Source organism: Mesoplodon densirostris, chromosome 6 (genome assembly GCF_025265405.1).
Source record: "Mesoplodon densirostris isolate mMesDen1 chromosome 6, mMesDen1 primary haplotype, whole genome shotgun sequence".
Classification (NCBI taxonomy): domain Eukaryota; kingdom Metazoa; phylum Chordata; class Mammalia; order Artiodactyla; family Ziphiidae; genus Mesoplodon; species Mesoplodon densirostris.
In genome coordinates, this window is record NC_082666.1 from 6,237,906 (window position 1) to 6,460,759 (window position 222,854).

General features: G+C 43.3%; 2 protein-coding genes and 1 pseudogene across 9 annotated transcripts; 1 reads left to right on the forward strand and 2 right to left on the reverse strand.

Annotated features, from left to right (window-relative positions):
* Window positions 1–2,469: 2,469 nt before the first annotated feature.
* On the reverse strand, window positions 2,470–73,359 carry GPR107 (G protein-coupled receptor 107). Of its 2 annotated transcripts, XM_060102491.1 has the most exons (19): window positions 73,027–73,359; window positions 56,796–56,918; window positions 56,229–56,279; window positions 55,898–55,977; window positions 54,717–54,856; window positions 52,787–52,824; window positions 51,149–51,205; window positions 47,506–47,616; window positions 47,022–47,155; window positions 41,708–41,783; window positions 39,219–39,292; window positions 38,718–38,835; window positions 35,567–35,697; window positions 33,349–33,392; window positions 30,580–30,636; window positions 18,710–18,759; window positions 17,389–17,472; window positions 16,534–16,655; window positions 2,470–7,467 (listed from the first exon to the last, which is right to left on the reverse strand). In XM_060102491.1, the coding sequence occupies exons 1-19, from the start codon at window positions 73,165–73,167 to the stop codon at window positions 7,371–7,373; spliced, it is 1,728 nt and encodes a 575-aa protein (XP_059958474.1). In that variant the 5' UTR covers window positions 73,168–73,359; the 3' UTR covers window positions 2,470–7,370. The 2 variants fall into 2 exon arrangements, with proteins under 2 accessions (XP_059958474.1, XP_059958473.1); XM_060102490.1 differs by lacking the exon at window positions 30,580–30,636 and having other exon boundaries at window positions 73,027–73,358.
* Window positions 73,360–79,948: 6,589 nt separating this feature from the next.
* Window positions 79,949–215,844, forward strand: FNBP1 (formin binding protein 1). Of its 7 annotated transcripts, none has more exons than XM_060101645.1 (16): window positions 79,949–80,240; window positions 121,846–121,961; window positions 137,666–137,722; window positions 138,404–138,551; window positions 153,893–153,955; window positions 154,384–154,488; window positions 180,787–180,915; window positions 182,218–182,364; window positions 184,259–184,456; window positions 185,405–185,587; window positions 195,310–195,419; window positions 204,294–204,426; window positions 206,343–206,464; window positions 206,766–206,905; window positions 208,740–208,898; window positions 212,832–215,844. In XM_060101645.1, exons 1-16 carry the CDS (start codon window positions 80,217–80,219, stop codon window positions 212,837–212,839), a joined length of 1,842 nt encoding a protein of 613 aa, XP_059957628.1. In that variant the 5' UTR covers window positions 79,949–80,216; the 3' UTR covers window positions 212,840–215,844. The 7 variants fall into 7 exon arrangements, with proteins under 7 accessions (XP_059957628.1, XP_059957626.1, XP_059957627.1 ...); XM_060101643.1 differs by lacking the exon at window positions 212,832–215,844 and adding an exon at window positions 210,022–212,146; XM_060101644.1 differs by lacking the exon at window positions 212,832–215,844 and adding an exon at window positions 210,022–212,146 and having other exon boundaries at window positions 206,769–206,905.
* LOC132492310 (HIG1 domain family member 1A, mitochondrial-like) lies at window positions 198,180–198,510 on the reverse strand (annotated as a pseudogene).
* Window positions 215,845–222,854: the final 7,010 nt, after the last annotated feature.

Consider the following 222,854-nt stretch of genomic DNA (forward strand, 5'->3'; position numbering starts at 1 on the left):
GCTCTCCCATCATGCGGTGGAAACCAGGCTCACATCATTTTATGCTGTGGTCCTGCAAATACTAGTGTGTTGAGGAGTGCTTTCAGCCCTCGGTGAGGCTTGCAGCCTAGAGCCCGGGCCCTGAATGAGACACGTGCTAAGTGCATAAACAAGACTTAAGCTCGGTTGGTTGTGCAGATGTTTCCATGAGCAGATTCCTTGTTTTTTATTAAAGTCAGCAACCCTGGCAAACTGGGAAGGAGCGGTGCAGGGTGCAGCTCCTGCAAGGGGCACACTGACCCCCTAAAATCCAGCCCCCAAACCGCTGAGGCAGCTTCTCCCCACGTGGTGGGGGCCAGGCCAGCTCTAGGGCTGGATGGATGCTCGGAAGCGCCCGTTGTGTACGCAGCTTGGGCGCAGATCTGCGGGAAGAAAGTCGGCACTTTCTCACCCCACTTACCAGCCTCACTGTCGAGTAGCCTGAGGGACCGCGCAGCTCTCAACCTGCCGACCTGACAGATCCCTGGGGAAGGGCAGGGCGCCCGAAGGCGGCTGCTACAGGAAAGGAGCCCATGTGGGCGTTGGGAGGACTCCACAGGGTCCCAGGGGCGGTCGGCCGCTCTCAGCAGGTAGATCTGGGTCAGTTGTCCGCTGCCCACTTGGTCTGCTCTTCCGGCTCATTACAGAAACCAGAAGGCGAGTGAGCTGTGGTCGGACCCACTGGCACAGGCCTTCCTGACCCTGAGTGGCACTGGAGGTGCAGGGTCCTCAGCCCGCGAAGTTCACAGGTCGTCAGCCCGGACGGCTGCATTTCTAACGGGGGAGGAGGAAGCCAAGGCTGATGGAGGGGAGCAGTTCAGCTGGCCCGCTGGCACCGCTCACCGGATTACCACCGCAACCCTGCCAGGCAGGCCCGGAGTCAGGACGCCGTCTCGCTGCTGTGTGTCCAGCAGGAGTCTGCAGGGGTGGGTGCTCAACACACCCCCTGAATGACTGGGGCAAGTCTCAAGTAGGGAGCTGGGTTACATCAGCGGTTCTCAAGGTGTGACCTGGGACCAGCCGAGGTGGCATCACCTGGGAGCCTGTTAGCAATGCAACGTCTCGGGCCCCGCAGGAGACCTATTGAATCAGAAGCCCTGGGGCCTAGGGGGACACTGATGCTTGCTCCAGTTTGTGAAGTACTGGATTAGATGGTCCCCAGGTCCTTCCCACACCTTTCCTCAGCTGTCCCCTTCCTGGGGGGCCTCAGCATCTCTCACCCTTGAGAGTCTCACCCGATTCCTGGGCTCTACTCTTGGAATGCCCTGTCCCCGCTCCTCAGGCTTCTTTCCATGGACACCCTGGGTAACCCAAGGCCTCTGCAGAGTCAGGAAGGAGCTGTGGGTGAGGCATGGCCAGTAACCGGAAGGCCCAGGGGAAATGACATGGACTCTGAGGCCCTTCGTTCCGAGCTTCTGGGATACAGTGAACTGAGGATCATTCTAACGTCACTGTAAACACAGCAACAGAACCCGACAGAGCTCCAGGCCAGGCCCCTGACTTAATCCTCATCACCACACCAAGGCTGGAGTCAGGAGACCTGGGTTCTCACCTCAGCTCCGATACTTATTGGCTGGGGGAGGGGGAGGGTGGGGCACAACCCTCTCTAGGCCCCCATTTTTTGCAGCTTTAAAGCCAGGGCTTTGGATGGACAAATCACAGACAGTCTCCTGAGTGGAAGAAGCCATACACGGAAGTGTGATTCCACTCACGTGAAGTTCCAGAATAAACTAACCTACAGCGTAGACATCAGAGCAGCGGCTGTGGTAGTTCTGGACAGGGGGCGGTTTTGACTGTGAAGGGGCACAGGGGACTTTATGGGGTGGTGGAAATGTTCCATCTCACTTAGGGCGGAGGCTACAGAACTGTATATACACTTGTCAAAACTCATCCAACTGTACGCTTAAAGGGTAAATTTTACTGTATGTGAGTTACACCTCAATTTAAAACATTCCTAGTAAAATAAGGGGTTTGGGATTGGATGACTTCCAAAAATGCCTTGAGTCTGAAATCTTGGATTTCTCTGATTCTGATGTGGGAACACCAGCAGGGTTATCTGATGACCAACATCATAAGAGGGTGAACCCGAGCCTGCCGCAGGGTGGGCTTTACCCCAAGTCTCCGCCGTCATCTCCCCTCAAATGGCAGCAGTGCCCAGGCCTTGACTCAGAGAGCACCCCGTCCCCACTGGAGGCAGGACACCAGTCAACTACAACTGATCTTCAGCTTGTTCCAAAACAAAGCCTCTGGAGTTGAAGTCACGTTTGAGTTTCAATGGCAGCTGAGACACAGGGAGCTTCTCTAGTAGGTGTCACTCTTGCCAGTGGGAGCGAGTGGGAGGCGATTAACTAATTTAATGAACAAAACTCACAAAGGAAAGAATTATAAGGGGGGAGGGGGCGGAGAGACAGCAGGCAGGAGTCGGCAACCCCCTCGGATTACAAACATGCGTTCCTGTCCCAGAATCTTTATTGTACACGTGTGCACCACAGCAGGAGAACCCGGCCCCGACATCATCCCGATCGGAGCCTCCACCCGGCAGATGTTCACATAAACACTCTTCAGTGACCATCAGTGTTTAAAAAAAAAGTACTGAAAACTCCTGCTGCATCCCAATCTAACCTGGAAAGCAAAGAATATTTACATTTTCTCCCCCAAATGAAACTTATTTCTGGATTGGATGTTCTTCTGAGGTCACATGACTAGGCAAATCCAATTTATCATCCGCAAAGGCTGCTTAAGGCATCAAGAAACCCCCGTGTGCACAGGATTTTTGGATCCTTTTGTAATAAGTGTCTTAAACGCTAAGAAGGCTGACCGCCTGGCCCCTTGATGGTTTGGCTGCCCACCCCAAAGCCTCAAACCCCGCCCCAAGAGAAGCTTGCTGTCTGGGGGTGAGCTAGCTCTTCCATCTCACCTTGACCTTTACTGACTTTATCCGCACTCCTGCCCAAATGGCCTGCAGACTTCCTGCCAGTAGGTCCCAAAGGTCCTTGACGCAACACAACCGAATCCTTGCTCCTGGGTCTCCCCGCCCCGCCCCGCCGAGTGCTTTCTGCACACAGTCTCTCAGAGGATGTGCGTGTCCATGTCCTAGCAACGAGCCACTGAAAAACATTATATTTCAAGCATAAGCCGTGCGGAGAGGGCAGATGCATCGCAAGCGACAGAAGGGGCCTGGGGGGAATGTCCGGCTTGCCAATCAGTATCTACATTGCAGGTCATAGTGACGAGTATTAGCATCAACTCAGGTGGAGCTCTTGTACGACCTCCTGCCAGAAACACCCTAGAGAAAACTGGAGTAAAGGGCGGATCTTCTAGAATGTCTGGTATGGTTTTTGATACACCAAGAGGTATCAAGTCAAAGTCTAACTTAACTTCTTCAGTGGGGAATTCTGAATTCTGAAGAGAAAAAAAAAGCAGCAGGCCACAGGCATCCTGGACTCAGCGTGTTCGGAATCTGCTGAAGGCCAGGCGTGGGTCAGGGAAGCAAGGGTGAGGTGTGGAGTGCAGAGCAGGAGGAGGAGGGGGCGAGGACCCGTGTCCTCTGAACAAGCTGCTCGGCAGCAGGAAGCACCAACGGTCCCACTGCTCTACGGGGTGTACAGAGCAGGGCCAATAACCCATCAGACTGCCTCAGGTCCTAGAAGCCTCCCTCGAAGGATATGCTCCAGGATGGCAGAGATGCCCAGAGCCACTCACAATTAAAACTGGCATCTTTGACACTGTTCCTTGGTCACTACGGACTAAAACAAGACAGACATTTCCGTGCGGGGGCGGAAGATCACATATGGTCCAAAGCAGTAATATGTGCTCTTGGGATACAATTCTCAGCTTGGAAAAGACATCCTTCACACAGCTGCTGGGAGAAAATGCTGCAATGCACCAAAGGCTTCAGCCCGTACTCCCAGACTGAGCCCATGTGGAACTGATGGGCGAGGGCCAAGGCGAGGAAAGAAGAGATGGGCGGGGAGGGGGAAGGAGGAAGTGGGGGGAGAGGGACGGGGAGGAGAGCATCCTGTGGCGAGATCACAACGAGGGAGTGGACGTCTGGCCGTGGCAGCCCCGTGGAGTGGACTTATGAAGAGACTGGGTGCCGCCTTGGCTGGCTGGACTTGTCCGGGGGAAAAAAAAAACCTGGAAATTTTACTCTAAAGTGGTTTCTTGAAAGGAAACTAAACAGACTCAGGCTATGATCTGAGAAACCATCTCTGACACTAGAGCAAGCTTCTCTTTCCAAGAGGAGCCAGCAGGCGTGTTCAGGGGAGGTACTGCTGCTAAACCGTTCAAGTATCACGGGACCCAGAAACAGGCCGATGGAGTCTCCGGCCACTGTTAAGAGCCAGGATTAAGAGATCAGTGATTGTTCTTGTTGTCCAAGAAGTAATTTTCTAGCAAAACACACACACTTTATTAAAGGAAAACAGACCCTTTACTTCCTAAAGTTTCACAGCCAGCGGCACTTCCAGTCCACGGCCGGATTCGCAGAGGAAGTACGTATATTTCGCGTAGGCAGAAACGGGGAGCAGAACACAGAGCGAAGCTATAAATACCACCGATCACTCTGTGATGTGCACCAATCCTGTCTGCCCAATCCCCGAAATACTGAGAGGGCTTAACTATTCAAACACGGCATCACCATGAGCCCAAGTGGACTGTGAAAATCAGGGAGTGGGCTGTCAGCTGGGGAAACAACTTGGCTTTAGACCCCCATCAGTCATCTTTACTCAAGAGGAGAGCTGAATGCTGCTCATTGCCATCAAGTCATAGAGAAAGAGAACAAATTTTTGCGCAACAGGATGAAGAGCTTAAACAATTTTGTCAAAACTTGAACTACCACCTATTTTCCCAATCTTGGGCTGGGGTTTTGATTCCTCTTGATCAGCAGCCTGCCTTTAAACCTTCTGCCAGTTAAAATACAGGACGTGGGCAGACGACCCGTTTGTTAGGAAGCCTATGGCCTGCCTTTATTTCTAATCCACTATCTTATCTCATCTGTACCTTCTGGTTCTGGAAGGGTCAGGACTGTAAAACTGTAGCCTCTCAGCCATTCTGCAAGCCTAGAGGTGCCGCGTGGGATTTGAAGACCACCCGGTACCACAGAGAAGCCCAGCCCTCTGGCTCATGCCCTCCTGTGACCGCTGGGGCCCGGGGACCTCAGAGCAGGAGGGCTGAGCAGGGGCCGGTGCCAGCCCACGTGCACACACTCATCTTCATTCACTCGCTTCCCCGCTTCCAGCACATGAAGTGAGGACACCTCTGTGGAGACCCTTTCGTGGGTGTGTGTGTGTGGTGGTGGGGGGGTGTTTCCTCAAACCTTTGGTTCTTGCCAAGAGGTCTACGGCCTAGCCAAGAACATCTGCTTGCAGGACAAACAGCAAACACGTCCCTCGGAGGGAAGCAGCAAAGGGAGATCTGGCCACAGTATGAGACACATTTCTTAATCACTGGGATGGTGTTCACGTCAGGAAAACAAAGTCTCAAAAATACTCCCGTCCTCCCTGCCACTTCCTTCTCCTGTCACACAGCTCCAGGATTACTTACAAGACAAAAAAAGGCCCTTAGATGAATACTTGGGGCATATTTCCTCGCTCCTGAAGATGGGAAGACACACGAACCCTTCCCTAAGGTATCTGCGGAGAGGTGGGCAGCAGCAGCCTTGGAAGATGCTGGCCCTTCCTCCTACTCAGCCAGGACCGAGCCCCTGTGGAGGGGGCACTGGGCAGAGCAGAGGACTCATCGAAGCGCATAGAAAGGACACTTGCTTCCTCACTGGTCATTTAGGAAGTGAAATGGTACAGGAGAGGGAAAATAACTGTTTTCTGAGTAAAGACACTTCAGGTTCCCAAACTGGGCATACTGAACGGCACCCCTAAATCTTGTGGCTTCTGATCGATCCTTCCAAGCCAGAGGTAAGAGAATAACCACCAGCCACCGTCACCATCCAGCACCCAGGAGGCAGGCCAGGAGGTCGGGGGGGGGGGGGGCTTGGGCTCCTGACACACGTGGGCACTGGGAGCTACCCCACCCGGCCGGGGCCCCACGCTCCAGGGAGCTTGCCTGATGCAGTGTTTCAGTCCCCATCTCAGGCTCCGGCAGCCAAAGCCTTCGTAGGAAACGAGCGGTAAGCCCTGCTATGCCCTCCGTCACGGGGAAACTTCTGAGCTTGTCCCACTACTCAAGATGACTTGGCTACGAGCTGCAATACTGTTCACCTCAGGCAAGCTATCCGTGTTCCTCTCCAAGCTCTGAAAGTTTGGAAGGGAACCTCACTGAGCTTCTGTGAAAGATCTCATCATCCCCACACCCCGAGAGTAAACCTGTTTAATCACCCGCATCTTCTTTGCATACTTACTCTTGGAATACAGGGACAAGGTCTGCTTCATTCCTCCCTTTAGAAGTCCTACCTGGCTACAGGAAAAGCTTTGTCATGATGACGATTTGCCTTAAGGATGTGCTTCGACATGATCCTTTCTGCCCCCAGCTGCTCCTTAGGAAAAGTCCTTCCCGTTTCCCCATATTCTGATCACACAAAATAGACGCAGCTGCGAGAAGAGAGGGCCGCCAGAGACGGTGCTGCTCTGGGCCGTCGGGGGGACCAGATGTTCAGGGAAATCCTACAGGAGGCGGCTTTTCGAGCTTAAACACACACTTCCGTCCAACCATTAGGTAACACAGAACACACTTCAGTCAAGAGAACCATTTGCCACCACCAGGGCCTTGACTCTGACACGGTAGCCCTCGGACGACCGTTGTTTCTGGTCACTTTCAGAATCCGGGATGAAGGTCTGGGTGACATTCAGGGCCGGAAGTCCTGGGGCAGTCGCTTAATACTAAATTGGGTTTTGACTTTGCTTTCTAAAATAACCTGATCTCACTCGTTTTTTGTCCCCAAGACGCAGCGATGCTCACCTTTCCCTTCTTTGTGAGCCTCCGTGCCCCACTCGACATCTGCTCATTTCCTAAAGTCCCTTCCCCTGAACGGCTGCAGACACACCGCCCCCCGCCGTGCCCCATCCACCAACATTCCGCTGCTACACACTGGGTCACAACTGCACCTACCTGAAGAGTTCCCAATTTAAAATAATAGAGATTAAAAACAAAGTCTTCCTTCTACCCTCCTCCTCTTACACCCCCTACCCAGCACTCCCACCTGAAGGAGAATTCTAGCTGCCTATCACCAGCCACAGATCCAGCTTCCAGAAAAGAGTGAAAAGTTAGGCTTCCGTGGCAATTTGCTCCCAGCCACGTGCTCTGCGGTGTCACCGTCGGGAGGGGCCGACCTCTCTCGCTGACCAACAGGACCATGAATAAATTGTTTCCTCTGACAGTGCCGCCTCGGAGCTGTTCCATCACGCGCTGCCTTCCCACTCACCCTGCGGCTCCACTGAGCCGTTGGTCACCTTCTTGACTTTCTTCATATTCTCCATCACCCCTGACGTGGTCACTCTGAGGGAAAAAACGAGGAAAGCCTCAGTCTTAAAGTAAAAGGCCGTCTTCACCACAGCACGGTGGCAGCCAGGGGTAAAGGGTGTTGGCTCTGGAATTAGACACACCTGGGTTCAAATCATGACCCGCTCTTTGCAAGCTGTGTAAGCTTGCCCAAGTCACATGACCTCTCTGTGCTGCAGGAGAAACACAGTCCCCACTTTCCAGAACTGTCGTGAGGGAAAAACGAGATTCTCCGTCGTGCCCAGTCACTACATACCAGCTGTTACCACAACCAGCATTCATCTCTTTTTGTCACAAATTTTTATGTTACATATATACACTAGTCACAATTATGACACCAGTATCTGTATCATAATTAACATTCTAAAAAAAAGCTAATCAGCTGTAGACATTTACACTAATCAGCCACAGTGGGTCATTTCTGAGTCCTGGGACAGAACCACAGGTTTGGAGGAACCTTCTGGGCCCAAAGATTCTTTGACCGTTAGAGACAGAGAGTGACTCACGACATCTCCTGAGAAGGTGGGGGTCTATGAGAAGACAGCCTCTTGCCTCACAAAATGTGAGCTAGACAGATTCTAAGAATCTGGGTATCCATGACGCAACTGAAGAAACACCAAGCAGATACTGAACTCCACCTGGTAGGCGGAGCACAGGGGATTTTCAGGGCAGCAAAATGACTCTGTATGATTCTATTATATAATGGTGGGCACACATCCGTCCAAACCCACACAGTGTACAACACCAGGAGTGAGCCCTACTGTAAACTACGGGCTCTGCATGATAGTAAGTCGATACAGGCCCATCAGTTGTAAGGAACGTACTACTGTGGACAGGGGATGCTGATAATGGAGGAAGCTATGTGTGTGTGCGGCGGGGGCATATGTGAAGTATCTGTCCCCTCTGTTCAATTTTGTTCAATGTTATGAACCTAAAATAAAGTGTTAGAAACAAACATCCCTGGCCCAGCATCTCCCTAAGGACTCTAGGAAGCAAGGAGGCACCTATGTTCCTCCATCGCGGACCAACAGGAATTTCCTAATCAGTAGAATAAATTCAAACAATCATTCCAACAGACTCTCTCCAAGGACCCTACCTAGCCCCCCCAACCAACTCCCAAATCCTGTTACTTACAAATGGCGACTCAGTGGCCCTACATGTGACATCTAGAGTTTGTCCAGCTGGACCTAACAGTAGATAAATTACTTTATTTGAGTAAGGAAGGAAAATTTTTTCTCCCTTCTTTCCTGCCACCATGCTGCTGCTGTGACCAAGCCCCAAAGCCATCCAGTCCTCCCCAGAGGTGGGGCTTTTCTCAAACAAGAGTCCTTTGGACTCATGCGTTATCTGTACTTCTGGTAAAGTCAGGACAAAGTATGCTGCAGGTAGGTGGCTCTTGTGGGAACTGAGGGATCCCTGCAGAGGCTGTGGGTGAGTATAAATGCAGCCCCCAAACAAAGGGGACACCAACTGAGAGAACCCAGCATCACTTCCTGCCAGCCGGTGCCCGTCTCGGGCCTGACTTCACCGGGAAGCGCTCACACTTCTCCCAGGAGAAATCCATGCACCCAGGGCAGCTTCTAAAGGGACCTTCTCCAGACTAGGACACGGGCACCACAAGCCTTTCCAGCCCCAGCAGAGCAACCCCTATGCGCCTCCAAACCTGTTGATGTAAGGGAAGAAGTACAACCTCGAGTCTTCCAGAAACACTCCTGGCAACAGCCAGCAGATCTGTGGCTACTGCTCCAGGTTAAAAAGGACAAGGAGGAGGCCAACCCGCGCGGACGCGGAGGGCAGAGCACAGGCGCCGTGACCCGAGGACGCCTCGGAGAGCGGGCCTGGGAAACCCTTTGCTCCCTTTCCTTCCCTAAGGAAATACTCCTTGCCAGATGGCAGCCCAACTGAGAAAACAACGTTCCCTCTGTCAGGACAGGCCTGGGCCAGGACAGAGAGCTGGAACTGGTGCTCCCAGGGAGCCCGCTGCCCAGCAGAAGGGACGGTCTTCCAGACGGACACGCAGAGCCACTTCACACAGGACAGGACGGGAGTGCCAGGGCGCAGGTGTGATGACGGCTTGGGGTGAGAAGAGTCACCTCCGCTGGGGGCCGCTTTGAAGCCTGTGTTGAAAGGCGAGGAGGAGCAGCAGCGAGATGGAGGAGTGGGGGGAGGGCAGGGGAGTTTCTGAAAAGAAATCTAACAAGAAAAGGCTTGGAGGAAACACAAGAAAGCCCCCCCGACAGTCAGGGAGTGCTAAGAAGCTGCTGGTGAAGGAACGTGGCAGGAGAGTCGAGGGTGGGCACGCGGGGCTGTGGACGGCCTTCCGTGCCGTGTCACCGGGGTGAGCGTGACTCTTATACCTGGGTTCTCGGGCCTGGCCTCCAGCAGGATCCAGGGCAGTCAAAAAAGCACAGAGACACCTGAACCCCCAACATTCAGAATCGAGTCTCTGGGGAGGAGCCAGGGTATCCTCTAAAAAACAGTCTACAGGTGATTCGGGTAGCTGAGGAGAATGGACGGGAAGGGAAGAAGATGGGAGGTGAGGACATCGGCCACATGAGGGCAGGGCACCAGGATCAAGCGGGGAGAGGGCGGGAGACACGACGTTAAGCCTACAAGAAGCAGTCACTCACCCCACACAGGCCGAGGGAGAGGGAGGCATTTAGGCCAAGACCCATATTCTGCTGACAGCGACTGGGTGGATGCCGAAGCCCACAGGGTATGCAGGGGAGAGGCAAGCTTGGGGTGACGGTGGACAGGTGGACAGAGGGACCCGAAGCTCAGGACAGGTAACGGGGCTGGAGCTGGAGACTGGGGAGCGGTCAGTGAGCAGAGTGGAGGCGCCCCGGGCGAGAAGCGGCTGAGCGGGAGGCCCCCGGCTGCGGGGTGAGGGGTGCGCGGGCACAGAAGGGTGGCACGGGCGGAGCCAGCGATGATGGGATGTGGCGTGAGGCTGGACGGGCGCTGCGCCCTGGCTCCCCAGTGAAACCTCTGGGAAGTGAGAGGGACGCCAGGTGGAGGAGACAGAGGAGGAGCCCGTGGTCAGACTGACGCCCGGGAGCCTCCCGGGCAGGAGGCGGCGCTTTGGCAACTTCACAGCTCCGCGCACACCCCCCTGCGTGCCCTGGTTTCAGTACAAACACTGAAGGGGGACCAACAGCCGAAGCGCCGTCCTCGGAGCAGCACCCCGCACTACACACAACCCGCACAGAGGCCCTCCGTGTGGCGCAGAAAGACGCCGGACAAAGCTCTGGTCAAGCACCGAGCAGCGGTGATTTTCAGTCTAAACTCAAACCCCAGGGATGGGAATGCAGGCGCAGCCCCCGGAGCCGCCCAGGCGGGGAGAGCCCGGTCCCCAGAGGGCAAGGCCTGCCCATTCCTGCCCTGCCCGACCAGCTCCTTCTCGCCCCCACTGCTCAGATGCCTTTCTGCGACTCCAGACACACACCTCTATCACAGCGCTGTCCACACTCTGTCACGCTGTTCCCGTAGGAGTCTGGGGGATTCGGCACCGGCTGGTGTCCGGAACCACCTGCAGGGCCCACAGAGCGCTCACACCAGCACGAGTAGAGTCGGTGCCCGGGCCAAGCCAGCCTCTCTGGCTGCCAAGTCCCACGCTGTTGCCAGCAGAAGCTGTCCTGCCCCCAGGGCCTGCTCAACTTTTTTGAGCCGAGGTGGCCACTCCGGACTTCAAGAGGACACTGGTCCAAGGGTCAGCAGCTCCTGAGCCGGTTGAGGCAAGGGGCAACAGTGCTAAGCCGGCAGAGGTGCTCCCAGGGGATGGGTCCAGGGTAGCGTGGAGGATGGAGAAGACAGTGGAGTGGAGAGGCGCCCAGAGGAGGGGGGAGAGGCGCCCAGAGGAGGGGGGGCTCCAGCGGAGACGGGGGGGCGGATGGACCCAGCTGCCTGCCGCTTCCTTCCACCCCTACGTGGTGACCTCTCTTTTCCCTGTAGAGGCCTGAGTCTCGTGTTTGCAAGCAACAGGGCCCTAATGAATACGGGAAAGACACGAAAGGGGGCTCCGGGTCCCCACTGCTCCCTCTGCCACACGAGACTGCCGTCAACTGTGGCCTGGGCCCAAGTGGCACACGGATGCCTCTGTTTCTGTAACCAAACTAAATCGAAATGCTAACCATTTCTGGACTTGAAATGTAGAGAGGCTTGGTTAAGAGACAATTCTATTAGTCTCCAACCTCTGTTTCTACATTTACTGGTTACCCACTTGCACGAATGCAGGAAGTAGTAAAAGGTTACCGGCAACCCCGAAGCCAGCACTCTGGAAGGGGGACTCCAGAGAGACAGCTTCTGGAACCCAAACCAGATCTCTTCCCACTCCCACTTCTCAAGATGGCAGAAATAATTCAGACCATCAAGGATACGCACAGCACGAGCGGTGGCTATAAGTCTGATAACTGAAATTACATCCAATACTTAACTTGCTGATTTTGTTATGATAAATTCTGTTACCAAAATCAGTAAGCCACTCTGAGCTTGAGCCCAAAGAGAGATGTCAAAAGGAACAGAAGGAGAAAAAGATGGAAAGTCGGCATTGCTTCCGAAGGCGCCCTCATTCCCCAGGCCCAGAGGGCGCAGCTGCCCGGACTGCACGCAGGCCTAGTCTGGGGGCGGGGAGGATGCACTACCCTGCGCCAGACTCACTTCCCGATGCACCGCCCTCCCGCAGCTCAGCTTCAGACAGAGGAGGTAAGAAGAGGTGAATGAGAAGCTACCCAGAACCTCAGTTGGCAAGGTCAGTGCGTGGCCCAGGTCAGAGTTCTGGCGCAGAGGGCATGTTAGGAAGGGTGTGAATTCGTCTTAGGTGTGCGAGGCATAGACGTTATTACTGACACTTTGCACACAGAGGTGCTTGATGTCCTGGGTGGGGATCGGACCTCGCGCCTCCTTCAGGAAACACCCTCCAGTGTGCAAGACAGAGTACTCACGACCTTCTAGAAAACACAGGCAAGGCTCTGCTGGTCTCTGGTTTGGGTTATTTCTGGAGGATTTAAGAAGGGCCCTCCAGGAACGGTACGTCCGAGCGGAAAAGGGAGATGACAGCCTGGCCTCGGCGGTCCCAGAAGCTGCTGAGCCTTGACCCTCACCTGTGGCTGAAGCCTCCCCCTCAGGCCTCTTCTGCTGTCACGTCTTATAAATTCACAGAACTTTCCCAACAGTCGAGTTCTCAGCTAAAGAGAAACCCCAGCACAACTGCCTTGCTGACTAAAAGGCACCTGGCCTCAACTGGCTCCTCAATGTGTCTTTCACAGGCTCATCTGGGCCGGTGCTCCCGGGAACACCACCACCACCACCCCTGTAAGCAAACCTTCATTTGGGCCGACTCCCTCTCTAGCTGGTACACGTGCAGCCCTCCCGTCACGGAAGAGACGCTCACTTCGCCGTTACGGGAGGGCCCACACTCAGCCAACCCAGGAGAACAGCGCATGGAGCGCCCTTCCCCAGTAACAGGAGCAGAAGCTGAGGCAACCCAAGGATCAACCTTGGCTCAAACTGCCCACCCTCCCCAAATCTTGCCAGAAGAAAGAAACACACTCCCCCTAGTCTCCAGTGGACTGCTGGTCTGTCTGTCTGCTTCCCTCTTCCTCCCCTGATTTTAACACACACACAGGCCCTCTTGCGTTTTCGTTACCACTACCACCAAATACTGTCAGAGAAATAAAAACCAAAACAAATTTTTAAAAATTTTGCCAATGAGACAAATATATCTTAACAAAGCATCTGCACTTCTAGATGCCATGGCTGAAGGAAAGGATGTGGGGAACAGGAACGCCTGCGTTGCTGGGGAGAACATCAACTGATCACACTTCAGTCAAAGGGAAGATGCTAGGACCCAGCCATTCAGCTTCTCGCTATGACCCCAGAGCAACCCTGCCTTAACGGTAACGGAATGCTGAGCTGAAGGGCTCCCCGCAGGGAAAGGAAAAACACACCACGTCTCCGGTTACTTCCCAAAGCTGCTGCTTACCAGATGGACTCTATTTTTTTTTTTTTTTTTACCAGCAGCTTAAGTATTTTGTTTCCAACTAAGCTAGTTCATTATAAATATATAATAAAAATGTACAAAGAATTATGTTGCACTTTTTGGTTAGATTTAAGTCAAAGGCATTCATCAATAAGGAATCTTCAGATGTGAATATTCCAGAAATTTCTCTAAGCCATCTAATGAGGACGATTGTCTCTGAATATTACCTTACTTTGGAAGGTATTGGCAGACATTTAAATTGAACTCAGACTTCTTCAAAATAAACCTTAATTTAAAAAAACTATTCTGGCCTGAGGGTGTGGCTTCCAATCTGCCTGAATCTCGGTGCTGCCTGAGATCCTTCCCTTCGGGACACTGATAAAAAATAAAATAGGCCACTTGGATGACCACAAAGGTTTGAGAGACAACCAAGAGTCAGGGCAGGGCTGAAGGGGGAGGCTCATCTCCTCCATGAGGCCCTTCCTTCAAGATTGGGAGAGGGGGCTGTTTAATCTAATGCATAGACACCAACACAGAGTCGAGCAAAATGAAGAAATCGAAGACTATGTTCCAGACAAAAGAAAAGACAGAACCTCAGAAAAAGCCCCTAATGAAACAGAGAATTGACTAGAAAGCTTTCCTGAAAACTAAAATGACTAGTTTAAACAACTTGTATATGAACGTGAAGCATGAAAACAAATTTACACAAATGAGAGACCTAATGGAAGGAATGGCTATCTTGATTTAAGGCAGCCTGGGAGCATGTCTTAAAAGGCAGTTATGCAAGATGATTAAGTTCCATATATATGTTGTAAAACACTGTGGCTATAATTAGCAACACTGTATTATATACTTAAACATTTATTAAGAGGCTGCATAGCTGACAGGGTCTTGGTGCTCCAGCCGGGTGTCAGGCCTGTGCCTCTGAGGTGGGAGAGCTGAGTTCAAGACACTGGTCCACCAGAGATCTCCCGGCCCCACGTCATATCAAACGGCAAAAGCTCTCCCAGAGATCTCCATCTCAATGCTAAGACCCAGTTCCACTCAACGACCAGCAAGCTACAGTGCTGAACACCCTATGCCAAACAACTAGCAAGACAGGAACACAACCCCACCCATTAGCAGAGAAGCTGCCGAAAATCATAAGGTCACAGACACCCCAAAACACACCACCTGCACACCAGAAAGACAAGATCCAGCCTCATCCACCAGAACACAGACACCAGTCCCCCCTACCATGAAGCCTACACAAACCACTGAACCAACCTTAGCCATTGAGAGGAGACACCAAAAACAACAGGAACTACGAACCTGCAGCCTGCGAAAAAGAGACCCCAAACACAGTAAGTTAAGGAAAATGAGAAGACAGAGAAGCACACAGCAGATGAAGGAGCAAGATAAAAACCCACCAGATCAAACAAATGAAGAGGAAACAGGCAGTCTACCTGAAAAAGAATTCAGAGTAATGATAGTAAAGATGATCCAAAATCTTGGAAACAGAATGGAGAAGATACAAGAAACGTTTAACAACAACCTAGAAGAACGAAAGGCAAACAAACAATGATGAACAACACAATAAATGAAATTAAAAATTCTCTAGAAGGAATCAATAGCAGAATAACTGAGACAGACGGATAAGTGACCTGGAAGATAAAATAGTGGAAATAACTACTGCAGAGTAGAATAAAGAAAAAGGAATGAAGAGAATTGAGGACAGTCTCAGAGACCTCTGGGACAACACTAAACGCACCAACATTCAAATTACAGGGGTTGCAGAAGAGAAAAAAAAAAGGGACTGAGAAAATATTTGAAGAGATTATAGTTGAAAACTTCCCTAATATGGGAAAGGAAATAGTCAATCAAATCCAGGAAGCGCAGCGAGTCCCATACAGGATAAATCCAAGGAGAAACACGCCAAGACACATATTAATCAAACTATCAAAAATTAAATACAAAGAAAAAATATTAAAAGCAGCAAGGGAAAAACAACAAATAATATACAAGGGAATCCCCATAAGGTTAACAGCTGATCTTTCAGCAGAAACTCTGCAAACCAGAAGGGAGCGGCAGGACATATTTAAAGTGATGAAAGGGAAAAACCTACAACCAAGATTACTCTACCGAGCAAGGATCTCATTCAGATTCAATGGAGAAATTAAAACCTATACAGACAAGCAAAAGCTAAGAGAATTCAGCACTACCAAACCAGCTTTACAACAAATGCTAAAGGAACTTCTCTAGGCAGGAAACACAAGAGAAGGAAAAGACCTACAATAACAAACCCAAAACAATTAAGAAAATGGTAATAGGAACATACATATCGATAATTACCTTAAATGTAAATGGATTAAATGCTCCAACCAGAAGACAAAGACTGGCTGAATGGAGACAAAAACAAGACCCATATATGTGCTGTCTACAAGAGACCCACTTCAGACCTAGGGACACATACAGACTGAAAGTGAGGGGATGGAAAAAGATATTCCATGCAAATGGAAATCAAAAGAAAGCTGGAGTAGCAATACTCATATCAGACAAAATAGACTTTAAAATAAAGACTATGGGGCTTCCCTGATGGCGCAGTGGTTGAACGTCCGCCTGCCGATGCAGGGGGCAGGGGTTCGTGCCCCGGTCTGGGAAGATCCCACATGCCGCGGAGCGGCTGGGCCCGTGAGTCATGGCCGCTGAGCCTGCGCGTCCGGAGCCTGTGTTCCGCAACGGGAGAGGCCCCAACAGTGAGAGGCCCGCATACCGCAAAAAAAAAAAAAATAAATAAAATAAAGACTATGGGCTTTTCTGTGGCGCAGTGGTTGAGAGTCCACCTCCCGGTCCAGGAAGGTCCCACATGTCACAGAGCGGCTGGGCCCATGAGCCACGGCCGCTGAGCCTGCACGTCTGGAGCCTGTGCTTTGCAACGGGAGAGGCCACAACAGTGAGAGGCCCACGTACCACAGGAAAAAAAAAAAAAAAATAGAGGGACAACCTCTGGAGCAACAAACTGCGGAGAGCAGCTGCTCCAGTTCATACCACGCTGCTCTTAGTTACGTAAGGGGCGAGGGAGGGGAGGGAAGAAAGGAGATTCTTACACAGATTCCATTTCCAAGTCATCTTCTTCCTGAGAAAGTTGTAGGTAGGGGTTATCTGAAGCTGGACGGAACTTATACCCCGTTAGAACAAAGAACACCAGCGTGGCCATTTCATCCAGGAGCTGCAAATTTTAAAACCACCCCCAAATAAAGGGATTAGAATATTGTTCTTCAGAAAGCAGTGGAACTAAACAAACTGACCCCCTCCCCCCGACGACTCGCCGATCAGTCACTCAAATGCCAGAGCTGACCGCTGGGGAGCATTTTCCTTAGAGGATTTGCTGAAGCCTTAGCTAGAAGCATTCTGCCCAGAGATGACATTTGAGACTCCTTGCTTTACGTGTCTTCATTGGCATCTTTTAAGAGCTCATTACATACATACATTTTCCTACAGGGTCTAAAGCACCAAGTGAGAGTCTCCAGAAAAAAGTCTCGAAATCATATGGTGGCTACCCTAGTAGTTAAACTAGTTCTAGTATATTGCAAAGATACTTTATTATTGAAATAGTAAAAATGGGCAAGAAAAAGGGAGGTCTAGATTCCAAGTTATTCTAAGCCCAATATAACTGATTTCATCTAGATTTTAATTATACAGGGCAAGTCTTTCTCGGCCTGAGGCTTTTCTCTGCAAAAACTTTAAAAATTGAAAACTAAAATCAATAATGCAATTACTTCCAGATTTCTCATGTAATCCAGCAGCTTTCCTGGACAAACATATCGTCTTAATTGCAGACCGGAAGAGACAAAAGGTCTTAGTGGCCACTGCCAAATAAATTAGTAACAATCTTAAGTTACACCCTAAGACTTCATCCTCAGACACAAATTCTCTGGCACTGTCCCCTCTGAGCAGCATACCTGGTAGAGCCACTTCCACTGGAACGGAACAGCAAGTTTGAGGAGAAATGCAATAATCCTGGTGAAGTATATATAACATACGATCTATATGAGGGGCAAAGAAAACAAGAAATAAAATCAACATAGAAATTATGGCACCACTTTCTTCCAATGACCTGCTTTCACAAACTAACTACAAAAGAGAAAACAGAATTACCTGAAGATTATCTGACACTTATAGTGCTAATTAGTAAACATGGCAGAGACAGATGCTCTGCTAGTTACGCTAAAAAGGATTTCTTCTTTTTCTCTAGGTGACCAAGATATTGATTGATCACAGTCACACCCACTGGGAGGACACTTTGCTGTAGCTGCTCTTAATTCCTGAGTAACCCCTTCGTCGCCTAATTCTCATACATGACCCACTGATTTCAAGCCCCAAAGGGTAGTAGTTTTTTATTCCCAGGATTTGAGAAATATTTTCCAGCAGTAATAGCAAAATAAAGCCACACAGGGAAAATACTGATTTTTAGTCTCTTCAGCAGATGCTGTAAATGTTCAAGGTCCACGCTCAGAGGAAGTACCAATAATCCTAAGCATTCTAGTGAGAGAGGATGTGAAAAGGATTCAACACGCTGACCCCTCGAGAGTGGACGGCTCACTGTGACCGCACCCAGGGCAGACAGGCTTGCAGGGGACTGTGCAAAGTGACAGCCAATGCCCAAACCACAGATAAAGATGACTCAGAAGCTTTTGTTTAGGAGTACGGAAGCAAATTCCAGAAGAAATCTATACCTTATATAGTCCAGGAAATTATGACTCTAATAACTTATAGTAAGTCCTGCCTCTGGTGCTACGTTTACAGGGACTTTTCATGTTCATTCCAGTCCTGTTTGTAGCTATGATCCCATTTTTGTAAATGAATTTTTTAAAAAGCAAGTCAAAGGAACAGCTATGAGTGGCATATGCTTAGAAAAGAATCTAGAGAAATAACCACTGAACTGTTAACCATAATACCTGGGGTAGGAGGAAGAAAAGGGGAAGGGGTGTAGAAGGTCGGGGTCATAAAGGGCTTTTGCTGTGTTCCTATAATCCTGCATTTTAAAAATATCAAGCATGTATTACTTTTCTGAGTATTTAAAGCCAAATTTAAAACTAAAATTTAAAAAGAAGTAACTCAGATATTTAATTTCCCATGTCCACAGCCACCATTTGGTTTTGTAAAACGAACCCCACACAGCTCCAGGGAGCACACTTCCTGTGCTTTACCAATGCTTTGGAAGTTCATTAGCTCGACTTCATGAATTGACCTTATTTACAAATTCAGGAATTTTTTACTCACCAAGACGTAGTAATGTCTGAAAAGTTTCAGCTTTGCCAAGTTAATGGCAGCTGGGGAGAAGAAAAGAACAAAATGAGAGGCTACTTCTTTTCTCATTCTTAAAGCCCATCACATTCAGGTACCCTCTCAGTCAAGAGGCCAAGTCTAATGCACATGAGTACCGCCCAAGGGCGGGAGGGGGCACATCTGTATTTCTGGAAATGCAGTTCGGCAGGGTCTCCCCCAGTCACCAGGAAGGATTTGGGAGTTGTGGCGGCAACATGCTGGGACTCCCAGCTCCAGTAAACCAGTGCACCTCCCCGCTCCACGTTCAGAAGCTTTGAACAGCCATGCTGAGAATACAGTGACACCACAGAAATCGGCAGACACTACAAATCAGGACTCTTCCCCCCGCCTCGCCTCCCCCAGAGCCATCATTAAACATTTCAGCTCTGCCACTGTGACTACAGGGCTGCATCCCCCAACAGGACCAGTCCCAGGTGGGTCCCTAAGCCCCATCCAGGGGAGCTTCCAGCTAACTGAGGGTGTAAATTCAATTAACCCATGGGTGAGCCTTGCAAATTTCACTTAGGTTTGCACTAAGTGTCTTGTAACAGAGCCCTTTAAATACAACCTCCCCAGCTTTGCCCTACCTTCAAGATTGCTCAAGGTCAGGGAGCCAGGACAGCTAACTTCCTGCCACCGCCAACGGCCATGAAATATTGATGACCAGAGGATAGCCTGGCTCCCTCCCCGATCAGCAATCCTTTCATTCATCAGAAACCTCCGTGCAGGAGGCAAATTAATTTTGCTTAATAACATTTAATTACTGGTTCCCTTTAGGAATGGAACTGTGGGTGGTGAAGGAGCGATTTCCTTCCATCTCCCTCCTCTGACTCATGATTAGTCGGGGGGCACTCAAGCTTAGGATTCCTGGAATCCTGAATTAATCTTCAAGGTGATTATCAACTAACAGTATCTGCAAGAATACGCTGAGAAGCTGAGTGTGTCATTGAGAGACGGTTCAGAAAATCTGAGAAATTCCAACTCCCCAAATTGAGAGGCTATAATACCCACATACAGAGCTGTGATGGATTCATGCACTCAAGTAACACGTGAAGTAGGCAGATCAGCAAAAGCTTTCTTATCTAGCAACCCTTCTGGCGGTCTTGCTATTTTTTAAATTAAATCTCTCTGGTTCTCGGTCCTTCTTCATCTACTCTGACTCTGGGCCAGGCCCCGGGATGCAGCAGTGACCACGGCACCTGCCCCAGGGGTGGCTGCCATGCCTTAGGGAAGGAGAGGCACTGGATCACTGGCCATCCACTCACAATGCTAAGCGCACAGAGTACTGGGCGGTGCGGGTGTGGGGTCAGGGTCTCCTCCCCGCCTGGGGGACAAGAGAGGCTACGCTACACGAAGTCAAGATGTTAAAACTGAGAAGTGTCGGATAACTACATCACCAGATTTCAAACTCTGCACGTTTACATGAACCAGCGTTCCTTCTGTGTTCCTCTCTGCGTGCGAGTCTCTGCTCACACTGGCGGCAGTCAACGACTTGGCCAGCTGCTCCTGCACTCTGCCCCATAAAACCAGGTGGCCTACAAAAACTGGGCCCCTTCCGAATAAGCAAAATCGGTCTTGAATTTGTACGTTCAATCCTCTTCTTTGTGAATAACTGACAAAAAACAGCACCAACCATCAGCCCATTTAAACAATAAAAATGCTTTACAAGTCTCTTCTGAATTTTGCTTGCTGAAATAACTCCTGCCTTTGCTTCAACAAGGAACATCAGCCCAAGAGAGAGAAGCGGCATGTTTCTATTCCTGGATTTCAAGGTGCCGTGCTGGGATATGCATGGTTGCCATGGCCACGCCCAATGAAGGGCTCCCAACTCAGACTAAGGGGATAGGGAGGAAGGACAGTATTCCCAAAGGAGGTGGTGTCCAAGCAGAGGCCTGACAGGGGCTCAGGAGGGAGCGAGAGTGGAGAGGCCGAGCGGAGAGAATGTTTGGGAAGAGCAGATACCAAGGTTTGGAGATGCTGGTATCATGTCTCAGTGCAGAGAAAGCAGCTCAGCGCAGCTGGACCGCGGAGAGGCTAGGGACACGGCCGGGCTGAGGACAAAGCCCAAAACTCAGTCAGACGCAGACCATGAGCTGCACTCCTTGTTGGTGCCAAGGCCCCAGGGAGTCTCTGAGGCGTCTCAAGCAGGGCAAAACCTGAATCACATCTACATTTTGGAATAATCTCTCAGAGAAAAGATGAAGAGTCAAGAATAAGAGTCCAGGGACTTCCCTGGCGGTCCAGTGGTTAGGACTCGGCGCTTTCACTGCCGAGGGCCGGGGCTCAATCCCTGGTTGGGGAACTAAGATCCCACAAGCTGTACAGCATGGCCACAAAAAAAAAGAAGAAGAATGAGAGCCCCACCAAGGTCAAAAACCTTGAATTTGTAGAGGTTCCTCTAAGAAGTGGCGAGGGATTTGCCTGTCAGGGCAGAGCAGTGGCGGGCCAGGAACAAGGTGGATCCTGTCTTAACGGCTGGGGGAGGGGTGGGATGAAGTTGAGGGTACCAGAGAGAATTTTTCAGGTGAAGTCTGAGCCCCCCGCCATCACAGGAAAGCAAATCAGGGGCAGAGGGAGGGCTGACTGAGAGGAAGCAGAGGGGTCAGGTCACCGCAGGTCTCCATGGGATCAGAGCAAGGGGGGGAGGCGCTGCCTCTCCCATCCCCCTGCGATCTGCACCACCACGGCTGCCTGTCAGACACTCCGAGAAGTCAGGCAGGCCAGGAAGCACTCGGAAAATGAGCCTGTACACGCACGTCCAGGCAACACGAGGAAGCGTCAGCACGGGCACCGATGCTGTGCCATCCCAGGACACGTGCTAGGACGGATAAACGGACCTTGGGAACAGCCGGTGTTGACTCTTGAGAAATGCGGCCACAATACGCAGAGCTCAGGGTTGATCCCGAAACCCACCAGTCACGACAGACATCATTTCCGGTCACAAGAAAGACATCTGTTTGCAAGTCTGCTGCTCGTGGGATCAGGCTCCCGGGTCCCACACGGGTGTTCTAGTCACAGCCAAGGCTGGGAAGGCAGGAAGCAAGCTCACTTACTGTCGTGAGTAACAGCGTAGGCCCTGCACATTTGAACATCTTGGGTTCTAGTTCCAACTGTGTTGCTTACTAGCTGTGTGACCTCAGATAATTCACCTAACTTCTCTGAGCCTCAATTCCTTCATCTGTAAAACAAGAATAACACCACCTACCGCTAGGGTTGGTTGGAGGGACTGATTGACACCGTACATGGAAGACAAACAGCACACAGTAAGCACTGGATGAACGTCCGATGTTACAGCATTAGGACTGTATTAGGATCACAGCTGATCCTTGAACAACACGGATTTGAACTGCTCAGGTCCACTCTTACGTGGATTTTTTTCCCTAACGGTAAATACTACAGTCCTAGGGGACCCGTGGTTTGTGGAACGCAGATATGGAAGAACAGCGGTGACTGTAAGTTATATTCATCGATTTTCGACTGCACAGAGGGTTCGACTGCCCCAAGCCCTGTGTTGTTCAAGGGTCAACTGTTTAGTTTTCCAATACCAAGTGCGTTGTGGTGGCTGCCACATCTGGCAGGAGTCCAGGCTCTAGTAAGTGAAACGGGAACAAGTGGTGGCCCTGGGCTCTCCCGGAAGCAGGGCTGCCACGTGCACGTGCTGAGTCAGCAGGCTGAGCAGAGGAGGACCGGCTCCGAGGTGCAACCTCACCCGTGTGCTGCAATGGGCAGGGATGCGGCACGTCGCAGCCTGGAATCCCAAGCCTCCCCTTGCTTTTCTTCCAAAAAAGCTTTGCCTGCACTTAAGAATGCTGACAGCCTGCAGCTCACTGGACCACGGCCGGGCTGGTCTCCCACGGGAGTGAAGGCTCACCAAGTCTGGGCTATTTCTGACTCCACCACGAGGAACAGCAAATATGGTAAAAGAATGAGCAAGACGAGAGGAAAAATACCTCGGAAGGAGCCAGGAGACCTGAATTCTGGTCGCTGCACCATCGTAACTCAGTGTGCCCTAGCCTGGCCTGCCACTTCCTTCTCTGGGCATCAGTCTCCTTTAGAGGAGAATGTCTTTATGGTGGGCTAGAATTTCTTTATGGCAATGGCTCTTAACCGGGTGAGCACCAGAATCACCTGGAGAGCTTTATTTAAGGATAGAGGCCCAGGTTGCCCCTGATTCTTCTGCAACTGGGCCTGGCTATAAGGATTTTGAAAAGCCTCCCAGGGAATGGGGAAGGGCAGGGATTGGGGGCAGGGAGGGAGCAGGTCCACCTGCTTCAGGAGCTCCTACAAGGCTGGCCTCTTGTGCATTCCTCTTCCTCCCACTCACTCTCAGGAAAACAGCCATGACCCTGGATTTTGGCAAGTGCTTTTTACTGATGAGAACAGAACAAGTGGCCAATGAGAACAGAACAAGTGCTTGCGAGGCAGGAAGAACCCAGGTTCTCATATACTTAGCAAGTCAGTTCTCTGACACAGCAGCAAAAGAGCAAACACACCCGATCTACAGGAAACACACCTTCCCTAGACTTTCACCTTTCCTCTTTACACCAATGGGCAACTAAACAGGCTGGCAAGAAGGCAGGTCGTCCCCTTCCTCCCCAGTGGTCTTCCCTGGGTGGTCTCGGAACTGTGACAATGAAAAGAACAATAGTGCAGGTGGTCACAACTACTGAGTGGTAACCATGCACCAGGCACCGGCCTGGGCACCCCTCATGCTTCACCTCATGTAAAATCCCCACAACATCCTCCACGAGGGAAGAGGCACTGTTACCGCTGCCTCGCAGATGAAGGACTCAGGACTGAAGAAGTTTAGTCAATTACCAAGGTCACAGAGCTTGTAAGTGGGGAGGCCAGTGCTCAAACCCAGGTCCCTCCCTCCAAGGACCAAGCTTTTAACACCTACACTTTGTGCTAAGAGAAAGGCAATTCATAGCTTTGTAATCCACTGGCAGCTCAGGGATGTGATGGTGGCTCAGAGTGTGGGCAATGCCCAGGAGCTGCCAGCAATCCAGTATAGAGGAGTCAATACTGGATGGTCCATGGGACACACAGAGGCAAAGGCCCACGACAGCCACTTAAAGGGTGAAAAATCTCCAAAACAATCCTTCTCCGGGAGCAAGGAAAGCCTCGGGGCTTAAAAACATCCTCACCTACCCATCACCTTTTTCTCCTGCTTCCTCCCTGCCACGCTTCAGAGGGGATTGTGAGTCAAGCACAAAAATGAAAGAAAGGAGTGTGATGGCAAAGCCTGGACAGCAGGAGACTCACTCTGACTCACTCTCAGCAGTACCATTTCCACAACCTGCTTCAGCCTCGGGCTCAGGCCCACTCTGTACGGGGGACAGGGCTGCTTCCCCTGTTCATGGTCAAGCACAGACCTGAAAGCCAGGCCGCACACTGACCTAGGACCCCACTGTTCTGAAAGGGTCCTTTCTGGGGAGTGATCAGCTCATGGGGTGCCCTCTGGCCTCCATCAAGAAGAGATTCCACTAACGCATCTCGCAGAGAAGGTATCAGGAGCAAGTACGGGGAAGGGTGCGCTAATACAAGAAGAACTACTTAGAGAATGAAATTCTTTGACCTTCAAACTGTTGAGGGTTGTGTGAAAAGTGGTTCAAAATACATTTCCAATATATACTTAAATCAATGACCCAGGAGTGGTCAAAAGTCACTGAACTGAACAGTTAATGACTGTGCATCTTACTGTAAGCAAAATTTTATCTTAAATGACTAATAAAAAGAAAGAAACAAGAATGGCCCAAGAGAGCAGCTGATGGCCATCCCACATGAGGAAAGTAATTCTATGAAGACTTTCACTGTCAAGTCAAGCAAGTTTCTGCCTTTCGCTTCCCTTATACTCTATAACCACACCAAAGGCCCCGCTAGATGGGGGGTCCTCAGGGTCAAGCTGATCTCAGACTTGGCTCCTATCAGCCCCTCCCATCACTTCCCGTCTCTGGAAGCCCGCAATGAGCTGAGCTGAGTAGAATGACTGGGACTCCCCCCAGCCCCAGGGCCACCCACTGCACAGATTCAGTCCGTGGCGGAAGTCAGACATCCCACTGCTTGAAGACACAGCTGGTTAACAGCGGACAGCACCTTCTCAATAAGAGAACCGGACCTCCCTGAGTACTGCAGTGATGAAGAATAGCTGGTTTCAACTGTGTCTGTCTCGAGACTCTCAGAGTCAAATGCGTGCTGACACCCCTAGACAGAGAACCACGCCCGGAGCCAAGGTGGGCCGCCAAGCCAGATTACTGACCAGGCCCGCTGGGTGGCCGAGGGAGGGACCCCTCAGGCAGTTAGGTTCCCAATGTTTTAAAGGCCTAAAAAAAAACTGGTAATGTGACCATGATGAGGCTGGTTCTCAGCCTGAGGACATGAGAGGCCCCTTTGCTTCTGGTTGTAGATTATACGAACTCAGGGCGGTATCACTGGCTAAATGATTATTTCAAAATGTTGATCAGAAGCTGTGATTAGGTTCACGACATTGAAGGAATTTTGTGTGATCTGAGGAGGAAAAGTAATGAGAAGAGGGGTTTTGGTGTTTAAAGAAATTAAAAATCACTGGGCTTCCCTGGTGGCGCAGTGCTTAAGAATCCGCCTGCCAATGCAGGGGACATGGGCTCGAGCCCTGGTCCAGGAAGATCCCACATGCCGCAGAGCAACTAAGCCCGTGCGCCGCAACTACTAAGCCTGCGCTCTGGAGCCCGTGAGCCACAAGTACTGAGCCCACGTGCCACAACTACCGAAGCCCACGCGCCAAGAGCCCGTGCTCCTCAAGAGAAGACACTGCAGTGAGAAGCCTGTGCACCACAACAAAGAGTAGCCCCCGCTCGCTGCAACTAGAGAAAGCCCGCGTGCAATGAAGACCCAACACAGCCAAAAATAAATAAATAAATAAATAATTTTTAAAAATTAAAAATCACTGTATTAAGCCACTCTCATAAAATACAATTTTTTCTCTCATTCTCTCTTCATGACAGTCTACTTAGCTATGGTTTTCACCCTTCCTAGGGTCACAGACTTGTTTGAAAATTTGCTGAAGGCCATGCACCCCCTACCCGCGCCTGAAGTGCCTGGTGGCACACGTCAGGGTAAGGTACTCACGGATGCCATGGGAAGAACATCAGAGTCACAGGGTCGCCACACACTTCAGTGAAGTGGCCCTGAGCACAGGACAGAATCCTTTTGAGAGCTCGACATATGCCCGCTCACCTCATGCCTTAAGAGAGGCAGGAGTTTTATGAGTACTTGTATCACACTGCCGGAGAGAAAGCGTTCTGCCTGCTGACACTCCACCCTTCTGGAGCCGAGAACTGTTACAGGGCTCCCGTGGTATGCATCAGACTGCTGGCACAGAGGTGGGTTTGCAAGTACGTGCTCTGGCTACATACGGACAAAAGCATGAACATCTTCTGAAGGACCAGCTAAAGGGAATCTCATTTCTCTGCCTCTTCTCTCCTATCATCAGGAAACAGCACTCCAGAGCCAGGAGCCCAACAGACTACCCTCCACAGCGGGGCAGACACTAGCAGACGGCAGTTCTGGAGGAAATCAGCCTTGCCCAGGCCGCACCCCGTCCTAGAGCACCACCCTCAACCCTCACCTCCGGCCCCAGCCCCATGCCGAGGAGGTGGAATCACGCCAGATGTGCAGCCAGGAGGCTCCCCCTTCTCCTGCCCTCCTTCTCCCCCTCCAGGCTTCTGACCCAGAGTCTCCAAGTTTAACCTAATCACAGTCCTCAGTGCCTAGAGCATCAGTACATCTGGGGCTACCTTAGTTTCCACTTGGAAAGTGAAAAAAAAGTTTGGACAAACCTGGAATTATAACCAGGAACTGAGGAAGAGGTGCTTATTCACATGGGCCAGGTGGAAGGGTACAACCCAAAGCCCTGCTGGTAAACAGAGGAGATCCATGCGAAAAGCCATCTTGCTAGTTAAAGGAAAGTACCAATTCCCATTAGAGTAACAGGTCAGGTAAAACATCAGAGCAGATGAAGATGCAAAAGCTATTGTTCCAATCAAACAACAAAGAACACAGTTCTGGATACAAAAGTTGGAGTTCGGCAAATGCTTAAAAGGAGTGATTTCTTACATCTATGTGAGCTTAAGAGTTTTCAAAGTGCTCAGTATAGAATAAAGTCAGTCAATAGCACCATATTGTAGGTACGGTTTTTAAAATGGTATCTCTTCAATGTCTACAACAGCCAGGAGCCGGCAAACTGTTTCTATACAGGCCTGGAGAGCAGGCGTCTAGGCCTTGTGGGCCAGGCATCTCTGCCACCTCAGTGCAAAAGCAGCCACAAACCACAGGCATACACACTGCACAGCTGTGTTCCAGTAAGACTTTATCTATAAAAACAGACAGAGGATATTTCTCTTCCTTTCTCATCAGTGGGTATTTCATTAGGCCTGTTTATATGAATACATCCAAATAAAACATTTTTTCCCCCCGTGAGTTGCCCAGAATGAACAGACATCTTATTAAATAGTCATAGAATATGGCCAAGTAAGTCTGAAACGGGCTCAGGAGGCACAGGAGAAGAGAACCAGGCAGGCTTTCACTCCCCTTCACGGTCATCGTGACCACCAGACTCAGGAAGCCTTGTCCCTAACACACGTTTCTCAAACTTTCAGTCTCAGGACCCCTTCACACTTTTAAAAAATTACTGAGGACCACAAGGAGCTTTTGTTAATATGAGTAGAGTCTACCAATACTTACCATATTAGAAACTGAAACAAAAACATTTAATAATTCATTTAAAAGTAACAAAAATAAATAATCCATTACATGTTAATATAAACAATGTTTTCCTTATTAAAAAATAACTTTCAAAAAAAATTTCATGAAAAGAGTAAAACTGTTTTCCATTTGTGTAAATTCCTGTAACGTCTGGCTTAATAGAACACAACTGGATTCTTGTATCTGCTTCTGCCTTCAAATCTGGAGTGAGGGAATGTTTTGGTTAAAGTCTATAAAGAAAATAGGGCCTAATCAGATGTCGGCCTTCTCAGAGAACTGTGAACAGTCGTCTTTGATTCTGCATTAAAGCTTGACAGATGGCAGCTTCTTAAAGATAGGTGAGGTAGGGAATCTGAAACTGTAGCAATGAACTTTTTCTTTTTTAGATTATTGGGTTTTTTTAATTAAAAAAATTTTTTTTTTTTTTAATTTTTGGCTGCGTTGGGTCTTCATTGCTGCACACGGGCTTTCTCTAGCTGTGGTGAGCGGGGTCGCGGGCTTCTCACTGTGGTGGCCTCTCTTGCTGTGGAGCATGGGCTCTAGGTGCACAGGCTTCAGCAGCTGCAGCACACGGGCTCAGTAGTTGCGGCACATGGGCTCAGTAGTTGTGGCCCACGGGCTTAGTTGCTCCGCGGCACGTGGGATCTTCGTGGACCAGGGATAGGACCCATGTCCCCTGCATTGGCAGGCGGATTCTTAACCACTCCGCCACCAGGGAAGTCCCGGTAGCAATGAACTCTCGCACTCTGTCACAGTAAAATCCACTGGTCCATCTTAGACTCTGAATGGATCTTTTATTCATGCATGACTGTGTAACATGCACTGATCAGGTAGAAAATATTGTTTCACTGAGTTAAGCAGATCTCTGAAATACTGAAACTTTTATCATAAAATATTTTTAAAGTCACATTTGTTGAATATCACCCCTGCTCACACCAGATGTCTGTTAAGAACTGGGAAGCCGTCAAGCTTACAGTGGTAGATTATAAGTTTTCCTAAATTAAAATCTGTGCTTTCAAGTGAAAATTAGATCACTGACAACAAATATTTTTAATTGTTTTCCTGAAGTGACACATTCACTTCGTTCATTTTCAGGAAAATGTTTGTCAAAAGCCCAGGTCTGAGTAAACATAGTTCGACTGTCATCATTCTTTCAAATAAAAACAGTGTCCCGAGAGAAAGCAGCTAGTCGGGCTCACAACTCAAACAACTGCACACATGCTTTTTCTCAAGATGACCACCACACCCCGGTACGATGCACAAGTGCTTCCTGGGTACTTCCCATTCCACACAGAATGGTAAAAGACATATATTCAAGGGTTGAGACTTAATAACATTAGTACTTTCTCCTAATTCATCAAGGTCATTCTTTTTCACCCCCAGGAAGTAGATGGTAATGAAGAATGCAGTGGCCACTAACAGTTTGGTGCCACCGTGCTGAATCATGCTAAGGCGCTAGCTGTCTTACCCACCTCTGCTTTTGCACCATCAGTGCAAACATCAACAGCAAAGAAGGCTGATAAAGTCTTGTTATGAAAAAAGTTCTGATCCTGAGGACCCTCTTGAGAACGGCTGCCCTCTCAAGGCCACAGCTACTTTCAGAACATAGTGGCAGCTGGGGATGAAGCCTTTCCTCCATAACCTCTTCAACCAGCCAATCACCATTTGTTTAAGTGCTTTTGAAGCTCACGTGAAAGCTAAGATTCCGAAGAAGGCTTCCGTTGAAATTTCCTCAGAAACAAAAGGGGAAAAAAGAAGATGCTCAGAAGCAGAGATTGTTAATCAGATGTATGGTGTGTCTCCCCAGTCCAGTCCTCTGAGGTAAAGACACTGGAGTAACAGAAGGGAACAAGGGTGCAGGCTCAAAGGCAGAAACAGCCAGTGACTCCTGGAAGGCAAAACACAGCGCAGCAGAGCTGGGCGTGCCTGTGAAGACTCAACGAAGCCTCCTCTCAGAGGATGTGGCCCGGCAGTGACATTAAATGACAGAGCACCTGAGAGAAGCCACCACGTGTGACAGAAGAGACAAAGACACGACTTAAGGACAGTGGGCAGCTTTGCCCTTAATGTTTTCCTTTATACTTTCTCAGCTTCTGTCAAAAGGAATCTAGACACAAAGAAGTAAACAAATCCAAACCCACATTCTTTGAAAGCAACATGCCCCCAAATAGCTGGAACACCCTCCCCCTACTCATTACCTATGCAATTACCTGCTTCTATAAAAACTGACAACCCTGTACCCTGGTGCCGCTCTCGCCTTCTGAGATGGCCCCCACTCTGTGGAGTGTGTTTCCCTCTAAATATATCTACTTCTTACCTATCAAAAAAGAAAAAAGAAAAAAAGAAAAGAAAGCAATATGAATCCCAAGTGCGGGGAGAACAACTACAGCCTTTCCCCCACTTGCAATCAGTCAGCCTAGACCGCACGTAAACTGACATCCTTAAGCCCAAGTCGCGGTCAAGGTCATGTAATGAGTCAGTGGAATAATGAGACTAAGAATAAGAACCAAAGTGTCAGGCTCCATCCAGCCCAAAGCTTCCAAATCCCGCAGGAGACTTTATTGCCCACGGCCTTTGCTCTGTCAGCTGCCTCCAGGATGGGCTAGACCTCAGGCCGCGCGAACTGAGGAGCAGAGAGGGTCGACCGCAACACTCCAGGACCAGCAGGCGGTGGGCCGTGCGCTCACTCAAGCTCTCCCGTGCTGCCTCACCTCTGCCCTGGGGAGGCCGAGCAGGGCACGGCCGCTCAGCAGCCATGCCCGAGGATGGTGTGCCAGCGCAGCGTGCTGTCCCTGAGTTCTCTGCAGGGGAGACTTCAACCGTGGGGACATGGCTGCCCTGTTTCTGGAAGGGTCACAAGCATAACCATTCTTCAAAGTTCAGAGTGAAACATGCATTTGTGGATTAGCTCCAAAGCACCCCACAGCCTACATCAGTTCAGTGAAAGAAGACGAATCAAGAAGACACCCCTATTCTAATCAACTCTGTCCCTCTTTCAAAGGGCTTGTGATATCTGCTGACGAGGAATGGGTGCTTTCTTAATGGTATGTCCCGAGAATGGTGGAACAAAAGCCCTGGTGTGCCTGCATGACTTCCGGTTTTCATATTCGCTCTCTGCTGAAGAGGTCCCATGCTGTCACCTGGTGGAAAAAACAAGAAACTGCCTTGTATGCCCCAGGGGTTGACAAAAGCGTTCCTGTTCCATAAAGCTTCTCTTTACTACAGATGCTGGGGGACAACTGCGACGCCCCCATCTTGGGCTTCACTTGCTGTGTTGTCCACCGCAGGCAGGACACTTTACTAAGATCCTCAGCCAACAATTAATGTCTCATGGAATAAATGGTCACAGAGACAGTTAATTACCACAGTCACCTCCAAGCCCTCTAAAAGCAACGTGGAGAAGGCAGAGAGGTGTCAAAGGATCAGAACAATGGAGAAGGGGAGAAGGGAGTGGTGAGGAAGGAATAGAGGAATTCACAAAGGGGTAAGGATGAAGCCAAGATGAAAAGTACAGATAGGACTTCTCTGGTGGTCCAGTGGTTAAGAATCCACCTTCCAATGCAGGGTACACGGGTTCCATCCCTGGTCGAGGAACTAAGATCTCATATGCCACAGGGCAACTAAGCCCGCACACCGCAACTACTGAGCCTGCATGCCACAACTAGAGAGCCCATGTGCCACAACTACCGTGGGACAACTAAGCCTGCACGCCGCAAACACTGACCCTGCGTGCTCTGGAGCCCACGCACCACAGCTAGAGAGAAACCCACGCGCTACAACAAAGACCTGATGCAGCCAAATAAATTAATTAATAAAAAAAAAGAAAAGTACAGATAAAACTTATCAACTGGAAAACATTACCCTTGGGATTTTTGGACATTTTCAGTCAAACAGTCAGTAAAATGAACCCAGAACTACTGAAGTGTAAAAAGATGAAAAAGTTAACATGTCTCATTTCAATATATTAAAATAAGAGAAAGACCTATTCATTAAGTTACAGAAATAATAAAACCAACTTTTTATATAACATGCATAGAAGGAAAAAAAAAAAAAAAAGGCAAGAATATGCCCAAACAATAAGTTCCCAGAAGGTGGGTTTTTACTTTCTGTTTGTGGCAACGTACTTTATCAAGATTCTAATTCATGGTTTATTTTTTGCTGCTTTCCTTTACCCCACTCCAAGAAGGCAGAACGGCTCTCTGAGATCCGTGGCTCAGAAGGCCAGGCTAAAAGCAAAAGATTTCTGCAGACCACGTTCCAGCTTAAACTCACTGAAAAGAATCTATCCCAGGAGTTTCTTGGTGGCACAGTGGTTAAGAATCCTCCTGCCAGTGCAGGGGACATGGGTTCGAGCCCTGGTCCAGGAAGATCCCACATGCCGTGGAGCAACTAAGCTCGTGCGCCACAACTACTAAGGCTGTGCTCTAGGGCCCATGAGCCACGACTACTGAAGCCGCAGTGCCTAGAGCCCGTGCTCCGCAGTAAGAGAAGCCACAGCAATGAGGAGCCCACACACCGCAACGAAGAGTAGCCCCCGCTCGCCGCAACTAGAGAAAACCTGCGTGCGGCAATGAAGACCCAACACAGACAAAAATAAATAATAAATAAATTTAAAAAAAAATAAAAAAGAATCTATCCCAGAGAGCATTCCAGAGGGAGAAGGGAATCCAGGGCCTTTGAAGGAAGAGAGAGAGAGAAAAAAAAAGCTATTTCCTGGGACTAGAAAGAGAGCTGGTACATTCTGCAAGTGGCGCCTTACGGCCACCTGGGAAGCTGGGGGCACCTTGGGAGCCTGGAATCTGAGGACCGGGGCTCCCAGCCTGGCATGACCGTCACGCACCAGGCTTCTCACAGCAAGAGCGCTTCACGGACCCAGACAGCAGGAATCCCGACAGGAACTACCGTGGACTCCAAACTGGAGACGCCCCAGCGAGTGCTGTGCTCTCAGTAAGAACGCCGGGATCGTGCCTGACACTGGTATGAAGCCTTGAAGTCAGGTTAATTCAATTCAAGGAAAATCATGTGATATTAACTGTATAGCAAGTGTGAAGGAAGATGTGTACCTACTAGCTATTTTCCAAAATTTCCAAAATGAATCTACATTACTTTTACAATCAGAAAACAGGTCAGCAACAAAATTTTATTTAACAAGAACAAATGAATAATCTGCCTTAAAGAACATTACTACCAGCACTGGGTGTGGGATTTCATGGATCCAGAGGCAGAGGGGACCATAGAGAGAGCATGCCTCCTCAACCAGCTGTGGCCTGAAATCCCCGCATGGCCCACGGCAGCCTGTAGTCATGGACATTATTCAAGTTAGCCCAGAAACGCAAAACATTTTCTCTGTGGTTTCTTTTCAGACTTAGGAGGCATGGTTCGAAAATCAAGAAGATGCAAAAGGGTCATAATGGCACAACCATTTAAAAATCAGAGTTTCAGAGGTTCTTTCTGGCATGAGTCTCTTTTTAAATTAATACTGACACAACTATTTTGAAAGCGTGTTAAATCAGCAGGAAGGGATGCTTTACACGTAGCCATTCCCAATCCGTAATACCTCCTGTTCTCACAGTGAAGTGTTATCTGGTCCTTCCAAGACAACATTTTCTCCTCCTGACTCAGTTCTGAGAAGGTGAAGCTCACACTCACGAGTGGAGATAAGCAGCCACCTCCAGGCCTTACACAACCTCTCGGTAATGCTCCCCACCTGCCTCCCCACCAAACAACCCGGGGCTGCTCTTACGAAGAAGCCCCTAGGGCTCTCCCTTGGGCACCGGCCTTCCTGCTCCACCCTCAGCAGTGCCCAGGCATGCTGCTTCAGGGAACGCTGTCCGGCCCTGAAAGGAACTTGCCTTTTCCATCTGTTGCTGATGCTTCTTGTAAATGTCTGATTGACCTAAAAATAAACATTTGGAGAACAAAAAGGTTAGCTAACAAATTTGCATTCCTCTCTATTTTCAGCACTAGTAACTTGAGGCCTTGGATTTCTCGATTATAAACTTAAAAGGCTGGACTAGATGATTTTAGAGCACTCTCCCTAGACAACATGATTGTTGATAATCAACCCTTCAGCATGTATGGTGCCCAAGCCTGAGGGTTAAAGATGCCCTCTGCTGGCTCAAAAAAGCCTGGCAGAGACCTGGGTGTGAGGGGAAAGATCAAAACACAGCAACACTCCTCATCTTTTTCTACCTAATCTCTCAGTCCCACAGCTACGCCCCCGCCGCAACACAGCTAGGACAATGGAGCCTCAGCGAGTTCACCTGCTACCTGGAGAGAATGGACCCTATAAGAAGGTCACAGGCCGACTTCTGAAGTCTAGGTCTAGGAGCTGCGAGCACAAGGCTTCATGCAAACTCGATACTTCATCGACCTGAGATTTCTAACTTTGCTGAAAAAATGCCAACCTCCAGGGAATCTTTTCTGGCTGTGAGGTGCTGGTAACTAATTACCATTCAGACAGGGGAACGTGAACGTTCTTAAAGAAGCTGTAGACCAGCGTCCTAGGCAGAGTTCACAGGGACCGAGGGAAGGACTGTGTGGGAGGAAGGGCACAGCACAAGCGGACATGGCACAGGGGGAGAAGGGCTGGGGTCACACAGACCCAGCCTGCAGTCCTGGCACAGCTGCCCACTCTCTACTCAACTGTAAGTAAGTCATTTCTCCTAAAACCTCCGCAGTTTGCCCACCTGTGAGAACTGAATGGTGCAACATGTGAAATTAAGTGGCACAAAGCTGACACTGGACCAAAGCTGGCCGAATCTGAATGTTTAAAAACTTTTTGATACTGTTTCTTAAACCACCTCTCTAGTACTTGAGTTTCTTCATTTTACAGCAATTTTCAGAGCGTTTACCTTGAAGAATCCTGCCATCTGGCACCTGCTCCTTAGTGCTGTAATTAACAAACGGCAGGAACCTGCCCCTTGTAGGTCTGGAGCGTATGGGGCTTCCCCGTCCCCCAGGGCCTTCCTATGTCATGCGCACATGTGGCAGTGGGGGCGGAGGCTCTGTTCCCTGATGATAAGATGCTCCTTCTACCTGAAGACAACGCTGGCCATCCTGTCACAGAAGCCTGGGCAGGGTACGGGGAGGTTGTGGAGATTAACGAGACTCACACACGCTCTCTCTCCTGTGCTGGCAGCTGTCTGCTCAATCTACTGAACTGATGCATGTACACATGTGAAGTATGACAAAGTTAGGGTTAAGAGTGAATCTAAATAACTGGCCAGAATGAGCATTACACTCCACTGGCACCATGTTCTAAATAATCAGAATAACTGAATGACCTGATCGACCCCAGGAGTCTAAAAATATTAATTCACTGCATGGGGCACTGCAGAGTGGAACACCTCACTTCTAATAAAAGGTAGGTAAATCTGTGTTTTTAAACTTTATTCTAAAAGAACTGATTGCTTTCAAGTAGCCACGGAACTAGATCATCATGAAGGCGAGTGTCTGATTTTTGTTAGCCCTTCTTCCTCTAATTGCTTCCTATTGAAGCAAGAATTTCCTTCACTTTGATGAGATCTCAGGATATTCTTTCTCATCAACCACTGACTTGGCACTAACGTGTCTTTACACACAAAGCACAATACATGCATCTAAAGTCCGCCACTTCCATGAATGAAGCAAACCATTCTGAAGATATCTGCAATGTTTATGAGCTGAGAACTATCACTAGTTTTATGTTAATAAACTTCCTCAGTTTCTACCTAATTTGGCAAGATGAGGCTGTTTATGGGCTTTCTTCAACTCCCTTCCCTTTAAATTCATTCTGCTATTTTATGTTGCTACTAAGTTCTCATCTCAAGAATCTGCTCTAGTGTCTGAACTACTAAAAGCCTGTGCCATATGAGCGCTATCACAATCTACTGGGAACTTGAAAGAGACAAAAATTCCAAAGTCCTGTCCCTGGAGACTAATTCAGGTGAGTCTGGGGCCCAGGAAGTTGTCATTTTTAAACAGATGCCCCGTGTGATTCTGACCAGTTTGGGAATGGCGGGTTCAGCCGTCGGGCTGGACAGACAAGCCCACAGTGCACACGCGGCCTCCCTCCCCGCAGGCACTCACCACACCACCGGGAAGAGGATGGCTCCACAGCACAGCAGGTCCACCAGAAACAGAGAATCCTTCCACAAGCCATACTCGGTCGTCCCCTCCTCAGTGGACTCTATGATGATATAGGCCACGTTTGCCAGGACCTGCAGGACACAGCAGTCGCTGAGGCCCCAAAGCATGGACAAATCTTTACAAGAGCAGCCCCGACGTGGGGGGGACACTGGGACCTAGAGGCCCCACCCTGGGGCCACAGCATGGTTTCCAGGTCCACGTGCTTTCGCAGAACTTTGCTTCCCTCCAATCAAGAAGTAGTCTCCGTGCCTCCTCGAGCTTGCGAATGCTCTGACCAATAGAGGGTGGCCGTGACTGACACGTCACTTCCAAGGCAGGTCACGCCAAGGACACTGCCCCTGCCTGGCTCTCACACACCTTTGGAGACCCGGTCTTATAAGAAGTCTGGCTACCCTGAAGCCGCCCTGCCGGAGAACTCAGGCAGAGAGAGAGAAGATGCCCGAAGAGTCCCCACAGTTCCCCCTTCATCTGACCAAGTCCTCCCAGCCCAGGAGACGGAGGCAAGTGAAGACGGCCCCTCCGCCGTCTACCAGAACTGCATGAGACCTACCGACCCACCCACGTGAGCCACTGCCGAATTCCTGACCGACAGAAAACGTGAGACAGAGTCAACAGTCACTGCGCTGTGAAGTCACTGAGTCACAACAGGGTGACGTGTTCTGCAGCCACAGACAACCGGGACACGCTGCTCTGCAGGCACCTTCAGCCTCAGCAGTGGCTCAGGTGCTGAACAGCTGGCACTTCACATCCCCTTCAGCCACCTCCTCAGGCCTGAGATCTCACGCATGGGGCCCCTGGCCCTCGGGGACAGATAACAGGACTCTTTTATCAGAGACCAGAGCGGCAAGGAGGGCCGGTTTCAGCCCAGTGGGTGAGTGGACACGTTGCTCCTCAGAGGAATAACCCGGGTCGGCCTGCCCCACAGAAGACGCGGCTTGGTTCTCCGCACTGAGGTGCGTCCGCGTCCACGGCCTGCTTCAATCTCCAAAGTGAAGGACATGCCTTGTACATTCGGTCCTGTCATTAAGCTCTTAGCATGTTATAAAAGTCCCTCAGCTGGCTAAACAGAGAGAGCAATATTTTTAACACTGTGGCACTACTGAGCAGAAGGGAGACATAATTTATGATATTCTTTCGAAGATTATCACTAGGTCCGAAAGCAGAGATCAGGATCCCACCTCTGTACTCCATGCGAAGTCCGTGGTCCCAAATACTCTGCTTCACGCTCTAAAGGGAATTCTCCACACTTGTACCAAAATGTGAAACCTGTCGTGCAATGACTTGGGGAGGGTAGTTTCTCGTTCCATCTAGGACTTATCAGTTAAATCATCACTGAAGCCCTAATTCACTTAATACAAATGCAAAAATTAGCTTGAAATTTCAGTCTCCCACCAACACCCAGCCTCTGGGTGCCTCCTGCAGCCCAGTCCATCCTAAACATGTGCATTTGTGGCTCTGTCCATGAAGACAAAGTGGGAAACTGACAGCTTAAATGTTTAATGCCATTTTGTCCTTAGTTCACACTCTTGACACGAGACACAAAATGTTCCCAGAGGCGCTGGTGTGGAACCAAGCGCCAATCACATTCTCGAAACTCCATTTCTACATCCCTCACTCCCTACTCAGAAACGCACAGTGGCTCCCCATGACCAAAAGGAAACGGTTTCAACTTTTCAAGGCTGGCGCTCGAGGACTTCCCAGACGAGTCCTGACACTTAAATACTCCTAACTTCCTTACATTCAGTTTTGTAAGTGGCCTTGTTTCCTCCGAGTGACCTGCCACGTAACCTTGTGGGGAACAAAAGGGGGGAAGCTGTGTCCCTTATATCACAGTTTAGGCTATGTGAGGAAGAGTCAAACTGGGGGGGAAGGCAGCGGCTCCTAGAGGGAAGGCGAGACGGGGCAGGACGGCAGGGGCAGGAGCACCCTGGTCCACCGCCTCCGAGCTCTGAGGCCTTGGCAGGCTGGAGAGCTCAGCCCGGCAGAGAAGTGGCCCCAGGGGCTCAACAGCCAAGACCTGCCCAGCGCCTCAGCATCTCCTGTACACGAGACAGCCGTGTCACGTTTGCCTGTCACGTGTCTTACCTTAAAACCTGGGCAAGGCCCATCTCCACCATAAAGCTCTTCCAGCTCATTCGAACTGGGGTGAATACCCTCTCATTGGAAACCTACAGCAGCTGGCCTGCATCATTCCCCTGACACTAGTGTGGCCCCTTATTATTGAACGTGAAGATGGTTTTGCCGCAAGCATTGCCAAACCGCCCATCACCAGAGTGGAGCAGGCCGACCTGGGTGCCCAGAAAGTTGTCCCTCTCCCACCCTCACCTGCCACACTGACTCTGTGCTCCAAAATGATTGGCTGATGAGAACAACTTTATCAAATAGAAGCTCCCTGGTCAAGCAGAGCTGAGGAGCTGTGCATCCCTGCTAGGACCTCTCTGTTTATTATGCGTCCCTTACATCCAGGTTCTATATCCAGTAAGACTGTTATACGTAAGACAAGGTTCCTCTCCTGAGGGGCTCACACTTTTATAAAGTTGGCTTCAGTCGAGGGCCCCAAACATATGAAGCATTTAATAAATGTTTGCCCCAATGTCTCATATTCTACCTTGTGGAAACTCAGTGATGTCATTCAGTTTTAAAATAATTTGTTGGGAATTCCCTGGCAGTCCAGTGGTTAGGACTTGGCGCTTTCACTGCCGTGGCCCAGGTTCAATCCCTGGGTGGGGAACTAAGATCCTGCAAGCCGTGCGGCATGCCGGGGGGAAAAAATTTGTTGATCAAATCACTGTGTACCCAAGCTTCTTTGTTAACAGGACCATCTTGTTACAAGGCAAACAGATTCCCTAACTTCTCAGCAGCTCCCTATTCACATGCTGGCTTAAAGATGGTAGATGGTGGAGCATCCCCCAGTGCAATGACCTGAGGTCTAGGTCTGTCAGAATTCAGAAAGAGAGGCCCAGTCTTTAACCCCAAAGGCAGAAGCGGGGGTTTCCAGGAGAAATGACTCCCTCTTCCCAGGCAGGCCTGGAGCTGAGCCCAGCTAAGTGTCAAGAGAGAACGAGGACAAGCAGGACGAGGGTTCCTTTACCTGAAGCGGGATGACGATCATGAAGATCTTTTTGTCTTTATCAGAAAGGATGTGCTTAATGAAAGCCCAGCCGGTGCCAATGAGCGCAATGGTGATGAACAGCAGGGCCCCTTTCAAGCTGCAAAGGAAAAAAATGAACAGATACCAATGGGTGTCTTTAGCGTCTCACTCTGAGAGTTCTATGATTTCACGCACTTCCTGCAAAAGACAGGTGGCCAAACTCAGGGAATCCACCGTAAGTGAGCGTCACTTTCAGGCACACGGTAGCTAGCTATGCACCCTGCTATCTGATCGGCAGGGGCACGTCGACGGCCCCACGTTCTCAGGTCGGGACAGCCACTACACGCCACACGCCTCAGGCCTGGCAGGAATCCGGCAGGCTGCCCTGGGAGGGCGGGGCCAGTCAACGTGGGGCAGGTCTCGTCCTACCACGGCTCCCCCAACTTGTCTGGCAAGCTACTTCGCGGGATGGGTGCTTCCTGTGTCACTCTGCATACTTACAGGTGAGTGATGTAGTACACCACAGCCCACCCTTCGATCGGGAAGCCCTGGGAGGAGATGTAGTGGTAGTCGATCTGCAATCAAACAAGTGCATTTCAGAGAGATCATCTACTACATGCCTTACACACAGCAGAACAGGAAATGCCACCAGAGGCCCTCATGACGGGGGACACCCGCTCCCAATCTGTAATGCTGAGCTTGCTGATGCACAGTGAAGCCTGTAAGTGCACTACGAATGTCAGGAAACTTGCGTCCTGACAAGGAACTTGACGCAAGGGTTCCATGTCACTAACACCTAGTCCGGGTCCCTCTCTTTCTGGCCGTGCCACGCGGCATGTGGGATCTTAGTCCCCGACCAGGGATCGAACCTGCACCCCCAGCATTTGAAGCTCAGAGTCTTAAGCACTGGGCCACCAGGGAAGTCCCAGGGCCCCTCTCTTGAGGCAGGTGATTCACTCTGGCAAATGGATGCCTATTCTTTTCTTTAAAATCTCCAAGGGAGTTCCCTGGTGGTTAGGATTCCAGGTTTTCACTGCCGTAGCCCAGGTAAAATAAAATAAAATAGAATGACGTATAAAACCACCAAAACAACGGGAGAGGCCATGGCAGTGAGAGGCCCGTGTACCGCAAATAATAATAATAATAATAAATAAATAAAAATAAAACCACCAAAAAACAAATAAACAAGAAAAAAGACCTCCAAATGCCACAGGTCTTTTCAATGCCCCAGTCAAGAGCTTTACCTTTCATAGCCTTGCTGCTTACATAATAAATCAGTCAGTAAAGTCAGTAAATAAATCTACGTGGAATCACCTAGCTTCAACTATGTTTTCTTTGGAAAAAAATCTGTAAATTTAGAGCTACCTGAAATCACCAGTGCATTTTAACTAAAGTGACCAGTTTCAGTAGTGGCCCAAATGCTTCCAGGCAGGACTCCCAAAGCTGACATCAGTTTCTTTTTTTGTTGTTGTTGTTGTGGTTTTTTTTACATCTTTATTGGAGTATAATTGCTTTACAATGGCGTTAGTTACTGCTTTATAACAAAGTGAATCAGTTATACGTATACATATGTCCCCATATCTCTTCCCTCTTGCGTCTCCCTCCCTCCCACCCTCCGTATCCCACCCCTCTAGGTGGTCACAAAGCACCAAGCTGATCTTGAAAATAAGAATTATAGTACATATCTTTTCACCAAAGTAGAAAATATTGTACAGAAGGATTTTTTTTTTTTCCTCTTCACGTTTAACTCTAGGTATATATTGAAGCATTCTGATCAACTGTAGCATAGAGCTCAGACTGGCTGGCTGTCTATCTATCTATCTAGTTAGGTATCTGTCTTAGGGTCAAAAGCCTCTGACTTATTTAATACGTCTTCCTGTTTGTGACATCAGTTTCTTTATACATCTTTCATTCCCCCACACGTGGCTGTCTAGATATGAAAGTGACTCAAGAATCTTATCAATCGTCATCTACATGGTTCCAGAAAGAATCTTTTACTTTACACCCAAATGGGAAATTATCCAAATAATTGTCATTTCTTGAGATTGTAACTGGCTATATTGTTACTTTTTCTATGACAATATTTTTAAGTGCAGTAGAATCTTGTGCACATGTCTGGAGACTGTCACCCTCACGTATGACCCATGGATACCTTGTAGGCCTACAAATCAGGGAAGCTGTGATCTTACTCCCATGGGCAGGCTCATTTCAATCTGCATCAGGACTAAATATTCAAAGCTTAATGTGACAAAGCGAAAGAGAGGCACGGACATATATACACTACCAAACGTAAGGTAGATAGCTAGTGGGAAGGAGCCGCATAGCACAGGGAATCAGCTCGGTGCTTTGTGACCGCCTGGAGGGGTGGGATAGGGAGGGTGGGAGGGAGACGCAAGAGGGAGGGGATATGGGAACATATGTATATGTATAACTGATTAATTTTGTTATAAAGCAGAAACTAACACACCATTGTTAAGCAATTATACTCCAATAAAGATGTAATAAATAAATACATACATACATAAATAAAAAGGCAAAAAAAAATATTCAAAGCTTAAGCTCAATTCTTATGCCTCAATCTTTAGAGCATCAGTTTTCTCTCAAATAAGTATCCTAACACTGAACTTCAAATCAAACGGGAACATGAGGGAATATTTGGAAAAATAAAGGAAGTCATGGAAACAATTCAGCAGATGGCACACTAATCTTAAGAAATGACTGGGAAAACAAAAACAAAACAAATAAACACCAACCAGTGTTCTGAGAAGACTCTGAGTCTGAAGGTAACGTGTGAAGATCTCAAGTCTAGCATTAGGGAGATTGTGATGATTCATCTCTGTGACCAGAGTCCCTCCCAGAGCAAAGGAGGCTTCATGACAAAGGTATTCTTTCATCTTTTATTTGATGTGTCCTGTCTTCTACTTTATTTTTCCAGACAGTATAGGTATTGTACATCATTTCGTAAATGACCCCAAAATACTAATACGTACTGCGTGGAACACCAAGGAGAGAGACTTGGTGAAAGGAAGGGCGGCCATCAACCAGTGAATCTTAAATACATCATTCCTATGTAAAAACAGAGAGAAAAGAATTAAAGGGATATTTCATACTCCCAAAGAACACATGAAGCTCCAGGCATCATATACTTATAAGGAGGCAGGAAATATAATCTAAGCAAACCACAAACATGAAGCTTTTTAAACAAGTGGTTGCTGGCAGCAGAAAAGGCCTGGAATGGAGTCCCAAGTCACCTCTACTATATAATTCAATGTTGTGAATGGAGCCGAGTTATGCACAATGGGTTTCCAGGCCTGATAAGATGGAAATCTAAACAGGCTGCCCGCTGCTTCTCCAGAAACCACCTTGGAAAGCCCGCAGAATCAAGAATGAGGCAGATGGATCTATGAAAATGGCATGAAACCCCCAAGAAGGCAGAGGTGATTAGACACAGCTATAGGGGAAATCTGTAGCCAGGAGGAGAGGAGGCTTTGGAGCCAGGCAGCAGGGCTGGTCAGAGAGAAAGCGCTGGGGTTGTGCCCCTCTCTCCCCCCTCACAGCTAGAACCTGCCAAACATAGCAGGACAGTGGCGCAAAGCACCCACTGCCCACCTCCCCCTACGGGCACGAGTCCACCTTCAGGCTGCCAGGCACTCAACTCCACTACCCCTTCTTGCCTCATCCTAGGAATTAACCTAAGAAGACAAACAAAACCACGATGGAGAAAAGTCCTAAAGAAAGCAAAGACTTGAGTAAGCGCTACAGTGGGGACTTCCACTTTCGGATATCAAGACATTCTGCAAAGCTACAGCCGTAAAAAACGGGAAACGGGTGTCGCATCAGACAGGTAAACCAACAGAATAGACTAGAAGGCTTATAAATAGATTCGTGTGTGTACAGAAGCTTGATAGTTAAGGGGATACCAAGTCAATGGGAAAAGAACAGCCTGCTTAATGACTGACATTGGGAAAAAATTAGCTCAAACCTATATAAGAAATAAGGAAAGCTGGATCTCTGCTTCACACTTACTTACAACCCAGGTGGAGTCTGCTGCTAAGCATAAAATACACATTTTGTAATCTTGGAGTAGGAATGGGCCTCTTAAGTTCCAAGGAGCACTGCCCCAAAGACTAAAATTAGATAGCTGTGACTCCATTAGTATGAAAGATTTTTACTCAACAATTCAACTGGGAGAAGAAATTTGCAATGTCTAAGACATGCAAGGGATTGAGATCCGAATGTGTGAGGAATTTATGCAAAGCAACAAGAAAAACACAGAAAATCCCACAGAAAAATATGCAAATACAGGCAGTCACAGAGGGAAAACCCAGAAGGTTAACATGTCTCTGCAAAGATAATTCATATCACTGATATTCAGAGAAATGCAGAAGAAAATGAAGTACCAGTTTATACCCGTCACACTGGCAAAACATAAGGTGCCAGTGTTGGCACACGTGTAGTAGGAGCACAAGCCGGCACAGGCACGCATCCTGGCGGGCAACCGGCGGCACTTAGCGAAATTAACGGAGAGCTCCCCGACACCCAGGGCACCTCCTTCCGAGGATGTACTTCAGAGGCTGCAGACCCCTCCGGGGACAGGAAGAAGGGTGGATCATGACAGCACGGGGAAGCAGGGAAATGAAGACAACCTAGGGGTCCACCATTAAGGGGGTGGGTGGGTGGAATGGGGACGCGCACTGTGGATGACATGGACGCTCACTGTGGCTGAACAGTAATGAACTGGACATGCACGCAGCCACGTGACTAGATCTTAAAGAGGATATTCTGAGTGAAAAATGTACAAAAACAATACCTACAGATGGAACAGTTTATATAAATTAAAAATACATGCAGGGCTTCCCTGGTGGCACAGTGGTTAAGAATCCGCCTGCCAATGCAGGGGACATGGGTTCGAGCCCTGGTCCAGGAAGATCCGACATGCTGCGGAGCAACTAAGCCCGTGCGCCACAACTACTGAGCCTGCGCTCTAGAGCCCGCGCGCCACAATTACTGAAGCCTATGCACCACAACTACTAAAGCCCGCACGCCTAGAACCTGTGCTCTGCAACGAGAGAAGCCACCACAATAAGAAGCCCGCGCACCGCAACAAAGAGTAGCCCCTGCTCGCTGCAACTAGAGAAAACCCACGTGCTGCAGTGAAGACCCAACACAGCCAAAAATAATAAATAAATAAAATAATAAATTTATTTAGGGCCTCCCTGGGGCGCAGTGGTTGAGAGTCCGCCTGCCGATGCAGGGGACACGGGTTCGTGCCCCGGTCCGGGAAGATCCCACATGCCGCGGAGTGGCTGGGCCCGTGAGCCATGGCTGCTGAGCCTGCGCGTCCGGAGCCTGTGCTCCACAACGGGAGAGGCCACAACAGTGAGAGGCCCGCGTACCACCAAAAAAAAAAAAAAAAAAAAAAAAAATTTATTTAAAAAAATATATGCAATACCAATAAACATTATTTGTTTACAAGAATACACGAATAGGGCCTCCCTGGTGGCGCAGTGGTTGAGAGTCCGCCTGCCGATGCAGGGGATGCGGGTTCGTGCCCCGGTCTGGGAGGATCCCATAAGCCGCGGAGCGGCTGGGCCCGTGAGCCATGGCCGCTGGGCCTGCGCGTCCGGAGCCTGTGCTCCGCAACGGGAGAGGCCACAACAGTGAGAGGCCCGCATACCGCAAAAAAAAAAAAAAAAAAGAATACACGAATATCCCCAAAACACATATTAAACGCATCCGAGTGGCTGGCCGTGCGGGGAAGGAACGGGAGAGGGGACAGGAAGTAAAACAGGAGAGGGCGTGCACAGAACGATAAGGAGGGCGTGCTGTGCGCTGACGCACACCCAGCACACCCAGTTTCCGGATGACTGGTTTCCTCCCTGGTACTTTCCTGCTCCAGTGCCTACCTACTTGAAGGTCAAAAGGGAAGTCAAGGCCAGAGAGTCTGTCCCTCCTGAATAGTAATGAGATTTACGCAGAGTGCAGAACCGTCAAGGGCTGTGCTCACCACACGCCCTGGCCACCAAGGCTCGCGGTCCAAGTTACAGCACTGATGGCTGGGCCGTTATGTGAATGAGGGAAAGACCTCGGGCTCTGGAGCCACACCGACCTGGCTCCCATGCGGGGTCCACCCTGACGACCTTCATCTCTCTAGGCCTCAGAAACCTCTGCTGAAAATGGGCCAACAGTGGCCTCAAGGAGCCGTGACATCCAGTGCCTGGCTGGGCAGAGAGCAGGTACCAAACCGATCAGCTGCCCGCGTGCCCCTCCCACTTCCCCGTGCTCTGGGGCCTATGACAGAGCCACAAAGGCACAGCAAGTCAGGCTGGGTCCCAGGGCCAGCTCTGTCGGGGGATGCTAGCCATGTCTCTCACTTCCCCCCTCAAGGCCTCAGTAAGACGAGGCAGAAAAATCTCTCAGTTCCCTCCAGCACTAAGGGGCTACAAGTCTCTGAAATGCGCTGGCAGCCCTGGAGTCACATCTGTGACGTGACTCACGTGGCTGGCTGTGAGCCTCCAGGAAAAACACGGGGATGGGGCAGGGGGCTGAAATGGCACGCTTCTGTACACACGCTATACTTCCACAAGGAGTGTAAAATACGGTGTACAAAGTAGGTCAGCCGCGTTTAAACACAGATTTCAAACTGCTGCCATGAGTTTACATAAGTGAACCAGTGACAGTGACTGTTGCATCGCTAAATAAAGGGAAATTAAAATACCACTGAACATCTGGCTCAGCTATTTTGTATGCCCCTCATCTTTGCACGGCACCCTCATCTGCAAAACACTCTCGTACACATCATTTCAGGGGGAATCACATAAGAAAACTAAGGCTCTAAGACTGAGGGGAAGGCAGGGCAGTTATGACTGTCCCAGTTCTGTCGCCGAGGAGAAAGAGGCTTAGAGTGAAGGAAGGCACACAGGCAGTTAAGAGTCACAGCATTTACACCTGAAATCAGGTCTCCGACCCCTAGTTCTTACTTTTCTAATAACGGCAAAAGCAAAACTTTCTTTAAAAAAACAAACCAAACGCCACCCCCCAAACACCTCTTATGGCCTGAATTTGTAGGATTCTTTTTTTCTTATTAATGGCTGCCTGATCTCCAGTCCAAACATGATTATGCAGGGTTCTTCACAAGTAAACAAGACACAGTTCCATCCAGTGGATGTACAAGATTTACAACAAACAGGAACCAGCAACCACATCCAGCAGAGCCCAGTACCCGAGCTGAACACGTCCACTAGAAGGCAATCTGGCCACCAGAGGTTAAAGAGATCTCAATGTGTCCCACTGCTCCAGAGAAAGAGGTGTCTGGTACTTGGGAGTGCTCGATTATTGTCTGAATTTAAATCCATATTATAATACCGTATTCACATACCATCATTTACACAGTTTGTGGGCCTTATACTATAACAAACACTTCACACTATTTTTTAACTGAAAATGAGTATCCTGTTTTCCATTTTGGGGGATGGACACAAACACGAGCTCCACACATATGCTGCTGCTGCCCTCAAGTACCAAGAGACCAGGAAGTTAAAGCCTCAGGGATTTTAGAAGAAAGGCCAAGAGTCAGGCAGGTGGGCTTTGCAGAGGTTTTCTCAAGTGATGATCCTCTGGAGGTCGGTATGTACCCCGCCCAGGCTCTGGGCAGGGGCCTTCGGTGCTCAGCAGCAACTCCATGCTCCCACCAGGCACTGGGCTGTCGTCACTTGTCTCTTAAGAACAAAGAGCCCCTGAATGGGACCAATGTGTTCACTCTGAGTCCTGGACTCTAGTGTCCTCGCTATGGAAACGCTTTGCTTATACATTTTATTTTGCTTGTATAGTATTGAAATATTTGGATTTGCTTTTTAAACAAAGCAATGGGAAGTGAACAAACACCAAGGCATGCAAAGGCCTCCCAGGCGGCAAGGCTCCTGCACGGCCTCCCTTGGTTTTGGGGAAGATGCCCTTTTTTTTTTTTTTTTTTTTCCCTTTTTGCGTTATGTGGGCCTCTCACTGTTGTGGCCTCTCCCGTTGCGGAGCACAGGCTCCGGATGCGCAGGCCCAGCGGCCATGGCTCACGGGCCCAGCCGCTCCGCGGCATATGGGATCCTCCCAGACCGGGGCACGAACCCGTATCCCCTGCATCGGCAGGCGGACTCTCAACCACTTGCGCCACCAGGGAGGCCCGGAAGATGCCCTTTGAAGAGAACAGGATCGCTAGTGCCAAGTGCTCCAGGTTCAGAAAACAGCAAAAGGTGAAATTATATAAATCCCCGAACACTCGTGGATGAAGGGCTCAAGGAGGTGATAATTTACCGTCGTTTTCGAAGGATGTGAATCCAGATGGTCCCAGAGAGCAAAAAGAAAAAGGCCATAGAAATGTATAATTTGGGGAGAGGAATTTCTCCCGCTGAGAGGTAGCTGTCAGGATTCTTCTCTGTGATCTCAATCTGAAACCAACATGACATTAATTTTTACTTTTCAGAAACAGATCATCCCATATTCAGCCATCTGGAATCTTAGCTGTTTCACGGAAGTTCAAGAAAGTGAGTACCAGCAGATAACACCCACATTCTTAATGCATAGGCTGAAAGTATAAACACATCCTAAATCGCTTTATATTTTCTTATTTATGAACCCTCTGCTGAAGTATCCTGCCCACTGGCATAAATGTTATTTTGGCCACATGTTTCTCTTACTCTGGCTTAAGTGTTCTTAAGACTACTCTCATGAAGAAATAACTGTCTCCCATTTTACACGGCTGACAACACCCACATGTGAGTTTCTGTATGGTACTCACATCGAGGCTGAATGAAAACTTGTCATTAGACCGTATTTCACTTCCAGGGCATTTATGAAAATAAAGACTGTAGAGGCCTTCTTGGTCTTCAGTGCTGATGTTAAAGAAAAACTGAAAGTGAAGAAGAAAAAAATTTAAGCGTACCCAAATCCTCGGCTAAATTTTTAAATCTTAGAAATAAGTCATGAATACCATGAGCAGATGAAAACAGACTGCTTACTTAGATTAATCAAACTGTCCCAAAGCAGAGTTTAAATAGATGTTTTCTTATTCTATGATACCCTCCTAATATTTTGTTATAACAATTTTCAAGCTAACAGAAAGGTTAACAGAATTATACAGTGAATACCTATGTACCCACTACCTAGATTCTACAATTAACAGTTTACTACACTTGCTTTATCACATATTTATCCGTCAGTGATGGGTACCCACTACCTAGATTCTACAATTAACAGTTTACTACACTTGCTTTATCACATATTTATCCGTCAGTGATGGGTTTTTGCAGAAGTCTGCAGAGCTAACCTAAGATACAGTTTTCTAGTTTTCAAGCCAACATATTGTTGTTTTGCTCTTTGGTAAAAAATACTTCTGAGAAAGAAAGGAGGTTCATCTGATACTTGAAAAGTTAAAGGACCAGTATTCCCTCATCAAAATTTACCCATATGATTTTAAACAATAGTAACAGAGGCTACAATTTCTACATTTAGACATTTTTCTTTGTTTTCAACATTATTTCATGTATTCAAATGAAGTTTAATGTAAATTTTAAAATGTATATATATAAAAAGATCACAGAATGTGACACCTTAATCAAGTCCAGAGAACGTTTTACTCAAAGCCTAAAATATACTGTTTAGGGTTACATATATAGGTGGTAAACTATGAAGAAAAGTGAGGAAATGGTTACGATAACATCTTTCACGATGGGGGTTACTCTAGAGTTGAGAAGAGCATGAGGGCCACAAGGGGGTTCTGGGGTGTTGGCACTGTTCTAGTTCTTGTCCCAAGTGATGGTTACAAAGGTGATTATTTATAATTACTTGTACTCAACATAAGTACTATACACTCTTCTATAGGTACTATACCTCAAAATTTAAAAGAATGGGGGGAAAAAAGAGACATCTGACAAGAAGACGAAAAGAAAAGACCAAGAATTATTCAAGCTGAAATTATTACCGAAAAACCATGTCCCAAACTCATCACTGTAAAGTGAGAGCATGTATTCTTGCCCACCCAAGGTAGCCACAAAAAGAAAACTTTTCTAAACATGTAATTTTAATTACAAAAGTAAGACTCTCATGAAATTTCTAAAAAATATTTTTTTAAAAAATCAATAGAACCATCATGGTGGATCAGAGTAGAGACCTGACACTTGAAGGAAAAAAAAGAAAACAAAATAAAGCAAAAATGAAAACGTTAGGGTTGAGGTAAGCCCTGACAGTCCCTTTCCAGCTCTAGGTAGACAGACTATCAGACCTCCTCTGTGGATGGAGCAGAAAAGCTCGGAGTGACTGTGCTGCCCAAAACCGGGAGGACACTGCGTAGCAGAACACTAACGAGCCGTCTGCTGGCTTCTTTACAAGGACGGGGGAGGCCAGAGAGAAAGCGAGCTGCCCATTCTGTGTGCCGCCTGTTCTATGCATCCCAAGAACCCTATGCACTGGCTGCTTGAGGCAATGTTCTGAATCACCACGAATGCTGCTTTCCCCTCAGTACTCACCTTGACACAAAGCACTAGTAACTGACAAATGTGTATCCTATAAATGCTTTCCTTTTGTGACTTAAAAAAGAAACATTCAAAATGCTTATTTTATTAACAAACATTTTAAAGTGAAGGAAAGAAGACAGAAAAGTACCTCTTATATTTTCTTAAGAAGGTAGTAAAGCAAAGTGATTAAACACATGGGCCTTGGAGTCAGACAAACCTGGGTTTGAACCCTCCCCTTCGGCAAGTTACTTAACCTCTCTGAGCCTCAGTTTCCTCATCTGTAAAAGGAGAATAATAACAGTACCTAATTCACAGACTGTTAGGAGGATGAACTGAGATAATGATGACACATAAGTACTCAGCACGATGTGTGACTCACTCATTCATCTCCGTAATGACAGATGGGCAGCCTGTTATGGGCCAGGCCCAAGACGAGGAATTTCATATACAGCAGCAATAAAGCAGATAGAAATCCCTGCCCTTATGGCTACCTTCTAAAGGGAGAGACAGATAATAAATACAATAATAAGTACAGGTATACCGTACGTTGGAAAGAAGCACTAAGGGAAAAAACAGAGCCAGGGGCGGGGCAGGGGGTGCTGTGTTTAAAACAGGGCGATTGGAGTAAACTTTGTTGAGAAGGTGACATTTGAGCAAAGACTTGAAGGAGGAAGAAATTGATCACACAGATTCTGAGGGATGAATGTTCCTCCAGCAGGTACAGCTAGAGCAGAGCCCAAGGCCTGACCTTTTCTAGGAGCAGCAAGGTGGCCTGTGTAGCTGGAAGCGAGTAATAAGCAGGGGCTGGGGAGGAAACAGGAGCTGAGGTCAGAAAGTTGACAGCAGCCGGACCACGCAGGCTTGCAGGCCACGTGGAAGGACTCGGGCTTTTACTCTGAGACAGATGGGAAGCTGCCGAGGATTCAGAGCAGATGAGCGCCCCCAAAGCTCTCAGTTATTAGCTGTTAATACCGACGGCCACTGAACTTGAAAGAACATATAAAAATCGTTAGATAGGCGAAAGAATCCACGGTGAAAGAAATCAGAAGAGCAGACGCAGGGGTGGGGGACTTTCGGAGATGGTGAAAATACAGAGAAGCTTGAGAGTGGGTTATGTGGGTGCACGCAGGTGTCAGAACTGATTGAACCATACACGTAAGACCTGGGCATTTCCCTCTAAGCAAATTATACCTCAATTAATGAAAACTGGTTAGAAAAGAGACAGTGATTCTTACAAATTAATGATAAAAGATTATTTGTATAGTGCTTTACAAAGCACTTTTACTTTTGAAGAATGATACACCTAACAACCCTGTGAGACACGTGCCCTCATTTTCCATGTTCAGATCATTCAAGGGCGAGGTTCAGAAGCTGACTGAGCTGTCCAAGGTCACCAGCTAGCACATGGGCTCTGAGGTCCAGTCCAGTGTCCTCCCCCGGACCCCACACACGAGCTGCGATGCTGCCATAAACACCCGTGCGCAGTTAACAAGGGTGACAGCTAAGCAGGTCACTCAGGCCTCTAAGGCTCAGTGAACTCATCTCTGAAATGACAACATCACCCTAAAAGATCACAATGGTCCTTTCAGGTACAGAAGTCTGTGTTTCTGACACACTCTGAATGGGAGGCAGCATGGGACTGGAGAGGCAGAGGTGTGGGGACAGCCAGGGAGAACTGGGTTGGAATCCGGGCCTCCTCACTCACACTGGACATAACACTCTGAGTTATTCTCTCTCAGAGATTTACGATTTGATAAGTGGTGGCTAACAATACCCACCTTGTAGGTTATGGAGAGAGCTACTGTATTCAAGTGACTGACACGTAGCATACCTAAATTACTACTCCTAAATTCAAATTTTCTATAAAAATTCCCCCTTCTACATGGTAGAGATAAATTCTACGAAGCTTGACTGAAAGAGAATACATACCTGAAATGAAACTGCCCCATCATTATTACGAACAGAAAAGGATTTCTCTCCTGTTGCCTAAAAAAGACAGTAACAACCTATTTTAGAATGAGACTGGTGGAAAAAGCATGCTAATAAAAATAAAAATTCTAAAACTCCAAAACATGCTTTTCTTAAACCCAAGCTTTCTTCAAAAGCTCACTGAAAAAGAAATTCACCATTTTTTCAAGATGTATGAAATCACCTTTCACAGAGAATGGTAATTCTTTTACCCATTTCCTTTTCTCATCTACCTCTTGTCTCTTCAATACCCCCTATTCACTAGTGACCACCTCTCTAGTCTTAAAGGTTCAGCTAGACAACGGATGCCAACCCAGGTCACACCCTGGCACGGCACCTGGGCTCCATCCCCGACTTCAAATGATCTACATACTGCCACCGGTACAACGGACTAAAGGTAAGTAACAAAAAGAAGGAACTACTGATCCATGGAACAACACGGGCGAACCTAAAATAATTATGCTAAATGAAAGAAGACAAAAAAGAGTAGGTACTGCATAATTCATTTATAGCAGCTTCTGTAAAACGTATCTATAGTTATGGATCAGTTGTTACTTAGGGACAGGAAGGTGACAAAGGGACAGGAGAAACCTCTGGGGTGATGGACAGGTTCACTCTCTTGTTGTGGTGGTGGTTTCACAGGTGTACACACAAGCCAAAACTTATCAAATTGTCACTTTAAATATGTGCAGTTTATTAAGTATCAATTATACTTCAATAAAGCCATTAAAATAAAACAAAATAAAATACCGCCATTTGGATGTCCCATCACTGAAAAACCAAGATATCCCAAACCAAAACTTTCCCGTTTTTCCTTCTGCTATTTCTACGTCCTACACCTCTGGGCAGGGGGGAAATCTACCTCTTCTCCTACCCTCCCACCACCCCCAAATGACCTCCTAGACTGATTCCAAAGCTCTGCGCTAGTTCAGATCCTCATCACCCTAAACCTGTATTATCACAACAGTATTCCTCCTGGTCCCTCTAATTTCACTGTCTCCCTCTCCCTACACATTCCTTCAGAACTATGACCTTCCCTTAACACCTTCTGTATCACATTCCATCCTTGTCAAGAACACATGATGACTTCCTGTTTTCTGTGCATCGATGCCTTCAATTTTCCAGCCCTCTGTTATCTAAGACACCTCTCTCTGCTCCCAAACAGGTACCTTTTACTTCCAATAGGCCAGTGCCCAGCACCTGTCACGCTCATCTCCACTTCCGGTCTTTGCTCATGATGGTCTTCATCTCCTTCGTTCTCTTCTTCCCCAAACAATCTACCAAACTTCAAGCCCTGGTGACGCCTCCCTCCAGAGGGCTCTCCGAGAGCCCACTTCCCTCTCCTCTCACTATCTGAGCCTCTATCATGTAAGTGCTGTATAGCTCAGCACTCAGTCTTACTTTGAAATTGTTTCCGAGTGCCTAAGTTATCTCCCCAAACAGAAGGCAACCCCCTGTAGATCAGGCATGCAGATGTATGTGTGAGCACCTGTGTGTGTACATATATACATATGTATATACATTCCTATATGCACACACATACACAGACATACATATACACCCAGGAAAGCTGAGAGCATAAGTCAGGTTATTTCTTACCTTTGAATCCACTGTACTTCTTTCAGACTTTGCACTGTCTAGAAGCGGAAACATTTAAGAGCTATTATTGCATGATTCAGCTCATATGTATATTACAGTATGATTTTATGAGACTCTAGCTCGTCTAATATCAAATAATTCAAACAATCAAAACGGTGAGGCCACGTGCCATCTAGTGAAATGCCATCTGCTTAGAACCCCAAACACTCCTGAGCTGTAGAAGCCGCAAATGGCAACCTGTTCTATTATAAATGCAATCTAATAAATGATAATACTCAGTACAGACGAGGGAAATCATCTCTAAATAACCTAGTGCATGTTACTGTCAGAGATACCACGTGGAATGACTTCCTTATCTTCTAAGTAATTACATTTGAAAACAGATCATTGTTTAAAATACATATATATATAATATATGAAATTTATTTATATACACGGAAAAATAGGAAATAATATTAGCATAAAGCATACTATTTTTATTTCCACATCAAGGAGTGTAGAAATTGCTAATGACTTCTTTCAATGAAAAGAGAGGGCATCTGTGTCTTATTTTTACTTAAGACCCTCTTTGTGAGGAAGACAGCATCTCAAACTCCCTGCAGGAAGGGAGAGAGTTTCAGAATAAAAAGAAGGAAAAGAAGATTTTCTGCCTAGGGAATGGTTATGTGAGCCTGAGGAACCTGGACAAGGAGGAGATGGTGAACATACGTGAAACTACCTCATCACACAAATGTAACATTTCTGCACATCTTTTAACCTGGGTTAGAATTTTGACAAACTGAGAAAAAGACACATAAATAATACAATAAATAGTTATCTTTAAAGCACTCATATAAATTATTAGATAAACCTAACGGTTAATGAAAGAGGTGATAAATATAAATTGGTTAATCAACATATGGAGGAAAAGAGCAGCCTCAGTAATACGAGTGACTTCAGGGCTTCCTTGGTGGCACAGTGGTTGAGAGTCCGCCTGACAATGCAGGGCACACGGGATCGAGCCCTGGTCCGGGAGGATCCCACGTGCCGCAGAGCAACTAGGCCCGTGAGTCACAACTGCTGAGCCTGCGCGTCTGGAGCCTGTGCTCCGCAACAAGAGAGGCCGAGACAGTGAGAGGCCTGCGCACCACGATGAAGAATGGCCCCCGCTTGCCACAACTAGAGAAAGCCCTCGCACAGAAACGAAGACCCAACACAGCCAAAAATAAATAAATACATTAATTTTTTAAAAAAAGTGACTTCAAAATCAAGAATACCTTTTTGCCTTTCACTTTAGAATTTAAAAAACAAAACAAAACCAAAAACCCAGTATTGTCTAGGACATGGTGACGTGGGCACTATTCTTATATATTTCCCAACAGGAGTATAAATTCACACAACTCATATGGAGAGGAATGAAAATATGTATCAATATTCTCAAAAGTATTCATATCCTTTGAACCAGAGATTCCAATTCTGGGAACCCATCCTAAAGAAAGTTCTACATATGAAAAAAAATCTACAAATAACAATGTCTGATGTAGCAATGTTTTACTATAATAGCATCAAGGTAGAATATGTCTCTTTAAGGGGAAAGGCTGAGCAAATTACAGTATCCATTTAATGAGATATCTAATAAGTATGAAATAACTTAAAGTTGAGTGAACAGGGATGCTTATAAAATTATAAACGTATGAGTTTTAAAAATCAAATATTCTAGACTTAGGAAACAAGTTTAGAAGGAAATATAAATTACTAAAATTCTAACACAGGGAGTAAGGAGAAATGACATTTCTTCTCCCACCTTTTCCACATTTTTCTTTGTTACATATTTTTATATCACCTCAAAAATAAAATAATGCTAAGATCATATTTGTTTTTACTTAGGAACAAAAAAGAATCTACAAATCAGGGTAGTGAAGAAAATGCTAGCTTCTACCTCACAGTTTACCTTGTTTTTTCTGAGTCTGGCTGCCTGCTGAAACAGCGTTAACACCAGGCTCCTGGCTCTGACCAAGGACTTTCTCATCCTTGCTGAAGATGATCTTTGGTAACTGGGTACCAGCTTCTGGTGGAGATTTTATTCGCACTCTATATTCAAACAAGACAGAAGAAAAAGAGTTCAAGGTAATGCTTATGGCCAGTAAGTGTTATAAGTTAGGTGTTGTTTCCAGCTCTAAATCCATCATCTCATGCAGTCCCATGATGTCCTATGATGTAGATTCTATTATCCGCATTTTACAGATGTTGAAATGAAAGCTCAGAAAGGTTAAAGAACCTGCCCAAGAGTAGTAAGCTAGTGAGCAGCTGGGCGAGGACCTGGGCAGTCTCACTCTAAAGCTTAAGTTCATAGCAACCATACAATTCTGAGGTACACATTCCCCCCTAAGTATGTGCAATGTGTTCAACAAATTGGTGTACCAGGGAAAAGGAACAAGAGGTAAAAAAAAAAAAAAAAAAAAAAAAACCCAGTAAGATGTTAAAGTGAAGCCTTGGGGAGCACGCGAGGGGCAGTGAGCACTGTTAGTAGCCCACCTAATATGCATTTCCTCCCTCCTCCCTGCTTACCAGACCGCAATTTTGTTTGCCCCATCCCGCCTGAGGAGGAACAAGCAAGTTTCCATGCCTGAGCGGACACACAGCCTCAGCTGGCACCATCACTCGTACCAAGGGGAGCATGTCTAGCACTGAACGGGGCGGAGCCTTCCTCTCTTCCCCTTAGCTGGATGCGGACAATGACGTCACTTCACTGAACACACCATGCTATTTCACACCATTCTGCCTTTGTATATCACGTTCCCTTTGCCTAAAATGCTCTTCCCTTTCCTATTCATCTGTAAAGTCGATTCATGAGAAGGGCGGGCGCACCAACACTTCTCTGAAGCCTTCCCTTCTCTTCTGCAATCCTCAGTCTCTCTGCTCTACTACTTCTCTAGTTTGCTGTGATCGTTTGCTCCCTCACCCATCTAGAAGCTCCTCCAGGACTGGACCTCTGTCTTCCTCATCTTGTTTTTAATCTCCGGCACTCAGCAAAATATCTGGCATGTGGCAGACAATAAATGGTAACTTAACGACCAAATTCCCCCTAACTTTACTCTAGGATTGAACTGAAGGATTAGTAGAATTACTTACTCACTTCTGGAGATGTCTAGGATTAGAAGGGTGACAGAGGCAGACTGTTTCTTTAAAATACAGTAATTCACATCTTCATCCTGAGAAAGGAAGACCCAATTACACACCACCTTATTCAGTCACACTAGAGTAAGAAGAAAACGTTTTCAGGAACAAAGCAAATAAGTGGCCCAGACTCCGTTCAAATAACACAACTGTGGGTGTTCAGAGATGCTTGCAAGTTAAAGCCACTACCACCTCAAGAAAACAGCACTGACAGAAGCAGGGTGTTTCCACGCAGTGTCTTGGGTTCAAGTGAAGGGAGGGATCAGGTCAAGCATTTGATACTCACCAGGTAAGAAGAAAATCCATCATTCTTTGTGCGGTCTAGGCTGAATCCAATCTAAGAGGAGGTAAAAACAATGGAAGTAAATAACCACATGATGCCCGGCGCCCTTACCTTCATTACTCCAAGAGCAGAAAGGTGACTCTTTTGGCCTGGCCACCTCTTGGTTTTCTTAGCATTCATGTTGTAAGAAGGATCAGTTGTTACTAAAATTATTCAAGAATTACAACTTGGGCTTCCCTGGTGGCGCAGTGGTTGGGAGTCTGCCTGCCGATGCAAGGGACGCGGGATCGTGCCCGGTCTGGGAAGATCCCACATGCCGTGGAGCGGCTGGGCCCGTGAGCCATGGCCGCTGGGCCTGCGCATCCGGAGCCTGTGCTCCGCAACAGGAGAGGCCAAAACAGTAAAAGGTCCGCATACCGCAAAAAAAAAAAAAAAAAAAAAAAAAAAGAATAAAACCATCTGACGCTTGCTCACAAGTTTAATTTTCTCTACATTCTGATACTTCATATTTAAGTATGGGATGAAGCTTTCACCTAAGCAACAGAAAAGATCTCCTGGAAAGGCACTTACCGTTGTGTCCTTGTCTGTGGCTCCTTCAGGCTCATTCACGGAAAGGCTACTGACATTCACCATCATGTACCCGTTCCTGAAGAATCCAAAGGTGTTCAGATGAACCTTATGCCTCACATCGTCCTAAAAGGATTTGCGGTGGTGGAATTAGTAACATGGAGAAGTTAACTTGATGAGTTAACCTATTCATTTGCTTGGAAAACTATGGTTATCTAGGTCCCTGCTACCTAACCAATGTTTCTATATATTCAATAATATAGACAGCTGTGGGGCCTTTTCTTGCTCCCAAAGCTGAAGAAGACTCATCAGAAACTCATAACATAGCAACAATTTTGCAGAAGGAAACACACAATAGATTCGATTCATTCCAGTGTATCTGTAAGGGTCCCGGGGGCAGACTCGATGGCCTGTGGAATGTGGATTCCAGGAAAGGAGGAACAGTCATCCTCCCATGCTTCCTTCAAGTACAAGGCCTGGCATCCAGTAGGCACTCAAAACATGGAGGCGGGGGAGGGGGGCATGGAGGGAGGGAGAAGAGGCCAAAGCTGCTCCAAGAATACACTCATTCATATGAACCTTCTTAGGCGTTTTGGTGTAACCGGCTCCTCCCACTGCAGGACAACAGGAGTAGCTGAACATTACTTGAAACTATCTCAAAATGGTGATTCCAATGTCAACTCAGTCAACAAATTTTAGGGCCAACGGAACAATGGTATTAGTGAGTACTTCTAAAGTTGAGGTTCCACAAAGACGCTTCACATTGTGTAAAGTCATGAGTTTTATATTGAGAATTATTTGCCCAAATGTTCACAGTTATTAAGCAGCTCCTAAATGCAAAGGCATTAGGCTAAGTACTTTTCTAAAACTCGGGTTTGGTTCTTCCTCAAATCTGCATAGTCATTAATGATAGTGTTTGTTTCTTGCTCATATTTTAAAACTCTATCAGTTATTTCTTTCATTTTAAATAGAGCCATCTTACAACATACTGAGGAGCTCTGAAACCCCTAATTCTGTTCTTGGTCATCTCTGCTGACTTTCCTAGCAATTTGTTTCTTTGTGTGAGGGGTAATTTTTTATTTCTAGACTTGGAGCTCCTGGACTTCAGAGGTAGTGTAATTGCAAACACCAAACACCTATGATGAGAGGCTAAGGACCAGATCTTCAGCAGAAAAATCAAACGGACTCCTCCCACTGCCGTTAGGAGGGTTCTATTTCCTAGCCCACTCCTTCATTCGAGGAACAGAGCTGTTGAGAGTCTGCTGTTGTGAGCCGAGGAGAGGGACACAGTCCCAGCGGCCCTCCTGGCCTGCGTCTAGGGCTTTGGCTCCTGCTCTCCCTCACCAGCTGCTCAAAATCCAAGGCTCTGGGTCCAGATTTCTACACCTTGGGGCAGCCCTGGCTTGTGTTATTTTGCCACTGGGGTTTCAGCTCCTTCCCTCCCTCTCCCCTTGATCTGGCCCTGGGACTTTCCCTCCCCTTTCTAGGAGCCCAGCTATGCATTTGCTAGACTTCCTTCCATTTCCAGGTGGGATGGAGGAGCTTGCAGCAAACCAGCACTCCCAGGGAGAAAAAAAAAAAAAAAAAAAAAGCCAGATAAGATAACTTAACTGTTATCTTCCAGAAGTAATCTGCTAGAAGACACTGGAGAGCTGCTAGACCACAAGAACCAGAAAAGCTAAAGCTCCCAGTCTTTCCTGGGACTCTACGAGAGATGAACCTCCACGGAACATGATTTGAGCGGGCATCTTCTCAGTTCTCCCGAAAGTGTGACAAGGCTACTACCATCCTAGACTCACAGGACAGAAATTAATTCAGCTACATATGATGGATCACTTTGGACATCAGGGCTTAATACCCCGGCAAAATCCACAGATGAGAAGGGCTACAGAGGGACAGTGAAGGAAAATGAAAAAATTCCTGCCCCACGCAAGGTGGATGGATCTCACAGACATAACACTAAGCAAAACAAGCCATATTCCCCATAGGTATAACAAATTCAAATTCAAACGTAGGGGGAAATACGCTAAGGCAATAGAGGTCAGGATGGTGGTTGGTTATTCTCAGTAGGGAGAGACTTCCCAGTCACTTGGGGGATGCGGCCTTTAGGAGCTTCTGGAAATGCTTGGTAACATTGTTGCTGGTTGCACAAGTATTCTTACACAGTGGAAATTCACTGAGCTGTATGCTTACAATGAGTATTTTCTTTAGCATGTATATTATACTTCAATAAGTTTAAATTTTGAAAGTATGTTTGTTCTAATTTATCCCGCATTTAGATGCTGTGTAGCAAAAATGGAAGCCTGTTAATTGATTTTTATCTTCACGTAGTCCACCACAATGTCTATTTTCTAGGTTTTGGGGGGAAAATGTTTCAATTGTAACCTTATAACAGTGATTTTTTTCCATACAAACTCTATATTCCTTTACTGTTTTTTTTTCTACTTTTGTATAGCATTTCACTTGATAATACAATGCCATTAAAAACATGTTTTTGAAGAATATTTTAAACAATCACAACAGCATCACAACTCCCTGTTTTCAGCACTTACCAAGAACTGGGTTATGTGCCAAGGGCTTTCCTATGATGTCTAATCCTCACTCAGCCCAGTGTGGTTAAAAGCAGTATCCCCATGACAGGGATGAAGACACAAGTTCAGAGATGAAACGCTACCCAAGACTATGGACACTCTAAGTGGTAAAGCTGGGATTTCAACACAGATCTGACATGAAAGCCATTTTCACACCACTATCCCCTAATATCGGAAAGTAATAACAATATAATATTAAATGCAGGTTGGAGTACCTAGAAGAAATGGGCAAATTCCTAGAAACATATAACTTACCAAGACTCAATCTGAAGAAACAGAAAATCTGAATAAGGAGACTGAATCAGTATTCAAACAGTTAAGGAAAAATTAACACCAGTGTTTCTCAAACTCTTCCAAAAAATTGAAGAGGAGGGAACACTTCCAAACTTATTCTACAAGGCCAGAATCATCCTGACACCAAGCCTATAAGGATACTACAAGAAAAGAAAATTACAAGTTAATATCCCTGATGAACAAAGATGCAAAAATCCTCAACAAAATACTAGCAAACCAAATTCAACAGCACATTAAAAGGCTCATACACCATGATCAAGTAAAATTTATCCCTGGGATGCAAGGATGGTTCAACATATGTAAATCAATAAATGTGATACACCACATTAACAAGGTGAAGGAAAAAATCCTATGATTATCTCAGTAAATGCAGAAAAGGCATTTGACAAATACAACATCCCTTCATGATAAAGATGCTCAACAGATCAGGTATGGAAGGAAGGTACCTCAGCATGATACAGGCTGTAATATGACAAGTCCACAGCTAACATCATACTCAACAGTGAAAAGATGTAAACTTTCCCCCTAAGATCAGGAACAAGGCAAGGATGCCTACTCTCACCATTCAACACAGTACTAGAAGTTCTAGCCAGAGCAATCAGACAAGAAAAAGAAATAACAGGTATCCAAATCGGAAAGGGAAAAGTAAAACTGTCTCTGTTCAGAGATGACATGATCTTATATATAGAAAACACTAAAGACTCCTCCAAGAAACTATTAAAACTAATAAATTCATGTGACTTCCCTGGTGGTGCAGTGGTTAAGACTCTGCACTTCCAATGCAGGAGGCCTGGGTTCAAATCATTGTCAGGGAACTAGACCCCACAAGCATGCTGCAACTAAGAGTTCCCATGCCACAACTAAGGAGCCCACCAGCCACAACTAAGACCCGGTACAACCAAATAAATAAATAAATAAAATATTTTTTAAAACCTAATAAACAAATTCAGTAAAGTTGCAAGACAAAATCAACATACAAAAATTAGTGGCATTTCTTATACAATAACAAAATATCTGAAAGAGAAATAAAGAAAACAATTCTATTTTCAATAGCATAAAAAAAACAACAGGGACCTCCCTGGTGGTCCAGCGGGTAAGACTCTGCACTCCCAATGCAGGGGGCCCAGGTTTGATCCCTGATCAGGGAACTAGATCCCACATGAATGTCACAACTAAAATTTCACATGCTGCAACTAAGAAGTCCGCAGGTCACAACTAAAGATCCTGCATGCCGCAACGAAGATCCCACATGCTGCAACTAAGACCCACTGCAGCCTAAATAAATAAATATTAAAAAAAAAACTTTGGAATGAATTTTACCAAGGAGAAGAAAGAACTATAAACTGAAAATGACAAAAACACTGATGAAAGAAATTAAAGAAGATACAAATAAATGGAGACATAAGCTGTATTCATGGACTGGAAGAATTAACATTGTTAAAATGTCCATTCTATCCATATCATTCAGTGTAATCCCTATCAAAATTCCAGTGGCATTTTTCACAGAACTAGAACAATCCTAAATTCACATGGTACCACAAAGACCTTAAAGCAATCTTGAGGAACAAGAACAAAGCTGAAGGCATCACACTGACTGATTTCAAAATGTATTACAAAGTTATAGTAATCAAAATAGGATGGTACTAGCATAAAGACATATAGACCAATGGAAGAGAATATAGAGCCCAGAAATAAATCCACTCATTTATGTTCAACTGATCTTTGACAAAGCTGCCAAGAACACGCAGTGGGGAAAGTATAGTCTCTTCAATAAATGGTGTTGGGAAAACTGTATATCCACATGCAGAAGAATGAAACTGGACCCTTTTCTCACACCATATAAAAAATCAGCTCAAAATGGATTAATGGGGCCTCCCTGGTGGCGCAGTGGTTAAGAGTCCGCCTGCCGATGCAGGGGATACGGGTTCGTGCCCCGGTCTGGGAGGATCCCATATGCCGCGGAGCGGCTGGGCCCGTGAGCCATGGCCGCTGGGCCTGCGCGTCCGGAGCCTGTGCTCCGCAACGGGAGAGGCCGCAACAGTAAGAGGCCCGCATACCGCAAAAAGAAAAAAAAAAAAATGGATTAATGACTTAAATGTGAGACCTGAAACTGTAAAACTACTACAAGAAAACATAGGAAAACAGCTTCTTCTTCTTCTTTTTTTTTTTTTTGCGGTACACGGGCCTCGCACTGTTGCGGCCTCTTCCGTTGCGAAGCACAGGCTCTGGACGCGCAGGCTCAGCGGCCATGGCTCACGGGCCCAGCCACTCTGCGGCACGTGGTATCCTCCGGGACCAGGGCACGAACCCGCGTCCCCTGCGTCGGCAGGCGGACTCTCAACCACTGCGCCACCAGGGAAGCCCGAAAACAGCTTCTTAACAATGGTCTGGGCAATAACTTTTTGGATAGAAACCAAAGGCACAGGCAACAAAAGAAAAATAGACAAATGTGACTACATCAAACAAAAAAGCTTCTGCACAGCAAAGAAAACAATCAACAGAGTGAAGAGACAACCTATGGAATGAGGAAAAATATTTGCAAGCCATGTATCTGATAAGGGGTTAATGTCCAAAATACACAGGGAACTAGAACAACTCAATAGCAAGAAAACAAATATCCTGATTTAAAAATGGATAAAGGCGGCTTCCCTGGTGGCACAGTGCTTAAGAATCTGCCTGCCAATGCAGGGGACACGGGTTCAAGCCCTGGCCTGGGAAGATCCCATATGCTGCGAAGCAACTAAGTCCATGAGCCACAACTACTGAAGCCCGCGTGCCACAACTACTGAAGCCTGCGCGCCTAGAGCCTGTGCTCTGCAACAAGAGAAGCCACGGGCTTCCCTGGTGGCGCAGTGGTTGAGAGTCCGCCTGTCGATGCAGGGGACACGGGTTCGTGCCCCGGTCCGGGAAGATCCCACATGCTGCGGAGAGGCTGGGCCCGCGAGCCATGGCTGCTGGGCCTGCGCGTCCGGAACCTGTGCTCCGCAACGGGAGAGGCCACAGCAGTAAGAGGTTCGCGTACAGCAAAAAAAAAAAAAAAAAAAAAAGAGAAGCCACGAGGATGAGAAGCCCGCTCACCACAACTAGAGAAAGCCCGCGCCCAGTAACAAGACACAACACAGCCAAAAATAAATAAATAAATATTTTTAAAAAAAGGATAAAGGATCTGAATAGACATTTCTCAAAAGAAGACACAAAAGGTGCTCAATATCACCAATCATCAGGGAAATGTAAATTAAAGCCACAATGAAACATCACCTCACACATGTTAGAATGGCTATTATCAGAAAGTCAAAAGACTACAAGTGTTGATGAGGGAGTGGAGACAAGGGAACTCTTGTACACTGTTGGTGGGAATGTAAATTAGAAGAGTCATTATGGAAAACAGTATGAAGGTTCCTCAAAAAATTAAAATTAGAACTCTAGGGAATTCCCTGGCAGTCCAGTGGTTAGGACTCACTGTTTTCAATGCCGTGGCCCAGGTTCAATCCCTGGTTGGGGAACTAAGATTCCATAAGACGCGGGTGCGGCCAAAAAAAAAAACTCTATATGATCCAGCAATCCCACTTCTGGGTATAAATCCCAAGGAAGTAAAATCACTCTCTTGAAGAGATAGCTGTAACATTAGTCACAATAGCCAAGATATGGAAACAACCTGAGTAGCTGTCAGCAGATAAATGGATAAAGAAAATGTGTTTATGTATGAACTATTTTTCAGCCTTAAAAAAGAAGGAAACCTTGTCATCTGCAACAACACAGATGAACCTGGAAGATATTACGCTAAGTTAAATAAGCCAGACACACAAAGACAAATACTGCACAGTCTCACTTATATGTGGAACCTAAAAAAGTTGAATTCTAAGAAGCGAAGAGCAGAATGGTGGTTACCAAGGCTGGGGGTAGAAGGAAATGGAAAGATGTTGGTCAAAGGGTACAAAGTTTCAGATACGCAGGATGAGTAAGTTCTGCAGATTTAATATACAACGTGGTGACTACAGTTAACAATACTGTATACTTGGGGCTTCCCTGGTGGTACAGTGGTTAAGAATCCGCCTGTCAATGCAGAGGACACGGGTTCGAGCCCTGGTCTGGGAAGATCCCATGTGCCACGGAGGAACTAAGCCCGTGAGCCACAACTACTGAGCCCACGTGCCACAATTACTGAAGCCCACACACTCTAGGGCCTGTGCTCCACAATAAGGGAAGCCACTGCAATGAGAGGCCCATGCACCACGACGAAAGTAGCCCCCGCTCACCGCAACTAGAGAAAGCCCGCACGCAGCAACAAAGACCCAACCAGCAACAAAGACCCAACGCAGCCAAAAATAAATAAATAGATAGATAAATTTATTTAAAAAAAAATACTGTATACTTGAAATCTAAGAGAGTAAATCTTAACTATTCACACACATACATACAATTTTTGTTTGACAATTATAGCTCAATAAAGCTAAAAAAATATTAAATGCAAAGAACAGAAACAAACTATATACAGTTAAGAGTTAAATTTGTTTTAAAAAATTAAAAGGTATATATATTTACAATTATTTATAAAGGATTTGAAAGAAATTCATCAAACCATGAAAAGGTTAGTACCAGTGGGATGGTGGGTAGCAATTTTTTCTTTATACTTTTCTATATTTTCTAAATTTCTAACAAAGACCATGTGTTAATCTGTAATTACAAAAAAAAAAATCAATCGTTATTTCTAAGTATTACCATTTGCCAGTAATAACTGCAGGACCCTCGCCTAACCTAACCCCTGACACTCCATTTTAAGCTATCATGTCACCATATCAAATAAGATACGTATGGAAGTGACTTTGTAAACTGTATTTCACTATACAAATCATAGAGACACAAACTTTGAGATTGAAAGTAACCAGGAAGGTCAAACATTTTAACCACTCATTCAACTTTGATTTAATTCAATGTAAATAAACCAATATTTACAAAACACCCCTAAGGGCTGAGGCCCAAGAAGTGATAAATACTCAGTCTCAAAAAAAATCTCCAACAGCCAGGCCTAACTGTCCAGGAACAAGGAAACCTCTCCTTCTACCAAGAGGAAGCCAGAGATCTGGGGGCCCTGGGATGAACATCCCACCCACTGTAATTAAGTGCTACAGCCAGAGTGCTACAGGCAACATCTGGGGATGGGGTGTGAGAGGGGAAGAGAGAAGCCTCAGCACTCACATCTGTCCCTCCAGATACTCTCCCACATAAGAGGCAGCAATGTCAGTGTCTTGGCAGAGTGACAAAGTAAAAGGAGGCAAGGCAAGGAGTTGCCAAAGTGGGGTGAAGATGACAATATCTGACACAAGCAATGAAGATTTAATTACATTTTCAAAGCCCACTCAATCATTTCCATTAGCACTGAACCAGCAGTAAGGTTTGTCTGTTTCTCCAAGGATCACAGAGATCGCAAACATTTGACCTTATACCCAGTACTGTGTTAGGAAGAACTCTATCACCATTCACTCTTATTACAATACTATAAGACAGGTGTTGTTATGCCCATTTTACACATGAGGCTCAGAGTGGTAAAACTTGCTTAAAATCATAATGTTAGTAGGTGGCAAAGCCAGTATTCTAACTCAGGTTTGTTTAAAACCCAAACCTGTGCTCTTATCCATCTCATACTTTTTACAGGGACTCCCCTGGTGGTCCAGTGGTAAAGAATCTGTCTTCCAATGCAGGAGATGAGTGTTCAATCCCTAGTCGGGGAACTAAGATCCCACATGCCGCGTGGTGCAGCCGAAAAAGAAAAAAAGAAAATTAATACTTTTTACAACCAAATAAATGGTTATCTTTTGTTTGCTTTAAAATTTTTTTATTATAGAAAATTTCAAGCCATCAACTGTGATCAATTTTGTTCCCTTACATTCCTCCCCATATAGGGGAGGAATAAAAAAATAACCATAAAAACAAGTTATATTCCTAATCACAGTAAACTGCTTATCAAGTTAATTAAATGAATTTGTTCACTCATGAGAAGTCAAGGCTACCAGAATATAAACAAAATACAGGACTGTTCCCAGGTACATATTTATATGGTTGACTGTAAAAACTTATACTTTTTCGTGGCCTTCCTTAGCAGATTTATGTTATCTGAAGTTGGTGGAAACATAATTGGCCCACAGTTATAATCTCAAAAGTACTAGTTCAAACAAAGACATAAGCATTAGTTTGATGATGAAGATGAAGCGAGAAGCGATAAGCCATCTGAATTAATGTATACTTAATTTATCATAGAGGATCTCAGAAAAAAATGCAGCATCAGATTATTCTGGATTATTTCAGATTATTCTGAAAGGTTTTTTTGGTAAATAAATAAATAAATAAATAAATTTATTTATTTATTTATTTATTTATTAATGCATGCATGCATGCTGTGCCGGGTCTTAGTTGCAGCACGCCAGATCTTAGTTGCAGCATGCATGCAGGATCTAGTTCCCCGACCAGGGATCCAACCTGGGCCCCCTGCATTGGGAGTGCAGAGTCTTACCCACTGGACCACCAAGGAAGTCCCCTGAAAGGTTTGTTCTTATTTGCAATAAACTACTTTGTAAAATTAAAACTTTAAGATTATTGAAATTCTAAGCCAAATATTTACCCAAAAAGTTTATTTAAAATGTGAAGTTTTGGGGCTTCCCTAGTGGCGCAGTGGTTAAGAATCCACCTGCCAATGCAGGGGACATGGGTTTGAGCCCTGGTCCGGGAAGATCACACATGCTGCGGAGCAACTAAGCCCGTGTGCCACAACTACTGAGCCTGTGCTCTAGAGCCCGCAAGCCACAACTACTGAGCCCGCGTGCCGCAACTACTGAAGTCCATGCACCTAGAGCCCGTGCTCCGCAACAAGAGAAGCCACCGCAATGAGAAGCCCGTGCACTGCAACAAAGAGTAGCTCCCGCTCGCCACAACTAGAGAAAGCCCACGCGCAGTAATGAAGACACAACACAGCCAAAAATAAAAATAAATTAAATTAATAAATTTATTTTTTAAAAAGTGAAGTTTTGGGTCTTAATTATGGGTGCAATTTTTTTTCTCTTCTTGTTTTCTGTTTGCATGCAACTTTATTTTTCCCACCACAAATGCTTTACCAGCATTTAAGAACATACATACACTGAAAAGTATACTCTTACTGAAGTAAGTTTTCCTAAAATTTCTGGTCTACAGAGAAGATCTGAAATTAAAAGCCAGCAGGGGGCTAATAAACATGCTGAGATCCTGAACCTCACCAACAGTCAACTTAAAACAAGATATCACCTTTTCCCCATCAGGCTGGCATAAGCTAAGACATAATGTGCTGTGGAGTATGTGGGTAAACGAACACTCTGAACATGGTCATACTCTACTTGTGGAGTGTAAATTGATAAAACCTTCATAGAGGGCTATTTGGTACCTTTCCTAGGAATCTACTCCACAGAAATACACAAAGATATATGACAAGAATATTCATAGCAGCTTTGTTTATAATAGCTAAAATCAAGCAATAAAAATACACTATAAATTTCCACCAACAAAAGAATGATTTTTAGAAATGGTGAGTCCCTCTTACAATGAAGTATTATTGCAATAGTGAAACAGAAGGAAGTAGACCCATATATACACTTACATTTTTTTAATGTCCACAACTAATAAATGAAAAAGTTCATTCATTCAGCAAGTATTTATTGCGTACCTACGGGCACTGCTCTAGGTTTTGAGAACAAAACACTGAAAAATGAACAAACAGGCCTCTCTCACTGAGCTTACATTCTAGTAGAGACAGACAGATAAGAACAAATAAACAGTATAAGACATCGTCTGCTCAATGGTGATGAGCGCTACAGAGAAATACAGCAGGGAAGGGAGAGGAGGAGGGCGCGCAGCACTGCCACCTAAGCGAGGCTGGTCAGAGAAAGCTTCACTGGAAGGCATCTTTGAACAGGGACTGAGAGGAGGTGGGCACCAGCCTGCAGGCGTAAAGAGGAAGGGCACTTGGGCCTCGGCACCCAGGAGTGCCACCCTCTGGTGAACCTCTGCTTTGTGGACGGAGGACTGCAAGAGGCCAGGATGGCTGGACATTGGCTTAGAAATCATCGAAGAGCTCTGCACACACCCTGACCTGACTTAGATGTTATAAAGTGATTACACCAAAAAACGAAAAGAAAGAAACATACATGTGAGGAATGTGTATATGAAGACCTTAATGTGGAAGGGACACACCAAATGGTACCAGTGGTTAACTTGGAAGAATCCAACTAAGGGGATGGGGAACAGGAAGGACTAGGACTCATAATAGAAAAGCTCTTAGGTCACCAAAAAGCAAACTTACTTGTCATATAATAAATGCTATTTGACTCCTTCAAATGTTTTACGAAAGGTAATTATAACTTCTGTTGTTCTAATCTACACTTTATCCAAGCAAAAAAATTTTTGGTTGTCTGTAAACTATGCCTCTGAAAATGAAGTACTGTATTCAAAAAAATCATTTTTATTTGACTTCAAGAGTGAATAGGATAGTTTTTGTAATCAAATTTAATTTTTAAAAATTACAAATGGGGGGGGAAGCTTCCCTGGTGGCGCAGTGGTTGAGAGTCAGCCTGCCGATGCAGGGGACACGGGTTCGTGCACCGGTCCGGGAAGATCCCACATGCCGCGGAGCGCCTAGGCCTGTGAGCCATGGCCGCTGAGCCTGCGCGTCCGGAGCCTGTGCTCCGCAATGGGAGAGGCCACAGTAGTGAGAGGCCCGCGTACCGCAAAAAAAAAAAAACACAAATGGGGAATTTCCTGGCGGTCCAGTGGATAGGACTCCGTGCTTCCACCGCAGGGGGCCTGGGTTAGATCCCTGGTCAGGGAACTAAGATCCCACATGCTGTGGCCAAAAATACCAAAGACAACTATATTAGGGAAAAAAGAATCAAAGCTCTCCCCTGCCCCCAAGTCACTACTATTTCACCACCTTGTGAAAACTATTCAGAATATGGAGATTTCCCTCTAATCTCTGTTCTATTTTAATATCATTTATTTTGAATTATAAAACTTGCACATGCTCACAGAAAATGTAATTGGAAAAGTACAGAAAAGTAGCTGCAACCTTACCACTCAGGTATAAACTAATAATAATAGTTTGGTGTTTTCCTTTTACATCTAAGAATACTTAAAACACATTTTTCAGTCATTGTAGCTTTTCAGTGGTACTAACCAAACAAAACAGAAAAGTACAGAGCCATAATCTATCACCTTGCTGTTTGGTGGCATCTATAACAAGATCAGCCACGTACTAAGCACTCACAAGCCCACCACCCAGGTGCAAAGAATTTCTATTTTTATAAACACTGGCAACCATACTTTTTCCAGTACTAAGCACTCATTTTAGAAAAACTGGAACACAGACACACATTCATTTCCTCATTCAACATACTCTTCCTGAATCCTCATCTGTGTCAGGCCCTGCGCAATCAATGGTCAGCGAGACAAGCGAGCCCTTGCCCTCAGAAGACTCACAATACCCCTCGCTGTAGAACAGTAAAAGGAATAGCGACAAATACCCAACTACCCACTCCCCACAATTACCAAATGTCTGTATTGTAGTTGCTTCAGAGCCACAGGAAGGGAGGGCAGGAAGGAGGAAAAGAACAGAACTTCATTGACAAAGTGAAGCGCCTTTGTACCTCTACTGAATCCTATTCCCCTCCACCATCGCTTCCCAAGCTCATGAATTGGTTAAATGCGCTTCTATTTTTCACTGGACGTATCCATAACCATAAACATCATATAGCATTGCTATGTTTTTAAAATTTGGATAAACTGTGTCCCAATGTATGTGTATGTCTGGCAACTTGCATTTTCAGACAACACTGTATTCTTTGAGCGCCTAACTGTGCTGATACACTGAATATGCTCTAGTTCCTCACTTTATCTGCTTGTGTTCCATCATTATGTACATCACAGTATATCCATTTCCCCAAAGCATTACTTGTGCATTTAGGTTAATTCCCAATCTTCTGCTGTGACAATGCTGTTATGAACATTCCCTGTACATATCTTATGCATTATGTGTGTGGGGATTGAGGGTATATATATCTAGATGGCACATTTTCAATTTTACTAGAAATTGCCAAATGGATCCCCAAAGTATATGAAAGTTTCCTTACAGCCTTACTGAAACCTGATGTCATCAAACATTTCATTTTTCCCAGTTTTGGGGAAAATCAAGGCTGATGTTGACTGAATTTGCATTTCCTGGTACTTCATGAGTAAGAGCACCTCATCTAGGTTTATCAGCCATTTGGGATTTTCTTCTGTGAAATGCTTTTTTAAAAATATCGTATGTCCGGGCTTCCCTGGTGGCGCAGTGGTTAAGAATCTGCCTGCCAATGCAGAGGACAAGGGTTCGAGCCCTGGTCCGGGAAGATCCCACATGCTGCGGAGCAACTAAGCCCGTGTGCCACAACTACTGAGCCTGCGCTCTAGAGCCTGCGAGCCACAACTACTCAGCCCACGTGCCACAACTACTGAAGCCTGCATGCCTAGAGCCTGTGCTCTGCAACAAGAGGAGCCACCGCAATGAGAAGCCTGCGCACCGCAACGAAGAGTAGCCCCCACTCTGATTTTTAAAAAGTTTAAATCCATTTATGACCAATGGAAATGTGAACCTGATTTGGTATTCCATGATATTAAAGATTAACTTTTTTCTTTGTTATAATGGCACTGTAGTTATATTTTTGAAAGAGTCCCTGTTTCTTATAGGTACATACTGAAATATTTATGGATCAAACAACATGATGACTTTGATTCACTCTAAAATAACATAAGAAGTACTAATGTTGGCACAATATGTAGAAAGGAGAACCCTCACAGATTTCTGGTGGGACTGTAAATGGTATAGTCACTTTGAAAGTGCTTTGGCAGTTTCTTTAGAAGTTAAATACCATATGACCCAGCAATTCTACTCCATTCCTAGCTATCACCCCCCAAAATGAAAACATATGTCCCCACAAAGACTTGCATGTGAGTGTTTGCAGCAATATTATTCACAATAGCCAAAAAATGTCCATTACTGGTGAATGGCTGAGCATAACGTGGGATATGCATACAATGGAATAGTAGTCAGCCATTGAAAGGAATGAATTACTAATACACAGTACAACATGTATGAACCTCAACAACATAAATAAAAGAAGCCACACACAAAAGATCACATACTGTGTGATTCCATTTACATGAACTATCTAGAAAGGGCAAATCTACAGAGACAGAAAGTAGATTAGTGGTTGTCTGGGGCTGGAGGTGGGAATAGGAATTAACTGTAAACCAACACAAGGATCTTACAGAGGTGATGGAAATGTTCTATGGCTGAACAGTGGTGATAGATGCACAACTCAGTAAATTTACTAACAATCACTGAATCGTACACTTAAAATGGGTGAATTTTAATGAATATAAACTATGCCTCAATAAATTTGTTTCAAAAAGTTAAGGAATCTAAAGAAAGAACAAAAGAGAAGAAATTGGAGAAGACTGAGAAAACCAGAAGAATGATGGAAAATGTAGCATGGGATGAGAAAACTGAGTAAAAAATGAAAAGACTTGTTTCTAATTAAAAACTAAAGAATGCAAGTGAGAAGTGATTTGTGTGGGGAAGGGGAGGAATTAGCCACTGGTTAATGGTTACTGAGGCTGGGTGACAGCTACATGGGAGTTCACTATACTATTCTGTCTATTTGGTGTATGGTTGAAATTCTCCTATTTCTCTCAGTCTCAAGCAAAAGAAGATAATCTAATGTTGCTGCTCTGACAGGCTCTCTTCAGGTGATTTCCATTTCCTTGGGCAAAACGACATACTGTTTAAGAGAAAAGGAGCAACTACAGTATTGACTATGGAAAGGGCACCACAGTACTTGAGAAACAATTACAAAGATTAAAAATATTAATTAATTTAGCACAATATGGAGAAACCAATCACCAGAATTACACCAACTCGGATTGCTTCTACCACTGAGGACAGTATACTTTTTCCTCTATACCAACATGGTCAGTATTTATTTACCTACTGATGCTGGCCATCCGACACTTTAATTTTAGAAATGCCCAAAGCCAAGAGACATGATCCAGTGTGTCCTAGTATTAGCTTTGTCTCTAATTTATAAACTACATAAACTCAGTTGCATGACTTCATCTAAGACTCATGATCCCAAACTATAAAGTGAAAGAATTTTAGAAGTTCATCTCTTGGAGTTGTAAACCTGGGGACTAGGGCCTATGGATAAGCTTCCGCAGAATTATAAAGCCCTAGAAATTCCAAGAAAGTTTTGCCTACATTTCTACCTGCATTTTCTGGGGACAGATTCAATACCTTTCAGCAGATTCTCAAAAGGAGCCAAGACTCACTTGGCTTCCTGCGGTTGAGAACCATTTTAATCAGGACACATTTTATTTACAAACAACTGACAGCCAGGGTATGGAGTATGGGTCTGGCCAGGTTTTTTAATCCAGATTCTGTATTCTTTAAACTGTACATTCACAAAATGCAATGCTTTGTTAAAGTACTGTTTTAATAAAGCAAACTTTCTACAATCCCACACTTCTAAGAAAATTGTGTATTATGAAAACAATGCACAAGGCTTTGAGTCATAACGATTTATTTTTCAACTTTCCAGATATATTAACCTGCTGAATCGCCTGGAGGCATGTCTTGAGTTATAAAGCAAGGATCCAGAGGATCATTCTAGGCCTATCATAAATCTCTTCCCTAGACAGACAATGACAGGAGCGAGAGATAAAAAGGCAGGCCCTCTAATTAGAAACATATTTTAAATGTTGGGTTTAAATTTCCGGTTACGTATTTCAAGCGAGATTTGAAATGAAATTCCTCCTGGAGATTCCCGCTTTGATCAGTCCAGAGTGCGCCCGAAGCCGAACGAGGAAATTGAGGCAAAGGTTCTGCCAAGTACAAGGGCATGGACAAGTGGAGACCGCGGACAAGCGAAGTGGGAAATAAAAGTTGGAGGTGAGAAGGGAGGAGGAAAAGCAGGTTGCTGTCGGCAAGGAAGCTAGGGAAACCAGCAGGGACTGCCAGCGCGGCCTCCGGAGTCCTTCGGGGTTACGCCGCAGTTCAGCCCCTTCCCCTCTCTCAGCTCGAATCTTCCTGCCCTTTCCAGACAGACCGAGGCCTCCCGCCATTCCCACAGTTCCCAACAGACCCCTCTCGGAGGGAGGCCGCGCCCGGGAAAAAAGGCGGGAACCCAAAAGCTCACAAACATCCCCCCCTCCTCTGGGCCAAAGTTGCCCCCAGCCCCCGGAAGCGGCCGCGGCCTCCGGCCCCCGGCCCGCTCCTACCCGGCCCCGGTCAGCCTTACCTTGAGCGCCAGGTGGTGGACGCGGCCCAGGCCAGGCTCGGCCAGCAGCTGCAGCAGCCCCAGTAGTGGAAACAGCCGAAGGCCGGCGGCCAGCCGAGGACTGCGGGAGCCCGAGGAGCCGACGGGCGCCGGGGCGGCCATATTTGTTCCAGCATCACCAGCCGCTTCCTCTCCCGCCCACTTCCGGGGGTTAAAGGACGGCGGCCGCCGGAAGGGCCGGGGAGGGGGGTTAGGGGCTCCACGGACAGCGGCGCGGGGACTGTGGCCTTTTTCCTGGAGTGTGGGGCCCGGGAAGTCGCCGAGAGGCCTAAGCCGGCCACTTCGAGGCCGTTCAGTTGGCTTCCGCTGTGAGGACTTTAGGTTAAGCCAGAAGAGGTGGCGCCTCCAGTGGGGACCCTGTGGCGGTTGCCATGGCAGCAATCGCTGGGCAGGACCAGCCCGGTCGTCGCCTCCGCCCGGCGGAGCTTGGAAAGCGACCTTGGGCCTGTGCGACCCGGCCCACCGAGTTACCCCGCTTTCCAAGGGTGGGGGTACCTCCAGGGCGCCTGGCCGTTGATGGGACTGATTTCCCGAGCAGCGTTGACTCGGTGGAAAATGCCAAGTTCGTGGCTTGTCTTTAGTCCTTTGGTTTTTTTGAGGCTCTTCACACTGAAATTTTTGACGAAGTGGTTGTAGTGATATGAATTTATTGAGCCCTTATCAGGCACTTCGTTAGACCTTTGTGTGCATTTTTGCATTTAATCCTTGGAACAATCTGATGAGATAGGAGGTAGGTATAAGCATTATCCCCCTTTACCGGTAAGCAAACTGAAGCTCTAAGAAATTAAGTCATTTGTTCCAGGTTGAACTGGGAATCACGTGGAAACTACTAAAGACTATGTTATATTGCTTCATGCTAGTTTATCCAACCACTAGAGGATGAATCTTTTAATTCTGTGTGGAAACTTCCTTTGCCTCTTATCTTTGGAATTTGTAGGGAGATCTTTTTTTTTATTATTTGTTTTTTAATTTATGTAAGGAAATCTTTAAGGGAAGGATTCAGTAGCTGATTGCCTTCAACTCACTATTTTTTATCAAGGAGTTATAGAAGAACGTGCTTATTAAAATTGGCGGTAGACTAGCTAGGTTTATTTAGTTTTTAGTTTTTTGAGTTTTTTTGGTTTGTTTTTGTGTTTTGTTTTTCTTGCCATACAAATAATGCATGCTCTTTGTGTGCAATCATTTAAGCAAAAGAGGAGAAAATAAAAACCACCAGGAATCCCAATACTGAGTGACTATCAGTGTACTAATGTGTTTTATGACAGAATCAGAGTCTTCGTTTTTAACTGGACGTAGGAACTGAAATTAACATGGTATATTTAAAGGGAGCTAAAGTGCTGCACTCAGAAAGAATCAGTTGGGAAAGTACAGAATAGAGGAGGGAGGGTCCTAGATCTTTTAGCTGTGCAATCATAGTACTAAAAGTCATGAACCTATGAATTCTTCCCTTGAGTCAAAAACCAGTACAGGTTCTGTCACACCCTCTGCAGGAACAAAAACGGTACTAAGGTGTAGCCGAGAAGCTAGAAAGGCAATGTTTACTATTTGGTGGTTTACTTCTTTCTCCAACCTCATATACTTAGCCATCTGTTGTGAATATGCAACCTTACTTCTTTGAACAGAATTCTCATCTGATCTCACTACCCCATCTTACAGGAAACTGTGAAGAAGAAACTTTACTGTTTTGGAAATCCACAAAGGAGATGATAGTTAATCTATTTATTGAGCAATTAAGTTTGCCAAATATTCTGCTAAGTACTTTATAGGTACATTTTCTGATTTAAGACCAAAATCTTTATAAGATCTATATTTTTGTTCCTTTTTTAAAGATAAGACTTGGTTAGATAAATTAATTTATTCAGGGTGGTCTGATCATTTATAAATGACTCTCATCCAGGCCTCTCCCATAAAGCCCAGCACTTAATCCCTGTCCTGCAATTGTAAAAATTTCATTTCATATGAGGCTGGAAGGGTCCTTAGATAACCAACAGATCCTTCCACCTTATTTAACAGATGTGAAAACAAATCCAAGGAACTCAAGTGATTTGCTCAAGATCACACAATGAGTTGGGTAATTTTTGGCAAGCATCTTTAGAACCAAGGCTGGAACCTCATCTGCTTCAGAACAGGATCTGCGCTTCTTGCACTATACCGTACATGGTTTTCTAATTCTTATAATTTTATTATTATTTTTTTAATTCTTATAATTTTAAATTTTCAAAAAATAAAATCCCAGAATCTGAGTAACCAGTGTGTTATCAAGTGAAATGCAAGAAAAATTTTCAGAAAGTATTTTAACAATCAGCAGTATGAAAGAACATAGAAGAAATGTAAAATAGTTGATACTTTCTTTTAGGTATCTAGAGGAAATACCAAAGGCAGTTAGCTGATTCTCACTTCAGTATGAAACTAATTGTTAAAAGAAATGGGGATTTTCAAGTGCAGTTTCATTTTTAAAGGCAATTTACAGTGTTTTGGAGTATTATTATAGTTTACTTTTTAAAGTGAGGTACCATTTTTGAGAATCTCTGGTTTTAAATTTGAATATAATAGGCTTCTAAAAACAGATTGATCAGGAAGAATATTAATTTTATTTAATATTATAATAACTAGTTTATAAAGTAGAAGACATTTGTCTTTTAGTCTCTGGAAAACAGTTTTACAAGGGCTCAAAGCTGGGTTCTTATTCCTTGCTTCTTTTCATTTGGGAATTATTATGTGACCTTCACAGGGTCACATACCAATGGCATCTGTCCAGACGTTTATGAGGAATAGCTTCTTCAGGTATTTGAGAACTATATTGTGCCAGTCATTAGCTTGGAATTGAGAGAAGTAAGAAAGGGAACACAAATTACAAAGACTTAAGTGAAGTATTGATTAGTTAGTTCTCAAATTCTGTGAAAACTGCTATCTTGGCAATTTTATATTTATTTATATATTTTTATATTTAAGCACATGATTTCAGAGTTTCAAGAACAGATTATTTGCATAATCATGGTACTGTAACTGGGAACAGACCTGTTGAGTAACAGAACAAGTTAGGCCTGCCTCTCCCTGGCAACATTTTCAAAGGGGCATTAAACTTTGAGGTCCTGACTGCAGGTACTGACTGCAAAGGCCTGGAGGGGCTGGAAATATAATCTCCTAAACCTGACTTTCAGCCTTATCCTCTTAGTCAAGTGGATTTTATTTTTCTATTTCCTCTAACTTTGCAAGATCCACTGAAGTTTGCCCCTAGTAGCAGAATTGGTAGTTTGAACCTAGTGTGATTCATAATGTTTAGCATCAGTTTAGAAATTTCCAGAGATGTTTAATGTAATTATTGGGTTAATATTCTCCAGTTATGATTGCCATTTGTCTTTCTTATCAAAAGAGATGACATTTCAGACCAAAACCCTCTATAAACACAGTATAGGGAACCAAAAGTCCAATTGGGGTCTGGCAACACATTCAGAAGTCAAATGTCACTTTCGTTCTTTGGCTTGAAATGTCATTTCTTGGGGTGTGGGGGAAGCCCATGGCCTCTCCTTACAGAGAGTGATCTTGGAAAAGCTAGGCCCTGACCCATCTTGAATCCTGCAGGCTGGAGAAAAATTTCCAATTCACTACTCCTCAGTTTGGTGGCACAGTGTGTAACTTGCTCAGCCACATACAGCTGGTTTTTCCTGATTTTATGCACATCTTTATAGAACTTCAGGGGAATTCCACTGTCAGGTATTAAAAATTGGTTTCAGTTTTAAGATTCTACTCACCACAGAGTTCCTACTTTTATCCCACTTCAGCTTTTTCCACTGGAGTTTGAATGATAAGCAAATGGAGAATTTAAAGCTAGAAACTGATGGAAGCTATTTTAACAGAAAAAAAAAATCTTGAGAATTTCATTAGGAAGAGTACTTCACCAATAGACAACCACCAATCAATTGTAGTTCAGGCAAGCTGTCTTGCTGCATCAGAAGTGCTTTAAAGGATTGCTTTACTTGATAGAGGAAGTAAAAATCCTCCAGAAAACAAGAGGAACGGAAAGGGAACCAATACTTGTGCCCTCACGTGCTAAGCATTTTGCATGTATTCTTTCTTTTAATCTTTGCAGCAACCTTTGGAGCAAAGTAGCATTATTTCCATTTTATGGAGGAGGAGAATGAGGCTTAGAGAAGGAAAATAATTCAACCAAAGCTCTAGAGCTTTCTGTGCAGGGCTATCCACTCTGGCTAACACCAAAGCCGGTGCTCACCGCCAGCTCCCTCCTTCCAGCCTCACAACAACCTGTGAGGTCCCTGTTTTAAGTGAAACTGAGAGTTTAAGTAACTTGCCGAAGGCCACGTACCTAATAAGTAGTGGAACACTAGGGTGCCAATTGAACAATTACAAAACCTAGCTTCTTTAAAATAGATTAGATAGAGATATCTGTACATCTAAGCCCCTGAATTAGATGTTTATTACTTGTAAGCAGCATTAGAGTTGCCAAACGACCCTGTTAGAATTGTTTACCTGTAACTACATGGCAACTATACATGGTCTCTATTTGTCTAGATACCTTATTTCAGTGCTAATAATGTCCATGTGATCAGATTATTCAGTGGAAATTTATACAGTCACCTGCTAAGATCATAACTTTGTAAATCAGTGTTCTCTAGATGTTCCTGAAAGGCAAAACAGGTGTATATAACCCAGACTGACCACCTAGGTAATTCCAGCCTTTACATAGACAGGGTTTACAATACCTCTTGTGAAAATTGATTCCCAAGTAGGTCAGTCACAGTAATGTTAATATAATTTCTTAAACTCACTCCCTTTTATTATAAGGGAAACTGAAGTGGATTTAGTTCACCCTAAAAAATATTGTGCTGTATTTATTTAATCTTTTTCTCTGCTGGCTTATTTCTCTTTATCCCGAATCCTGTTGGCTTCCATTGTTTTAAAATCAATGGTGTTTTTTTCTTTTATTTCTTGGAGATTCTGATACTTTCAAACCTTTTTCAGTTACCACCAGTCTTAATGAAGTTAAAGATATTTGCAGTGTGGTCTGATTAACCCAGTTCCATATAGTTCTGCTGCTGTGGCTTTTTATGGGCTCCTACAAGTATTTCCTGCTTACTCATCTTCAAAGGTTTCCTTTTAATATGGTCTCTTTTTTTTTTTTCTGCCGTTCCTTCCTCTTTGTCCCCTCTTCTTTCTCTTCATTAGAGCAGCAGGTTGTTTTTCCTCCTGATTAGCATCTTTTCACAAGTGGTCACTCTGGTTTTGAGAAGTCTTCTAGAAGGCACTCAAGTGTACTTGAAAAAATATTAAACCTTGGCAGGAAGGGAAATTGAGGTGAATACTGAGGCAGGGTCTTGTTAGATGATCTGCATTTCACTTACCGTTTCCAAATAGCCAACTAAACTGTGCAGTATTGTTTGAATTTCTAACCCCTCCAGCTCACTCTGGCTATTAATCTACCTTGGGAGATAAGTGGATGGCAGTTCTGATTGTTACACATCTAGCAGGCTTGGGTAAAGAGTTCCCAGACCTGGTAACTGAGAACAAAATATTTAAATACACACACTAAAAACAAGGGGATGGAGGGAACTTGTAACTGAAGAAAGACAGACCAAAACAGTTTTGACAGTTTAAATTTATTGTAATTCTGTCCAACAAAGGAAGTAGAACTTGGTTTATCTGCAAGAGTAAAACACCAGCCTTGCTCCACCCTCTCGTGGAGAATGATAAGCTGGTTGAGGCTGGGTGTAGTGGGATTGGAGAGATGCATCACTGAAATATTTCTAAAATGGGGCCCATTTTAGGAGTCCGCAGTTATTCAGAAAAGTCAGTAGCATTAGCTGAGGAAGAAAGAAAAGTTGGGGAGAAAAAGCCTAGCGATTCAGAGGAAGGAGTTGGAACTCAAGCAGTTCTCCATTCCTGGAATGTTATTTGTGTAGACCCTCCAAATACAGAGAAAAAGGAGTCCGTATCTACTGAAAAATGAGCTCTCAGTTTACCAACAACAGGCCAGGTAACAGGTGCTCATTTCCTTGATCCTCGCCAGCACACGGCAAGATGGCTACGTTATTAAATAACTCCATTTGTCAGGCGGGGGCTCTGAGCTTCTAGAGGTGGAGGCATTGTCGGAGGCCATCCAGCTAGTAAGTGCGGGAGGCTGGTCCACGCGTCATCTGTGGACCCAGCGCCTTTCCTTTTACCCATTAAGCGGCAACGTGATTTCACGTCTGAGAGTTTCTTGGCCGAACAAGTTGGAAATCACTGGTTGTGCGCCCCTGGATTCCTTCCCCAGGAATCAAACTTTAAGCTGTTTGGCCGCTCTTCGCCTCGACGTCCCTCTGTGTGCAGTACACACACAGCACCGTACCAGGCCCCACTCCCACCGCGCAAGGCTGCAAGGCTGCAAGGCTCCTCGGGCCTCCACGGTTCCCGGGCGGTGGGGAAAGACCATCCGAGCGAACTCCGGTCGGTGTGAATGGCTGCCAGGGAAAAGTATGGTCCTGAAATTCAAAGCGGCGCTCGGCGCAGGGGAGCAACCTCAGGCCTCTGCAAAGCACCCGTAATAACAGGGGCCAGCTATGTTCAAAGGCGAGTGGTTGTTCTAAGAGCAGAGAGTGTGGTTGCTAATAAGTAATAAAAAAAAAATCGGTGGTGGGGTGGCGGGGAGAAGGTCAGAGCCTTCAAGTCCCGGCGGACCCCCCTCCTCCCTCCGGGTCCTTCCGGACCCCCGGGCCACGCGGGCGGGGCGGAGGGCGCCTAGCGGGAGGTGGGGCCGGGGCCGGGGCCGGGGCCGGGGGCGGGGCGCGCGCGTGCGCGAGCTGTCAGGCCGACCCCGCCCCCGGCGTGCAGTCCCGCCCCTCCTGCCCCTCCCGCCCCTCCTGCCCCTCCCGCCCCTCCCCCTCCCCTTGCTCTCCGGCTGTGGGGCGGGCGGGCTGGCGGGCGCTGCGGCGACCGCGGCTGCTGCTTCCTCGGGCCATTTTGCTGAGGAGCGAAGGGGAGGAGGAGCCGCCGAGGAGACTCAAGGCGAGGAGCGGCGAGCCGGAGGAGGCGGCGACCGCGCGGGCACGGGCTTTCCTCGATCGCGGGGATCTCGAGGGGCGAAGGGATCGCCTGGGAAGGGGACCGGAGAGCCGCGCCTGCCGCGCGGCGCGCCCCTTCCCGCCCCCTGAACCATGAGCTGGGGCACCGAGCTCTGGGTGAGTGAGGGGCTGGGCCCGCCGGGATGCGGGGGAAGGTGCCTGGCGCGCCTGGGCGCGGGGCGCGGGCCGGGCTGCCCGGATGGAGGCGACCGCGCTCTGGTCGGGGTCCCGGCGGCCTGGGAGTAGGCGCAGGTCCGGGAGCCTCTCGTCGGCCTTGGCTTGAGCAGGAGGTGCGAGCCAGATTCGCTCTTCGGAGGTGAGGGGCGCTGGGGTGGGTCCCCGGCGGCCCGAGCAGGGGGCGCGGATCTGGGTCCCCCCGCGGCCTGAGCCGGAGGCTCAGGACTCCCTCTCCTCGGCGCCCTGAGGCCAGCGGTGTGTGTTGGGAAGAGCCTTAATCCCCCGGTGCGAGTAACCGATGCGCCGCGGGCCGACTCAGTGGGGGCGTGGAGGCCCGGGGATTTTCAGGGCTGCGTTCGGTGTTCGGCGCCCAGACCCGAGGTCCTAGGCTGCTTTCTCTTCGTGGAGGTGCGGGTGGGTCGGGCGCTCCTCCGGGGGGCGGGGCGGCCCTGGCGGGGCCGGTCCCGGGTCTTGGGTTTTGGGGCGCAGGGGCGAGAACTGGTGTCTTCCTCCTAGTGGCGAGGACGTTTGCCCTGTGGTGGTTTAGGGGTGCACTTGTGATTTTTTGAGGGGCAGCTCAGATCCTCGATTTGATGTGGGGACTGCGGCGTTTGGCCTGGAGGGGAAAGTAGTCGGAGTTAGAGGGAGATCTGGTGTTATCACCTTCAGGAAGAGGCATGCGCGGGGTAGATTTTATATTTTTTAACTGCTCAGAGGAAAGAGTCTAAACTGGGGTAGGGAGCGCCCCGCCGGGATTCTTAACCTGGGGCGCGGATGGATAAACAAGTAGCGTGCTGTCTGGAAGCTCCTCTCCCCGGACCAAGGCGCAAGGAGGATGCCAAGACGGTGCACAGGCCGTCCTCGGGGAGGAGAGGCTGTGGCTTTTGGACTGGAGCTTGTTTCCCTGCCTTCCTCTGGATTCCTGAGGCAATCACTAGGCAAGGGATGGGCAGAGCAGTGTCCAGAGGGAGGAGTAGATGAAATCTCAATTATCGCCCTGAAGTGTTCTCAAGATGAGACGTTTCCCATGATGAACTCGAAAGTGCCTCCCTTCGGAATCCCATTTGTAAAGGGTGTGGAGGAGAAAGCGTGAGGTGGTGGCTGCTCTCTGAGCTGAGGCGAGGAAATCTCACGTCAAAATAAAACAAGGTTAGAGCAGCTATAGAAACAGCACATCCTCCCTTATTTTTTTTTTTTTGCTTTAATTGTTTTTACGTAACCATTTCTTAGGCTCAGAATCATCCACTGGTATTAAAACCAAAATCCTGAAGGCAATAGCTCCCTTACATTAAGATAACTCATTTTATAAACATCCTCTATCAAAAGGGACTCCAATTTTCGACTGATGTTTACAAATATTCATTTTAAAAATAAAGTAACAGATGGTTTTAAGTATTTACACAGGCCAATTAGGCAGAATCTACCATTTTAAGTGTTGAATTTCTTTCTTCTTCTATTCCTTCTCCACTCCCTTTGGCTCATTTTACCTTTTCTGGGATGAGGGGAGCAAATCAGAAGTAATTTTTAATCAAGAGAATAGAAAATTTGGCACGATTTTTTTCACTTGTTCAAACTAGAGAAAGGGATTATTGGGGTGGGGGGAATACAATATATTTCTAAGTGAAATAGGCTGTAGTTAAGGGTACTGAACACAATGGTGGGCACTTCACGGTGATGTTGGTGAACGTTATTAGAAGGTGATCCAGAAAAGGGGGGGTAGCTAAGAGAAGAAAACCAGTAAAATAGCTACAATCACCTGTATTATTCTGTACACTTCTTTTTGGAAGTAGAGGGTGGGAAGGAAGGCAAAGACAGGGAGTTGTTGAAAATCAGTGGGAACTGGAATATATATGAATGAAAGGAAATCTTGGATTTGCTTCAAAAGAATTTGGGATGGTAGTGGATGGGGATGTCGATGAAGGGAACGTGCTTGGGAGTTGATCATTGTTGAAGCTGGGTGATGGGTACAGGAGGACTTGTGATACTATGCTTTCTACTGTCTATGTTTGAAATTTCCTACAGTGAAAATAATTGGAAAAGATTTTTAAGGGAGAAGGTGTGTAAACTAATTGAGAATTTTTTTCACTTGGTTTTAAGTTTATGAGGAAGAATGAGTCATCCGTTGTCTCTATACAAGTATGTGTCAGCGAAGAGTTAAAAAAAAGAAAAAGGCATTCCAGTAGAGTATTGCCCTTTGCCCTTGAGTGGCTTAGAGGTTAATAGAGGGAAAAGAATGATCACATAATTTGTGCTAAGAGAAGTGCAAAATCTGAGTTTAAATTCCAAGAAGTAGAAGGGGAACGAAATGTCTGTTTCCAGTTGCCTTGTTTTATTAATATTTGAGATTTTTAAAAAATCAGAATAATGAAGCATTCTGAAAAATAAACCTCCAGTTCTCTGGTGGTGAGAGACTCAGTGTTGTGTGGTGCGTTGGGCAGCAGTGGGCAGCCTGGCAGGGCTGTGATTGAGGGTTTTCCTTGAATGGTGGCTGTGGGGATCATGCACATAGGTAATGAGATAACGATGGGGCGCTCAGGCCTAACTTGGCAGAATGGTGCTTCTATATGGAGAGAGATGGAGATCTGGTTCGGGTAGCCACGAGCTCTTTGTAATAGGTGCTTGCAGCTTTCATAGACCTTCACAAATGCCATCAAGTTTCACACACATTTTAGGATGCCAGTCAACGTTCATGCAGGCTTTTCAAAACGACAGGTTTCTAACTTTACATTAAAGGCCTGTTCTTAGCCACATCCTGCTTTGTAGACAGAGTAAAACCGTTCTCTTTTCTTTTTTTTTTTTTTTTTAACCTCTCCATAGGCGTAAACTTTGATATCCTAGGACATTTTTGAGATATCATGAAATGTCAGGAAGTTATCAGGCAATCATAAAAATGGACTCAAAACCCATAATTTGGGGCTTCCCTGGTGGCGCAGTGGTTGAGAGTCCGCCTGCCGATGCAGGGGACACGGGTTCATGCCCCGGTCTGGGAAGATCCCACATGCCGTGGAGCGGCTGGGCCCGTGAGCCATGGCCGTTGAGCCTGCGCGTCCGGAGCCTGTGCTCCACAATGGGAGAGGCCACAACAGTGAGAAGCCCACATACCGCAAAAAAAAAAAAAAAAACATAATTTGTAATAACTTTATTGGATTAGATTGTATTAAAATAAGGGCTTTCTATTTTATATCAGAAGTTATAACAAAGTATAAACGGCTGATTAGGGTAAAATTGTTTCTGTACCAAAATTAACCAAAATGCATTTACTCAAGACTTTGTTTAAAAAGTCATGTTAATAGGCTAAATAGTTTTCACTGACTTGTTGAAATTGTGACTGGTCATTGGAGAAATGGCAAAGCAAGAATTTCTTACATTTGAATTTTTTTTTTTTTTGGTTTTGTACGCTTGATCATTCATGTGAAGTAAGAAAAAGTCCATTGGAAATTTTAGCTTTCCTTATAACTGTTCTACTCTTTGTGGCTAAAAATTTACTCAGTGATAGAATCTACCTTTATCTCCTAGTGTCCTCTCTGCCATCTTTCTTTTGGTGCTAATAAGAAATGGAGTAGCCCAAAATAATAACAGCAAGAAAGCAAACAGAGAGACCCGAATACTACATATTGGTTAACATATTACTATGTTAAGCCACCTGTATTGATTGTACTTCATTTTTTTTCTTAAGCCTGTGTTTTTAGGACAGGCATATAATGTGCATTCCACAATTTGTTGAATACAGTGACATTGATTGTGGTGTGCACCTTGAAGAGGCAGCAGTGAAAGAGTTGTCTACTAACTGGACCAGGAACAATGCCTGCTCACAGGTGGGAGTTCAAGAAATATTTATTGAGGGGCTTCCCTGGTGGGGCAGTGGTTAAGAATCTGCCTGCCAGTGCAGGGGACTTGGGTTCCAGCCCTGGTCCTGGAAGATCCCAGATGCCGCGGAACAACTAAGCCCGTGCGCCACAACTACTGAGCCCGCAAGCCACAACTCCTGAGCCCACGTGCCACAACTACTGAAGCCCATGTGCCTAGAGCCCATGCTCCGCAATAAGAGAAGCCACCACAATGAGAAGCCTGCGCACCACAGCAAAGAGTAGCCCCCGCTCACTGCAACTAGAGAAAGCCCGCCAGCAGCAACGAAGACCCAGCGCAGCCAAAAATAAATATATTTTAAAAAAAGGAAGAAAGAAATATTTATTGAATAAATGAATGAATCCTTTTTTTCATTTTGTCTTAACATTTGCTGTTTTAAAGTAATGGGAGGGTAGTTTTAATGCCTTTCTGCACTTTGGCAGTTGTAAACATTAAAAAAAACTAATTCTAGGCACCGTTTTTTTTTAAATAGACTATTTTTTAGAGTAGTTATAGTTTCACAGCAAAATTGAGCAGAAGGTCCAGAGATTTATACTGCTTCCTCACAAATACACAGTCTAGATCTCCTTTTGGGGGGCAGGGAGGCACACTGAACGGCCTGTGGGATCTTAGTTCAGAAGTGAGGAGTCGTAACCACTGGACTGCCAGGGAAGTCCCTCTAGACCATTTTTAAAAATAATTTTTTAATTAATTAATTAATCTATTTATTTTTGGCTGTGTTGGGCCTTCGTTGCCCAGTTGGGGTGCGCGGGCATCTCATTGCAGTGGCTTCTCTTGTTGCGGAGCGCAGGCTCTAGGCGTGCAGGCTTCAGTAGTTGTGGCTCGCAGGCTTCAGTAGTTGTGTCTCGCGGGCTCTAGAGCACAGGGTCAGTAGTTGTGGCACACGGGCTTAGTTGCTCTGCAGCATGTGGGATCTTCCTGGACCAGGGCTCGAGCCCGTGTCCCCTGCACTGGCAGGCGGATTCTTAACCAGTGAGCCACCAGGGAAGCCCTAATGGACTGTTAATAGTTGCAGGATTTGGAGAATTAGTACCTCTTCTTACTGCCCAGTACTAAATGGTGTAGAGTACTAACAACAGTTCATAGCTCTTCTCCTGCTCTTTCTTCTTTAATCCTTCAGAGATTTCTGTTTGGGATAAACATGGCAAGACCAACAGGGGAGACACCCCTCTTGGAACTTCGCTGAGCAGAGCAGAACTGCCTCAAAAAATAGACCAAATCAAGTTTAATTCTGTCATCCCTACCTCTCTATTAAAACAGGGTTTGCACCGTCTTTTCTGGTTAGTCGATTTTTTAAAAAATTAGTTTATTTTTTTATCTTTATTTTTTGTAATTGAAGTGTAGTTGATTTATAATGTTTCAGGTGTATAGCAAAGTGATTCAGTCATATATATATATTCTTTTTCACATTTTTTCATTATAAGTTATGACAAGATATTGAATATAGTTCCCTATGCTATACAGTAGGTCCTTCTTGTTTATCTTTTTTACGGATATATAGTAGTTTGTATCTGCTAATCCCAAACTCCTAATTTATCCCTCCCCGCCCCCCCCTTCTCTTTTGGTAACCAGAAGTTTTTCTTCTATGTCTGTGAGTCTGTTTTTGTTTGTCTTTATTTATTTATTGTGCCGTGCAGCTCGGGACATGCGTGATCTTAGTTCCCCGACCAGGGATTGAACCTGGGCCCACAGTATTGAAAGCACCAAGTTCTAACCACTGGACCACCAGGGAATCCCCAGTCTATTTCTGTTTTGTAAATAAGTTCATCTGTATCATTTTTTTAGATTCCACATGTAAGCGATATGATATTTGTCTCTCTGGTTAGTAGATATTAAACAAAACAGGGACGGTCGGGTTATTCTGTGGTTGGAGATTTACCCATCAGCTTGTTGCCTTCACTTTATACTTTAGATATCATCCTGAACATTGCATTTTTGGTAGGTAAAACTGTGTTTCAAGCACCGTAAGGGGTTTTGTCTGTGCTTACCATGTGACCACATTTAGAACTCTTGCTTTACGTTGGTGCGACATGGAAAGTGCCTCTTTGAAGGACTATTCAAGTATCACCCACTTCCTTGCTAAAGCTAATATTGTGTTTCCTGCAAGTATTACTCATACTTGTTTCATCAACACCACCCACATTTAAAAATAAGGCTTTATTTTGACACTTAAAAATTGCAAGCTACCAAGAATACACGTATGCCCTGGGAAATTAATCTAATTAGATTTTGGAATGTGGGTGTGAAGTCTTCTGGAATTAGTGTTTGTAATGCAATATTTGTTTCCTGATTTAGTAATATATAGTCATACTAGCTTGAGCCTAGTGATGTGTCTAGGTAAAAACAATTAAAAAGTCATAATAAAGGGCCAAATATGTATATTGTATTAAAGAGTTAGTTGGGAATATACACGTTTTTAATATTGATTCTTTTAACTCATAAGCCTTATCTGTAAAAGTTATGCTAAATTTATGTAACTAAGGACTTCCGTGGTGGCTCAGTGGTTAAGAATCTGCCTGTCAATACAGGAAACACGGGTTTGAGCCCTGGTCTGGGAAGATCCCACATGCCACGCAGCAGCTAAGCCTGTGTGCCAAAACTACTGAGCCTGTGCTCTAGAGCCTGTGTGCCACAACTACTGAAACCCTTGTGCCTAGAGCCCATGCTCCACAACAAGAGAAGCCACTGCAATGGGAAGCCCACGCGCAGCAACAATGACCCAACACAACCAAAAAAAAAAGGAAAAAAAATTATGTAATTCTTTTTTTAATTTGAATTTTATTTATTTATTTACTTTTATGCAGCAGGTTCTTATTAGTTATCTATTTTATACATATTAGTGTATATATGTCAATCCCAATCTCCCAATTCATCCCACCACCAGCCCCCCGCCTTGCCCCCCTTGGTGTCTATACGTTTGTTCTCTACATCTGTGTCTCTATTTCTGCCCTGCAAACCGGTTCATCTGTACCATTTTTCTAGATTCCACATATATGCATTAATATACAATATTTGTTTTTCTCTTTCTGACTTACTTCATTCTGTATGACAGTCTCTAGGTCCATCTCTGTCTCTACCAATGACCCAATTTCATTCCTTTTTATGGCTGAGTAATATTCCATTGTATATATGTACTACATCTTCTTTATCCATTCGTCTGTCGATGGGCTATGTAAATCTTAACAACTTCAATTGTTTAATATTAGCACTGTATTCATACCACCACTGCCAACAGCAAAATAGATGAAACTTCCAATTTCTTCCTGCAAAAGTTATTAAAACCTGTTCACATATATACATATATATATAGATATATATATATATATATATATATATATATATATATATATATATATATATATATAGTGTGTGTGTGTGTGTGTGTGTGTGTGTGTGGTGTGCAGGCCTCTCACTGTTGTGGCCTCTCCCGTTGCGGAGCACAGGCTCCGGACGCACAGGCTCAGCGGCCATGGCTCACGGGCCCAGCTGCTCCGCGGCATGTGTGATCTTCCCGGACCGGAGCACGAACCCGCGTCCCCTGCATCGGCAGGCGGACTCTCAGACCTGTTCACATTTAAACTATAAAATCACATTAGCTATATTGTGGTTTCTTTTTAAAACTTTGAACACACCATTCTAATCATTGGCATGAAGTTTTTAATAAGAATTATTTCTTAGGACTTCCCTGGTGGCACAGTGATTAAGAATCTGCCTACCAGTGCAGGGGCCATGGGTTCGATCCCCGGTCTGGGAAGATCCCACATGCTGTGGAGCAACTGAGCCCATGCACCACAACTACTGAGCCTGCGTGCCACAACTATGAAGCCTGTGCACCCTAGAACCTGTGCTCTGCAACAAGAGAAGCCACTGCAATGAGAAACCCACGCACCACAATGAAGAGTAGCCCCTGCTCGCCTCAACTAGAGAAGGCCCGTGCACAGCAATGAAAACCCAACGCAGCCAAAAATAAATATATAAAATAAATAGCAGACCGTACCCTAAAGGAGGCTGTCCGCTAACCAGCTGGGCAGGGAGTCCCTTCTGGAAGAAGGATCGAGCGGCACATCTCTGCACTGGCCACATCCTCATTACCCCCTTTTACAAGAGAGTACATCGAAGCACAGAACGGTAAAATAACTTACCAAGTTCACAGAGTAGAAAGCAGAGATTCAATCCCAGGTCTGGGACTCTAGAGCTCTCCTTCTCGTCCTTTTTTTTCAAGTTAATACCATCAAAATGTATTTTTACTGTTTGTACTTTTTATTATAGGAATTTTCAAACATACTTAGAATATGATGAACCCCTATGTACTCATCACCCAACTTCAATATCATCAATATCTTTGGCATTCTTGTTTCATCTTTTTGCCGCCACATGGTTTTTTAGATCAGTCTTCCCCGCCACACACTGTAATAAATACTCCTGCTCCCTCCCTTTCTGAGGAATCATGCATAGAACCCAAATTCTCCCTCCATCTTTTAAAGTATGAAAACAGAAGAGAGCCAACTTGTTAAGTGCTTGACACACCTTGATTAGGGTATTTAAATGCATCCTTTCATAACCTAACAAGGACCCTGTGAGTTTATTTCCATTTTATAGACCAGACCCACCCAAACAATGAATGCTAGTGCTAGAATTAAAATTTTTTTTTCCCAACACTAAACAAATGTTGTTGTAAAAAAATTCATCCTCTGTATTAGTAGCTCACAGTCCCTCTTTTCCCCATTACTCATATTTCCCCTATCACTGATGGAGGTTTTGCTTTCTAAAACATTTCATGTTACTCACATTGAGAATCATTAAGAGCCAATGACTCACAGTACCGTGCTGTAAACGCAACAGAAACTATTATGAACGAAGCGTCTGTTCTAGCAGGTGTTTCATATATGTCTAGTGATTCCCCCCATTCCTTTAAGTCCGGAGTTTTTTTTCCTTTTTAATTTAAAGAAATTAATTTGTAAAGGTATTAAATAGTAAGAGTAATATCAGTTTTCTGATTTGGGGGTCTAACAAAATTATGTCTCGGTGAAAAGTATTTTTAATGAAATTGAGACGAAACAAAGAGAATTAGGTATTGACCACTTTGGGGGTGCTCTGGCTGTCCCATGCAGGGCTTCAGAGTTTTGGTTCTTGAGAAACAGGAAACTAAATATTTCCTTTCATATCAATAGCAAAAGAAAACTCAGCACCTTTACGGGAAGCTATTCCCCTTGTACTTCTATTTGCACAACCAAAACTGAGAGTGGGTTCCTGAAATTCATTAAAATACCCGACGGGTCCTTGGGAGAAATGGCATGGGCCCACCCAGGTGGATGAGACAGCCTGGAAGGGCTAAGCCGGGGCCGTATGGCTTGCCTCATCCGACATTTATTAGTGTCCCGCAAGTCTTCATCTCTGCTCCTCCTTTTTCCCCGATCTGTGAAGTGGTGTGGTGATGCTTGCCTTCGGCTCCACAGAAAGCATAAAGATCAGTGCTTGTTTGTGAAGTGCTTTGAGACTGTTGGATGAGAGGTGATGGGGAAGTACTTAGGAGAGTCTAGGGGAGGGTTAAAGGGAAAAAAAAATCCTGTTCCTTGAGAACAAATTGCAGAGCTCTCCTGCTGGAACTGGGACTTGTGAAAAATGAGCAATTCTGGTTTGCACAGTGCAGTCTGTCCTTTGATTTAAAATTCTGTTTTCATGTGAACCATAAAATAAAATAACCTAATAGTAGGAAAGTGCCTGGAAATCAGTGCTTTGGAAAGGAAATCTGGATTATAGGAGACTATGCATGTTTATCTCTTTTCTTTTTCCTCTTTTTTCAAAAATATAAAATGCACTGCAAAACTCTAACCATACTAATTTTTTAGCAATATACTTGGGTCTACTTAAGGGATAATTTAAATGTTATCCCTCAGAGGGAGATAGTTCTCTTTGGCTATTAATACCACTTAAAAAAAATCTACCACATATTTCCCCCCCAAAAGCTGGATATTTGCTGCTTGAGACAGCTAATGAATTATTCTACATATCAGCTTAGTTTGAGGTAGTTTTCTTCTTAGCAAAGAGAATCAAGAAGTTTTAAAATATTTGTGTTGGGACAGATATATTTGGAAATGCCTGGCAATGGTTGTTTGGGCAAAGAAATTTGTATTTCATGAGTGTGTATATGTATGTAAACTGTATTTTTCAGCATGACTGAAGTTTTTTTTTACTTTTTATTTTTAGCTGTGTTGGGTCTTCATTGCTGTGCGTGGGCTTCCTCTAGTTGCGGTGAGTGGGGGCTACTCTTCATTGAGGTGCGCGGGCTTCTCATTGCGGTGGCTTCTCTTGTTGTGGAGCACAACCTCTAGGCATGTGGACTTCAGTAGTTGTGGCATGCGGGCTCAGTAGTTGTGGCTCGCGGGCTCTAGAGCACAGGCTCAGTAGTTGTGGCTCATGGGCCTATTTGCTCCGCGGCATGTGGGATCCTCCTGGACCAGGGCTCGAACCACTGCGCCACCAGGGAAGCCCAGCATGACTGAATTCTTAAATTTAAAATTTACTTATCTTTGGTGGTGCAGTGATTAAGAATCTGCCTGCCAATGCAGGAGACACGGGTTCGAGCCCTGGTCCGGGAAGATACCACATGCCGTGGAGCAACTAAGCCCACGTGCCACAACTACTGAGCCTGCGCTCCAGAGCCTGCGAGCCACAACTACTGAGCCCTCATGCCTAGAGCCCGTGCTCCACAACAAAGAGAAGCCACCACAATGAGAAGCCCACACACCGCAACAAAGAGTAGCCCTAGCTCGCCACAACTAGAGAAAAGCCCAGGCACAGCAGCAAAGACCCAGTGCAGCCAAAAATAAATTAATAAATAAATAAATTTTAAAAAATAAAATAAAATTTACTTATCGTTAAAACTAGCAAAGCAATCTGTTTGCATTGTTCAACTTTCAAACAATACTAAAGTGTACATGAAAAGTCTCCCTATCATCTTAGGATAGATGTAATTCTTTTTGTTTTGTTTTGTTTTTTGGCTGCTCTGCTCAGCTTGCGGGATCTTTTAGTTCCCCGACCAGGAACTGAACCCCAGCCATGGCAGTGAAAGCCTAGAGTCCTAACCACTGGACTGCGGGGAATTCCCAGGATACATGTAATTCTTAATTGCCATTACCATGCCATTCTTAATTACCATGCCATTCTTAATTGCCATTTTTGGCAGAGGGATAGGTGATGTTGGTGGCAAGTACTGTGACTTTAGTACATAAGAGACCAAAATTATAAGAATTATATCAGACAAGAGAGATGAGAATGATTGAGACGTCCATATTTTGTCCAAAGTATCTATTTGTTCTTTGAGCATCTACTACGTGCCCAGGCATGGTTCTTGCCTACAAGTAGCTTATAGTCTAGTTGGGGGGGGCAGAAACATAGATAGGAAATTGCAGTACAGTGTGACAAGGACTAAGGTAGGGTAACTACATGGAAACTTGTACACAGGAGCATAACTCAGTTGGGGAAGAAATGACATCTATATGGTGTCCTGAAGGACTGATAAGTGACACAGGTGAAGGGAGGTGGTCAGGTTGGGAGGGTGATCTAGACAGTCTTTCTGGAGGAGGGAGTAGCTGCCATGTCCAAAGGCTCATAAGTGTAACAGGACACACAGCTCCAGAATGAGCCGAGCACGTGAAGAGGAGCCTGGAAAGGTAGACTGTAGCTGAAACCAGGTGACTATGGCTTTACCTTGAGGGCAAACAAGGCACCCACGCTTGAACTGCTGAAAGCAGTTGCTATGGGGCCAGATCATCAGTCTCCTTACTGCCGTGTGGAGAGGACTGGAAAGGAGGGAGATAGCTTCGGGCTAGACTAGGCTAATTGGCTGATTGGATTTATCCTGTGAGTCGGAGCAGAGAGTACCCCTCCACGTGTTTATAAGGGCAGAATTGATGAAAAGGAATTGCTAAGGAGTCTTGGATGCCGAGAGAAGACCTGGCAGTGTACATCGTGAGTGGTGAGCCAGGGCATCGGGAGGATGAGGTCAATTCACTGCTTTGGCTAGTGGGTTAAGTAAGTATATCAGCCTCGGTTTTTGGGGTTTTTTTTTCTCCAGTTGGATACAAAACCAAAACCTACAGTCACTTCTTTCTTTCTTGCCCTCTCTTTGTTTCTGCTCAGTGCAACCTTGATAGGGCTACCAGTGTCTGTTCCTCAGCTCTTTTAAGCTAACAGAGTTGGTATTTTCAGTATGCCTTGGAGGCGACTCACATCAACTGAACTCCCAAGACTGATGCACAAACCAGAATGCAAGTTTCAAATTTATAATGAGAAGTCTATCCATAAGGAGACTAGCTATTCATATTTGCTGAAGTGCACATTTTCTCCCTGAAGGCTAATCTATGTGGCAGGCTAAATTCTATACACAGTTTCTTGGAGAGCATAAAATCAAAATCGAGTTGGAGGAATTTAATGGATTGTGACACCAAGCTATGGAAGCCTGAGGCATCTATCTCTTCTAGAGGGATAGATTTACATTAAAGATAGAATAGAGTCTGTTTTTACAGATGCTATGTAGTGATTCCCTTTCCTTTTAACCTATCCTTTCTTTAAACAGACTACAGGGTGTTTGGTTATATAGATAGATAGATAGATAGATAGATAGATAGATAGATAGATAGATACAGACAGATAGATAGTTTGGCTGCATTGGGTCTTCGTTGCTGCGCACAGGCTTTCTCTAGTTGAGACGAGTGGGGGCTACTTGCGGTGTGGAGCTTCTCATTGTGGTGGCTTCTCTTGTTGTGGAGCATGGGCTCTAGGTGTGCAGGCTTCAGTAGTTGCAGCACATGGGCTCGGTAGTTGTGGCTCGCAGGCTCTAGAGTGCAGGCTCAGTAGTTGTGGTGCACGGACTTCGTTGCTCTGCGGCATGTGGGATCTTCCCAGAACAGGGATCAAACCCGTGTCCCCTGCAGGCGGATTCTTAACCACTGCGCCACCAGGGAGGTCCCTTTGGAATTCTAAATTCTAATCTCTGTTCCATCTTGCGTCCCTGAGATTCCATCCAACATCTCCCAAACTGGAAAGAATGAGCATCTATAAATTTAAAAGCTCTCCTCGGTAATTCTGATGTGGCTTAGGTAGCATGATTTAACACTAAGATTCCTATGCATACATTCTCAGTTTTCGCTCATTTTTATTCTTTACAAAAAATTTAAAATCTAGCAATATTTTGGAGCTACTTTCTTACCCTGCCAACTACTTACAAGCATAATCGTTCTAAGGTACCCTTTATTCCTTTATCCCTTTATTCTTTGGTTCTCTCCTCGTCATTTGCTCAGGGACCCAGATAAGTCATAATTCATTCAACAGTATTATTGACCACCTGCTATATGCCAGGCATATTTCCCCTTGTTCTAGGTGAAGGGAAAATGGCAGAAAACCACAGAAAAATAAAATTTGCCTTAATATATGTGATCTAAAGGCCAGTATAAGGGTATAGCTAATGTATCCAATAATGATAAATGCTATGGAGAAAAATAAGGCTTTGAGAGACTGAAAACAGTAGGATTAGGGTTGATGGGGAAAAGAACAGAATTTTAGTGCTGGACATTTTGCAAGATGCCTATTAGATATCTAAGTATCTTGTATCTAGTAGCTATTTAAATGTATGCATCTGGAGCTCCGGGAACAGATCCAAGCTGTTTGGGTCTGTTTGGATCTGATTACCCAATGTAAGTAGGAAAAGCTAGAATTATAATGGTAAAATTCTAAGCTCTCGCCATAGTTATATTCCTGCAAGCACTCTTATTTAACTTTAGAACCCTGTCACTTGGAAAAACTGTCATAATATGTTGCCCTTTTGGACAGTGGCTGTGCTCCCTGTTTGCTGAACTGTTTGCCTTACTGAGAATCATTATGTGAAACTTGATTTAGGTTAGGAGGGGCATAGACTATTAAGAGTTGGTTGGTTTTGTAAATTGTTATGTGAGCATAATAAACAGATCTTGAAGCTTCGATAGGTGTAGAAATAAAACTAATGTACCAACTTGTAAATGAAAAAATAAAAATAAATGGCCACTGATGGGTAGTGAGTTTTTGGTAATAATTAGAAATTAATGTCACACATGCATCATTTTAATAGGTTTTTGCAGACAGTCTAAGATTTTCAATTTTACTTCTTTGAAAGCTGCCTATTTGCTTTGGAGATGATTAGCAAATGTTTAGAATTATTCAGTTTACACTGTGTTGACTTAGATCTCTGTCGTACCTGATATATTGCTTACTTTTCCTCTTTACAGTTCTCGGAGATAGTTTAAAATCGGCAATACTAGATCACCAAATTGATCTGATTTTGGGGGGAGCTCTACTTCATATGTGTGACAGATTCTGTTTTGCAAGGATGGCCACAGCAGTATCTCCAATTCCACGTGCTCTTCTAGTGTGACATTGAGACTCCTCCCACTGAGGGGCAGGGGAGGGCTTACATCCCTTCCCCTTGAACCTAGGCAGATCTTTGTGACTTCCTTGATGGGTAGAATACGGTGAAATGGTGCCATATGATGCCATGTGATCCTTTCTGAAGCAGGATCATAAATATGCCATGCACTTTTGCCTTGCTCTTTTGGGATGTTTCCGCTTAGAACTCAAGCACCATATTGTTAGGAAGCCCAAGCAGCCCACATAGAGAATCCGTATGGAGAAGTCAACTGTAGGGGTTCCAGCTGACAACCCAATTGAGGTTTCGGCGAATAGATGTAATCAGCGGCCAGCCTGAGTGAAGGGTGTCCAGATGATTGTACCCCCTCGCAATCAAGTCCCCGCAGCCTTCAAGCCTTTCCAGCTGGGGCCCCAGCCACGGAGGAGCAGAGACAAATTGTCCCTGTCAAATTGCCGACCTATATAATTAAATGGTTCTCTCCAGCTAAGTTTTGGGGTTCATTTCTTATACAATAACAACTAGAACAATATCTTTGGATGTCAGGCTAGATAATAATACTACTATCCTTGTTTATTCATTTAAGAATAGGGCTACCATGTGTCCTTTTCTTAAAAATAAAATAAAATCACTTTCTCTTTGAAGAAATCCCTTCAAATAAGAAATTGAAAAGTTGGGGAACATTCAAGAAGTATTTATATTTACTTTCTGTGAAGATGATGGACTAGGAAAGCGAGAAGCTCTGACATGAAGACTTATAGGAGCAAGTAAACTCCTCAAACTAAGTTTGTCCTAAGGTTCTTGTCACAAGATTGTACACTTTGACTATGATGATGCTGTGTCATTCTTTACAAAATCTCAAGAATTTCTACATTATTGTCATAGCCATTGACCCACAGAAGAGGACATTTCATTGCCCATCCTTTTTGTAAGAAATGGCTTTTCTAGTTTTTTCCCCCTAAAATTCATCTTCTCTCCTTTGAAATGTAAGCCATGCTGATCCACTAAAGAAGTGTTTTTTAAGAAATATAAAATAAAGCGCAGTAATTTCTGTAGCTTTAGTTGTGAAATAGAAACAATATTCTGGAGGCAGTGAATCTGTCTGAGTAAAGCTAAGCATATGGATCTCGCTGTCTCTCTGCTACTCACTTTGTCTTCACTCTCTGAGTGGAACACTTGGGCTTCTAGTCTCTAATGGCTGCTTATTTTTAAATTCTTTTGTTTTATTCTTAGAAGATTTCTACAGTTTAGTCAGTGCCATATTGTTCAAGAGCATGGGTTTGGATGCCGACTGCTTGGTTCATAGTCTGATGAACCTAGCTGAGTAATTTGGGACAAGTCATCTAACCTCAGTTCCTTCATCTGTAAAATGGGGATAATAATAGTGCCTGCTTTATGGGATTATTGAGAACATTAAATGAGTTAATGAGCACTTAGAGCACTAAATGTCTGACACAATAAGCTCTATGAGCATCGGCTATTGTTATTCACCTTCGTATGTTGCTGGTTGCCATGATATTTGGGTTCACGTCTTGGGTTCCATGTTTAGAAGAAACTGAATGAATACTTCTTTGTTGGGGGTTTTGTAGACATGACCAGTGAATTGGGTGTAAATTAAACTGCATGACCTCAAGTCTCTTCAACTCAAGTGTTCTAGGGTAATCCGAGTTCCAGGATCAACTGACACTGGAAGTGGTTGTCCCAGGAGTACTGATTCATAATACACGGAGCATACATCAAGGTCAATTATGGTAGAGTAACTACGTCCAAGGCTAGAAACTCTCTTTAGAAATTTTATGTATAGTTCCCACACTGTAGCCCAAAGCAATGCCAATAATGTTAATAGGAGGTTTGTAAAAGTTTCAACAATTCAAAAAGTGACACAGAAATAGAATCATTAGGCACATTCCTTGAGTTGTCAGGCACTCTGTACATGGATTGAATGTCTTGGGTATGACACTATAAGCAGAAATATCAGGGACTGTTTTGCTGAACAAAAGCTTTTTGGCTGAGAAACCTGAAAGGCTTGATGTTTAATTTATTTTGTCACTTTGGTAGATCAGTAGGTAAATAAGGTAGATAAATAAGACCATTCCAGAAAAACTTTAGGCAAGTGCTTCATTTCTAGATAAAAATATTCAGGCACCTGATGGAAATGAAATGCAGGTTGATGACTTCTTTCTCCTTTACTTTCTGGATTATTTTTGGATTATGAAGTACTGGTAATTGAGAAAGTGAAAGGAAAAGCTAATTAGATGAGAAGGAAACCCTCAGTTAGATGAAAGACATTGGAAACAGTTGGCTGGGATAAAGAATGTTTCTGATAATTTCAAGCAGATCTATACATTCTTTGATTATTACCAAAGAAGAAGAAGAAGAAGAAGGAGAGAAGAAGAAGATTAAAAACTTTAATCAATTGCAGAGTCAGTTGTAGAACTGGGCAAAGGATTATCTCTATCAGCAGTGCTCAGTTAGGTGTTACCCATGTCCGGTAGTCTGTAAAAAGATCTGTTTGTTTAAAAATAAATTGTGTTTGTTTGAGGTATAGACCACACCCAGGTCACATGCTTGGAGTGTGGGGCTGGCTGTTAAATGATTGCAAATGTCGGCCAAGCTGAAGATTATACTTAACTTGGTTTTTCAATGTGGCAGAGACTAGGGTATCTCAAAGGGAGATTAAAGGATTTTCTACACTATTTGCTTGGTCATCTTGGAATTGTGGGCCCGTCCTAGGGACAAGGCAATCTCATATGGGATGAAAGTAAAGAAAGAAAGGGAGAAAAGAGAGACTAGCTAGAGGGAATGTAAGATTTGCTGATGTCAATAGAAGGTTGAGCTCAGAGAAACTGAGTAAATGCTAAATGCCCAGATTTTAAAAGATGACCCATCCTTTGGATCCTGTAGGCAGCTCCAAGGGGTACTGTGGGGAGAACATGTAGGAACCTGGGTTACCTCCTATGCAGTGGGTGAGGGGCAGACCTGAGCCCAAACCTAAGGAGGCCTTTACCATCTCAGAGTAAAAGCTGAATTTAGACAGTCCTTTACCTTGTCTGCCTACCCGGTGCCCCTAGACACTCTCTTCCAGCCACATCTGCCTTTTCAGTCCATCCTGCGCACCAGCCTGCTTCTCCCCCAGGGCTCTGTACTGCTTCGTCCCAGCTTTGCCCTCCACCAGGAACACCCTTGCCCGGGGTAGCTACGTGCCCCTTCACCTCCTCCCGCCAACCCTACTTGTGTGTTGTTTTGTCCCCGTAATATACTTCATGCATTTCCACACTTAAGTGAACTCTGAGAGCTCAGCCATGATAGAAGACTCTGTTAAAGCAGCCAAATTGGGGAAAAGTCATGATTTCAAAAGCATGATTTATTTCTTATTTACGTCTTGAATTTATTTATGTATTTGAATAGACGATATACCTCTTTTCCTCCCTGGGGGCAACCACTGTTACCAGTTTTATGTGAGTTCTTCCAGAGAGCTATCAAGCATTTATAAACAGATGCCCCTCCCCCCATACAAATGTTAGTATACTATTCACACTTTTTTTTAACCTTACTTTTATCCCTTATAATATCTTGGTGTTTTGTTTTGTTTTCCTTAGCTGCCTCATTCTTCTTCTTTTTTTCCCCTTTTTTCCTTTTTTTAAAAAAAATTCAAGTATAGTTGATTTACAATGTTGTGTTAGTTTCAGGTGTACAGCAAAGTGATGTAGTTATACATATATGTATATAATATATATTTTTTCAGATTCTTTTCCTTTATAGGTTATTACAAAATATTGAGTATAATTTCCTGTGCTATACATGCCTCATTCTTCTTAATGTAACTTAATTCTTATTTAATAAACAAAATTCTATCCTATGGATATATTGAAATTTGCTATGGTCACTAAATTGTCTTCAATATATTTTCCTATTAAACACAGTACAGATTAATAGTCTTATATGTGTCATTTTACATCCGTGTAAGTATATTTGGAGGATAAATACCAAGAACTTAGATAAGTATCACCAAACCACCCTCCAAAGAGGGTCTAACAATTGTGCTCTCACCAGCCATGTATTAGAGTTTTCCCTAACTGTGTGTAATCAAACGTTTTGATATCCACTCAACAATCAAACGCTGTTAATTTTATGTTATGTGAATTTCACCTCAATTTAAAAGATAAAAAAAGCAGACTGGTACTGGGCATATTTGTTCTCTCTAAGATGGCAAACAGCTCATCTGGGAAGCTCCTTGGTCTTTGGAAATTTAAAATCCATTGTAAACACTGTATAAAACAATTGAGTTTAGGGGCCTCCCTGGTGGCGCAAGTGGTTGAGAGTCCGCCTGCCGATGCAGGGGATACGGGTTCGTGCCCCGGTCTGGGAGGATCCCATATGCCGCGGAGCGGCTGGGCCCGTGAGCCATGGCCGCTGAGCCTGCGCGTCCGGAGCCTGCGCGTCCGGAGCCTGTGCTCCGCAACGGGGGAGGCCACAACAGTGAGAGGCCCGCATACCGCAAAAAAAAAAAAAAAAAAACAAAAAAAAACAATTGAGTTTAAGCTTCTCAGAAGGGTTCTAGAAATTTTTTCCAAATAATTAAAGGATTGCTGTGTCGTGTTTGAAGTCTCCTTAGTGACTGTCTAAGAACTCTTGTTGCAAAAAAGGTTCTAAGGGTATATTAGGTGCTATTTAAGAATACACCCACAACATGAGACTGAACTCAAAAAATTAATTGGTAACTGTTGTCTCTGCAAAATTAATTTTTCACCAAATCAGTTGTTAAGCTATCTACCCAAACCAGTATTTAGTGGCTTTCAGTTAAGTTGGCTAATGATAGTGGTTTATTTTTTTGCCCTACGCGGGCCTCTCACTGTTGTGGCCTGTCCCGTTGCGGAGCACAGGCTCCGGACGCACAGGCTCAGTGGCCATGGCTCACGGGCCCAGCCGCTCCGCGGCATGTGGGATCCTCCCGGACCGGGGCACGAACCCGTGTCCCCTGCATCGGCAGGCGGACTCTCAACCACTGCGCCACCAGGGAAGCCCAATGATAGTGTTTTGAAGTAGAAGAGAATAGAACTGAGAGTGAGCGGTCAAGGCTGACTTTTTTACACCTTACTGTAATTGCAGCGTGGGACCGCAATTACCTATTTGGTTCTCTCTTTTTCTACAGCCACTATAGCTAGATTGACTATAAGCATCATTCAGTTTACCTGTGTTATAACTCACTTCCACAAACATGCATTGTGCAAGACACCGAGCGAGGTGCCGAGGGGGTGGGTATGAAAAGATCTGACAGCCGTCCTTAAGTTGAATAGGTATGAGATTTCTAGAAATTGCTATCATAATTTTTCAACACCTAAAAACCCATCTGTTCTGAATGACCAGTTTTATGTTAGGTCAGAAGCACTTTGGAAAAGTAGCCAGCAATCTGAGATTATTTTGGAGAAGTCTTTTTTTTTTTTTTTAAACAGAGGTGGGAATCTATGGGTATCTATTTAACAGTGATTTTAATTCATCTCAGTAATAGAGGATGTTAGAACTAACTCTGGCTGTATGCTGACACCCACGATCTACAGGGGCCAGTGGGTTTTATATTCTCTGTTGTCCCTGCAGTGGGAATGAAGGGCTGAAGGCTGCCTGCCACTTGAGAAAATGGCAGCTTTTCAAAGTTCTGGAGTGCTAACCTCCCTTGAATCTGTTAAGGCATTCAGAGCAGAGTACAAGAAACTTAAGGTTTGAATTGGACTCTATTTCTGCTGAGTTGGCATAGCATAGTAATGCTCTCTTCCTATTGGTAATTTTTGGTGTTGTTACTAAATTCTTAGTACCCTTTGGTTTTATGTTGACGTGAGGTAGTTTGTGTTACAGAAACAGTCGTTTTAAAGTTATTATTGCACTAAGAGTCTCAAATAGACAACACCTAGTAAACCAAAAAGGGGGAAAAAATGCCTAACACAAGAAAAGTTAGAGGACATTTCTAAAGTACCCCTGATTAAATGAGAAAATCTATGTTCATGTATATTGCTGATGTGAAAATAAGCACATATGACATTGTCTCCTAGGCAGGATCACTGCTGTTCGTGGTATGTGTGTCATGCTAGGGTTTTGACAGCCAATGGGAATTTCCCCTTTAGTATCCACATGGAGAAATATGATTAAAACATAGTTCTGTTGCCTAAAAGGCAAATCATCAGAACAGCTTTATAAGGGACTTGTGGTTACTTTCAAGTTCTGTAGCCTTTTTTGTTTTGTTTTTAATCTAGTGGGGTCCTGTAAAAATAGTGCAGTGTTTATAGAGATAAAATCAGCATTGTGCATTTGACCCCTTGAAAAATTTGAGGTTCCTTCCTGGCCAGCCATCATTCAGAAAACCAAAACAAACAACAAAACAAGCAGGGGTGGTATTGTTGATTTCTTTCCAGTTAATTACTGTCAGATTTGAATTTGTGTGGCAGTTTGGGCTCCAGATGGCGCAGTCATAATGATCTCTTTTGGAGCTTTACTCATTGATTTTAGTAAACATCAGAGCAAATTACAAAATTGGTATTCCAAAATATTTTCTTAAATCACTCCATGGATGTATCTTTCATCCAAAATCACTGTTAAACTCATAAAGACTTTTTATGAAACCAATGCAATCTGATTGTCAGTTCAATCCAAAAAATCAGCTTGGCTGGTGTATGTTGGCTTTTGTCTGGGGAAAAATATGATGATTTGATTGTCTTTTTTAATGTATTATTTTACTATTTCTAGCTAGCAAAAGATGATTCTTACTTGCTTGAAATAAAGTCCGTACTTCAGATTTTCAGGGGGCAGAATTTTCAGAGTTAGTAGAAATTCTTCTGGTACAATTCAGCTACATTATATTCTTCTTTACCTGAGCTTTATTGAAATATAATTGACATATAACATTGTATATGTTTAAGATGTACAACTTGTTGATTTGATACACTTATATATTACAGAGTGATTACCACCTTAGTGTTACCTAACACCTCCATCATGTCACATAATTACCATCTCTTTTTTTGTGGTGAGAACATTTAAGATCTACTCTCTTAGCGACTTTTAAGTATATAATATAGCATTATTATTAACTATGATCACCATGCTGTACATTAGGACTTGTTCATCTTCTAACTGGAAGGTTGTACCCTTTCCCCAACATCTTCCCATTTCCATATTCTGCCCTGGTCCTTGTTAACCACCATTCTACTCTCTGTTTCTCTGAGTTTGGCTTTTTTAGAGTCCACATATAAGTGATACCATACAGAGTTTGTCTTTCTCTGTCTGACTTCTTTCACTTAGCATAATACCCTCCAAGTCTATCCATGTGTCACAAATGGTGGTATTTCCGTCTTTCTCTTGATGAATAATATTCCATTGTTTATGTAGACCACATTTCTTTATTCATATATTCTTATTTTACTAAGTGGTAACTGTATATAAAAGTGGACTCTCTTGACTGCATTTAAAGTAATCCAGGTATTCTCTATATGCTATATGGCAGGTCTAAAAACAAAATTTTGAGATAGTGAAAATTGCAGTGAACCTTAGTAATTCTTTTGTCTTTTCTTTCTACAATAATTTTTAATTAGCCATGAATGTGATGCCATTTAAATCTTCTCAAAACCAGAAATATGTTTTTAAGTTTAAGAAATTTCTCACTAACACTGGCTCTTTTGATATTATTAAAATAGTACTTTTGGGGCTTCCCTGGTGGCGCAGTGGTTGAGAGTCCTCCTGCCGATGCAGGGGAGACGGGTTCGTGCCCCGGTCCGGGAAGATCCCACATGCCGGGGAGCGGCTAGGCCCATGAGCCATGGCCACTGAGCTTGCGCGTCCAGAGCCTGTGCTCCGCAACGGGAGAGGCCACAGCAGTGAGAGGCCCACGTACCGCAAAAAAAAAAAAAAAAAAAAGGGTACTTTTGCCAAGATATTCATTCTGTTATGTCCTGTGGGAATACAGGGGTGAGCACCCAGAGGGTGTCTGCCCTCTTAGAGCTTACTAATTAAATAACTTCCCAGGTAGATGTGGATTTATATTCTGATCAATGTCGCAAGAGAAAGGTACATAATATTATGAGACTGTGATTGGGGAGCCAGCTAAGTCCAGGTAATTTCAAGAGGCTTCCCTGGAGAAGTAAATATTGTCTTGCTAGTTTATGCTATCTTTACAAATACTGCCTTAAGAAAAAAATTGCACAGCATTCTTACAATTTGCCCCACCTTAAATTATTCATAATTCTTAAAGGCGCCATGTCCTTTTTTGTTCATTAGAATTTCTTATAAATGCCTAACAGTGCTGAGAGAACCATCCAAGAGAAAGTTTTCTTAATTTGAGGAAATCCTGACTTTTCTGTGCAGTGGGCTTTTAAAGTAATACTGCCATTCTTTTGTTATCCATGTCGTTTTTTAAAATAAAGAAATAAAGAGAACAACTCCAGAACAAAAAAGAATTTTTTTGGAAGGGAAAATATCAGTCAGACAGGCACACTGATGTTTATAGCTTTATTCATAATTGCCAAAACTCAGAAACAACTGTGATGTCTTTCAGTAGGTGAATGGTAAAGCAAACTGGTACATCCAGACAATGGAATATTATTCAGCAATAAAGAGAAATGAACTAGCAAGTCACAGAAAGACATGGAGGAACTTTTTTAAAAAAATCTTTTAATTGAAATATAGTTGATTTACAAAATTGTGTAAGTTTCAGGTGTACAGCACAGGGATTCAGTTGTACATATCCCATATATATATATATATATATATATATATATATATCTCCTTTTTCAGATTCTTTTCTCTTATAGGTTATTATATAATACTGAGTATAGTTCCCTGTGCTATACAGTAGGTCCTTGTAAGATATGGAGAAACTTTAAATGCGCATTGCTAAGTGAAAGAGCCGGTCTGAAAAAGCTACCCACTGTCTGACTCCAACTGTATTACATTCTGGAAAAGGCAAAACTATGCAGATAGTAAAAAAATCACAGGTTGCCAGGGTTTAAGATGGAGGGAGGGATGAATAGGTGGAGCATAGGGTATTCTTTGGACAGTGAAACGATTCTGTATGATACTGTAATGGTGGATACATGCCATTATTCATTTGGCGAAACCCATAAAATGTACAACACCAAGAGTGAACCCTAGTGTAAACTATGGACTTTAGTTTATAGTAATGTATCAGTATTGGCTAATGATTCATAGGATTTACCACACTGACACAAGATGTTAATAATAGCAGAAACTGGGATGGGGAGAGCAGTATATGGGAACTCTACATTCTGCTCAGTTTTCCTGTAAACCTGAAACTGCTGGGGAAAAAAAAGTCTATTAATTAAAAAGTTAAAAAAAATCAGTGCTGTAAACCAAGATCATTAAATAACCTATTAGCTCTTGTGAAGGAAAAAAATTGTCTGTCAATTTTTATTTTAAACTTAAAAGCACCTGCATTGGTTCTTTCCTTTCCTTTTTTTAAAGTTAATTTTTATTGGAATATGGTTGCTTTACAATGTTGTACCTTTCTTTTAAAAAGACATTTTCCGCCCCCAGAGGCTAATGTTTTATTTTTTTTTTTTAATAAATTTATTTATTTATTTATTTATTTTCAGCTGTGTTGGGTCTTTGTTGCTGCGTGCGGGCTTTCTCTCTAGTTGCAGCGGGAGGGGGCTACTCTTCGTTGTGGTGCGCCGGCTTTTCACTGTGGAGGCTTCTCTTGTTGGGGAGCACAGGCTCTAGGAGCACGGGCTTCAGTAGTTGTGGCATGCGGGCTCAGTAGTTGTGGCACACGGGCTTAGTTGTTGTGGCTCGTGAGCTTAGTTGCTCCACGGCATGTGGGATCTTCTCAGACCACGGATCGAACCTGTGTCCCCTGCATTGGCAGGCGGATTCTTAACCACTGCGCCACCAGGGAAGTCCCCTAATGTTTTATTGATGTATGATTTCATAGAATAAGATGTTTCTGAAGATTCCATTTTTTAAAAAATTTATTTTATTGAAGTATAGTTGATTTACAATGTTGTGTTAATTTCTGCTGTACAGAAAAGTGATTCAGTTTTATATATGTATGTACATATATATACGTATATATGTACATATATACATGCATGTATATGTACATATATATATATTATTTTTCATACTCTTTTCCATTATGGTTTATCACAGGATATTGAATATAGTTCCCTGTGCTATGCAGTAGGATCTTGTTGTTTATCCATCTTACATATAATAGTTTGCATCTGCTAGTCCCAAATTCCCAATCCACCCCTCCCCCACCTCCCCCCCCTTGGCAACCACAAGTCTGTTCTCTATGTCTGTGAGTCTGTTTCTTTTTCTTCCTCTTTTTTCTTTTTTAAATTTATTTATTTTTGGCTGTGTCAGGTCTTTTGTTGCTGCACGCGGACTTTCTCTAGTTGCGGGGAGCGAGGGCTACTCTTTGTTGCAGTGCGCGGGCTTCTCATTGCGGTGGCTTCTCTTGTTGTGGAGCACGGGCTCTAGGGCACGCAGGCTTCAGTAGTTGTGGCACACGGGTTCAGTAGTTGTGGCTTGTGGGCTTTAGAGCGCAGGCTCAGTAGTTGTGACACACGGGCTTAGTTGCTCCGCGGCATGTGGGATCCTCCCGGACCAGGGCTCGAACCCGTGTCCCCCACATTGGCAGGTGGATTCTTAACCACTGCGCCACCAGGGAAGTCCCTGTGACTCTGTTTCTATTTGTAGATAAGTTCAGTTGTGTCATATTTTACATTCCACACGTAAGTGATATTATATGGTATTTGTCTTTCTCTTTCTGACTTACTTCAATTAGTGTGATAATCTCTAGGTCCATCCACGTTGCTGCAAATGGCATTATTTCATTCTTTTTTATGGCTGAATGGTACTACATTGTATATATGTATCATATCTTCTTTATCCATTCATCGGTCGATGGATGACCATGCAGATTATCTTGAGTTGTTAACATCTTCTGCACCTTTGTGTTTGCATAATTCTTTGAAGAATTCCTGAAATATGAGCACTTCCCACTGAATTAGAGGTTTCCTACGGTCCTACCCCAAATCCCTGGAACACTGGGATTTCTGCTCTTATACTCAGGATTATGGTCATAACCACTAGCAATGTTGGATTCCTTACTAGCTCACACCGTGAGTAAGCCATGTGCAGAAAGTGGGAATGGAATCTAGTGTTAAAGATGGTTTTACCTAGGGCTTCCCTGGTGGCACAGTGGTTGAGAGTCCGCCTGCCGATGCAGGGGACACGGGTTCGTGCCCCGGTCCGGGAAGATCCCACATGCCTCAGAGCGGCTGAGCCTGCGCGTCCGGATCCTGTGCTCCGCAACGGGAGAGGAGACAACAGTGAGAGGCCCGTGTACCGCAGAAAAAAAAAAAAAAAAAAAAAAAAAAAAAAAGATGGTTTTACCTAGTCTTTTAATTTTTTATTTTAATTTTTTATTTTTTGGCCACACCACTTGGCATGCGGTATCTTAGTTCCCTGACCAGGGATCGAACCCGTGCCCCCTGCAGTGGAAGCATGGATTCTTAACCACTGGATGGCCAGGGAAGTCCCTTACCTGTCTTTTAGGGTACAGAATTTAACCATTTGACCTGTGTTATGTTATCGCTATGATGTTTAATTTGTCAGTAAGCTATTATTTAGCTACTTAATTACTTGGTGCCAATTCTCAGCACTTTACTCCATATTCACTCATTTTATGTCCCAACCACTTTGCCAGGTTGGTACTTCTTTTCCCCACTGCCTCATTTTCGCTTTTCAGATCTCATGAGCATTATCTCACTTGTGAAACCTAAACACAGATCCCTACGTACAAGAGAGTCTGAGAAATGTAGTTTTTAGCCTTCTAGTCTCTATGGTAAAGTAGAAACTTCGAAGGGGTGAAAAATGAATACTGAAAGTCAATAAGCAATATCAGAACAAATTCACTATTCCCAAAGTATTTCAGTGACTCCCCAACCTACTCTAAAACTCCTTCCAATGGCCGGCATGGCCCTATATTGTCTAGTCTAATGTGATCTTTCTGACTTCTCTTAATAGTCTTTTTCATAAACATCTTTTATTGTAAAATATACATAATATAAAACCTGCCATTTTAGACACTTTTAAGTATACAGTTCAATGGCTTTAAGTGTGGTATTATTATTTTCACTTACAGATGAGGAAACTGTAACACAGAAGTTATGCAACTTCACACTGCTAGTGCAGTGAGGCGCCGAGACTGGAGTCTCATGCCGCAGAGTCCACAAACCTCCCCCTGCCCTGCAATAAATCACTTAGCCTGACCAACAGTGCTGTATGTTTTTAGTTTACTCATTTTAGTTTGTTTTTAAAGCATTAGTATAGTGTATGGGTTATATTAGCATTTGCCCAAAAGAAATCTGTAACACAGAAATAGCTCAAAAGAATGAAATAAGATGCAGCTAGAAATAATTTACAACCACTCAAAAATAGAGCCAAACATGCGGGTTTTCTTTGAACTATCTATTCATGTTTATTTTTAAAACTTGAATAGCTTTTAGTTATTAAGAAAACTGACTATCCGTGTATAATTAATGAAAAGAAAACACTTGTGCCAGGATTATAGGTATCTAAACATTTAGCTGTCTCACATTCTTTGGCAACAGCTTAGGGAAAGCAGCCATGTACTAGAATTTTTTTTAAGCTTTTTTTTGCACCCGAGCTCAGGGACTTAAGTGCTCCTAATGGTATGATTGGAGGTTTAAGAAACAAGACAAAAAAAAAGAAAGCAACCCTATATATGTAAAATCTCATGTTACTGCAGGCTCTTCAAAAGTAACATTTTTAATAGCTTCATGAGAGCAGGGTACTTTTCTGTTCACAGTTGCATCCCTAGCTCTTGGCAGAGAGGCTGCAACACATTATCCTGAAGTCCAGGAAAATAAACGGCATATGTGAACTAAACTGACTCTGATAATGGGCTTGAAGGAATTAAATAGCAGAAGAATTACAGTGACGGCTGAAGGAGTTTCCATTGACTCATTCATTCACTCCACAAATATTTAACAAGGGCCCCCAGGTGGTATGTGCCATGTTAGTCTTGACTGATGGTGCAAGATGTAGTGAGTCAGGCTCAGATGAGGTCGTGCTCAGTGAAAGAGCTAACTGGTGTTGGGATTACAGGTAAGAATGCCTGGTGCACCTTTGGTAAACTGATTAGTAAGAAGGTGGCAGCACTTGGCAGTAGATTTAGAAATTTAGAGGAAAAGACATTTGAAAGTGAACCCTGGATTTCTATTTAATGTTACATGATATGTCAGTAGAGATGTTTTTCCTTTTATTAAAAGCATCAAACTTGAGTAAAATGGCAACATTTATGTTATTTTATCATGAATTACTACCTGGAAGGAAGTGGTAATACAATAAAGTGAAGGTAAAAGTTACTTCCAGAATAGATACTTCCTTATGTGATTTCCTTGGGTGTCTTTAAAATAATAACTTGTTAATAACTAAATTAGCATTGTACTATATTGATAATCAGGAAAAATGCTCATTGAAGAAAATTTGGAACACACAGAGAAGTGGAAAATAGTCACAGTTCTAAGCCCCTAGATAAACGTACATTTATATTTCTCTGTGTCAAAAATACATATCAAATTTTAAATCCAACATTTATACCAAATATGACACTCTAAGATATGATGAGCTTATGCAGAACAATAAGATAATTTCAAAATTTCTAACAGAGAAGTGAATAAGGATTAAGAAGAGAACCATTATAAGAGGAAATTCCAAATGCTAATGAACATGTCTAAAAAAGGTTAATTCCACGAATAATCAAAGAAATTCATAATAAAGCACTTTCCTTACCAAATAAGCAAAATGGGTTTTTTTGTTTTGTTTTTTTTGTTCATTTGTTCTTTGTTTTACAAATGGTAATATTCAGTTCTGGTCAGGGTTTAGTAAGATAGGGACCCTTGTTCTCTGTTGGTGGGATGTAATTGGTTCACCTCTTTTGGAAGAGGCTTGGGCAGCAGACAAGGCTGGTTTTCAGTCAGGATGCTACCACACAGTTGGCCTCTGTTCTGATTGGATGGGGAGCCAGTTGATAAGTGGTTGTTAAATATTTTGACTGTCACTTCTGCTAATAGGTATCAGTGGGTGTTAAGATGTTCCCATCTGGAGACCCAGTAGTTCTTCTCATGGGAATGTAAACTAATTTTGAATTAATCTTTCTGAGATTTCTTTATAGCATTGTACAGTAAAGATCTAGTAGTATGTAAGCTCCATGAGAATAGAAAATTTATGTTTCTCTTTGCTGCTGCGCCCTCAGTTCCTAGAATAGTGTTTAACACATAGTAGGTGCTCAATAAAATATTGCTGGATGAATGAATGGATGAATGTGATTTTGGCATAGGGGAGAAACAGCATTTGTTGTTGACTGTAATATTTTGTGTTCCCTTAAACTTCATTGACATTTTATTTGAGAGAAATTATCTATTATATTCCTGTGATAGTATGTGAAAAATGTTTCTGCCTTTTAGACAATAATAGTCTTGGATTTTTAAAAAGTTTTTTCTTTCTAAGTGTGAAGTCTTTTTTTGCAATCAATAATCAGTCCATACTTGGGTATTAAATGATGCCCATCTTCTGAAGAACGTTTTATATTTTTTATGGGAACAAAATAAGCACATCAATCAAGGAAAAAGTAATAGTTCAATACTTTATGTGAGATGTTTCTATTGACTTCATTTTTTTTCTCTCATAAATGTATCTTTATTTTTGATCTCCAGTTGGCAGAGGTTCAAGTGATCTTAAGTCCCTCTTATACTGAAGATTTCCCTATCAATCCAACTGTAAACTAGCAATTAAATATTAATTATGGTATATTAAAAATGAATGTATGAAACTGTATGGATAGAATGATGTGTACAGAAATAGCAGTGAGATGAACATCCATGTGCATTTCACCCAGGGAAAGAAATAGAACTTTACTCCACTCCAGAAGCCCCCTATGAGGCTGATCACATCTCCACCTTTATAGTCTCCTGCCCTAATTGAGTATTATTCAAAATTTTGTATAAAAATATTATTTTGTTTTTCTTTGTAGTTTTTTGTCACTTATGAATATATTGGTAAACAATACATTGTTTAGTTTTGTCTCTTTTTGGACTTTATATAAATGGAATCAGATGGACAGTTGGGTTGTTTGTATTTTGCTGCTGTGAATTATGCTGCTATAAACATTCCTTTGCATGTCTCTTGGTGCACATGAGCAAGAGTTTATTGTTTTGGTCCTAGACCTTAAGATACATCTCCAGCAGAAGAATTTCTGGGTCATACAGGGGCAAATGCTTACCTTTACTAGGTAAACCAATCTGTGTTCCAAGGTCCCCAGCAGTATATGAGCATTCACCTAGCAACACGTCCTTGTTAATGCTTGGTGTTTTCTGAGTTAAAATTTTTCCAGGCGGGTGGGTATAATTTTAATATGCATTTTCTTGATTACTAATAAAGCTAAATATCATTTCATTGTTAAAATTATTATGATTTTTGCCCCCTTTCCTATTGGGTTATTTCCTCTTTTTGAGAAATGATTTAGTTCTCATCACAAGAAAAACATTTTTTTGTAACTGTGTATGGTGACTGATTTTAACTAGACTTACTGTGGCAATCATTTCACAATATAAATATCAAATAATTATTTTGTACACCTGAAACTAATATAATGTTATATGTCAGTTATACCTCAGTTAAAAAAAGAAAATTGATTTGAAGGAGTTCCTTCTATATTCTAGATACTTGCTACCCCTTTGTTGATCATGTGCTATAAATCTCTTCTCCCAGTTTTTCCTGTATCGTTTCGCTTTCCTCATGGTATCTTTTCATGAACAGAAGTTTTTAGTTTTTATACAGTCAGGTTTATCAATCTATTTTTCTTTACAGTGAATGCTTTTTTGTATCTTGTTTAAAAATCCTTTCCTACAAGGTCAGAAAAGCATATTCTCCTGTATTGTCTCCTGAAAATGTTATCGTCTTGCCCTTTCCATTTAGGTCCTTAATCTACCAGGAATTAGTTTGTGTATGTATTGTAAGAGATAGAGGTTTGGTTTTTTTTTTTAGCGGTACGCGGGCCTCTCACTGTTGTGGCCTCTCGCGTTGCGGAGCACAGGCTCCGGACGTGCAGGCTCAGCGGCCATGGCTCACGGGCCCAGCCGCTCCACAGCAAGTGGGATCTTCCCGGACCGGGGCACGAACCCGCGTCCCCTGCATCGGCAGGCGGACTCTTAACCACTGCGCCACCAGGGAAGCCCTCCAGAGACTTTCTGATGGGCCCAATCTAGCCTGTCACGTGGGTTCTTTGGGTCAGGCACTGGGTTGTGGCAGTGGGATTGAGACTTGGTATCCCCTGTCTTGGAAAGGGACAGCCTGTATTTGCTTAACCTTCTTTACTTAAAATTGGAAGTGAGTAAATTGCTAAGTGTTTAGATAATCTTTTTCATCGACGTTAACTAAGTTTCAGGTGCCAGGGCTTAAAAAATTTTCCCTGTGATATTTCTATAATATTTTGCCCAACGCCCCACACACACCTGGAAATATTTTTATAGAGTTTAGAAATGAGTCAGACTTTTAAAATCCGGCTTTTCCTTTTCATTAAAAATTTAGCTTATATACTTTGCTCTTCATTAGTCTTTGGACTGCCTTCAAAGTTCTTCCTGGTATTTAGAGTGTGTTTTCCTCCTCTTTCCCTGCTTCTTTTCTTCTGCCCTTGGGTTGGTCTTGAACATGCTTCCTGGAGGAGAGGATCACCCGTGGAGGACAGTGTGGGATGTTTGAGAGGTACAGTGAGTCCTCCAGGGCTCAGAGGAACGCTGGACAGCTGGAGGAGGGGAAGGGGACTGAACTCTCTTGCACTTGCTGATGGAGTGGGCTCGGGAAAGGAACCAGTTCATATTTAGACAACCTTCAATGTTCCAAGCTGATGTACAGAAACCAGGAAATGAATGAGGAGATTCCGTGCCAGGTCGAAGCCAGACAGTAACGATTCTGGCTGTTTGTGTTACAGATGTTCATCTTACAGTCATGAGTTGACAAAGCAAAGCCCCTCTTGTGTGCTGTCACAATGAGACAGAGCGTTTTTTCTTATGAAGAGCAAGATTTTGTTCTCTGACTAGTTTCTATCTTCAATTAGCATTGATTCAGCCCACTACTTACAAGCTAGACCCAGCCTTCTGAACCTAGTTTTTATAGCTTCATCATCCTTTTTTCTTTCTTCCTTCCTTTCTTTCTTTCTTTCTTTGAAGTATAGTTGATTTACAATGTTGTGTTTCAGGTGTACAGCAAAGTGAATCAGTTGTACATGTACATATATCCACTCTTTTTTAGATTCTTTTCCCATATACATCATTATGGAGTACTGAGTAGAGTTCCCTGTGCTATACAGTAGGTCCTTGTTGTTTATCTACTTTATATACAGTAGTGTGTATCTGTTAATCCAAAACTCCCTAATTTATCCCTCCCCCCTGATCCCATCATCCTTAATTCTTTGCCTCCTCTGCTTAAAGATATTTGATAATGCCTATCTGGAAAAATACTGTTAAAAATATCATTTACAGGGCTTCCCTGGTGGCGCAGTGGTTAGGAGTCCACCTGCCGATGCAGGGGATACGGGTTTGTGCCCCGGTCCGGGAAGATCCCACGTGCCGCGGAGCAGCTGGGCCCGTGAGCCATGGCCGCTGAGCCTGCACGTCCGGAGCCTGTGCTCCGCAACGGGAGAGGCCACAACAGTGAGAGGCCCGCGTACCGCAAAAAAAAAAAAAAAAATCATTTACAAAGTTAGTGGATTTGTTTGTTTGTTTGTTGGTTTGTTTTAATGAAAGAAAGTAAGTGCTCTTTGAAATGTTTTTTCCTTGAAAATCTTATCCTTTGCAGTCTCTTTCACTCAGTCTGTTTGGGGCAGTTACAGATGTTTCTTTGTTGCTTTTACTGTATCCAAAGGAGCAGAGATAGGGGTGGAAAGTGACTAAGGTGTTCTAAGAACATTGAAATAGCCCAGAAGCTCATTGTGGCTTCTTTTTTTTTTTTTTTTTTTTTTTTTACTTTATTGATTTCTGGCTGCGTTGGGTCTTTGTTGCTGTGCGCAGGCTTTCTCTAGTTGCAGCAAGCGGGGGCTACTCTTCGTTGCAGTGTGTGGGCTTCTCATGGCGGTGGCTTCTTGTTTCAGAGCACGGGCTCTAGGCACGTGGGCTTCAGTAGTTGTGGCACTCGGGCTCCGTAGTTGTGGCTCACGGGCTCTAGAGAGCAGGCTCAGTAGTTGTGACACACGGGCTTAGTTGCTTCGCGGCATGTGGGATCTTCCCGGACCAGGGCTCAAACCCATGTCCTCTGTATTGACAGGCAGATGTTCTTAACCACTGCGCCACCAGGGAAGTCCCCATTGTGGCTTCTTAAAGGAATACGTTCCATAGCAATTTCCCCTCCAAATCTCATCGGCTTGGACTCCGGTAGAGTCAAAATTCTGGTACTTTTTCTCCACGTTATAGTTGTAACCTTCTCTTTTCACTTCAGGATGCACATTTGGCTGAGGGCACCCCACATTCATTAACCCCAAGTCTTCTGCTTTCTGGGGCCTCTCATTTGATGTACATCCAACATTAGCCTCTTTATTGCCCTTTTTACACAATATAATTATCATTAGAAAAATTCCAAAATGCAGCTTTTCATGTTCTGTGCGCCTTCCCACATTCTTCATGTCGCTAACTTCATCCATACGCTGTTGCCTCAAACTTCAGCTACAGTGTTTTTTTTTTTTGACTCATACATGTATTTTCATCTTGTGTTTGTTTATGTTCTTACCTCTCATGTTTCCAATGCAATGGCTGGAAAGAACCATGAACATGGACTAATTCTTTAGTATTTTCATTTTCACAACAGAAAGAGTGTTCGATGGTGACTCGTTACAATTAATATACCTAAATGTGTATACCTATTTTTATGACATGTTGTAGACTTGCTTTTTAGAGAGATTCTGAGTTCAGGAAAACCTTTCACTTGGCGTGCATTCCCTTCCTAATTAAAATCCATTGTACTAACTTGACTGTCCAGCCATGACCCTATGATATCAGAGCCCCTATTTTGTCAATTATGTTACAGGCTCTTGCTTGAGTAGGCATTTTCAACCCAAGGAGCACACCACACTAATTCACAGGACCCGTTTCAGAATCAGCAGATGTATTGTGTACATGGTTTGACAGAATCTGCCTCTACTTGTATTGCCAAAATACAAGGGTTTCTGGCTGCTTGAAAGAAACACTCTAATGCTGCCTTTCACATTTTATCTACTGTGGTCAAACATTGAAGTCACTTTGGGTAATGGTTTTTCATCACTTTTAAGGTTTGACAACTTTTATGTTGAACCTATATTTGGGGGTATTTCTGCTTTTAATGTAACGTATGAGAACAAGTCTTCTTTTGTCCATGAAAATGAATTGAAGTCTTTGTTAAACATTCAAGAAATAGAATTGCAGGTGCTATTTTGGATGACACATTTTTGTTTATCAAGTTTTTTTAAAATTAATTAATTAATTAATTTGGCTGCGTTGGGTCTTAGTTGCAGCACGTGGGATCTTCACTGTGGTGCACGGGCTTCTTGCTAGTTGTGGTGCATGGGCTCCAGAGTGTGCGGACTCAGTAGTTGCGGTGCGAGGGCTTAGTTGCCCCGCAGCATGTGGGATCTTCGTTCCCCGACCAGGGATCAGACCATGTCCCCTGCATCGGAAGGTGGATTCTTAACCACTGGACCACCAGGGAGGTCCCTTGTTTGTAAAGTTTTATAAAACTCTTTTTGTTCCTCTAGATGCAGCCACTTGACTATTCAGACTCAAATGGATTTTTTAAAACATTTTTTTAAATTGATTTATTTGGTTGCACCGGGTCTCAGTTGCAGCACGTGGGCTCCTTAGTTGTGGCATGCGAACTCTTAGTTGCGGCATGCATATGGGATCTCGTTCCCTGACCAGAGATTGAACCTGAGACCCCTGCATTGGGAGTGTGGAGTCTTATCCACTGACTGCACCACCAGGGAAGTCCCTAAAAACACTTTAAATGAAGATTTTGTTACATTTACTGAGGATAAATCTATGCCTTCTGACACTCTTATTTTTTAATTTTTATTTTATATTGAAGTATAGTTGATTAACAATGTTGTGTTAGTTTCAGGTGTACAGCAAAGTGATTCAGTTATACGTATACCTGTATCTATTCTTTTTCAAATTCCTTCTGACACTCTTCCCTCAAAGAGAAGAGGAAACCAACACCGGTAACTGCATTCCAAGCGATTCTGTTGAAATGGAGCCATTTAAGGTCTGCCGCTTTATAAAGTGCCCAAGTCCTTAGGAAAGTGGATATTTACAGAATTAGAGTATCCTAACATGGTGGTTTGATAGCACAGATGGAAGTGCCCCAGTGATATGGTGGGGATAACTGAGTAACTTGCTGCAGAGGGACGGATTTAAGTGGAGGAGAGCTACCCTCAGTATACCCTTCCTCTGAGTCTGAGCCATTTACACAGAGGTAACTTTAACAACTTAGTTTCTTACTAGATTGGCTTTTTCCAGGGACTTTGAATGTATCTGTTTAGCATACTTTATTTATTTATTTATTTGGTTGTGCTGGGTCTTAGTTGCAGCAGGCGGGCTCCTTAGTTGTGGCAGTCGGGCTCCTCAGTTGTGGCATGCATGTGGGATCTAGTTCCCTGACCAGGGATCGAACCCAGGCCCCCTGCATTGGGAGTGCAGAGTATTAACCACTGCGCCACCAGGGAAGTCCCTAGAATACTTTTTGATTACGGGAAGTATCGTGTTAAAAATTGACCTACACTTTGGAGAAAACTTCCTTGTGGCTGATTTGGTCTCCTCATCTTAAAGTAAATAGCTTTTGTGCATGTAGTTCCTGTGTTAGTTCTTTTGCATCATTTGAAAAAAAAATCAGATTTCAGAAGTCTTCCTAAATGACTAAGAATAATCATTGTATGCTGACCTACAGAGACCAGTCTCAACCCTGATTGGTGGGTTTATATTGTAGGTATATAGGAAGGCAAAATTTGTTTGTATTCAGCTTCATGATTTTTTTAAATAAATTTATTTATTTTTTTATTTTGGCTTCATTGGGTCTTCATTGCTGCGCGTGGGCTTTCTCCAGTTGCGGTGAGCGGGGGCTACTCTTCATTTCAGTGCAAGGGCTTCTCTTTGCGGTGGCTTCTCTTGTTGCTGAGCACGGGCTCTAGGCACGTGGGCTTCAGTAGTTGTGGCACGCGGGCTCAGTAGTTGTGGTGCATGGGTTTAGTTGCTCCGTGGCATGTGGGATCTTCCTGGACCAGGGATCTAACCGGTGTCCCCTGCACTGGCAAGTGGATTCTTAACCACTGCACCACCAGGGAAGTCCCAGCTTCATGATTTTTTAGAAACTCATGAAGATATAATGAGCCAAACAAATGCCAGAGTTCATGCTTATTTCGGTTCAATCTTCAGTGTATAAAGGAGCTTAATCACAGTCTAGGACAGAAAACCACACCTGAAAAATAATTGTAAAATACAGCAATTGTATGCTGATTAATACAATTGCAGCTTTCCTCATTTGTGTCTTCAGCTTACTCAGCCCCTTACAGCTGAAAGCTCCTGGCAGGAGCCTTTGGTTGGTTGGAATTCAGGGAGCAATGAGAATTGAAGAGGAGGTTCTGTGGGAGGGGGGAGATTCTGGAAAGGTACCTGTCAGGTTGTAACCAGCTACTTGGACACATCCATTTGCAGTCCTTTTGGCAATTTTGGAGTTACTTGTTGAGTGTATATATAGTATGCTCTTATAAATTAAACATTTTCCATTAGGTCCTACATTATCTGACTTTCTTCATCTTTGGCAATATGAAGCTTTCTAGTAGAAATTTTAGAGTATGTGTCATATGACAGTGGTTCCTGAAGTGTGGTCCCTGGACCTCTGGAGGTTCCAGAAACCCTTTCATGGAGTCCATGAGGTAAAAACTATTTTCATAATGATAGTAAGACATTGTCTTTTTCACTGTGTTGGCATTTGTACTGATGGTGCAAAAGCAGTGGTGGGTAGGATGGCTGGTGCCTTAGCAGGAATCAGGGTGGTGGCTCCAAACTGTGGTAGAAGTTACTGAATTCTTCACCATTAGTTGTTTAAAAAAAAATCAGTTTTATTTTTAAATGTCCTTGATGAAACAGTAAAGATTATTAATTTTATTAAATCTCAACCTTTGAATATACATCATACATCTTTTTAATAGTGTGTGTGACAAGACAGACAGGAAGTATGCTTAAACCAAAATACTTAAGTGATTGTTTTGAGCTGGTCTAGCTGCTTTTATCATTGGACACCGTTTTTACTTCAAAGAACAATCGACAGACAAACTCTTGGGCATTTGGCAGACATTTTCTCAAAAATGAATGAAGTGAGCCTGTCACCTCAAGGAAACAACTGACAACATTTGTTGCCAATGATAAAATTCCAGCTTTTAAGTGGAAATTAGAATTTTGGAAAATGTGTACATGGCACTGTGAGCTTGACAGTTTCCAAATATTTAAAGACTCATCAGATAAGATAGGTAGTGAAATAAACGTGGAATTTTAAAATATTTTTTACTGAAATGTGTCAACACTTGGAAGATCTGCATATATCAGTGAAATAATATTTTCCAAATGACCAATGCATAATGCACTCATACATAGGTAAAAGATCCATTCAAAGTGCAAGATAGACTAGTGCATTTTATTGTAACCAGTATGAAAAATTCATTGCCGTGGTTTCAGATTTCACATTGCAGCTAGCCTTTAAGAAACTACTATTTGTTGAGTTTGGGTATGGTGTCAAATAAGAACATCTGCAATTACCTAGAGAAGGCAGTGAAATACTTCTCCACTTTCTAACTACATATCTGTGTGAAGTTGTATTTTTTGATGTACTTCCACCAAAGTAAAGACTCATAACAGACTAAATGTAAAAGAATATGAGAATCCAGCTGTCTTCTATTAAACCAGACATTAAAGAGATTTACAGAAATGTACAGTGCCATTCTTCTCATTTTTTGGGTTTGTTTTGGAAAGTAAAGTTCCTAAAAATAAACAAAAAATTTAAAAAAATATATGCTAGTTACATTAATATATAATGGATTTATTATTGTCTTTTTAAATGAATTGATAGGTATTTTAAAAATCTTTTAGTTTTTGATTTCTGATAGAGTAAATATTGATAGCTATAAACCATGTAAACAAAAGCTCTTTGGGGTCCTCAACAATTTTTTAAAAATTAATTAATTAATTTATTTATTTATGGCTGCATTGGGTCTTTGTTGCTGTGCGCGGTCTCTAGTTGAGGCGAGTGAGGGCTACTCTTTGTTGTGTTGCGCAGGCTTCTCGTTGCGGTGGCTTTTCTTGTTGCGGAGCACAGGCTCTAGGCACGTGGGCTTCAGTAGTTGTGGCTTGTGGGCTCAGTAGTTGTGGTGCATGGGCTCTAGAGCACAGGCTCAGTAGTTGTGGCACACGGGCTTAGTTGCTCCGCGGCATGTGGGATCTTCCCGGACCAGGGCTCGAAAGCGTGTCCCCTGCATTGGCAGGCGAATTCTTAACCACTGCGCCACCAGGGAAGCCCTCCTCAACAATTTTTAAGAGGGCAAAGGAGTCTTCAAAACTGTCATCATGTGACATTAAACAGGAAGGGATGCATTTCTCTCTCTCTTTCTCTCCCTCTCCATCCCTCCCTCCCTCCCTGTCTTTAATTGAGGTATAATTCACAGATAATGGAAAGGACTCATTTTTGATAGTGGTACCATCCCCAAAGTAGCAAAGGTTATTTTTAAAAACACCACTTAAAATATTTGCTGACAAAAGCGTCTTTTTAAGATTTGGAGGTTTTTTTCCATTAAGTTTTCCACATTTTAGTCAAGAATGTAAGTGGGTTGATTAGTTTTTCATCTGTTTTGAATTTTCTCGTAGCTGCTGTCAAGAAAGTCCATGTTGTGGCCATCCATGTGACAGCAGCAGTAGAGTCTGGTGACATTGGAGATGTTTTAATGTAGCATAAAAAAGAACTATGCTATATTCACAAGCAAGTACTAGTTTATTTGTTACTGAGTCAGGTTTTTTATTATTAAGATCTTCTATCTCACTTAGACCCTGTTATTTTAGTAAGTGCTTTATTATAGCTTGCAGAATGTTCTTGAATACAGATAACTTTATTGAAAACATATTGTTGGTTTGAGGCCTGTAATTTTTAAGGTGGACTCAATTCAAATGTAGATTTTAAAAAAAGTGTTTTGATCTCAAAAGCTGTTGCTTTATATTATACAGATTAGGGCTAAAAAGAATTGCAAAGTAATATAATAAGGAAAAATATGAACTTAGGTTGTTAGCAGGACAAGGGTGAAATCTAAGAGCAGACTATCTTAGTAAGTCTTCAAGGAAACATCTATAAACATCTATAGATGTTTATAACATCTATAACTGCTAAAAATCGTAAGGCTCTGGAGACAGGAAATTATACAGAGAGAGGGCTCTCAAACGGAGGGAGGTGTGTGAAAAGGAATTTTAAATAAATAAGGTCAATATGAAACTATATTAACAAAGGGTTACCGATTAGCAGAGAGCTTTAAAGAAGCCTTGCTCTATATAACTAGGAATGATTGTAATCATTACTTGAACTTTTGTATATTTGCTCTCTCAAGTAGTTTAAAGAGATCTACAGTCTTGTTTACACTATAAATTTGCCTGACAACCCTTGACCTTATAGGTAACATAAATAAATAACATTCTTTTTTTTTTTTTTAATAAATTTATTTATTTATTTTGGCTGCGTTGGGTCTTTGTTGCTGCGCGCGGGCTTTTTCTGGTTGTGGCGAGCGGGGGCTACTCTTCGTTGCGGTGTGCGGGCTTCTTGTTGCGGTGGCTTCTCTTGTTGCAGAGCACGGGCTCTAGGCGCACGGGCTTCAGTAGTTGCAGCACGTGGGCTCAGTAGTTGTGGCTCATGGGCTCTAGAGCGCAGGCTCAGTAGTTGTGGCGCATGGGCTTAGTTGCTCCGCGGCATATGGGATCTTCCCGGACCAGGGCTCAAACCCGTGTCCCCTGTATTGGCAGGCGGATTCTTAACCACTGCGCCACCAGGGAAGCCCCAATAAATAACGTTCTTGAGCAGTGTTTCTTGAAATGAAATCTCAGAGTTTGTGGAATATGTTATTGAGGACCAAGAATCAATGAAAATCTTAAATGGTCTCTGATTTTTTATGATAATATTAGAAATTATTAGGTATAAAGGTAAACATTGTACAGTGATTACTTTCAATTAGAAAATATTCTTGTAAAAGAAAGCCTGAATTTCTTAAGTTGAGGTTTCTCAAACTGTTCTGTAGGCCTGGGCAGGAGTAAGGTTGAGGAAATTATTTTTCTTCAGAGGAGGGTTTCTCTTGTGCAGCTTGCAGGATCTTAGTTCCCCAACCAAGGATGGAACCCATGCCCCCTGCAGTGGAAGCGCAGAGTCCTAAGCAGTGGACCGCCAGGGAACTCCCAGGGTTTCTCAAGTTTGAGGAAAAAAGTGTCTTGACTCTGCCACCCTCCTGCTCTAAGTCAAGTATATGGAACGTTTTCTCATGTTACAGTCGGCACTGCTTTGAATGGAAAATAGAATCAAAGCACAATGATAGATTTAAAATTGAAGATGCTGGATCTAAACAATAAGCTGAAGGACGATGCTGAATGTATATTGTAAGATTGCACACGCCTGGGATAGGTTTACATGGTGGCTTTGTGTTTTTGTATTTGACTTGGCGTTTTTCCATTTTACATGATCCTCACGACCGATTTCTCAAATTAGGCAGGGATTCTATCTTCATCTTGTAGGTGGATGACTAAAACCTTGAGATGTTCCATGGCCTTTCTCTGCAAAGTCCCAGAGCTGGGGCTAGAACCTCATCCTCTATTACTGTTACCTCTCATGAGGAGACCTTCACCTTTGCAAATTCTCTCTTCCCCAGTGTTGTGCTAACACCCCACCTTAGTAGGTCCTTCTGGGCTCTCCTCCCTAGGCTTGGCCCACTTTATGAATTCAGTGCAGAGCTGCAGCCGACTCTGGGGTTCTGATCCTTGGCTATTGTTTCAGATCTACCAGCTCCCTGGCCTCCGTCCTTGAGCCCTGAATCCATCTGTGTTTCCAACTCTCTTCTGGACATGTCAGTCCCTGACTCCACATGTCACTTCACCCCAAACTGCTGCCCCTCCGCCTGTGTACTCACAGGAAGCAGAACCAAGGAGTCGCCCTAGAATCCTCCCCTCTCCTGCATATCCCTTCCAGCCTCCCCATCCAATCAGTCACTAAGACTAGCTGATTCTTTGTTCATGGTCTATAAAATCCTCCCCTCTGCTCCCAGTTTCTCTGCTTTGGACTATTGAACAGTCCCCTGACATCCAGCTGCTGGTGATGCTAAACATGTCTCTGGTGTGCCACTCCCTTTGTGAGCCCTTCAGCGGCTCACTTGTGCCCACCAGAGAGTCTAGACACCTTAACTCGGCATTCAAGGCCCTGGGTGATCAGGCCCGGACCCTCTAGTTCCGTCACCCACCGCCACTCATTCCCTTGTGCCCTACCCCCACCTTGAGCTCCAGCAGGGCCGGTCCCCCTGATTCCTGGGCCTCTCCCTGCCTTTGCATTAGGGGTGGCTGGAATACCTACCCGCTCTCTTCCAGACTAGGAATCTTGAGGCAGCCTGTACATCGTGGCTATAATTCTCTTCTTTCTTGTTCCCCAGCCCCAAGCACCATTCCTGGCAAATAGTGTAGGCTTGATGCATGGTTGAATGTTGGAATGAAGTCCGCATGAGTCATTTGTTTGAAGAAAGCAGTATTTTGTAACTCTTCTTCCTGCCATTTCCTTGCCCCAAATTTCGGTGAGCTTATCCTGAATGCTAACTCAGAGATAGACAGTTAAGGTGCTAATAGTGTGACTGAGTTGACACGGTAGTGTGTTTCATCTCTCAGTTTTTGCTTTGTGCTAGGACATTAAATACATCCAAGCACCATGTTTCAAACAGGAATAGGGGACGTGAGCAGAGGGGTCAGAGTTCAATATCTCAGGCAGTTTTCAAACCAAATTTGGTAATGTTGATTTAAAATTTGCTCGGCGAGAAAGCACCCAAGTACGATCATGGAAAATGTTAGAACTGCTTTCTACGTACTGATTTATTGTTGAGAGAATTGTTCACTGAAGTTACGTTAATCACAGAGAAAGATTACAAGCTCTCCCTTTGTTTTTTATTAACAGGATCAATTTGACAACTTAGAAAAACACACACAGTGGGGAATTGATATTCTTGAGAAATACATCAAATTTGTAAAGGAAAGGACAGAGATTGAACTCAGCTATGCAAAGCAACTCAGGTAAGTTGATATTGAGAAAGGTTGTTTGTTAACTGCAGAATGGATGTAAAGATAATTTATATCCTCATTTTATACTATAAATGTATAATCCTTTAAATATTTCTTTTCCCTTTTCATGTAAGCTTATATTTCAGTAGAAGCAATTGTTTTTTTTAATATTGAAAATTATTTTTTAGAGGACAGTAAACATAAAAACCAAGTTATTGCTTTTAGGCTCTGTTTCTTTTTTTTAATTTTTAAATTTAATTTTATTTATTTTTTTATACAGTAGGTTCTTATTGGTCATCAATTTTATACACATCAGTGTATACATGTCAATCCCAGTCGCCCAATTCAGCACACCACCATCCCCACCACCCCTGTGGCTTTCCCCCCTTGGTGTCCATACATTTGTTCTCTACATCTGTGTCTCAACTTCTACCCTGCAGACCGGTTCATCTGTACCATTTTTCTAGGTTCCACATACATGCGTTAATATACGATATTTCTTTTTCCCTTTCTGACTTACTTCACTGTGTATGACAGTCTCTAGATCCATCCACGTCTCAACAAATGACTCAATTTCATTCCTTTTTATGGCTGAGTAATATTCCATTGTATATATGTACCACAACTTCTTTAACCATTCGTCTGTCGATGGGCATTTAGGTTGCTTCCATGACCTGGCTATTGTAAATAGTGCTGCAATGAACATTGGGGTGCATGTGTCTTTTTGAATTATGGTTTTCTCTGGGTATATGCCCAGTAGTGGGATTGCTGGATCATATGGTAATTCTATGTTTAGTTTTTTAAGGAACCTCCATACTATTGTCCATAATGGCTGTATCAATTTACATTCCCACCAACAGTGCAAGAGGGTTCCCTTTTCTCCACACGCTCTCCAGCATTTGTTGTTTGTAGATTTTCTGATGCTACCCATTCTAACTGGTGTGAGGTGATACCTCATTGTAGTTTTGATTTGCATTTCTCTAATAATTAGTGATGTTGAGCAGCTTTTCATGTGCTTCTTGGCCATCTGTATGTCTTCTTTGGAGAAATGTCTATTTAGGTCTTCTGCCCATGTTTGGATTGGGTTGTTTGTTTGTTTAATATTGAGCTGCATGAGCTGTTTATATATTTTGGAGGTTAATCCTTTGTCCGTTGATTCGTTTGCAAATATTTTCTCCCATTCTGAGGGTTGTCTTTTCATCTTGTTTATGGTTTCCTTTGCTTTGCAAAAGCTTTTAAGTTTCGTTAGGTCTCATTTGTTTTTATTTCCATTATTCTAGGAGGTGGATCAAAAAAGATCTTGCTGTGATTTATGTCAAAGAGTGTTCCTCCTATGTTTTCCTCTAAGAGTTTTATAGTTCCGGTCTTACACTTAGGTCTCGAATCCATTTTGAGTTTATTTTTGTGTATGGTGTTAGGGAGTGTTCTAATTTCATTCTTTTACATGTAGCTGTCCAGTCTTCCCAGCACCACTTATTGAAGAGACTGTCTTGTCTTCATTGTATATCCTTGCCTCCTTTGTCATAGATTAGTTGACCATAGGTGTGTGGGTTTATCTCTGGGCTTTCTATCTTGTTCCATTGATCTATGTTTCTGTTTTTGTGCCAGTACCATATTGTCTTGATTACTGTAGCTTTGTAGTATAGTCTGAAGTCAGGGAGTCTGATTTCTCCAGCTCCATTTTTTTCCCTCAAGACTGCTTTGGCTATTCGGGATCTTTTGTGTCTCCATACAAATTTTAAGATTTTTTGTTCTAGTTCCGTAAAAAATGCCATTGGTAATTTGATAGGGATTGCATTGAATCTGTAGATTGCTTTGGGTAGTAAAGTCATTTTCACAATATTGATTCTTCCAAGCCAAGAACATGGTATATCTCTCCATCTGTTGGTATCATCTTTAATTTCTTTCATCAGTGTCTTATAGTATTCTGCATACAGGTCTTTTGTCTCCCTAGGTAGGTTTATTCCTAGGTATTTTATTCTTTTTGTTGCAGTGGTAAATGGGAGTGTTTCCTTAATTTCTCTTACAGATTTTTCATCATTAGTGTATAGGAATGCAAGAGATTTCTGTGCATTAATTTGTATCCTGCAACTTTACCAAATTCATTGATTAGCTCTAGTAGTTTTCTGGTGGCATTATTAGGATTCTCTATGTGTAGTATCATGTCATCTGCAAACAGTGACAGTTTTACTTCTTCTTTTCCAATTTGTATTCCTTTTATTTCTTTTTCTTCTCTGATTGCCGTGGCTAGGACTTCCAAAGCTATGTTGAATAATAGTGGTAAGAGTGGACATCCTTGTCTTGTTCCTGATCTTAGAGGAAATGGATTCAGTTTTTCACCATTGAGAATGATGTTTGCTGTGGGTTTGTTGTATATGGCCTTTATTATGTTGAGGTAGGTTCCCTCTATGCCCACTTTCTTGAGAGTTTTTATCATAAATTGGTGTTGAATTTTGTCAGAAGCTTTTTCTTCATCTATTGAGATGATCATATGGTTTTTCTCCTTCAATTTGTTAATATGGTTTATCACATTGATTGATTTGCATATATTGAAGAATCCTTGCATCCCTGGGTAAATCCCACTTGATCATGGTGTATGATCCTTTTAATGTGTTGTTGGATTCAGTTTGCTAGTATTTTGTTGAGGATTTTTGCATCTATATTCATTAGTGATATTGGTCTGTAATTTTCTTTTTTTGTAGTATCTTTGTCTTGTTTTGGTATCAGGGTGATGGTGGCCTCATAGAATGAGTTTGGGAGTGTTCCTTCCTCTGCAATTTTTTGGAAGAGCTTGAGAAGGATAGGTGTTAGCTCTTCTCTAAATGTTTGATAGAATTCACCTGTGAAGCCATCTGGTCCTGGACTTTTGTTTGTTGGAAATTTTTTTTTTTTTGGGGGGGGTGGTACGCAGGCCTCTCACTGTTGTGGCCTCTCCCGCTGCAGAGCACGGGCTCCAGATGCGCAGGCTCAGCGGCCATGGCTCACGGGCCCAGCCGCTCCACAGCATGTGGGATCCTCCCAGACCAGGGCACGAACCTGCGTCTTCTGCATCGGCAGGCGGACTCTCAACCACTGCGCCACCAGGGAAGCCCTAAATAAATTATTCTTAAATTTACTTAATAAGAATTTAATAAGTAAATTTATTTTTATTAATAAATTTTATTCCAGATGAATTTCTGGTGCCCTGTATGTGTATCAGCCTCATTATCACTTTAAGGCTTTTAAAACTGAAAGTGTGAATGGAGAATGAGCTGCTTTGTGTTGATTATTTAAACATTGCGCTGTCATAAAATATTGTCTCTCATGTGGAAATGGGTTACCTAACAGCTTTAGGCGAAGTAAGGTCTCATCTAATGGATTTCTCTATATTTGTTGTATTCTTTTTCTCTTAGCCTGGTCTCTTCTTTCCTGGTGCCTTATCCACTGTCTTGTTTTGCTTTGGAGGTTTGTCATGGGATGTCATTAAGTCAGTTCTCAGCAAATTTCTCCATCAGTTCTATGTCATGAAGGGAAGGTGCTTTCTTTGTTTCCCTCTGGGAAGCACCTGGCTCCCTGCACTTTCTCATCCCCCTCTATGAGGGGAGTGATATTTAGGTAACAAAATTGGAGGCTATTGGAAAAGACTCCAAATCCCAATAATAGGTGTGGGATAACATTTAATAGCTCTCCATCGACCGTTTTGCCCTGTTCTGGATCATGTTTCATGACTTGAAATAGAGTAGCGGTATTACTGCTATGATGGTAATCTCTTAGGAAGTCCTTTTCCTGAGATTTAAATGTTAACATTTGTTTCATCACATCCCTGCAAAGTATCTAAATTTGTGCTTATTGGGAGAAGTTGATAAAAAAAAGATTATGAGTAACTGAAGACAATTTAAGACAATTACTAATCCTTTGGAGGTGTTTTCTACAATTACTAATCCTTTGGAGTTGTTTTCTACAGTTACTAATCCTTTCGAGGTGTTTTCTACAATTACTAATCCTTTGGAGGTGTTTTCTAATCCTTTGGACTGAGATCTGGGTAGGGCCCTTGATGCTGATGAGTAATCATACTCTGCCCTTTGTTGATTTGCTTTCCCACTTGCCTGCGTCTTTCATAGCTTCTCTTTCCACAAACCCCAACACCTCCCTTCCCATCCTCACCATTTGCTTCCTACTTCACTGAGAAAATTGAAGCAGATAGAGGAAAACACCTTCAGACTCTCAGGCCCTGTAACCCATCCGTCAGCATCTGTTCCCACACCTGGATGCCCCCTCCCTCTGATGCTCCTGGCTGAATCCAAGCCCTCCTCTTGCACACTAGATCTTCCCCCATCTCTCCGACTCCAGAGCTCTGTTCCCACTAGTTTTCCTCTGTCTCCTATGTTATCAAGGCTTTACTTTCTACTGGATTATTCCCATGGTCACAAAAATGTACCACTGTCTCCCATCATTAAAAAACAAACAAGAAAACAAAACTTCTCTTGAGCTCACTTCCCCCACGAGCTGCCACCATTCCTTTGCCTTCCTTTGCAGCAAACCTCCCCAACAATGTTTCTCCAGTTCCCCTCCTCCCCCTATTAAGCTCACCTTCACCTCTGCACCAAAACAGCTCCTCCTCGGGGCACCAGTGACCTTCATCCTGTCCCACCCAGTCGCCTGTCCTCAGTCCTCACTGCCCTTGACCCCTCAGCATCTTTGAAGGGGTGGATGCTCCCTCCTCGAAACACTTTGCTCGCTTGGCCTCAGAAACCCCAGTCTCTTGGCTTCTTTCCTGTCTCACCAGAAGCTCTTCAGAAGCTCTGCTCAACCCCCTTCGCGGTTCCTCCTCTCCTTCTGCCACTACACCCCGATGTGCCCTGGCACCCAGTCCTCCGTCATCTTCCCTTCTCTATTTATACTCTCCTGGTGATGGCTTTAAGTACGATCTCTACGGCAACAGATATGTCTCCAAGCTTGACCTCTGTCCTGAACTCCAGAAACAGGTTACTCAGAATCTCCATTTCCGGTGCTTCCCTGGTGGCGCAGTGGTTGTGAGTCCACCTGCCAATGCAGGGGACATGGGTTTGAGCCCTGGTCCAGGAAGATCCCACATGCCATGGAGCAATTGAGCCTGTGCGCCACAACTACTGAGCCTGCGTGCTACAATTACTGAAGCCTGCGCGCCTAGAGCCTATGCTCCACAACAAGAGAAGCCACAGCGATGAGAAGCCCGTGCACGGCAACGAAGAGTAGCCCCCACTCGCCGCAGCTAGAGAAAGCCCACGTGCAGCAACGAAGACCCAACGCAGCCAAAAAACAAACAAAAAAATCCCAACAAAATCTGCGTCTCCGCAGCCCGGCTCCCCCCAACTCCCCGGCTTGGCTCGAGGGCAGCTGCATCCTTCCTTGCTTGGGTCAAAAACTCCAGAGTCATCTTTGGCTTTTGTCTTTCTCCCACACTCCCCCGCCCCCATCGGGAAGTCCTGGTACCTCTGCTTTCCAGATTGATCCAGGATCCCTGCCCTTCTCAGCACCTCCACTGCTGGCATTGTAGTCCAAGTCCCCATCACCTCTTACCTGGCTTACTATGAGTCTTCTAACTGGTTTCTTATTCCTCCCTTATTTCCTACTGTCCGTCTTTTCCACAAGACAGCCAGATCACAGTACTCCTCGTTCAAAACACCAACGTCTCCCCATTTCCCTCGAAGTAAATCGAATATCCTTACAATGGATGTCCTACAAAGCCCTACATGAATGGGTCTCTCTAGCTCTCAGACATTATCTCTTTCTCTCTCTCCCTTCTTTTCTCTGCTCTAACAGAATTGGCCTCCTTGCTGTATCTTGTACGTGCCAGGCATGCTGTCACCCCAGGGATGCTGCATTGGCCTTTCATATAGATGTCGCCTAGAGGTTCATCCCCCAGGATCCATGTGGCTGACTCCCTCACCTCCTTCAAGTCTTTGCTCCCTGCTGGACTTTTCGGTTTTTCCAAAGCACTGATAACTTTCTAACATTATGTAATCTTCTTATATATTGTGTTGTTCATTGACTTCTGCTTCCTCCCTGCTAGAATATAAGCCTCTCAAGGGCAGGGCTCTTTGCCTTGTGTTCACTAATGAATCCCTGTAGTATGGAACAGTGCATAAAATAGGTGCTTAGTAAATAGCTGTAGAAAGAGTGAATCAACAGGGAACAGGTCTACAATATTTGGTCAGCACTGCTTCAAGGAGAATTATGTGTTTGCACAGGCCTATGGGAGCTGTGAAGGTTTAAAAACAAACAGAACAACTAATAATGTGTCAACAGAGTTGGGGGCGGGGGGGACTCTAGTGAATGAGACACAGTAAGTGCCTGAGCCTGAGGGACTCACCTTCTCACTATGGAAAAAAGACTACATGCAAATAAGCAAGGCAGTAAATCATTTAAAGATAGCATTTATCACCCTGAATAAGTAAAACCAGTGATGCATTAGAACATGATGGGGGGCAAGGCTTACTTAGCCTGACTGGCCAGGGAAATCCATTGCTTGAGCACTGACAGACAAGGAGAAAGCAGGCATGCAAAGATCTGAGAGCAGTTCTTCCAGGCCAAGGAATTAGTGAGTGCAAAGGTCCTGAGGTGGGGACATGTTCAAGGAATGGAAAGACCAGTGTGACTGGAGCATATTCAACAAAGACTTGCTTAAAACTTGAATGTGATGTTGAAAAACCATCATGGTCTCTTTGGGGAGTTGTCTGTCGTTAAATAATTTCTTTTCTGCATTAGAGGAAAAAAAACTTTAACTTATTTTAGACATGGAAGATGATAATTAGGGCTTTGATTTCTGTAGGTCAGTGGTTAACAAACTACTGGCCATGGCCATGGCCAAACCCATCACTGCCTGGTTTTGTAAACAGTTTTATTGGAATACAGGTGCATCCATTCATTTATGTATTGTCCATGGCTGCTTTTGCAGCCCCATGACTATAGGACTGCAAGTCTAAAATATTTACAAGTCTAAAATATTTACTGTCTGGCCCTTTATAAATTTGCTTTTATATATAAGCATATATATATATATATATGTGCTTATATATAAGTTTGCTGACCCCTGCTATAGTTATTATCCATTCAAGGCAGCATAGGGTCAAATTCTTAATATAATCTTTTTTTTTTTTTAAGATTTATTTATTATTTATTTTTGGCTGCATCGGGTCTTAGTTGCAGCACGCAGGATCTTCGTTGAGGCATGTGGGACCTTTCATTGTGCTGTGTGGGCTTCTCTCTAGTTGTGACGTGTGGGTTTTCTCTTCTCTAGTTGTGGCGCTCAGGCTCCAGGGCGCGTGCAATCTGTAGTTGTGATGCGCAGGTTCTAGAGCATGTGGGCTCTGTAGTTTGGGCTCACGGGCTCTAGTTGAGGTGCATGAGCTCAGTAGTTGTGGCACAGGAGCTTAGTTGCCCCGTGGCCTGTGGGATCTTAGTTCCCTGACCGGGGATTGAACCCATGTCCCCTGCATTGGAAGGCGGATTCTTTACCACTGGACCACCAGGAAAGTCCCAAATTCTTAATATAATCTTTTTTAAAATTTTTATTTTTTATTTATGGCTGCATTTGGTCTTTGTTGCTGCGCGCGGGCTTTCTCTAGTTGTGGCGAGTGGGAGCTACTCTTCATTGCGGTGCGCGGGCTTCTCATTGTGGTGGCTTCTCTTGTCGTGGAGCACGGGCTCTAGGCTCGCGGGCTTCAGTAGTTGTGGCTCACGGGCTTAGTTGCTCCGTGGCATGTGGGATCTTCCCGGACCAGGGCTTGAACCCATGTCCCCTACATTGGCAGGTGGCTTCTTAACCACTGCGCCACCAGGGAAGTCCCCTTAATATAATCTTAAAACATCTTACATGACCTATATAAGAGAACCAACTACTGATTGCCCCATAGCAACTGTTTCTTTAAAAATAAACAAACAGGACTTCCCTTGTGGCACAGTGGTTAAGAAGCAGGCAACTACAGAAAGCCTGCCCTCAGCAACGAAGACCCAATGCAGCCAAAACAAACAAACAAACAAAAACAAAACAAACTAAATTATTTGTTATGACCAGGTAATGAATTCATATGATTAAAACTTCTAAAGTTACAAAATGGTTTACAGTGGTGTGTCCCTTCTCTTACCCCTGTTCCCAGGGACAATAAATGTTATCTGTCTCTTACATATCCTTCCAGAGAGATATTATGGATACACAGGCAAGGAAGTGTGTTTTCTTCCTTGCTTCCCCAGCAGTTCAGTGTGCCCTTGCCTTTCTGCATCCTGGAAATTATTCCGAGAGTTCATTTTTATTTTTTACAGCTATACAGTGATGCATTGAATTGGTGGATATGTTGTTTCCAATTGTTTGCAACTCTGAACAAAGTTGCACTGGATAACCTTGAATGATACACTTGGGCAAGCATATTTAGAGAATAAGTTCCTAAAAGCAGCACTTTGGTTCTGGTAGAGTTTGCCAAGTTGCCCTTCTCGGAAGCTGTGACCCTTATCACCATTTCAGAGTGCGTGGCGGTGCTACTGGCCTTGACCCTCAATGCTTCTTGTTACCCATCTTTTTTATCTTTGCCGATTTGTTAAGTAAAAATTGCTAAGTCTGAAAGGTAATTTGTGTTTCTCTTAGCATGAATGAGGTTGAGTATGTTTTTATACATTTGAGCCGTTTGTACTTTCTTCTTGATGAACCATTCTTGTCCTGGTCAATTTTTTTTTTTAATTGGATCTCATTGTAAATAAAAGGTAACTGTGTAAAAGTCATTTTATAAAATATGTTGCATATTGTATATGCAAGGTATTAAATTTAAATTTACTTGAACAATTTAAAAGATTTTATTAAAGTGAAACTGAAGGATTTAGCGAATTTGAAATATTAAACAAATTCTTATAAGGTTTAGCAAAAAGATTATGAAAAATGTGTAGGGTGTCATTCCTGTTATTTGTTTTTGTTTTTGTTTTAACTCATGTTGTAATTTTAAACAGGCTCAATTGACTCACACTGCTAGGAAAGATAAAGAAAATGGTATTTACCTGTTTTACTTCCTCTCCTAATTGAGTTATATAATTTAGTCTGTAACATGAGTCTCACAGTTAATTTGTCTTAATTATAGATTTATGCTCATCACCATTCCTTCTACCACAGCCTCTCTACTTGTTCGTTGGCCTCAAGAAAAATAGGGTTATTTTCCCCCTATAGGAGCCTGTGGCATAATCCTCCAGTTCTTTCTTGTTTGAGAATGCCACTATACAGTCATCCCTCAGAATCCGTGGGGGATTGGTTCCAGGAACACCACCCCCTGCCCCCTCCCGCCTCGGATACCAAAATCTGAAGATGCTCAAGTCCCTTATATAACATGGCATAGTATTTGTGTATAATCTGCACACATCCTTCTGTATACTTTAAATAATCTCTTGATTACTTATAATACCTAATACAATGTAAATGCTGTGTAAACAGTTGCCATCATGAAGTAAACTCACGTGTTGCTTTTTGGAACTTTCTGGAATTTTCCCCCCAATTTTTTTGATCCACAGTTGGTTGACTGTGGATGTAGACCCCACAGATGTGGAGGGTAGACTGCACTTAACAACAATTTGACTCAATTATTCTCTGGTCATACTTTTCTCTCCAAACTTTGTTGCTGCATTGTCTTCTCGTTGAAAAGTCTGGGGCCAGCCAAATTTTTATTCTTTGTAGGTGACTTGCTTTTTTGACTCTGTGAAGAATTTTTTGTTCCACTGAGCAGTTTGATAACTTTACCAAGCAATGTCTTGTGGTTGATCACTCTTTGTCAATTTCCCTTTCATATGAAAAGTCAATAATTTATTTCAGGGGAACTTTCTTCAATTATATCTGAATTTTTTTCTATTCTACTTATTGGGTCATATGCTTCAGAGATCCATTTTCCTTATGTTATAGCATCTTGTTCTTCATATCTTTTTTCTTTTTATGATTATGAGAGTTGCTTTCCACGTTATGATTGTCTTAAAACTTTCCTCTCTTAAATTTGATATCCAGCCTAATTTATTTATTAGCTCTGGAGTGGTGTGTTTTAGTTCCTAGTTCATTTCCTTAGCTTTGCAGCCTCCCAGTTTCATCCCATTCTGTTTTATCCTGTAGGCTGGGGATTCTTGCTTTATTGGCTTTGTGTTTTCATTAAATTTATTCATAGTGTAAAATATTTTGGAGGAGTTAGGATTTGCTTCATTTCCTTGTATGTTTTCTTCCAGATTGGGTTTTTCTCTGTCATTTTCTTCCTTCCTTTTCTTCTTCTTTTTTATTTTTATTTTTTTAAATCTTTGGCTGCATTGGGTCTTCGTTGCTGCAAGCGGGCTTTCTCTAGTTGCAGTGAGTGGGGGCTACTCCTTGTTGCAGTGTGTGGGTTTCTCATTGCTGAACATGGGCTCTAGGCGCACGGGCTTCAGTAGTTGTGGCGCACAGGTTTTGTTGCTCCGCAGCACGTAGGATCTTCTCGGACCAGGGATCGAACCTGTGTCCCCTGCATTGACAGGCGGATTCTTAAGCGCTGCACCATCCGGTAAGTCCCTTCCTTTTCTTCTGTATTACATACTACATCCCTTCACCTTGCTTATATTTAATACAGGCAGTATAGTGAAGTGGTTACAAGTAACAGACTCTAGAGTCCCAATGCCTGGGATGTTCTTCCACTTAATAGTAATATGATTTGGGACAAATTACTCTCTGTGCTTTGTCTTTTTCATCTGTAATATGTGAATAATAATAATGATGATAATTCCCACCTTATAAGCCTCTTGAGGGGACTTAATGAGATAAAACATGTAAACGTCTTAGGCTGATGCCTAAGCATGTTTTTGTTACTAACACAAGCAACACCAGTGCCCCTGTTTGATATGATAGAATGTGAATGATCACTGCTGTGCTTCCGTGCCATTGGTCTTTCCCTCTGAGCTCCCTTATAGGGTAAGGGTAGAGGAAAGTGTTACCAAACCAGGTTCGTTTGCCAACATGCAGCAAGCTAAACACTGAGATGCCGAGGTTTGCAGGTGGGAAAGGGTTTATTCACAAGGCAGCCAAGCGAGGAGATAGGAGAACAAGTCTCAGATCCATCTCCCTGAAGGCGAGAGACTTGGGATATTTATGGGATAAAGAAGCAGGGTGGTCTTAGGCATGGGGAAAGGGGATTGCAGGTAGGGAAAAGGTGTGGTAATTAGTGTTCTGTGCAGGCGTATCTGAGTTACTTGCTTCTTCATGGGATGCATGTTCAAAAATGGAGGCGCTTAGCATGATCTGAGGGTGGGGTTTTTGGCCCTCTGGTGTCAAAATGTCATTTACCAGACACCTGTGCAGGCCCTGTTTTAGGTAGTCCCAACCAGTCTTAGCTGGCTTGAGCTTGAGCTAGACACAGCTAGCTCTAAGTTCCTGGAAAACAACCCAGGCAAACATCTTGTTGTTTCGGCTGTGTGATGCTTGGAGGACAGCTCAGCGTTTTGTAGCAACAATTAAAGCATTGGCTTGATCGGTGAAGGCAGGTTACACGTGCAGGGGTTTTTAATAAACTGGAAGGCAAGCTCAAGAATTTCTGTTAGTCACCAGTTTTTATTAACCCCATGGGGCATGGTCTCAAAAGCACTTGTTTTTGTACATCTTGTCTTTGAGACTCTGAGTTTTGTTGTCTGTTCTGAAACTTTGTTAGAGGTTCTGTTTTAGCATTCACTCCATTAGGTCAAAGGCGTTCATCCCTATTCCTTGGGAATCGCTAGGTTTTGTGGTGATCTTCCCCAGGCATTCACCCTGCAGCCCTGGGAAGTAGAGACCCAGGTGGCCAGCCCCAGCTCCTGCCAAGTCCTGGCATCTGGGTGGTCAGCCTGCATGTCTTCCTCTCAGATCTTTTCTGTCACTGTTCCCTGAGCGCTTACTCACCCCTCAGTTTACTTCTGTCTGAATCGGTTTTCAGGATTCTGTGGACTTGTTTCCCTCCCTGTGACTGTGAGGGTGGGGTCAAGCATCTGTTCTACACTGTTCCAGAATTTTCTGTCCCTCATGCTGGTCACCACTTCTCAAAGTGTGTAGACTGAGGTTATGTGCCTTTCTTCATTGGTTTATTTTCTGCTGTTGAAAATTTCCTGGCTTTTATTTCGCCTCTTGTTGGAAAAGCACAATTCTCTGATCAGATTTTATTGTGCCATCTTTATCTGGCAATCTGTGGTGAGCTTTTAAAATATAAAAGACAGATTAAAAAAAAAAAAAGACACAAAACATTCCTGTGTCCAGCCTTGGACCTTCCATTTCAGAGGGTCTGGAATGAGGCCCAAGTGTTTCCTTTTTAGAAGCCTCACTGCAGTTCTTAGGACCAACCAAATTTAAATCCAGTATCTTTATTAAAAGATATATATTTTCCTTTTACCTTTTAATTAGCCTATCTGAAGAGCAAGTATATAAAACAATTTAAACTTCTCAGAAAGACCCCATAAATTTAAAGGTTTTTTTGGTGTTTATTTGCTTGCTTATTTTTAAAATAACCTCATACAAATAGGGCAAGAAAGCCCACCTCCAGAGAATGGAAATGCAAGTTGCTCTTTTTTTTGTAGTGGTCCCTGAGAGAAATATCCTTAGATCTGAAGTTCCCTTCTAGACCTCTTAAGCTTTTAGTTTTCTGCTGGTGTTTATAGAGTGAATTACTCATTGATGCTTTTAAGAAGCATTTTGAATGCTATATATGCTAACATCGTCAAAGTGATACTCATTCTTCAGTACTGGACCGTCTTTACTGGAGATCACCCACAACAGGTCTTTAATCCTGGTTAGGATTTGACTGGTAAAACGGAACTATAAAAAGTACTGACTTCACCTGGATCTCTTCAAGCTATGTTTCCTTCAACTAGATATAAAGTTTAAGTTATTTTTACGTCTGCTAATGACTGAAAGCTAAAAAGAAAATGTAGATTTAAATCAACCTCTAAAATAACAGTTTTGAATGAGTTTTTATATAAGATGTGAATTTAGAAGTGACATTTTCCATTTGTAATTTATAGTTAGCAGAAGAAATGATCGATATTTAAAACCATGCACTAAAAATATCTCACATGTAACCTCTAGGCTTTTCAATACTGCAGGTCCCATATATGCTGCTTTAAATATATTTGGAAAATAACCTATTGATTAGTCATCTGCTTTCCATGGCTCCCCTTTTATTCCTGGTATATGTAAGTTGGAGCTATTGTTTTTATTAAATCTACCTTTTTAAGGACTAAATGTGGTAGGCAACTCAAAGAATTCTACCATGCTTTCAGTATATAAGATTTATCTCTTTTAACAAAGTGAATCAGCTATGTATAGCTGATTCACTTTGTTATAAAGCAGAAACTAACACACCATTGTAAAGCAATTATACTCCAATAAAGATGTTAAAAAAATTAAATTAAAACCCAAAATTTCTCTCTTTTGCATTAATTTTTCTCTAAGGCACATGCTTTAAGGAAATACTGCTTTTTCACATTCTTTCAAATCTAGATCTATTAGATAATCTTTACTGTGTATCCAGAGTATCAGTAGAGAAAACACAATGTAGTTTGTTTAAGCATAGCTCACGTGATAGCAACCTCCAAGTCAGTACATTTTTCTTTCATCAGTTTGTCTAATTTTAATTTTTAAATTGTTATATACCCATGGCTTCTTCTTCTTCTTTTTTTTTTTTTTGATACGTGGGCCTCTCACTGTTGTGGCCTCTCCCGTTGCGAGCACAGGCTCCAGACGTGCAGGCTCAGCGGCCATGGCTCACGGGCCTAGCCGCTCCGCGGCATGTAGGATCTTCCCGGACCAGGGCAGGAACCCACGTCCCCTGCATCAGGGGAAATGAAAGAAATAGAATGTGAAATAATGAAAGTAGTTACTATGAAAGCGGAATAGCAACATGGAATAAACAGGGAAGTGAATACTGAGATGCTGTCATATGAAGAGACCCACTGTGGACCACTAGTTCACTCGTAGGGCTATTGTTCTTTTTTTTTTTTTTTTTTTTTTTTCGGTACGCAGGCCTCTCACTGTTGCGTCCTCTCCCGTTGCGGAGCACAAGCTCCGGACGCGCAGGCTCAGTGGCCATGGCTCACGGGCCCAGCCGCTCCGTGGCATGTGGGATCTTCCCGGACTGGGGTCACGAACCCGTGTCCCCTGTATCAGCAGGCGGACTGCTAACCACTGCGCCACCAGGGAAGCCCACTTCTTTTTTTTAATTGAAGTATAGTTGATGTTAATTTCTGCTGTACAGCAAAGTGACTCAGCTCACTCTCTCTCTCTCTCTCTCTCTCTCTCTCTCTCTCTCTCTCTATATATATATATATATATATATATACACACACACACACACACACACATTCTTTTTCATATTATTTTCGATTATGGTTTATCCCAGGACATTGAATATAGTTCCCTGTGCTATACAGTAGGACCTTGTTGTCCATCCATTCTATATGTAATAGTTTGCATCTACTAACCCCAAACTCTCAGTCCATCCCTCCTCCAGCCCTCTCCCCCTTGGCAACCACAAGTCTGTTCTCTATGTCTATGAGTCTGCTTCTGTTTCATAGATAGGTTTATTTGTGCCATATTTTAGATTCCACATATAAATGATATCATATGGTATTTGTCTTTCTCTTTCTGACTTACTTCACTTAGTAAGGTCCATCCTTACTCCAGGTCCATCCATATTGCTGCAAATGGCATTATTTCATTCTTTTTAATGGCTGAGTAGTATTCCATTGTATATATGTACCACATCTTCTTTATCTATGGCTGTTCTTCCTTTTTTTTCAATATTTATTTATTTATTTATTTATTGGCTGCATCAGGTCTTAGTTGCGGCACGTGGGATCTTTCGTTGCATCGCGCAGGCTTCTCTCTAGTTGTGGCGCATAGGCTTTAGTTGCCCTGCGGCATGTGGGATCTTAGTTCCCCGACCAGGGTTCGAACTGGTGTCCCCTGCATTGCAAGATGGATTCTTAACCACTGGACCACCAGGGAAGTCCCTTTATGGCTGTTCTTCTAACTACAGAAGCCAAAATCAGGACCCAAAGGAAATCAATCAGTGGAACAGATGTTAGTGAGTTTTCTTTTTTCAAGATTACCTCTTAGTTTTTGTGTAACTTGAAGCATGCGGAATGTAGAGGGGAGTATCTGGATTCTTGACCTGGAGATGGGATTAGGAAGAGAGATTAGAACAATTTTGACTAATCTGAGTGTGTTCAGTGCAAGCCTGCTAGGCAGGTTAAAAGTTCTCCTTGCTAAATGTCTTAGCGTAAACATCTCCCCAAATATTGTCTCTACTTCCTGCAAGAAGACTTATTCACAAGTAGTTTTCATTAGGTTTTGGGAGAGCAGCACAGACCTGAAAACCTGCCCTTGACACTTTGATTTTTCATTTAAACATCTGGACTCAGTCGATATGCTTGCCTTGGATTTAGAGCAATAATGGTTGCATAGAAACACATGGTCTGCCCTCTCTGGTTAAATAATGTCAGGTCTTAACATCCAGGTAAACAACCAGTTGGCGACCATTTCTGTTCTTATTTGCTCTACCTTTAGGTAAAAGAGTCAAATCTATGCAAGTCTTTCACCCTGAAAAATGGAAGGAAACAAATGGATTTCAGCTGTGGACATTTTGTGACTTTTCTTTTTTTAACTTGTAAACAAAAGCACTGACTTCTTTTATTCCTGATTTCTCAGTTATCTTTCTGTATAAGGTGACATGTCTGCCTTTTTGTTTTAGGAATCTTTCGAAGAAATACCAACCTAAAAAGAACTCGAAGGAGGAAGAAGAATACAGGTGTGTTTATCATTGATTGTTATGTGGTAATATCTGTGTGGCATTGGTGATGATTATAAAGGAAATCTACATATATTTTGTATATATAATATATCTACAAAAACAAGTTGCCTTCCTCATTCATATCTGTGCCAGTTTTTAAATTGGGGGGAAAGACAATAAAAACCTACTCCTATTCCAGATTGTTTCAATTAAGGTAATTAGGAAAAGCTTAGAATATAATCTAAGCAAATACAGGAAGTGTGGACTATGCATTCTACATCTTGATTTGGTTTTGTAATATCAGGTGTCTCATTCATCCCAGAAATATGTCTGTTTCAGACAGCAATTAAGACATCTTAACGTGAAAAGTCCAAAAGTATTATCTATAATTTAGATCTAAATATCCATTATATTAGTACCTATAGTACATATATGTATTTTGGGTTATATGTGGGCTATTAACAAAGCCAAATAGTGCCTTATGTAGGGCAATTTGGCTTTACAAAATGAAAAATGTTTCAGTTGTAATTTATTCTGCGCCATTTTGATGAGAACCCTCTTATGTGTAATGAATTGTCAAGACCCTATGGGAGCTGGATGCAAATTAACCTGATTTTAATTACTATTTCGCTGGTGGGAAGCAACATGAGAGAGGATGTGCCTTGTTTGAAAAGGAGTGGTGTGCATTCTGTTCCGTAGGTATACAGCATGTAAAGCCTTCCTTTCCACCCTGAATGAGATGAACGATTATGCTGGACAGCATGAAGTCATCTCCGAGAATATGACCTCCCAGATCACCGTGGAGTTAGCACGCTACGTCCAGGAATTGAAGCAGGAGAGGAAATCGGTAACTAAAATTTGTTTTTTCTTCCTACGAGATGGACCAAAGATGATGGGAATATCCCTACAAGTTTTAAAATTATCAATAAATGGAATCATATGAGATGGTGGGTCTTAAATTGCCACCTTTGAGACACGTATAAACATTCCTGACCCTGTTCGTAGAAAGTGTTTCTAGGTCTTTACATCTGATTTCAAGCGTCCCTTGGACATTCTGAAACTCATTTGTGGATCCCAGAATACTAACCCCTCTGAGGAATTTAAATATATTTGCGGCTATTGGATATACAAGAGTAAGCGATACAATATGATGTATGCTGTGTGGAATAAACTGTGTTAAAATAAATGTTATAAGGAGTTCAAAAGAGCCAGAAAGATGACCTCAGCTACAGCCACTCCGTTCCGTGGCTTATTCATTGTCATCTAATGAAGAGGGCCTTTTTGCTCCTCTTGTCATCATTACAGTCTTTTCATAGCTTTTATTGTTAGCAAAAGGGAAGAATGTACCCTCAAGTAAAATATATTCATAGTCAAGATTTTGCCCTAAGAGATTTATCATTAAGCCATGGTGGTCTGTGTCATGGTACTTTGATCACCTGTGAGGTGCATAATAATTTGTTAGTAATAAAGTACCAAAGTTGGCCAGTGATATGCTTTTCTATATAAATTTGAGTCCACAGTAATTCTTGTAATGCTCTGGAGATACATGAGACAACAAGATTGATAGGGTTCTTGCTGAAATAGGGGAGATATTAAATAATAATGACCAAAATAATTATTTAATTGCAGTTGTGATAGTTTCGACAAAGTACGAGTACATATGTGAGAACATATAATGAATGGGAACACCTAACATGCTTATGCTCCGGATCATGGGAAAGCTTCCTCGGGGGATTGACAGTTAAGGCTTTAAAGGGACTTGAGAGACAAGTAGGAGTTGCATGAGACAAACATTCAATATAGGGAGCAGCTGTGTTTGGAACATCTGAGGGATTTAGTTCTTTCTGAACTGTAAATATGTAGCAAAGAACTTTGGGTATGTTTAGAAGTTAGGAAGAGATATATGCCTTAGGATCAACCCATTGGATTAAAAAAAGACTTAATACACTGAGCTGATGTTTTTATCTATTCACATTAAAGCAGTGATTACCAAGCAGGCACAATTTTGCTCCCCACCCCAGCAAACATTTGTCAATGTCTGGAGACATTTTTGATTGTTAGGGGCATTATAGCTGGGGGGTTACTACTGGCATCTAGTGGGTAGAACCCAAAGGTGCTGCTAAACGTCCTATAACACACAGAACAGCCTCCACAACGAAGAATTACCTGGTCCAGAATGTCCATAGGGGCTGAGAAACCCTGCACCAGAGCTCCAATTAGGTGACAGTCTCTATAGACCATGGAGACTGGTCTTTTATAAGAAAAGGAGAGCTTTTCTTTTATATGATGGAAAGGAAGAAGTGAAACAGAATATTAAGGTTTGGAATTAAGCAAAATACCTAATATAATCATAAAGTAAACACAGTAAATCTGAACACGATGCTGGCCTACTTCCCTGGTTCCTGACTTTCCCTTGACCTTGCAAAGTTTATACCTTCTTCTTATTTGTTACTTTGGTCAGTGGCTGTGTCTCTTGCTGACTTTCCTTCACTCATACAGTTTAGCATTTTAACCAACACCCTAAACAAAAACTCTGTGCATTTACCTTGGTAAGAATCATTAATTGTATTTCTGGAGTGAATCATGAAATGTGAAGCCCACATAACATGGCCTCCTCCTACTTTTTTGAATTCTCCTCCTCCAACCACATGGCCTTCTTACCCTGTGCGATCCATGCCCTTTGCAGTCCTGCCCCAGGGCCTTTGCCTTGGCTTTTCTCGCCTTGGTAAGCTTTTCCCCCAGGTATCTGCAGAACTCACTTCCTGACTTCTTTCTCAGGAATATCATCTCATTGAGGTCTATCTTGTTTACCTTATTTAAAATTACAAAGTCCCCCCACCTTCTCCACCCCATTTCTACCACCTCCCCCTGCTTTATTTTTCTTTAGTACTTAACCAACATCTAACATTTTATGTATTTACTTGTTTGTTTTTCTTTCACCCCATGTTGTAAGCTCCACTAGGGCAAGAATTTTCTTGTCCACTGTTGTATTCTCTGTCCCTGGAACGGTGCCCAGTGTGGCACAAAGCAGGCTCTCGATCAATACTCTTGGAGTGAAAGAAAGAACTGAGAAGTAGAAGCAGCCTTCTTCGACATAGCTTAGTTTTCAGTTAGACTTTGTTTTACTAGTTGCAGATCCTTGTATTTCTTTGCTGTGTTATGATTGTGTCTTTTTTTTTTTTTGAAGATGTTGGGGGTAGGAGTTTTTATTAATTAATTTATTTATTTTTGCTGTGTTGCGTCTTTGTTTCTGTGCGAGGGCTTTCTCTAGTTGTGGCAAGCGGGGTCCACTCTTCATCGCGGTGCGCGGGCCTCTCACTATCGCGGCCTCTTGTTGCGGAGCACAGGCTCCAGACGCGCAGGCTCAGTAGTCGTGGCTCACGGGCCTAGTTGCTCCGCGGCATGTGGGATCCTCCCAGACCAGGGCTCGAACCCGTGTCCTCTGCATTAAGGGGCAGATTCTCAACCACTGCGCCACCAGGGAAGCCCCTGATTGTGTCCTTTTGTTTTATTTACTCACTGGTAATCATGTCTTTTTTATAGTCTGTCATGTCTGTACTTTGAATTCTTTTCCTTTTTTAATAAAAAATTATAGTAATTTAATGAGTAAATTATAGGTGGTGCAGACACAGGTTAAATAATATCTTGCGATGCATAGTGTTCCTTTTATTTTAAGGAGAATTACATGTACACTTCTCTGAGTCAGATATTCTGTTGAGAGGAGCTGTAAACAGTATGCTCTCTTAAAGCCTTTTGTAATTCTATTGAGATGAAAATTTAGGAAATTGTGAAACCTTTTAAAATTCTAGAAAGAATATCAGTAAGTACATGTACATTTGTGGTGTTTTAATATCATGTATCATGAACATTTCTGCTTTGCTTATTATGTGGGTAATAGCTACCATTATTTTGAATGGCTGCATGATGTGGCATTGTGTTGATGTTCTCTAATTTCTAAAATTACTCTCATAATATTGGATATTTAACTGTTTGGCCTCAAGTGTTCATTTTTACAGGTTATAATAACTGACTTCTATCCTCACAGCATCCCTGGGGGAGGGGGAGGGCTGTTATCTTATACATTGTGCTCATTATCTTACATTTTGCTACCAGGCAGCCCATGTCTCAGGGCAGCGCACATTCACACACATGCTCTGGTTCCCACTGAGTTATTTTCTTGACCTTCCACCCCAGGATGCTGGGCTGACTGGTGTGAAGGTCTCCATCAGTCAGCTGTAGAAAGGGCTCCTTGAGATTATCTCATACTATGCAGTATCTCTCCTTGCAACCTTTCACTTTTGGCTACCCTGACTTTTCTTAGTAAGTGATCTAATTTTCATAAGGATGACTGTCAAAACCACAGTAGAATGTGATGGTTTCCACTTTCTGGTGACAGTAATTATCAGCAAAAGTGCCACAACAGAGCGAGAGCCCAAATCCAGCTTTTCTGGGGTCAAATGCAGTTGCTGCTTCGATGCGGGACCATGAAGGGCTGACAGTGAACTTCAGATCTTCTTTAGAGGAGAGGAGAGCCTCAATCAGCAGTATGTCCAGAGAGCCGCAGCTCCCGGCCGTCAGGGAGGAGAGGAAAAGGAGCCAGGCTCTGCAGTCAACAAACCCACTCAGGACTCCGGCAGCCCCACCAGCTAGGAAACCTTAGGCAGGTTATGTAACTCTCTGAGCAGCCAGTTCTGCATCTAGAACAGGCTGATTATAATAAACCACCTTCCCAAGTTCAGGGGAGGATCACAAGAAGGCAGGTACAAACCGCCTAGCACCACATTCTGTGTATTGATGTATAGGCACTGCATATCTGGTACCTTCCATCAGGTCATTCTGTTTCTCAATACAGAATCTCCTTTCTACTGCAGAAAGGGTTTGATCAGGGTTTACTACAGAAAACAGGAGCAGATACAGGTCTCCTTGTGACCATATGTCATAAAAATATTGTCCATAACAGGACCAGTCTAAAAAATGTTGAATTGGCTGATGGCATTGAAAACAAGCCGCTTTTAAAATTTTAGGTCGAGTTACTGTTTCTCATGGCTGACTAGAAATAGTGTCTTGCTTAAGTACCATTCTTAGCCATCAGCCTAATACATTTTGGGCCATTTGATACAGTGGCGAAATCCTCCCTGCCCAAAGGGAAGATTTAGAATTTACAGGATTACTGCTGGATCTCGTTACTGCATATAGAGAGGATTTCCAAGTTCAGTTCAGAATCCTAGTAGAAAATTATTTTTCATGTAGATTTTGCGATATTTGAATAGATGAATCTCTAACAAGAGTGCCTGGTGAGAAATAGCTCACCATGCAAAAGATGAAGTTTCCTTCCTTTTTTTTTTTTTTTTTTTTTTTGCGGTATGCGGGCCTCTCACTGTTGTGGCCTCCCCCGTTGCGGAGCACAGGCTCCGGACGCGCAGGCTCAGCGGCCATGGCTCACGGGCCCAGCCGCTCCGCGGCATATGGGATCCTCCCAGACCGGGGCACGAACCCATATCCCCTGCATCGGCAGGCGGACTCTCAACCACTTGCGCCACCAGGGAGGCCCTTCCTTCCTTTTTAGAATGGATTTGAAAGGAAGTAGAAGACAGTAACATAGTGGGAGAGATGGATATTCTCCTTGCCTCTGAGGCCATATCGTGCTCATGAGCCAGCTGTTTGATCTTAAACAAAAGCTTAAAGTCTTAAAGGTATAACTGATTCACTTTGCTATACAGCAGAAGCTAACACAACATTGTAAATCAACTATACTCCAATAAAAATTAATTTTAAAAACTCTTGAAGTCTTAAAAGTGAAATAGGATAGTACTTGCTGTTCATGTTTTTGGGAGAAAGGATGATTTTTTAAAATTTATTTTATTTTTTATTGAAGTATAGTTGATTTACAATGTTATGCCAGTCTCTGCTGTACAACAAAGTGACTCAGTTACACACACATATATATACATTTCTTTTGAGACTTCCCTGGTGGTCCAGTGGTTAAGACTCTGTGCTTCCACAGCAGGGAGCACAGGTTTGACCCCTGGTTGGGGAACTAAGATCCCACATGCTGCATGGTGCGGCCAAAAAAACAAACAAAAAAAAGTGTGAAAAGACTTTGTCAACATAAAAAAAAAATTCTTTTCCATTATGGTTTATCCCAGGAGACTGGATATAATTCCCTGTGCTATACAGTAGGACCTTGTTGTTTATCCATTCTAAATGTAATAGTTTGCATCTACTAAACCCCAAACTCCCAGTCCATCCCTCTCCCTCCCCACCACACCACCCCCACCCCCCCGCCCCTGGCTTTGTTCTCTATGTCTGTGAGTCTGTTTCTGTTTTGTAGATAGGTTCATTTGTGCCATATTTTAGATTCTACATATAAGTGATATTATATGGTATTTGTCTTTCTCTTTCTGACTTACTTCACTTAGTACGATAACCTCTAGGTCCATCCATGCGGCTGCAAATGGCATTATTTCATTCTTTTTTATGGCTGAGTAGTATTCCATTGTATATATGTACCACATCTTCTTTATCCATTCATCTGTTGATGGACATTTAGGTTGTTTCCATGTTTTAGATATTGTGAATAGTGTTGCTGTGAACATAGGGGTGCATATATCTTTTTGAATTACAGTTTTGTCCCGATATATGCCCAGGAGTGGAATTGCTGGATCATATGGTAGTTCTACTTTTAGTTTTCTGAGGAACTTCCATACTGTTTTCCATAATGGCTGCACCAACTTACATTCCCACCAGCAGAGTAGGAGGGTTCCCTTTTCTCCACACCCTCTCCAGCATTTGTTATTTGTAGATGTGAGAAAATATGATTTTTATGCAGCAGTTTCCACATATGCTATGTTCTCCTATTACAATGCATCCCACTCACATAATATTATGAATAACCAGTGTTGGTCCTGACACACAAGAATCCGTTTGCTCGCTTTGATGAGAATATGTTGATTTTGTAAAAGGAAATTCTTTAAAAGAGAGCTTTGACTTGCCATTTGCAAGAGCACAGCCGTTGAGTTTCTTTCCAAAGCCTGGTGTTCAAGCCAGCAGCAGTTCTCACCAAGCAGGAAACACCAACACTCCTGGAAGCCTGAGAGGAGGGGGGCTCTTAATTTCTTCACCTCATGGGCTCCACTTAAGGCAACTGTATTTTTGGCAAGATACTCACCTTCTCTTTAGAGGTAATGGACTCAGTGGCCAGTTCTTGGGGTGAATATAAGTCAAAGTACACAGTGACCGTTCCTTTGTTTTGCCTTCAGTCTTTTATTCTCAAACATAAATTATCAATGCATCTGATTCTGTGACATTGTCTGGGATTTACTGGTGTTCAATGATAATGGATAGAAATAACTGGAAAATCAACAGTTCTTTCTAAGGCAACATGATTAGTTTTAATGTGTAAAGTCTAGACATTTTATACTTGCTTGATTTTCCTAGATTTTTACAAACTTACAGGAAGTACAGATCCCTCATCTCTTTAAGCTGACCACATACAATAAGAACGTCTGTTTCTTTTATTTACTTTCCCTTTTTAAGGGGAGTTGCTGTGATTCATTGATTAGTTACCAAAGTTTTTAAAGAATGTTACTGAAACTCTGAATTAAAGAACAAAAACTCACAATCCTTATCAATCAAAATCATCATTTTTCCAAGTTTCCTTCTGGATGTCATTTATAGATATATAGATAGTTATTTATATAGAGAAGTATTGATATCCTCTATATATGGATATAATATACATATAATATTTAAGAGTATTAGTCCTAGTATAGGTATAATTTGTTTTTCTCTATTCCCCATTCAATATCATAAACACTTTATATGGTTCTACATGAAAATATATAGTTTTCATAATTAGAATTTTAGTGGCTATGTATCATTCTAACACATAATTCACTTAACTAATTATTGTTTGATCATAGGCTATTAGTGGTTTCTGACTAGTTATTTAGTTAGTTATATAAATAATACTGCTGTGAATTCTTTACTTTTGTAGCTGTTTTCTTTGTGTGTGGGGTGGCGATTATTTCTCCAAGCTAAATTCCCAGAAATGAGACTATGAGGTCAAAGCAGACTAGATTCATGGTTCTTGGTTAAACTTTGGCCATTTGTGAGATTGATGGTCTTTAAAAGAAGAAAAGATGAGATTCCCAGATTGCTGAAAGGATCAACTTGGGTGTGAATTGTCTTATCTGAGATGTGGGTAATTCAGAGTTGCTATCAGATAGATTCCTGTGAAAGAACTATTATAAATATGCTCTTACTAGCAATTTTTGCACTCTGAATCAAATTATTAAAGAATTTTAGAGAGAGAGGTTCAGCTCCAACCTTTGAGTCTGTGTAGGGTTATCTGCAGTGGTCACCACTGACCACATATGAGGGATTTATGGAAATTTATAGCTCCAGGAGGGGAACGCGGAGGTTCCAGCCAACATTTACTGGAACCTCCAACTACATTTCTCCTGGCAGGTGGAAGGAACGCTTGATTATGAAATTTTGGCAAGGAGCAGAATCACTTTTTGGCAATGGTTATCTGAAGAGTTCTGGAGGAAATAATTATACCTTCAGTGACTCACTAAAATTTTTATAAATCTCAGATAATGCTTGCAAGACCCCACATTACTGAGAATTGACAATATGAAATTTCCCTCCAAGGTTTTGGAAATGTTTAAAAATGGATACTAAAAGCTACACATTTACACAGTGGTTAAGAATCTGCCTGCCAATGCAGGGGACACGAGTTCGAGCCCTGGTCCGGGAAGATCCCATGTGCCGTGGAGCAACTAAGCCTGTGCGCCACAGCTACTGAGCCCGTGAGCCACAACTACTGAAGCCCACGTGCCACAACTACTGAAGCCCATGTGCCTAGAGCCCATGCTCCGCAACAAGAGAAGCCACTGCAATGAGAAGCCCGCGCACCGCAACGAAGAGTAGCCCCTGCTCGCTGCAACTAGAGAAAGCCCACGTGCAGCAACAAAGACCCAACTCAGCCACAAATAAATAAATAAATACAATTTTAAAATAAAATAAAAGCCACACATTTAAAAGTTTAGGTATTGGCTATGTCCTATTTATGAAACTTACGAAGGGGCTTAATTTCCTATAAGGCAGTTCTGCAGCCCAGACTGACTCTAATATGTTTAGAACATGTTTTGGGTTTTTGGTTGGTCTTTGTTGGTTTGTTTGTTTTTTGGCTGCACTATGCCATGCAGCTTGTGGGATCTCAGTTCCCTGACCTGGGCCACAGCAGTGAAAGTGCTGAATCCTAACCACTGGACCACCAGGGCACTCCCTAGAACATGTTTTTATAAGAGATGACAGCAAAGAGACAAAACTTAGCATGAAGGAAAACAAAAAGTAGAAGGAGCATATCTACATGACCAAGCTAATTCCAAATCTGTTTTTGATTTATTCAGTCCTATTGAGATTCAACTGTGGATACTCTGTTATAAAGCCAGAACCTGTAGGAAGAAAACACAGAAAAGCAAGGCAGATTTTAGATTTCATGATCTGGAAAAGAAGCAGTGGGTCTAAAGAGCTGTTCTTCCTTACTGGTGTTACTGCATTTATTTAAATAAATCAAAAAGCGGGGAACCCTATCAAAGTTGGTCTTCTGCGTGTCACGCTTATACAGCACCCACTAATAGCCCCTGGTTTAATGTATGTCTAGAAGGTGTATTTTGTTTTGTTCTGTTCTCTTTGTTTTCAAAGAACATGTACCAGCGGCATTTGATTAATTAACACCCTGTCCCCACTGTGGTTCTGTCACTGCAAAACCATTGGCCTGGTGAACCAAAGAAATTTTAGTTTCTCATTTATGGGGTCACATACTTAATTATCAGGCTCCTTAAATTCTGTCCTTGATTTCATGGATTTGAAATGCGACTTTGGGTTTTGTATTTCCCCCTTGTAAGTTAGAATGAGACCTTCTTTTTCTTCTAAAAGTGTGAGAATTTCTTGACTACTGTGGTGTGTCTCACCTGACTCTCCTATATCCAGTCATCTCCCCTTAAATGTCCGATATAGCATCACCCATCACCCATGTCTACACCGCTGTCAGCAGAGGCCCTGGAGCCCAGCAATAGTGTGAAGGATGCCCCAGAGCTATGCAATGCGGTGGCCCTGTCAACCTGTCCAAAACAAACTTTGGATTCCCCAAAGTTTATCCTTTATCATGCCCCATTCCAAACTGTAATTCCTGTCATCTGTGAATGGCAGTCCTTTTTAACCCAGTTGTTCTGGCCAAAAACGTGGGGCACCCAGGACTTACTTTACCCTTATGCCCCATCTTCTGTCTAATGTCAAGTCCTGTTGGCTCCCCCTTCAGTAATTGTTCTGAATCCAAACACTTGTCACCACATCCAGTCTCTCATCATCTCTCATCTGGAGGACTGTCCTAAGCCTTTTATTTTTAATTCATCTCTGCTTCCAGGCTTGCCCCATGGTCCGTGATCCAGCTCCCCATCTCCGTCTCCACCACCAGCTCATCCTTAGACAGGTGGTCCCCATCCTCCTGCCTGGTCCCCCTGCACCTCCTGCCCCCATTCAGTCCATTCTCTATACAGCAGCCAGCACAACCTTGTGATAGTGCAAATCAGACCATGTCCCTTCCCTTCTTAAAATTTCCAGTAGCTTTCCATTGTGCTCATGTGGCTTGGGAGGCTGTCCACGGTCTAGCCCTTGCCTTCTTCTTCTGCCTGATCCTTCCTCTCAGTCTAATTGCACTGGCTTCTAGCTGTTCCTTGGATATGCCAAGCCCTTTCCCACTTCAAAGCATCTGCATTAGCTGTTCCTGCTGCTTGGAAGGGTGTTTCCGAGAACTTTGCAATTTCACTCCTACACTTTATTCAAGTCTCTGCTCAAGCATCCTCCCAGACCACCCTATCTAAATGCTGCCTGCACCCACACCCATTCCTCTTTAGTTCCTTACCCTCTTTCTCTTACTGCTGTGTCCACTATTTCACTAGGAAAGGGGCTTTGTTTTAATTCACAAGTAAAGCAACACCCTGCACATGTGGGTGTGGAATTAACACCTGTCGAGTTAGATTTTAAGATCTTTCAGCCCAAGGAAGGATTACTGTCCCGAAAGTTTCACCCATCAACCTCGCACTCTACCTAAAATCCTTATTAAGGGCGATTTTCCTTGTTTTGGTTTGGAAGAACAGTTTCATACCCTTGGAGGAGATCAAGTGAGGAATCTGAGTCATTTGCTGCTTAATACTGATTATTTGAAGATCCTTTCATCCTGAGTTAATCGGGATTCTTCAGAGGAATTAGAATTTTAAGGGATATGAAAGAAGGGATCGTTTTTAAGAACAGTTTAAAAAAGACTACTGGAGTCTAGGTAAAAAGTGTGGATATGGGGAATTCCCTGGCGGTCCAGTGGTTAGGACTCAGTGCTCGCACTGCCGAGGCCTGGGGTTCGGTCCCTGGTCGGGGAACTAAGATCCCACAAGCTGCACGGCAAAGCCAAGAAAAAATAAAGTGTGGATGTGGGGAGAGTTCTGGGGAATAAAAGCCAGCATGAGAATAAGAGGGTCGGTGGGGTAAGGGCTCAGCAGGAGAGGGGATGAAGGAAACTTGGCCAGGGCTGCTGGACCTGGACCTGGACTTGGTGGGGGGGGTAGGAGTCGGGGGGCTGCCCAGTGCCTGGATGGTCAGTGTTACGGGGGAAGTTAAATAACTGAAAACATGGCACGGGGAGGCAGGCATTTTTAGGAACTTTAAACAAGTTCATAGAGAAGATATTTTTATTATAAATCAATTTGGGGGAAACAGGCCTTACTGAAGAAAAGCAGAATGCAACTCCTGTCAGGAATGTTTCTGGGTTTATGGTTTGGGACTTCGGTGAGGTGACAGAATGCTCCCTTGAGCAGGTCTGAAGATGCTTCACAGCTTTCCTACACGGTCCACATAAAGATCTACACACACAGATTTATCGCTATGTTAATTAATCCTGAGTCAGGCTTAGAAGCTGCTAGTACTCAAACCCACCACATTGTAGGTTTTGAGGAAATTCTAATATTTGTCGCAGACATGTTTTCTGGAAGCTCCTTTTCTCTTGGCCTTTTCAAGTTTTTGTGTTCCTTTGTTTTCATCTGTGGAATCTGAGTTTTATTTAAAATTCCAGATGGCTGACTGTCCTTAGTTGAGTGTTTATTCTTTTTTTTTTCCACTTTTTTTTTTTGAAGTGGCTGTTCTCACATCAATGCCATATTTTGCTTTTTTAAATGTAGTTTTAAAAATTAATGAAATATTATATATATATAGTAAAATGAGCAGCTGTTGTACCTAATTGTAACATGTGAATAATAAACATTCTCACCATTTGTCTATTCAGCCTAAGTATGATTTCTTGCAGTGCAGTAAAATCTCCTTAGAAGCTTTGTCATTGTCATTTTGCTTTAAGTTAATGCTTGCCTATTTTAGGTTCCCTGTGATTTTTTTATCGCAGCTACCCCTGGTCCCCAGGAAATTTCTAAAAAATTTTTCAAGGCTGATTTTATTTGTATAGATTTTACCTGTATATTTTTAAGGTTCGACCAAAAAGTTGAAATGAAAGTAAGTTTAGCTGTCATCCCAGATACCATCAGGTATTTTTAAAAGGTCTATTATTATGTTTGAAGAGAAACTAAAGCATCTTATTACAGGAGAAAGCAAAGAGCATTTTTCTGGGTCTCTAGAGATGGCATTTCCTGTCTCTTCTCTGATAGGAGAAAAGAGCTGTGATGACTTCACTCTGTGGCTCCAAAAGAAGTGCCTATTATCTTTTTCTAGAGAACAATTCCTCTTTATTTAGCACTTGGAGACACAGTTTTTAGATCCACACTTGCTATCTGCCCAGTTCGACCATTGTTTGTTAATAAACAACAAACACATCTGGCAAGCTGGTTGCTTTATTTAACTTTGTAACTGTTAAGGTAGCTTTTCCGATTAAAGGAGGGAAGATGGAGCTAGTTACAAAGGGCCGCTGCTATTTAGGTCATGGGATGCTCAGAACTGTCAAGAGGGCTTTTGTTCCATCCATTAGTTTCCTAAGGGATCAGGCAGCACAAGGTTTTTTGGTTTTTTTTTTTTTTTTGCAGTACGCGGGCCTCTCACTGCTGTGGCCTCTCCCGTTGCGGAGCACAGGCTCTGGACGCGCAGGCTCAGCAGCCATGGCTCACGGGCCCAACCGCTCCACGGCATGTGGGATCTTCCCGGACCGGGGCACGAACCCGCGTCCCCTGCATCGGCAGGCAGACTCTCAACCACTGCGCCACCAGGGAAGCCCACAAGGTTGTTTTTGTGTGTTGTAGGCAAATCCATTTTGGAGGAAAACATACTAGGCAAGAAAGACTGGAAGGAAAATCAGTGACACCTAGATTTTTTTTCCTACATGAAATGCAATCACAGGTGTAGTTCTCAGATAATTGTTTCAGTCCCACCGAATTGTGGTGTCATGGGGTGTGTTGTGACAGGAGTCCTTCCTGGCAAAAAGCTCACCAGTAACGTCAAGCAAGGTCCACACCGTGCTTGAAAAATAAATTCATATTTATTTTTGAACCTTGGAATGAAGAAGTGACAAGAGAGTTTACTATGTAGTAGATTTTCAATAAAAATCATCCCTCGTGCTTCCAAAAACATGACCTTTTCTGGAACACTATTGTCTTCAGAGAAGATTCCTTTGCTAGTAAAGCCCAGTCCACCTTTCCTGTGCCGTGTCCGTCACTTCTCCATGTTCTTTGTGTGCGTTTCCTCTCCATCAGGACGGCCCTGACTGTGAGGGAGCTTTCGTTTTGTGAAAACATTCATTTCAGAGTTGCTGTCGAGTTGGAGCGGAAGCCTAGAGCCCAGCTCTGAATTGGGTGCTGAGCTTTTCTTTTTCTTTTTGTGTCTGTCTTTGAATCTCGAAGTAAGATTTGGGGGAATGGAGGTATCTTTTCTGCAAACTGCAGAACACAGGGGACCTGCTTAGGAAATGGGGCTGGTCCTCTGGACTGTTTGGGACAATGACGAGGGACTCTCAGGGCCGAGGGTCACAGCTGAGCCTTGGTCTCCCTCCGGAGCCTCCTGCCCCCCTCCCTCCCCAGGCCCTCCCTCCCTCCTTCTTTAAAACGATATATGTGGCTTTCAGAAAACCTGTACTTCCTCCAAAGCTCCCTAACTCTGCTCTCAGCTTACCTTACTCCTCCCGAAGCCCAAGCCTTTCTTGCTTGTTTATTCCTACCTTTGACTCCATCTCTTTTCGGTCCTATCCCTGTGTCTATTATGAGACTTGAAAAATGAAGCCCCATGGGGCTCCTCTAGACCAAAAAATTGCTAGATGGATAAACCTTGCTGTCAAGAGGCTCTTAAAATGGTGAAACATGACCTCAGAAGAGAGACAAGAAAACATTCCCTTATAAAGGAGCACTGTTCTTAAAAAAAAAAAAAAAATCTGATTTTGTCTCCTCCTCCCTGGCCTCCCAGGAGTCAGCTACCTTTTGTGACTCGGCTAAGCCATAGGCACTGACGACTGAGAGAGAAGGCTCTGAGGCTGTACCGAGGGGACCTGTCCGTGCCTGTCCCCCTTTCACCACGCCTTCTCTACAGCACACCCTTCCCAGCCGTGCTTACCTCGGCGGCTAGAAAACAGACAGCACATTCAAGCCTAGTCATTGAGGGAAGGCCATTTATTAAAAGGAGCATTTACCACTTGTGGAAAGGTCTCAGGAAAAGCAGTAAGGGATGGACCGGTACCCCCAGGCTAATCATGGTGGGGAGCTGCCATGGCCCTGGGTCTCAAAGGGCAAGGCAGCCTTGAAGGAACTTCAGAGATCAGCTGCAGGGGTGCTGCCTGAACGGAGCTGTGGCCTTTGGTCAAAGGACCTGGCCAGCCCCTGGCATCCTAGCGAAGGAAAGCTGCAGATGGAAATTCACGCCCTCTGATATGCCAGAACCCTCTCCGTGGCAAATCTAACAACCAGAGGGCAAGGGCTTCTGTTCACGTAGTCCATGCAAGTCTGAACAACCTTGGAATCACTAGGACCCCTCCGTATCTCACAGCCCACGTCTGAGCTGATTCGCCAGCAAATCCTAGTCGTTTTCCTGAGCAAAGGACACCCAGAATCTGAGCCTCTGTCACCACCTGCACTGCTACCCCATGGTCCAAGTCTCCATCGTTTCCAGGGTTGGAAAGAGACTCCCACCTGGAACCTTCCTTTACGGCATCTACAGATCCCCCGCTCATTCATACAAAAAGCCTACGAGACCCTGCACAGGCTGCCCCTTTCTTCTCTGACCCCACCTCCTCATATTCTTGAGGCTCACTTTGGTCTGGCCCTCTGGTGCCCTTGATGGTCAACACCAAGCACATACCTGCCTCATGGCCTTTGCAGATGGCAGGGAGATGAATTTTAAGTTTTAAGAAAATCTAAGTAATGGAAACGTCTATCCACACAAAACTTATACAAATGTTTGCGGCTGCATTATTCATAATAGCCCCAAACTGGGAACAGCCAGATGCCCATTAGCTGGTGAATGGACCAACAAAATGTGGTATAGTCACCCAAAGAAATATCACACCGCAATAAAAAGGAATAAAGTACTGATACATGTGATCATGTGGATAAACCTTGAAAACATTAGGCTAAGTGAACATTATGAAATAATGAAGGCATGATGTCAGTCACAAAAGACATCATATTGTACGATTCCATTCATATGAAACTTCCAGAATAAGCAAATCTATACAGACAGGAAGTGGTGTGGTGGTTGCCTAGGGTGACAGCTAAGAGGTACGGCGTTTTTTTGGGGGATGATAAAAATGTTCTAAAATTGACGTGAGGGTTGCCTATTTTGTGACTATACTAAAATCCATTGAATTGAACAATGTCAATGGGTGAATCTTTTGGTATATGAATTACATCTCAAAGCAATTAAAAACAAAGATCAAAGTGATTGCCGTCTTAATAAAGCATTCCTGTCATTTTTACAACTGGTGTATGTAAGTCTTAGCATTCAGTATTATTATAGCTAAAGTTTGAAAGTGAACTCTTGACTATTACTGTTTTCATTTCCCGTTTATTTTTTAACTCTTAAATTTCTCTGGCATGCACATGCTAGATATTCAATATTTAAATATCATTGAAGTGGATGAATTTTTCTTTCTCAAGTGTTAATATGAGAAAGAGGGGGTACTAATTATGGGTTTGTTCCCCCCTCCAGCACTTTCATGACGGACGGAAGGCACAGCAGCACATAGAGACTTGCTGGAAGCAACTAGAATCAGTAAGTGAAAACCTAACCTCTCAAGAAATGTCTTTATAGATTTCCTCGTTTGAATTTAACTTAAGCTTGAATCAACCAGTAAGTACAAAACAAACAGAGACACTATTTATTGTCTTGAGAGATTTTTATAATTAGAATTTAACTGGTTTCGAGAAATCATTCCTGAAAGTAAAATGTTAAGCCCAAAAGAGTTCAAGCAGAGTCTTTTTCTAAAAATCATATGGAAAGAACAAAGATTAGACAGTTTGGATGTAAATAAATGTGGATTTTGAAATAACTTCCTGAAATGATGACACGGAACAAATCAGTTTGGAGAAGAAAGCTTTCGGGGGGTGGGGGCAGATGTCGATAAAATTACATCTTCTCATAAGAATGTCATAGTTTCATTAAAAATTACTTTCCCCCCCACCGTCTTCCTCTGCTTTTAGAGTAAAAGACGTTTTGAGCGGGATTGCAAAGAGGCTGACCGAGCCCAGCAGTACTTTGAGAAAATGGATGCTGACATAAATGTTACAAAGGCAGATGTTGAAAAGGTAAGGTGAAAGTGAGGGTCTTTCTTTCATTTCCCTTTTTAATGTTCATCACGTATCCTCCCAGACTGCTGGTCCCCAAGTTCTCCTTTCTGCTGCAACCACAAAAGGCCACTTAACTTGGGATCATTTTCATTTTGTGTCAATGGAGGGATGTTGGCGGTGGGGTGGCAGGGGGAGAATCTAAAATTTGGGGAATCTTCGGTGTTATGATCTGAGCAGTTTTGTTGATTTATTTAGTCATCAGACACGGAGACTTAGACCATGAACATACCTTAGGGGGTGATTTCCGCAGACTGTGGTTCTCTCTTAATGGCTTTTCAAAGAAAAAGTCACCCTCTTAAAAGCTGGAGCAGACTGTCCAGTGCCATCTGGAAGAGCTCGGCCGCTTACAGTGCTTCTGTTCAAAAGGTAAAGAGATTCACACAAGTGGCCTGTGTTCTAATGGATTCATTCAGGTTGATAACAGGTTGTACTTGAAGGCTTGCATTGGAAAGTCCTCCCAAAAGCTTTTCCCGAAATGGACTTGTATTGGCAATTAGGAATATTATTATAAAGCTTGTACTGTGTCTTCCTGTGGTTCCCTCTGTGTTTTTTCCCCTGGAAGTTAAAGTTTCTTTTTATAAAAGTCATCAATGTTAGTGTAAACAAAAGTAGGCTGTTAAATAACAGTATTCACTGGTGACTGCCCAGGGCTATTTTGGCATTCACAGACTAATGCTTTACGTGGGGAAAACCCCTGCTTTTGCGTAGATTTCTTTCACTTTTGCCAGATTATTTGGAGTTGAATTCGCTCAGAAAATAGTGTTATTTATTGCCCAATTCTGCCAAATTCCTTGCTTAAAGCCTAGATATATATTAGCATGCCTTCCTCTAAAATTATCTAATATATTAGAAAACACATTCTTTTTTTGTGGTACGCGGGCCTCTCACTGCTGTGGCCTCTCCCGTTGCGGAGCACAGGCTCCGGATGCGCAGGCTCAGCGGCCATGGCTCATGGGCCCAGCCGCTCCGCGGCACGTGGGATCTTCCTGGACTGGGGCACGAACCTGTGTCCCCTGCATCGGCAGGCGGACTCTCAACCACTGCGCCACCTGGGAAGCCCCACATTCTTAATGTCTATATTTGATCTTGAGTGGAGATACTTACTTTACCAAAAGATATATTAATTTGCTGGTAAAGTTACCATAAATTTGTTATAAGTTCTCATAAAATATTAATTCCCCGAAGTATTTAATATGTTATTCCATTAAAATAAATTGACCCAAAATTTATCAAAAAAACATTTGGGGTTAAAGGAGGTAAAATCAGTATATGTGTCCCAGAAACATGCCTGGCACAAAGGTATGCATTCTGTAGCAAATATTTTATACCCTAAATGTAAAATTGGAGTGATTTTTATTTATTGAAAGACTTTTTAAAAGGCATTACTATTATGACCTTTTCTTGGAAAAAAAGCTATCTATCCTTGCTCATTGTAGAAATACCTGAAAATACAACCAAATGAAGTGGGAGAAAAAAATTAAAACATCCAACTGTGGTTAATAAAATACCTTTCAGAGCCTCCACCATTCCTTCCTGGTCTCTAAACAAAGCTATTTTACTTTTTTTTTTTTTGGCCGCGCCGCGTGGCTTGCGAGATCTTAGTTCCCTGACCAGGGATCGAACCCGTGCCCCCTGAAGTGGAAGCACAGAGTCCTAACCACTAGACCGCCAGGGAATTCCCTCAGAGCCTTTTCTTTAAAAAAGATTATGTATACTACACATGTACAGTGTAAAGAATAGTAACAAAGGGAACAGCTGCTAATCCACAATCTATCTTAAGAAATAAAAATCTTATTGTTGCCTTTCAAGTCTCCCTTCCTAACTTCATCCTTCTCTTCACCCTAGAGGTAAACTTTATTCTTAATTTGGTGTTAATCATCTCCTCGCTTCTTCATAGCTTTACCGAAGGTGTCTGTATCTCCAAAGAGTTTATTTCATAATTTTGCGCCCTTTTCACCTTTATAGAAACAAAATCATACTTTCATTTCTTTTCTTGTGACTTGACTGTTTTTCATTTGATATTATGTTTTTTACTTAATTCATGCGGACTATAGAACACATAACTTTTATATATTAATTTTAGAGCCAGATGCTTGCTAAACTCTCTTTTTATTTCTATTTTGGGGTTTTCTGTAGAGACAGTCATAATACCAGCAAATAATGACAGTCTTATTTCTTCTGTTTCAATCTTTATGTCTTTTATTTATTTCTCTTGTCTTGCTCTGCTCGTTATGACCTCTATTATGCTGGCAGTAGCAGTTATTGTGGACTTCCTTATCTCGTTCTAGATTATAAAGAGAGTGCTTTAAATGTTTCCCCCATTAAGCATGGTTATAATATACCCTTTATTGGGCTAAGGGATTTCCCTTCTTTTTCTATTTTGCCAAGAAGTTTTTTTTTTTAAAGCTTGACTTAATATTGAACATCATCAAATACCTTTTCTGCTTCCTTTAATCCATTAACGGGTAGATTACATTATTAAATTTTCTTGTATTGAACCAAATTAGCGTTTCTGGGATGAATATAACTGGGTTATGATGTATTTTTTTTATACAGAGCTGAATTTATTTTGTTAACATTTTAAGATTTTGCATCTATAGTCATTGAAATTGATCTGTAATTTTTCTTTCTTGGCTGTTCTAGTTTGCTTTACTTCTTTTTAGCTTTGGAGTGTTGCTCTTTATTCTCTGGATAATATATGTGAGATGAAATTAACTGTTCCTTAAATATTTTGTAATACTTCATTGTGGGAGAGTTTCTAACTACTGATCCAATTCCTTTACTGTCTTTTTCTTTGGTTGATCCTGGTATGTTATATTTTTCTGGAAATATATCCATCTCATCCCAAGTTTTCAAATTTAGTGGCCAAAAGTTGCCCATAATATTATCCCACATTAATTTTTTGCTGCATATATTGTGTCCCCCTTATTCATTCCTAATATTATTTATTTATACTTTTTGGGGAGGGCCTTTTTTTTTAAATCAATTCTTATTTATTTATTTATTTGGCTTCATTTGGTCTTAAATGTGGCACCCGGGATCATCGTTGTGGCATGCGGGACCTTTTGATGCGGCGTGAGCTTCTCTCTAATTGTGGCACATGGGCTCCAGAGTGCACAGGCTCAGTAGTTGCGGTGTGCAGGATTAGTTGCCCCACGGCATGTGGGATCTTAGTTCCCCGACCAGGGATCAAACCCACGTCCCCTGAATTGGAAGGCAATTCTTAACCACTGAACCACCAGTGAAGTCCCGGGAAGGGTCTGTTTTGTTTTGTTTTGTTTTAATAATGTATATATTTTAAAATATTTATTTATTTATTTATTTATGGCTGTGTTGGATATTTGCTGCTGCGCGGTCCTTCTCTAGCTGCGGTGAGTGAGGGATACTCCTCTTTGCGGTGCGCTGGCTTCTCATTGCGGTGGCTTCTCTTTGTTGCAGAGCATGGGCTCTAGGCGCATGGGCTTCAGTAGTTGTGGCACATGGGCTCAGCAGCTGTGGCTCACGGGCTCCAGAGCACCGGCTCAGTAGCTGTGGCGCACGGGCCTAGTCGCTCCACGGCATGTGGGATCTTCCTGGAGCAGGGCTTGAACCCGTATCTCCTGCATTGGCAGGCGGATTCTTAACCACTGCGCCACCAGGGAAGTCTTAGACATTTTAACATATATGTTCGGCCTAACTATAAAGTAAATTGGGATCTTTACTAATGTCCACCCAGACAACTTTAACTAAAACCAGCTCCCTCTTAACATTGCAATGTATTTGTGAATATTTTTGGTTCAACTGCATTAATTTTTTTTTATACTTCTGTAAGTATACTTTCTATTTTCTTTGTTCACCATTCCTTTTTGTACCTGGGGTCTTATTCCTTCTTCCCAAAGGACATCTTTAGAAGTTCCCTTAGCAGAGATTTATTACAGTAAAATCTCAGTTTTTGTTTGATTAGGACTGTCTTTTTTTCACTTTCATTCTTGAAACATGATTTCTCCATGTGTACAGCCCTAGGGTGATTGTATTGCACCTGGAAGGTCTTATGCTGCCATCTTTTGACTCCCGTTTGTAGTTGAGAAGTCACAGTGTGTGAGAAGCCAGTATAATTGTTAATCCTTTGAAGATAATCTGTCTCTTCTTTTTAGTAACTATTAAGATCTATTTTCTTGTCTTTTTGTCTTTAAAATAGGGGTGACTTTCTTTATCTACCTTTTGATTCATTGGGCTTATTGCCTCCAGATTTGAATTTTCTGATGCTTGCCTATTCCTCATTCTGTTGTTTCCATTGGAACTCTGATTATGAGGCATTAGTTAAAATATCTACTCTATCCTCCATGCCTATTAAGCTATATTTGTATTTTTCATCTCTTTGTCTCTCTTTCTCTGCTGTGTTCCATGTAATTCCTTTAGATATAACTTTCATTTCAGTAATTCTCTCTTAAACTGTGTCTAATCTGTGGTTTCACATGTCCATTGAGTTTCTAATTTCAGTTGTTACATTTTCATTTCTAGAAGTTCTTTGTAGTTCTCTTTAAAATCTATATAGTCATTTGTTATTTTCTTGTTGCTTTGTCACACCCTTGTACCATATTTTACTTCTTTAAACATACTAAACACACTGACTTTATATTCTCTATTTGATTAATTTCAGTATCTGCAATTTATGTGGGCCTGTTTCTTCAGTTTGTTGTGTCTGCTGACTTGTTTCCTCCTATATTTTTGTCCTTTCTTCTATAATGCCATAAATGCGTTGCTGAAAACCTTTATGTTCTGCAGAAAAAAAAAAAAAAGAGCTGCTAAAAGTAATGAACAGGACTTAGGGGAAAATAGGCTTAGAAATAGATCACTCAATACTTACAGAACTTTGTAACCAGAGAACCAACAAAACAACAATCCTAGTAAAACAGCTAGCGTTTGAATTGAGTATCACAGCCCTTGTCCTTTAAGATGTAGGTCCTTCTGAGTACTAGGTCCTTAAGACATGTAGGTCCTTGGAAGCATTCACTTTCAGCAAAATGAAAAATCTGATTCTGGATAAATACTTCCTGTACTTATCTGTTGTTCTGTCACAGGTGGAAATATCTTTCCAGATTTTGCATACGTAGCTTTACCAGGTAGTTCAACAGAATGAGTACTGTAGCAGTTCTTGAAGCCACTGAAGCAGCCACTAGTTGCAATTCTGTAGATTTTTAGCCTTTTTCTTTCTTTTTTTTTTTTTTGGCAGTATGTGGGCCTCTCACTGTTGTGGCCTCTCCCGCTGCGGAGCACAGGCTCCGGACGCGCAGGCTCAGCAGCCATGGCTCACGGGCCTAGCCGCTCTGCGGCCTGTGGGATCCTCCCGGACTGGGGCACGAACCCGCGTCCCCTGCATTGGCAGGTGGACTCTCAACCACTGCGCCACCAGGGAAGCCCTCTTTCTTTTTTTTTTTAAATTGAAGTATAATTGACGTACCATATTATATTAGTTTCAGGCATACTTACCCTTTTTCTTAAAATCTGCATGACCTTGCTAAGGCTTACCTGTAATTGCTTCCAAACATTAATTTACTGTGAAAAATTGCATATAGACTGGCAAGCCTTCTATGTTATACCAACATCATTGCCTTATATTTCAGTCACATAAGAAAGTATGTCACAGCAGAAAAACATGTGAGATTCAAAACAGAGTGTGTGTGATTATAAATGTGCGTTTCTTGGAATTTCATCTCTGGCCTACATTTAAAGTGGGTTCTCCAGGGAGCTGGCATTACCTGGGGTCACTACCAGTCCAGGACTGCATCAATCTGAATTTCCAACTTGGGGTTGGGGATCCACACATGCTGTGTGAGTTCTAGTCCTTTGTGATTGAAAAATTTCCAGGATGACTTTTTAATTTTCCTCCCTCAGGTCAGATCCAAGGTAGTTAACTTAACAAACGTGCAATTGCTGGGTCCAGTTGCAGCTTTAGGACTTTTGGAAGGTGCTACCAAATTGAATTGCTCTCCTCAACTATTTTAATATTTCCAAGGATGTATTATTATTTCTTTTTCTTTTTTATTTTTAAATTTACTTATTTATTTATTTATGGCTGTGTTGGGTCTTCACTGCTGCACGCGGGCTTTCTCTAGTTGTGGTGAGTGGGGGCTACTCTTCATTGCGGTGTGCGGGCTTCTCATTGCAGTGACTCCTTGTTTGTGGAGCACGGGCTCTAGGCGAGCGGGCTTCAGTACTTGTGGCACGTGGGCTCAGTAGTTGTGGCTTGCGGGCTCTAGAGTGCAGGCTCAGTAGTTGTGGTACACGGGCTTAGTTGCTCCGCAGCATGTGGGATCTTCCCGGACCAGGGCTCGAACCCGTGTCTCCTGCATCGGCAGGCGGATTCTTAACCACTGCGCCACCAGGGAAGTCCTATTATTATTTCTTATACGTAGAGAGTCATTTTGTTTTTTTTATGGAAGTACTATTTACCTCCTCCCTAAGGATGTGATAAATTACTGGATTTTAGCATCACAAATGTTGAAGCTCATAGAGCAATGTCTAAACATTGGAATTCTTAAGTTATTTTGCTTATGAGTATCATTTGAAGCACTGTAATTTCCCCAAAACAAACTGTGATTTGATTGTTATATCAGTTTTTGCATTATCAGCAGTGAAGCCTCTTGTCAGTAACAAGCTGAAAGGACGCAGTGTTTCAGTTCTTATGGATACTTAATGTAATTTCCCATTTTGACTTCTAATAGCCTTCAGATCTAATATAAATCTTTTCCTCCAGTTTCTGCCCATGATTAAATTATCCAATTGTATTCAAGATCGCTCCCCCTCCTTTTTCCAGCAGTCAGCCCCACGACACTTGGAATGCCATGCCTGTGTTTACAAAGACATTGTAGCTGCTCCCACCATGAGTAGGATGGACTTTCCTAAACTACGCTTGTGTTTGATGACACAGCTCATGGGAACTATATGTGCATGAATCTTCTAAGCTGCGTAGGATCTGGGTAGGAGCCTGATTTTCTTCTTCTCCTTTTGGGAAGTTAAATGTTCCACAGAGGGATTGGCTCTGTGTTCAAATTGCCTAAATCTGCTCAAGTCCACGTTGTTGCTTTGTGTTCAGTGTGTGGCCAGATGTTTAGTCATTTGCTTACAAGAGGGTATTTGTTAGCCTTGAGGCACCCAGTTTAACTAAATGTAAATTTATACGTTGAAAGTAGACATAAGAAAAAAAAACTGACAGTTTTACCTCTGGGCCAGTGAACGTATTTGGATGTTGTGAGGATGCCATGTGCCTTAGAAGAATGATAGGGAAAGAAAATCAGTTCAATGGAATGGTTTTTATGCCACTGTCAGAAAGCTTTGGATTTGAAGGCTTGGAATGAGTTGTAGTGATTTGAAATTAGTGAAGCTGGCTATGTCAAAGAACCAGTAGAGGTTGGAATAGGTCATCTCATGGCTTGTGACCCATACGCTCAAGTTGAAGGTAAAACCAGACTTTTTTCCTCCTTTTTAAGGACATGGAAAAAGTAGTCCTTACTATCTGTCTTGTAATATTGAGCAGTCAAAGGACTGCAAGGGAACATGGAAAAATCAAACCATATTATGTCTTACTCAAATATAGGAGTCTCTTGTAAAAAACTTAAAGCACTGAGGATCAGGTGGAAGTATTCTCTGCTGTCCAGCCCTCTACCTCCCAGACCCTCCTCAGAGGTGGTCACTCTCGCCATTGGTATGTGTTCTTATAGACCTTTTAAAATAGGTTTTTATTGAGGTGTAATTTACATACCATAATGTGGCCACATGTCACGTGGACAGCTCAATGAGTTTTTACATATATATGAAATCGTGTGCCACCACCCCAGATAAGGGACATTTCTAGGACCCCAGCAGGCTCCCTGGAACCCTCCCCCCACCCCAAAGTTATTGTAATAATAATAATAACTGTTATTCTGACCTGACATATATTCATTTAGCCTGTTTCTGTACTTCATACAAATTATATAATATATATTCTTCTGTTTGACTTCTCTAACTCAATATGATGTCTATGAGATTCATATTTTTGTCATGCAGGGGTGGTTTGTGTTGCCATGTGGTGCCCATTGTGTGGATGTACCACAATTTATCCATTCTCAGGTTGATAGATGTTTGGACTGTTTCCATATTGAGACTAAATTAAGAATAAAGCTCCTAAAAAAAAAAGAATAAAAGCTCCTGTGAACATTTTTATACATGTCAGTTGGTGGCCATGGTCTCTCTGCCTTGGGCGTGTACCTGAGGTGCGGTGGAACCCTGAGTCACGGGTGCGTATTTGGCGCGGTGCACTGTCAGAGCTTTAACAAAGTGGCTGTACCAACCGACACACAGCGGCAGCTGCTCCTTGCCCTCATGGACGGTTGGTATTCTCAGTCCTTTTATTTTAGCCTTTTTGATGAGCATGGAGTGGACTCTGGTAGTGGTTTTAATTTGCATTTGCATTTCCTTGATGACAAATGATGTTGAGCATCTTTTTGTATGCCATTATCTGCCATTTGAGTAACCTCTTTTTTGAAGTGCCCAAATCTTTAGCTCATTTTATTAAAAAAAAATTTATTTAGGGGCTTCCCTGGTGGTGCAGTCGTTGAGAATCCGCCTGCCAATGCAGGGGACACGGGTTTGAGCCCTGGTCCAGGAAGATCCCACATGCCGTGGAGCAACTAAGCCTGTGCGCCACAACTACTGAGCCTGCACTCCAGAGCCCGTGAGCCACAACTACTGAAGCCCGCACGCCTAGATCCTGTGCTGCGCAAAAAGAGAAGCCCCCGCAATGAGAAGCCCACGCACCACATCGAATAGTAGCTCCCGCTCGTGGCAACTAGAAGAAAGCCCGTGTACAGCAACGCAGCCAAAAATAAATAAATAAAAATAAAATAATAAAACATTTAAAAAAAGAAGAAAAGAAAAAATAAAGTGCAGAAAAAATTTAACTGCATTCAAGGTCAACATTAAAATTTATTTATTTATTTATTTATTTGGCTGTGCCAGGTCTTATTGCGGTATGTGTGATTTTTAGTCACGGCATGGGGGATCTTTAGTTGTGGCATGTGGAATCTAGTTCCCTGACCAGGTATTGAACCCGGGCCCCTTGCATTGGAAATGTGGAGTCTTAACTGCTGGACCACCAGGAAAGTCCCTTTAGCTCATTTTAAAAATATATTTTCTTCTTTCTGGCATACAGGTGCTCTTTATACACTTCGTATATGAGTGTGTATGTATATGTGTGTGTGTGTGTGTGTGTGTGTGAGTGTGTACATATATACATATGTATGTATGTATATACTAATACAGTTATCTTTACTTACCCCCAATAAAGCCTTCTCTATGCCTTTAATCGATATGTGGGTCATCTTTTATTTTAAAATTTTCATCATTGCTATTAAAATATTGTTGTGTGATGGAAAAAGCCTAGACAACCAGAATATTATCATTTCCAAGTTACACACTTTTAAGGATCAGGCTTAGAAATACAGAGAGCCCAGCTCTCCGTGGCCCCATCTCTCAGAAGACCAGTGCCATCAGATTGGACATGGTGCCAAAGGACCATTTAAACTCTTGATGTATTCTCGATTTGGGGGGCCGGGGGTAGAGTATAGTGTGTAAAGAGGTGGGCAAGAGACTACTTTTTAGTGGAGTCAGTATTTCAAGTTTTATAGAGTTTGGAGATTACTTGTGAAGAATCAGAATGCTAAGTAGCCATTAATTTATTTTATTAAAATGTTTCTAGTAAATTTTTTCTTGCAGTTTGCTTCTGCTTGGTATAGCTTTTCATCCAACTAAATTCCAAATTTGTCTATTTCTGTTTAAACATGGGCTCCCAAATGAGTTACCGTATATATGTATTTTTTAATTTAAGGGAATTCTAATGGAATCATGATTTCATGGCCTTATTGTCATTTTTAAAAAGCATCTAACTTGTTGACGGAATTCCTGAGTTGTGAAGTGTTCCCATCCATTCATTCCCTCACCCATTATTTGTTGCCTATGTGCTGGTGAGGTGTGGTGGTGGCATAGATACCGTCGTGGAATCACACAGTCCTTGACTTTGAGGAATTTGCCTTTCGTTTTCTTCCTAATACTTAGTGACTGTTTGGTGAATTTTCCCATGTGCTCCCTACATACTTCTTGAATGCCATTTTGGTGACAAACACTTTAAAGTCGGGTTTTATCTGTCGCTGTGCTTTGGAATAATAACATGCTAGACAAATGTGGATGAGAGGCAGTGCCTAATCTCTGCTTTCTGATAATGCTGCAGCTGGCTAGTGCGGTGCTGGGATGAAAAAGGAAAAGGTTATCAAAATGAATGGAATGTGAACTAATATTTCCGAACAGAGAGAACAGTGTTTTCTAAATGCATGCATTAAACTGAGTTCATCCATGTCAGGCAATGAATAATTCCCTTTCTCTAATTCGCCCTTGCCTTGTGACTGTTGGCTCTTACATAATTTCTAAGTGCAAAATAGGATATTGTTTAACAGAAACTGCAGTTCCTGGTTACAAGTAGCTGCAGAAGTTGTTAGTGAGCTCAAGTTATGGTTTTTAAACTCTGGCATCAATTTCTCCTTTTCTTACAGGTCTAGTTTCATTTAACTTGAGTGATTCTTGGACTGCTAACGTCTTCATTTTCTGGGCAGTTGTTTGCCATCAAACAGTTAACTTGGATTCTTAATTCAAATTCATTGCAGTTCTGAGTGTTGACTAACCAGAAGAATTCTCTATACAATGTGAGAAGTTGCCCTATTTGGCCTAATCATGAGTTTTACTGTATAACTTGATTTAAGGAAATGTTTTAAAAGTTAAATTAACTTAAAATGCTGACCATGAACCCTTAGAACAGTGTATCCATTTCTTAGGGAGTTTGCATTCCATTTTTGTGTGATATTACAGCTTCCAAACATATTTGGCTTTGAACATTGTTAGCTTTTAAATTCTACATAGATGCCCCTATCATGAAGTAGAATAGGACATTCTGAGTCATTTATGAATTAAGGTAGAATTCTAAGAAGTATGTGATAAAACTTCACATTTCTAATGACAATAAAATATGCATACACTCTTTTTATGTGTCATATATTACATAATAGGATCTTTTAAAGAGAAAAATACAATTTTAGTAAGGAATCTATGTCCGTGTTAAGCAAGAATGAAGGAATTTACTTTGAATGATTATCAGTTTGATAATTATCTTGATAAAACAAATGAAATTTACTAATTTGGGAGGCTGTCCTCACTTGGAATCAGGGATGCCTGCTCTGTGAAGCACGGTCAGGACAAAGTTGGTTCTGTTCTAACTGAAGCCAGCTGAGTAGCAGAGTGTTAAATTTTTTTACCATTTGGGGAAACATTCTCTAGCAAGATGACTACTTTAGTTATTGTACGTATAAGGAATTGTACTATTAAATTTTTTTCTCTGCCCTTGCTGTAACCAGGAGGTTGACATCTTTATTAAACATGTTAATATCTTTGGGGCTTTCCCCAAATTTGCTTCATATCAAATGTCTGACTGGTTATCTGAAGGAATTGTTCACTGTAACAATTTAGAAAACAATTTTTTTTTCAAAAGAGGAAGTGGTTTGTATGAATGCAGGAAATACATTTCTCAACGGCAGCTTGATCTTTTAGTTTAAAATTGTTTTCATTTGCAACAAGAGAAAAATGTATAGAATAATGGATATCGTTGCTGCGACTATTCTTTAAAAGTGGATAGTGTTCAAATCAAAGATTCTAGAAAAGTCATCTTTGTTATCCTCTTGTTTATATCTGTGCTGTAAGCAGTCATATCTGTAGAGTTTATGTTTTGTTTCTTTTGCTTCTCAGTGTGCCTGTATTAAGTGAACATCCTGAATGGTTTCGGTTGTTTTGATGCTTAATGTTTGTCCTGAGTAATACGGGTATGTTTTCTTCTTTTTTGATGCTTCATATGGGAAATGGAATTTAATGGAAATTTTCCCCAATTATCAAATGTGGAATAAATGTATTTATATTTGGAAACAGGACTCAACTTTGAATATTAGTAGGATGCGGTTTGTTTTTTTTTAAGGCTGTGACACTCAATATTTAAAAAATGAATTTGTGATAGGAATGTTGAAACATAAAATTATTTACTATGGTTAGATGTTTCACATACAGGTATTCTTAACGTTGCATTCAGCTCCCAGTTTTAGTTCATTTGCTAGCAATTACTACAGCCTCTATGTTGTTGACCTTAATTTTTGCTTCTTTGCTTTGGAAATAAGTGGTTTTTACACAGCAAATGGAGTTTGGGTAAACAAACATTTAAAAAGTAACAGGGGGGCCTCCCTGGTGGTGCAGTGGTTGAGAGTCCGCCTGCTAATGCAGGGGACATGGGTTCGTGCCCCGGTCCGGGAGGATCCCACATGCCGCAGAGCGGCTGAGCCTGTGAGCCATGGCCGCTGAGCCTGAGCGTCCGGAGCCTGTGCTCCGCAACGGGAGAGGCCACAACAGTGAGAGGCCCGTGTGTACCGCAAAAAAAAAAAAAGTAACAGGAAAGTCAAAATGTCAAAATCTCGGGCCTCCCTGGTGGCGCAGTGGTTGAGAGTCCGCCTGCCGATGCAGGGGATACGGGTTCGTGCCCCGGTCTGGGAGGATCCCATATGCCGCGGAGCGGCTGGGCCCGTGAGCCATGGCCGCTGGGCCTGCGCATCCGGAGCTGGGCCTGCGCATCCGGAGCCTGTGCTCCGCAACGGGAGAGGCCACAACAGTGAGAGGCCCGCATACCGCAAAAAAAAAAAAAATGTCAAAATCTCAGAGCATCAGAAACGTTGGGGGGTGGGGTCCTCCCCAAAGTGAATGTATATAAAGACCAAATACTTTTAAAAGCCTCTTCAGTGAACTATTTCCAGTATGCATTATGTCACTTACATGAAAATGCTAACATGGGAATCTATCTTAACTTTGCTTTAGTACACCTAACAACAAGCCTCTAAGTGAATGTTCAAAATAGCACTAGAGTGAAGTAAGATGATAGGTCATTCCCATACCCTAGATCTGAAAATAAAAATGAACTGAATAAAACATGAATACAAATATTCATATTATACGAATATATGAACATGAATATAAAATAAAATAAATAAATGATATTTACTTATTTGAGTGTGTGTGTTTGTGTGTGTGTGTGGCTTCAATACTTGGCATTTCCTTTGTGCCCCTCATTGTTCTAAAGGCTTTTGTACGGCAACTCATTTAATAAAATATTTTAATTTTTACTGACAGTAAATGGTCTATCTTGGCCAGGAGCTGGTTCTTAATATTTTTTTTAATTAATTCATTTTATTTTTGGCTGCGGTGGGTCTTCGTTGCTGCACGCGGGCTTTCTCTAGTTGCAGCGAGTGGGGGCTACTCTTTGTTGCGGTGCGCAGGCTTCTCATTGCGGTGGCTTCTCTTGTTGCGGAGCACGGGCTCTAGGTGCGTGGGCTAGAATCGTGAGCCTCCTGTAGTGGAAGCCCAGAGTCTTAACCACTGGACCGCCAGGGAAGTCCCTGATTAAGTATATTTTAAACATCCTAGACATTCTATTAGAGTATTTATTGAACAAATAGTTCAGAGCATCCTAAGATTATAATGAATACCTTTCTCGAGGGCCTTGGTTAGCAGATAACAAAGAGATAGACAAGGAAAACTCGGGTCAATTGCAGAATCAGATAATGTGTATAATAACATGCTAAGCTGCGGGGTGAAGATATTCAGAGCAGCAGTAGTTAAAAAATGATTAATGAGGTACATCATATGTGAAATCACCTGGTCTTATGACCAGCAAATACTAGGAGCTTAAAAGTTGCTCATAGATTCTGCAGCTGAAAAAGCTCCATGTGGATTACAGGTTGTTGGGATAGGGCTGAAGGAAGAATCAGGACTTGAGTATGATGGATGGGTAGAAATTGAATGGATAGAGCAGAGAGGGAGCATCTGAGATGGAGAGAACTTCATCCCAGGCATTGCGGGAAGCATGCTGCTGATGTTGACAGAACGGGGAGTTGAGTAGGATCTCCCAGAGAGGTGACATGAGAACGGATTGTGAAGGATATTAAGAGTGAAATGGGAGAATGAATGTGATCCGCATGAAATAGTATTGAACCTATTTCTCAAAAAACTTATACTGGGAACGTGTTTTATTTTTTTTGAAGAGGGTTTCAGTCCTTGCCATAATTCTTTTATCCCTTTATAGATAAAAAAAGGTAAGGCTATACAGTGTTAAATTTCCATTAACCTGGGACTTCCCTGGTGGTCCAGTGGTAAAGAATCCGCTTTCCACTGCAGGGGATGCAGGTTCCACCCCTGGTCCGGGAACTAAGGTCCCACATGCCACGGGGCAACTAAGCCCACGCACCGCAACTACTGAGCTCGTGCACCTCAACTAGAGAGCCTGTGTGCCACAAACTGTGGAGCCCACGCGCTCTGGAGCCTGTGTGCCACAACTAGAGAAGAGAAAACCCGCACACCACAACTAGAGAAAAGCCTGCACTTCACAACGAGAGAAGCCTGCATGCCACAATGAAGAGCCTGCACACCTGAAAGAAGATCCCACGTGCCACAACTAAGACTTGACACAGCCATAAAAATAAAATTGAAAAAATTTTTAAAAATTGCCATTAACCAGGCTTCCCTGGTGGCGCAGTGGTTGAGAGCCCACCTGCTGATGCAGGGGACACGGGTTCGTGCCCCGGTCCGGGAAGATCCCACATGCTGCGGAGCGGCTGGGCCTGTGAGCCATGGCCGCTGAGTCTGCGCGTCCAGAGCCTGTGCTCCGCAACGGGAGTGGCCACAACAGTGAGAGGCCCGCGTACCGCAAAAAAAAAAAAAAAAAATTGCCATTAACCTAAAATGGCCATGCTGGATGTGGGAGAGCTAGACTGAAGCACATGTCTATGAATTCTTTGTGAATTCAGTGTCCTTGCCAGTGTACCGTATGATTTCACTCCTGGTTTATATTAAATGAGCTCTTTATTGTTAGCCACTGCTCTTGCCTACAGAACTAGGCTGGTGATAATGGGTTGGGATAAGGTGATAAATAGCAATTGATGTGAAGCCTCAGTATGTACTAGGGGCCCAGTAAGGAGAAGTGGGCTCAGGGACCATCTAAAGGGGGCAGCCATGTCTTCACCATCTATCCACACAGCCAGAGACATGAACTAAGGCAGGCCAAGTGTTGTTACTTCGTGCATATTCCTCCTTTCTGGGTTAAATTCCCTCCTTTCTTAATGATAGGTTGTTTTTATTTTTTTCCATAAGGGTTTGTGAGTAGCAAGTTCTTTATTTGGCTGAAATGTTTTTATTTTGTCCTCACTCTAATGGGATGGTTTAGTTAGGTATAGAATTCTAAGCTGACAATGATTTTCTCTAAACATTTTGAAAACCTCATTCCATTGTCTTTTATCATTGATTGTTCCTTTTGGGAAGTTGGCTAACTACTTAACTGTGTTCCTTTTGTGGATATTTGACTGTCCTCCCTAGCTCTTAAGACCTTATCATTGCCTTTGGTGTTCCGTGGCATCACTGTGATATTTCAAAGTACAGACTTTTTGTTTCTTATTTACTCTGCTTAGGGTTCATTGGGGATTTGTTCCTTTCATAAATGTAGGAAAACTCTCAGGTGTTAACTCTTCAAATATGCCTTTCTTTCATTCTCTTGAATTGTTGGTTCTGGGGCTCAGATATGTATGAAACTTCTCATTCTATTCCCCATGCTTCTTAACTTCTTTTTCCTTCATTTCATTTCTTTATCTCTATATATTACACTTTGTGTAACTTTCTCAGCTACTTCATGAGTTCTCTTCAATTATTCTATTGTTTAACTGATTTATTAAGTTTTTAAATTTCAATGAGTGCATTTTTTATTTCTGGAAGTTCCATTTGCTTCTTTCTCAGATATACTTCATCTTTATAATGTCTTTCATTTTCTTGTGGTTTCTGTTGCTTCTTTTATTTCTTTAATCCTTTTAAATGTTCTTGTTTTATATGTTCTTTAAATTTTTCTTTTAGCTCAGGTTTTTAAAAAATTAATTAATTAATTTGTTTGTTTGTTTGTTTATGGCAGTGTTGGGTCTTCATTGCCACGTGTGGGTTTTCTCTAGTTGTGGCGAGGGGGGCTACTCCTCATTGCGGTGCGCGTGCTTCTCATTGCAGTGGTTTCTCTTGTTGCAGAGCATGGGCTCTAGGCACGCGGGCTTCAGTAGTTGTGGCTCACGGGCTTAGTTGCTCTGCGGCATGTGGGATCTTCCTGGACCAGGGCTCGAACCCATGTTGCCTGCATTGGCAGGCAGATTCTTAACCACTGCACCACCAGGGAAGTCCCTAGCTCAAGTTTTTATGGTGATAGTTTTTCTCTCTACTGTGTCAGCTTTCACAGTGGTTTATTTCCTTGTGCGTTTATGATTGATAATATTATTATTTTTTATATGAGCATACCTTCAACAGGGATGGTTTTTTCCTCTGGGAATCCCTTAAAAGCAGGATTGTGGGTGTATCCCCACTCCCATTAGGGTTTTGTATTTATTTTGGCCAGACAACCTGAGGCCGATTTTTATGTTAATTTCTTGTGGTGGAGATTCTTACAATACCTTTATGGTATACACAGGCTTAAGGTTTTGTTTCTCAGAGGACACTCTTACCCCACATCATCCCATAGCCTGATACCTAATCAAACTTCTTTGTTGTCTTCTTTGACCACTAGAAGTTTTGCTAGGTGTTGCCCAGCTTAAAGAATGCAGAGGAAAGTAGTACTGTGGTCAAAATTCAGGAAGGGCCTGTAATCTTTTATCTTGACCTATTAAGAATATATTACTGAAAATAACATCTGTAAGATTTTTAAATTAAACATTAAATTAAACATTCCTGATTAAACATCTGTTGTGACTTGGGTACTAAGGATGAACAGCTGCTCACCAAACACCTCAGATTTCTCTTTTTTTTTTTTTAAACTGAAGTGTAGTTTTTTAAATAATGTTTCATGTGTACAGCAAAGTGATTCAGCCATAAACATATATATACTTTTTCAGATTCTTTTCCATTATAGGTTATTACAAGATATTGAATATAGTTCCCTGTGCTACCTAGTAGGTACTTGTTGTTTATTTTATATATAGTAGTGTGTATCTGTTAACCCCAAATTCCTAACTTATCCCCCTCCCCTCTCCCCTTTTGTAACCATAAGTTTGTTTTGTGAGTCTATTTCTGTTTTATAGATAAGTTCACATGTCTCATTTTTTTTTAGATTCCACATATAAGTGATATCATATGGTATTTTTCTCTGACTTACTTCATTTAATGTGATAATATCTAGGTCCATCCATGTTGCTGCAAACGGCATTATCTCATTATTTTTAATGGCTGAGTAATATTCCAGTGTGTGTGTGTGTGTGTGTGTATGTACATATATATACCTCAGATTTCATGGTATTTCATTTCTTTTCTGGGGTATATAACATGATTCATTTTTTCTACTCTTCTAAGGAATATATATGTTTTGTAGAACTGCATTTCAGAGTGCTTTCAGTATTTTTGCTCTTCTCAATAATGCCACAGCCGTAGAGAATGGTGATCATATAGGCATCAACTTTCCAGAATCCATATCTGGGGTGACGTTACTTATTAAGGGGAGAAAGGGAAGAGAAAGAGATCATCAGTCTCAACCTACTATAACTGAAAACTCCAGACCCTTGCCAATAATCATGTGTTAGAAGCCAGGGAGGAGGAGGGGGCAAGTCTTGGAGACCATGATTTATATTTTACCAAGATCTCTGAGCTCATACCAAGTTTGTTTTCACCAGCTTAACTTGGAGGTATGCCAGCATCAAGAGCAACCATATCAGCAGTGGCTTCTGTTTCAGCAGAAATTGTCACTCACCTTCTAATTCTACTTTTTAAATAAGGCAACTGGGGTATAGGGAAACAGAAGGCCTTTTCTTAAAACTGTTTAGCAAGTGAATGGCCCCTGAGGGATTGAGATGCTGGTCTCATTTGCTATCTTTCCATATTCTCTCCTATTTCAGCACTAAAGTAACCTACAATGCTGGGGCTAGAAGTTGTAAGCCTGTTTAAAAAAAAAAAAGAAGTCAGGAAATTGCTGGAATATTTCAAGCATATTTCTTTGGTTAACTTATTTTGAAGTTTTTCTGTGTTCTGTATTTTAGCTGCCCTTATAATTTATCAAAGACAGACTCATTGTTTTGGCAAGTCCCGGCCTGGAAGTCTCCAACACAAACTCACGGTGCTCTGTCTGAATAGGAATTTTTAGATGCATTTTAGTCTTGAACTTGAAAATATATTCTAGATGCAACAGTTTGCTGGGAAATTGAAACAATGCCATTTATCATACAACAACATTATTCCAGACAGAGAGCTTTTCCATCTCTTCCTTTGTTAATATCCCTCCTACTATATCTTTCAGAGTAGTGTGTGTGTGTGTGTGTGTGTGTGTGTACCTCAAAGGCAAGCCATACCTCTTCAATCTTTCACTGTTTCTGGAATTCTGCATTAGAATTTGCCTCTTTCACTAAGCTTTTTGGCAAAATTAACTTAATCACTCTTTTCAGAAGTGATCATTATTAATGTTTTATTTATTATTATTATTATTTTTTGCGGTACGCGGGCCTCTCACTGTTGTGGCCTCTCCCGTTGCGGAGCACAGGCTCTGGACGCGCAGGCTCAGCGGCCATGGCTCACGGGCCCAGCCGCTCCGCGGCATGTGGGATCTTCCCGGACCAGGGCACGAACCCGTGTCCCCTGCATCGGCAGGCGGACTCTCAACCACTGCGCCGCCAGGGAAGCCCTAATGTTTTATTTTTATAATAATGAGATTATACTGTAAATACTGTTTTAGAAACTTGAAAAAAATTAAATTATATATAGCTTTCACTTTCCCTTATTAAATACTCTTTCGCATTATTTTTCTTCCAGGCTACACAATAGTCCATCAAGGGTATGACATATAATTAATCAATCACATTACTGGACATTGTCTCAAATTATTAGCTATTATAAACAATTCTGTGTGGATATCTTTTGTGAACACTGAAAATTATTTCATTAGGATAAATTCCCAGAAGTAAAATTGCTGGGTCAAAGACTAGGGTGAAATCAGTTTTACTCCTAATCATTGACAAATCATAGAGAAATTCAGTTTACCAGTTAGAAGTTCAGGGATTCTCAATAGATTGCTGTTTTTCTGGTCTCAAAAATACCTAGAGGAGGACTTGGTGGCGCAGTGGTTAAGAATCCGCCTGCCAATGCAGGGACATGGGTTTGATCCCTGGTCCGGGAAGATCCCACATGCCGCGGAGCAACTTAACCCGTGCACCACAACTACTGAACCTGCGCACCTAGAGCCTGTGCTCCGCAACAGGAGAAGCCACCACAATGAGAAGCCTGTGCACAGCAAAGAAGAGTAGCCCCTGCTCACTGCAACTGGAGAAAGCCCGGGCGCAGCAATGAAGACCCAATGCAGCCATAAATAAATAAATTACATAAAATTTTTTTAAAAAGTACATCCTTTATTAAAAGAAAAAAAATCCTAGAGGGACTTCCCTGGTGGTCCAGTGGTTAAGATTTCATGCTTCTACTGCAGGGGGTGTGGGTTTGATCCCTGGTCGGGGAACTAAGATCCCACATGCTGTGTGGTGCTCCATGGCGGGTGGGGGGAGATGACACACCTAGAGAATAGGTCACAATATCCAGTGGCCCCTACCTCTCTTGTATGCTGTGAAAATGTGTGCATTTCTTCTCTTTAACCTGGCCACGTCCAAAAGGAAAGGTGCTCCAGTCGTTGGAGCTACATCTTTGCCAGCTGTTGATTGGGGATCATTGTAATGTGATGGTGTCATTTAATGATGTCCTTGCAGCTGTGTTCTTGGAACTTTCCGGTGAATTTCCCAAGGCTGCTCTACCTCCTCTCAGTGTTATCTCAGATCCCGCTCCACCAGGGAAGGACACTAGGTTGTCACTATTACCAATGTTTACCAGAGGGTGGAATGTGCAGGGACTTTTACTTTCTAAACCTTACCATTCTGTAAACTTGAATTATTTACAGCAAGCATATTTTTGTAATTGGGTGAAAAAAGAACTAAGATGGAGAGAGGCCAGATAACCCAGGTTATTAAATTCCTAAGTTTGATTTTATCCACAATATGAAGTCAGCAGCTCAGGTAGTTGCAGAGGGGTGAATCGAGAGCCAGGTGCCCTGCTGGATTCTTGCTGTGTCTCCAGCCCAGGCTCTGTGCCCTTTTGGCTGGATTTCGGGGCTGGTGGTCAGGCCATCTGCCCCCTAAGTGGAGCTGTTGCAGGTCACTGGCTATTGGATAATAAATATGGACATCCTAGCTGTGGTTCAGAACAGTAAATTCAGAAAAAAATCTCAATTTAGCCCTCCTTTCCCCTCTGGCCTAAAATACAATTGATCTCTTCTTATGATAATGATGAAATAAAATATTGAAAGTCCAGCTGCTCCAGAGAACATTTACTGCTGTTGGAACTACCAGTGATGAAACATTTTTCATTGTGCTCCCCAAATTTTTGGTAATCAAGTGGGGCCTTTCTAAGTTGTTACATTTACATACTTCTAACCAAGGAAAAATATGACTTTCCAAAACTAGGAATGCTGCTGCAATAAATAGTTTATCATTTAAGGAACAGCAGTGTATACAGTCCTAAGAAGTCTGAGGTCATGTTCAAAAATTAATACATCTCGGGCTTCCCTGGTGGCACAGTGGTTGAGAGTCCGCCTGCTGATGCAGGGGACGTGGGTTCGTGCCCCGGTCCGGGAAGATCCCACATGCCGCGGAGCGGCTGGGCCCGTGAGCCATGGCCACTGAGCCTGCGCGTCCGGAGCCTGTGCTCCGCAACGGGAGAGGCCACAACAGTGAGAGGCCCGCGTACCGCAAAAAAAAAAAAATAATAATACATCTCATTATGTATTTAACAATAAATATATAAATAGAACCAGTCCATATTTGCTCATTTTGTTAAAAAGTCAAAAGCTATAAGCAGCCCTGATAAAAGATGTGAGGGTATAACCTAGTAAGTATAACCCCATTCCTTAGTATAGCTCATTTTCTCTGTTTATGACAATTGAGACTCGGCCAGCAGTGTTCTTTTCTTCTTATTATTTGAAATATTAAGGAAAAGGTAATAGTAATTGAACAGGAAATAGCTACACATTTTGGCCATGCTAATCATCTAAATTTAACTAACTAAATGGATTTTAGTATTCTTGTCTTTAAACCTGTGAGGATTTAGAAGCATTGGGCTGCAGCTCAGTTTCTAAAATATTGTTTTCTTTATTTAGAAACTGTAACTCTGACCTTTCAGGCAGCACAGCTTTATTTCCAGAGGATGTTGAGTTAGAGGTGTTAAGAATTACTAAGCAGTGAAGTAGCACTTAAACAATACATACTTAGGCCTATTTGGATTTATTTGGGGAGATTCCCAAGGATTTGTCAAAGAAATTCTAAAATTTAAATTCAGCCTTTCTGATTGACAGTGCAACGTGTAGTTCTTATTTAATGATGTCTGTGAATTACAGCCTCAGGCAGTTGTGGTCATTCTGGACTTTTTTAGAATGTTATCTCTAAGTTCTGTAACTCTGAGTCATTAAAAAATAAAAATCCTCTGACCGTCTCTCTGCCCTACAGTAATATTGCTATAAGATGCAGTATCTTTTATTCTTAGAATGAGAACATGAATGAAAAGAAATAGCTAATGGTCTGGCTGAGAATAGAAATACTATACCTCTTTAAGATAATAGTTGCTATTTTCAGATGGACTTAAAAAGGAAGGAGTTGTGATGCTTCTAATCTTCATGTAGCCTTAGTCATTAGGAGATACACTCTCGAAAATATCTAGTTACTTAGCGGTTACTCCAAGTAAGTTTTTGAAAATACTTTTAAAGATATTTTTAAAAACATATTTGTAGTAATGAGTAACTGACTCAGCACTAGTTTTAGAGAGAGACTGTTGAAGTTCCATCGCAAAATAAACACAGCAGTTTACGAAACAAAAATAGATTTCCATAGTAAATCTTGGTCAGAACGATGGCACATTCCTGGGCCTGGGATTCAACCGTGGGTATTAATCCAAAGCAGCTGGATGCTGGGATTGAGAGTAAGACAGTCCTGTCTTCCTGCCGTGGCCTTGCAGAATCTGATGTGTGACAATATTTTGCTGCTTTTAAATGTTGCTTTATCCTTTTAGTGAGTCAGAGAGAATCTGCAGAAGTACAGAGGCTTTTGCAACCTCAGGTCCAAACTTTTCCTTTCAAGAAAACTCCCAGAGAGATCATGCTTCCTTTACAAAAGGTAGACCCATTCGCTCTGGGGTCTGTTTGTTTGCTTCTACTCGGCTCACTTTCCAGGCTGGATTTTATCCATGTTCTTCCTTATCTCAGTTTCTTCCATAGTTTACATCTACTGGTCACCTAGTTACACTTCAGGAATGCATTGTGCAGGGCACTGTGAAACTATTATGAATTAATATTAATTAATTATTAATAGTTTAATCAATAATTTAATTGTTACGAATTAATATTAATAGTTTAATTAATATTAAACCATTATGAATTAATATTAATAAAAGCAATTATATAGCCAAAGCAAAAACACGATTAGAGATTCTGGGGAGTTCAGGGGTTAGAGGATGGCGACCACTTCCAATCAGATGGTGCTGGGGTCCCTCTGGCAGGTTCACCTCCAGTTCTCATGAGTAAAATATTCCATGGTCGTTATGATGGCTTGATTGTCAAGAAACATTCATCTGCTTATGTGGGCTGTGTGTGTGTGTGTGTGTGTGTGTATACACACATAAGTGCATACTTAATGATGACATTCTGATCTCTGTTTCAGAACTAAGCTATTTTAAGTTTTCACCAAATTAGAATCATTTCTGCGAAATAAATAAATAAGGAGACTGTCCATCTTGCTACTCTCCTTACAAAAGAGATGACGGAACCTCCCTCCCCTGGGATTTTTCTGAGACTTTTTTTCTGAGGAAGTTTTGTAAATGAGAGAGAGAATGTTTTAGAAATGGGAGTCTACCTGGGAATTTCCTTGTGTGTTTTTTTTTCCCCCATAGTCATAATAGAGTGAGAAATGATAAAATTCTAGGTAATTGAAAGAGTTAAAAGGATTTTTGAGTTGGTTGCATCAGGGGAACAGATGGAGTGCACGTAGGTGGGGAGGCTACTATTTAAATGGAGGAGGGTTACTGTGTATTGGAAAGGCATGGATTTTGCAGGGTAGCTGGGGACTCAACATGCTGGGGACTAGCTTAATGTATTTGCTAGCGAACACAGTAAAGCGGAAGCCAGAGCGTATGGTCAGGAAGGGAGTTAACAGTCCGCTGACAAAGAGGAAGAATGTGGCAGCTGAACTAACTGAGGGGAGGTGAGAAGTTGGTAAATTGGTTTTGAGGTACCTAAAGGTCTTAAGAAACTAAGAAGCCTCAGGTAATAAGGAAATCAGTTTGGAAATATTAAGATTGTTCCCTGCATTTGGGTAGCGTTTACGTATGAACAGAGAAGAAAATAAAGGAAGCAGCTCTGAATGACCACCTTGGGCTTTCACAGATACACAGATGAGCGAAGCGTATCAAGGAAGTGAAATCAGGTTAAGCCTTCAAGTCACAGAGGCAGGAAACCAATGAAGGACATGGAGGTGTGAAGAAACCGATCTGGTACCAGTGATCAGACAGAGAGTGGGACAAACGACTCCAGCCTTTCGTCTTCGTGTTGGCACTTGAACGGTTCTTTGTTTTTTCTTTTTCTTTTTTTAAGCAGTTAGGTTCAGTAAAACAAGACAAAACAACAAACAAAAGTTGCCTTGGGTATGTTGGAACAAGGCCCTTTTCCTGTTGTGTTCTTGGTTCAGTGTGGTAAGTTTGCCCAGTATACAGGCCAAGCCACCTCTTCATCTGGCAGGGGGTAGTTGTTGCCCTTCACGGACCTCAGATGTCTTAGAGATTCATGAGATTGTATTTATCAAGGCGCCTCCAAGGTGCTGGAGGAGTCTGAGGAGCTGTTACCAGCATAACAATCTCTGCTATTTGTGGAGGACTTTCGACTTTACAGACATTCTTGTTTGAACTTTCAATTCGATTCTGCAGCTTGTCACTAAGAGCCCCTTTCTTGCCTGTGTGTAATTAGCCAAAAAATGAATGAGAAGAGAGAAACAAATGTATGAATTCTGTTATTATTTAGGAGAAAAGCAATGCAGTAAAACACAAAATAGCACACGCGCGCACACACACACACATAAAAAGCACAAAGAGGGCACCATACTTACTGCTTCTTTAAAGTATATTCTGAAAATAAACATAGTGGACAGTTTTAGAAAGGTCCCTTTAGATCAGTGATTCATGTACCTATAAAAAAAATATTTATTTATTTATTTATTTATAGCTGCTTTGGGTCTTCACTGCTGTGCACAGGCTTTCTCTAGTTGCCGCGAGCAGGGGCTACTCTTCGTTGCGGTGTGCGGGCTTCTCATTGCGGCGGCTTCTCTTGTTGTGGAGCACGGGCTCTAGGCGCGCGGGCTTCAGTAGTTGTGGCTCATGGGTTTAGTTGCTCCGCGGTATGTGGGATCTTCCTGGACCAGGGATCACACTCGTGTCCCCTGCATTGGCAGGCGGATTCTCAACCACTGCACCACCAGGGAAGACCCGATATGCCTTTTTTTTTTTTTTTTTTTTTTTTTGCGGTATGCGGGCCTCTCACTGTTGTGGCCTCCCCCGTTGCGGAGCACAGGCTCCGGACGCGCAGGCTCCGGACGCGCAGGCTCAGCGGCCATGGCCCACGGGCCCAGCTGCTCCACGGCATATGGGATCCTCCCAGACCGGGGCACGAACCCGTATCCCCTGCATCGGCAGGCGGACTCTCAACCACTTGCGCCACCAGGGAGGCCCGTCCGATATGCCTTTTTAATTCATGAACTCCATTGAGAATTGGATTAAAAATTTTATGGATCACCCGTCCCCTCCTCAGGAAATAAAAAATATGATCAGCGGTTCCCATAAGGGAACCTAAATCTAGGTAACATAAATGTGCAAATTGGGCCAAGTGCAGACAATGAAGAATGTTGGCACGTGTGTCAAACTAGAAAGTAAGGCCAAGTTAAGACAACAGAGAATGTTGGTGGTTGTGAAAAATTAGGGTGCACATCCTTGCCTAAAGTAAATTCAAATTCTAAATAATTTCTTTTTCCTTTTTTAAAAATTGAATTGCAGTTGATTTATAATATTATGTTAGTTTCAGGTGTACAGCATAGTGATTCAGTATTTTTGCAGACTATACTCCACTATAGGTTATTACAAGATAATGGCCATAATTCCCTGTGCTATACAGTATATCCTTGTTGCTTATCTATTATAAATATAGTAGCTTGTATCATTAATCCCATACCCCTAATTTGTCCCTTTCCGCTTTGGTAACCATAAATTTGTATTCTGTCTGTGAGTCTGATATTCATTTGCATTATTTTTTTTAGATTCCACGTGTAAGTGATCATACAGTATTTGTCTTTCTCTGTCTGACTTATTTCACTAAGCATAATATTCCCTAGGGTCATCCATGTTGCCGCAAATGTCAGTATTTCATTCTTTTTTATATCTGAGTAATATTCCATTGTGTGTGTATATATGTGTGTGTGTCACATCTTCCTAATCCAGTCATCTGTTGATAGACACTTGGGTTGCTTCCATGTCTTGGCTACTGTAAATAGTGCTGCTATGAACATCGGGGTGCATGTATCTTTTCGAATTAATGTTTTCATTTTTTTTCTGGATATATACCCAAGAGTGGAATTACTGGATCATATGGTAGTTTTATTTTCAGTTTTTTGAGGAACCTCTATATTGTTTCCCATAGGGGCTGCACCAATTTCCACCAATAGTGTACAAGGGTTCACTTTCCCCTACATCCTCACCAACATCTGTTATTTGTAGACTTTTTCCTGATAGCCATTTTGACAGGCGCGAGGTGATATTTCACTGTTGTTTTGACTTGCGTTTCTGTAATAATTAGTGATGTCGAGCATCTTTTCATGTGCCTGTTGACCATCTATGTGTCTTCTTTGGAGAAATGTCTTTTCAGGTCTTCTGCCCATTTTTGGATTGGATTGTTTAAACAATTTTTTTTAAAACAGCACCTGCTAAATACAACAAATGGGAGGTAAATTTGATCCCCCAGTTCTTCCAGTTTGCAATCCTAGGCTTTTACTTATTATGTGTAAACATGGGGGTATTCTCATTTTTTGCCCTAAGGCACGACAACAAGCTCAAATGCGTCACCAAATGGCAGAGGACAGCAAAGCAGATTACTCATCAATTCTTCAGAAATTCAACCACGAGCAGCATGAATATTACCATACTCACATTCCCAATATCTTTCAGGTAAGGAGCTCAGATCTCTCAGATTTGCTTTGCTTAGAAAAATGTTGCCTTGGAATCATGATTTCTGGGCTTATATTCTAAGTATTTATATAATTCTAAGTTTCCTCTAATTCAAATCATTTTTTAAAACATTCAGATCAAGCACTGACTGACATTAAGATGAAATATAACATGAATCTCAAGATTAATCAATAGCCTTTGCAAACTTCCTTGGTTTGCCCCTGCAGCCATTCTTGGTCAGCCTTAGAATTGTGATTCTCAGATTAACACTCTTTTTGCTAAAAGGACCATTCTGGTTACAAAAATTCCAACTTACCTCTAGGAATCTAAGCAGCATTGAGACAGTTGTAGGATTTGAATAGATGACAGTTCTTTTCTTTGGATTGTTTTTCTTTTGGCTACTTTAGGTTGTCAAAAATAGTGTGAGAAAAGATACATACATTCCCACTCTGGGAATTTTTTACAACTTAAAGTCCAACTGTAGAAAAAATAATAAATATTTGTGTCATAGTATCTACACAGCAAACAAGAACCTCCAGCTTGTAGAAGGCAGGTATACTAGTTAATGTAAGCCTGTGTTGTGTCAAGGCAGTTAAACAAATACCATACTTTTGGTAAAGGATAAAGCAGTGCCTCAAAGATAGAGGAGATGTTTAAAATCTAATACCAAATGGTGTTAATAGTAAAACTACTTGAGTTTCGGGTTCTTACTGAAATTGGAATGGAATTGTGTAAAGTGTACATTTAGGCAGCCCAGCAATTCATAAAATAGGTGTCCAGCTGGCTAAGGTAGAGGCACAAGAAATTTACGGTTGTAACTCTAACCTTTTTATAGGCCTGTTTCCCGCCTAGAGAATTTTTTAGAGGTAACAGTGCTGCCAAAAAAAAACTTCCTTAAGTAACAGTGGACCAAATTGAGGCTTCCTTGGTGGCGTAGTGGTTAAGAATCTGCCTGCCAATGCAGGGGACACGGGTTCGAGCCCTGGTCTGGGAAGATCCCACATGTCGCAGAGCAGCTAAGCCCGACTGCCACAACTACTGAGCCTGCACTCTAGAGCCCACGAGCCACAACTACTGAAGCCTGTGTGCCTAGAGCCCATGCTCCGCAACAAGAGAAGCCACCGCAATGAGAAGCCCGCGCATCACAACGAAGAGTAGCCCCCACTCGCCACAACTAGAGAAAGCCCACGCGCAGCAACAAAGACCCAACACAGCCAAAATTTAATTAATTAATTAATTAATTATTTTAAAACCCAGAAAATGGTGGACCAAATTAATTTTATGCAAATTCTAACGTTTCAGAAAATACAAGAGATGGAGGAGAGGAGGATAGTGAGAATTGGAGAATCAGTGAAGACGTATGCAGAGCTGGATCGGCAGGTGATTCCAATCATCGGGAAGTGCTTGGATGGAATAGTCAAGGCAGCCGAGTCAATTGATCCGAAAAATGTAAGTACTATAGTTTGGACTTAATTTATAACTAAGAGTTTGGGGTCCCATTATTTCCCTGCCCCTTTCCACAGTGACCATATTTAATCACCTGAAAGTAGTTGCTTTCAGTGGTCACAAATACTTTTCAACAGTAGCAGCACCATTTTAGAGTTTTTTAATTCAGCCTTCTGTGTTTTGGATTAGTATAGTCCCTGGCACACTTAGGATTGTAGAGCTGAATCTGCTGGTATGGGTTTAGGTTCATATAACAATGGCAATAGTGTCTTAAGGTAGTTTATTTTTCCTTCCATGTAAAGATGTCTAGAGGCAAGAGGGTCCAACCATGGTATGGGCAGATGGTCCGCAAGTTCTCAGCGACCCAGGCTTCTCCTAGTTAAAAGCTTTTGATGATATGACTTTCAAACTCAATATGGCTTCTGTAGCTCCAACCATCACATCCAAATTCCAGAAAACATTATATAGAGAAGGGCCCATGCCATCTCTTTAAAGAGCCTTCCTAAAATTGCTCCCTGTACTTCTGCCTACATCTCAAGAGATCTCAGAGGTCAAAACTTAGGGGCCACCTCCTGCTGTACAAAAGACTGGGGAGTGAAGCCTTTTTGCTGGGTGGCCATGTGCCTGACTTAAAATCAGGGTTCTTGTTACTAAGAAGGAAGGGTGATTGGCTATTGCAAGACAATTGATGCCTATGGCACACCTACAAAATCGGTGTCAACTGAAATAGCTACGGCAAATTAAAATGTGGGCTCACTGTAGGAAGGTGAGATTTTTCCAAATTGTCTTCTCTAGTAGTTTTTTTTTTTTTTAAGAGTTATTTATTTATTTATTTAATATTTATTTTTGGCTGCATTGGGTCTCTGCACGTGGGCTTTCTCCAGTTGCAGCAAGCGGGGGCTACTCTTCATTGCAGTGCGCGGGCTTCTCACTGCGGCAGCTTCTCTTGTTGCGGAACACGGGATCTAGGCACGTGGGCTCAGTAGTTGTGGTGCACAGGCTTAGTTGTTTCACAGCATGTGGGATCTTCCCGGACCAAGGCTCGAACCCATGTCCCCTGCCTCGGCAGGCGGATTCTTAGCCACTGTGCCACCAGGGAAGTCCCATCTAGTAGATTTTTTAAATCAGATGATCACTGAGTTAGAAAGTTATTACAAATCACATGTGCTTTTGTAACGGTTTAACTATACATCTATCTGTCTATCTTTGACATGACAGTTGCCGTTTCCTTACACATTGGTCTTCACCACCTGACCCCAAGAAGATTCTGAACTCAAAGTTCCTAGCAGGGTGCACAGCACAGAGTAGGCAATCAGTTCACTGATTTCTTCAGCAAACATTTATTGCACCATTATCACCGGGCACCATCTAGGTACTAGGGACACAGTGGAGGAAAAACAGAAGGGAGCTTACATTCTAGTAGAGGAGAGGCTGTGAACAAATATATACATAAAGAAAACTTATTCAATAAATTCATGTCTTTGAACCACAATTAACCAAAGAAATCAGAGAGATTATCTACTCTTTGCTTTGACTTTGTGTATGCCAAATTGCTTTAAGACCTTCTGATGAGAAGCAGTTTTTGTACTACTGTATTTTTCAAGGGAATTGAATAATAAATGGCCCAATTTTTCTGCTTTTAGCAAAGTCATTCTTAATTGATATTTGTTTCTGTAAATGTAGAAAAATGGTTAGTTATTAAAAGTATCTTCAAATCTCAGCTAGACATGTAGCTTTACAAATTATTCTTTCTAATGATAAAAATATTACTAGAAAATCTATTATTAATCAATATAACTTATTTAGAATATCATCTGTATGAGGTCATCATAGTTCATTGTATAAAAGGTATTTGCATGCATTTGAACGTATTTGTGTGTTATGGGTGTAATTTCAGGATTCACAGCTGGCCATAGAAGCTTATAAGTCCGGTTTTGAGCCGCCTGGAGACATTGAATTTGAGGATTACACTCAGCCGATGAAGCGCACTGTGTCAGATAACAGCCTTTCGAATTCCAGAGGAGAAGGCAAATCAGAGCTCAAATTTGTTGGCAAATCCAAAGGAAAGTTATGGCCGTTCATCAAAAAAAATAAGGTACTGATGGCTGGACCCAGTGTGAAATGAGTGTTATAAAGTGTGCAGATGTTCACTTTATCTTTTAGTCTTAAAGGAACGAAGATTTTAAGCTTGGTTCAGAATGCAAAAAAAAAAAAAAAAAGCTAGTGTGCTATTTTATTTTAAGACAGTATCTCTCTTTGGTGATGGTACCTTGGCCATGGCCATTTGTCTTATTTCAGACGCGTTATCACCTGCACTGTGTCACCCACACTAACAAATTACTGACCTCTGGCTGTTTTGCATCATGCCTTTCACTCCTAAGTCTCCTAGATTGCTGGTTACCTGGGCTGGGAGAAGGAAAATTGTACAACATTTCTATAACCATGTATCAGCATATCTAATTGAAATTGTTTCCATGGGTTAATAACTTGGTTTCCAACTCATGTTAACATATGTATCCATGAACATTTTTCATTTTCTTTTTATAGTGTGATACGTAAGTGCATGACAGCATTAACATAGGCATAAAGTATGATCAAGGCGACATGACTGCTTTAACCTTAGAATAATTTAATATTTCAAGACTGTCTTTGCTGTTTTCACAACCTTAGCATTTAAGGACTTTCATTTTCTCCCATCAAGCTGTGTTAGTTTAGGTGGTTTAGAAATATTTACCCTTCTGGCTTACACTGGTTTAGAGTAACTAATTAGAACAGTAGTTTGCATGTGAAAGTCTGCATGAGCTTCTTGTCAGATATTTCTTGCTATTCTTCTGTTGCTTTCCTTACTAAAACTCCCACTTTCATCATATTCTCATTTAACATATCCTTATATATTTTCTTTTGGACCATGGCCTAAATATTTAATTGTTTGTGTTTGACTTGCTTTGGGTTTCAAATATTATTTGATGCTTATTTTTGTTTTGTGTCTTATCTTCTTGTTTCTGATTTTTTACTCTGTCACTGCTCCGTCTCTTACACGTAGCTTATGTCCCTTTTAACATCCCCCCATCAGCCTCCCCCACCTCCCCCTGCCTCTGCCTCACCCTCTGCTGTTCCCAACGGCCCCCAGTCTCCCAAGCAGCAAAAGGAACCCCTCTCCCATCGCTTCAACGAGTTCATGACCTCCAAACCCAAAATCCACTGCTTCAGGAGTCTAAAGCGTGGGGTAAGTTCTGCTCTGGAATCCTGTCTCTCTTATGCGCTTTGGTTGCATGTTTTGTTCTGCATAACTTATTTTGTTTGTGAATGACTCCATTGTGTTTTCCCATAACATAAAACAATAAGAACCTATGATTCATTATAGCCGGAAAGAAGAGCCACAGAGAGAGGAAAGAAGGAAGGAAGCAGGATGGGTGGGGGAGGGGTGGGGAGCAAGCCACCCCAGAGTTCTTTTTGTCTGTAGTACATTTTGGATGGACCTTTCTCCGTTTCCCTTTTGAAACATCTAAGTCATTAATATTTTACCTTGATTTTACCAAAAAAGGAAACTTGGATTTCGTTTCTAAAGCTAGCAACATTTGAGGCGTTGGAAATCACTGCAGAGTCAGAAAATATTTGCTTAATAATTACTGAAACAATGTGTAGTGAGGGTACTTTTCTCTGAGCTATGCCTCAGGATTTGAGGTGAAATGGTATGGGTTACAGCGGTTTCTTTAGCTATTTTGGTGATGTACAAGATGTTGATTAAATATCTGATAACAGACTGACTGCAAAAAGGCCTAATGCAGTATTTATCTTAAAGGGGGAAATAACAGCAGCTCACATTTACTGAGTGCTTGTCATTTGCCAGACTCTGTTCTATGCGCTCATTTACTTTTTTCAACCATCCTATGAACCTAGGTACTAAGAGCTCTTTATTTTACCGATAAGAAAACTGGTGCGTACAAAGATGAAGTTAGGAAGATAGACAGCCAGGATTTAAAGCCAGGGAGCCTGCTTATGATCTGAGATTCTATGAGTCCATACTCAGGGAGAATCTATTATACTATGATTGACTCATAAGTGGATGTTATTTAGACTCAGGTTTGCCATCCTAATTAAGATCTCATGTGCTTAAGTCACAGGGTTTTATGGAATTGATCAGCAATCCAAAGTAGATACCAGTTTGGTTTTTTAGAAAAAAATTGGAACAAGCTCATTCCTAGCCTCCTGAATAAACCTAAATGGTCAGTCTAGTCTAAGCCATCCCCAGATATTCTTTATAATGAATAATGAGTAAACAAACATTAAGTGCATTAACATATCCAGTAAGGTTTTCTTTTGTCCTGTCCTGTGGGAGTTGAAATATAGTTGTAGTGGGATGTGTTCTTGTACAAATATAATTTTTACTTTTCCCTTCCTCTGTGTAAAGAAGTTGTAAATATAGTAGATAACTACATTGTTACCTTTTAAAATAAGGGACAAAAACCTCATTTCTTTATATGCAGAGTTCCTTTAGTAATGGAATCTCAAAGTTTTATGCAAAGAATGCAGTTGGTGGAATTATCCTGTTTTAAGGTTACCCAGCATATCCAGGTTAAGAATTAGAATTTAATTTCCTAAAGATTTCAAGAGAGGCCTTGTTGGAAGGCAGAATATAGCTTCAAAAGTGGATGATGAATCGTGTTGAGTTCTATAATTAGATCTCCATTATGCTGGCTTTTAGAATTCTCCATCCATCTCTGCTCCTTGTTCATCGAAGAATTTTCAACATATGACTATGTGTCGCTATAGTAGACTATAGACTATAAAACTTTACATTAACTGTAAATCAGTTACCCCATCTCTGCTGCTTCCAAAACCTTCACATAGCACTCATTTATTATATTTATTAAAATATCTCTGCATTGTCTTTTGGAATCTCATAATGAAGGATGTTGAATATTCATGATTGTTTACCATTTGTATATGTATCTATTCCACTCTTCTCTCAATATCACAGTCTGTTGGTTGCAAATGGTTTCTGAATCATGTTTCATGGTGTTCTCTAAATGTTTAGGAAGAGACCAAGAATGTCAGTAATCAATAAGTGTAAGAAAAGATGTCTAGGAAAAAATTAACACTTGAAAACAAAAACAGTGAAATGAGAAACAGGTTATTTTGATTAATTAAAGGAACCCTATCCCATTAAAAAAAATAATTAGCAAAAATAAATTTTATTTCTTACACCTCAAATCTGTGCTCAGCAAACTTCTATTTTTTAAAAAAAATTTCCTAATCCGTGAGTTTTCAAGAATAAACACACACACACACACGCTAGAAGCATCAGTGAATAAATAGAAACATATTTTTGCTTCCCTCATTTTTAGTTGATCTGTTTTTAGGATCAGATTTGATGTACTTTTCTTCAGGAAGTAGCAGTGCAGAAAAAAAAAAAGGATAGGAAATACATCACAGAAGTAAATGAGGAAGTTTAAAAAAATCTGAAGTTTGGGGAAATAAATTTGATTTTAAAGCAATTTCAAAACGGAAGGTACATGGTTTAACAGGATCCATGACTAAAATGATGCTGTCCTTGCTATTTCATTTATTCTACTTTTTAACTTTAAGACTGTTGCACCAAAGATAGGAAAAGGATTCTAGGAGAATAACAAATCTGTTATTTTAATGTCTTTTAATTTATCATATTTTGCAGCTTTCAGATCCAGATTTTAATCATTTGTTTCTATTATCAGAATGTATAAATCCTATGCAAACATTTCTTCGCATAATTTCGTTTTTGAAGAGCTAAGTAGGATAAAATATTTTTTGTTGTAAATCATTCACATTTGTAAGCAAATGTCTCATTGAACATCATTAAAGATTGGCATGCCACCATTATTAACCATTATTTCATCTTTACCGAAGTCAAAGAAAAATGAAACTAGATTGTGTGTTCTCAATTTGCAGTCTACAAAGTAACTTTATTGTCTTAACATTTCTTTTTCTGGTGTGAGCAGGGGGCTTCTAAATCTACAATATGGACATATTTTCCCAGCGTTTTAGAGTTAGTTGTACGGAAAAATACCATCATCGTTGATCGAAAAATCCCTACCAATTGTTTGTCAGATGTAACAATCTTCTGGTTACTTTCATTTTATTTATTTTACCTTGTTCTCTTGCTGATTATTGGCAGACTCAGTCTCTCTGTTTTCACAAAGAACTCATGAAGAGGACGATAGGGAAACCCACGTATGCTTTTGAAGCTAGGGATTATTTTGTAAGTTAACCTGTGACGGCTAGGTCATACGGTCACGGCACAGGCACTAACCCCTGTGACAGCACCAAGACTGGGGACCCAGATGCTCTCTGACCCAGACACTGGGAAAAGCCTCACTGTATCGATCCAACCACACAGGCTTCTTCTTCCGGAAAAGTTACATGGAAAAAGGAACCAAACTATCCAACTTCCTAAAAATGTCAGTGAGCTGATCTTGTGTTTTTCCCCTTTTCATTGATTGGGATTGCCGTCTGAGCTGTTGTCACTGGGTATGATTTTACGGCAGAATTTCACCCCTAAAAGGCAGCTGGTCACGGGAGAATGACACTCTCGCAGACGGCAGCGTGTAGCACGCTTATCCACACCCACGTCTGAAACAGATGGATCCGTGGATCCGTAAAGGACAACCAAAAAAATCAGCGAAGGCTGAGCAAGGTCATAGAGCAGTGAAATGACTTTCCATGGACCTTAAACCAGATACTTATATATTCATGTTCACTGTCCCCTTTCTTTGTACTTGAGGTTAGTACCTGTGACGGCCCAATAACACATGGATCTGCCAGCTCTGTGTGCCCTCATGTGTTATTGACACTCGTGGCTCCCCAGGCTCCGTAATTGTTGCCTGAAACTGACAGCTTTTTAGTTCTTCAGGTGTCTTGCCATGCACTTAATGCAACCTTTAAAAGTATTCTCTTGGCAGATGATTCAGTTTCTAATTTGAAATGATCTAACTGGCTGGCTTACAGCTTAAGACCAAAAACCAGTTTATAATTGTTAAAAAGGATACCATATACTGTGATGGCACTTCTTGTAGATTATCCATCACTGTTCACTTCAGAAAATTGAATGTGTCTGAGAATTCGATATTGCCTATCTCTACTGGGATCTGTTCTCAATCCTAATGACTTGTTTTTATTACGAAGTGGTTATATTCCTATGTTCTTAGTTTTGATGTTAGAATTCTGTTTTTGGAATGCTTAAGAAAGAATATATTACTTTAAGCAATGGAAGTAGCCAAATAGAAAGCAGATAGAGTGCCGAGTTCAAATTAGCGACATTTACACAGTTATGTCTGAGAAACATTTGTATATGGTCGTATGCTTTGCAGGGAAGATATTTGCAAAGTTTTCTGCTGTGCACCATACGTGTTGTCTGTAAAGAACTGAAATTGTGATGAACAGAATCTGTGCTAAAGTTCACAGGAGGGGCTCGAGGCATTCGTGTAGGTTGCCTACAGGAGAGCGGTCATGAATATGACTGTACCTGTTGCCCCCAGAGTTTTGTCTTGCTACTTCTTTCCTTAAAAGTCTTTTTCCCCATAGGGACAATTTCTTTAAAAGCTTAATGCTTGTTCACAAAGAAGTATCAACTTTGAGTTAATTTGAAGAATAAGATTTTTTAAATCTAGTTAAGGAACTTTTAACACCCTCTCCCCTCCCAATTTAAAATCAAAGGACACTTTCTTTGGTACTTTGTCTCTGACATATTTTTGGATCCTATCACCAATTGCCTAAACTTTAGGGTTGATAACAGCTAAGTAAGTGTGCACTGAGCTCTCAAAATACTGCTTTATAGCCAAAAAGCATGTCTCACCTGTTTCTGAAGACCCAAGGTTTCTTTTCCTAATTTTGAGATGCCTTTTAATCCAGTTTTGGATCCAGTAACTAGTATAGTTTTGCCAGTCTCCGGGCCTAGCAGAATTGCAGCTGCTGTGTCCTGGTAATTAACAGGAAATCCATAGCAAGGAGAGAGTACACCTCAGTAGTTGAGACAGTTGGCTATCTATTTCCTAAAGGTAACTTGTAAGAGCAGCAGCTTCTGTTAACTCCCCAGATGCTATAGAACCCCTGTGGGTAGGGCTCTGAGTTCGATAGAAAGCCCCAGAAGACACCTTCTGCAGAGCAAGAGGTGCATGCAGTCCACAGGTGGGAGAGAGCATCATGCTTCCACCTCCAGCCAGGCGCTGAAAGGCTCCCTGGAGGTTGGTTCTTAGAGCATCTTCCAGTCCTTTGTTCCCATTTACCAGTTTGAGACTTTGCCTTAATACCTTTAGGAAATGCCACTGTTCGTATTTATTAGATCTCCTTAAGATAAAAATATTACAGGGATGTTGTGGAACTAATCGCTTTCCCAACGCTTTTAGTCTGTGTGAAACTTTCCATGGGAAATTTGGTGAACAAAAGGCCATGTGATTATTTCCATCTTTTATAATCATGCTGTTTCACCGACTGCAAACTTATATTGGTTTATACTCAGGCTGATGTGACCAATCCAGAACAGTAAACGGAAACTCTCCTTTTCTATCTTTATTCTTTGCTCTGGCAACGTGGCAGCTAAAGAAAGGTTTTGGTCGATCAGCCCCTCTTGGGAACTTTGGCACAGAACCGCTAAAAATCATTTTCACAAAGCGCCAGGTGAATTGATGTGTTATGTTAATTCAGTGGAATGGACCAAGTTCCTCTTCTTCTCATGTGTTGTTGTTTCTCTCTCTCTCTCTCTCTCTCTCTCTCTCTCGCTCTTTTTTTCCCTGTCACCCCTTCAATTTTTACACGAAGCTTTCTCTCAAGCTGGTAAGCACAATTCCTCCATGCATGTCCTGAATCTAATCAGGTTTTTTGGTGTATGTTTTGTGGGTGCTGTGCCATTGTGCAACAAATCTTCAGAGTTAACTGTTGATTTGTGTTTCTCTTGTGTGTGCTTTTGTTGGTGTTTCTTTATTAGACCTCTGGAATACAAAGGTCCAGAGTCTAACAGAGGTGATCGTAATCTTTTCTTCAAGTTGCTAAGAAAATTAACGCTTAACTCATGATTTGGTTTTCTTTACCACTGGAGTCTTAAGAGGATGACAGATGTTGATAAACTTTATTTAAATATGAACATAAATATGAATATTAAATATGAGGGAGTTTATGTTTTGGATCATTTGGAATAAAAGCAAATATAATCGTTGAAAATTGCTCCTCCCCGGGAGCCACAGAAGCAGATGAAAAATGCTGGGGACCTGAGGGAGACATGCAGGAATGATGCCAGGCTCCAACTCAGGTCTAAGGCACCTTCGAGAATTGGAGGTCATGAAATCTTTAAGTTGCTACATAAATACATTGGTGCCTTGTGCATAGCTGATTTAAGAAATCAAAGATGATTTTATAGACAATGAAAAGAGCCTCCTAAGCCTTTCTAAAATGATTTCTTTAGTGTTCGGTGTTGTTTCTACTTTTAATTCCATAGCCCTAGTAAATAGTCAAACTAATCATTAAATCTATTAAAAGAAACTCTTAACCACATAACCCATTACTGTACTTCAAATTTGTGTAAGTTACGTAATAGTCTCAAACACCACAGCTGAGAAATATCCTAAAATTATGGACAATGATGAACTGTGACACTTCAACCAGGAACTGTGACACTTCAACCAGGAATAAGATCAGCATTTTATGTGCTGCTGTTGAGAATGTAGGACAGTATTTTATGGTTATCCTTATACATACTTTTATATGTGTTTCAGTATATACATAAACATATATATACATAATTTTTCTACCTGACTCAGTATTTGGCGACTGTTCCAGCCCTAAGGAAAAGGAATATTTTAGTAAATTAAACATTTCTTAGTCGGCAAAATAAAATTCCGAGAAGAGTTCTACAAGAAGGAAAGATCTTTTTTTTTTTTTTTTTTTTGCGGAAGGAAAGATCTTAAATAAACATCAGTCATTAGCAGCAGTATGAATTTGGGAGAAATTGGATCCATTAACTGGGAGTCTCTCAGATGCCAGGGTTTATTTTTTTCCCTTTATTTATTCTTTTGCTCACATGCTAGCAGCTAAAGATAATATTATCAGGCAGAGTTTCTGTTTGAGATCAATCATTTTACCAACCTTGTATTGAGTTGTTGCTTGATGCCCTTACTTTGAAGCTAATAAAGAAGTTACACACAGATGGCTTGGGTGTAAAAATAAAAAAACTCAAGAAGCAGCTCGTGTTATTGCCCAGGAGCAAGTGTTTGATTCCAGTAGCAGGTAAAACAAGATCCTCTTAGAGCCACAGCCATTGAAAATATACATATTTTGGCCCCTTTTCCAAACCCTAGTACTGCCAGTATCCTAGGGGTCCCTCCAAAGAGTTCAGAAAATCTATTTTGACTCGAAGGTAGAAATAAAAATTCCTTTGTGGCAAAATGAATCATAGGTGAGAGTATTGTTCGAAAGAATTCAAGCTTCAGAAGGTGAATAGGACAGGGCTTCCCTGGTGGCCCAGTGGTTGAGAGTCCACCTGCCGATGCAGGGGACACGGGTTCGTGCCCCGGTCCAGGAAGATCCCACATGCCGTGGAGCAGCTGGGCCCGTGAGCCATGGCCGTTGAGCCTGTGCGTCCGGAGCCTGTGCTCCGCAACGGGAGAGGCCACAACAGTGAGAGGTCCACATACCGAAAAAAAAAAAAAGGAAAAAAAAAAAAAAGGTGAATAGGACAAAATGAACCTTTGAAGGTACTTTCCAGAAACCTCAAGTTTCTTTGGATCTAGAAGAAGCTGTTGACCTGAATCTCCAATGGTAACATGAAGTTTGTTTGAGGCATAGTTACAGGGATTAGTTTTTAAATAACAACACAGAAATATAGAATATCTATTGAAAGGGACCTAATTGGTCAGTTAGACTAACTCCTGATCAAGTGAAGGGGATTCATTTATTATTTAATTGCTTTCGTTTTGTAGATGATCAGGGTTGCGTTTCTTGTTGTTGTTGTTTGGGCTATCTATTTATAAGTCATAAGTTAGAGTGTTTTTTACTACAGATTTCTTTGCACCTGTTTATCCAGTGCAAATCTTACACCTGTTCACAGTCTAGACCTATGTGGTACAATATGGTATCCATTCACCACAGGTAACTTAATTAAATTTAACTTAATTTAAATGAAAAGTAACTAAAATTTTAAGATTCAGTTCCACAGTTGTACTGGGCACACTTCAAGGGCCCAACAGCCATATGTGGCTACTATATTGGACAGTGCAGATGTGAGAACATTTCCATCACTGAGAAAGTTCTTTTGGGTCTCATAGCACATAGCGAGGCTCAATAAATATGCATGAATTAACACTGACTGCTTACTAGGTTTGCTGACTTCTGCAGCAGCGTATCTCACGCTGTGTTTTGTCGCATTCTAGCATTAAAACAAAAATGAAAACAAAAACAAAATCTCTGTTCTAGAAAACATGCTGATCTGTTTTAAGTCAATTCAGCATGAGAAAAAGTACTGAGCTTTCAGGTTCAGTGATTGAGTTGAGAAAATTGAAAAGCACTTAATTAAGGTTTCAAGTGTTATAGCACAATAGTATATGGAAAAGGAAAAACAAGTCTGCTTTATTTTTATATTGAAGATAGTTGGCTTCATCTTAGTTTTAGAAGCAAGTTGAACTTCCTTGGTTTGGCATTAGGGAATAATCACTTCTATTTTGCTTTTCACTCACACACACACACACACACAAGTCTTTGAGACTATTAGCTGAAAAGTCTTTGGTGGCCTCAGTGGTGAACTATTTGCTGAATCACAAACTTCCAGCCCAGCAGCCTGGCATTTTCTCATAAGCAGCCTAGGAACTTCAGTCACAAGCCCCCGTGTAAGCTGCTTGGCAAACTCAAGCTAATTTTGCAATTACATTATCCGGGTCCCTTCTTTTCCACCCACTCCCAGGCAAGCCTGTCTTGCCTTTGTTTAATTGGTTGTAAAGCAAAATCTCTTTTCTAAATTCCCTGGCTTATCCCTGGCTATTGATAAATTTCTCTTTCTTTATGAAAATAGCCTCATTTAAGGAAAAGCACTTGATGGCCACAACTTAGCTACAGCTTCTGACGTGTAAGCGTAGGTAGGAGTCTAGAAACTCACGGATGATATTTTCCACTTAAATCACATGCACAGAGGAGAGAGAGCAGTTTTTTTGAAAGGGAATCAAGATATCAAAGTACACTTCTTCTGATGAATTAGAAACAGCTGAGGCTGATTTCATCCACTGTGGGAAGTTGGATTTGAATTTGGGGCTGGGGGCGGTGTTCTCTATGAATTCTCTGAGATGATCCTAAAGATGACGAAAAAGAACCGACCAGAGTTTTAGAGGCAGCAGAGGCAAGAAGAGTGCATGGGAGGGAGGTGGGGGGGGTTTAATATCCCTTTTACCCACATTCTCTGAGGAGCTAGACGTCCCATCTGTCACTTCACAGGGATGGAAACTTTTGGCCTCAGCCTGTGTGAAGAGACGGGAAGGAATACTCAGACTGGGTGGGGTGGGGGCCAGCAGTGCCATCAAAATGAAACAGTTGGCGGGGGCACTTATCACCGTTTTATGTGAAGAAACATAAACCTAAAGCTTCAGTGTTGCCACCGACACTGACAGTAAAGTGCAGAGTCAGTCTCCAAATTTGCTTTTCATTGATCCTCTCTGGAGTCAAAAGTATATCTTCCTGTCTCGGTGCTCCCTGCCTTGTCGGAGGTGTCTGGGCCGGCATGAAACGGTTTGCGGGCCTTTTGCGGTTTGCATGCACTGATTTTTGCATCTCAGCTGGGTGTCGTGGGAAAGAGCTTAATTTAGTTCATGGAAACACATGCAGACGTCTGCATTGCCCTGTTGTCTGGGTGATCTTTCCCGCAGGCTACTTCCCTCGGTGTCTTTCTGTCAAGGAGTGCCGTCAGGTTTTCTGGCTTATTTCTATTTGCATCTGCAGGGTGCGGCTCCAGAAGATTTCAGCAACCTCCCACCTGAACAGAGAAGGAAAAAGCTACAACAGAAAGTCGATGAATTAAATAAAGAAATTCAAAAGGAGATGGATCAAAGGTAGAGTGGATCAATATGACTTATTAAGAAATTTGAGGGCTTCCCTAGTGGCACAGTGGTTGAGAGTCCACCTGCTGATGCAGGGGACATGGGTTTGTGACCCGGTCCGGGAGGATCCCAGATGCCGCGGGGCGGCTGGGCCCATAAGCCATGGCCGCTGAGCCTGCGCGTCCAGAGCCTGTGCTCCGCAATGGGACTGGCCGCAACAGTGAGAGGCCCGCGTACCGCAAAAAAAAAAAAAAAAAAAAAAAAAAAAAGAAATTTGAGTTCAGTTTGGAAAGATGGGAGGCCCTAAATTAGATTTTAATCCAAGTGATTATTTTAGCCGTGTGTTTGGTTGTAGTCTACTGGATTGCTTTATAAAAGACAGGCAGGATTCTTTTAACAAATAGGCATTATTCTGAGTTTGGGCAAGAAAATACATACGATTATCTTCTTTATTTTTGTATGTGTGCACTTACTTTAATAATGCTACACTTACCATGTTATCACCATGGAATGTAAATTCAGGTTAGACAAGAAAATTTCACAAGTACAGCAAAGCATTCTGTAGCATAGCGAAGTTTATATAATGTCTGACCAAACCAGTTTGCTCATAAATCACTTCCATTATAGGTAATCTATTTAGTTTAATATTTAGGATTCTTATAGAGAAAATAAACAGACTGCACACATTTTAAAAAGTGTTTTTCATTTACCTTTGCATTAGCACTTAAAAAACACATTTCTATTTCAAAATGTATATTAGCCATAAAAAGGAACACAATTGGAACAACATTGGAACAAAAGGAACAACATCTCATTTGTAGAGACGTGGATGGACCTAGAGACTGTCCTACAGAGTGAAGTAAGCCAGAAAGAGAAAATCAAATACCGTATATTAACGCATATATGTGGAATCTAGAAAAATGGTACAGGTGAACCTATTTGTAGGGCAGGAATAGAGACGTAGATGTAGAGAACAGACATGTGAACACGGGGGAGAAGGGGAGGATGGGACAAATTGGGAGATTAGGTTTGACATAAATACACTACCATGTGTGAAATAGATAGCTAGTGGGAACCTCCCTGTATAGCACAGGGAGCTCAGCTTGGTGCTCTGTGATGACCTAGATGCGGGGGCAGGGGGGAGGTCCACGAGGGAGGGGATATATGTACACATACTGCTGATTCACTTCATTGTACAGTAGAAACTAACACAACACTGTAAAGCAATTTTACTCCAATAAAAAAAAATATTCTAATATAACAGCAGCAAAATATAGCCCTGCAATTACAAAAGTGCTAAACGGGGATCTACAATTATTTTCTTTTTTAAAATTAATTAATTAATTTCTTTATGGCTGCGTTGGGTCTTCATTGCTGCGTGTGGGTTTTCTCTAGTTGCGGCGAGCAGGGGCTACTCTTCGTTGCTGTGCGCGGGCTTCTCATTGCGGTGGTTTCTCTTTGTTGCGGAGCATGGGCTCTAGGCACGCGGGCTTCAGTAGTTATGGCTCACGGGCTTAGTTGCTCTGCGGCATGTGGGATCTTCCCAGACCGGGGATCGAACCCATGTCCCCTGCATTGGCAGGCAGATTCTTAACCACTGCACCACCAGGCAAGTCCCTTAAGTTATTTTCATGTTTACAACTATGATTCTGAAATAAATACTACTTCTAAGCAGCTCTGTTATCAGCTTTTTAGGTTTGGTTTAAAAACATACACATAATCGCTAGGAGGTTTATAATGTTGTATTCCGTTCCTGAAAGCGTTCCTCAAAAGCCAACCAGCCCTCAAAACAGTACTCAGTCCACCAGGCAGTCAGAAAGAGTTAAATTAACTGGGGTAAATAAGAGTCCTACATTACATCAAAAGCATATGATGTTCTGCAGCAACTAACTGGGAGCATTTCAGGATTGATTGGCGTGTTGTCCTCTTTAGACCTAATTTCATCAGAAGAGTTTAAGAAGGTGGACACTGGGGACTTCCCTGGTGGTCCAGTGGTAAAGAATCCGCCTTACAACGCAGGGGACCGCGGGTTCGATCCCTGGTCGGGGAACTAAGATCCCACATGTCGCGGGGCAACTAAGCCTACGCGCTACAACTACTGAGCTTACGCGCCTCAGCGAGAGAGCCTGCATGCCACAAACTACAGAGCCCACACGCCCTGGAGACTGTGCGCCACAACTAGCGAAGAGAAAACCCGCACTCCACAACTAGAGAAGAGAAAACCCATGCACCACAACTAGAGAGAAGCCCACGCACCACAGCGAAGATCCCCCATGCCACAACTAAGACCTGACACAGTCAAAAATAAAATAAATAAATTAATTAATAATAAATAAATCTTAAAAAAAAAATAAGGTGGACATTGTACCACTACCAAGTGCATTTAAAAGTGACATGTTTCTTCTGTGCTAATTTGACTCCCCTGAGTGACCTAGCTAGTGAACTAGTCACGGTAACTTGGTCACCAGGCAAACCAAGCCTGCAAGAAAGGACACCAGTGTTCAAATTACCATGTTATTGGGCTTCCCTGGTGGCGCAGTGGTTGAGAGTCTGCCTGCTGATGCAGGGGACACGGGTTCGTGCCCCGGCCCGGGAAGATCCCACGTGCCGCGGAGCGGCTGGGCCCGTGAGCCATGGCTGCTGAGCCTGTGCATCCGGAGCCTGTGCTCTGCAACGGGAGAGGCCCGCGTACCACACACACAAAAAAATTACCATGTTATTGTCTGATCCAGTTTATTTTCAACATAAACATACAATCTCAATATGAGATGTCTAACTAAAGCAAGCACCGCCAACAAGGCCAAGACAGCGTCTCCTGTTCCAAGGTTTAGGTTTTGCCGAGAATTCTCGATACGTGGAATAGCCCACACCAAGAGTCATTGCTCCCATAACAAAGCCTTGGGCTGCCACGTGCATGTGGGTCAAATAAACAGACATTTTAGTATTTCCCCTGCTCTTCAATCTATATAATCCATATGCAACGATTGCTGCAAAAACCTGCCATTCCAATGGGGACAAATGGTGCCTCTCTAGCTTTCTGGGTAAGTTTAGATCCTTGATCTTCATCATATGAAGAAAGAGAAACATCTATGTCGCTTGGCATAGTGATTGAAGAATCTTCAGACAATGACAAGACATCTCAGGCTCCAACTGGCTTCAAAAAGATTTTCTGGTGGTTTTTGTTTGTTTGTTTTTGTTTTCTTTTGTTTGGCTGTACCACGTGGCTTGTAGGATCTTAGTTCCCTGACCAGGGATTGAACCCGGGCTGTGGCAGTGAAAGCCCGGAATCCTAACCACTAGGCCACCAGGGAACCCCTGTTACCTCTCTATCATGAGTGTAGAGGTGAAGTTTTTGTACAAATGAGGAAGAGCAAAGTGGCATGACCCCCACCCTCTCCCTTGCCCCACGTCCGAGCTTTGGATACAAAATGTACTTGTCTTTCTATTTGAGGGTAAGTAAAAATCAGCCTTCCTATAGATTCTCATGTTTTCTTGTCTTTTTATAGAGTGTGTTGATGGTATCTGGAAAACAAGTCACAGTATGTCTTGTACACATCACCAGCCATTAGAGGTGTAAATATTTGCTTGTTCTTGACAATCATCTGCCCAGGCTCCCACTGTGAGAGTCCCCTGGTTTCTGAGCTGTTCTATAAGTTTGATCTTAGGGATGGTAGGTTGGTACATATGCAAAAAAAGAAAAGAAAAAATTGAGAAAAGATTCAATATCTCTTCCCATTTGCACTTCCTTCCCATTTGCACTTCCTTCCCACATTTATAACGAATAATACCTTCACATCATTTAGGGGATACTTGCTAATAATCCTGATTGAAAAGCCACTTTAGGGAACTATACTCAATATTTTGTAATAACCTATAAGGGAAAAGAATCTGGAAAAAAAAGATATGTATATGTATAACTGAATCACTTTGCTGTACACCTGGAACTAACACAACATTGTAAATCAACTGTACTCCAGTTAAAAAAAAGAAAAGAACAGCCACTTTTTATTCTCTCACCTTCTCTATTCTTACTGAGGGAATTAAGTGAATCATCATTAATGGCGATTTGAACTTAAAAGATAACTTGAGATTTTGTGCTCTATAAGTAGGCCAGATTGTAGTCCTACATAAATTTAGTTATATTGAAGCTGGGGTTAAAACTTGGTTGTGCAAAAAATAAACAAACAAACTTGGTAAGGCAGTCAGTTTGAGTACATGCAAAAGAAAAGTGGGTTTTGATTTTTTTTTAATCTCTGGGAGAGCAACTCCTGAAAAATAGATCGTTTTATAAACATTGTTGCAGTATGTTAAAAAGAGGAACACATATGATGAACTTTGTTCTAGTTTTATATTAAAAATATACTTTATGAAATAAAAATTTTTGTACTTTTTATAAATAAAAGTCTTTGTACGTTTTATAACATCTGGGACCAAATATAAAAGGGTTTATAAATGTATTATAAACCTCCTGCTGTTTACTAAGTGAGCACTTATGTTTTGCACAGGAGTAACAAGTTATGACTCAAGTATCTGAAATGACATTTTATAGGTTGTTGACAGACTCTCTCTAATTGTTTGATATCATGCAGAAAAGTTTCTCTGTCACTTGGGTTGTGGCCATGGAACTTGGTTAACGTTTGAAACCCCAGAGCAGCGCTTGCTGGTAATAAGGCAAATCACGTTCAACCATTCACTTCGCCTCTGTTTATCAAGCATTTACTGTGTACAAGGAAATATTCTAGGTATAGCAGTGAGGATAAAGCGATGAACAAAACATCAAAAACATCTGTTCTCATGCAACTCACATTTTGTGCAGGAGGCACAGAAAATAAAAGGTTTTGAGCAGAGGTGGCATGATCTGGAAAAGGCTGGATTTTTGTTTGTTTTCGGTTTTGTTTTTTTTTAATAATCCAAAAAGGCAAGAAAGGAGAGAAAAAATATTAATATATAGAATAGGCAGGACAAATCAAAAGCACAAAATAGAGTGGAAGATTTAAAATACCAAGCACACTAGACACCCCGGATTCCAATCTGGTTCCACCTGTTTCTTTTGCAAACTTTGGACAAGATTCTTAAGCTCTTAGCACCTCCGTTTCCTCACCTTGAAAAGGGAGTTAATATGCCTGTCTATGAGGATTAAGTGTGTCAGGGTATGTCACATGCTGAGGACAGTGCCTGGCATATTGTGTTTGTAAAATAAAATGAATCAGTATGTTAAATGTGAACAGACTACATGTTCCAACTAAGAGATTTTCAGACTGGACAAAAAACTAAAACCCACATGTATGCTAGTTACAGAAGACACGTCCAACTCATAAAGTGCAGAAAGGTTGAAAGTAAAGACTGGAAAAAGATGGGGCTTCCCTGGTGGCGCAGTGGTTAAGAATCCGCCTGCCAATGCTAGGGGTCAGGGGTTCAAGCCCTGGTCTGGGAAGGTTCCACATGCTGCAGAGCAACTAAGACCGTGAGCCGCAACTACTGAGCCCGCATGCCACAACTGCTGAAGCCCGCATGCCTGTAGTCCATGCTCTGCAACAAGAGAAGCCACCGCAATGAGAAGCCCGCACGCAGCAACGAAGACCAAATGCAGCCAAAAATTAATTAATTAATTATTTAAAAAAAAAAAAAAAAGAATGGAAAAAGACAGACCATGCAGGTACTGACCAGAAGGAAAACTGGTGTGAGAAGACTTTCAGGCCAATAAACACCCAAAACTATTCAGCTTAAAAGGATCAACTTCATAAAATAAATGATTCAAATAACAAATGGCTCAATTCACCAAGAAGAGATACAATTTTAAATCTGTACAACCATAATAGCATTAGCTCAAAATATAAAAAAGGTTATGCTATTAACCTTCAGACATAAGTACAAGAAATACAAATACATCATTATAGTGGGAGATTTTTAATGCACTTTTCTCGGTAATTGATAGGATGGATTAGCAGAGAGTCAGGATAGAGGATTTGAACAATATAATTAACAAAACTGACCTAATACACAGATATCCAATAACTGCATGCTACACATTCTTTTCAAGCAGACATAGAACATTTCCAAAAATTGGGCATATCCTGGTTTTATAAAATGAATCTCAACAAACATCAAAGGATAGACATCATTCACAGTATGTTCTCTGAAGGCTGCAATTAAGCTGGATATCAACAACAAAAATTTAGAAATTAAGAAATATGGCTCTCAACTAACACAACATTGTATAACAATGTTGTATAACATTGGGGGTTTTTTAAGGGGGTTGTTGTATAACAACCCCCTTAAAAAATAAAATAAAATGTGGCTCTCCGCATGGCTCGGTTACAGCATGAAGCCTGCTTAGTCAAGTTAGAAAGGCTCCCCACCCTTGTTACCACTCTGGCATGACATCAGGAAGAATCCTGTTAAGTTGGTTTAGCAGGAATCATCCATTCACCTTTGATTTTCCATCCACTGAGTCCCTCATTCTGCTTATTGGCTAAAAATCCCCAGCTGTCTTTACTGTATTAGGAATTGAGCCCAGCTCTAAACTGAGGTGTCTTTTCCCCGATTGCAATTGTTTTTTGGTTTTTTTTAAATAAAATCTGTTTTTACTGCTTAAAAAAAAAAAAGAAAGAAATGTGGCTCTAAGTAACACATAGATTAAGGAAGAAGTCATTATAGATACTAGAAAATATATGAAACAGAACTGAGCCTTAACCTTAAAGTACATTCTCTATCTCCGTTTTGGGAATGTCACTAAAGCCATGCTTATAAAAGGAAATTTAAAGCTTCCAATACATATTAGAAACAAAGAAGGCTGCAGATCAATGAGCTAAGCATCCATCTCAAGAAGTTAGAAAAAGAGTAGCAAATTGAACCAAAGAAAATAGAAGAAAGGAAACGATAAAGGAAAGAGTATCAATTAATGAAACTGAAAGAATCACACATTCAACAGAGAGGATGAACAGAGCCCAAAGCTGGTTCCTTGAAATGATTCACAAGATTGAAAAACCTGCAGAGATTGATTAGGAGAGACCTAGACAAGAGGAATGGGAGATAGTGATTTTTTGTTTTTGTTTTTGTTTTTGGGGGGTTTTTTTGCGGTATGCGAGCCTCACTGTTGTGGCCTCTCCCGTTGCAGAGCACAGGCTCTGGACGCACAGGCTCAGCGGCCATGGCTCACGGGCCCAGCCGCTCCACGGCATGTGGGATCTTCCCGGACCGGGGCACGAACCCATGTCCCCTGCATCGGCAGGCGGACTCTCAACCACTGTGCCACCAGGGAAGCCTGAGATAGTGATTTTAAACAACTCTTTTGAGAAGTTTTACTGAGAAATAGGGTACTGGAGGTATAGGCCATGAAGTCAAGGGAAGACTTGTGTACATGTGGATGACCTTGCAGTTTGTTTGTTGTAGGGACATTTATTCATGTAACAAATACTTAGTGAGCATCTATAGTGCACCAGGCGTGGTCCCGTCACTGGGGGTTTATCATGATCATAAAGGGCTTGAGCCCAGAAGGCTCCTCGGAGAGCTGCTGTTCTAGGTGGGAGAGACAGACAGTAAACAATAAGCATAATAACAAGTCATGTAATGTTGGGAAGAGATACATGCAGTGGAAGTAAAAGAAAGTAGAGCGAGGTAAGTGGGCTGGGAGGACAAGGGGGTGGGTGGCTCCCGTGGAGACGTGGTCTTAGGGAAGAACAGAGGGTTCACTGTGCCCACCAAGGGGCAATACGGGCTCAGAGGCAAGGGGGCAGGTGGAGGGGTGGTGAGGACTTGTGGAAATTCTCTTCTGCTTATTTCTGTATTTTTTTTAAATAAATTTATTTATTTATTTATTTTTGGCTGTGTTGGGTCTTCGTTTCTGTGCGAGGGCTTTCTCTAGTTGTGGCAAGCGGGGGCCACTCTTCATCACGGTGCGTGGGCCTCTCACTGTCGCGACCTCTGTTGTTGTGGAGCACAGGCTCCAGACGCACAGGCTCAGTAGTTGTGGCTCACGGGCTTAGTAGCGCCGCGGCATGTGGGATCTTCCCAGACCAGGGCTTGAACCCGTGTCCCCTGCATTGGCAGGCAGATTCTCAACCACTGCGCCACCAGGGAAGCCCCTATTTCTGTATTTTTGATTAAACTATTTCCCATGACTCAAAATACAGTTTGTGTTGTTGGTCTTATGCTGGGTGATTGGTGTAGAATTTCTTTTGCTGAAGCTCATTAAAGTTAGCCCCTCACCCTCGGCAGGGAGTCATTTGCTCTAAACTTAACTCGAATGCTCCTGAAGTCCCTTGAAGCCAGGGTTCCAGTTAGCAGAGCTCTCTGGTCCTAGAAACAACCTTCCGAGGGCTGCTATGGGCGGCCTTCCAGACAGGATTGCAGGAGGGATGTGGGATCTTGCAGCGTGTAGCTTTAAGGCTCTGTTGCCCACCTGTCATGGATCCCGACTGTGGGTTCCGTTTCTTAATAGTTGAAATCGAACTGTTTAACTTAATCTTTAGAATTCCCAAAGCAATGACCTGCGCTTCTTCATGAGGTAAACATTGCAGCCCACGAGACCCATGGTTTGCATGCAAAACATGTACATGGAAATATTGGGGTTTTGTCTCTTGTTATGTAGGGCAAAGCGAGGTGCAGGATTAATTTATGTTTCTCACTCGCTAAAGACAAGAGGGAGATTTCGTTCCGAAAAGGCAACTGGAATTTAAATATGGGTCTCTGGATCATACAGACCTTGGTAGCAGAATCCTTATAGAGACGTTTTAGAAGGGAGGCAGACCCAGTATCCCCCTCCAATCCACACCGCGGTGCAGTCTCGCCACGCCCTCATTCCCATAGTTTTCATGGTGGAGGGAGAATATGACTGGCTGACGACAGCATTAACCTTTACCACATTCTGCCTCTTCTCCTTTTCAGAGATGCCATCACAAAAATGAAAGATGTCTACCTAAAGAATCCGCAAATGGGAGACCCCGCCAGTTTGGATCACAAATTAGCAGAAGTCAGCCAAAATATAGAAAAACTGAGACTGGAGGCCCAGAAATTTGAGGTAGGAAAAAGCTGTTGTGGAAAAGCTTTGTTGGAAAAAAAAGAAATAGAAGTGGGTGTAGGGGGTCACGAGATGCATATGGTTGTAAATCGCCAGCGTTTCTTTCCCTGCGAGAGATGCGGCTGGAAAAATCAGGTGTCTCACGAGTTATGATAAAAGGAAAAAGACACTGTCATCCACTGGGTGTTCAGCTTTTCAGCATATCCTATTTTAATGGTGTCCCTTACAAGGGACGCTATTTAAGGTCATATTTGTATACAGTGTTCGTTGTTTTTTTTTTTTCTTTTCATCTAAGTGTTTCACTTAAGTTGTTCTGCTTCATCTCCTGTTGACAGGGGGTATAATTGGGAATATATAGTTGTCCATCATCTCAGTGAATCAAAAAGACAATTTTTAAAAAACCATTGATATTTGTAATTTTCTTGTAATGTCTTTGCCTGGCTTTGGTATCAGTGTAAAAGTTTTCAAAATATATTCTGGATGCAAATTCCTTTTCAGATCTATGATTTACAAATATTTTCTCCCATTCTGTGGGTTGTTTTTTTACTCTCTTCAAGGTGTCCTTTGAAACACAAAAGTTTTATTTATGTTTTTATTTTTTTGGCCATGCCACACGGCTTGCAGGATCTTGGTTCCCCGACCAGGGATTGAACCCGGGCCACGGCAGTTAAAGCACCGAGTCCTAACCACTGGACCGCCAGGAAAGTCCCCAAAAGTCTTAATTTTGATGGAATCAATTTTTTTTTCTTCTATCACTTGTGTTTTTGGTGTCATAGCTAAGTGACCAGTGCCTAATCCAAGATCACAAACATTTATGCTTATGTTTTCTTCTAAGTTTTATAGTTTTAGCTTTTATATTTAGGTCTATGGTTCATTTTGAGTTAATTTTTGTATATGGTTGAAGGTAGAGGTCCACCTTCGTTCTTTTTTATGTTGTCCCGGCACCATTTGTTGAAAAGGCCTTTTCCTCCTTGAATTGTCTTGGCCCCTTTGTCGCAAATCAATTGATCATAAATACAAGGGTTTACTTCTGGGTGGGGGTGGGGGGGAACATTGAAATATGTTATTGTTCTTTCAAAGCATCCATTGTCAAAAGATGTTATATGTGAAAACCAATAGGAAACACACATAAGAAATGAGGAAGAAACACAAATAATAAATCTTTTAAGGAGGGAGCGGGGCACTCAAAAGCTGTGGGCAGAAGGCTTCTTTTTCCCCTCGAAATGTAAAGACTACAGAGCCTGGAAAAATAAATTAGTAACTGAGCATTCCAACCAGAATAGATTATTTCTAGCAATAAAAGGTCAAATATGGCTTTTTTATTCTTTCTAGAATCTGTCAATAAGGTATTAGCATTTGAGATTTTAGAACCTAGAAATGTCCTTTTCTGATCATTTTGATTCTTTTACACTATTTCAAATGTTGCTGAAGATACTTTGATCTACTTTGATTTCCTATGTATGAGTTTTCTTCACTATTTAAAAAAAGAAAAATGTTACACTCCTTAACGAAAATGGGAAGTGTGGCTTTCAAACTGAGTCATGGCTTAAGTGTGGCAGGACCCTCATGTTTCCCAGTGTGACCTCATGGTCACAGAATTCTTGGAACCAGAAGGAACTAGAAGTGACTTAACCAAAATCACACAGCTGCTCAAAAAGCCCAGGAGTATAACGGAGGCCAGTGTCTTTCTGCCACATTATGAGCAGTGGCTAAATATAAGTTTGCCTGTACTTCTCCAACTCTGCCTTTGAGTACATTTATACAGTCAAGGCACACAAACTGGAGGCTCTGCCCCCACGGGGTCCTTCTCCAGTCTGCTTCAATGACCAACGAGCAGCCCCAATTTGGGGCCTGAAGCCTGCATGGTCAGGCCCTCAGCTGAGCTCAGACCAGTCTTTCATGGCTTCTGTTTGCAGGCCTGGCTGGCCGAGGTTGAAGGCAGACTCCCAGCACGCAGCGAACAGGCCCGTCGGCAGAGTGGCATGTACGACGTGCAGAACGCCCCAGCCGTCAACAGCTGTGCACAGGATCGCGAGAGGTACAGTATCTGTGCGGCGCCTGCTGTTGTTTGGCTTTGTATTTATTTCTCGATTCTGGAATCAGAGACGAGCCCAAGGTACCTGTTAGATCCCAAGCGTCTGTGATGTTTCCCACGGCGCAGGTGTCTAATTCCCCGTGGATGGTGCCCGAGCCTGCGGGGTGATTGAAGACGGTCCTAGTTAAAACCGTCGGGGGATGGGGACGGGGGCGGGTTGCAAGCACTTTGCTCCCGCGGGGGCTGAATTCAAGTCCTCGCTGGGGTCAGTGGCTATAGTTGCTGTGTGTCTTGCTTTCTTGAGCAGCCCGGACGGCAGTTACACGGAGGAGCGGAGTCAGGAGAGTGAGGTCAAGGTGCTGGCCACGGATTTCGACGACGAGTTTGACGACGAGGAGTCCCTCCCCGCCATAGGGACGTGTAAAGCTCTCTACACGTTCGAAGGTAACACTGCGTGTCACCTAATTCCCCCGCTTTTCGTGAACTGTCTGAGTCACTCTGCTCTTTCTGTGATCAGGCTTTCTTTTGAAGTCATCCAGAACTTTCCCTCATTGCTCTTTTGCTCTGCCCGTGGTATCTGTGATTATGATTACGATCTGGTCGATGGCTGTATAGTTTACCTTTGGGTCTGTACTTTCGGACAACTTTCAGTGAGCTTCACTGAAGCAGATAGTATGGAATAACGATTACTTCATCCATTCATTCAATACTTAAGAGAACTTCTGTCCTGTAAAGACCCCTGAAAGGGTGGGAGGCAGATGGTATGTTCTGGCAGCCACCTTTGGAGGAAATAAAGCAGACACACGGAGAGAGAGGGCCGCCTGCAGTATTCACCAGAGGACGGGTACAGAGTGATGGGGGATTCCCGCGAGGATGAGATCACTTCCTTAAGGGCATTTGGAGAACTCTCCGTGCTGAAGTGTGTCAGAGGCACGGGCACTGCCAGGCATGGAGCGAGGAAGGCGTGGGGTTCGTATGGCTGGCGCTCAGGTGTCTTAGGTGGTAAGATGAGGGGGTAGGCAGTGCCAGTGGGGGGTATGGGTAACAGAAACATCTGGATTTTATCTGGCAGACGTCGAGAAGCTACTGAAAGTATTTGAGCAGGTTGTTGACACAAGCAGAGCTGTACCTTGAGACATTTAGTGTATGTGTAGGATCAGTTAGAAGATACGGAAATTGGTTAGAAAGACTAGCCTAGTGTTTCCTAAACTGATGAGTCTTGAAACGGCATCTTGCAGGATGCTGATAAGGATGATGTGAAAGAAGCAATCAGAACTCAGATCATTTTCAGAAGCCCTGGGATAAATGAATTTCTTTACCGTAGGACTTTTTTTTTTTTTTTTCTTTTGGCCACACCTCACAGCTGGCAGGATCTTAGTTCTCTGACCAGGGATTGAACCTGGGCCCCCTGCAGTGGAAGTATGGAGTCCTAACCACTGGACCACCAGGGAATTCCCTTTACTCTAGGACTTTTAGAGCCTTTAATAAACTAAATATTCATTGTGACAAAATAAGAAAGAGAAGTACCAGGTTAAATGTTCCCGGTTTTACTTCACGTCCACACCATCCCTCTCCCCCCCGCGCCCACGGTACCGCTATTAACAGCCCCCTAAACAGTCTGCCTTTCAGGACACTGCTTGGGTGATGGCAGCTGGTCTTTTGAAATTATCTTAGCAAATGGTGTTCGGGGCCTTGATTAAGGAATGGCTGCAGAGATGCTGCAGCCAATAAACAAAGAGGGGAGGAAATCACAAATGATCCCTGAAGTTGCATTCCTGGGATGATGGAGATGGCCATTGAAAGGGGAAAGTGGGAGGAGGATCTAGTTTGGGAGGAAAAACAGTGAGTCCGGGTTCACCCCTATCGCGTTCCACGTGCCCGGGTACCATCAAGGTGGAAATGGGCTTCAGGCAGAAGGCCAAGTGGAACCTTACCTCAGACGAGAACCAGAACAGGAGAAAGAAAAGTCGGGGTGCTGTGTAAAGAGATGTAATTGACGCCATAGGAGTACCTTCAGGGAAGAGTAGAGAAGCGGACCCAAGATTTCCTCTGCGGAAAATACCTCCTGTTCTGGGAGGGAGGAACGAGAGGGCTCCCAGGAGGAGTTAGAAGAGGGTCCTAGAGAGACGCAAGGTAAGGACCTGGAAGCTTCTGTGTGGGAGGAGAGCAGAAGGGTCAGTGCATCCATCTTTTCCTACACTTGTTTCCTCGTTGCAAAGCTGTGCTCTCAACCCGGATTTGACAAGAAACCTAAAATACTCTGATATTGCTTTTTCAGGTCAGAACGAAGGAACCATTTCAGTAGTTGAAGGAGAAACACTGTACGTTATAGAGGAAGACAAAGGGGACGGGTGGACCCGCATCCGGAGAAATGAAGATGAAGAGGGTTATGTCCCCACTTCATACGTCGAAGTCTATTTGGACAAAAATGCCAAAGGTGCTAAGACTTATATTTAATACAACTTAAAAAAAACCAAAAAAAACAAAAAACTTTAAAACATTGGAGTTGTTTCTCCCCACAACTATGACTGTTACAGGCAGTTCTTCAAAAGACTGGATGGGGAGCATCGCAGTTTCTTTTAGGGACGAGGTGGACTTTCAGGCATCTTACACCTGAATTTCCTGGGCTGGTTTTGACGATAATCAAGTTTCACTTGCTAATGACATTTTACTTGGAAAGCTGCCAGCTGCCAATGTACAACTGTGTCCTTTGAAATCTGATAAACATTTCTTCTTGGGCAGCATCTGTAGATAACCGAAAAGTTGCCTTCTAGCTTCTAATCCGTATTTCTGAGTCTAAAAGTCCGTGCACATCCTAGGGCTGCAGAAGACCAGTTCTCTTATTTATATGTAGTATCTGCCAGAAATTGAACTACCTTAGAGTGTTACACTTTGTAACTTCATAAACTGAACTACGCTAGTTTGTTAAATTTTACAGTCATTCACTTCGAAGGAAGTCATCAATGAAGTATAGAATAAGTAAAGAATAAGATTGGTACCAAAAGTGTGTATATTTCCTTAAACATGTTTAAGATAATTGTTAGATCACCGTGTTTTCAGGTTATGTCTATATGATCCTAAACAACCAATTGAAATATGGAAAACTTTGGTCGATCAACCAGTTGATTTTTACATATGACTACTGATCTTCCTTCCTTCTGCCAATTGACAGAGTCGATCAGATGTGCTGGTGCTGTTTAGATAAACTTACATAAAAACAGCTCACTTCATCCTGTTCTGTTGGGGATTTTGTGGGAGGTGGAGCTGTATTCCGCTCATACGTGCCCAGGTGGGGCTGTGAATAGACCCTTGTAAGCAACTGCTTCTACACACAGACCCCAGCACGTCACTTTTCAAGGGTTTTTGGTTTGATTTCTAATCACTGGCATCTTTAAGACCCAAAGTGTGAATTTACTGAAAATTGTTTTAGAATTTCTAGCTCGTTTTGTGGTTGGGTCACCATCTTAAAAGAATCTGGGTCACATGGGGATTTGTATTTTTAAATTGGCAGGATAGGTAGTGAAATTGGTGACATGCCCAATGGTTGTGCTCATTTCTAGAATCTTCCCTGAGATCACAGAGAACCAGCTAAAAGTGAGTCAGAATAAAGGTATGGGGTTGAGATTCTCTTTATTTGGCTTTGAAAATTATTTATTCATGTCCTTCCTACTCTTAAATAGGAAATTAGCTCCTTGCTTCTACACCGTGGGCTCCTTTTAGAACATCAGATCAATTTAAAGCTGATTTTAAAACTGGCAGCAGCACCTCAGGGGTCTAGGAGCTGGCAGGAGTTACGGGGCTGCTGCAGAGTCTAGCAGAAAGCTCTCTTACGTCTCCCGAGGGCCGCCAAGATGGAATTTAGTAACCTTTACTTAATGACTGTCTGATTTGTTTTGTTTTGTTTTTTTGCGGTACGCAGGCCTCTCACTGTCGTGGCCTCTCCCGTCGCGGAGCACAGGCTCCGGACGCGCAGGCCCAGCGGCCATGGCTCACGGGCCCAGCCGCTCCGCGGCATGTGGGATCCTCCCGGACCAGGGCACGAACCCGTGTCCCCTGCATCGGCAGGCGGACTCTCAACCACTGCGCCACCAGCGAAGCCCTGACTGTCTGATTTTTAAAACACTTTTTATTTTGAAATAATTATAGATTCTCAGGAAGTTGCAAAGATAGCGCAGAGAGATCCCCTACATCCAGCTTCCCCCAGTGGTTGCATCTGACACAACTGTGGCCCAATATCAAAAGCGGGAAATCGACCCTGGCCAGCCTGATTTTTTTAAAGTATAGTTTTGTAATTCAGATTTCTTTTGCTTTATTATGCCTTTGCTGCCGTAATATTGATAAAGCCACTCACCCTGACCCCAGACCTCTCAGGAGAATCATTTCAGTTCTTCCTTTTAACTACGGCAGCAAGAAAGTCAGCTGACCACGGGGATTTAACGAGCAGTAGGTGGTCACAGCTTTGGGCAGGTAACCAAGTGGATTCCTAAGATATTCAAACCTAACCTTTCTATCCTGTGATGAACTCATTTCCAGACTGTGAATTATTGGAGACAGCAAACTAAGCACTGAAAAAGTCTTAAAATGAGGCAGGATAACATTAGTCTTTTAAAAGCCTGACTTGAAAAGTATGGCATTCCACGAGGTTGGTTGGTGTTGTTTCTTTAGTTTTTCCCCTGCTCTTTCAGGAAATAGCTCAGCTGGCTTTCGGGGATGGGACGGGCGATTTGGGCACATAAAGTATGATCATTATTTTAGGTTGTATGCCTCAGTACCTTTACCAGATGAATCTATGTACTAGCGACTCAACAGTGAAAGGTATTTTGTAGTTTCAGGTCCATCTAGTCAATGCACAGAGGATTAGCAAAAGTCTTGATTCCCAGAGAATCACAAATTTCCGTTTCCACCCAAAGTATACTTGATGTACTTCCAACAGTTATCTGTTAAAATAAAAGTAGCAAAGTCTCAGCTTGTGTACAAAGTTTTCTCCTTTTGTTTAGAGATACACTTAGAGGTTAATAATGTATGTCGAAGCCTTCCTTCCCTGCCTTGTTTATAAATCTGTTCAGCCTGCTCCATAAACACTGCCCTCCCCTTAAGCCCATCCCAGGTGGGCGGGGCTGCTGCTTTCCGAGGCCCATGACTCAAAAGGAGTTGTTTTATTGTCCGTAATACCAGTGCACTTTTGTGTGTGTGTGGTGTCTACCATGTGACTATTTAATAATTGCCAAAATAGTTAGACTAGAGTAAGTTCCAACTGGTCAACTGAATTGTGACTGTCCTCTTTTATGGTTTTTAATTGCTCTCTGTGAAATATATCCATAACTGCCCCCCGCCCCAATAGATTTGTATATACTGCAATAGAAAAACTAAAAGGATTACTTGAATTCGTTGTTTTAATGTTTTACTCTTCTTTCTGTTTGTTTTATTGGTGATTCTGATGTCTAATGACCTTTTTGTTTTTGTAACCGCTGGGGGAGCCGGAAGGACGGTTACAGTGGTAGCTAGGTCCCCTGCCGGCTGATCCACACTTGAGTTTATTGTAGACACTTGGGTTCTGAGTAAGTTTTGTTTGAATATGGCCAACGTGACTGTTTCTCTCTCTCATCTTACAAGAAAAGAATCTGTCTGGCACCTTTTAGTTGTACCCTCGTATCTGCCTCTCTAATAAACGTTATATTTTTCTCAGTGTTGTGTATTTTAAATGATTTTCCACCTTTCCGAGAAAATTATTCTGTGTAATCCGAGTATTTAACTCTTTCGTCTTCAATAATGGGGAATTTTCTAGCCAAATGCTTTTCCAAAAAAAAAAAAAAATCCTACCCTTTCCCCCTTTTATATGATGACACCTCTGTTTCTCACCCTGTGTTCACCTCCGGGCTTGAGGAGTCTGTCTCCTGTTTCTCTTCCGTCCCCTCAAGATGAAGAACTTTCACTGTTTATTGCTGAGTAAACGCTGAGTGACAGATTTTCCTTTTCACCAAAGATGTCGCCTTTTACTGCCAAGGAACTGAGAGTGTCAGTCGGAGGGAGAACCAGGCCTTTGGGCTCCCGGCGTCCTTCTGGGAAGCTGGTTTCTTTCTCTGTCTCAGAACTCAATTTATGAGAAAGATGAGTTCGGGTGCGTGGGTGCATCATCTCCTGGGCGGCTTCTCTTACCCCTGAAGGAAAGACTAGCTGCTCTGATTGCAGATAAAACCGTGAAAGTTCCTTATCTCCGACTCGCCCCGTGGTAACCCATTGCTCTCAAAATGCTCCCTCCCCTCCCCCCTCCCCAGGGCCGTGCAGTTTGCTCTGAGCTGCAGAGTGCCCGCCCCTGACCTGCTGCAGCCGCTCTAACAGCCTTTTCCTTTCTCTGTCTTTTGTGTTGTAGATTCCTAAAGATGGTTCCGGGAGCCAGAGCCTCGGGAGAGCCTTCCCAGGAGAAACCTTCGGCCTGCTTGTCTCCACAGGCCTGGGTGCCCGCCAGCGCCTTGGGGCTCTGCTGGTGTGTGGCCCTCGGAACCTAAGCCTGAAGCGACATCCATCCCCACGTGCAGCTGCTTGCCTTTTTCTTTCTTTTCTTTTTACAGCATGTTCCTCGTAGCCTGGTTCCTCCCCTGGCCCAGCCTGGCTGCCTCTTGCGGGGAGGTCTGTCCCTGTCTTGGTCCCCGTCCAACTCAGGGCCACAGAAGGTGGCTTGACGCGTGGTCCCTCCTTCCCGGGCCTCGGCCTTCAGTCCATCTGGCGCATCCCGGCCTGTCCACAATTCACACTGTGCCTTTCGTGAAAACTTTGCCACTGGTCTCCTGGGGAGACAAACCGAATCTGAACAAGGAGGGTCAGGCCTGCACCAGGTGGACTGGGCACCCGAATGTCACTCATGTGTCCCTGTGTCCTTTACGTTAGAAAATACTCTTTTCCCAAGTCCACTGGGTATTCGGTGGTCCTTTCTTGACTGTGCGTCCTCACCTCATAGTAAACAATTGGCCCTTGAAACGTTTCACAGCCTGAGAATGTCCGTGGCAGGCACTGGGGCATGTACACGCACATACACACACGTACACACATTTTTGTTTGGGGCCCTGTCTTCAGTGGCTTGGAAAAGTCCACAGCGCAAGTCAAATTACAGCTCTTGGGCCAGCCCTGCTGCCCTGCCTGTGTCCACCTTTCACGGGGTCAAGGAAGGCCCCAGCCCACCTCCTCCCCGTTGGCCACCTGTTGATGAGAACTGCAGATCGTGAACGAGCGTCTCACCTCTGCATTAGCTCATTGCCAAGGGAAGACTCTCCCCTTTCCATGAAGTCCAAGATCCGCATCTTAGGATTCTAGTGTTTTCATCACCAAAGACCCTGTGCTTCTTCAGGTCCATCAAGTGATCCTGTGGCTACAGCTTCCACATTTTCCCACCTGCTCTCCAGGCCAAGTGGAATTAATCAAGTTTGTTTTTTGAGCTAAATTTCCTTCCTCTTATGGATCTTTGAGGAAGACATGAGGTCATGTACCCTGTGGTCACTCATGCCTTAGAGCAGCATAGCTTCTCTACTTATTCGGTGCAGAAACAGCCCAGAGAAATCATTGGCTGTGAGTTTCTGTGAGCGAGGATGCCGTCAGAAGCCCGAGGATGCCACCAGGCATCTTTCCTCTTTTGTTTGGCTTTTGGTGACCAGGAGGTCGCCTTGAGCATCCTCACTGCTTCTCAACACTTAGGAATCAAGACAAGGACACCTTACAGGAGCCGAAGGGACAAGGACAGAAAGGACAGGTCCTGAGGGTCGGGCCTTTGTTCAGTGGTAGGAAAACGGTTCCTCTCGGCAAACCAGGGTTGACCACACACCAGCCTCTGAGAGTGGCTCAGTCAACCCTTGGTGACAAGAAACCAAGAGGGAGCAAATACCAAGGGCAAGCAGGGGAAGAGGAAGTGGCTTCAGGTTTGAGCAAGCGTGAGACACTCCCTGGCTCTTTCTTCCCCAGACTGAGCCTCTGCAGCTGTGGGCATCTGAGGGCTGCTCCGTTAACACCCAAGGGGCGGCCCCATTGTCACACACGCCTCAGTCCCATGAGAGGACTGTCTTGGCAGATGACGGTGAAGCCAGGATGCCAAAGGGCAAGGAGAGTCAGGGCCTCACCTGTGTCCCTGCAAACCAGCAGGTGCATGGTTCCTATGGACAGTCCCAGTGGCAGGGTGACCGGGTGTCTTCAGGAACTTGTGAATCTCACCAAGTCAAGCTGCCCACTCTTCACTCTACAAGGATGCTAAACATTTTTTAAAATCTGATTTTAGAGCCTTGGGAATGCATGTGCGTTGCATCTTTCATATTAGGGGTCAGGATAGATGAATTTCTTACAACCTAGGGGAAAAGGCATAAAGTGCAGTAATTTGTTCTTTTAATGTCTGTTAAACCCAAAATAGAATATGCTGGTATCCTCTTGTATCCCCTGTGCCTTTTTTTTCTCTGTACCACCTGCGTCCAAAAAAGAATGGATAATGAGTGCTTTTCAATGTTAACCTTGGTGTTTGCTTCTCTGACAGTCTGTGTGGCTACGGGGAAAGGGCAGTGCTGTACCAGCTGGGCTTAGTAAAGGAAATAAGTTATTATAGGATAGTTGAGATATATAATTTACTCTGGGAATCCTACTGTGAAATCATCTATATATTATTATAGAGCAGTTCACGTAGAGTAGAAACGTGGAATTTCCCATGTGCTTCTTTCTCAGCCTTCCCTCGTATCCACTGCCCGTCACTTCTCCACCAATGCTAGGATATTGCTGTGCCGTAAGAATAACTCATTTTTAAAGAAGCTACCCTGAAAATAACTTAAACAAAATGAAAGAGAGGAGCCTGTCGCTTACCCAATTTTTCCTTTGCAGGATAGGAAAAATAAAAAGGCATGGAAAGCTGTAACGGGATTTTCCTTTGGGTTTATATCACGATCATCCTGAAGCTTTTGGGTGCGAGCAGCCTGTCTCTCCAGCAGTAGCGCAGAGGCCTCTAACGCCTTTTGGTAACATCTGTAATTACTGGGGAAAAGTTTACTGAACATGAAACAGTTATGCTGATGCTAAGTATTTTTCCAGAAGTGTCGATTTCACACTTCCTAATGGCTCGGCCTCCTGTGCTTATATCAAAAAACTTTAAAACGTGATCCAAAATTTTATTTTAACCTGGTGTCGAGCACCTTTAAACTTCTTGGTTTATCTGTGTGTGTTGCACTAATTCTACACTTTGGAGGCATTTCAGTGTTGTAAACGGCCCATTGCCATCGTAAAGGTTATGGAATTGCCCATTTGTCTCTGCAGATGGAATTAAACCAAATAAACTGCTTCCATTGGAAGGCTTATATTGACCTTGTAACTATATGTTAATCCTCTAAATGTTAAATAAAAGTGTAACTTCTGGCACGGTATCGCGGGACTGTTCTGTTGCACAAGAGGCGACCCGGGTCACAGAAGCAGTCAGAGTCCCCTGGGCTGGAGGCTGGGCTCCGATCTGCATGTCACTGATTTACTGTGTCAACTGGTGTCATGGTGCCATCTGCTTTGGGAGGGGCCTGAGACCCAGGGAGCTCCAAATTCCAGCCCCGCCCACTGGGGGAAGCCGTCAGAGACCTCAGTGATGTGGGATTCGGTTGATTCAGTGCAGGGATTTGGGGAGGCTCCTTAGGTCCAGGCCATTTTTTGTGCATGCAAATTCAGCTGGCAGCTACTCTGGGGTCTTGGGGACCCTACTGTGGGGACTGAGGGGCCGGGAAATCGCAGCGGGCTTGCGTTTCATTGGCGGTCTGGTGTCACGAGTGCTCAAGCCCACCCTCTCCTTGGCAGCTTGGCTGGAATAATCACTGGTTTCTGTGAGGCCACGGACAGCGTGCAGCGTTTAAGGGTGAGGGCCTCGTGCCTGCGCCAAGCGGCTGCATGCAGCCGGAGGGAGGACCTCTCCATACCCTGAGTTGAAAATCTCACCCCGGGCTTTGGGGGGAAGACTGGTTCATGCCCACACCTCTTTGTTTCCTAAGGCTCTTTAGAGCTGATTTAGGAAGACAGTTGTTGAGGGAGTGAAATATTAAGTGAGCAGGGCGGCCTAATGCCAAGTGCCACTCACTTGTGGAGGGGTGGGAGGTGAGGCCCCCCGTAAGGGGCCAGGCCTCGGCTGCGGCCGCGGCCTCCTCCCACAGACGCGTGTGACTGGCCTTTCAAGCATGAGCTTCGCCAAGTACTCAGCCAAGTCTGCTGCCGTCGGTCCTGGGGAGGATGGTGTCCAGCAGCCAAGGCCTCCAAATAATCCAGTCGGGGTTCTCAGCAGGAGACGGGATGGTCAAGGGAACTAGGTGGCTCTACGACTGTCCTACTGAGGCCCTCTTGTCCAGGTTGTCAGCAAAAAGTTAATCTGGGAAGAATGTCTCCAGCATGTTCTTTCTGGGCTTTTATCAATATTTGGGGACTAATCTCTAACAGTCGGTAAGAGAAAGAATGTCTCCCTCTGTTTCACGTGGAACCTTCCCCCCTGCAGGACCCCGCCATCGTGAGGGGCTGGGAGCTGGGTCTGAATAGGGCGCGTGTCCCCACCTCCCTGGGCCTCAGTTTCCCCAGTAGTGGGGAAAACACTTGGTGGACGCCACCTCCACAGCCACAGATCTTAGCTGTCAGCTCTGATTCCGAGCTCCCTCCCGGCTCCGTGATGGAGCCTGTGTTGTTCTGATTCGGGGACAGAGTTCACGGCTGGCACCTCTGTGACCTTACACTGCGCTCGCGGGTCTGAAACACTGAACCGCCTCCCAGCTTGGCCCGTCTTTACGCACCTACTTGGTTCAAGCGTTTGGGGAGGTGACGCCTCACCCCATCGCACACGGAAACCAGCGGCGGCAGCGCAGTATGTGCTGCGGTCAGTTAGTTGGTTTCCCGGTGTGCTCCCGAAGGCAGCCTCTGTAAGCGCACAAACCCCTGACTCAGACCCGTCGGTCAGGCTCCTCCGCTAGGTCTGGGAATCTCAGCATCCGCCCTGCTCGGCCCCGCCTCTCCCCGCTCCCCACCTGCCGGCCACGCCCAGGCCCCCCCGAACCGCCGCCGCCGCTGCGCAGAGGCGCTGGCGACCCCTAGTGGGAGAGAAGCCGGCGGGCGAGGAGGGAAGGACGAAGGTCCCCAGCAGGGTAACCAGGAAGGAAATGGAAGTGGGCAGAGGCAGGGGGATTCCAGTATGCCGTCACTTTTTAAACTAAAGCAAAAGAGATCTCTGGAATTGTGCGATCCACGGGACAGCAAGAGATGGATGGTGCGGGTCTGAGTGAGGGCCCACCTGGCCTGGAGGGGGTCTCTCTTCCTCTTCCCTGGCCTCTGCTGGCCTTTTCTGAGAAGGGGAGGCATAAGCCTTGTTGCCAGCGCCCTCTGAGACCGGGGATTAACGCGCAAACGCTGCAAACGGCACTTCGCACGCACTTCGCACTTCGCAGCCTCTTTGAGAGTGCCAGGGGCCGTTTCTCCGGAGCTGCGTGCATTAGGCCCTGACTTAAACGCTGTCTCTGTCCAGACGGTACAGTGAGTGCCATTTACTTAAATGACCTCCCATTAGCTGGAGACGCCGCTGAGCCACAGAAGGTACAGCATAAACTGAGAATGGCCGGCCCCCAACGTGGCTTTGTCCTCAGAGCTAAGGGACCAAAAGCCGCGGGAGGAAACGGGGATTTCCTCATTTTCCTCTGTTGGTCCCCGGAAGCAGCGGGGGCGGGGAGGATCCCCTGGGTGCTGCGGCATTCTGCCCTGGGAGCCTCGTGCCCCTCACGGGGTGCACATGCTCCCACATGCCAGGCCAAGAGCCCTGCCCGCAGTTCGGGCTCTCCAAACAGCCCTCAGCTGGGCTGCTCGCTGGTGTCAGGTCCGAGCAAGGCCTGGAGGCTGCATCCCAACACGTCCCTAGGGCAGCCTTCCAGGACACACTTTGTCCAAAATGAGGACGACTCTTTCCCAGCTTTTCCCAAGGGCATCAATTTCTTCTGCACCCTGTGCCTTTGCTACGACCAACGGGGCCTCTCTCTGCTGTAGGTAAAGGTGTCGTAGGGAAGAGAGCCAGAGGGAGGTATGATTCCAAAACACCATTTGCTTCCCCAGAGGCTCTCTGGGGCTCAAAATGAGGTCGTGAAAGACTCGCAGGATAATTTACGTTTGCACGTAATTCCAACTAGAACAAAGGTAGGAAGCTATACTCCTGGGGTGGCTGCACCTTGCAAATGTTTTTTGTTTGGTTTTGTTTCCTCCCTGCCACACCGTGCAGCACGTGGGATCCTAGTTCCCCCACCAGGGATTGAACCCGTGCCCCCTGCCTTGGAAGCGCGGAGTCTTATCCACTGGACCACCAGGGAATGTACTTTCTGATGCAGCTTTGTCAGCAGAAGCACAGACAGGTGGAAAGGCCTGCAGACACACGTGGCCTACAAACTCCCCAGTCTGCCGGCTGGCTTGTGACTCTAAAAGGTGTCGCTGGATCGAGGCCCGGGCCAGCCTGGAGGAGAATCCCGACCACGGGACGGCACGTGGGAGAGAGGACACAGAGGCAGCCTCCCCTGCCGCCCAGCGCTGCCTGTCTCCGCTCGTCTGTGACTGGAGGTGAACAGCCACACGCTCCTGTCCTGTCTTCACATGCCAGCATCTCGGCCAAGCCACTGACAAGCCTGGTTATTTCAAGGGAAAGTATAGAGGAAACATCTTAAGGCCAACTGGTGCCTACCTCTCTCTCTCTCACCTTCCTGTAGTACATACAACAAATGAATGTCTCCAAACCTCCGGATCAAGCAACCCTCCAGACAAAGCTTTCCCGTTCCCATCTTCCATGTTTAACAGGAAAAGCCAATCACAAAATTTGTACCATGGGATCCAACATTTGAATGTGAGCAAAGCTAAAATGATGCTCAGACACGCACGTATGTTGTGAAACTATAAAGAAAAGTGAGGGCTGAAGGAAACGCAGGGAAGGAGCTTCCTCTGGGGTGGGCAGGGGGTCAGTGATCAGGAGGCCCCGAAGGGGCTTCAGTGGAACTGGTAACAGTCCTACCTAGGGGCGGGTATCTGTCACCTGTTTTATCACTCTGTGTTGAACCTGTTTCTGCACATGCATGTCTGATGGGATTTCACAAGTAAATGTTTAAAGTCACACATAAAATCTCAAGTTCCCCTCTCCCCTCCAAACCCCCAAAGCATAAACAGAACCAACCAAAACCACAGGGACCATAAACCACTAGCATCACTAAATGTGGGGGAGTTCCCGATGCCAGACACCAGCAACCACGATGCTGGGATGGAGGTGCCAACATCAGCCATCAAGGGAGGAAAGGGAAAGGGTACCCCCAGTGCAGCCCTCGTAGGGTCCAGAGAGGGGAGCCCTGCTCTGAGGCTGCTCTGAGCAGCCGGGAGGCACCAAGTCCGTGGTGGGATGCCAGGAGGGGAGCGGCCTGTGGGCTGTGCTGGCCTCATCCCCCGAGCACATCTGGCCCCCCTTCTCTGGGGCCGGGGCTGTGGTTCCAGGAAAGGAAAGACACAGGCCGACGGGTGTTTAAAGCAGCTCGGCCTCCACTTCCTCCTGAAGCCTCTGGATGAGCTGACTCTCAGGGAGCCATGCAAAGCCCCCCGTGGTGACTGGTCATTTGCCACATTAATTTTTTTTTTTGATGGTCCATTGTATTTATTTGGCTTCTGAACAATGACGATCTGAAAGTTCCTCTGAGTTCATGATTTATCTGAGTCCTTTTTACAATTTATATTTTTCTTAAGTAACTGAGACTAAACAAATGCCTTCGTTCTAGAAATTTTAGTAATACTGTCATCTAGAAACAGGTAAAAATATTGCTGCTGCATTGACATTAGTTAGCACAGCCATCTTCAAGCAGCACTTTAAAATTTAATTCCTGTTCATAGGACAGTAAAAACGTTAGGCAAGAGACAATTTTTCAATATCACTACTGCAATGTAATATGTATAAACCAGATGCTTTAAGCCATGAAACAAATGCAGACTTTCTTTTCTCTGGAATATAAATAGGATTCTAGGCTTACTCTATTCAGTAGTAAGAGTTTAAGTGATTTTTTCCCAAAGCCCTGAAACGAAAACATACTCTTTATCTTCATCGTCCGTAACATTGTTTTGTGTATCTAGTTTTCAGTACCAGAAGGCTGTAAACTTTGCATTAGCAATCTAACTCACAATAAAAGCTTTTATAAGCATTTGAAATAGAGTGAAATATTAATTCTTGTCTGATATCACTGGGCTATACTATACATAGTTCCATATAAGTTAAACAAGAAATCTGACCCTTCTAAAAATGCTTAAGTGTAAAGAGGAGGGTTTAAATAAGAAATAAACATCAAGGTCTGTCGTGATTAAGCTACATTCTAAAAAAAGCACCAACAGATTACAATAGGGTGACATGATTTTCATTTTTAAGTTCAGTGAAAACTGCATATACTGTTTTTACTCACAAGTGGTTTATATTGTATCAGGGCTGGTAGCCCCAAGAAAGACATGAACATAGAAAGGTCTTATCCAACTTCAGTATTATTTCTGTAGTAATGTGAATAAAATCCAACCACTGCTTGGGCAGGAGAAAGCAAGCCTAAGAGATGAAGACATTTACACCTTTTAATTATACTGTTACCTTATAAAAATGTGAGGTTCAACATTTGTTTCCCTAAAAGCAAAGCACTAAACAGTCTCCAGTACAGTAACCTAGCTGATAGTTAAGATGTGTTTAAAATGTATGTAGGACCTTTAAGGCTAGAACACGTCAAGGAGTTTTTCTGAATTACGTATATTCAGATGATGCTGTTATAATTCAAGCTGAACAACAACAACAAAATCTTGATAAAACAGGAAATGGGAGAAATAAAAACTGGTTTCTGAACCAAATGTGTACCATCTCACAGGAGAGTGAATCACTGGGAAACGGAGGCATGGAGTAGATAAGCTCCATGTGAAGAAAGCTGCACACAGGAATTCAAGAGTTACAGTACACACTCTTTTTTTTGTTTTTTAAATATATAGGCTCAAAAAACTGTTTTATCAGGTTTTTTTAATAGCACATCTTTTGGGGCTTCCCTGGTGTGTACCATCTCACAGGAGAGTGAATCACTGGGAAACGGAGGCAAGGAGTAGATAAGCTCCATGTGAAGAAAGCTGCACACAGGAATTCAAGAGTTACAGTACACACTCTTTTTTTTTTTTTTTAAATATATAGGCAAGGGGTTCCCTGGTGGCGCAGTGGTTGGGAGTCCGCCTGCCGATGCAGGGGACACGGGTTCGTGCCCCGGTCCGGGAAGATCTCACATGCCGCGGAACGGTTGGGCCCGTGAGCCATGGCCGCTGAACCTGCGCGTCTGGAGCCTGTGCTCCGCAACGGGAGAGGCCCGCATACCGCAAAAAAAAAATAAATAAATAAATAAATAAATATATAGGCTCAAAAAACTGTTTTATCACGTTTTTTTAATAGCACATCTTTTGGGGCTTCCCTGGTGGCACAGTGGTTAAGAATCTGCCTGCCGGGCTTCCCTGGTGGCGCAGTGGTTGGGAATCTGCCTGCCAAGGCAGGGGACACGGGTTCGAGCCCTGGTCTGGGAAGATCCCACATGCCGCGGAACAACTAAGCCCGTGAGCCACAACTACTGAGCCTGCGCGTCTGGAGCCTGTGCTCCGCAGCAAGAGAGGCCACGACAGTGAGAGGCCCGCGCACCACGATGAAGAGCGGCCCCCGCTCGCAGCAACTGGAGAAAGCCCAGCACAGAAACAAAGACCCAACACAGCCAAAAATAAATAAATAAATTTATTTTTAAAAAAACAAAAAAAACAACAAAAAAGAATCTGCCTGCCAATGCAGGGGACACAGGTTCGAGCCCTGGTCCAGGAAGATCCCACATGCCGCGGAACAACCAAGCCCGTGCGCCACAACTACTAAGCCTGCGCTCTAGAGCCCGCGAGCCACAACTACTGAGCCCTCGCTCCTAGAGCCCATGCTCCGCAACAAGAGAAGCCACTGCAATGAGAAGCCCGTGCACTGCAACGAAGAGTAGCCCCCGCTCGCCACAACTAGAGAAAGCCCGCGCACAGCAACAAAGACCCAACGCAGCCAAAGATAAATAAATAAATAAATTTACATATATTAAAAAAAGCACATCTTTTTAAAATCAATTCTCACTTTTCATTCCAGAAAATGTAAGAAGCAGTTTGCAAGAATTCATGCAAACATGTTTCTCTAAGGCCATGAACTGGTTTGCTAAGTTGCATTATTTTATTCAAGTAAAAAGCCCTTCTAGAATAAGGGGTCTGTAAAGGAAGCCAATCACCTTCAACTCCAGGGCCTGCACACTTGTAAGGACCTCTATCGCTCTGAAAGCCAAAAGGGAGCATGCTCATTTGAGCATTAGCAATATGGTTTCTAACTGCA

Coding starts and splice junctions, on each gene's coding strand:
- GPR107 (XM_060102491.1), bottom strand. CDS start 73,167: ATGGCCGCCCCGGCGCCCGTCGGCTCCTCGGGCTCCCGCAGTCCTCGG. Junction 16,656..17,388: donor AGTGGAAGTGGCTCTACCAG/GTATGCTGCTCA, acceptor TAAAATTTGCAG/CTCCTGGATGAAATGGCCAC. Junction 7,468..16,533: donor GACTTGGAAATGGAATCTGT/GTAAGAATCTCC, acceptor TTTTTCCCTCAG/AGTGACCACGTCAGGGGTGA.
- FNBP1 (XM_060101643.1), top strand. CDS start 80,217: ATGAGCTGGGGCACCGAGCTCTGG. Junction 180,916..182,217: donor ACATTCCCAATATCTTTCAG/GTAAGGAGCTCA, acceptor CTAACGTTTCAG/AAAATACAAGAGATGGAGGA. Junction 204,427..206,342: donor TGGAGGCCCAGAAATTTGAG/GTAGGAAAAAGC, acceptor TTCTGTTTGCAG/GCCTGGCTGGCCGAGGTTGA.